Source organism: Taudactylus pleione, unplaced genomic scaffold, assembly GCF_031769625.1.
Source record: "Taudactylus pleione unplaced genomic scaffold, aTauple2 ptg000485l, whole genome shotgun sequence".
Lineage (NCBI taxonomy): Eukaryota > Metazoa > Chordata > Amphibia > Anura > Myobatrachidae > Taudactylus > Taudactylus pleione.
In genome coordinates, this window is record NW_028284887.1 from 461,566 (window position 1) to 718,995 (window position 257,430).

The 257,430-nt window shown below is 43.1% G+C and overlaps 1 protein-coding gene across 1 annotated transcript; it reads left to right on the top strand.

Moving 5' to 3' along the window:
* Positions 1-54,316: 54,316 nt before the first annotated feature.
* Positions 54,317-236,643, top strand: NLK (nemo like kinase). Its single transcript, XM_088449462.1, has 11 exons — positions 54,317-55,790; positions 157,924-158,053; positions 172,261-172,316; positions 195,193-195,299; positions 201,410-201,495; positions 203,268-203,477; positions 208,927-209,028; positions 227,970-228,056; positions 229,600-229,798; positions 232,629-232,722; positions 234,833-236,643. The coding sequence occupies exons 1-11, from the start codon at positions 55,318-55,320 to the stop codon at positions 234,885-234,887; spliced, it is 1,599 nt and encodes a 532-aa protein (XP_088305588.1). The 5' UTR covers positions 54,317-55,317; the 3' UTR covers positions 234,888-236,643.
* The last annotated feature ends 20,787 nt before the right edge of the window (positions 236,644-257,430 follow it).

Consider the following 257,430-nt stretch of genomic DNA (forward strand, 5'->3'; position numbering starts at 1 on the left):
TCATTTATATATAGTACTTGTGTGGAATGAACAGATGCAGAAGTAGAAAATACCTATACTGTACATGGAGTTGGGATTACTGTAGCTGAGTTCTGGCAATAAATTATTAATATACGAAGTAGGCTGGGTGTCCTTTTTCTAAACTGTGGGCTTCACCCCATATGGTTATTCGTGGCCCATTGCTACTGCAGTTGGAGTGGTTTAATAAACAAATAACAGCCCTGCAATGACCTATGAAGAGCAGTGATGATCAGCGAGTTTTACCCTGGCCTAGTTGCTATGGAAACCCTAGATAATAGAGATTCTTAATGACCTGTGATGTTACACTGTCTGGCTGCTAAAGCTGAGTCAATAGTAGCACAGAGTGTAGAATTCCATAAAATCACCTTTATATTGTGCAACTGTCATATTCAAAATATAAAAATAATGTATGTCAGTGGTCAGATGGCTTGTTTTCTGCCTTCCTGCTCTTTCTCAAACTGTACCACAAACAACCTTACAAAATTGAGACACTCTAGCAGAAAGCACCAACAGCTGTGTAAGCTAATGCATGCCTAGTAGTACAGTATATGATATAAAGTAATCAACTAATCTAAAGTTGGGCATCCACTATACAATTTTCTATCAGATATCTGTCCAATTTGGCTGGTTGGAATGAAAACCTGGTAATGTATGGGAGCAGATGACAATCGTCCATTTGCTCACAAATACTGGAAAATAGCCAAAAATAGTTGCTCAGACAAATTGGGTAAAACACGCAAATTTAACCAATTTGAAAATTTTTTTGTCCTTTTTTCAGTGTTTAAAATCATATGATCGACTGTCATCTGCTCCCATACATTACCAGGTTTTCATTCCAACCAGCCAGATTGGACAGATATCTGACAGAAAATTGTATAGTAGATGCCCAGTTTAAAACAGGAATGGTGGAGTGCTCCTCACTGCTTCATTTACATATGATTGAATTTCTAGCAGGTGGTAAGCATACAACATCAGCCAATCAACCTATTGAAAATAAAAAGGGGTGATTCAATTCCAGATGATGTGCATGAAGACATTGCCACAATTTACAGGAGGGGACATTACTGTTGAATATTGTAGCAAATCTTTGCCAAATTTCTTGTGTACTTCTAAGAGCATAGAAGAAAAATCTGTGACAATCCTGGAGGCACAGCGCACACATACAGAGATGGATCTCCCCAAGAGACGCCACCTGTCATCACTGTTTCATTTACATATGAAAACAACATTTGTCATTCCACTGTATGTCTGTTAGGAGGATATGTAGTCAGGAAGCCGATGATCGAAATTAAGAAAAAGGGGCGGTTAGGGTTAGGCACTGCTTGGAGGGAGGTTAGGGTAAGGCACCCCCCGGGAGGGTTAGGTGTAAGCTGCGGGGACAGGGGGATAGGTTTAGGCACTTACAGGGGGGAGGTTAGGGTTAGGCACTATGGGGGAAGTTACGGTTAGGCACCCCTAAAGGAGGGTGAGGGGGGCAGAGGGTTAGGGTTAGTTAATTTACTTACCCCATCGGGATCTTCACTTCTGGTCTTCCGGCGTTGGGATTTGAACCGCCAGACCTGGGTAAATCATACTGATTCCGACAGGAGGCATATCTTTTGCACCTGCTACAGGGCATGCTGCTGCTGATGGTGATGAATGGCAACATTGGCGGCTCCAGAGGTGGGGTTGCAACACAGTTCAAAATTAAAATTGGGGAGCTACACCAACTGCCACCCAAAAAGCTCTCAACCATCGCCGTCTGGGACTCACTGCCAGTTAACTCCCCTATTTGAATTTTGGACTGTGCTACAGCCCCACCTCTGGAGCCACCACTGAATGGCAATGGCAATGGCTGATTGCAGAATCACAAACACATCTGAGAGCTCTGCATTTACTAATCGCATCTATATTAGCTAAATGAGCACCTTCTTATTTGTTTTAGTTCCTCAAAACAAAGGAGAGATTCCACGCTGAACTGTTTAAGAGAAAATGGTTGAATAATAATTGTGAACCACAATTTTTGACATACATAAGACACACATATATCATATATGTATCTGTCTGGCACCCATGTAATCTTATTAAATGTTTTGGTTGGTGATGCTCCCAAAGCCCAAAAGACTGATATATGGTTATATACAAAGAAAAAGAAGAAGGGCTTTTTTGGGGGCACTCAACAATTTGTACTACTGTTAAAACATAACTTTTATTTTGAATTCTCTAAAATAAGTAATTTCCTGAACTACACATATAAATATATGACACACAAAAAAATTAATTACAGGAGCTGGACAATGTCCACCTGTATAATAAATGGCGAAAATATTGTAGAATATTTTAAATTATTAAGGAGGATCAATATTCGTCTACTTCTGGTAAGCTCATTATCAACCACTAATACATTACTGTTGGTGATTACCTATGTTAGTTGGATAAAGATTATTACAAGTCACCAATGCTATGTAAATACACCTCACTGCTTCTACTTCTCCCCTGTGTGCATGCCGCAGTGAGCGAGGGAGTGAGAGCACAGTGGGGCACAAATAGCTTGGTAGAAGGAAGTAAAATATTTGGATGTGCTTTTGTGACGGTCCTGGTCTCCACAGTCCTTGTTAGAAAGTACCAGCGTAGGGACAGTGATAGACTGGCCCCACAATGAGAGTCCAATGAAAATTATAAGATACAGAGAAACAAAGAATACTGAAGATTTCAACAATCTATATCCCTCATGTGTATATATTTTTACAGAGGAATAATAATAAGCATGATCTCACCTAATTGGGTATCAGCAACACACTAAAGGTGCCCACACACATAGCGACATTTTACACGATTTGGCCGATTTCGCCGAATCGTGACGACGAATCGGGTAAAAAAAGTACAAATCGTGAATTTATACTCACGAGCATGATGCCGATGCACGTCCCCGCTCGTCGTATATTGCATCTTCTGATCTGCCGTGCTGTAGGACAGATTAGCCAATCTGGGATACAATGCATTGGCTGCAAGATAGATCTTTAGTCAGATTGGACATTTTTAACTCCAAATCGTGATCACGACGGCAAGGGAGCTCCCGTGAAAGTTCATGAGGAAATTGGCCATAAAATCGTATTGTGAGCACATCGGTATATGTGTGGGCACCTTTAAGGTGCCCACACACATAGCGACATTTTACACGATTTGGCCGATTTCGATGAATCGTGACGACGAATCGGGTAAAAAAAGTACAAATCGTGAATTTATACTCACGAGCATGATGCCGATGCGCGTCCCCGCTCGTCGTATATCGCATCTTCTGATCTGCCGTGCTGTAGGGCAGATTAGCCAATCTGGGATACAATGCATTGGCTGCAAGATAGATCTTTAGTCAGATTGGACATTTTTAACTCCAAATCGTGATCACGACGGCAAGGGAGCTCCCGTGAAAGTTCATGAGGAAATTGGCCATAAAATCGTATCGTGAGCACATCGGTATATGTGTGGGCACCAGTGGGTACTATCTAATATTACAGTTCTAATTGAGCTTCACAACATGGGCATATCATTTGCACACCCTTAAATACAGTTCACATAAAAATTTACTAAGCAGCGGGTTCTAAACCCCGGCGGTTTGGTGGCGGTCTGATGGCAGGTTCTAAACCCCGGGGTTTGCGGCAGTTTTGCAGTGGATTTGGCCTTAGTAAATCTGCGGATAGCAAAACCGCCACCAAACCACCAGGGTTTAGAACCAGCCGCTTAGTAAATTTCGCCATAGTCTGTTTGTATATGAAGAACCTTTATTGTATCACAAGTTGTCCCTATTTTAGACAAACAATAATGGTGATCAGCAGCCCATAAAGTATGCTAGCAGTTTGACAATTCTCGACTTTAACAGTAAAACAGTTTAAGAGTAGCATGCATATAAAAAATCAGCAACGCATGTTAATCTTTGCAAACACCAATTAGCACATCAGATTTAATCCTTATAAGCAGCAACATTAATCAGCAACACGAGTGTTTCAGTGTTAATAATGGTCTTCAGTTTGACAAAAAAAACAATGTACTGTAATGGTGCATACACACGGTCAGATTTGTCAGATGAACGATTGAATGATTTTTTACTGTATTAAAATAAATGAAATCATCCAAAACTGACTGCAAACACATCAGATGTCAGATATCGTTATCTGATAAAAACGGGAACGCGCATCATTCATCGTTCATTGTTGCCCACATGTCAGATTTTTCTTTCAGATATGAACGATTAAACGATTTTTAAAATCGTTATCATTCAGATCTGAAGAAAAATCTGACCGTGTGTATGCACCATAAGCGTTACACATTACCTCTGCAATCACTTGTTAGCATTCAGCGTTAAGGGCCTGATTCAGAGCCGGACGCTATTTGCGGACGCTCGTTCTAAAAAAGGGGCCGGATATTTAAATTGAGCGCTCACTCTTTGCGGTGTGTTGACGCCTCTATGTCTGAGCGAGCGTCCGAAAAATGCGCTCGCTATTTTGTAAAGACGCCCCTTTGCCGTTCGCATCACACGTCATCTCTGGTATTTATTAGATTAATCGGGAACATCAAAAGGCATCTGAACCTCTCGCAGTGCTTGTGGTAGAATTTTCTTCCCGCTATCACTGCGAGCAGTTCAGGCTAAAAGACAACCAAGTGACGTGGTCGATGACGCTCCTTTACTAATTATGCACTCCCATTAAACGCCCTTTTGACCGTTAGGCACGCCTGCATTCGGATCTCCACTCCCCCGTTTTCAAGCACCTTCCCCTGTTACCACCCACAAACGGTACATTCTGTCAATCAAATTAGCAGCCCCTCACTGTTTTACGAGCGCATGATTTCCGACCGCAATGACTGTTTTGCGCATGCGCATTACGACCCATATGCATGCGCAGTTGTGCGAACATCGCTCAGAGCGAACGAGCGTCTGCTTACGAGCAGCTCTGAATCAGGCCCTAAATCTGTTGGATACAATGAATTAACATATGTGATATATTTCGAACACAATGTGGACGCTGTAGAAATAACTTTCAGCATAACACATTACTTCTGCAGTAAATTTTTTGCATTTAAGCAATAAATATGTTGGATACAAAAATTCATCATATGTGACACATTCTGTAAACAATGTTTCACTTTATTCCCTCTGTGTGCACCCTGTGGATTTTTACGAGTACAAGATTCACACACTCGTGGGACATTGGACGGTAAATTGTCCACAGAGAGCGGGATGAACAGAAAACATGCCTCTAGACCAGTGGTTCCCAAACATTTTTGAATCATGGCACCCTAGAGTATCAGCATTTTTTCCATGGCACCTCTGGGCCAAAAGTTTCTTATTGAAATTCAGCAAAAACTAAATGAAGTAAATTGTGCTTATACTGTATGTCACCCTTAGGGTCAGTTATGTGGTGGTTGGCAGGGCTGAGCTTCTTTTCGTCCACATATTTTATTGATTTGCAGCCATTAGCACTGGTTTTGCCTATCACACTGACTAAATATCTTTTTAAGTGGAACTAGATCACCAACCTGAGGCTCCCCTGCAAGTGTCCTGAGGCACCCCAGGGTGTCACGGCACACAGTTTGGGAACCACTGCTCTAGACAGAGAATGTAATTGAGGCTCTCTTCATATTCTTAAAGTCCTGTTTTACTTTCACTCATATCCTTTTTAATCTGCAAATGGCTATTCGGGCAGTTTCTAAAAGTGTGAATATATAGTATAGGTGCAAAGATAATTAAAGTCAGACACGGCAGTCTAAACGTAGAAGATAAGAAATAATAACCATTCATACGATATACTGTAGGAGTATTCAGGGAAGTCCAGTCCGTGCACAGACCAGGACCGCCCATGGTTAGGACGTGCGTTTCACCAGGATAATGGCTTGTTTTCCTTACCATCCGGCAATAGTGGGATCTCCAGAGGTGGAGCTGCAACACAGTTCAAAATTCAAATTGGAGAGCTACACCAACTGCCACCCAAAATGCTGCCAAACATCGCTGGCCAGGACTCACTGGTAGTTGGTGTGGCTCTGCAACATTACCTTCTGATTGGATGATTGCAGAATCACAAACACAGCACTGCATTTATTAATTTCACCCATATTATATAAATGAGCACCTTCTTATTTGTTTCAGTTCCTACCAGCACTAATCCCTTCAGTGTAGGTTTGGAAATCTCCTTTACAGCATTTCATTTAGGCACATTTGAACATGCATGTCTCTTGCTAGCAAAGCAAATGATCGCTTAGCAAAGTACATTGAAACTATGTAAATAATTATAAAGATGCTCTCATACTCGTGGCTCAGTTTAATGTGGGGGAGGGGTTGTGGAAAGAAAGCCGTCAAATAAAAACTACTTGGGATATAGTAGAGTAGTGATGTTATTATTTGGCAAATAATATCACTACTCTAATTTGAAACTATGAGTTGTTCTAAATTGTGATTCTGTATGCTCTGTCTGCATCTATTGACACTTGAAAATGTACTTTTGCAAACACATTGCTTTCCTTGGGAATTTATTCCCCTGCTCCTGTACCCAACAACCAATTTTGAGTATTTTGAAATAAAATATGACAGCAGTGCCACCTGCAGTAAGGATTGGTTGCTATTGGCAACAACTCCACTTCTAAAAACGCGCACTTTAGTAAATATAACCCTAAGAGTTTTAACCAATAATGAAGATTATAAAAAATCATTATCGTTTTCAAGTGCAGATATGTTTTAGTGAAATTTTCTGCAAATAATCTTCTTTTCTGTAAGTTTGGAAAGGTGAATTATTGCTGAAGCAAAAACCACAATGTTTTTGCATTTAATGCAGTTTCTTAATTCACAATTAATTTGTGGAAGATTTTACCTAGGGACTGCAGCACTCCACATAAAATTCACCACACGCATTGACTGCCTAGCAATGGCAGTGACTTCCATATTGGAAGCGCTCCTTGCTAATCACAGATGGACAGGCAGTCCCAGGGGCAAGTGTTTTCTCTCCAGGGACTGCTAGTCCGGACTACAATTAGCAGAGAGAGTACTTCCAATAGGAAACCACTCCTCTGCTATAGCTGCTGTCAGATCTGGCTTCTATGAGCCCGAGCTGATACAGTCCCTAGAAGCCTAGCTGCTTGTGTAATACCCCGCTATGCAAGGTATTATTATTATGCCTAACACTATGCAGACAATTCCCAGCAGTCTCGGCAGCTGCTCAGGAGGTGAGGAGCAGGTCACATGACCAGTGTCAGGTGGTGAGAGATGTGACAGTTGGAGGCAGCAGTTGATCAGAGGAGAGCTGTGCTGTCAGGAGCCGTGCTGAGGGCGGTCATTCCAGGGTTGAGCTGTGTAGCCTGACTGTCTGAAGATCATCGTGGATGAGTGTTCACTTCAAATGTGTTGTACTGGAGCCTCTTACCACCTCCGTGCTGTCCCTGAGTAACCCAGCTCAGTCTCACTCTGCTGGTCAATCAGAAGCACCTCAGCAGCACCTTCTTCTCGACGGATGTTCCCACCTCTCCCAGTCTACTTATGCCATGGAGCTGGAAAGTCTCTCCTGTAGATACCGCAATGCTGTTGGTACTCGGGTAGGGCTCCCCGCTGTTCTGCTTCGGCCCTGGGACCGACAATTACCTCACAACTCAACCCTGGAATGGCCGCCCTCAGCACGCCACCTGACAGCACAGCTCTGCTCTGACCAACTGCTGCCTCCAACTGTGTGCATAGTGTAATTAGTGACACCATATCCCAGGTGTCAGGTGGATAGTGTAATTAGTGACACCATATCCCAGCTGTCAGGTGGATAGTGTAATTAGTGACACCATATCCCAGGTGTCAGGTGGATAGTGTAATTAGTGACACCATATCCCAGGTGTCAGGTGGATAGTGTAATTAGTGACACCATATCCTAGCTGTCAGGTGGATAGTGTAATTAGTGATACCATATCCCGGCTGTAAGACATAACTTTGACTCTTTTTTGCTACAAAATTGCAACTTAAATATCATTTGGAAGTTGCCAAGGCTGCCACTAACATGTTTCTCTTTATAGCACCGTAGTAGCTAAGGATATCAATACTAAACCGCAGTATGAGTCAGTATAACAGACTTATAATACAGACTTTCTACGAACCAGCCAGGGAGTAACAACAGCAAAGGATAGCAAGATATTGTGATCACCACCGTAGTTCAAATTCCTTAACCCAGGCAATGTATAGTGCACCAACAGTCAGGGTAGCGCTGAACTGGTTCAGAGACTGTTAGTTTCCTGGCCAGGAAGTGTTAGTAGTAAAATAGGTTAAAATTGGACTTTATTTAACATTTGTTTATTTGGGTTAGTAAAGATTAAGTGCCATATTCAATTAGGCAGCGAAAAGTCAAAATCGGCAATAATTTATCACCGATTAAATCATTTTCGCATGTTTGAATTATCCCCATAATCAATTTCAAAGACTTTTCGCTAGTGTGAAAAGTCTTTGAAAAAAACAGGGATAAGTTTTCACCATGTTTTACATGGCGAAAAAAAGTGCAGAATTAGGGTTTAGGGGTGCAGGCTTAAAAAAAATAGCCTGCACCCATGGGAATGTCATTTAACAATAAACTGTGTAAAAAAAAAGTTAAAAAAAAAAAATCGGGACAACCCAAAAAACTAACTTTCATTTTGGGGGTAAAAAAAAATAGGGAACACACTTCTAAAATAGCCAAATTAAATTCAGAGGGGTTCCCAAGTATGTGGCAGGTGTTTTCTTCATTGCGGGAGTAGTGACAGGTGCATTTTTGCAGAATTTTTAAAAATCATTTTAGGGACTTAAAAAAATGCTTACCCCCATGTTCATGTACCCCAAATTTGATAGGAATAGTTATTTTTACAAAGAAAAAAGGAAGTGCTATTCTTCACCCCTTCTTCATAGCCGCAAATATGCACCTGCCGCGGCTATTAGAAACCTCAACTTCCTTGAGCAGGTAAAATTGGGGGTACCTATAGTGATCCCCCATGTCTAGACATCTTTAGGGGGGTCCCTGGAATATTTCTCGAAAATTCACGTTTTTGGCGATACCTTTCCGCCGGCTCCCGTTTTTGTTAACTTCTAATTGACTACGGGAATAAAATGGGCACGTGAACGATACTTTATCCCCGGAAAACCTGCGATGTGGAGTGAAAAGTCCAGCACGGACTTTTCGCTCCCATATTGAATATGCCCCTAAATGTTGATTGCACAGGTATGACATAACAGACAAGGTATTGCTTGTTCTAACCATTTCTCCACAGTTGGAAGACGTGTTACATTTGGATCTGGAGTTCCCATTTAATAAAATTTAACTAGGGTCAAGGGTATTATCTTTATATTAAGTGTGTGCTTAATATTCTTTGTTGAACTGTTAAATTGTACTTTTATTTGTAACAATTTGTCGATTCGTGAGATTGTTCTTTTTGGAATAAAATTACACTCTTATTTAAAAGTAAATTGGGCATCCATTTACCTGTATCTTCCTTGCAATCAGTCTGAAGTAGCTCCAGGGACCAAGAGGCAGTTCTACCTGGTACGTAAACATCACACAACATTACACCTAGGACTAACTACTAATGGGGTGTTACATTTGTCAGTTTGGGCACATGTACAGGATCGTGAAACAACATATGTGTACAAGCCGTCTGCACAGACTGGCAGAGTGCAGAGAAGATACAGGTAGGAGCCGCCACTAAAATGTAATAAAAACGTATTGATCATTTTAGTTACATTTTATTTTACGTGTTAGACATAGTAATAGACTAATGGTGTTTTCAGAAAATGTGATGTCTGCTGAAAACAATACAGTATGACTTGCATGTGTACTACATAACGAAATAGTGATATTGATCTTGGAACGTGATGAGCACAAACATCTAAAAAGGGGCTTAGCACAGGACTAAGAAGGCCCTCAGCAGAGAAGGGGGTAAAATATGAACTTACATTAATCTGACTTTCTTCCATTTTGATATTAAAAAAAAGATAAAATATTTTTTCTTTATTGTTTTTTTTCCCCATGACATAAGTATTAAAAACTACCATTTTGGAAAAAAAAAAATTTGGGCCTTTACAATGATATAAACAGTTCATAAAACTTACAGATGAAAGCAAACAAAAAAGTTAGTGTGCTAATTAGTCCAGCTTGTACCAGTCTTGTGAGTGGAACTACAAGTCCCAGTTTGGGATCGCTTCAGCATACTCCAATGCTTTCCACAACTTTGTCTGGCTGCACTTAGGTCACACAATGACCGGTGTCCTTCCCTTTCAGATCCGAATCCACTACTCCAGTGGGTAAATTCTAAAACCAAGAAAAATAGATGATGCACCATCGTGCATCAAAACATTTTAATCAGGGGTGTGCACCGGCCACTTTTCGTGTTTTGTGTTTTGGATCTGGATCTTTCTTAGTGTTTTGGATCTGGACTGGTTTTGCCAAAACCACCCTTCTGGTTTTTGGTTTTGGATCTGTATTTTTTTCAAAAAAAAGCATATAAACAGCTAAAATCACAGAGTTTTAGGTTTTTCTTTGTTCCTACGCTATTATTAACCTCAATAACATTAATTTTCACTCATTTCCAGTGTATTCTGAACACCTCACACCTCAAAAATAATGTTTTTAGGCCAAAAGGTTGCACCGAGGTAGCTGGATGACTATGCTAAGCGACACAAGTGGGTGGCACAAACACGTGGCCCATCTAGGAGTGATACTGCAGTGACAGACAGGATGGCAGTTTGAAAAACTAGGCCCCAAAGAGTACATAATGCAAAGAAAAAAAAGAGGTGCAAGATGGAATTGTCCTTGGGCCCTCCCACCCACCCTTATGTTGTATAAACAGGACATGCACACTTTAACAAACCAATCATTTCAGCGCCAGGGTCTCCCAGACGACTGTGGCTGAAATGATTGGTTCGTTTGGGCCCCCACAAAACAAGCTGTCAATTAATCTGTCCCTGCACAAACTGGCTCTACAGAGGCAAGATGTCGTCCTCATCCTCATCCACCGATTCCTCACCCTCTTCAATGTTGTGTACATCCTCATCCTCACAGGGTATTAATTAATCCCCGCTGGAATCCACCACCACAGGTCCCTCTGTACTTTCTGGAGGCTGGTCTTCCCGGAAGAATTGATAATTCATTTTGATGAACATCATCTTCTCCACATTTTGTGGAAGCAACCTCCTATGCCTTTCGCTGACAAGATTCCCGGCTGCACTAAAACCTCTTTTGGAGTACACACTGGAGGGGGGGCAATTTAGGTAAAATAGAGTCAGTTTGTACAGGGGCCTCCAAATTGCCTCTTTTTCCTGCCAGTACAGGTTCGGACTCTGACATGCCTACTTGGATGCTGTCACCGATATAATCCTCCACCATTCTGTCAGTGGTGACAGCATCATAGCAGTGACAGTAGACATGTCAGAAATTGTTGGCAGGTCCTTCAGTCCAGAACAGATGTCCAAACTTGGTCCTGCCTGCCCTGCATCACCACCAGCGGATTGGTTAGGATATCTATGTTGTTTCCTGGTAGCCCCAGTTGCGGGAGAAAATTAAGAAGGAGCTGTTGCCATGTCACGTTCCGCTTCAGCTGACAGTGTTTTCACCAGCAGGTCTTTGCACCTCTGCAGGCTTGTGTCGGCCGGAAAGAGAGACACCATGTAAGCTTTAAACCTAGGATCAAGCACAGTGGCTAAAATGTAGTGGTCTGATTGCAATAGATTGACTACCCTAGAATCCTGGGAAACCAAATGAAGGGCTTCATCCACAAGTACCACATACTGAGCAGAATCACTCTGTCTTAGCTCCTCCTTCACTTTCTCCAGCTGCTTCTGATGAGGGGAATGACCTGGCTCAAGCTGGCAATGTCTGAACTGACTTCACATGTGGCAAGTTTGAAGGGCTGGAGAACCTTGCACAACACAGAAATCAATCTCCACTGTGCTTGAGTCAGGTGCATACCCCCTGCTTTGCCTATGTCATAGGTGGATGTATAGGTTTGAATGACCTTTTGCTGCTCCTCCATCCTCTGAAGCATATAAAGGTTTGCGTTGCACTGCGATACAACCTCTTGCTTCAGGTGATGGCAGGGCAGGTTCAAGAGTGTTTGCTGGTGCTCCAGTCTTCGGCATGCAGTCGCTGAGTGGCAAAAGTGGGCCAAAGTTTTTTGGGCCACCCAAAGCGTCTCCTGCACGCCCCTGCCGTTTTTCAGAAAATTCTGCTCCACCAAATTTATTGTGTGAGCAAAACATGGGATGTGCTGGAATTTGCCCAGATGTAATGCCTGCACAATATTGATGGCATTGTCAGATATCACAAATCCCCAGAAGAGTCTATGTGGGGTAAGACATTGGGAGATGATTTCCCTTTGTTTCTTTAAGAGGTTGTCAGCAGTGTGCCTCTTACTGAAACCGGTGATACACAGCATAGCCTGCCTTGGAACAAGCTGGTGTTTCTGAGATGCAGCTACTGGTGACGCTGCTGTTCTTGCTGAGTAAGGCGATACATCTACCCAGTGGGCTGTTACAGTCATATAGTCCTTAGACTGCCCTGTTCCACTTGTCCACATGTCTGTGGTTAAGTGAACATTGGGTACAACTGCATTTTTTAGGGCATTGAGGACACTTTTTCTGACGTCTCTGTACATTCTCGGTATCGCCTGCCTAGTGAAGTGGAATCTAGATGGGATTTGGTACCGGGGATACACTACCTCCATCAATTGTCTAAATCCCACTGCACTAATACCGGACGCATGTCTAACACCAACATAGCTGTCAAGGCCTCAGTTATCCACTTTGCAACAGGATGACTGTTGTGGTACTTCATCCTCCTCGCTAAGGACTGTTGGAGTGTCAATTGCTTAGTAAAATAAAGTAGTGGTTTTCCAACTTCCTCTCTGGGATGATGAATGACTCCCAGCAGCAACAGCAGCAGTGGCATAGGTAGGCGTAGCAATGCAGGATCCTCCGGAGGAATCCAGGATAGGAGAAGAGTCAGTCATGCCAGTGACATGGCGTGCAGGACTACTTCCGATCCTGATTGAGGAGGAAATTGATGAGGAGGGAGTTGACGGTGTGGTTTGCAGGTGCTTGGATACAACAGGACAAAGGGATTTAGGTGTCCCTGGACTGCTTACGGTCTTAGCTACAGTTTCTGAACTTGACAGTAACTTTTTATAAACGCGCTGCAGGTGACGTATAAGGGAGTATGTTCCTAGGTGATTAACGTCCTTACCGCTACTTATTACACCTTTACATACGCTACATATGGCAAGACAGTTGTTGTCTTGGATAGAAATATTTCCAGACCAAAGAGGTGAAGTTTTTGGTCTTCTGCCCAGGCATGTCGATGGTCTCTTTCATCCCACGGACAACAACTCTTTCCCTTGGTGACTGATTAAACAAACCACATCACCATCAGAATCCTCCACGTCAACTTCCTCCTCAGCGCCAGCTACACCAATATCCTCATCCTGTTGTACTTCAACAGTGACATCTTCAATTTGAATATCAGCAACTGGACTGTGGGTGCTCCTTCCAGCACTTGCAGAGGGCATGTAAATGGTGGAAGGAGTCACATCTTCCTGTCCAGTGTTGGGAAGGTCAGGCATCGCAACCACCGCCACACTTGGACTCTCCTTGGGGATTTGTGATATCTTCTTAGCACGTACAGTTCTTTGCTGTGCTTTTGCTAGCTTAAATCTTTTCATTTTTCTAGCGGGAGGAGGACTTCCATCATCAAGTGAAGCGGAACCACTAGTCATGAACATAGGCCAGGACCTTAGCCGTTCCATGCCACTCCGTACCGTAAATGGCATATTGGCAAGTTTACATTTCTCCTCATACGATTTAAATTAATTTTTTTGGCTCATTTTACTGAACTTTGGCTTTTTGGATTTTACATGCCCTCTACTATGACATTGGGCATCGGCCTTGGCAGACGACGTTGATGGCATTTCATCATCTATGTCATGACTAGTGGCAGCAACTTCAGCACTAGGAGGAAGTGGTTCTTGATCTTTCCCTATTTTATCCTCCACATTTTTGTCCTCCATTATTTTTATGGAGTGCATTATTTTTATGGAGTGAATAACCCCTGTAAAAATTATTTGGATGAAGGGCAGCGTACACCACACAGGACAGCGCCTGTAAAAATTATTTGGATGAAGGGCAGCGTACACCACACAGGACAGCCCCTGTAAAAATTATTTGGATGAAGGGCAGCATACACCACACAGGACAGCACCTGTAAAAATTATTTGGATGAAGGGCAGCATACACCACACAGGACAGCACCTGTAAAAATGATTTGGATAAAGGGCAGCTTACACCACACAGGACAGCCCCTGTAAAAATTATTTGGATAAAGGGCAGCTTACACCACACAGGACAGCGCCTGTAAAAATTATTTGGATGAAGGGCAGCGTACACCACACAGGACAGCCCCTGTAAAAATTATTTGGATGAAGGGTAGCTACACCACACAGGACAGCCCCTGTAAAAATTATTTGGATGAAGGGCAGCATACACCACACAGGACAGCACCTGTAAAAATTATTTGGATGAAGGGCAGCATACACCACACAGGACAGCACCTGTAAAAATGATTTGGATAAAGGGCAGCTTACACCACACAGGACAGCCCCTGTAAAAATTATTTGGATAAAGGGCAGCTTACACCACACAGGACAGCGCCTGTAAAAATTATTTGGATGAAGGGCAGCGTACACCACACAGGACAGCCCCTGTAAAAATTATTTGGATGAAGGGTAGCTACACCACACAGGACAGCCCCTGTAAAAATTATTTGGATGAAGGGCAGCATACACCACACAGGACAGCCCCTGTAAAAATTATTTGGATGAAGGGCAGCGTACACCACACAGGACAGCCCCTGTAAAAATTATTTGGATGAAGGGCAGCATACACCACACAGGACAGCACCTGTAAAAATTATTTGGATGAAGGGCAGCATACACCACACAGGACAGCACCTGTAAAAATGATTTGGATAAAGGGCAGCTTACACCACACAGGACAGCCCCTGTAAAAATTATTTGGATAAAGGGCAGCTTACACCACACAGGACAGCGCCTGTAAAAATTATTTGGATGAAGGGCAGCGTACACCACACAGGACAGCCCCTGTAAAAATTATTTGGATGAAGGGTAGCTACACCACACAGGACAGCCCCTGTAAAAATTATTTGGATGAAGGGCAGCATACACCACACAGGACAGCACCTGTAAAAATTATTTGGATGAAGGGCAGCATACACCACACAGGACAGCACCTGTAAAAATGATTTGGATAAAGGGCAGCTTACACCACACAGGACAGCCCCTGTAAAAATTATTTGGATAAAGGGCAGCTTACACCACACAGGACAGCGCCTGTAAAAATTATTTGGATGAAGGGCAGCGTACACCACACAGGACAGCCCCTGTAAAAATTATTTGGATGAAGGGTAGCTACACCACACAGGACAGCCCCTGTAAAAATTATTTGGATGAAGGGCAGCATACACCACACAGGACAGCCCCTGTAAAAAATATTTGGATGAAAGGCAGCATACACCACACAGGACAGCCCCTGTAAAAATTATTTGGATGAAGGGCAGCGTACACCACACAGGACAGCCCCTGAAAAAATTTTTTGGATGAAGGGCAGCATACACCACATAGGGCAGCCCCTGTAAAAATTATTTTTATTTTTGGGCAGCAGCCCCTTGACAGGAGCACAGCACCCCTGCGCAACTATGCAGATGACAGGTGTGGCTAACATGCACACAGAAAAAAAAAATATTTTTGTTCACACTGGGGGTGGGTGAAAGGAGCACCCTTGAAGGACAGAGCACCCCATGACAACACAGCACTACAGCCAGCCCCTATGGACAGGACAACAGCCAGACCCTATATGAACAACAGTAGCCAGCCCCTATGTATATGGACAACAGTAGCCAGTCAGCCAGCCCCTATGGTCAGTGTCAGCAACAGATCCCAGCTCCCTCCCTCTTCACAGCAGCCAGCCAGTCCAGTATGTAATGTATATAATATAAGTACTTTAATATAAATTTGTTTAACACAGTGACACAATAGTAGCCAACAGCTCCCAGCTTCCTTCCTCTGCACGCTCTATAGCTGGAATGAAAAATGGCGGCAATCACAAGACCTTTATAGAATCTGACAGCGGGATGATGACGTTTTGCCTAGTTTCGAAAACCGAGTCTGGCGGGAAAACCCGAGCTGGACTCAGTTCCTGGCTCGGATCGGGGGGTTTCGGATTTCGAAAATCCGAACCCGCTCATCCCTAGTATATACATAGAACAGTGACAGCCATCTACCAGACAGAGCATATCATGTCACATAACATGTCACGTCCCACAGGGTATTTAGGGCCTGATTCAGAGTTGTACACTAAGCCAATGTTTTTGCAGTTGAGCGATCAGTAAACAACGCATGCTTCTGAGTCACACTGCGCATGCATCACAGACCATCACCGTAGTCGCCCGCAGCTACTATTTATTCGCAGTGTGACTGACAGTCGGTAGCACTCCCCTCAATCAACAGTGATTTACAAGCTGGCAGAACCCCCTTTTCCAGCATGGCTGCAGAGCAGCCATGAATTCAAAAGTTGCAGCAGCCGTGGCTCCTGTTAGCCGCGGCTGCTGTTGTGTCCTGATCACTGTGGCCAGCAGTGATTGGAAAGCCAGCATCACCCCTCCCCCACCCACTGCGGCTACAGGGCAACCGTTAACCTCCATGAAAGCAGGAGCCGCTGGAAGCAAACCGTGGCTACTGCGGTGTCCAACTGGTGGCACCCCACCTCCTCCTTCCGGCTGTTGCTGTGTCCCGATCACTGTGGCCAGTACCTGACAGTGTGGGGGCAGTGACATGACAGGATGAATTTAATAACTAGAAAAATAATGTCAAATTTACCATTGAACAGTCTGCATGGTGTGTGTCTTGTGTTTCCACTTACCAAATCAATGCTGCAACTTTCTACCACATCTTCCTCCTCATCTTTGTGTGGTTTCCCCCAGGTGCCTTGTTTCCTCACACAGGTTGCGTATGCGAGGCCAGCACATGCAATGCTGACATTCAGAATCCCTGTGCTGAAATCCTGACACATGCAGGTAAGTATCCTACCCCTAACCCACCTTTCCTATAGCTTAACCCTAACTCCTCCCTCCCAAAGTCGAACGCCAACCCTCCCTCCACCGCAGTCTAACCCCAAGCCTCTCCCCTGCAGCCTAACCCCAACTCTATCACCCACAGCCTATGCTTTACCCTCCCCTTAGTGCATAACCATTACCCCTAAACCTAACCCTGATTCTGACTCCTGTTGGGATTTCGGCACCGGGATTCTGAGCAGCGGCATTGTGTGCTCCAGGATGTTGCCTATATTCCCCTCCCACTGTCCAAATCCTACTATACTGTATATTAGTGTGTTTGTGGGGTGGGAAATGTAGACCGTACGAGGGCTTAAGCACATCTTGCTGTAAGGGAAAGGCAGCTTGCTAAAAGGTGAAGACCTCAAGTTCTAATGGTCTTATCATCTCTCTCCTGCTACTGCCCTAAAATAAACCTTATGAGAGCTAATAATAATGTTACAAATGAAATACAATAAAATAAGGATAAAATTACATTCAATACTAAAATGTAATGAATTGAAACCATTAAAATTACCAATGATGTTTATTTAATTGGTAAGATGTTTTCTTGATAAGTGGCCGATGGTGTTATTGGACAATGCAGCAAGGTGACGGCCTCGGCCCAAGCGGATTTTTTCATCACCTTCTATGGGCACATTCCAGATGGATGACAGAACGTGCGCTACAACGAGCTGTAGTCTTGATCTAAAGGGAATTCAATTAATGTTTCAGATCATCATTTCATAGTAAGAATTAAACTTTTATGTTTTAACAATAGTGAGAATACTCTAAAAATAACAGCAACGACAGGAAAATTGTAACCAGAATACAATTCCCCAAAGAATTCTAATGAAAAGTATGTAATGACAAAGTTTAAGCAATCAGTTTCAGTCTGTAAAAAAAAAGTCATTTTTATCCCTACTTTTAATTTGTAATCCAATGGGATTGTGTTATACAGCAGGAAAATATTTTTAATTTGTCATCCAATGGGATCTTTTTAATTTTTAAGGAAAATAAATTTTTAATATTTTTATCTACAGGAATATCTTTTTAATTAGTAGTCACATTGATTTTTTCTTCTTGTAATGTATTGGTACTCTTCCTAATGTATAATCCGCAAAAAATGTAAAAAAAAAATGCTATGAGGCGCCATTCCTGTCATTTCATTTCCTATTGATTTCAATAGAGTATCTATGTGTAGCACACAACTCCATTGCAAGAAATTGGCCATTGGAATGTCCATTGACAGGAATTGCAGAAATACAGCACAATGTTGGTATAACCAATAGCATATACAGATGCAGGATCAAAAGGTCTCTACCCAGCCTCTTGTCTTATTGTCCCGTCCCACCCCCCACTTATGAACCTGAATAAAGTGTAGATGATAAATGAATAACCCATCTTTGAAGCCTGTTTATTGCACAGACTATTAAATTGGATATCTACTATACATGAGCTATCAGATTATGGGACTGTTTTATACAACACATACTTAATTGGGTATCTGATTTATATGCTAGCCACCAGATTGGGGTCTTCTTAGTATACTAACCACCAGATTGGGGTCTGCTTAGTATAATGGTCACCAGATTGGGGTCTGCTTAGTATACTGGTCACCAGATTGGGGTCTGCTTAGTATACTGGCCTCCAGATTGGGGTTTTCTTAGTATACTGGCCACCAGATTGGGGTCTGCTTAGTATACTGGTCACCAGATTGGTGTCTGCTTAGTATACTGGCCACCAGATTGGGGTCTGCTTAGTATACTGGCCACCAGATTGGATTCCTTATACATGCAGATCATCTCCACTTTGGGATATTTTATTTGAACACAGGATTTTTTTTTCCTAAATTGAGAATAAGTGAGCTCATCACTACATCTGGAGGTTCTCCTGTGTATTTGGGACACTATCCCTAATAGATCTTGCTCTATAAAACTGTCTTCTAAACCCCATGGACCGGCTAAGTGTGGACATGGTGTATTCATCTACATATTATGTCCCTTTACCTGTTTGTACTGAAGAATTGTTATTGATATACTAAGATATATATATATATATATATATATATATATATACATATATATATATTTGCAATATACATGCTAATATAGTTACAGTTATGGAGAAATTAAGAACCGCAATATATTTGTGACAGAATTTTTAAGTGAAGGGGTCCTGCATAGTACTGACCAGAATGTGGACTCTTTTTAGTATAATAGCCAAAAGGAAGGAGGGCCCTGCTAGAGAAAGATTACATTCAAAAGGGAACAGATTAAAATAGTGGCACAAGGGGGTGACATGAAGAGGGTAAGGATTTGGGGAGGAGGTGGGAAGGGTAACTACTCTCATATGCTCAAGGGCAGTATTAATTAAATAGAAATAGAGCATATTTTACTATAAGCATAGCTTCATTCTAAAACATTATAATGAATGACTAGATATATTCTATATTATTGGAATATATCAGTTTTTCCAGTTTTATCTGGAGGTTTTCCATGCTTTTGTTCACATTTCTTAGTTTTATAAATTTAGCTTATCTAATGGCCCTGTCCACTGCTGGACACAATAAATGTAAGTCTGACATTTATTTTTATTTCATTTACAACTATAATGGACTATGTTTCTGTCAGGTAATTTCCATTACAAGAAACATATTTTTATTTTCTCCAAATTGTGTATAAATGATGATACACGAGGGGTAATATGAGATGCAAATGTCAGTGTAACAAGAATTACATTGGTAAGTAGTGGGGTTAGGGTTAGGCACTAGGGGGAGAGCTAGGTTTAGGCACTAGGGGGGAGGTTTACAGTGCCGGGTTGTATAAATGCAAAGTCATAAGGAAAGTGAAAGCAGACACAATAACACTTAGAGCACTTACGGTATTGCCAGATGTTTCCTTGGCATAGAGAACATGGGGGGCAATTTATGCCGCAAACCCCTAAAAGAGAAAACAGACACCATAGTACCTAAATGACTCCATGAGAACATTATACAAATGAACGAGGCTGAATCACTTCATGGGAACACTGTCCTCCTCATTTTATACTCATCAGTTATTCTATATTATTATACAGAGAAATAAATATATTACAATGACATTTAAGTAAAATGAAATATGCTCTATGATAGTTACTGAGATGCAAAGATTAGTATATGAATGGAATCCATAACTAGATATTATGGCAGAGCCGCAACTAGACATTGTGGTGCCCTGTGCGAGAAGGAGCATGAGTACCTCCCCTTACCCCCACACCATGTCATATTTTGATATTACTGCTAGTTTGCAACACAGGAGAAGCCATGACAAATTATACTGTACCAGTCTGGTCCTGGGGCTCTTGGCTGTTAATATTGTTTGTCCCCATTTTGTATGTTTAAATGCTGGAAGATATGTACATAGGGCCTGATTCAGCTTGGATCGCAGTTGATAATATAAAGCAATTGGCCAATTGTTGCGTTCTGTGAATGCGTACACATCGCAGTGCACGTGATGTCCACTGCGATCAGGACTGTGATCTCAGAGGCTATGCAGACCCATCACAGAGTGATTGACAGGAAGTGCCGTTTGTGGGTGGTGAAGGGGAGGTGGTCGGGGAAATGCAAGCGTGCCAGTGCGTTCGCACGCTGTTTTAGGGGCATTCATAAATTAGTCACTGCGAAGCCATACGCAGCCTGAGATCTCATAGTGTGCATGGCTGTTAGCAATTTCTGAGTAAGGTCAGGGCTGTGCAAGTGGGTGTATGTGTCCGATGGTACTTGTTTGTACTGATGGTTTCACTATTCTGCTGAGTATTATGGATGTGCGTATGGTAAAGTGGGCGTCCTTATGTAGTTCTGAGTTTGCATTGCGATCGCAGTGGATTAGCTTGCTATTGGAGTTGAACTGCGTCTGTACGCAGTATTGCGATCTGTAGTGAATCAGGCCCATAGATGGAAGAACACAGTGGAACACAATATATTATTCTCTGTAGGACATAATTTCCTAATAGTAGAGGCTGGCAGTAGTGTCCTTACATTAGATTACTGACATGAAATATGTTGTGTAGACGAAAAATATCCCCATGGTGTAAAGTAATATGGTATAATATATGTAGTTCCAGTGAGACCCTGAAACTGCTGCATAAATACTATACATGTTTTATATTAGCTTTACTATACAGTAGGTTAAATGGTTTAACTGTCAGTAGGAGGGTACTTTGATATTTGTAACCTATTTACCTGCTGTGACTGTGCACTGGAGTCCAGTGTGTCAAAGTGACACTCACACTGAGCCCTTCTATGTAGGATACTGGCGCCAGACCAGTCACGCTGCCTGCTGCCTCGATGTCCTGCACGCCCAAGTTCCAACTCCAACAAACAGCTTCTCTTGGAACAGTGGGAGCTGAGGAGAGACATCATGACATCTCTCCTGTCATTGCAGACGGGTCAGCAAGCGGAGCAACCTGAGAGTGACAGGCAGGGCTGCAGCTACTGTAATGTAGCCAGGTGCACCGCTACTAATACATAGCAGTGGGCGCCCAGTGGCATATGGAAATTGTGCCGGGCAGCCGGTTCTGCCCTCAGGGCATGTTACCCCCTAGTTACGGCCCTGTTATGGTATATGATGAACATTTAAATAGAACTAGCTAAAAATATTTCATAATAATCTATTCTTATCTATAACTAACACTAGTTTTCATTATGTTCAATTTTTATCCATAATTCCCATTGTAACATATTATTCATGCGATATCAGCACAAAGTACATACGTGCATCTCATAAGAACAATGTCCCTGGAACTGAGCCTGTTGTCCTTCCAGTCCGGCCCTATGGAAAATAACATGGAAATAGTACAGTTACTATTGTGTCTGGTATATGTTGTGCATCAGTTATTCAATGGATTATAGCTTGTAAGTATAAACCTCTACTTGATCCTATTGTTCCCAGGTCAGTCGCTTCCTTTGCCTAATCTGTATTCCAGTCCTATGTAATATACACCCCTCCATTACAGCATACCCCAAGGCAGCCTTTTTTTTTTTTAGATTATTGCACAGCTGTAAAGACCAGCATATGTACACACGTCCCAGCATGGTAACTTGCGGGGTAACTACAATTTGTATTGCTGAGATAAGTTGTGATGCAGATTGTTAGTCCACAACTATGATAAACAGACTCCTTAAATTTTAATTACATGGTACAAGAATACCTGGAGGACGAGTCTCAGCTGAACATTGATTGCTGTGGCGCCTTCAGGGATCTTGTGGGCCAGACTCAGATGGTGCGCCTTCACCTGCAGGAGGAAGGGTGACAGCAGAGAGTTAGTTACTGGGCACCAGCACACTCAGAGAAAACAGGGAGAAAGGAGCATATGGATGGGTAACCTACGTGTCCTCACACAGACATGTAATACCACAGGTGTAGCTTTTATGACTGATTGAGCCTGTAGTAGATATTTTCATATTTTAATTGGCAGCTGAATTTCTAACAGAATTTCAGTATTTAGTTATATAATACTACAATGTAGGACTAGATATATTATATATAATTAGAATATATTTGTTTTACTATTTTTATCTGGAGGTTTTTCATGCCTTTGTTCACATTTCTTAGTTTTATAATTTTAGCTTATCTTATTGTCCGTGATTCAATTTAGCGCACTAAGTCGGAGAGTGACGGTTCTCATGACTTAACATGGGTGTTTAGCCGAGAGAACCGCCATTCTCGATTAAAGTGCCGGCCACGAGGCTGTTAGCGCACTTTTGTCTGGTTTTCCCTCCCACCCCCAGGAGGGTGTGAGAAGAAATCCTTTAGTTGGACCAAACATCAGGCTGAATTGATTCGTTCTTGTAGCTCCCTCCCGGGGCTATTCATCATCGCTTTCATTTGAAACGTGGCCATGGACTTGTTCACTACCAATTATTTTTATTTCATCTACACCATATAAGATGTAAATGTCAGTGTAATAAGCATTACATTGCATGACAAAGAGAGATATAAATACTAGGACATAAAGTATAAGGTAAGTAACCACAATGACACTGAAAGCACTTACCTCAGGTATTGCCAATTTTTTTCTTGGCATAGGAATCACGGCCTCAGGTACTGCCAGGTGTTTTTTTGGCATAGGTACTATGGCCTCAGGTACTGCCAGGTGTTTTCTTGGCATATGGACCATGTCCTCAGGTACTGCCAGGTGTTTTCTTGGCATAGGGATCACAGGGGACAGTTTATGCAGCGAAGCCCTAAAAAGAGAAAACAGACACATTTGCACCTAAAGGACTCCTCCATGAGAATGTAACAATAGCCAAGATTAGTACAATATAATAATGTACACATAGCTACATATTATGGTGTATTATGATTAACATTTCTATAGTAATAGCTAAAAAATACTTCATCACAATCTGTCCTTATCTATAAATTACAGTAATTTTCATCATTTTACATTTCTATCCATAAATCATATTGTTACTTATTGTTCATGTGATATCTGCACAAAGTACTTACTCAGAGCTTCTCTTAGGACCAGTGTTACTGGAACTGGGCGCTTTGTCCTTATGGTCCTTATGGGCTGGCTCTGTGGAAAAGAATATAGAGATAGTACAGTTACTAGTATACCTGGTATATGTTTTGCGTCAGTTAGTCAATGGAATATAGTTTGGGAGTGTAAACCCCTATTTGTTCCTATTGTTCCTGGGTCAGTTGCTTCCTGTGCCTAATCTGTAACTGTAGAGACCAGCATATGTACATACCTCCCAACCACCCAGCATGGTAACTTGTGGGGTAACTACAATATGTATTGCTGTGATAAGTGGTGATGCAGTTAGTTAATGCACAACTATGATAAACCAACTCCTCAATCTTTTCATTATAAGATACAAAAATACCTGGAGGATGAGCATCTTTCAGCTGCACTTTGTCTTTTCTTGCAGCCTCAAGGATTTTGTGGGGGGCACAAACACGGTTCCTCTCCACCTGCAGGAGGAAGGGTGAACAGCAGAGAGTAAGTTACCGTGTACTGTCACACTCAGAGAAAACAGGGAGACAAGAGATTATGGATGGGTAACCTACGTGTCCTCACACTGGGGCCTATTCATCAACTGATAAATGGCCTGGTAACCATGCAGAAATGCTAGTTTATATATATTTAGGTTACCTGGCTATTCATCATCATGGACCTCCTGATGTTCAGCAAACTCTGAAAACTGAAAGTTTTTAGAGTTTGCTTCCGAGAACAAGCGCCATCTTTCAGTTTTCGGAGTTTGCTAAATACCAAGGGGATCCTATCAGACCCCTGATAATGAATGGCCCGGTAACTTAAATTTGCAGAAACTAGCATTTCCGCATGGTTACTGGGACATGTATCGTTTGATGAATAGGTCCCTTAAACTTTTAATTACGTGGTACAAGAATACCTGGGGTACAAGTCTTAGCTGAACATTGATTTTTCTGGCACCCTCAGGGATCTTGTGGGCCAGACTCAGATGGTGTGCCTTCACCTGCAGGAGGAAGGGTGACAGCAGAGAGTTAGTTACTGGGCACCGGCACACTCAGAGAAAACAGGGAGAAAGGAGCATCGCTTTGAATTGAATCGCGGTCATGGAATTGTCCACTACCAATTATTTTTATTTAATTTACAATTAGAATGGACTAGATTTTTGCAAGGTCATTTGTATTACAAGAAACCTATTTTTCCTTTCTCATATTGTGTATAAATGGTGACACTTGTGGAGAAATATAAGATGTAAATGTCAGTGTAATAAACATTACATTGTATGACAAAGATATATAAATACTAGGACTTAAAGGAAAAGGTAAGTAACCACAATGACACTGAAAGCCCTTACCTCAGGTATTGCCAGGTGTTTTCTTGGCATAGGGACCATGGGTTCAGGTACTGCCAGGTGTTTTCTTGGCATGGGGTCCACAGCCTCAGGTACTGCCAGGTGTTTTATTGGCATAGGGACCACGGCCTCAGGTACTGCTAGTTGTTTTCTTGGCATAGGGACTATGGCCTCAAGTACTGCCAGGTGTTTTTTTGGCATAGGGACCACGGCCTCAGGTACTGCCAGGTGTTTTATTGGAATAGGGACCACGGCCTCAGTTATTGCCAGGTGTTTTTTTGGCATGAGGACCATGGCCTCAATTATTGCCAGGTGTTTTTTTAGCATAGGGACCACGGCCTCAGGTACTGCCAGGTCTTTTATTGGCATAGGGACCACGGATGATAATTTAGGCAGCAAAGCCCTAAAAAGAGAAAACAGACACATTTGCACCTAAAGGACTCCAAGAGAATGTAACAATAGCTAAGGGTAGTATAATATAATAATGTACCCATAGCTACATATTATGGTGTATTATGATTAACATTTATATAGAAATAGCTAAAAAATACTTCATAACAATCTATTCTTATTTATAAATTACAGTAATTTTCATCATTTTACATTTCTATACATAAATCACATTGTTACTTATTGTTCATGTGATATCTGCACAAAGGACTTACTCAGAGCGTCTCTTAGGACCAGTGTTACTGGAACTGGGGGCTTTGTCCTTATGGTCCTTATGGGCTGGCTCTATGGAAAAGACTACAGAAATAGTACAGTTACTACTACGTCTGGTATATGTTTTGCTTCAGTTAGTCAATGGATTATAGTTTGGAAGTGTAAACCCCTATTTGTTCCTATTGTTCCTGGGTCCGTTGCTTCCTTTGCCTAATTTGTAACTGTAAAGACCAGCATATGTACATACCTCCCAACCACCCAGCATGGTAACTTGTGGGGTAACTACAATTTGTATTGCTGCAATAAGTGGTGATGCAGATTGTTAGTGCACAACTATGATAAACAGACCCCTCAAACTTTTCATTACAAGAAAAAAGTATACCTGGTGGTTGAGGGTCTTCCAGATGCACTTTGCTTTCTCTTGCAGCCTCAGAGATTTTGTGGGCGGCACAAACACGGTTCCTCTCCACCTGCAGGAGGAAGGGTAAACAGCAGAGAGTTATGCTGGGTACACACTGGCCGATCAATTGATCGACCAATATATCTGTTGGCCATTGGCCAGTATGTACAGATGATATGTATGTGAACTATGTTATCCACAGACATATTGCATTGGCTGTGCTGCACAGCTGATTGACAGATATTTCTGCAGACATATCTGTCCATCGGCAAGTGTGTACAGACTGCTCGTACACACACAGCGGCAGCCGTGGGGAAGGGGGCAGCCCCAAGCTGCCTCCCTGCCAGCGGGACCAGCGGCTGCCAGATAGATGATGGCCATTACTGTGTATGAACGACCATCACCTAAATATATATTTGCAGATCACTCGATGCGTACCCACCTTTAGTTACTGGGCAACGGCACACTCAGAGAAAACAGGGAGACAGGAGATTATGGATGGGTAACCTACATGTTCTCACACAGACATATAGTACCACAGGTGTAGCTTTTAGCACCGATTGAACCTGTAGTAGATATTTTTAACATATTTTAACTGGCAGCTGAAAGTAAAAGGACACATTCCAACCAATCTTCTAATAAAACTGATTTTGAATGTTCATAATGTTGTTTTACTTAATAATAAATCCCTTGTTCCACCACAGTTATACCCAGTAACATAGATATATATGCTGTTACCCCTTGGGGGCTGCTCACCAGTGTTTTGATGTGCTTGGCCTTGCTCCCATAGGTGAGTGTGCTGCGAGAGTCTTCATAGGCAGCATCCGCAGGGCTGATGTGTGTGATCATCACCATTCTGCTCCTGCCACTCAGTGCGCCCTGTTTGTCAGAAACAAATGATTGCGCTAATTACTAATATCATTGTTCATTGCAGCTATTACCTGCGATAATAATAGAACATTGTGTTAGGAACAATATTCCTGATGATTGGGGTTCAGGCATAGATGCTGTGGCCACAACCCCTGTACACAGGACCTCAGCATTTACAATGGGGGTTGACCACACCCCCATACACTAGACCACACATCCCTTTAGTACCAGGGCCTAATAAAGTCTCTTAATGGCCCTATTTGATAACTCACATTCATATTCCTAAATACTTATATCCCAAAAAGCTATCTAAAAAGTGACTAATGCTACTTATACATCAGCCATGGGTGTATCCAGGGGCTTATTAAGAGATGTCAGTTCACTGACGGCAGCCAGGGAGAGAGGAGGGGGAGTGAACACGGGCCCCCTCCTCTCTCCCCGGCCCCCTCATCTCTCCCCGGCTGCCGTCAGTGAACTGACAGCAGCAGTAGGCTCTGTGCACTAGAGTGTGCCCGAAGTCTACTGCGCATGTGTAAATCACCTGGAAAATGGTGCGTCAGGCATTTTCCTGGTGACTTCCTACTGCACATGTGCAAAACACCGGGAAAATAGCGCTACTCCATGGGACTTAGGAGTGGTAAGTATATAAAAAAAAAGTGCAGGGTGTGTGGTGCGGGCCCCCCTAAACCACACACCCTGCACCCATTATAAGTAAGCCCCTGGGTGTATCTATAATGGGTGCAGGGTATATGGGTTACATGTCCAGTGGTCTCACACCGCACCCTGTACCGATAACTTATACTTAACACTTTGCCAATGCTCCTGTAATCACCAATGTAGTCACTGGGAAAATGACATGGGTGCCATTCTTCCGAAGTCCTGCACATGCCCAGTAGAGAAAGTGCAGTGCCAGAGTATAATTAGTGCATGTGCCTGTAAGAGAAGGGGGAGGCCTGCATGGAAACTGCACACGGGACCCTTTTCTCTTATTACAGTCCCTGACATCAGGTACAGTTGTATGGTCATATGTGTATGGAAATCTCATAGCAATAACATACCTTTAGCAGCCAGGTCAATTTGCTGTCCCGATAATTGATATGGCTGCCCGGTTTCTTGCGTAGCGCCATAATGCAGTTCCTTAGGGCCAGAAGGGAGCGGTTTATATAGCCACTTTCTTTAAAGGTTTGGCCAATGTTCTTAGTCTGATATAGAAACAGAAAAGATAACAAAGACACATCTGACATCAGTCACAGTGTGGTTGTGGTACAAACACATAAACTATGATTAAACTAATTACACATTTTACTCCATTTGTGTCCTAAGACAGTGACCCCCATTCACCTTAGTTTTAGTTAGTGATATTGGTAGAAATGCTTTTCTTACTGCATGTAATTTAACCTAAGCTACTAAAGAAAACAAAATGTAATTCAATTATTAGTATCATTAAATTGATACTTGGTTATGTTATTAATTAAAAAATAACTTTAATCAAATATTACATAATTTGTTATGGGTAAGGTTTCAGTGGGTGGGGGGGGTCACAGAAATAAATATATGTAACCAAGGGGGAGATGGCCGGTAACAGATTGGGATTCACAGATCTAAAGGGAGAAAAGCCACGCTTAGGGAGTACTACAAATACAAGAAAAAGAGCTATAAACATGACAGTCTCTTATAGCCCTCTAAAAAGAGCTATTTTTATTACAAAAAGATGCAAAAGAAAACTGCAATGTTCTTAAGAGCTTTAATCAAAGAAAAGAGCTTACATTACATGCCACCTCAGAAAACAGAACAATGACTACCCTAGGACTACTTAGCTCTCTAATAATTATACACATAATGGATGTCATTTATGTTACACAGTGCAAGAGCAGCTTTGGTCTCGCCATACACCTCAAGTTGTGCGAGCAGGGCCGTAACTAGCTATGGGCCACCGATGCCGCGTCCACCCAGACGAGCTCTGGGTGGACTATCTGTGCTCACTGGTGCAAAACCAAAGCATTTAGCATAGTGCAGTTTTAGTAACCTGCTACAGATGTGTCCTCATACATCTAGCCTCCTTGCGCATTAAACAGCCCTTATAGTCACGCCATGCCATGGTGTGACTTGGTAGTGCCAAGCATCTTTTTGTGTGACTTTTTACCTTCAAATGCATTTAATTATTCGCACAGTGATGTGAATAGGAGGCACAAGCAGATCTGCCAGATTAAAATGATATGCAGCATGCCTGTATTCTGTGTGTGACTGCAGGTGTATGTGCATGTGAAATGCTACGTTACAGTGTCACGTTACAGTGTCATAGCCGCTGACACTGTAACTTAGCATTTTGCATGCAGATACACCCGCAGTCACACACAGAATATAGGCATGCTGCATATAATTTTAAACGGCAGAAGCAGCTTGTGCCTCCTATTCACATCACTGAAGGTAAAAAGTTGCATGAAAAGACGCTTAGCGCTACCGAGTTACATGCAGCTCCCGTGTTATGTGTAGCGTGATTTGTAGCGCATGGAGAATAGATGTATATGGACACATCTGTATATTCTTGAAAATACATTGTTTGTTCCTCTTTGTGATTGCGTGGGTTCTTTCTAGGTGCTCTGGTTTCCTGCATAGTGGCAGGTGAATTGGCTGCTGGCCCAAAAAAACTGACCCCTGTATGTGAGTGTGATAGTGTGTGTGTATGTATGGGAGTATGCTAGTGTGTGTATGTGAGTGTGTGTGTATGTGTATATGTGTGTTTAGACTGTAAGGGGTAAATTTATTGTGAGAGTTTTTAGAAGTGGAGATGTTGCTCATAGCAACCAATCAGATTCTACTTAACATTTAACTAGCACCTTCTAGAAGATAATAGCTAGAATCAGATTGGTTGATATGGGCAACATCTCCACTTCTAAAAACTCTCACTTTAGTAAATTTACCCCATAGCTAGAGTAGGACTGATGTGACTGACAAATATTCTCTCTGTAGAGCAGACAGTGGGCCTGATTCAGCAAGGATCACAACTGCGAATGTAATAGCGAATACGCACGCAGTCTGACTGCGAAGAAATATGCTAATCCTCTGCGATCACTATGCTGTCGCAGCACAACATAAGGATGTCCACTTTACAATACTTAGCAAGCCTGCCAACCCAGCGGTAACATCCAGTACCATCGCAGCCTCACGCACACTTGCACAAGCTCTGACCTTACTCAGGAGTTGCTAACCTCATGGCATGCTTAGTCACTGCAATCGCAGTCCCGATCGCAGTGGAGTGTTTGCGCCCTCACACTGCGATGCATACGCATGCGCAGAACGCAACAATCGGCCGATTGCATGCATAATCATAGTTGTGATCCTTGCTGAATCAGGCCCAGTGACAACTAGTGGTGAAGCATGAACACTGCAGAAGGATAGCAAACTAATGATATTTACCTCTTTGGCATTGCAGGGGGAAATACAAAGAAATGATAATGATATGTAAAATACAAATGATACCTGGCATGCGCGCTCTGATCCTGCCAGGTCTACCATGTACAGCCGGCCCGTGCACACTCCATCATTGCTCGTCTGCTTTACGGTGACTTGTACAACAGCATGGGAGCGGGATGAGTTCTTATTGGCAGCTGTGGCTGCCTTAGAGCGGCGCTTATTCCCTTTAGTCAGTAATGCAATGGCCTGAAAAAGAAAGTAATATAGATGCACCAACACTCTTGTGGTTACACAAAACAACTCATAAAGTTATACTTGCCCATGTGTTATAGCTACAGCAGGGTCACTACACCAGCGACCACATAGTCATGGGCTCTGCTTATTCATTCACACATTAATAGGTTCTGTTCAGACAGCAACACTGTTTATATTAGTCAGTAATTATATAACCTATTGTCATTTGTATCTCCTTTGTTCAGTGCTGCAGAACCCTTGTGGTGCCTTACAAATAAAAGATAATAATAATAATAATAATATAGACAGGGATTATTAGTGGTGGAGCATGGATGCTGCATAAGGGTAGCACAGACTAATGATAGTCACCTCTTCAGGACTGCTGGGGAAGAACTCAGCGATCCCTTCTATCCTGGTGTTGCCGTAGGAATCCTGTCTAAGGTTCAAACATCTAAAGGACGGTCTTAGAAGATCCCGAACGGTTTCATTGTAGACCTGCAAATGTAATGAAGGAATAATCACTCTCTGCAATACAAGCACGACAAGTGTATAATCCACATTTATTCTCTGGAAAGGGCTTGTGTCACTTGTTGTTCTCTAGATGCTGCATATCATAAAGAAAAGTTTTTTCGGGGTCAGTAAATACATGGCAGGGGCTCATCTCAGCTTTCAGTTCTGCATCAGTCCCCATACATTCTCAAAAAAGCAGATTAGGGGGTCTCAGTTGCCCCCTCAAACTTTGTTACGGCACCTTGTGATTGCTAGTTATGACCATTTACATGTTATTATATGTAATTATATGGAGGGGGATCGTTTACAGTTGGCTGCATATGTGCGTAGAATGTACATAAGGAGGACACATAAAAAACTTATTTCATGCATTTGTTGGGCCAGAATCATCTCAACAGGGCCGTAGCTAGGGTAGTGTGGCCGGTGCCATCGCACAAGGCACCGCAGGGCAGGGGGTGCTGTTGGACCTGTCAAATTTTTGTTTATTATCATTCTTGCTTGTAGATTCCTCTTATTTCATCCCCAGCATCTCCTGACCTCTCCTATCTCTTCCCTGGCCCTTCCCCATGAAGCCATTATGTCCCTTTGAAAAATGAGGGGGGCGCCAATGCTCTTTCTGGCACAGGGCGCCAAAAAGTCTAGTGACGGCTCTGCATCTCAAGATGCATCCAGCTGAAATACAGCATTTACTGCAGGTGTATGCCAGGTGTAATAAGTGTATATAGCGCACAATAACACAGAGATGGTGTAGAGATGTGTATTGATAGTGTTATTAGTATATTATAAAGTTGCATTACCCTATTTTTACACAATTAAAAAATGCTTAAGTGGCATGTTCCATATACCGTACACAGATACAGTGATTGCAGATAAAATAAAATTATTTTAAATACTCTCTCCTGCCTGTTCCCATCTTGCCAACTCCGCAATCTCTCCCTCTCATCTGGCACTGTCCACTCTACACTAAAGCATGCCCTTATTACCCCCATTATTAAACAACCTACCTTTGATCCTAGCACTCTCTCCATCCACCGACCCATCTATCTCTTCCCTTTTGCCCAGATTCCTTGATTATTGTTTACCAGCTTTATTTCCCCCCACTCCCTGCATGACCCATTTCAGTCTGGCTTCCATACTCGCCACTCCACTGAAACTGCCCTGACAAAAATCAGTAATGACCTCCTTGCTGCCAAATCCAAGGGCCATTACCCTCTGCTCATGCTCCTCAACGTCTCTGCTGCTTTTGACACTGAGGACCACCCTCTTCTCCTGCAAATCCTACACTCCCTTGGACACTGCCCTCTCCTGGCTATCCTCCTACCTTTCTGACTGCTCCGTCTCTGTCTCCTCTCATGACTCCACTCCCCCCCTCAATTCCACTAACAGTAGGTGTCCCCCAAGGTTCTGTTCTTGGACCCCTCCTATTCTCCCTCTATAAATTCTCTTTAGGTGAGCTCATCAGCTCTTTTGGCCTCCAATATAATCTCTATGTTGATGATGCTCAGATCTACCTCTCCTCCTCTGACCTCTCCCCCTCTCTTCTCACTCGTATTTCTAACTGTCTCTATGCTATCTGTCCATAAAATGCTGCATCCATATAAATAAAGGTTAATAATAATAATAATGTTAATAATAATAATAATAATAATAATAATAATAATAATAACATATGTCACATATTCCTCACATATTTACCTCAGCATAGGACAATGAAACTGAGAATTTATTCTGCTCTCTCTGCACCTCGATGGTCTTATATAGATCTTTCAGAATGCGAAATATCACTCCGGGCTCATGGCCATTGCCCATCATAGTAAAGGTCTTCCCGGTGCCTGTGATAAATATAGAGGTATTAGGCATACATAAGAAGAAAGAATGGCAGATATGTAATTATGCAATGTGTCATGTCAGTAATGAACAGTGACAGACATCATGTGACTAAACCAATATTCATCAGGATGCTGCTTAAGAACTATGTCTTGTGCCCTTAATGGATGTTTTCAGTTCAAATGTTCATCTATTATCCTGTATCTGTCATTACTATACTATACTGAGGATTCAGTGCTCAGACCCGGATTGTGCCATGTACTGTACCTAATGCCTCATTTTCTGGAACCACCTGGATAATTGCACAGCCCGTATGGATACTACTAACTCACAATTACTAATAGTACAGATGGTCACATGTTTTACCACCACTCATTTCACCAGCTCACTACTTTTACATATACAATATAAACAATTAGACTTATTTATTAATAACATTAATATTACCTGTAGGGCCATACGCAAAAATAGCAGCACTGTACCCCAAGATGATATCATCCACTAGGTTCTTCATTGTGGACTGATAGACATGCTCCTAAAATGAGACACATTTATTGATGATACATAAGCAATCATGAAAATAGTGTAAAAATATGCCCTATACTGAATAAGGAGAAATGACAATGGCTGATGCTACAGTCACATATGATGATAAATTGTTCTCACACACTAGCTTACTCCCTTACAAGATGCAGTAAGAGCAGCGCTATCATATGTATAATGGGTGTAGGGTGTGTGGTGCACATGGGCACCTGAATCCAGGCGGGCCCACACCGCACTCCATACACCCATTGTATGTACTTACCATACAGCTGCCTCAAAAAAAAATCTACATTGTGGTGCCATTTTCCCAGAGAGATACAGTATGTCTGTACAATAAGCCCTGGCACAGTACCAGAGACTACACCTTGCGTACAATGGTTGGGAGGGGGACCCGTTCAGAGACTGCACACAGGAACCCTTGTCACATAAGATGTCCCTGAGTACTGTATTATATATATTATTAACTTTTATTATTCTTTGTAAATAGTTCAGGATTACAATCACCTGGGTAGCTGCTTGATCAAACACCTCATTAAAGGTGAATGTCCTCTCCCTGGTCCTGCAGCAACGCAGGACATCATCAGGATCCTCGCCAGGGTCCTGCAGTAGTACTGTCTGTAAGGAAAGAGAAGACATGTTCACTATATGTCACCAGGTCCTACAAGCAACTCTGCAGCTGGAGCAGATCTTAAGTCCCATTTATAGTAATGGATAAAAGCAAAGTCACATATGGGAACGTGATCTGGAAGTATAGTCATATTTATCAGCATCTCAGCACAATTTCCAGGAACATTTTGCTGATGTCTATATAAAATCTTCTAGTCACTGGTTCTTAGGCCCTTAAGACACAGAATGGTCTAATTCAGTGGTTCCCAAACTTTTTTGAATCATGGCGCCCTAGAGCATCAGCATTGCTTTCACGGCCCCCCTAAACCAAACATTTGTTGTCGAGAAATTCAGTAAAAATTTAGTAAAGTGAAGTCAATTATGCTACCTGTCATCCTTAGGTTAATTTATGTGGTTGTGGACAGGTTTGAGCTTCTGTTTGCCCACATGTTTACATTACATTGACCATAAATAATTTGATTTGGTGCTGGACCACCAACCTGAGGCACCCCTGCAAGTGTCCTGAGGCACTCCAGGGTGCCACGGCACGCAGTTTGGGAACCACTGGTCTAACTCATAAGCCTGGGGGTCTGTCCAACTGTGAGACATATTATAATAACTTATTGGATTGTGCCTCAAGTGGGTTGCCCCCTTTTGTGTAACTACAAGTCTTAGCATACCCTCTTTATTAAAGGGAAATGCCATTAGTTACTGCCCATAAAATATGTGCATGACAAATATCCCTACTGAACCGAGAGCCCTGGATAGGGCAGATAGGGTGAGATGGAAGATATTATCCGGCCTCTCTGCAGTATAAACATAGACACATCTTCTCCTCACACTAACTTCATAGGATATAGCAAAAGCAGGTGCTGTAAGACCACGCAGACCAATAGGAAGCCATAATGAAAGAGATCACCACTTTTTACTGATCTGTGGGGTCACATCCCTATATGACAAACATATTTAACTGGCTAGTAAGAGTGAGGAGCAGTAGGGATGGCCATCGATATGGTTACCATTGATGGCAAATTATAAAGTGACCATCGATGGTGATCAACTATGCAATGGATGACAATCGGTGGCTTCACCAAACAATGGTCATCCCTATTCCATGACTGACTAGACTATGGGCCAATCAGAGCTGGGGGGCGTGGCTTTGCGGGTGTTGGGGGCGGAGCTATGCACAGTGTCCCGTCACCTTGAAAAAAAAATGACTATTCAGTTATGTTCTTCCATCGATGGAGGGAGACCATCTGGTTCTCCCCCTTCGGTGGGAAAAACATTCAACATCGGCCATAAACCATCGATGATTATGAATCATGAATGGTCGATGGCCATCCATAAGGAGCAGCTTAGGAGCCTTGCAAAGGTGTTTTGCAGCACGCCCAGCATTTGCACAGTCCATGATTTCCCCATTTCTTATGCACAGAGAGGTAACACCTGGCACTGGTTATTACTCTAAATTGCTTATGGGTATAAGGGGACTGTGGATAGCGTTCAACCTCTGAAACACAAAGCAAAACATTTTCTTTTTATCATATTATAAACATAGATATATATATACAAAGTGAAAAATTAATTAAACAAAATAAATTTAGGAATAATATATTGGTAAAAAAATATTTTATAATTAACTGTTAAATGTTAAACTAATTCAGTTGCTTAAACTAAAATAATGTTATTAGCATTTTCTTACCTGCGGCCCGAGCTGGCGTATAATGCATCGGGCGCTGCTCTTAGTCTCTGTCCTATTAAATGGACGGATGCGCAGAGCGACCTGTGAAATAAGGAAACATACATAAGAATAATGCAGAATTATTAAGACTAAGGTAATCTCCCAAACCAGCCTATTCTGTTCCGAAAGAAAAGAAAATTGTCTTGGTCTGACTTGGTTATGTGTAATAAATAAAGGACTATTTTACTGCTGAAGCCAGTTGTACAATTCCAAACAGTGAAGGAGGGTGTCCCAGTGGTACTGAACCAAATCCTGACATTTTAACCTTAAAATAGGGTTTTTCCCCAACTTTTCACTTTTTCAAAATGCTTGCATTAACACCTATACAGAATTAATAATCGATAACTGGACGGCTAATCAATAGGACAATTTTTTTTTTTTTAACACTCAAATTTGACTTTTACACTCGAAAACGGGTTTTCAGACCTAATGGAATTTTCCCCATAGTGGCTAAAACAAAAACCACTAATATAAAGCAAAGCAAAACAGTGATATAGATGCACTTCCCTTTGTATAACAGCATTTCACAATATTTTTGCTTTTATTTTACATAATTTGAAATCAAAACCTTACATAATAATTAGAAAGTCTGGAAAGCTACTAAGCAAAACACAGATTAATACTCCATAGTAAATAGTATAAATTAGGGGTGAGCGGGTTCGGATTTCTGAAATCCGAACCCCCCCGAGCCCCCCCGATCCGAGTCCGATCCGAATCAGGCTCGACTTTTCCCGCCTGACTCGGATCTGAAATCGAGGCAAAACGTCATCATCCCGCCTTCCGAGTCTCGCGGGTTTTGGATCCTATATAAGGTACCCGCGTCGGCGCCATTTTCTCACTCGACTGTGGACAGTGAAGAGGGAGGGTGGGAGTTAGGGCTGTGTAGTGTAGTGTAGTGTAGTGCTGCTGTTGTCCACTACTTCAAAGTCCATAGGGGCTGGCTGTGTTGTGCTGTGCTGCTGTTGTTAATAGGGGCTGTGTCCACTACTTCAAAGTCCATAGGGGCTGGCTGGACTGTGTTGTGCAGTCAGTTCTCCATAGGGGCTGTGTCCACTCCAAAGTCCTGTGCAGTGTCCCAGTCCTAAAGGGGTGCTGTAGTGTTATCCAGGGGGTGCTCTGTCCATCAGGGGTGCTCCCCCCAAGTGCTAAAAAAATAATATATTTTCTGTGTTTGTGAATTGTGTGCGCAGTAGCCGCACGTGCATCAACAAAGTAGTGCCAAGCGTGCGCCTGTGTCATAAGTAAAGGGCCGGCTGGCTTGACCGTTAAAGGGTGCTGTAACCCCCGAAAGTACACTCCAGTCCAAACCAAAAAAATAATAATTTTCTGTGTTTGTGAATTGTGTGCGCAGTAGCCACACGTGCATCAACAAAGTAGTGCCAAGCGTGCGCCTGTGTCAAAAGTAAAGGGCCGGCAGGCTTGACCGTTAAGGGTGCTGTAACCCCCGAAAGTACACTCCAGTCCAAACCAAAAAAAAATTATTTTCTGTGTTTGTGAATTGTGTGCGCAGTAGCCGCACGTGCATCAACAAAGTAGTGCCAAGCGTGCGCCTGTGTCATAAGTAAAGGGCCGGCTGGCTTGACCGTTAAGGGTGCTGTAACCCCCGAAAGTACACTCCAGTCCAAACCAAAAAAAAAATTATTTTCTGTGTTTGTGAATTGTGTGCGCAGTAGCCGCACGTGCATCAACAAAGTAGTGCCAAGCGTGCGCCTGTGTCATAAGTAAAGGGCCGGCTGGCTTGACCGTTAAAGGGTGCTGTAACCCCCAAAGTACACTCCAGTCCAAACCAAAAAAAAAATTATTTTCTGTGTTTGTGAATTGTGTGCGCAGTAGCCGCATGTGCATCAACAAAGTAGTGCCAAGCGTGCGCCTGTGTCATAAGTAAAGGGCCGGCTGGCTTGACCGTTAAAGGGTGCTGTAACCCCCAAAGTACACTCCAGTCCAAACCAAAAAAAAATTTATTTTCTGTGTTTGTGAATTGTGTGCGCAGTAGCCGCACGTGCATCAACAAAGTAGTGCCAAGTGTGCGCCTGTGTCATAAGTAAAGGGCCGGCTGGCTTGACCGTTAAGGGTGCTGTAACCCCGAAAGTACACTCCAGTCCAAACCAAAAAAAAATTTATTTTCTGTGTTTGTGAATTGTGTGCGCAGTAGCCGCACGTGCATCAACAAAGTAGTGCCAAGCGTGCGCCTGTGTCATAAGTAAAGGGCCGGCTGGCTTGACCGTTAAAGGGTGCTGTAACCCCCAAAGTACACTCCAGTCCAAACCAAAAAAAAAATTATTTTCTGTGTTTGTGAATTGTGTGCGCAGTAGCCGCATGTGCATCAACAAAGTAGTGCCAAGCGTGCGCCTGTGTCATAAGTAAAGGGCCGGCTGGCTTGACCATTAAAGGGTGCTGTAACCCCCGAAAGTACACTCCAGTCCAAATCAAAAAAAAAATTATTTTCTGTGTTTGTGAATTGTGTGCGCAGTAGTACGCACGTGCATCAACAAAGTAGTGCCAAGCGTGCGCCTGTGTCATAAGTAAAGGGCCGGCTGGCTTGACCGTTAAAGGGTGCTGTAACCCACAAAGTACACTACAGTCCAAACCAAAAAAAAAATTATTTTCTGTGTTTGTGAATTGTGTGCGCAGTAGCCGCACGTGCATCAACAAAGTAGTGCCAAGTGTGCGCCTGTGTCATAAGTAAAGGGCCGGCTGGCTTGACCGTTAAAGGGTGCTGTAACCCCCGAAAGTACACTCCAGTCCAAACCAAAAAAAAAATTATTTTCTGTGTTTGTGAATTGTGTGCGCAGTAGCCGCACGTGCATCAACAAAGTAGTGCCAAGCGTGCGCCTGTGTCATAAGTAAAGGGCCGGCTGGCTTGACCGTTAAAGGGTGCTGTAACCCCCGAAAGTACACTCCAGTCCAAACCAAAAAAAAAATTATTTTCTGTGTTTGTGAATTGTGTGCGCAGTAGCCGCACGTGCATCAACAAAGTAGTGCCAAGCGTGCGCCTGTGTCATAAGTAAAGGGCCGGCTGGCTTGACCGTTAAAGGGTGCTGTAACCCCCAAAAGTACAGTCCAGTCCAAACCAAAAAAAAAATTATTTTCTGTGTTTGTGAATTGTGTGCGCAGTAGCCGCACGTGCATCAACAAAGTAGTGCCAAGCGTGCGCCTGTGTCATAAGTAAAGGGCCGGCTGGCTTGACCGTTAAAGGGTGCTGTAACCCCCAAAGTGCACTCCAGTCCAAACCAAAAAAAAATATTTTTTCTGTGTTTGTGAATTGTGTGCGCAGTAGCCGCACGTGCATCAACAAAGTAGTGCCAAGCGTGCGCCTGTGTCATAAGTAAAGGGCCGGCTGGCTTGACCGTAAAGGGTGCTGTAACCCCCAAAGTACACTCCAGTCCAAACCAAAAAAAAAATTATTTTCTGTGTTTGTGACTTGTGTGCGCAGTAGCCGCACGTGCATCAACAAAGTAGTGCCAAGCGTGCGCCTGTGTCATAAGTAAAGGGCCGGCTGGCTTGACCGTAAAGGGTGCTGTAACCCCCAAAGTACACTCCAGTCCAAACCAAAAAAAAAATTATTTTCTGTGTTTGTGACTTGTGTGCGCAGTAGCCGCACGTGCATCAACAAAGTAGTGCCAAGCGTGCGCCTGTGTCATAAGTAAAGGGCCGGCTGGCTTGACCGTTAAAGGGTTCTGTAACCCCCAAAGTACACTCCAAACCAAAAAAATATATATTTTCTGTGTTTGTGACTTGTGTGTACTGTGGCTGCACGTGCATCAACAAAGGAGCAGCGCCAAGCGTGCGCCTGTGTCCCATAAGTAAAGAGCCGGCTGGCTCATTTCTTAAAGGGTGGTGTAACCCACAAAGTGCACTACTCTCCAGCAAAAATAAAAAAATATTTTCTGTGTTTGTGTGCGCTTTAGCCGCACGTATATATATCAATATAACATAAATGGAGGACCAAACTTTCTCCGATAAAAATAAAATAGGGAAAGATCAAGAACCACTTCCTCCTAGTGCTGTTGCTGCTGCTGGGAGTTGTTCATCATCCCAGAGAGGAAGTAGGAACATCACTACTTTTACTAAACAATTGACCCTCCAACAGTCCCTAGCGATGAGGATGAAGTACGACAGCAGTCATCCTGAAGCAAAACGTATAACTGAGGCCTTGACTGCTATGTTGGTGTTAGACGTGCGTCCTGTATCCGACATTAGTGCAGTGGGATTTAGACAATTGATGGAGGTAGTGTGTCCTCGGTTCCAAATCCCATCTAGATTCCACCTGCATCCTCAAAGCAGCAGCGACAAGCGTGCGTCTGTCTGTTAAAGGGTGGTGACACCCTCAAAGTGTGCTACACAAACAATTAAAATATTGTTCTTTTTTTTTCTGTCTTTGTGAAATGTGTGGGCTGTAGCCGCACCTGCATCCTTAAAGCAGCAGCGACAAGCGTGCGTCTGTCTGTTAAAGGGTGGTGACACCCTCAAAGTGTGCTACACAAACAATTAAAATATTGTTCTTTTTTTTTCTGCCTTTGTGAATTGTGTGGGCTGTAGCCGCACTTGCATCCTCAAAGCAGCAGCGACAAGCGTGCGTCTGTCTGTTAAAGGGTGTTGTAACTCTCAAAGTGCTCCAAAAAATCAAAAAAATTTTTTTAATGTGTTTGTGACTTGTGTGCGATGTAGCCACACTTGCATCCTCAAAGCAGCAGCGACAAGCGTGCGTCTGTCTGTTAAAGGGTGGTGACACCCTCAAAGTGTGCTACACAAACAATAAAAATATTCTTCTTCTTTTTTCTGTCTTTGTGAATTGTGTGGGCTGTAGCCGCACCTGCATCCTTAAAGCAGCAGCGACAAGCGTGCGTCTGTCTGTTAAAGGGTGGTGACACCCTCACAGTGTGCTACACAAACAATTAAAATATTGTTCTTTTTTTTTCGGTCTTTGTGAAATGTGTGGGCTGTAGCCGCACCTGCATCCTTAAAGCAGCAGCGACAAGCGTGCGTCTGTCTGTTAAAGGGTGGTGACACCCTCAAAGTGCTCCAAAAAATAAAAAACTATTTTTTTAATGTGTTTGTGACTTGTGTGCGATGTAGCCGCACTTGCATCCTCAAAGCAGCAGCGACAAGCGTGCGTCTGTCTGTTAAAGGGTGGTGACACCCTCAAAGTGTGCTACACAAACAATTAAAATATTGTTCTTTTTTTTTCAGTCTTTGTGAAATGTGTGGGCTGTAGCCGCACCTGCATCCTTAAAGCAGCAGCGACAAGCGTGCGTCTGTCTGTTAAAGGGTGGTGTAACTCTCAAAGTGCTCCAAAAAATAAAAAACTATTTTTTTAATGTGTTTGTGACTTGTGTGCGATGTAGCCGCACTTGCATCCTCAAAGCAGCAGCGACAAGCGTGCGTCTGTCTGTTAAAGGGTGGTGACACCCTCAAAGTGTGCTACACAAACAATAAAAATATTCTTCTTCTTTTTTCTGTCTTTGTGAATTGTGTGGGCTGTAGCCGCACCTGCATCCTTAAAGCAGCAGCGACAAGCGTGCGTCTGTCTGTTAAAGGGTGGTGACACCCTCAAAGTGTGCTACACAAACAATTAAAATATTGTTCTTTTTTTTCAGTCTTTGTGAAATGTGTGGGCTGTAGCCGCACCTGCATCCTTAAAGCAGCAGCGACAAGCGTGCGTCTGTCTGTTAAAGGGTGGTGTAACTCTCGAAGTGCTCCAAAAAATAAAAAACTATTTTTTTAATGTGTTTGTGACTTGTGTGCGATGTAGCCGCACTTGCATCCTCAAAGCAGCAGCGACAAGCGTGCGTCTGTCTGTTAAAGGGTGGTGACACCCTCAAAGTGTGCTACACAAACAATAAAAAAATTCTTCTTTTTTCTGTCTTTGTGAATTGTGTGGGCTGTAGCCGCACCTGCATCCTTAAAGCAGCAGCGACAAGCGTGCGTCTGTCTGTTAAAGGGTGGTGACACCCTCAAAGTGTGCTACACAAACAATTAAAATATTGTTCTTTTTTCTGTCTTTGTGAATTGTGTGGGCTGTAGCCGCACCTGCATCCTTAAAGCAGCAGTGACAAGCATGCGTCTGTCTGTTAAAGGGTGGTGACACCCTCAAAGTGTGCTACACAAACAATTAAAATATTGTTCTTTTTTTTTCGGTCTTTGTGAAATGTGTGGGCTGTAGCCGCACCTGCATCCTTAAAGCAGCAGCGACAAGCGTGCGTCTGTCTGTTAAAGGGTGGTGACACCCTCAAAGTGTGCTACACAAACAATAAAAATATTCTTCTTCTTTTTTCTGTCTATGTGAATTGTGTGGGCTGTAGCCGCACCTGCATCCTTAAAGCAGCAGCGACAAGCGTGCGTCTGTCTGTTAAAGGGTGGTGACACCCTCAAAGTGTTCTACACAAACAATTAAAATATTGTTCTTTTTTTTTCGGTCTTTGTGAAATGTGTGGGCTGTAGCCGCACCTGCATCCTTAAAGCAGCAGCGACAAGCGTGCGTCTGTCTGTTAAAGGGTGGTGTAACTCTCAAAGTGTTCCAAAAATAAAAAACTATTTTTTTAATGTGTTTGTGACTTGTGTGCGATGTAGCCGCACTTGCATCCTCAAAGCAGCAGCGACAAGCGTGCGTCTGTCTGTTAAAGGGTGGTGACACCCTCAAAGTGTGCTACACAAACAATAAAAATATTCTTCTTTTTTCTGTCTTTGTGAATTGTGTGGGCTGTAGCCGCACTTGAATCCTCAAAGCAGCAGCGACAAGCGTGCGTCTGTCTGTTAAAGGATTACATCGGTGACAGCATCCGAGTAGGCATGTCAGACAGTCCGTACCTGTACTGGCAGGAAAAAGAAGCAATTTGGAGGTCCCTGTACAAACTGGCTCTATTTTACCTGAGTTGCCCCCCCTCCAGTGTGTACTCCGAAAGAGTGTTTAGTGCAGCCGGGAACCTTGTCAGCGAAAGGCGTAGGAGGTTGCTTCCACAAAATGTGGAGAAGATGATGTTCATAAAATGAATTATCAACTCTTCCAGGGAGACCAGCCTCCAGAACGTACAGAGGGACCTGTGGTTCCAGCAGGGACGAATTAATACTCTGTGAGGATGAGGATGTACACACTGAAGAGGGTGAGGATTCGGTGGATGAGGAGGATGAGGATGACATCTTGCCTCCGTAGAGCCAGTTTGTGCAGGGACAGATTAATTGCCAGCTTGTTTTGTGGGGGCCCAAACGAACCAATCATTTCAGCCACAGTTGTGTGGCAGACCCTGGCGCTGAAATGATTGGTTTGTTAAAGTGTGCATGTCCTGTTTATACAACATAAGGGTGGGTGGGAGGGCCCAAGGACAATTCCATCTTGCACCTATTTTTTTTCTTTGCATTATGTACAGTTTGGGGCCTAGTTTTTCAAACTGCCAACCTGTCTGCCACTGCAGTGCCACTCCTAGATGGGCCACGTGTTTGTGCCGCCCACTCGTGTCGCTTAGCATAGTCATCCAGCTACCTCGGTGCAACCTTTTGGCCATAAAAACAATATTGTGAGGTGTTTGGTGTTCAGAATAGACTGGAAATGAGTGGAAATTAAGGTTATTGAGGTTAATAATAGCATAGGAGCAGAAAAACTGACAAATTCTGTGATTTTAGCTGTTTTTATGCTTTTTTAAAAAAAAATACAGATCCAAAACACAAAACCCAGAACCCAAAACACGGAAGGGTGGTTTTGGCAAAACCAATCCAGATCCAAAACACGAAGAAAGATCCAGATCCAAAACCAAAACACAAAACACGAAAAGTGGCCGGTGCACACCCCTAGTATAAATACAGAGAAAATTGATTATTTACAACTAATATATCTATCTCTACCCTGAACTTATATTTTAAATACATAACAGTGACCTATTATCATTACCCATCAGTAATACAGTGAGTCAATGGCTCTATAAGAAATACTTACAGTCATTTGATGGTCTTTAGGATGGTTATTTCCTGCCTTCTTCATCGTAAAATCATTGTATCCACTCAGAAATGAGAAAAATATCTGTACTGTCACTAGTACAGCAATATCAGATATGACACAGGAAGCATCCAGCTACCTTATTATACCCATCACACCTCCTATAGTGGCATCATCAGCTGCCACTATGACATCACTAGGTGCCTGGCAGGTGGCCACTGCTATGTATCTCAGGCAGGGCATTGGGGGTTAATAGTAAATACAATTTGATGACTACATGTCAGTAAATCAATACACATAATTGGGATGAGCAGAAATGTAATCATTACACACAGCAGTGATATGTATTATCTGTGCGCTGTGTGTGTTTGTGATACATTCAGGCCCATACTATGTATCTGCATACCTCCCAACATGACCCTCTCCAGGAGGGACACAATGCTCTGGTCCTGGACTTCCTTGGTAATTTATGATTGGTGGCGGCTCCAGAGGTGGGGCTGCAGTACAGTCCAAAATTCAAATAGGGGTGTCACACCAACTGCCAGTGAGTCCCAGCCAGTGATGTTTGGCAGCGTGTGAAATGACAGTTGGTGTGACTCCCCTATTTGAATTTTGGACTGTGCTGCAGCCCCACATCTTACCAGGGAAGTCCAGCACCAGAGCATTGTGTCCCTCCTGGAGAGGGTCATGTTAGGAGTGTGGTATAAGAAATAGAAATTAGATAGACAATGTCTAGATCGATCCCAGATGTTAGACAGTTAATAGATCGACAGGTACAAAATGTTGACAGGTACAAAAGGTCGACATGTACTAAAGGTCGACATGGAAGATGGTCGACAGGTACAAAAGGTCAACAGGCGCAAAAGGCCGACACAGTAAAGGTCGACATGGGAGAAGGTCGACAGGTACAAATGGTCGACAGGGTCAAAAGTTTGACACGAAAATGGTCGACACCTTTTTTTTTGCGGAAATACCATTCCACCCCTTGCGGGCTCGCTTCGCTCGCCACGCTGCAGGCATGGTGGCTTGCTTCGCTCGCCACATGGATTTATTCCCCCTCCATGCCCACTTGGATGGTAGGGAACGACATTGGATAATAGGGAATGACGTTGGACACTGGCTCATCTTAAGTGACTAACTCTTAAAAAAAGAAAAAACATGTGTCAATCATTTTTGTGTCGACCATTTTCTTGTCGACCTTTTGACCATGTCGACCATTGTACCTGTCGACCTTCCTACATGTCGACCTTTAGTGTGTCAACCTTTTGTACCTGTCGACCATCTGTAACTGTTGATCTTCTTACATGTCGACCTTTAGTTTGTCGACCTTTTGTACCTGTCGATCTATTGACTGTCTAACATCTGGGGTCGATCTAGACATTAACTAATTACTGTCTATCTACAGTCCGGCACCCCATGTTAGGAGGTATGCACCCGGCTCCTGTAACCAAGGAGGAGCCAGCATTTTGGTTTCACCCCCTCCGAGGGTGACACTTTCTGCGGCCAGCACCCCCATAGTGACGCCACTGCTGCCAACATGTGCTGTGTAGCCTGGGTTAACCATTTCAATTCAATAGAAGCAATGGTACTTTATGTATACCCTTTATAACATGGACACACGCCTTTCAAATTCAATTACTAGGCACGTGGATTTTGCACAAGTTTTTTCTGAAAAAAAAGTACTTTGGTGAGTTTGCCAAACAAGCAAAAATAATGGCACGAAAATATTATGGCTGTGTGGGCACATCTATTTTATGAATCCTAAGTAATATTTCCATATTTGCAAAAAACACAGGACATTGGCCCTCATTCAGAGCCGCTCGTTAGCGGCAGTACGCTCGTTCCGAGCGATGTTTGCACATCTGCGCATGCGTACGCTTTTTAGTACGCATGCGCGAACCAGTCAGTGCGGCCGAAAATCGTTTGTACGCTATATAGCGAGTGCCTGCTATTTTGAGTGACAGAATGAGGCGTATGTGGGTGGTAACAGGGGAAGGTGCTTGAAAATGGGGAGTGAAGATCCGAACGCAGGCGTGCTTAAAGGTCAAAACGGGCGTTTTATGGGTGTGTATATTTAAAACAGCAGCGTCATTGATCACGTCACTGGGTTATTTTAGAGCCAGAACTGCTCGCAAATTTGTGGTAGCAAACACCAACCACAAGAATAGCGAGCAGTTCATACGCTGGTCGATGTACTCGATTAATCTAATAAATAGCGGACATGACGTAGGATGCGAGCGGCCAGGGGGCGTTTTTAACAAATAAACGAGCGTATGTTTTGCTCGCTCGTTCAGACTTAGAGGTGTGAACAGACTGCAATGTGCGTACGGATCATTTGAATAGCCACCCCTTGTTTTTAAACGAACGACCGCAAATAGCGAACGGCTCTGAATGAGGGCCATTGTTTGTACAGTTATATGCGAATTTGGAGTAAAGGTTTATAAATATAAAATCACATTATGTCATTTTACAAAACACCTATCTAACAATACAAAGGTTATCATGAACATGGGCACCCTGCACCACGTCTGGCTTTATAATGCTGTACAGTGGCTCCTCATATTTCAGTCATTCCTGCGGAAATGGGGATCCGCCCCCCTGTCTGATGTCTCAGTGGCCATTTTCTGTTTAATGCCACGTTTGATGTTACTGAAGTGCTTTTTTTTTTAATTAATGTGCCCCATGTTAATGATAGGGATTTTTAGAACGTTGCACATGTCAAGTAGTCTCCTCTGATGGGTGTATTCTGAGTGGCTTCACTTGAGTGTAGCAACATGGCCGACTTCTCCACGTTAACATAAATTCTTCTGTGATCTGAAGAGAAAGTAGTCAAATTTCTGTTATATGGTGGGGCTGGAGGCTGTTTTGAGGTGTGGTGTGGTAACAAAATGTAGTAACACATATATTCATGTTTTTTACTAAACTGCTGCGAAATTCAAAAGTGCTTTGACTTTGGCCACTAACGCCACTCCCAGCAACACACAAGCTGTCAGCCGTAGGCAACTGCTGCACAGCTGTGTGCATAGACAGTGAGGTTATTGTCTCCCTGTCCCATCATCGGTAGTAGTACTGTAACTGACTGACCATTGGATACATGCCCCCGCACCATACCTTCTCCAATCCCTGTGGATCCCTTCCTGTCCCAGGACCTGTCACCAGACCTGCACCGCTTTAGCAGTCCCTTGGAGCTGAGCAGCAACAAACCTGGGGGGCAGGGGTAGGAGCCTGCACTTGACATTCGGCTGGCTCCTGGCTTCCTCCACCCACCATGGCCTGGTGCAGCATTGACTGGGTGCAGGTGTGGGATGCTGGAGCCGCTGGTCGCCTATGACCTGTGCCCGGAGATTGGTGTTCCACAGCACAGAGGGCAGCCAGGGTCATAGTACAGAGGTGGTGGGTGGCCCAGCCCAAGGAGAGACTGCAGCAGCACTTGGTACTGGCGGCTGACAGTGCACATTAACTAGCCAGCCTTAGGGGCATATTTATCTTTAAATATTTGTGGCATACCTGGGGATACCCGCAAATATTATCATCCCAATGTATGAAAAAAGCATCTCTGATATCTGCTACAGTCCCTCCATTTCCGATGGCAGCCACAACCCCATAAGTTTCTATAAGAGTTGTGAAGTTGTCAGATTTACCAAGCTTCAGGAATGCAAACCATTCCAGAGTTTGGCTTCCATAGCTAACACTACCTAAATATGATATTAGCTAATGTAGCCTATAGGCTGCACTTTGCAAAATTTTCCTTGCAATAGCCGCCACACAGGGTCGTAACTAGGGTAGTGCGACCTGTGCCATGATACAGGGCACTGCAGGGCAGGGGGCGCTGTTTGGGCCTGCCCATTTTCCTATTTATTATCATTCTCAGTTGTAGCTTCCTCTTCTTTTATCCCCAGCATCTCCAGGCCTCCCCTATCTCTATCCCTGGCCATTCCCCATAAAGCCTTTTTCAGGTGCACTATCTTATGTCCCTATTTAAAAAATGGGGGGCACCAATGCTCTCTCTGGCACAGGGCACCAAAAAGTCTTGTTACGGCTCTGCCACCACACATGCGTGTTCAGTAGACCGTGCATGCACGGGAGTCACAATAGAGGAGTGAAGAGACCGCTGATGCAGTCACTTCAATCCAAACAGGGATGGGCTCCTTTCAGAGTCCCTGTCCAGGCATGTGGTGTTTGATACATTCTGGCGGTATTATCACATACTGCAATGCACTTTTGGGAGCTAATATCGCATCCAGATCACACAGAGAATGTCATTACTGATAAATGGGCCCCTTAGCAATATCAATGTGATCCGCAGCTCACACTGCTTTCAGAATCACTTGCAAGCGCAGCGCCTAACACCCAGCAGTGCCACCCTTAACATGGTGTCGGAGTGTGTGATCATACAGCAGCTAGTGGAGAGTATAACATAGAGCAGCAGCCCCCTGTACTGTGCCCATGTTGGGGGTTGACATTAGTAGTAGTGCCCTCAATACCAGTCCCTGATTGACAAGCGAGTGTGAGTGAGCCCCCAGCCTGTTGTATACATGCATAGACAGGGCCAAGACTCCATCGGGGAGTGGCTAAGCAGTAGGACAGGCTGCTGCTGGGGCTTCCCCAGGTGCCCATCCAAGAAGCATCTGGCTCTGCCTGTTGAGCAGCTATATGCCCCAGAATGACTGGTATCTCTCTAGAAGGTAGTTCTGGGACTTGCAGTTCCCCAACAGGCAGAAAGCTACAGGTTGACTTTGTAAGTCCCACAGCCTCCTATATATTTTTTTGGGACTCCCCAAAGTCGGTTTCTCTCCCTCCTCCTAGCAATATGTAATCACAGCGTCATTACTGTGATTACATACTGCTACCAGGAGGGAATTGGGATTTACTACACCATGTATGTTATGGGAATAGTGACCAAGGGGTCTATTCAACATCACTTAATTTATACAAAACAGGTGAAAATTAACATTTTCACCTACTTTTGTATAAATCAAGTATTGGAGCCATTCATCATCTTAGGGCAAAAAACTTGTGACCCCCCTGGGGTGAGAAACTAGAAACCCCCTCTTGGGGTAAGAGACTTGAGACCCCCTTGTGGGGCATGAGACTTGAAACCCCTGCTGGGGTACGACACTCGAAAACCCCTCCTGGGGTATAACACCAGAAGACCACTCCTGGGGTACGATACTCGAAAACCCCTCCTGGGGTATTACACCAGAAAACCCCTCTTGGGGTACAAAACTTGGAACCCCCTCCTTAGATGTGAAACTTGTAACCCCCTCCTGCGGCATGAAACTCAAAATGGAGACCCCCCTCTTGGGCTATGAAACTCGAAACAGAGACCCCCTCTTGGGGTGTAAAACTCGAAATAAAAATCCCCTCCTGGGGCAGGAAACTTGAAATGGAGACCCCCTCTTGGGGTGTGAAACTCAAAACAGAGACCCCCTCCTGGAGTGAGAAACTTGAAACTCCCTCTTGGGGCGAGAAACGTAAGACCCCCTCCTGGGGTGAGAAACTAGAAACTCCCTCCTTTGGTGAGAAACTAGAAACTCCCTCCTGGGGTGAGAAACTGGAAACCCCCTCCTAGGCTGTGAAACTAGAAACCCCCTCCTAGGTTATGAGACTTGAACCAGAAATAAGACCCTTCTTGAACCATACTAGAAGCTGATATAGTTATATTGAGAATTCCCCTAGAAACTTTAGTACAGCGTACCCTTGATACTGAAAACTCAGGTAGAACACTGGTTTTAGGCAAGGTAAATTGCTCCTTTGAAGGTGATAGCACAACCGATTCTTCTGGCGTAGTGACATCAGACTTCCCTCCAGTGGACAGCAAAATAGTTGGCCCTCTAGAACCTACTGAATCAAAAGAATTCTTAGTACAGGGTATGAAACAGACTGTGCCCGATTTGGGACCAGAATCACTAGACATTTGGGTCTCTTTGACCATCGTAGAGAAGAGTATTTTTCCTAAATTACCCCGACGAGGGTAATAACATCTTATAACTGGACCCCAATTGAATACTTATTTTCGGTAGACTTCACGTCCTCACCTGAAACTAGACACGCAGGAACCACTGATGATTGATGGGAAGAACCTGAAGTGCAGACTTTGGGGGCCTCACATATTCCATCATTCCTCAGTGAGTGAAGAACACAAGGCTTGATTCAGACCCGGACGCTAAGCCACGGACGCCTGTCTGCGCATGCGTCATACGCATGCGCGAATCACTCACTGCGCTCGGGAATTGTGCGCTTGTAGTACACAGACTGGACGCTACTTTGAGTGACAGATAGTGCCATTTGTGGGTGGTAACAGGGGAAGGTGCTTGTGAACGGGGGAGTGGTGGTGCGAACGCAGGCGTGTCTGGGCATCAAAACAGCGTTTAATGGGCTTCTATAATTAGCATGGAAGCGTCACTGTACACGTCACTTGGTTGTATTTCAGCCTGCAGTGATCGCAGAGCTTGCAGCAGGGTAGGGTCTACATCAAGTGCTGCGTGCTGCTCCAATGGCTCTCGATGGTTCTGTTTAATCATACACTTCCTGGAGATGACGTGTGTTAAGAAAGAAAAGTGGGCGTCTTTAGACCGGTGTGCGTTCGCTCTGCCGTTGCTCTCTAAGACATAGAGGGCATCCTTACACCAGACAATGCGATTGCGGAATTTGTATACCCGGCCCCTTTTGGCTGCGAGAAAGCGCAGCTTAGCGTCCGAGTCTGAATCGCCCCCACAGTCTTTAATAAAGTGATCATCAGCACCACAATACAAAAAAAGGTGTAATTCCCGGCGCCGCTGGCGTTAAAGCTCAGTGAGTCTAGGGCGCAGGAAACTTCGATGTCTCACACTACCTTGACTGGAGGAAATGGTAACTGAATCAGAGGCGGTACTAGAAGACTTAGAGAAACCTTGAAAAATTCTGGGGAGAAGATGCTGTAGTTGTTCTAACAGCTAGGGAAAACTCGTAAGATGTTTGATGACACTGGTATCAGAAAATGGCGAGGTCAGAGGACACTTAAATGGTGGACTAGAAGACTTAGAAGAATTTTCTGCTGCAGGTGTAGATGAAACTTGTGACACTGAAGAAACAGACACAAATTCTTGCAGTTGTTGATTCATGAGTTGCAGACTGGTCTGATGAGCTTCCACTTGGGAAAGTAATTCCAGAAAACTTGCTTGATCCTGTAACCGGGCAACTTGCATGTTTTGGGCTGTTCAAACTGTCAGGAACCGTTTAGGAAAAACCCAGGGAGTTAGGGTGGCTAGGAAACAAGCAGGTGAGTGACAATGCTAGGTCTCCCTATTGCGGCCAAACCAAGGTTTGGCTAGACCTGCCCAGAGGCGCGGAGTCTAACTCACTTGGTGGCCTTCACCAGTGACTCCTCCAGTTGGGATATGGGTTTCGCTGCACCAAGTGAGCAGGTCGTGGCCCTCTAGACAGGTACCTGGGAGTGGCCCGAAGGCCGGAACTATAAACAGAATACTTGAACACCGGATGTTGGCAAATTAAATGAATACTTGAGCACAGGAGATCGGCAAAGGAACTGAATACTTGAGCACAGATCAGGCTATGCACTGAATACTTGAATACAGGAGATCAGGGTATGAACTGAATACAGGAGATCAGCAAATTAATTGAATACTTGAACACAGGAGATCAGCAATGAACTGAATACTTGAGCACAGGAGATCCAGGTGCTGACTTGCATAGAGAAACACAGAGAAATGTGGTTCCAGACATGCATTGGGAATTACTAGAGATCCAGCTGAGACCATGGCATATGAAAATGTGCTTGGAGGAAATAATAACTGTCAGTGCAGGTGCAGCGTGACAGTTGATCCTTGGACTCACTGCTCTTCCGATGGAGCTCTGCATGCCCCCCTTCCCGGTACATATCGGCCTGTACCTTCAGATCAGTGCAGTTTTAGGCACTGGAAGACATCCTGAGCGAGCTTGCTTAAACAAAAATTTCAAATCAGAGACTCTATGGCCTACTTGGTGGGCACCATGTAGACCTCCATGGCCCTGACGAACTTGTAGCCAAGAACCTAATCCTGGTAAAAACTACACCGTCATGCCATATTTGGGTGGAGCTAGGTGCAAAACTCTGGCTCTGCATAAAAGACAAGCACACACACACTTTCTCTCTTATTAAATACTAGCTGGGATAACCAACATTGCCCGAGTTGAAGAATGGACCTTTAAGTACATCTGCCGTAATTTTTTACATTGTCCACGCGAATAATCCCATTCCATTGATCCTGAAAAGTACCCCACTGTTTGCTAACATGGTTTTAGCCCTGAAAAGGACCTATCTGTCCATCTATATAGAGTATTTAGACACTGTTATCTCAACATTGAGGTATAAACAATGTTGTTTGTTTTTCCATTAGGAGCCAGAATGCCACAGTGCGCTGCAGGCAGGAGGGGGCCCACAGGGAGTCTGCACTCTGGACCTCTTCTCTCTTAAAATGCCCCTGCTCACATACTTAAATTATATTCACATGGTGATTTATCATAACTTACTTCACAATTGTATATGTATATATTATATATATTTTATTGACTGCCATTAAATGTAGTGACGTTTGCCAAGCATACTGTACATTTTCCAAATTGCTTGCTGTTAAGATTCACTACAAATTCCTATTTTTTTTAAAGTGAAAGTTCCACTATGAAAAAATGTATGTACAATGACAAGGCTGAATGATGTCATGAGGTCCAAGAAATGACTTAATCACCAGCACCAGAGTCAGTAGGTTAGGTTGGTGTCTATGCTCATGTGAGTGCTGTGTGACTGAGTTAATGTCATTTGATTTATGGCTTTGCCTTTAATATGACATTTTCAGACTACTCATGACCTACTGCTGCAGTGGGTATCCAAGGGCGCCTTTCCCCTGTGGAGAAAGTCATAGAAAATGACAGCAGTGATGAATGAACCTTGCAAGACAGCATACAGCAGTGTCATCAGTCTCCAGCAGGGGGAGTCTCTCCATCCGTTTGTTTATTAACTTTTAATTATATAGCATATTCCATTGAGCTTTACAATTGTAATGTAATAACTTCTCATTTCTTTGAGGTTTGAGCAGCTTGTGTCTTTTGAGCTACTTTGGTACTGCAAGCCCCAGCTAAACAGGACATGCTGGAGTTTCTAGTTCTACAGCAGCTGCTGTGCCACCATGTTGCCTGCCAGTATCTCTTGCCAGCACTACATGCCCGACTTTATATGGGTCAATCCTATTAACCAAGAGTCAGAATTTATTTTGCCTAAGCGGGGTGAGTTTGAGTTGCGGTGCTGTTCTATGCTGTTGCAACACTAATTTGTCCATACTATGCAGGGCCGTAGCTAGGGTAGTGCTGCCGGTGCCATCGCACAGGGCACCACAGGTCAGAGGGCGCTGTTTGGGCCTGTCAAATTTCTGTTTATTATCATTCTTGCTTGTAGCTTCCTCTTATTTCATCCCCAGCATCTCCTGGCCTGTCCTATCTCTTCCCTGGCCCTTCCCCATGAAGCCATGGCCCTGTTTTGGGTGCATTGTATCCCTTTGAAAAATGAGGGGGGCGCCAATGCTCTTTCTGGCACAGGGCACCAAAAAGTCTAGTTACGGCTCTGATACTATGTGTCCCATGGCATTGATTGCAAGGAACAGCGTTATTGTATGCACTCATTGTGGGGCAGATGTACTAAGCTCTGGAAAATGATAAATTGGAGAGTGATTAACTACCAACCAATCAGCTCCTATCATTTTCCAAAACACAGCCTGTAACATGACAGTAAACAACACAGCCTGTAACATGACAGTAAACAACACAGCCTGTAACATGACAGTTAAGAGCTGAGTAGCTGGTAGTTTATTACTTTCCAATGTATCACTTTCCAAAGCTTAGTACTTCTCCCCCTGTATCTGTAAAACTATCAACAGTTATTTATAGGGCGTACACATAATATGCACTGCATTATAGAGAATATTTAATTCAGTCTCTGAACCAGTGGAGCTTGGAATCTATATTCCTTATCACATGGATACACATACAACACACTAGGGCAGGCGTAGCCAACCTCAGTCCTCAAGAGCTACTAACAGGTCACGTTTTCCAGACCACCTAGCTGGTGCACAGGTGTATTCATTACTCACTATCACATTTCAAAAGATCCACAGGTGGAGCTAATTATTTCACATGCGATTCTGTAAAGTGACCTGGAAAACATGCATTGTTGGCAGCTCTCGAGGACCAGGATTGGCTACCCCTGCACTAGGGTTAACCTACTCTCTCCTGTTGTTTGATCTGATACTTTCTCTGCATACTACAGTGCATTCCGAATTCCCATAAGGTCAGAGAAGCCAGCACACACCTGCCCGAGCTGCCTGCAGCCCAGTGACCTGGCGGCAAACACCTTACAGAGAAGAAGGGGTTAACTGATTTACCTCTGCCTCAAAGGTCAAACAGGGCATGTCCAGGGCAGCGGCAATTGTAAAGACATTGGATGCATTATACTTCAATCTCCTGTCAAGTACCTCCCCTCCATTCCCATTGGATGATTTCTTATCTCCTCCTCTCTGTTGGTCCGACAGTGACGCCCGCCCGCTTTTACCCTCCCCCCTGACAGCATTGGCTAGCCGTCAGTGAGTCGGCGCTCCTGATTGGCTGTCACTGCTGTCAGACGGACGCGGCGTCAGGTGGCTGGGCTACCCGCGTCTCGCTGCTGCTTAGCCTGGCAGGCGGCTGTGACTTATCGGACGGTGCTGGCGGCGCCTGGGAGCCCTATCTGGATTGTGTCGCTCCGACCTCCGCTGTCGTCGTCCCTCTCGTCCTGCTCCTGTCCGCGGCGCCAGTGGAGCTGTCAGTGTCCAGGAGAGCCGCCATCCCGGGAGGAGAGCATCCGGGACACCTCTGTGGCTGCTGGTATCTGTCCAGCCATAACGCAGCGCTGTCCTGTGGCCCCAGCTGACCCCTCTCCCCCGGACCCCGGCTTCCACACCCTCTCAGCGCTGCCTCCTGGCTGTCAGCTGAAGGACCGGACGCCTGGCCTGTGCAGCTGTCACATACTCCCTCCTGCCACCCTCTGTCCTCCTCCTGCCACCCTCTGCCCTCCCTCAATGAGAGATAGACCCAGATAGCTCCGTGCTGATGCCCCTGAAGGTTGTAGTTCTTCTTGGCCCCCTGTGTATATGTATTTACTGGGAGGGTGGCCTGTAGTTGCCCCTGGCTTGGTGAGTGTCTCCCTTCCAGGCTCGAGGAGGATGTGGGATGGAAGGGCCAGGCTGGCATTTATTTCTTAAATCCTGTGGTGTGTGGCATCCTGTAGCAGAAGGCTGGGGGGAGAAGTTACTCTACTCTTGGAACCTTCCCAATTTAAAAAGAAAAATATGGAGTTTTAGTATTTATTAAAAAAAGTTCTGGCCGGTGGGGGGTGGGTGGGAAGGGTGTTTTATATACCTGTTGCGGAACATCAGCACAGAGTGAAGTGGGGATAGATATTTGGTGAGTCTGACTTTGCAGTGTGCTAAGCAGCAGGAGAGGTTTGATAATAGGATGGTATTTGTGTCTAATGTCTCATAGTCCTGGTGATCTCATCTTTATGGCCCAGTGACGGGTTGACCTGTTAGTACGATACATTGGAGGGCATTATTGTGAATGTCTCTTTGCGGTACGCCTGTCAATGCAAATATGATGGCGGCGTACAATGGGGGTACGTCAGCAGCGGCTGGGGGTCACCACCACCATCATCACCACCACCATCTGGCCCACTTGCCTCCTCCTCATTTGCACCATCACCACCATCTGCACCCCCAGCATCACCTGCACCCAGGCTCGGCTGCTGCTGTACATCCTGTGCAGCAGCATGTTGGCTCTTCCTCTGCCTCCACCTCAGCTGCTGCTGCAGCCGCCGCGGCTGCAGCAGCGGCGGCCATGCTCAACCCTGGCCAGGCCCAGCCATACTTTCCATCTCCTGCTCCAGGACAAGCCCCAGGGCCTGCGGCGGCAGTGGCACCTGCTCAGGTGCAGGCAGCAGCAGTAAAGCATCACCATCAGCATGCTCATCATGCCCAACAACTGGATATTGAACCTGATCGACCCATTGGCTATGGAGCTTTCGGTGTTGTCTGGTAAGTGTCTAACACTCTACAAACCTTTCCACAATTCTAAATACTAGTGGCAAAAGGTTATCTTTGACAATAAAATGAGTTGTGGTTGTATGCCCAAACTTTAAGTGGTGTAGTTGTTCATATGTTTGAAGAGATACTATACAGATCGTATGGTTTCTATGGTGGTCAACAGTACCTTGCTGCTGGCACATTTTAACAAGTTAAATCTGCGCTACCACCTGAAGTGGGTTTTTACCATTTTAAGACTACAGAACGAGATGTGCGAGTGGTAGAATAAATGAGACACAATTGTCGCTCATTTCCCCCTATTCTCATCTCTAGGAAAAATGTCACATCGCCCCTGTTTTCAGTCGCTGCCAAGACTAAACACTGAACCAGAGGAAAAATGGCTGCGCAGCGCAGCCCCCTTAGGGTTGGGGCTTTAACGTTCTACTCCCTCCCTAGGTAGTAGTGCAGTTTCATTTATTTCAAAAAGTTCCCATAAATATGTTCGAATGATGTGATTGGTGATGAGAAGTAATATTTTAGTTTTACTGTTCATAGTCTGGTATCAATGCTTATTGTCTTTGTTGCCATACCTAGACCAGATAAGTTTATATGGGAAAGATCTTTGTTAGACTGTAACATATTTCATATGGAGGTGTGATGGTCTAGATCAGTGATTCCCAACCTCGGTCCTCAAAGCACACTAACAGTCCTGGTTTTAGTGATATCCATGCTTAAGCACAGATGGTTAAATCAAAATAACTGAGGTACTAATTTAGTCACCTGTGCTCAACTATGGCTATCCATAAAACCTGGACTGTTACTGTGCCTTGAGGACCGTGGTTGGGAACCCCTGGTCTAGATGATGCATACGTCATTTATTGGCATCTAAATCTTCCAGTATGAGAGTGCTGAGTTCTCTGTGGACTCCTGTATCCCAGTGGTGGTGACCTATTCTCTTTCACCTACATAAGTGGTGAGAAATGGAGGTGATCTTTTTCATAGCTAACAATTTTCTAAATAATTGTGTTGGTAATTTAATAACCGTGACCAAACTGTACAAAATGGCCATTATAGCAAACTGTATTGGTTCACCATCTGCAGATAAAGAGTAGACAGTGCAGCTTGCTTTAGGTACTGTTCAACACTAACCAGGAAATGGAGTTAGTTTTTGCCAGTGAAGGGGATGATATGTTCCCACTCATGAAACGCGGCGTCCTAGTCTACACTATCAAATCCTCAATCGCCATCTGCAGACTGACTTAATTTATAACAAGCTGCTGACAAGTGAAGACTAGACCCTCTGAAATATTGGCTTCTTTTACTGCAAACCTCCAAAATAAATCTCTGAATCCATTCTCAGATGGAAAGATTAGCTTTAAGATGTTTTTTTTTTTTTTTTTTTTTGTTATACATTTTTATTACAAATGTTCTAACTATGTTTTGCCCCTTTGGAAAATGAAATGAAAGATATGAGTTACCTTATGCGTTTTCTGTCTCTTTCCATGGCTTAAATGTCCCTATCTGTGAAATCTTTATAAACTGCAAACACTGCAGCATTTTCAGCCTGTGACAAATGAATTCTCAGTTATGTTCCCTTTTTTTTTTTAATCTAGCTTTCATTTTATTGATAGTCTTTATAATGTAGCTTGAACTGGGATTAAAACATTTCAATTGGGATTTGCTGCTGTTCTCACAAATGCCCCACCAGTTTGACTAGAATATATGACCTGGTATTCTGTTTGTGTTCTTTTTATTTTTGTATATAATTGGATGACATCTGGTGTTTGTGGCTAATAGCAATTCCATTTAGTGTTCTCTAACCCATGTACTCTAGCTAATGTTTAAGAAATGATTGTACTCATCTGAACGGAAGGCTTTTGACTGCAGGTTGGCATAATTGTAGCCAGAGGGAATATATGCTGACACTGATTTTCTCAGATCATATATAGGTGCGTGTGTGTATTATTCTATAGTTTAAGAGTAGTATATGATTTTCCTCTTTTGGGCCTTCAGAGGTGTAAATCGGACAAACTACCTCTCATATTTATATGCAAAGGAAGTGATTTATTTGGCAAAATGTCTCCAAATTAATGGGTGTGAATTTGGCTAATAGTGTAGAAGTAAATAGTGACTGTCAATTCCTTGCTCCCTTTAATGTCAGTTTTACAGATTTAAGGATCTGTAAACCAAAAAAATGGTAATTAATGGTATAGTCTTGCTTTCTGACGTAGAAATTTCCATCCTGAAATTGAATGCCTCAGATATGTTTGTCACGTTATTATTTTCTCTTGGCATACTGTACCTTATCTTTGCAAATGTCAAGTGCATCTATTTTAGAGATGAGCAGTTGGGTTTTGGCTTGGAGCTTCCCGCCAGGTTTGGATCTTAGTATGATGCAAAAAGTCATCTTTCATGGACAAAACATCATCGTTGTCCGTGAAAGATGATGTTTTGCCTCGTTCTGAGTTCCAAACTTGGAGGGAAGATCAGAGATCAAAACCGAACCACTCCTCTCTAGTCTATTTAAGAAAATTAGGTCAGTCACAGTCCTATCCGAAATATGCATATGTGAACAGCTCATAAAGTTGCAGCTTAACGTTTCATTCATCAGTTGCATTTTGTTACCATGTTTTAAAGTGGTAATGACATGTAATATGGATTTTTTTTTTTTTTTTTTTGCATTTTCCTTAGCACAACATACTGTAGTGAACACCTGTTAACTTAAGAGACCATACAGATTCTGTAGCTCTGGAATGTCCAGTGATTGGTGACTGTTAGCCGGTACCATTTTTGAGTATGTTGAGTCTCCCATATCCAAAATGATTGGGACCAGGGTAATTTTAGATATCGGAATATTCCGTATTTGGAATAATTGCATACCATAATGAAATATCTTGGGAATGGGACCCAAATCTAAACACAGAATACATTTATGTTTTATATAAACCTTATACACACACAGTCTGCAGGTCATTTTATACAATATTTTCAATACATTTGTGGCTCAAACAAAGTTTACAAGTATGTAAATTGAACCATCAAAAAGCAAAGGTTTAATTATCTCAATCATGCAAAAAAAATTCAGTATTTTGATATGGGAGACTCGAGTACATACAATTTTGACTGAAACTAAGTTTGTGGTAGATCTATATGGTGTAACTAAGGATATTGTTATTTATATACAAATATATTTACAAAATGAAAGTAAAAACAAGTTTCTAGCTAGATTTGTTTGTGCCACTCCTTGCATGGTCTCCTGTGATACTTTTTGATCTATTTTTCTTCAACAGTGAGAAATATTTTAATTATACAATTGCTAACATACAGTATTATATAATACTAACTGTTGAATAATGAAATTGCTTCTGCCAACATCTTTCTCATTTGAGGGGTTTTAGTTATATTACATAGCATAAGGGCCCTTTGCGGGAGTGGCCCACGCCTTCACCCACCACTCACACCAATGCCACTTTGTGCCCTGTGCACAGACTGCTATTGTAGCCTATCCTATTCACCCACCACTCACACCAATGCCACTTTGTGCCCTGTGCACAGACTGCTATGTAGCCTATCCTATTCACCCACCACTCACACCAATGCCACTTTGTGCCCTGTGCACAGACTGCTATGTAGCCTATCCTATTCTAGTGAACGGAGGCCCAAAGCACCTCCCCCCCCCCCCCCCCCCCTTACCGGCTGTGCACATGGTGCCAGAACTATCGCTTGCAATGATGTCAATATATGTTGTTTTTGTTATTGCTCAGCTTTACCTTGACAGATTGAAATGGAAACAAAGTGCAGGTTATTTCTAGGAGTTTCCACTACACAATGATGCAGTTTTCATGAAAATCAGTTCAGTAGTTTTTGTGCCAACTTGGAACAAACAAACAGACACATTGTTCTTATTATATTTGTATATAGATGTGACTGGCCTGCTTCATATTGATGTTGTACCCCTGTTGAGCCAACCTGTACTATAATCTAGAAGACCTGTTTGGTTGCTATATTTTCTTTGAACCATGAAATTGCCATTTATCAAACCCAAGCACCTTTTCTGCCTTAACTATAGGGTAATTCAATTAGCCTAATATTACGCTGGTTATCTGGGCAGAAAAAAACTAGCTTGGTTTTCTCCCATCCCATAGATGTTTAAGCAAAATGTAAGTTGTTTTTTTTTGCTATAGTAACATCTAAGAATCGAGTCAATTGCTGGTTATGCGCCACTTGTTATGGCAGCATATTGTGACTGCATCATCGCTCAATTTGCTGATGCGCAAAATTTTTTTTTGCTGTGCTGCTCTACTGTAATTCTCGCTAATGTACGACGTTGCAGAGTTTCAACCACTCCCTATGTGCACAACCTTTGTGATTCCTTGTTCACTTATTTGTGTGTTGTAAAGTGCTGTAACCAAAACTGTTGAAACAAAACTGTGCAATCTCTCATTACTAAGTAAAAGTTGTGCTGAAATATATTTCTCATCTCAGAACACCTGGCTTTGACCTCTTTAACCAACAGTAAAAGCCAGAGCATCTTGGTTAGATTTCATACTGGCTTTGACTATTACAGTTTGTGGGATTATGAATGTTTTGCATAATAGAGCAATTGGTGGCATGCAGAAGTGAGCAGTGCTCACGTATACATCTGTTATGGTGCATACACACGATCAGATTTTTTCTTCAGATATGGACGATAACGATTTAAAAATCGTTCAGTCGTTCATATCTGATGAAAAATCGTTCATATCTGACATGCCTGAACGATGGACGATCAACGATGCGCGTTCCCGTTTGTCAGATAACGATATCTGACATCTGATGGGTTTGCAGTCAGACTTGGACGATTCCATTCATTTTAATGCAGTTAAAAATCGTTCAATCGTTCAAATCGTTCAAAACTTTGGTCAAATCGTTCAAATCGTTTAATCGTTCAGTCGTTCATCTGACAAATCTGACAAGTCTGACAAATCTGACCGTGTGTACGCTCCATTAGCATGACATAAAAACATGCAAATAAAATGTTTTCCATAGACTGTCCTGTGTGTTCAGTTAAAGGCTAGCTAATACTGGGGTGTCTGGTTCCATTAAAATAAAGTGCTAATTTTGCATCAAAACTAAGAATAATGATCATGAACTATAAAAACTTAGAGTAAAAAATTTTGAGATTAAAAATCAATTACTACTTTGAGTGAATATTTGTGCACGTTTCAATGAATCCACTGTGTATATTGCTGTGCTTGTTCGAAGGTGGTAGTTGGCCTTTTCACTGTTTGTAGACAGTTCGTTATTGCTTGCTAATATGGGAATAAAACCATATTGGGCACCTGCATTACATTTATTTATTAAGAACATTTTATTTTTTTATTTTTTATTATATAGTGCCCACTTCAGCCACTGCTCTAGCTGAGGTTACAATCTATTCCTTATCACATGGACCCAAATACTAAGATCCTTCTGTTTTTTTTTTTTTTCCCTTGTTCGAAGCCTATTTTATTATTTATTAAAAGTTACGTATATAGCACCAGCATATTTAGTTACTCTTTACATTTGGGAGCAAAATAGTAATAAAACAAGACTGGGTAATAGACGGAAAAAGAGGTAAGGGGGCCCTGCTCACAAGCTTACAATCTATCAATATGTGTTTCGAAGAGCACCTGGAGGAAGCCCATGGAAAACAAGGAGAACATATAATATCCACACAAATGGACCGTGACTGGGAATTGAACTTATGACCTCAGTGCTGTAAGGTAGTAATGCCATCTATGCCATCCGTGCTGCCCATCTTAGTTGCCCCCTGGTATCTACAGTACACTAGTGAAATCTAGATTTAGTCTTTCATTAATGAATTTGGAACAAAAAATGTTTGCTAAAGTAAGATTAGTGTGTATATATACGGGCAGCATGTTGAAAGGAGTTTGATCTTGTGGAATAACATGCACAAAAATCTAAAATAATCTGCTATCTGTGAATAGTGCACCCCACCAGATATCCTCTTGTCTGTGTACCTTTGTACATTGCTTTTTCTTTTCTTTTTTTTACATAATGTGCTTCATCTACAGTATATTATATAGTTGGTCAAGCAGTGGAGGGAGAGGTGTGACAATAGTACTGTAGATCTAGAACAGAAAGGATGGGCACAATGGTCCATGAAAATATGTTTCTAATTCCAAAACAGACTTTTCTATATATAGTATATATGTGGAGCTCACTTTATTAGGGTCGATATCAACGGCTATCACACCATTATTGCACAACAACTCTTTTGGTAATCGTGGTGTGAGTGTGTGTATATATGTACATACATATAAAAGCTCTACTGGTAATGGCTGCAAGTGGTGTTTGATGAGAGAGATGATGCTCTAAGGAAAAGTCCCTCCCTTACCCCCCCCCCCCCCCAACATGCCCTATCAAATTTGAATTGTGACATGTAGGTACCATGTCATTGTGCGCAGGCTAGCGCTTTAATCAGAGGAGGGTTATCTGCAAGGTCAGTATTTAAGAGGCTTTGAAGATATCACTCTAAATAGACTCTCTGTTCTTAAAAGGATGCATTCTGCAAATAGAGGACATACTTCTATCAATAGTTCAAACCACAAAGTAATATACCCCACATTAATCAATATTTAATTATGGCTCCCTATAAATAACCATAATAATGTAAAATGTTTTGTATTCTAATGATATGATAGATTTTATTCATTTTTTTTTTTATTTTTAAGGGAGCCCAAATGTCAACGCATTAAGTGGTGCTATGTGGGAATTTGAATACAAAACGCACACAATGAAATGAGAACGCCACACAAATGAGTTTATGATCTGAAGAAGTGCTGAGAACAATTGATTCGTAAGGTGGTAGAGTGAGAATTGTGGCAGCTGGCAGGAAAGTGTGTGGCTATTGTAAGACACAAGCAATATCGCCACCATTGTTAATGTATGTATTGGAGTTCCACTTTTTTTAAAAACTTTTTTTATTTATAGCAGCAGGAAATAAGTGTGACTATTAAGCGCCTGGCATTTGTTTACGCAGCTAGGTGGTGAAGTACAGACAGTAGAAGTTGGCGACCTGAGGGTAAATGGTTGACTCCAAATAAAGTAGAATTTAAATAATGAAAATTTTTTTTTGTATTACATTTTACTTTTTTGTTTAGCAACTACAGGTATTATGTCCTCTTAACAAAAAATTTGAACATTTGATCTATATGTGATATCAAAAATTAACTTTATTTTGTAACTTATTTATAATTATCTTCTTTGGGAATCTGTATGTAAATAGCAACAGCGGCAGCACGACAGGTCTGAATCTTGACTGCAGCAGGTAAGTACTTTCTAACCCTCCCTTAGTGGTGCCTAATCCTAACCTCCCCCGTTAATGGCTAAACCTAACCCCCCCCCGCCTGCGGCTAGACGCTAAGACACCCGGCTTACCTTTGTTCGGTAAGCCGGGTGTCGGGATTTAGTAGTGGGGCTAATGGTAGGCGTCGGGATTTCGACGCCTATCTTTAGTTCCATGTTGGGAAATCGGTGGCCGGGATAGCGCCTGACGGTATCCTGACTGCATCCCCTTCTTTGCATGGTGTTTTTCAATTGTTAAAGGGCCGGATTCAGAGTTGTACACTATTGCACAGCTCCCGTGACTTTGCTAGTGCTGCAGGAGGCATCTTGAGTAAATAGACTTCTACTGCCGGCTTGTGTGATTCGATGCTGTCCAAGGATGCAGCCATCGGATCACTCACGCGAACATCGCCCATAAGGTTACTCAGGATGGCCATGAAATTCACACTTCCGGGACCATGAAGCTGCGTCGGAAGATGCAGACACTGTTCTCGGCATGGCAAGAAAACTGGGCTGATGCGCCATTTTCTGTGGTGCTGACCGTTGCTGCCCCCAATTATGCTGCGGCTTAGGAGGCACCAACTGTTGTCGCAGACACAGATTGGCGCATGTGCAGTACTGATCAGCAACCATTGTTGTTGCAGGCAAACCATCGGGTGCTCCGGAAACAAGCATATGCAACTACAGGCGATGTCCACTGCAGGGACATAACTGAGTTGTAACTGGGTGTTCACACACAGGCTAAATTCATACAAAGTTGTACGTACGTGTAAATAAGCCTCTTGACAGACTTCCTTTTGGAAAGTCAAGCTGATAAGGATGATGACTATGAAATTAAACGTACATCTGTGTGTATAGGGCAGCTTGACTGAGGAGATGCATGCATCTTGGCGTATGGATGAGTTTATACATTTTGAGGGAGATGTATCAAGCCTAGTAAAGAGAGAAGTTGCCCATAGCAACCAATTGGCTTCTACTTATCATTTTATAGATTGTATATTATAAATGCTAGCTAGAAGTTAACCATTTTTCCACTCTTTTAGCAGGGTTGGAAAAAAACAGGTTTTTAAAAAAAAATATGAAACCATTTTTTTTTTTTTTTTTCAATGCATGAATAAGAAATGTAATCCTGCTTATTACACGACTACTGTAAAATATTGCTATGTATTATACCCCTTTCAGATATATCGAGAATCCCGGGAATTTGGCCTGCCTTAGCCAAATTCCCGGGTAGCCGCGTATGTCTGAAAGGTACCTACTCGGGAACATGTTCCCGGCTAGCCGACCCTTCAATCGACCAGGGTTTTTCCCAGGAAATTACCCTGCTAATGTCTGAATGGTGCTACCCGGGAATTTACTCCCGGGCTTCCCCAAAAAGCTCCTAATTGGCTGGATGCGGCTGCCTGTTGATGACATCATCAGCCAGACAGTGGAGGGCAGACGCCACAGACGTCACACATGGCGCTACAAGGCAGTGCGGTGCTACAAGGCAGATTTAGGTGCCAAAACAGCTGCCATACATGCTGCAAAGAGGCCCACAAGACTGCAAGGTGAATTTGGTGCTGACAGGGGAGAGAGCGCAGTACCAGGTGTTTGGAGAGGAGAGGGGTGCCAGGTGTGTACAGGTGGTTGCAGATCATGTCACATTGGAAGAAGGAGGAGGTCCGTGAGCTCTAAAGGTGCGTACACACTGGGCGATATTACTGAGCGACTGCACGATTACGACATCGTAATCGTGCAATCGCTCAGTAATCGTGCACAAATCGTGCACTTTTATGTCAGAGACGACCAGCGATGTGCACTCCCGCTGGTCATTTCCGACATTGTCCATCGCCTGAACATGCAGCACAATCTGCCGATAATGACAGATTGGCATGTTCAGGAATGATGGACAGTGCCTGCACTGAACGACTGATCGTTCAGTGCAGACACTACAGGGGATCAGGAACGACGGTACGATTACGATGTTGTAATCGTACTGTCTTTCCTGATCGCCTAGTGTGTACGCACCTTTACATGTGAGGGGAGAGGAGGAAAAGCTCAAATCACAGGCACTGTTAAGGATGCCATGATCTATGGCAACATTGCCAAAATCTTGGCCAGCCGGGGTATTGTGAAGACACAGCAGCAAGTCCTTAATAAACTAAAGAGCCTGAAGAAGCAATGTACAAAGGTCCATGACCACAATCGTAATCGCAGTGGTGTGGGAAGGATGGAGTAGCCCTTATATGATTTATGCAGTTCCACTTTTGGGCATACAGCAATATGCAACCCCATTGCTCTATCTTCATCAAGTGATGATGGCACACTGTCTGCAACAACGATAGGCATGCCTTCAACAACTCCTGAGAGCAGCCAGCAGAGTCCGGCATAATCGCAGGTCCTATTTGATGACGCAGATGAGGACTCATCTAACACCTTGATCATTGAACCAAGCACTGGCACAGATGTGAGGCAAAGGCAAGATTCTTAGTCTGAGCCCCAGACCCAGGGAGAAAAGCCCACCCTATGCAGTAACAGTAAGTTTAATTCAATTAACTTATGTTCTGCTGCATTCATCTATGTAATGTTCTAGTTCAATGTCTAGTATATTTTCTCTTGTAAAAATAAATTAATATTTTGTCTATTGGGTTAATTAAAGCATTACTTTAATGCTTCTATATTATACACATACAGGGTGTTTGAATGAAACCGTATTGTTCATGCGTTCACCTTGTAGTGGAGGATGGTCACCGCATGCAACGAGACGTGCTGCTTTTTTTGTTTGGTGCATTTATTATTTTGTGTTTTAAATATTTTTAACATTTGTTGCTCAATGTTTTCTCTTTTACTTTCAGTTTTCACAGTGCCAACACGTAAAGAGAAGAGCAAAATTGAGGTTGCTATCAAAGCCATGACAAATATTCTATGTGAACAACTACGCGACCTAGATTCGGAATGGCAGACATAAGAGGATGCCAGACTGCAGCGGTTCATGGCCAATGAGAGAGAAATGCAGAGTAATTTACTATCGGAAATGATAGCTATGCAGGAAAGGCTTAGTCGCGATAACCACAAATGTTTTTTTTCTCAAATCTTGAGCACAATACATGTTCCACCACCCACCCATTTTGCCCAACAAGCTAATTATCCAAATTCATTTGGGGAACCATCCCAGTATGTGCAACAACCTCAGTCTCCCACCTCATTTGAGCATACATCACAGCATGACCAGCACGCTAATTTCCCCACAGCATTTGGTCATACAACATCCCTGTATGCGCAACAAGCAAAGTTTCCCCCCCCCACAGCATTTGGTCATACAACATCCCTGTATGCGCAACAAGCAAAGTCTCCCCACCCCACCCCCCCCACAGCATTTGGTCATACCAAATCGCAGGATGCGCAACAAGCAAAGTCCCCCCCCACAGCATTTGGTCATACCATATCCCAGTATGTGCAACAAGTAAAGCCCCCCACAGTATTTGGGCAAACTACATCCCATATATCCAAGCATCCGCAAACACCTCAGTCAGCCTCAACATTTAAAGATTAGTACATTAGATAATGTAATCGAAGGTCAATTTAAAGATACTTTGCCAGCTAATTCTCTCACAGGAACGTACTCCTGACAAAAACAGAGCTTACAGTATACAGAAATATGTAACTGTGGTAATCAAATATATCTAGTGATGTTAACTAGACATATCCCATATGATTATGTTGAAAATGTTATGGCTACTGCTTTTGTCATGTTATTTCTTTAAGGATATTCAGTTGGTGTAAACAAGGATATATAAAAAATTCTGGTCCTATTTATTTCATTATAAAGGGTTGTTTAATGCCTCACAGCTATATGCGCACTAAACAATGTTCACATTGTCTACGCTCATAATATGACCTTCACCAATATCAATCCATACATACATATGGAGTACTTTGAGTTCTGAAGTAAATGTGCACTTTTATTTATTTTTATGCTATTGTTTGATTTTCAATTGTGTTGTATATTGTGCGAAATTATTTCCTATGTAAGAAATATGAAAGTAAGGCTTTCAAACTTCGTGTGCAACTTAAACAAAAGGTCTTTATTAAAATTAAAGTTTTTTGGAACATTTCAAAAATTGTCTTTATTTGTTACAATTACACCGTAGAATTAATGTTTTTTGAAATGGTGCTTCTAATCAGTTCTATGTCATTGGTTCGATAAGCAAGTGAGGTTGATGAAAAGGTTAACGCCTAACAGGCTCCTCCACGATGTCCCACTCTGGCAAGTATTCTTCTCACAGATGTTATGCAAGATACAGCATGCCGCTACAACATCAGTAATGAGCCGAATGTCCACATCGTTTCTGTTTAACAAGCAGTCCCTTCAGTCGCCCAAATTGCATTCTCCACAACCATTCAGGCTGAGCTGATGGTATGGGTGTAGGCGATCTGCTCGTTCCAAAGCTCAACCTGTTGGCTATACCCTTTCATCAACCACCCTCGTAATGGATATGCAGCATCCCCAGTGATGTGTACTGGTACCTCCACTCCATCCACAAGCTTGGACTCTGCAAATTGAAACAAATATTACAGTTATTATTAAAGGACGTTGTAAGTGTTGTAATACACTTGGTACAGGCATATCTACTTTCCTCTATTTGTAGGTATACACATTGATTAAAAAGAAAACTGATAACTGCGCTCTATTGTTGTTGAATTAGCAGTACCGTGTGGAAACTAATACAAAAATGTATTACAGATATAAATAAACATATATAAAATACACATGTATTTGCATAATAAAAACTAAATGACAATTTAAAAAAAAACAATAATTCAGTAATATTCACATCAGAATTAAATAGTATCAGCCAATTGCTAAATATTGTATGCGTTGGAATGTCACATCCCTCTGAAGAAATCCCCAGCCGGGGAAGAAACGTGTTGGGAAGCAAGAGATATTCAAATCTAAAATCAGCTGATTATATTGCCAACTACAACCGCGGATATACTATCCATTGACGGCTTCTATATACGGTGCCCAGTGCTGTGTGCTCCGGTGCTGCCGCTCGGTACAGGCTGACTATCTTCTCATGCTGGGAGCTGCACACTGAGATCAGTGTTTCCATATAAAAGGAGACGGGAGGACGGCTACGGGTGAGACCTCGCAGCTAATGAGCCTTGAATAATTAGCGCTATTAGTCCTTACAAATCCGGGAGAGCGGCTCTTGCTGGTGAGACCTCGCAGCTGGTGATCCCTGAACAACGGTGTTTCCAGCGATTGCAGGTCCGTCTCCACTCCTGATTACCTCCTCTAATATAGTATTCCAGGACTGGGTGAGTGATGTAATATATCCCCGCTTAAGAGGACAGAGCCATATTAATTGTGTTGTGCACATACATCTATAACAGAATAAACATTGAACGAGACTATCATTTATTTTCTGCTAAATACTCTCAAGTATTGCAATTAAGGCAGACATTGGCAACTAAATAATCTCCCATACTGAGATTTGCTACAGTATAACAGCATTTGGTGATCTCATAAAATCAACCCACTCAGCCAGACGCGTCTGATTGGTTAAGATAATGTAGAACAACTTTGGATTCCAATGCATACAATATTTAGCAATTGGCTGATACTATTTAATTCTGATGTGAAATATTACTGAATTATTATTGATTTTTTTTTTTAAATTGTCATTTAGTTTTTATTATGCAAATACATGTGTATTTTATATATGTTTATTTATATCTGTAATAAATGTTTGTATTTTCACACGGTGCTGCGAATTCAACCACAATAGAGCGCGGTTATCAGTTTTCTTTTTATTTGTTTTGTATGAATATGGGTTTGCCACCATTGGTATAACTGCTGCTCACTAAAACCCATTATTATATAGACCAGATATTTTGCATATAATCAAGCATCATGAGCACGACCAGGCCAGCCAATAAAAACATCAGTGAAGCTGTGAGAGCAAGGCAATATCCAGTTAAAACTATACATATAGACCGATTAAACACACAACAGTTTGGGGCCACTTGTTAACCATAGCAACCAATCAGATTATAGATATTATCTTATTGAATGTGCTAGTTACATGTGAAGTATAATCTGATTGGTTGCTATGGCCAACATCTCCACTTCAAATAACCCTCACTTTAGTAAATATACCCATAACTTTAAGATACATTAGAATATAGAAGAAATGTAGGAAAAACATATTACAGAGATGTACACTATATCTAATACTGCATCTATTATACTGGTTATTATTTCTGATTATGTATTAGTTGTAACCAGATCTTATATACACTGACTTTTTAAATGCACAACATTTTACATTATTTACTTTGCATGCAGGTCACAATATATATATCAAATTAAAAGTAATAAATGTGGCATACCAATGGTCAACGATGGCTTGCAGAATGATGGAATGCCATCCCTTTCTGTTATAATAGTCTGCTGGGCTGTCTGTCGGAGCAATTATGGGGATGTGGGTGCCATCAATTGCCCCAGCACACTGTGGGTAACCGCGGCACAGGAACCCAGACACTGTCTCATCCAGTCGCTGCCCATGGGGTAGGGCAATAAACTGGTGGTACAAAGTATCCAGGATGGCCTTGGTCACTTCACGCACCAAAACACAAACCGTGGAGATGCCTACACCAAACAAGCAGGATATTTGTGCGGTACTCGCCAGGGGTAGCATACCACCACAAGACTATTGCAAGTCTCCTGCTCGGGGCAATGGGCTGTCTCCATCGAGTAGTGTGCCTGGTAAGTGACGGGGTCAGGAGTTCCAGGATGTAATTAAAGGTGCCTTGCGACATCTTAAAATTTGCAATCCATTGGTTCTCTGTAAACCTCTGTACTGTAGCCCAGAAAGCTTCTCCATGTTGTCAATCTCGAGACCATATTGTGCGAGATGACCCTCCGGTCACTCTCAATATGGACGAGACGCTGGACATTACCAAGGCTCTCCTCCGGCATAGGTAATGTTGGCGCTTGGACGCCCTCTCCACCACAAAATGCTCTATTCTCCTCAGGATCTCACACTGTACGATTAAGAACAGTGGCCCTGATCAGTGCCGTCCTTCCTGATTTTAGAGCGGCCTCCTGGCCGCTCGCATAGCTGTGGGTGACCACCCACAGCTATAGCGAGCGGCCAAAAAGATGGTCGCGATGGTCAAGACCATCGCGACCATCGGGCTTGCGACGGGACCCTTGTGGTAAGGTCTCGTCTGCCGCAAGCCCTGGAGTGCTTTTGGCTCTATCAGAGCCAAAAGCACTCCCACTGACATCACTTGTGATGTCAGTGGTACCGGCCCCAGACGGTAGGCGTTCCCATGGGAACGCCTCCATCTGGCCAACCACACCCCCGGCACGCCCACCAAAGGGGGCGTGCTGCCACTCACCATCGACAGCACGCCCCCTTTGTAGCGAGACCCATAGAGACTGCTTGCCCGTCGCTATCCGGGTCTCGTGCATGCGCACGACGGAGCCGGGACAGTTATGCGCACTGGCCCAACATCGACCCGCTTGCGAGCGCTCATCACTCGCGAGCGGGTCTGAATCAGGCCCAGTGTGAGCAGCTTCAGCCATGCCTCAGTTGCTGTGTAGAACACCAAATCCACCAGACAAAACAAGGTCTCCATGCTACACAGATTCTTGGAAATACAGCAATGCCTTATGGGTGTCCCTTCCTGTCTCTTTATACCAAGCCCCCACCTTTGCATGACCTCATTAATGTGTGCCAGCATAATGTCCACTTAAAATAACAAAACTGTGATTTTCTGTGTAAAGCTCTGAAAAACCCTGCTCTTGTCTGAATGGTGCTATCCGGGAATTTCCCGGGTAGCAGCTGTAGTGTGAAAGGGGCTCTTGACCAAATACCCGGGATTTTCCACAGGAGAAATTCCTGGGTCTGAGGAGGAAATTTCCCAGGTCGTATGTCTGAAAGGGGTATTAGAAACCTTGATCAACCATGTTTTAATGCTTTCTAACATTTAACTATCCAAAGTTATTAGGAATTTTTATCTCATCAAGAGAGCCAGACATAAGATGGGTACACACTAGGATGACATATCAGCCATACGGCGGCATATACACTCACCAATCAGCGGCCTGATGTGTCATGCCTGACATCACAACGGTGCGTGAATATGTGCCCACCCTCTTGTAATGTCAGTCCCTGTCTACCCCTGCAGCACGTGTATGAGCGGTCTGCAGATATATCGACCATCCGCTGCGCAGTGCAGCCGACTGGATATGTCTGTGAACGACGTCATTCATACATATCGCAGGTATACACCCGCTGACGTGCCTACATATATAGTAATGATTGAACAGCCAAAATATCGGCCAGCTTGTTCCCAGCATAAATCTTTCTTCCACTCATCTCGGTAGGCGTGAAAGGCTTTGAATTTAAATAAACGTGAAGGAGATTAAACCATGAAGTGTTGCTCTGTGTATTGCTTCTTTAATGTGTTGGCGTTGTTTACCCAGCTTACCTTCGTTCGGTAGGTCGGGCTCCCGGTGTAGGTATAATGACAGGCGGCGGGATTTCGCCACATGTCCTTAGTCCCCTGCCGGGATTAGAGAGTTGTCATATTGACTGCATCCCTTTAGACCAGCCAACCCTGCTTTTTAGAAAGCTTGTTACATCTCTGCCAGTTGTGAGCAATGACAGCTGACTTTCATTAAAATCTGCATCAGCCCCATTGTAAATAAGCGTGACATTCTGTCCATCTCATGGGGCAATTTGCAACATTTCACCAACATGCAAAACTAAACTGTTTTGCATGTTGGTGAAATGTTGCAAATATATTTTGTTCTGCAATATAGATCAATTCCTATTACAGAGGTCACATGTTATTGCTTAAAAGTTAAACACTTGAGGGAAAATGATTCTTCTTCTTTGCTAATTCCTTGCAAAAGGGGCAATGCTAGATAGCTGGCACAACCCTTTAATACCTGTCAGAAGTATGCAAACGTTCACATTATTTACTTGTAATCACCATGTACTTAAATTTGAATATCTGCATGTTTTTCTTTTCTAGACAAGTTTATAAAATTGACAACTGTCTGAATACAAATCATTTTAATAAAAAGGTATAACATCCAGTCACCATTACTTCATGTGGACGTATCTTATTTATTTTTGTTACTCCCAATGAATTGCTAACGTCTTATGAGTTAATTTCATTTTGTTTACAGTGTTTCTGTAGGTACAGTGTGTTGTGGCATCAGATAAGTGGCTATACATAGCAACTTGTTCTATGCTAAATTTAGGAGTCCTGTGTTCAGTCAGTGTGAATAATTTTTTACAGTAAGACAGAATATTTTATAGTTGCATAGTTTTTATAGTGTACATATGTTTTGCTTTAATACTTTTTATGATGACTATTTTATTTAACATAAATATTCTTTGAAAAGACGTCAATCTGGGTTTTGTGTTAATCTTCTGGGGTTTGTTCTGCACGACTTCTTTCTGAAGTTGCTGTTGTAATATTTACTAATCTTGAAGGATTATTTTGTATGCATACTGAGTTGATGGGGGGCTTACTGAACTACCAGCAGCTCTACATCCTTTGCCCTTCCCTGTTAAATTGAATGATGAAAGAGTCTACTCTACTCTACCTCCTGGATGTCCAGCTAAATATCTGTAACAAGCATTAACCAGTTAGTCTGACTAGCAAATTTTGTGTTGCACCAGAGGAAGGTGTGTTCATGTTCATTGTGTCCTTGTTTGTTCTTTGTTTCATATTCATGTTAGCAGCAGCTGCAGTGAGCAGGAAGTTGCTTGTTAATATACATCTTCCTTCTGTCATTGCTAATTTGTTGCATAACTTGGCATTCACCTTAAATGAAAACGACAATTAAACCAGCTAGAAAACTGTATGCTATTGTATTCCTCTATTGCCGTAATAGTGTTGTAGCCTTTTTCTTTGATGCTAGTAAAGCTAATTATCTACTGATTATTTCTAAAATGTCTACTAAGTGCCAAGGCTAAAATCACTTCAAAATGAAAATGAAATGGTCTCTAGATAATGTGTTTTAGATGTTGCCATACAATAATCTAGTAAGTATTAATATATTTGTAATTATTGATCATCATTTAATTTTCCCAACCAAAATTTTGTTTATGAACGAGCCCTTTACTGATGGCCTTAACTTCATTACATGACTGTTGCAAAACAACCTGTTCAGTGATCGCACTGACCGAAAAAAATTGTGGGTCCCAGGGACCCCTCACTTTAAAAAATTGGGGTCCTACACCACTTTTTCTGGGTACTGTCACACATTATGGGGGTTGAGGGCAGGCAGGAGTTGGGACAGTGCTGGGGGGGTATTTAGTAGTTGGGGTAGAGGGGGTTGGGGTAAAGCTGGGGGTAAAGGCAGGGAGAAGTTGGGGTAGAGCTGCAGCTAGAGAGGAGTAAGGGCAGGCAGGGCTGCGGGCAGGGAGGGATAAATGCACACAGTTGTTGAGACAGTGCAAGGAGGAGGTTAGGGATAGGCAGTGCTGGGTGTAGGGAGGGGGCAAAGGTAGATAGCAGCTAGGGCAGTACCTGGGGGGACAAAGAGGGGGTTAGGGGAAGTGCTGGTTCAGGATAGCAGATGGGGTAACACTGGGTAGAGCGGGGGCAAGTGTAGATAGCAGCTTGGGCAGTATGGAAGGTAGAGGGGTGAAAGATTTGTTAGCTAGGGCAGTACAGGGGACAAGGAAGAGGTTAGGGGGCAGTCAATACTGGGGTTAGGGTGGGGAAGGGTAGATAACTATGGCAGTACTAGGGGGCAAGGAGGGGGTTAGGGGAAGGCAATACTGGGGGCAGTACTTGGGTTAGGGAGGGGGTTAGAATTGCAGCTGGGGCAGTACTGAGGGTAGGGAGGGGGTAAGGATAGATGGCACATGGGGTACAATTGGTGTAGTTATCAGTCCTCCAGATGCACCCTCCTACTGCCCCTACGTAGGAGTGGTACTTTAAGTCCGGTGCTCCATATAGTGGCTCTCGGGCAGTATCTTCTGTATCCACAATGTCTGGCTGGCTGGGTGCAGCAGTATGGCGTGGTGTCTGCCGGCAGACTAGTCCCGTCTTACTGGCAGGAGCAGCTTAGTCGTCCGTGCTGGTGTGGGACTCAAGTATTCTGCACAGTGATTGGCCGGGGAGACGCCGCCATGCAGGGATTGGCCGAGGGGACGCCGCCATGCAGGGATTGGCCGGGGAGATACGGCAAATGGTCTGGAGTTGATTCCAAGTGTGGCATTTGGAAACTGTTGCTTTGAACCCACAGCATGCCGTCAAAGAAGATCTCAAAACAGGTCATCCTTGGGCTGCAAAAACAAAAAAATCCATCATAGAGAACGACCCCATACATCTGCTGGCAGATTGAGCGTTCCTGCGATTGGATCGGAAACCCTGATCCGCCGGTTACAAGTGCCAACCGGCGACCATCGATGTTCCGCGATTTGTCGCAGGACCGGTGAAATCCACCATATTAAATTTCACAGATTTGCCAAACGCGATCATATTTTCATTGTGATCGTCAAATGTGTGAAATTCAAAATGATCCTGTAATGCCGGGTTGCAGGATCGAAACAGTATAGTGGGAAACTTAGGAGTGGCCAAATTAACAGTTTGGTACATTCTGGGAAAAAAATAAAGCACTGGTGAGCTTGTCAACACTAAAAGGCCTGTACGTCCATGGAAGACAACAGTGGTTTATGATCACAGGGTCCTTTCCATGGTGAAGAAAATCCTTTACAACATCCAGTCTACCATAAAGAGACTTCACGAGAACAAATACATACATACTGCTTGATGGTCACTGGATCCTAGGTTGTCTCCCACATTTATGTTTGATATTCTGTCACCATTTGTGAGTATATCTAATATTGCCTTTTTGTGAGTGGGCCCCATCACCACTTGCTTGAAGGATGCTCCCTGCATGGAATTTAGAAAGTCCTCACTTCTAGTGGAACTTGCAGAAGACCCCTTCCAGTTTACATCGGGTAGATTAGTCTCCCATGACAATTACCTCCACCTTTTAAAACCACTTTCTTGATGCTCTGCAAAAGTTTCATGTCCATTTCTTCTCCCTGGCCTGGTGGTCTGTAGATCAGCTCAAAGCTAATACTGTCATTTTTCCTCATCGCTATGGTCACCCAATGGGGCTCTGTTTTTGTTTTTGTTTTTTTACAATATTTTGTATTTAAGTAGCATTTATGCTCTTTTTCACATACATTCGATCTTACCCGTTCTGTCCTTTCTAAATAAAGTGTAACCTGGTATAGTTTATCACAGTCGTGTTTTTCATTGCACCAAGACTCCGTAATTGCTTTGTCTTGAACAATAAAAAAAAAAGTAAAATTAAACAATTCCGTTCAAATATTAATCCTCTGTGTGAGGAAAGTGAGCTTTAAGGCCCCTACACACTAGATGATATCGTGAGCCATTTGGCCAATTCCAACACATCTGAACGACAAATCATTCATAACGTCCAGTGTTTGCACTTGATCATGTTCACAATGCGCACTCCTGCCGGTCGAATTTTCAGATGTTTTGTACATGCAGGAAGGTATGTCAGTCTTGTTATAGATTCACGGCATATTGTTCAGTGTGTATGCCAGTGGTTTCATGACACCCTAGAGTATCAGAATTGTTTTCACGGCACCCCTAAGTTTAAGTTTGTTATTGAGAAATTCCGAAAAAAAATGTAATTAAGTAAATTGTGCTTACATGTCATCCTTAGGTTCAGTTATGTGGTGATTGACAGGTTTGTGCTTCTGTTTGTTTATATATTTACATTACATTGACCATAAATAATTTGATTTTGGTGCTGGACCACCAACCTGAGGCACCCCTGTGAGTGTCCCAGAGTGCCACGGCGCACAGTTTGGGAACCACTACCAAACGACGAATGATGTGGACGTCACTTGACAGGCATTTCCCTTGACACACATGCATGCACAGATCAGCGAGACCTGTACATGAATCCATGTTTAAAAAAAAAAAAAAAATGCTTGTCAAGTTAAAAAATAAATATGGTACTTCCCAAATGACCGCACAGCCGTGGCTTTTCTCTATAGAAATCCCGGTTCTGACCGTTCATTGGCTGAGAGAGATGAGCCTCCTCCTGTCTCAGCCAATGAACGGTTCCCACCATTGACTTCAATGGTGAGAACTGGTAGGTTGGTTATCGTTAAAAATATTGCATCATTAGCAAATCGTTTAATGTGTACCCAGCTTTAGTGTGAATGTCAGGCTTTATCTCTTGCGTCATGAGTAAAGGCAGACCTATATATCTCTTCTGCATAGACAGCTATTGGGTAAGGGTTAATGCTCAATTCACAATAAAGTGATCACATAAAATGCTTCTTGAGTGAGATTGTATGAGGTCGTTTTAGAAGATTCCAAAAGGTGTGTAGTTCAAAGTATAGGGTTTTCTATTAGGTTCACTGGCTGATGAGCTGATGTTAATCCTTGTCTGTGTTAATGTTCTGTGTAATGAATTCCAGACATTTCATCAGGTCAGCACAATATTGCACTTGTATGTCAGCAGTCTACAGACCCATTTGCACTTAGCTTGTTCTTTTACAAAGAAACTTCAGGATGGTGTCTGGTACAGTTAAGTTGGATGACATGTGTGAGCTACCTGATACTCTTGTCTACAACAGTGGCATCGCTGCAAACAGCAAAGGTAGGGTGCTTTATGGATCCTTGGATCTGTAAACTGAGAGCTCTGCTCTGCTTCCCCCTGGCTTCAGTCTAATCTTTTGTGTGTGCTGTTGGTAATAGTGTAATTTCTGGAATTGAGTACTTAGGCCAAATGAATCGCCCAACAACAGTTTGGCAACTGGAACCTGTATTATTATTATTATTATTATTATTATTATTATTCTTTATTTATATGGCGCCACAAGGGTTCCGCAGCGCCTCACAAAGTACATTAAGAAATGAGCAAACTCGTAAAACAGTAACTTACAGTACAAGACAATACAGAATAAGAACAGTTTATAAACTTTGCTGCATCGATCATAACACTTGCAACACGGCGTCAGCTACCAAGTGTTAAGTGCCCTTGAGAGTTTTGAGTAGATGATTGTATGAGTGAGGGAAGGAAAAAGCACATAAGGGAAGAGGGCCCTGCTCGTGAGAGCTTACATTCTATGGGGTCGATGGTGTGCTCTGCACACGTGCAGTGGCCGCACTGCGCGTGCGCAAGCCCCGCAGCGAGAGAGAAATTCTCTTGCTCCGTGGCTCACTACAAAAGGGTCAGCTGTCGATGTTGATCGACAGCTCGCCCCGTTTTGTAGGCGTGGCGGGGGGTGGGTTCACAAATGGAGGCGTTCCTATGCGAACGCCTGCCGTTTGTGGGCGGCCCCACTGACATCACCAGTGATGTCAGTGGGAGAGCTTCCGGCTCTATTAGAGCCAGAAGCTCTCTGGGGCTTGCAGCCACGAGACCCTACCACAAGAGTCTCGTCGCAAGCCCCGATGGTGACCATCATCCTGGCCGCCGCAATAGCTGTGGGTGGTCACCCACAGCTATGCGAACGGCCAGGAGGCCGCACAAAAAAAAAAAAAAACACCCAGATTCAGAGCGTCCAGGGCCAAAGGGTGCTGCATTTTTGGTGGTTGTTGCTTTAATACAATTTTTTTTTTTTTTTCCCCCCACTTTCTTAAAATTTACACAATGCAAATACACATATTTGATTGGGTCAGAATGCAAATTTTGCACTCAGTTGTGTATTATACTGCTTTTATACCTAAATTCCGGTTCTGAATCCGGATCAGACACGGAGTTTCCCTAGCGCTGACCCAGGATATTCATGAGTTGGCGCCATTCACACCGGAGCCGGGTCTGCAGAGACCAGGCTTTTCCGCCGTTTAAGTGGACGCTTGGATATGTCATAATCAAGTGCCACTGAAGCCGGCCAATCGGCAAGCATGCGGCATGATCCAGGTCACCCGGATTGCGCTGTTTACACTGCAGGGTTTCACGGGTTATTCCCGTGTTAAACCCTGCAAGTTACCTGGGTTGGATTGCCGGGTCACTCGACCCGACAATCCAACCCTTTCCCCTTTTACACCAAGGAGCTACCCGGGTTAACCCTGCAATAACCCGGGTTTTAGCTCTGGTGTAAAAGGGGTATTACTTAAATGTGATTTCTTTTCAAAATGCAGATTAAGTTCAGATAGCAGCTCAGCAGACGTAGACCTCAGTCTATTAGCTCAGAAATTGTCTGCGTTGGTCATTAGAGGAAGACAGCAGCTCAAGATGTTGCAGCACTAAGCTCTATATTTTATTGTTGTATATACCTGTCTGGGTGTAGCTTTCCACATAATGTGACAGGACTTACCTATTCAAAATCAAAGCTCATATAATTAGTGGTAGTTTCTATTATTAGATATATTTATTTTTACAATGTTCTATAATTTATGGATGTAATTGTATCACAGCACCATTACTTACCTGTCTTTAAGGAACTGCAGTAATGTTGAAAATATGGAGCAGCTATTTAATTACAGAATGCTTCACACATTAGTAAAATGTCTCCTGTGTTCTCGAACTAAACCACAAAGGTAGGCTCTCAAGAATAGCCATGAATAAATAGTGCATCATGTATGAAGTGAAGGCCTATCATGGGAATCATGGAAATTCTGAGGGAACCTTCTCAAGTGAATGTAAAGTATTTGATGCTTTCACTACTGTATCAAAAATATGATTCCCACAGACAGATGGGTTCAGAAAAAAAAGAGGTTGCACAGATGGTCTTGGCCAAATCTTCTAATCTTTCTCTGGGGTGCGAGAATTTTAAGGTGATGAAAAAAGGTAAGTAGCAGGGGTGAATTTCCCATAAGGTGTGTGCCTAGGGGCGCCACTTGTTGGTGGCATTTGGATGCTTGTTTTAGTACTGTCAGTCCAAAAATTACCAGAAATTACAATATATTTCCACTCTACTGTATCATATGCCATCTTGCGTGGAGTATGAGTAGGACTTACACAGACTGCCCCCTGTAAGCTGTCCTACTTATTAAATGCATACATAATGGAAACTAAAACAAAATGCCTTAGTTTATGGCTTCTTTTTTTGTTATATTAAATTACCAATCATCAAACTATTAAAACAAAATTGGACAAGGGGGGTCCTCACCGTTGTGCCTGGGGGCACCCTTACCCATAAATCCACCTCTGGAAAGTACTTAGACTGCAACTGTTGGTTCTGTTGTGCTGGTGCATGACCTGTTTCATGGAGAGCCTGAGGGAAGGAAGCGATCAGACTGATAGTGATCTTACTGTTGGATGGGGGAGGTGAGTGAAGTTGGTAGTAGTTTAAGGGTAAAACATGACATCTGTTGATTACATTAAAATACTAATCGCAATGCATATCTAGTAGTTGGTTGCCCCGATAATTGCACTGTGTGCGGCCAACCAATGCTAAATTATCGATTGGTTGGGCATGCCGGATCGTCCAGCATGCCCATCCGATGCAATATTTTGTAAGTTACATGTCTGCTGCATCAGGCAGTGAATGCCCAGCCGCAGCCGACACAGACATTATCCCTGTTCCTTCCCAGGAAAGGAACGAGGAAATGTATGGAGCACAGATATCGGGGTCAATACACTGTAAGATATCTATTTATGCCCATGATATGTGCAGTGTGTCAGGCTGCCAGATAAAAATGTCTGTCTGTCTAACAGGCAATTTATCTGGCAGTGTATGCCCAGCGTAAGAAGTTGTGACACAAGTTTTGTTTTTAGAAGTCTGTGTAATGTTTAACATTGTGAGCAATGACCCTGTGTCTTTATCAGGGATATACATTGTGATCATTTACAGTTTTAAGTTAATAAAATAAAAAATGTTTGGGCAAAGTGTAACAAATAATGAAAGCGAAGCATGCACGGTTTGTGCAGAGGAATCTCTGGTATGCAGGATCTTGAGGGCAATATGATGGCGTTCTTCTTCCAGTACAAACATTTTTTTTATGCCATTGACTCTGAATGAAGTAAGATGAGTGCTTGAAAAAGTACAATTTGATATTGGCATGTAACTGAATGTTGATAGAGATTACAGTTTTTTGCTTTGCTGTCAGTTTTAGGGGCATAGTCAATTAGCTGCGATAAGCTGTTTTTGGCGAAAAAGTTTAGCAAATTACTTCATTTCGCCAGGTGAAAACTTATCCCCGTATTCAATTATAAAGACTTTTTCGCCTACGCGGAAAGTCAATGCATTGGTATAGGCGAAAAAGATTCGCCTATGAAACCAGGCGGAAAAAAGTGCAGAATTGTGGTTTTGGGGTGCAAAGATGGGGAAACCACCCTGCACCCTTGGGACAGGTCCCCAAAGATTACCTGCTTGAAAAAAATTCTTAAAAAAAAAATTGAATAACATCCCAAAAAATGACATTGAAAAAGGGGGCGGAAAAAAAACAAAGTTGGGGGGTCTAACTTAAAAACTAGCGACATAAGCTTTTGGGGGGTCTGCAAGTATGGAGGAGTTGTTTTTTTGATTGCAGGTACTTGCTGAAGATGCGTTTTTTTACATTTTTTAAAACTTCACTTTTGACCATGCTTGCACCCATTTTCATGTACCCCAAATTTGCAGGGACTAGTTATATTCTTAAAAAAACTGCTAAATGCTATTCTTCACCACTTGTGCAAAGACGCTAATTAGCAGCTATTGACGGGCACCCCAAATAGCTGCAGTAGGGACTGGTTTCCCCAAATCTGACAGCACTTTTCGCCTGTTTGCGTTTCGACGGGTCCCGTTTTCGCGTCCTTTGGAATTGAATAGGGTGAAAAGTACAACAGGCGAAACCTTTCCTACTTTTTGCGTCTAATTGAATATGCCCCTAAGTCTAGATTCTTGTTTACTAGGTTTAAATTTAATGAACAAAATTAAATATTCATGTAAAATGCAGCATTCAGTCGTCCTCTGGCTTTTGCATTGCAATGACATTTATTCTGTACATGACGTGAAAGTGTTGAATCAGTTTTTTAAAATAGTCTCCAAGTGCTTGTGACTCCCTGTAATCTTGTTTTCTGCAATGTGAAGAAGCTGCAATATTGGCCTATATTGGGGAGGGGGAGTGTGCCCAAAACTAACTGACTGCCTGCCAGCCAAATCTTAATGTCAATAAAATCATTGTTAGGCATGTAATCTATTACTTTTTGTTAAGGGGTAAAGCAAGCCAATCCTGTCCAACTTGGCCTCTTCCAACTTCGCTGGGGCCTGTTAGTGTGGTCTGCAGAGGACTGCACACACTGGTCCATAGCAATCCGCTGCTAACCTCACTAACATGCCTGATAATAGTGTGGTGAATTTTGATTGGATTGTTGAGCAACAGTCTGGACTACATATGCTGCAACATTGGGGCCGTCGTCTGCCTTCAGTTGAAATATCACTTATCAGCATAGACCATAAATTAGGTGACTACGCGTCAAGGGACCTTTGCGATGCGAATGACAGCCTGAGAATGTTTGGGGGAGGTAACAGGGAGTGATTGCAAAAAACGCACACATGTCACGCCCGTTTTCTGTGTGTTGTAGCTATCCCGTACGCAGATAAATTGGTTCCGATGTATCGGCTCAGGTGGCCATTCTGCGTGACCAAAGGGCTACTCAGATGGCCGATTAATGATCTGTGATGGGGGGCTGCCTATTTGTGCGCACGTGCTTGGACTTGCGAAGCCTCCGGTAGGCGTTTCAGTACATTTCCAGCCGGCTACAGCATTAGCAGATTTTTGCACTGCAGCTACATATGGTATTGCAGCTGCAAATGCATTTAGTGCACATATCTGAATCAGGCCCATAATCACTCATACGGGGGTACTAATACCCTTGCGATGTGTCAACGGACATCACTGCTAGGCTTCATTCTAGCACCCTGCACCTGTCACAACCTGTGCAGTACCTCTTTCCTGCCTGGGGTGTCGCTCTCTGCTCTGTTGCTTCTAGCACACTCAGGTGATACAACAAACTTCTGAGATTCAGCAATTTGTGTGCTAGAAGCACCAGAGCAGAGAGCGACACCCCAGGCAGGAAAGAGGACCTGCATGGGTTTAAACAGGTGCAGGGTGCTAGAATGAATATTAACTGCAGTGGTCCGACACTGCATATCATTATCTTTTACGGTAGATTATCTTTGATCAATTTCCTGCTCACATCCCGTAAAGGTGAAGAAAAAATTATTAAAGATAATTGCCAGAAAGTACCTTGGCTGGACCATTCTGGAGGAACTTCAAGAATCGCTATTGTGCCCCATGTAGTGATTGTTGTCAGATGTATCGCAGTCCTTTTTTAAATCCTTTTTTTTTTCTCATTGCCTATTAGGTTAGGTTTTAATTGGCCGTTCATCATTCTCCTGTGATGTGGTGCCATGAGCTGCATTGCTTTTTTGGCACAGTAAATTTATACTATTTCTATGTATAACCAGCAGTGTAAAGTGTGGTTAGCATTTACTTAAAAAGGATAAGGCGACTACATTCTCCGAATTTGTTTGATGAAATTTGCTAATCTCTATCCTTGGGATTTGTGGATAAAGTAGATTGCAATAAATGTGTTTTGTCTCTTTTTAAGATGGAGCCTTAAAGTTTATCAGAGTAATAGAGTATTGTTATATTCCACTAATCAGTATGCCGTCATTGCAGAGATGTCTTGATTTAAACTGTGCATGCTGCTCCCTGGAATCTTATTGAAAGATGATTGAGTCTGCAAGCAGTCACCAAGGAACCACATGTAGTCTGCCTGCATCTGCTGGGCTTTCTCTCCTTACAAAAACTAGCACTATCTTGAAGCACAAATGAAGACCAGTTTCCCAGGGATCAGTGTCCTCCTTGTTGTACTGTGGGGGATTTAAAGCCTTGACACATTCTACAAAGCACAACAGAAATGATCATCCTAATAGCGGAGCACCCTGAAGGCTGGTTACAGGCACTGCTTGCCCTGTGTTAAGCATTTTAAGGTTTGATAGAGGTTCATGTGGAGAAAGTTAAATTTCACAGCATCATCATTTGTACCATTTATAGTCCTTTCAAGAAAGCAGACATCACTAGGTTGCTAAAGAGAAAAACAGTTTGGCAAGGCATTTCTTCACATTTTCATCATGCACGATGTGTGGTTATTTTTCAGATTAAACAGCTGCGTATGGAGCCGGCCTTATTTTTTTATTGCTGTAATGGACAATACATTAAAGAAACCTGGAAATTTGTGATGAAAAGGATTTAAAAAGAAATATGAAAGTTTTAACTGTGTGTGTGTATGTATCTGTGTGTGTATATGTGTGTGTATGTGTATATATATATATATATATATATATATATATATTTTAGTGTATGTATTCTACTTGAGACCAGTAGCACATACTTTAATCAATAAAAAGCGGAGTGCAAGGCACATATAGTGTTAGTGTACCAAGCAAGGAGAGCCAGCAAATCCAATTATGCAAAAATCAAAATAGCATCCATCAACAAAGTGCATATCCGTAACAATGATTCAGGGCATGGAGAGACTTGGAACATTAAAGTGCAAAGCATATATCAATAGCAGAATGTCAAAGTAGCTGCATAATGGCAATCCTCCTCACAAGTCCTCCTCCAATGCATAGTGCCCGACAGCTGTTTCGGCGTTTACAACAACACCTTCACCTTCCAAGTCCCTCCATGCCCTGACTTACTGTTACGGATATGCACCTTGTTATGGATGCTATTTTAATGGTGGATTAAAGTATATTTTGTATTTTTGCATAATTGGATGTGCTGGATTCTCCTTATTTGAGAATGAATATATATATATATATATATATATATATATATATACATATATGATGGTCATTTGCAACAATTTCAAAGATGGGTGACTCATCTCTTTGGCACCCTCTTTCAAGCCTTGTTCAAAGTCGCTTGAATCGTGATACGCTACCGTCTTCACTGCCAATTATACAACAATCTGCCTAGATATAGTTCTTTAAGTGAGGAAGATACCATTTAATGTGGTGATGTACTGAGAATGGAAGATACTTGTTTTTTGGTACATGATTATATGCAGCACAGATGGTGTAATGGTTAGCGTTGCTGCCTCACAGCACTAAGGTCGTGGCTTCGATACCGTGGCCCTACCTTTTGTGGAATTTGTAGATTCTCCCTTTGTTTGTGTGGGTTTCCTCTGAGTCCTCCAGTTTCTTCCCACACTCCAAAAATATACTGTCAGTCTAATTGGATCCCACAAAAATTAGCGTGCGTGTGTAGATGTAGTAGGGAACATAGATTGTAAGCTCCACTGGGACAGGGACTGATGTTGGCCAAGCATTCTCTGTAAAGTGCTGCGGAATATGTGTGCTCTATATATATATATATATATATATATGTGTGTGTGTGTGTGTGTGTGTGTGTATATATATATATATATATATATATATATATATATGTATGTATATAATTTTTTTTTTTTTTGTGGCATCACGAAAATACTAGAGCCATCTCGTACTATTGGTGCTTCATACATTTCCCTGACTAGGAGTGAGAAATGTTTAAAGCGATCTTTCTGCATGGTACCTTGTGTTTGTCATTGGCATCCTTTCCCTGGATACAGTTAACATTTACATTATAACTTGGAACATATCTTGCACCTCCTGGAGATTTCAGTGTTTTGGCTCTTAGTTCAGTTTTCCTACATATGAGTGAGTAGATACTGATTCTCGTACACCTAGCCTCAATAAGCCAAGCGGTTCGAGTAAGCCGCCAGGTCCTATGCGACTCAGCTTGCGCTAAGCGTCTTTTGCTCAAAAATGCATCTCAGTCTTGATCCTAGGCGACAGACCACTTCACCAGACTGCACTGATTAATTGGACATTTTTAGGCGAAAGACACTCCAAGAGTTGTTTGGCTTGACTGCAGCAATAGTGTCTGAGCACACATCTATAGATTAATCTAAGTGAATACAGTAAATGTACTGTTTGGTTTGCCATGACATGTAGGTATTAAATGGACTTGCCATGCAAACATTAACTCCATAATTATTTACTGAAAGCTATCACGACAAATTACATCTGTCTTTTTAAATTGCTGTACTCCTTTTTTCATTTGCATCAAATACCAGTATTAAGATGCAAATGTAAAGGTGATTTTCTGGAAGACAGTTCATAATACACCTACAGTAACTTAGCTTGTAACCCACTACTGCATTAGAAAATATGTAAGAGGCCTCTAAACCCCAAACATTAAATTAATTTATAAAGCCAGATTGTGTAAGTTCATTGTTTTGACATGGCAGGACCTTATAGGCTGCTTTTTTATAATATTAAAAAGTTTTAAAATGCAATTATTTTCTGCCACATCACAAACTGAATTGGCTTAAAATTTCATTGATCTAAATTTGTTTTTGTTTTTTTTAAGCCTATCTTTTTAAATGTGTTTACTAGAACATTAATATATTTTCTCTGTGCCTGCAGTTTACAAAGTGTCATAGTAATTGATAATAGTTGGCTGAGCATGTGACACAGATACTACAGCTCCGTACATAGGTGCTGAGACTGGATCTGTGTCTACACACTGAGTGAGATCCTAAATGAGAGACTTCAGACATGACATATTGGCTGATGAAATATAATAGCAGTTGGTTGCTCTAGTTGGTTATAATCATCCTGGAGTTTTGCCAAATATAACCTATTCATTTAATCAGTTTCACAATAATGGCCTACTATGTACTTGATGGCTTAATTTAAGGCACAATTGCTGACTAGGTTTTAACTACAAATTATTGTTCATTGGGGGAAAATTCATTTGTTTTCTTGCGCCTGTCCGTAATGGGTGTCCAGGTGATTTAACCATTGTTTTGCTGATGGGCGTGAGTTCCGCGACCACCCATTACTTATCGTGCATGTAGTGTCCAAATGCTTCGGGTTTAGACTCGTAAAGTGGCTAGCATAAACAATTGAGTAGCTCCCGGTTTAACTTTAGATGAGTGATCAGGCACCCAAAACAATTGAATTTCCCTCCCCATTCATTATATAATATTACTGCTTGTCCTAAAAAGGTTTAAATTTTTCCGATTCCCTGAGCAAAGGTTGTGTCCCAAATAACCTTGTCATGTTTTACTACTTTTATGGCTATTTAAACAGTTTTTATTTTTTTTTTTTATCGTAGTTTAAAATAGAAAATAAAGTGTGTGGGGAAAAATGTTTGGTTAGGCTTAAAAAAAATAGTAATTAGTGAGATTTGTATTCATGTAATTAAGAAGCTGGTAAATCCCCTATTTGAAATAAATCTATATCACAATCTGTGTATTACGGAGTCGAATAGTAAACCTTTAATAACGTGTGTACTAATACAGAGGTTCCCAAATTCCACCATTACAGGTTTTAAGGATATCCATACTTGAGTCCAGATGGTTAAATCAAATTGACTAAGGTAATTAAGTAACCTGTGCTCAAGCATGGCTATCCTTAAAACATGGACTGTAATGGCTGAGTTTGGGAACCTCTTACATAACATAATGTATCCACACCTGCTCTCTGCAGCATGTACAGATTGAGTGGAAGCTCTCCATAGTTGCTTTGATGCTTGGTAAAAACTTTTTTTTAACTGAGAATCAGTGGAACGTCATCTTAACATTGAACAATCTGCTGTGTTCCTTTCTTCACGTATTAGCATTTCTGTATTGGGTTTTAATGTGATATGCTCAACTGTAATGGGGCCTATCCATTTAACGACATGAAAGTCTGAACGTCCAGCGTTCAGACTTTCATGTCGCAGAGGTGCGGCCACCGCACTGAAAGACGTTCACTGAACGTCTTCAGTGCAGGAGCCCAAACTCCCTATCTATTAACATGCCGAACCTGACGACCGTCGTCATGTTGACGGGCATGTTCGATAGTCGGGGTCGGCAAGGACCCAGCGTGCACGCGCATTGCTGGTCCTTGCCGGCTATCCACTTGCAGACTTTCTGCACATTCCGACCAAAACCTCCTGGTTTTGGTCGCATCGTGCAGAAAGTCAGCAAATGGATAGGCCCCTTATATATAGTCATGACCGCAAGGTGGATTTCTGAAGTCTATTCTAACCTGCTTGTAACACGTGAAGGTACAACAGTATTTCTGATCTCACTTGGTGGCCTTTTTATTAGGTACACCTTTTATAGTACTGGGTAGAAGACCTCTGCCACCAGAACAGCCTGTCTTCTTTGTGGCATGGATTCAACAAGGTGCCGGAAACTTTCCGAATGCTGGGCATACACTATACAATTATCTGTCCAATCTGACTGGTTGGAATGAAAACCTGGTAATGTATGGAGCAAATGACAGTTGATCATATGGTCTTAAACACTGGAAAACGGACAAAAAACAATTGTTCAAATTGGTTAAATTTGTGTGTTTTAACCAATTTGTCTGAACGACCATTTTTGTCTATTTTCAAGTGTTTGTGAGCAAATGGTCGATTGTCATTTGCTCCCATACATTACCAGGTTTTCATTCCAACCAGACAGATTGGACAGATATCTGACAGATAATTGTATAGTGTATGCCCAGCATTAGAGCAGACCTGCCCAACATGTGGCTTTCCAGTTGTTGTAAAACTACAAGTCATGCTTTACCAGCTGCTTGGTGGGAGGGTATGCTGGAACTTGTAGTTACAGAACAGCTAGAGCGCCACAGGTTGGCCCGGCCTGCCCTAGAGAGTCTGCTCCAGTTGCTGCAGTTTTGCCGGCTTTGCATTCATGCTGCAAATCTCCTATCCGACCACATCCCAAAGGAGCTCTATTGGATTGAAATCTGGTGACTGTGAAGGTACACTGGGCTCGATTCAATTGAACGCGAATGAAATAGCGACGGGAGGGAGCGCCCGCAGTATTCAATTCAGCGCGCTGTTAAGGATTTATTTTCGCACCCCTCCAGTGGTGCAAGCAGAAATCTGACAAAAGTACAGACGCGATGCTGTTTTCTGCCCTTAGCGCCGCGGAAACCACATCGCACCAGGAACCACATCGCAACAGGAAGTTTAGTTGGAGAATGCCCGTCCTCGTGACTAAACACCCTGTTTAAGGTGCAAGGGGCAGGAGAACGGGCATTCTCCGACCTAACAGTGCGCTGAATTGAATAACTTCGGGAGCTCCCTCCCGGCGCTATGTAATTCGTGTTCAGTCGAATCGAGCCCACCGAAATCATTGTCATGTTTGTGTCGTCCACCTGAGATGACGTGTGGTTTGTGATATGGTGTGTTATCCTGCTGTAGTAACCATTACTACTGGGGTAGACTGGCCCTAAAGAAGTGCTCGTGGTAAGCAAAAATTCTCAAGGAGACTGGCTTTCTACTTCAGGGTCCATAGGGTATCCACAGGATACCCTTGGGGGGTATAGGTGTGACGTCAGTCATCGGGCACCATAGAGTTAAGCTTTCAGCCTCCCAGGATGCACTAGGTCCCCCTCCTATACCCCGCCCCCGAGCCAAGGCACCCCAGTTTAGTTTGGTGCCTGGCCGGAGTCGGGTGCACCTGTTGGAGTGGGGGCTAAGAAGAGCCCCTGAAGTTTTCCTGCATGCAGCTGTGGCTGCACATCTGGAAGTACAGCATGGACAGTCAGTCCTGACGTCCATGCTGTCTTCCCTACACCCCGCCGGTACCGATCCGGGGATGCTGGTGAGCATCTGGGGTCACAGCTAGCGGTGACCCCAGATGTTCCGGACCATGGCCTCAATCAAGGGCGACAGCAAGGTAAGCAGCGGGGTCCCGCGGTGGGTCCCCGCTGTTACATGGTCCAGAGTCCCCAGGCAGGGGGCTCCCTCGGGACTGGCTGCAGCGTGGAGCCAGGTAAGAACCTGCGCTTCCACTACCTCCCTGGGACAGCGGACCGCAGCAGAGCGGTAGCGCTGCGGCGTCCCGGGGGTTAAATGCATGCCAGGGGAGCGCGCCTTCCCTGTCTCACAGCCGGCGCCTCCCCCGCTGCACACAGCCCTCTCTGCACTCTGCCGACTGGCCCTGTGGCAGCGCTCCTCCCCCAGGCCAGCCTCCTCTCTGCTCCTCGGCGGCCATCTTCCTGAACGCATGGTGAACGCTGCTGGAAGCCTGGACGGAAGCATCGAAGTCTGGGTCCCCCCGCATACCTCTCCTCCGCTGTGGTCAGGTCTGTGTATGCAGCGCTGTGTTCTACCAGACTCTGTGTCTGCGTAGTTGAGTGATCAGCGCTGGTTAGTGCAGGAATTGATTTTCTTTGCATTGTATGTGACTGTGCTAGCGCTGCTGCCTGTATCTTCTATTCTAACTGTCAGCTTTATTACTGTCCCTGTTCTTTCTCCTTGCGGTGCGGTGCTGCAGGGTGGTGTCTCGCCTCTTTAAAATACAATTGGTGAGAGGGGTCACATACTTAGTACCATCATGTCTGAAAGTGATTTTCCTCTCCGGCTACAGTGTACTACGTGTAAAGTACCTTTAGCGGAGGGGGAGGGTAGCGCGGAGGGCCTCTGCCGGCAGTGTTTGTCAATGGCGCGGCCTATTACGGTTACAGCACCGGTGCAGGAGCCGCCCTGGGCTTGTTTCGCTCAGGCGCTTACAACCTTAGTGGGCCAGTTAGCTCCGCAGCCCGCGTTTACGCAGATGGGTTTGTCCCAGCAGTCAGTGGTGTCGTCACCCATGCAGGGCTTCCCAAAACAATTGGTGGTACCCCGCAGTCTCCCTATTTCCCCCCTCCCGGTTTCTTAGGAGCCGGCGTGGGTTAACTCCCTGACGAGTTCTGTACAGCACTTGTCGGATGTGTTGCAGGGGGAGGCTGTGATGCGGCCACATAAACGGCCGGTGGCGTCTGTCGGCTCCTTATGAGGATGACGAAGGGACGTTTGATGATGGGGAGATTCTGGATCCTTACGATCAGGAACCTCTCCATACTAAGGACGCTACGCTAGGTCCAAGGTGTATATTCCTGGACGTATTCGGGCAGTCCGCACAGCCTTGGTGATTGAGGACGAAGTTCCCCCAGCTGCTAAATCCAAGTATGCCTTTTTTAAGGATGTGAAGGGTGACGCCACAGTCTTTCCTCTTTCGGGTCAGTTAATGGACCATTTAGAGGAGGCGTGGAAAGAGCCTGGCAAGCGATACCAGCCGCAGAGGCGCCTGGCAGTGGCTTATCTGTTCGCGGATAATTATTTTGCTAAGTGGGAATCCCCTTCCACAGGTGGATTCTCTTGTGACACGTCTTGTCCATAGTGCCACATTGCCGATGTCATCCATTTCCTCCCTTAAGGATGCTACGGACCGCAAGGTGGAGATCTGCCTGAAGTCCGCTTATTCCCTTACGGGGGGGGCAGCGCGGCCTGCTATGGCCTTTTGCTGGGTTGCCAGAGCGATGGAGCGCTGGGCGGATTCATTGGAGGCGTCCTTTGATTCCGACTGTCCGGCCGAACAAACGGAGTTGATTGGTAATCTCCGTGATTCGGCCACTTATATTAACGAGGCGGCCTTAGACATTAGTACACTGGTGTCTCGGATTTCTTCAGCAGCGGTGGCTGCTCGTCGCACCTTGTGGCTGCGATCCTGGAAGGCGGACGCTGACTCCAAAAAGGGTTTGGAGGCGTTGCCCTTTAACGCAGAAGTTCTCTTCGGTCCAGATCTGGACAAGATTGTGGCCACGCTGGCGGCAGCCAAATCGGCATGTCTCCCGTCGGCCGCGGTTCCTTCTGGTTCAGGACCATCGTCTTTTCGGTCTTATAGGGCAGGCCCAAACCAGTTTTTTCCCCGACAGGCTGGTCCCAAGAAATCGGCCAAGCCCCGGAAGCAGGCATGGAGTACCAGATGTCCGGCCCCTAAGCCTGATGACAAGCCTGCGGCCTGACGGTCCGGGCCTCCCGTTGGGGGATCCCAAAGTGGGAGGCCGCCTGCTGCAGTTCGCCCGGTGTTGGTCGGTCACCACAACAGACACTTGGTTTCTCGAGGTGGTCTCCAACGGGTACGCCCTCTCTTTCCGGCACAGACCCCCGGCTCGTTTCTTCACCACGGGTCTACCATCAGACCGGAACAAGGCCACGGAGCTGCGAAAGGTCTTGCACACTATGCTCCAGGCTGGAGTTATAGTGCCTGTTCCATTCTCCCAGAGGGGCCAGGGTTTCTCTTCAAATCTTTTTTTGGTGCAGAAACCCAATGGGTCATATTGTCCGATTCTCAACCTCAAAGCTCTCAACAAGTCTTTGCGGGTGCCGAAGTTTCGGATGGAGACCCTATGGTCCATCATTCTGGCGCTGGAACCTGGGGACTACATGGTGTCATTGGACATACAGGACGCTTACCTGCATGTCCCTATTCTTTGGCGCCATCAACAGTTCCTCAGGTTTGCAATCCGCAGCGACCATTTTCAGTTTCGGGCGTTACCTTTTGGCCTGGCGACAGCACCGCGTGTGTTCACCAAGGTGATGGCGGTCATGGCGGCTTCTCTGCGGCTGCAGGGAGTCTGCATGTTGCCGTACTTGGACGACCTGTTATTAGTGGCAGGATCTCCAGAGCTCCTTCTACGACACTTGGACCTGACCATTGTGCTACTGCAACGGCACGGCTGGTTAATCAACTGGCAGAAGTCCACTCTAATCCCGTCTCGGCGGATTCTGCACCTCGGGGCCTTATTGGACTCGGGACAGCAAAGGATATTTGTGACGGCGGAAAAGATCTTTGCTTTACAGTCGAGGGCACGCAGTTGTCTGCACAGCCGCCGGGTGTCTCTACACTCGGCGATGAGGTTACTGGGCTCCATGGTGTCAGTGTTCGACATGGTGGAATGTGCCCAGTTTCACTCCAGACCTCTGCAGCACCTGATCCTGTCCAAGTGGAACGGGCTGCCTCAGTCTCTAAGGTCCCAGACGATAGTGCTCACCCCGGGGGTTCGCTTGTCCCTTGCCTGGTGGTTGCAGATGACCCATCTCAGCAAGGGACGTCCGTTCTGGGTACCAAATTGGGTCCTGTTGACAACGGACGCCAGTCTTCGGGGCTGGGGAACAGTTTCGGGTCCACACTTGTTCCAGGGCAGGTGGACGCCGACAGAAGCGGAGCTTCCAATAAATATCTTGGAACTCCGTGCGGTTTTCAATGCTCTCCAGCAGGCACATCGGGTTCTCCAGGGTCGCCCGGTGCAGGTCCAGTCGGACAACGCTACCACCGTGGCCTACATAAACCGGCAAGGAGGAACCCGAAGTCGGGCGGCTCTCGTAGAGGTGTCTCGGATCCTGGTATGGGCAGAGCGCAATCTTCCGGCCATATCAGCGGTCTTCATTCCGGGAGTGCTAAATTGGGAGGCGGACTTTCTAAGTCGCCAGGACGTTCATCTGGGGGAATGGTCCCTGCACCCAGACTTTTTTCAACTGCTGGTGGCCAGGTGGGGTCTTCCAGAGATCGACCTCATGGCGTCCCAGAACAACAACAAGTTGCCAGTGTACGGGTCTCGCACAAGAGACGAAGGGGCGTCTCTGGTGGATGCTCTGTCTGTCCGGTGGACGTTCCGGTTCGCATACCTGTTCCCTCCGGTTTCCCTTCTTCCACGGGTAATCCGGAAATTCAAACAGGAAGGAGGGGCGCTCCTGTTGATCGCTCCCGTGTGGCCCAGACGGCACTGGTTCTCAGACCTTCAGGGTCTGTCCGTGGACAGTCCTCTGCGGTTGCCGCTACGACCGGACCTTCTGTCGCAGGGTCCTTGTCTTCACCCGGACCTGGCTCGGCTGTCTTTGACGGCGTGGCTGTTGAGACAGCCATGTTGAGGTCCAGGGGGTTTTCCAGCTCTGTGGTGCTTACCATGTTGCGAGCTCGGAAACCGTCGTCCGCGAGGATATACCATCGCGTGTGGCATACGTTCTTCCAATGGTGTCGACCGAGAGGTTATGCACCGCGGGAGTTTTGTCTGTCTAGGATACTTGCCTTCCTACAAGCGGGACTAGATCATGGGCTTCGCCTTGCTTCTTTGAAGGTACAGGTTTCGGCCCTGTCTGTCTGGTTTCACCGTAGGATTGCTACAATCCCGGATGTGCGCACCTTTATGCAAGGTGTTCTCCGCATTCAGCCGCCCTTTGTTCCACCTGTGGCGCCTTGGGATTTGGCTGTGGTCCTGAGGGCTCTCCAGGGACTGCCGTTTGAACCACTGGGCTCAGTGGATCTTAAATGGCTAACAGCTAAGACTGTTTTCCTTCTGGCCATAGCTTCGGCCAGACGTGTTTCTGATTTAGGGGCTCTCTCTTGTAGATCCCCTTTCTTGATTTTTCATGGGAACAGGGCAGTGCTCCGCAGTCGGCCTGAATTTCTTCCCAAAGTTGTTTCCCAGTTTCATGTTAACGAGGAAATAGTTGTTCCGGCCTTTAACTCACCTGGTCTTTCGGTGGGTGAGGCCACTTTGGATGTTGTGCGGGCCTTAAGGACTTATGTTGACCGCACTTCTTCGTTTAGGAAGTCGGACGCCTTGTTTGTCCTCTATGGCTTCCGTAAAAAGGGTTGGCCTGCTTCAAAGCAAACTTTGGCAGCCTGGATCCGTATGGCTATTTCTGAAGCTTATCTTCATGAAGGTCTGCCGGTTCCTCCTTCTGTGAAGGCTCATTCCACTAGGTCTGTGGGTCCTTCGTGGGCAGCTCGACGTGGTGCCTCTGCAGTCCAGATCTGCAAGGCTGCTACATGGTCCTCTGTCCATACCTTCGTGAGGTATTACAGGTTTGACACCTTCACCTCTCAGGATGCTTCCTTTGGGGCGGCAGATTCTCCTTTCTGCACAGGAGCGTCCCCACCCTTAAAGGATACTGCTTTGGGACATCCCCAAGGTACCCTATGGACCCTGAAGTAGAAAATATGAGATATGGTAAGAACTTACCTTTGTTATCTCTATTTCTACGAAGTCCATAGGGTTCCACAGGACTCCCGCCCTGTCGCACCTGTGCTGCAGATGGGCTTTGGTCTGGTCACCGGTTTTCCCGTCTCCCTCTGGTGAGAGTGTGATTCTTGTGTGTATCCAGATCTTCTTTCTCTCTCTTCCTTCTCCTCCTCCGGCCTATGGCTTGGTAACTAACTGAGGTGCCTTGGCTCGGGGGCGGGGTATAGGAGGGGGACCTAGTGCATCCTGGGAGGCTGAAAGCTTAACTCTATGGTGCCCGATGACTGACGTCACACCTATACCCCCCAAGGTATCCTGTGGAACCCTATGGACTTCGTAGAAATAGAGATAACAAGGGTAAGTTCTTACCATATCTCATATTTTTAAACCATTTTCAAGTGGTATTAAGAAGCAGCCTAATCTGTAAAAAGAAAACATTCCCTGTACCATTACACCACCACCAACTTGAACTGTTGACTTAAGGCAAGTTGGATCTGTGGATTTATGTTTACATTAAATTCTGATCCTGTCATCTGCATGTTGCTGCAGAAATTGAGCTTCATGATTCCAGGTGAGCTTTTTCCGATCTTCAACTGATTTGCTGAGCCTGTGTCCACTGTAGCCTTCATTTCCAGTTCTTAGCTGATCGGCATGGAACCATTTGCAGTCTTGTGCTGCTGTAGCCTATCTTCTTTAAGGTTTGATGTGCTGTACCACTGTAACGCATGATTATTTGAGTTACTATCAGCTTGAACCAGTCAGGCTATTAGCCACTAACCTTTCTCATTAACAAGGGATATACAGTATGCTCAAAGATCTGCAGCTCACTGGGTGCTTTTTGTTTTGTGCACCATTCTCTGTAAACTCAAGAGACTTGTGAGTGGAAATACCAGGAGATAAACAGTTTGAATAATCAACCACTCCGTGTGGCACCATTATACATTTCACAATTAAATTGACTTAAATCGCATTTCTTCCATTTTTTGGTGTTTGCTATTAACAACTGAACCTCTTGACCACTTCCGCATGCATTTATGCATGGGGGCGATTCAATTAGGCGCAATGCTGAATAGCCCAGGGAAGGAGTTCCCGGTGCTATTCAACTTGCCACACTGTTAACCCGACTAAAGGATTTCTTATTGCATCACCTGAGGGTGCGGGCAGAAATTCGACTAAAGTGCCAGCCGCGATGTTATTTTTCAGCTTAGGGCGGCACTACCAACATAGCAGCCAGCACTCAAGTCGGAAAATGGCAGTTAGCGCGCCTTAAGCATGGAGTTTAGGCGAACAAACTGGCATCTCCAGACTAAGTATACCAGACGCAGGGGAACGATTAGCTCCACTAACTCCTTCCCGGCGCTATTTACATTGCATTCAATTGAATTTCCTACTGAGTTGCTGCCACATGATTGATTAAATATTTCCAGGTGGACTGGTGTGTGCTTGTTAAAGTGGCCACTGAGTATGAGTATGAAGCCTGTGAAACGTTTATGGTCTTCTCCCGACCCACGCGCTTGTTTTTTATAATTCTTTGCCCTGTATTATTTCGAAGGCTGTTAATAAAATAGTATAATTTCTGTCTTCCGGGAAACATTACTTGTCTGGAATGAAGTGTAATCAGTGTTTGCATTTTAGATTCTTCATAGCATAATTAGAACAAATATATAAAGCTTACCTGCTTTGTGTGGGCGTTTTTTAATTAATGCTTCTGTGTGATGTACTAGTTTTATTTGGCAGGGCAGGTTTCCCAAATATGCACCTGCACTGGCTGCCCCACCCTTGTAAAGCGAAACTCCATTCTGGATAATGGAATTGATTAAAACTTTTAGCTGTTTTTCATTAGCCTAATTATGGTGGAATTAAACTGTATCTTTTTTTGTTTGTTTGTTTTATGAGCCACAGAGCCATTTCACACAAGCTCCCCCCAGGCAGGGATTAGCGTCCGTTTAACTAAGCTTCAGTATTTGATAAATACATACCCGCATTTTCAGCGATTCTTAAACCTAGCAGCTGACCTTTCTAATGCTGCAACTTTTCTCTTTTTCCATAGGTGCTGCAGTAGGTTAGTTTCAAAGGCTTTAATTACTGTAAGACTCAGTTTTACCACCACCACCACCACCTCTTTATACAGTTTGTGGGTTTTTTTTTTTTTTTTAGTAAAAAGCTGTCACCTATCTGATCTGTTAAGGGTTTTCTACATTATTCTGACCATCAGGCAGTTGATTAATCGGCTTTCTAACATTTTAAAGAGACCACTAAACACAAGGGGAAAAAATGGTGTTCCATATTCTGTACCAATGATGCTGAAGCAACTAAATCACTCTGACGTTGGGTTCTATTTCCATATAACGTACAGCAGGGCACCAGTCTTATGGTGCATACACACGATCAGATTTTTCCTTCAGATATGAACGATAACGATTTAAAAATCGTTCAGTCGTTCGTATCTGAAGGAAAATCGTTCATATCTGACATGCCTGAACGATGGACGATCAACGATGCGCGTTCCCGTTTGTCAGATAACGATATCTGACATCTGATGTGTTTGCAGTCAGACTTGGACGATTCCATTCATTTTAATGCAGTCAAAAATCGTTCAAATCGTTCAAAACTTTGGTGAAATCGTTCAATCGTTCAGTCGTTCATCTGACAAATCTGACAAGTCTGACAAATCTGACCGTGTGTACGCTCCATTACACTCCACAATAACATCTTTTGGGGAGATGTAGTTGTTTGAGAGAATTAACACATGTTTAAAATGTCCGTGAGCTAATTCAATTGTTTCCACTACTGTCCCCGTTCTGGTTGCGATGGCCGCATTCTGGCGCTCTAATGCACAAGTTTAGCCGCGTTAAGCAGGTTTTCCTTTGCTGAGTGCTGGGAGCGCTGCAGTTGAGGCACGCCCCCGCACTCGCGAACAGCCCCATAGATGCAAGCAGAAATCTGCGATAAGAGCAGACTCGGGGATGTGTACTGTTTTTAGGCTTGTAGCCAATCTATTTATTATCTGTTGTTGATGGAGTTTAATTTTACTTAACATTTTTATCTACCCTATAGGTCTTGTGCATCTGTAGAGATGCCCTGAGGCTGGCCAAGGGGCAGAGAGATCATTAATCTCTGGTGAATGGCAGCCTACAGAAACTATTTCCACCTATATGTAACCAAACAGCCACAGTGCATATACTTTCACCTATATTTATTGTGTGCTGCAAATGAATATCTGGTTATACAAATATATTTTTCATTCAGGTTATCATTTTATTGGGTGCATCTCCTACATAATAAAATGCAAAAATCAAGTCAGTAAAGTACAGTAGCTGTCAATTGAGCCCTGCTAGACATTTATATCCTATTTTCCACCACTTTTAACTTGTGTCCCTATATCAGCCTTCTCGTTTCTACAATTCCTTCTTGTACTGCTCCTATGCTGGAATGCTCATAAGATTGTTTCCTAAACTATTAAAGACCTTCACAATTGTCTTCCAAAAACAACTTCTTCCTTGTTGATATTCTCCCTTACGCCAAATACTTAAAGCAAATCACACTGATGGAACAGAGATGTTTATATGGCAATCTTGACAAAACTTGTGATTTTATTTTATGACTATAAATGCGTGTGTAATGCTTTCCTTGGAAACAAGTTCAGCCTGGATAGTCTCTTCCCACTGTTTCATCATTTATAGCCATAACCACCTCTGTTCTCTTGCTTTCATAATTCACTTCACAAGCTGTCGTTCTCATCCAATGGTTTTGGTTGAGTCTGTCAATGGAAGTTTTGACAATTCTCTACACAGACAACACTGGTGGCCCTTCAGCAAAATGTAACTTTCCTATTAGTAATGTGTACCCACGCCTTGGGAGGTGGTGGGGCTTGATTATGTTTTGTACCCATCCAGGCAAAATGCCTGTTCGCCACCCCTGCAAAAAACATTATGAAATTCAGGGATGGGGGAATATTTCCCCCATCCTGACTTCAATAAACACAGTGGCAACCTTTTGTATATGAAATTAGTCTTCTCTTTCAAATGATGCCCTTTAGTAGTTATTATCAACCTTCAGTTCAGTAATACCAGAGCCGTAACTAGACTTTTTGGTGCCCTGTGCCAGAAAGAGCATTGGCGCCCCCCTCATTTTTCATAGGGACATAATGCACCCAAAAAAGGGGAATGGTCTCATGGGGAAGGGCCAGGGAAGAGATAAGAGGCCAGGAGATGCTGGGGATGAAATAAGAGGAAGCTACAAGCAAGAATGATAATAAACAGAAATTTCACAGGCCCAAACAGTGCTCCCTGACCTGTGGTGCCCTGTGCCATGGCACCGGCCTCACTACCCTAGCTACGGCCCTGAGTAATACTATTAGATTTGGCAGATGAGAGGGTGCATGTGCATGATCTTCACCCTATCCTGGCACTTGCACACTTCTCGTTTAAAAAAAGGGGATTCCCTGCTTTCAAACAATGTTAGTAATTACCTGACAGACTAAATATAATACCCTTTACTATAGAAATAATTCCATAGATTGGGGATTCTAATACCCAGATGCTCCATGCCCTGGCATCAAAACGGCATGCTCTGCTGCCATATTATCCCTTTGCAAGTTTATGGGAGCGATTCAATTCTTTAATCGGTGCCTTAACAAATGGTCGCCCAACGGAGCAATTCGATTGTTGCTCTGTTCGGACACGCATAGCAGCAGCTAGGCACATTTCTGTCCGCAGCCTCCTGAGGTGTCGAGGAGAAATATCCGAGAAGTCGGCACTTTGGGCGCCCAAAGTAGTACTTTAGACGGGTTTAGCAGCTTTGTTCGGTTGAACCCAGTGCTGTTGGGCACTCCAGAACAGAGCAATAATTGATTTGATCCATCAGGCACCCATTAGTTAAGGCGCCCGATAAAGGAATTGAATAGTTTTTAAGTGCAGGTTTTTTTTTTTCATAAAAATGTGTAGAATCTGTGTTTTGTTCTTTTGGAGAGATTGATAAATACTAATGCAAGAACCACAAAGTATTTTTGGTGATGGTGAGGAAACATAATGAACACACTAAAGGTGCCCATCCACCAGAAGACTTGAAAACGACTGCACGATTACGACATTGTAATCGTGCAGTTGTTTGTCAGTCTGTGATGTGCCTACACTGAAAGAGCAGTCCTTCAGTGTAGGCCCATCAATCATCTGGTAACCTGCTGACCCTGACATTACCGTTAGGTTGTCCAGCATGTTTGCCCGATGATAGATGTCTAAACGACCAGCGGGAGCACGCATCGCTGGTCGTTTTAGACATTTTTATAAACTATTTATGAACGATAATGATATAGTTATCATTCAATCACTCAATTAAATAGTCTAGTGGATGGGCACCTTTACTTGCAATTTCAATATAAAAAAGCCTTTTTTGGGTGGATGGTCTTTCCTGTGTTAGGAGAAATAAGCAAACATGGTATTTTCTGGAATGTCTTAAGTATTCTGAAAAAAACAAGTTATTTGTGTAGGTATGGCATAAATAATTGCTAGTATTGCTTTTGGAATGTGGAAAGCCAAAATTGTTAATATAGGCTCAGCTGTGAAAGGGTTCATAATCTTACAGTAGATAGAATTTATGTCCAAGTTTATTTAATTCAAACTTTTTTTTTTTTTAATTTGTGTAAAATTGAAAGGAAGTACAGAAGTAGAGCATTGTGATAAGGCCCCCATACATCAGCAATTGATTGCAGCAATTCTGCAATTTGCAATCAATTGTGTATAAAAATCTTTCCCCTTTTCAATCGATTGCAAATTGCAGAATTGCTGCAATCACTTGCTGATGTATGGGGGCCTTCAGTGTGGGACTCTGCATTCTGTATGTGGTTGTGGAACACTGTAACTAAAGGGCTGACTGTTGCTGGGTCCTAGTTACTATGGATCTCCCTCGTTTATATGGCCACCTATTTCAATTATATTTAAATCAGTATGTGCACTTTAAATACAATTTATTTAAATCAGAAATAACATTTTTGGTTAAAAAATAAAGTGCATAACTTATTGAATATTAAAATCTAGGAAATTTGGTTTGATTTACTTTGGCATTGTTATATAGTTTTGAGCTACACTTTTTTTACAAAAAATATTCCATTAAGTACTTTCCTCGTTCCACATATGGACACACTGTTTAGCCGGAAGTGTTTTGCCTTAAGTGTTCCTGATTCTGCCCCAAACACAACACACAGCATAATAATTGCCTTTACCATTTCTGTCCCAGATCTATTCTGGTCCAATACAATGTGGAATGGTATTCTGTGCGACACAGATTGTTTTACTGGAAATATAATGAAAATATCTAACGGTAGAGATTAAAGAGAGCGCTACGGAAATGCACAAGGCTGAATCATGGTTTTGTTTTTTACATCTCTTGCTCTAGATATTTCTTAAATCACTTGCCAACTTGCTTGACTGCAGGTTATTTTGAGAATGTTTATCTTTTATGACCACTGTTGGACTATCGTCACATAATGTTCAATATTAATAGCAATATAGGATGTATATTTAATTTTGCTGGTTTACTTTTGTAAAAAGCTGTAAATAAAATAAACCTTATAATTGGAGTCTGTTTATGAAATTCATTGTACTGTCATTATGCAAGAAAAAGGTTGTTTATTATGTGCACTTTACAGTAGTAGAAAGGTTGGTTTCTCTCCTCGTCTCTCCTCTTGAACCTAGTCTTGATGATGATAATTATTGTCTGCTTTGAAAATGGCGGGCATCTGACAGAAGCACAGATTAAATAAACTGACTTTGAAATGGTACATTAAATATTATTCTCTGGGAGTTGAGATTTTTGTGTTTGAATCATTGCAGGGTGCTGTGACAGTGATTACTGTTATTATTATTGTGACCAAGTTGTCATGATTACTTGCATAATTGCCCCTTAGTCTCAAATAATAATAGACGGAGAGGCTCATTAGCATTACAAAGTAAATTGTCCTTATCAATGATTCACAGGTGGGCCCATTTTATACTGCCTTTAAAGAAATTATCTCCAGTAATCACTTAAAATGTTGGTATTTCTTTGTTTCTTTGGTTTAACTATCAGTGATTTGCCCGTCTAACAGTTTTTATATGTTTGAGTTTTATCACCCAGTGTCAATCGTTCATGTGGCAGCTGCAGACTTTACAGTCCTCATTGTAATTCCTGCCCTCTCGCTTGAATATTCATGACCTGTTTGGCAGGCAGATCTCTTTTCTGTCATAAGCAGCTGCTGAAGAGTCTGCTCTGATGACGGTTTGTTACTTCTGATCTGCCAGTTACCACTCGCTCACAATGACATTTTGGTCACATCATGCCCTTCACAATTGATTAATAACATTGTGCTAATAATTCTCGCATATAATCTAAAATAATTTAAAAAAATTGTAATGATGTACAAATTACACACAAATTATACCTTTTTTGTTTTTAGAAGTCTTTAATTTTTTTTATGAAAATTCAATCTTTTTACTTCTAATGCAAAAAATGTTTTAAACCAAGTGGCCAAAAAAGTTTTTTATTGATTGATGTTTAGTGAGCGTGTTCTAAAATCCACAAAGGGGGAAATTCAAATTGAATCCCCACCCCACAATTAAATACTTTGTGGTTCTTGTTTTGCTATAATCCACATTACCAAAATAGTAAACGGAGGATTCTATGTAGGTTTTGGCAAAAATAAAAATCTGTACTTGAAATGAAAATGCAATTTTTTTTCCCTCAAATTTTTGATGTCTCGATTAAAATGCCTCCTATGTGTATGGAGAATATGCTAACCCAACAAGGCCTACCATTTTAGAATCTAGACAACCTATCGTATTAAATGAGGTATCACTTTTTATTTAATTTTTTTGACCCAAGATGGGGGAGATATGGGCTTTTGATCCATCCTATTTGTGGAAATGTTTTTTTTTTTTTGTGTACGGTTTCAGTTATTGTTTGGTGAGATAGACAATAACTTTAGACTTCCCTCTTTCAAGACAGGGTGCCCCATGTGTGTGTGGGCAGGTATAGGGAAGACAGGGCACAATGTGACCTTACCCCATCTGTGGAAAACCTTCCGTAGCATTGGGCGCTATTGTCTGGTGATCACCAGGCAATAGCTGCTAATGGGACCACAAAATTTAAAAGCGAATACTCCACATCTACAGGTGTAATCATGGGCGTTATAGGGCACGTACTGATTTTCTACCTTTCTATCCATATATGGAAAAGTCTATTTTCCGTAGCGCAGGGTAATTTTTTCTGGTAATCGCCAGACAATAGCTACAAGTGAACCACATAATTTGAAAGTGGGGACTCTGCTTTCAAGTATTGTTGCCTTCTCAGTTGCAGCTGTCACTATGGGTGTGAGACATTTTTTCCGTAGTGTGGGGTAACAATAAGTACTAAGGGGCCCCAACACTTGAAAGAGGGGGATCACCCGCTTTCTAAAGTTGGTGCCCCTTTACTGTCTGTAGCCAGGTTGGGGGAGATCTTCCCCCATGCCTGGACTACTACATTATTTTTCTGTAGCGCAGGTGGTTAATGTCTGGTGATCAGCAGGCAACCTATATGTGGTCACACCTTTTGAAAGAGGGGGCTCTCCTCTTTCAAACAAGGGTACCTCCCTATCTTTTTATGTTTTCAATGTTTTTTTTTTCTTTTTTCAAGCAAAAGCAGTGTTGCTGATGTGCATGGTGGTTTTTTTTGTAATTTGTCTAGAGAGGGTTGGTTGGACCCCATTGATTTTGCAATTAGCCTGGCTGCTCCTGTTGAGCCTGTAGAAATCTCATTTGATTAGTGATAAAACAGCACAGTGCAAATGAGAAACCATTGTGACTGAGGGAAAGAAAACTAAAGTACTGTAACAGCTGCAGCTTTATTCCGGTTAGCCGCTGGTGTTACAAAGCATGCTTTTACTAGTCGTTCCACATCATCTCATCCAATTTTTTTATTACTTTTTTTTTTATCTTGGGTTTCCCAATATTTATTGCCATCTGTATATTAAATGGGAAATTAAAGCTGTTTAGCAATCTTCAATTTTATGGGGTTTTTTTGTGTGCAGTTTTTGAGTTCTAAGGGTGCAATTCAATTGTTTTGGCCCCCTCCGCATGCCCGACGGAGCTATTTCATTGTTGTTCCTGTTGGGCGCGAACAGCTGCCGGAGCCGGCATTTCAGCTCACACACCCTGGGGGGTGCGAGCTGAAATGCGTAAATAGTGAACCGTTTGGGCGACCAAACGGCACTTTTCGTGGTCGCACCCAGCACTTTGTAGCCATTTTACGCGGCTAATCCCGACCTCATTGGGTGAACTTTTCTAATCAACTGAATCTCGCCCCGCGATCTCCGGTCACTTTAGGGTTTGAAAATGTCACAAATACTCAAATTTTGGTATTTGTGAGCATATGAAAACATAATTTTCTCAGGCCAGGATTGAGATTTTTTTTTTAAAATTCGGAAGATACCAACATTTTAGAAACCGGGTCAATTTCAAAAACTTTGGGTTTATCACTTAATTTTTCTTTATATATATTTAAAGATGCACAGAATAAATATATCTGTAGTGTGTATATCTATCAAAAATAAGATACAGGCTGTACATACTTGCACACAGTATATATGTATTATTTTTTTTAAAGACTATATCGTTATATATCAAATACTAACTGAGACAAAACAAATTAAGTTGACAAGGAAGAAAAGAATAAAGGGAAGGGGGGGCGTGAAGGAAAGGGGATCCTACTGTAGGTCTCTAGTAGGTATAACATTGCATTATCAGAAAGACATGCTAAGGGAGTATTTAAATCATTAAGGCTTTGTATTTGGGAGGTTCTTTAATTTCCAGCCAATAAAACTGTGGCTACAAATGTAGAAAGGCGATCTGTTGCAGATAGAGAAAGTTCCTCCATAACAGTTTACATATCTAGTCTGATCCATCAATCTCTAGTAGTTGGTGGTGACAGTGATCTACATTTGACTGGTATAACTGCCTGGGCAACATTATTCATGTATCTTAAAAGAAACTTTATATTTTGAGAGAGACCAGGATATTATATTCAAGATCCAAAATTCCGGACCAACAGTTACTCCTGCACCAACAATATCTTGAGCAATTTGTATGACTTGTGTACAGAATGAGGTCAATGAAGGATAAAGTCTCCATATGTGAAGAGGAGAACCCAGACTACAATTGCACCTCCAACACAGAGTAGAAAGACCTGAAAACATTTTAATGAACATACTGGGGCATCTATACCATCTGGTAATTACATTATATTGTGTCTTCATAACTGATACTCTGGGATGAAACATGGGAATATTGAAAAATCTTAAACCATTGTTGATCAGTAAACTGCGTGTTCAAATCTTTGTGCCATGAACTGTTGAACTTAGGTAAGGAGAAAAAGGGATTATCTGATAAGCATGTTATAACTGATCTAGTGGCAGGTAGGTTAATTTTGGGAACACAAAGGGCTGTATTCAATTAGAAGCGAAAAGCCATTTTCTGCGAAACAGTATCGCCGATTGCGGCTTTTCGCCTGGTCGGAGCTTATCTTCGTATTCAATTCCAGCCGTTTTTTGCCTACGCGCAAAGTCTAATACAATGTAATAGGCAAAAAAAATTTGCATATGAATAGCAGGTGAAAAGAAGTGCAACATTTTGATTTTGGGGAGCAAAGGTGGGGAAGCACCTCTCAGCACCCTTGGGACAGCCCTCCCAAAGGACAACTGTCAAAATCCCGGGAATAAACTTAACACCTCAAATAAGTACTTTCATTTTGGGAGCGAAAAGCACAGTGGGGGGACAAGTATAAAAACTAGTGAAATAGACTTTTTGGGGGTCTGCAAGGATGGGTCAGGTGTTTTTATGATTGTAGATGCTTTCAACAGGTGCGTTTTTTTTTTTGTTTTTTTTTTGAAACTTCACTTTAGAGACTTTAAAATATGCTAGCACCCATTTCCAAGTACCCTAAATTTGACAGGTCTACTTATTTTCACCAAAAAATACTGCTTAATGCCATTCTTCACCACTTGTGCAAATACGCTAATAAGAAGCTATTGAAACAACTTAAGTACCCCAAAACTTTTTTTTAGGGCTATTCGGACACATCTACATTGATCCCCAATGTTAGTGCATCTTTTTGGGAGGTTTAAGCTGGTTTCCCCAATTCTGACAGCACTTTCCGCCTGATCTGAATTCGCCTCTTGCCGTTTTCGCGTGGTTTGCAATTGAATACGGCGAATAGTGGGTACGCGCATGATAAGTTTTCGCGTCCAGAAGATGCGATGTCGGCGACAAGTCTGGCAGGCATAACTTTTCCATGGGTGTGAAACTAATTGAGTACCGCCCAAAGTTTCAAATGGGGTCAAACCTCTAATCAAAACACGTTGTGTTTAATCTTCCTAATATAGGACACCAATTGAGTTCAACAAAGCGCCAAACTATTTAAATTTCCTGGTTAAATTAGGCAGTGAAACCACTCGGTTGGAAACCGTTGCCAATATGTAATCTGCAAAAAAAAAAGCCAATTTATATTCCGAGACCCCCAATGCAACCCCCCAAACGTCAGGATTACATTTTATAGCACTTGCCAAGGCTTCCATACTCAGTATAAAAATAAGAGGAGATAATGGGCATCCCTGCCAAGTCCCATTTAAGAGCGGAAAAGGTTCAGTTAGTATTCGATTTACTATCACCCAAGCATAGGGATTTTCATACAGGGCCAATATTCTAGCAAGGTACACTGGACCCAAACCCATATGTTGAAGAACACCAGCCATAAATTGGCAATCTACTCTGTCAAAGGCTTTCTTAGCATCTGTCGATAAATATATTGTTGGAGATTGAAATGATATGGCCTTATAAATTAAATCAATCATTTTTGTTGTATTGTGTCTTGCTTCCTGTCTGGGAACAAAACCTACCTGATCACTATGGATCAAGGTGGTTAACAAAGGTTTAAGACTGTTCAACTACACTTTAACATATACTCAGTTTAAGATCTACATTAATTAGAGAAATTGGCCTGTAGCTTCAACACCGGTTAGAATCCTTTCCTGCCTTAGGGAGAACATGCGAGCTTCAACATTTAGGCAGAAAAGTTTTTCACATCATTGATCTCATTTGAAAGCCTGGACTAAAAGACTGGACAAATGGGCTTGAATTAGTTTATAATAAGAGATGGTAAACCTGTCAGGACATGCGCTCTTGCTGCCTCTAGTTCAGCCAGCGAGCTAGGCTGTTCTATGAGGTCCTGACCTTCATCTGAGATTTGCAGGTATTTAATAAAATATAAGTCTATTTCTTTGATGTGTAGGGATAGCTGGTCTGGAGAAGTGGGGGCAGAAAGACCATATAAGGCAGAATAGTACCTCTGAAAAGATTCAGCTATTTGTTCATTGAGGAAAAGTACAGCGCCTTGAGAGTTTTTAATCTTAGAGTAGAGCCCTCTGCTCCCTCAGAGCATGTGCTAGAAATCTACCCCATTGAAAGTTCTTGTGAAGGCACTTCTAAAGACCAGCTTGGTCTTATCAGATAATAGCCTATTCAAAGCTGCACGAGTCTGTGCCAGTAAAACACCCACAACGGTGTCCAGAGAGGACTTATGAGACCGTTCCAAAGAACACATTTTCAAAAGGATTGCTTCTTTCTGTGCTAGTTGTAAAATTTTCCCTCAAATAACACATTTATGTGTTTCCCATAGGCAGTACTTGCTAACATCAGAAGGTACTGTTAAGGGTCACATAATCCTCAATAAACTTCTTTTGCTAGAAAAACTTGAAATACATGGCTTTTACCTGGCATTTGATGCACAGGTTTTTTTGCACGCCCATTACCTTTATCCCCCTTCACACAGAAAAGCAAATCTCCTGGTCCAAGCATTTGGACCCGATAATTTGGGGATCGACTCTGGTATTTCTTCTGTGTGAAAGGGTCAACCTGGGTTGCAATCCTGGGACTTCAACTCTAGTAAGAGCCAGGATCGAGGTCCCGGGAATTTTGACCTGAGTTGACACTGAAAAAAGAACCAGTGTAGATACTCAAATTACCAGGTCCATATGCTTGACCCAGCAACTTGCTTTTCTGTGTGAAAGAGGTTATAAATATATTTTGTATTCTGGTTCTGAATTAAGCCTTTATTTAATTTCCAGGACTAGCATTTAGACTCAGATTCCAGAACAAGAAAATGAAGGGACATGGGAGCATGGTCTGACCATGTAATAGAGCCAACGTCTGTGCTTTTAATCAGATGAAGATGTCTGAGAGGCAAAAAAATAATCTATCCGGTAGTACACATTATGGGGATTAGCGAAACAAGTAAATCCTTTTTCATTGGGGTGCTGTTGTCTCCAGGCATCCAACAATTGATGATCATGAAAAATCCTTCTTACCGTACAAAGATTTTTAAGGGAAGCATTTGAGGCAGATCTGGATGTGTAAAGAGCCGACTGGGTCAAATGTCTAGTTAAAGCCTCCGCCTAAAATATCACTTGATTTTTTTTTGAGATTGTCATACTAACTTTCAATTTGTCTTCTCAATTGGGTCATACATTTTTATTAGTGTTTACAATAACATGCGAAACGTGCAGATAACTTACTATATTGCAGTCAAAGATCAGAAGAAGAAATGTTGACAATTTGTTGGGGCTTGTTACTTAATCTTGAAGATTTTTTTTTTTTTTCCCTCTAACATCTTGGTTTCATTAACTGTCTAATACCTTTAGAGGCAGCAGCATTGAAAGGTGCATTGTGTTCTAAGTTAAGAATTTATTTTTTTCGTTGAAAAATTGATTTTTCTTTTTTTTTTAAAATCTGATGAGTTTATTTGGGTAATTGCCTAAGTCATCAGTGTTAATTGTTTTAACACATTTAAAATCTGGAAGATCCATGTTTCTGGTGTTGGTCTTTTAAATAAGGGTACATCTACTGTATATGTATCAAACACTCAGAAATGAATACTAAACTTTTGTATTTGATTTCATCAGTAGACTGCATTGGGGGATGTACTGTATCGTTTTTCCAATGTAAGGGGCCAGCTTCATCCAGCACACAAAAGTCATTTTCTGATAAGTCTAAACTGATGACCGCCTCATTCTCTTTAGAATTTTCTTTAAGAAAACTCAAATTTCTTTCTTGGGTACTGTCTATGGAACAGTTCATTAGAAATGGACTTCAGCACTAAACAAAACTAGTAATAAGGAAAAACTTGTGGTGCTGCATATAGCAAGCAGATGGTTTCTCTTCATTTTGTACACTATACAAAATGATGGCTAGAATCTGGTTGCTACGGTCCAACAACTCCTTTTATCCAAATCGCTGAATGTTTAATGCATGCCAGACCAAGCCCTTACCAAAGCCAGAGCCCTGAACCTTCTTTAAATTTGTCAAAACTATTCCCTGTGATTTTATAATATTACTCAAATCATTCATCAGGTTTTTTTTCTTTAATTGTAATATCATACACCTTTAAAATTGGCCGTATGAGACAGTTAATGGGGGTAATACAATTGTTAATTCAATTGTTGCTCCGATCATACGTGAGTGCTATGAGGTAGCTGACATTTCTGCATGCAGCCTCCTGAGGTGGCGAGCAAAAATGTGCACAAAGGCCATGTTGGGCCCCCTAACCAGGACTTAAGACAGGTTTAGCCGGTTTATGTGGCTAAACCCGATGCTTTTGGGCACTGCAAGCTTGATTGAATTGCTTTGTCGGGCACCCATTTACTTATCACCACCCAAAAAAACAAATGAACCCCCCCCAAACTAAATCATTTTATGGTAAAATACTGCCAATAGTAAGAAACAAGCCCCAAGACACTGTAATTAGTGTATTCAAATATTGAAAATTAAATAAAGTGCAAAATCTGAATTTTTCACGTTACTACGTATAATTATATATAAACATAAGATCCGATTGCTATTCTAACTTGATATGTAATATGAACAATCTTGAAACATTAAGACATAAACACAAAGGTATTTGAAACTTTTAAACAATGTTTTGTTTTGTTTTTTCTAAATGTGTTCTTAGATATTTTTACCTGTGACCTTGAAACGTTGACTTCCTTAAACCTAATGACGTGGTATATCAAATTGTATATCAAAGCCTGTTATTGTTATGAAACTCCTGCACTATTACATAAGACCCCTATAGTCCCTCTATGGGAGGATCCTCTGCCTAGAACAGCCACCCGTTGTTCCCTTAGTGTTAAATGCACACACCGATACTTAGGCGGCATCCAGGTCTTATACCTCCGAACAGTAGGGGCTTATGCAACAGACAGATCACTTGGGTAATAACTGGAGAAGTAGTGTATAAGCCACAGTAATATGGCAAATACACAGTTAACTGAAGTACTGTTTTGTCTAGTACACTGGAACAGGTAGCAAGGGTTTAATATGCAGACTGAGAACATGGACCTCATGTAGAGTAATACAATTCTTGATATGCAGCACAGTTTTAACCATATTTGAAACCCTTATAACTCAAAAACTACATGGGATTAATAAAAAATGTATATTGGAGACACACTTTTATAGTATTAAATGAGGTGAGGACTATAAAAAGTAAATGTTATTTTAATTGTGCTCACTCCCAAGACTGCAGTGCTGACTAGACATCACATGTCAAAGGTGCATTGTAGGTCTGCCTGTCATGCATTGCTCTGTAGACCTCTTAATAGAGATCTATTGTTCATATTTCCTTATTTGGAGGTCTACTATAACTGTGTTCACTTTCTATGCACACCACTGCACCACAGATTTATTACTGACCCTCATTACTCATCCTTAAGGCATATATTTGCAGGCAATTGTAGAGACAACTGAAGACGTTGCTCTGTGAACAATGTGGAGCTCTCCCCAAAACAATGATTTATTGATCATTACTCTAGATAAGCCTTTTTTTATATACTGGACAGGCCCTAGATGGGGCAGTCTACATTTCCTGAAATCTTTACTTTAAAATGACTGTGTGTGTGTGTTTTAAGAGGTGTGATTTATTGAAAAATGTGTTTATTTATAGAAAAATGGCCCATGAGGTCTGTCTTGCCAGGTAACGCCTGTCCCAGAGCTTGACAAAATTCAAACGCTAGGCCACCATAGTGACTAGAAAATACAACCTAGTGCCCAGCTCCTCCATGTTCCCTGTCCTACTGTATCATTGCATGCCCAAGTTAGTTTACTGTGGAGTAGAATCACTGGCGAGACTGAGCGAGTTTGCTACTACAATGCCCCTCACATATTGTACTGCATACCTCGTTGTCTTGCAAGAGAGACATGATCTAAGGTGGAATTCAATTGTTTTCACCTGCGACTGGTGATTTCGGGCGCCTGACAGCAATTAAATTTTTGTTTTGTTCGGGCGCATACAGCCGCAGGCGCACACATTTCTTCTTGCAGCCCCCGGGACAGGCGAGCAGAAATATGCAATAAGTTGCCATTTTGGGCGCCCAAACGGGAGTTTAGGTGCCCTGAGCAGGACTTTAGGCGTTTTATGCAGCTAAACCTGGTCTATTTGGGATATGCATCGGTGCCCAAAAACAATTGAATATGGCACCCATGTCTGACACTTGCATTTGCATTAAGATGGACGGAATTGCAAACCTGCTTGTGTGCGGCTCTACAATTCAGTCCATCTTTGAATGAGGCCCACAGCTCAGACTTGTGAGATAACCAGTGATTTCTCATCCAGCAGTGGAAGCCACGAGTGTGCAGTTAAGTGCTGACGATCTTTATTCTGCCTTTTCATCATTTCACAGTCAGAGATGTTCATTTTACAGCATTGGGGGCTTGCTGAAATATTGTTTTCAAAGTTCATTTTTAGTTTGTTTAGAAAATTAATATGTGTTGAAAATTTTGCGCAATTGTGCCACATAGTTAGGTTTATACACACACTATAGTGATGTTCCTATATAGTGTAAGCTTGTGAGTAGGGCTCTCTCATCTCTTTGCATGTGATCACCCAGTCTTTTTTTTATTACCGTTTTGTCTTCAACTGTAAAGTGGAACAGAATATGCTGATGCTATATAAGTAAATGTTAATAAATACGCAGCTCTGTGAGTGTCATTGTTTGACATAGCAATTCTAGACTCCGTATGAAAAATAGAACTGTATGTTAATCAAATAAAGATGCCTATCTTCAGTGTAAAGAAGAACAAGGAGTCCTGGAAGTGATATGGCCCCCACGGAGCCCTGATCTCAACATCGAGTCTGTCTGTGATTACATGAAGAGACAAAGATTTGAGCAAACCTACATCCACAGAAGATCTGTGGTTAGTTCTCCAAGATGTATGTTCCCTGCCGAGTTCCTTTGTGCAAGTGTACCTAGAACAATTGATGCTGTTTTGAAGGCAAAGGGTAGTCACACCAAATATTGATTGTAATTTACATTTTCTTCTGTACATTCACTTTGCATTTTGATAATTGATAAAAATAAAACTATTAACACTTCTATTTCTGAAAGCATGTTTATTTTGCAGCATTTTTTCCACACCTGTCTTTTATACGTTTTACAGTATTGTGTGTATGTATGTATGTATATATGGCAATGTATCGCGGATGACGTAATTTCGCCTGGCGGAAACTTATCTCCGTATTCAATTCCGAACACTTTTCGCGCACGTGGAAAGTTAATGCAATGTAATAGGCGGAAAAGTTTCGCCTATGAATAGCAGGCGGAAAAAAGTGCAGATTTGCTGTTTTGGGGTGCAAGCGTCTGGAAACAACTCTGCACCCTTGGGACAGCTCACCAAAGCATAACTGAGTAAAAAACTGAGAAAAAAGTGGGGAACACCCCAAATAAAGATTTTGAAAATGGGGACGAAAAAGTGCAAAGTGGGGGTACAAACTCTTAAACTAGCGAAATTGACTTTGTGGGGGTCTGCAAGTAAAGGGGAGATATTTTGTTTATTGCAGGTGCTTGCAAAAGGTGCGTTTAGGGTTTTTAAAACTTCACTTTAGCGACTTTAAACAATGCTTGCACCCATATTCTAGTACTCCAAATTTGACAGGACTACTTATTTCCATCAATAAAATCTGCTTAATGCTATTCTTCACCACTTGTGCAAAGACACTAATTAGAAGCAATTGACAGCACTTAAGTACCCCAAATAGCTTCAGTAGGGCTATTCGGGAACATCTATATTGATCCCCAATGTTAGTGCATCTTTTGTGGGGTGTTTGGATGATTTCTCCATTTTCGACAGCACTTTTCGCCTGTTTGAGTTTCCCCGGGACACATTTTCGCATTCTTTGAAATTGAATACTGCGAATAGCGGGGACGCGCACGATAAGTTTCCGCGGCCAAAACACGTGATATAGGCAAAATGCAGCAGGCGGAAAAGTATTGCGGGTAGAAAACTAATTGAATACGGGCCTTAGTTGCTTAAGCTCTGCTGCTTATGTGGGTGTTATGGTCGCTAATGTAGCAATGTCGATTATCCATGTCCTTGTCCTACATTGTATTGTATTGTCTTTGGTCCAGTATTTGTTTATATATTTTGTAAGGCGCTGCAGAACACTTGTGGCGCCATATAAATGATGATATTATATATAATATATTTTTTTCATATTCATCCTAGCACCCTGCACTTGTTGTAACCAGTGCAGTTCCTCTTTCTTGCTTGGGATGTCACTCTGCTCTGGTGCTTCTAGCACACTGGTCTGTATATCAGTGGTTTGTAGCATCAACTGAGTGTGCTAGAAGCACCACAGCACATAGCGACACACCAGACAGGAAAGAGGGACTGCATGGGTTGTGATAGGTGCAGGGTGCTAGAATGAACACTAAAGTGTATGCATATATATGTGTATATATAAGTATGTGTTAAAAAAAAAAAGCAGCCAACAAGTGCTCAGTACCTCTGGGAACTCCTTCAAGACTGTTGGAAAACCATTCCAGGAGACTACCTCATGAAGCTGATTGAGAGAATGCCAAGAGTGTGCAAAGCTGTCATCAAAGCAAAAGGGGGATACTTTGAGGAATCTAAAATATAAATCATATTTTGATTTGTTTAACACTTTTTTGTTTACAACATAATTCCATGTGTGTTCTTTCATAGTTTTGTTGTCTTCAGTATTAATCTGCTGTGCTGTGCTCTTATACTAGTGTAAGAGCATGCCTGTTATTCATGCCAAACCAGCCTCCTGACGAAGTCGATGACGAAACGTGTTGGGGCGTGGTTTGGCGTTGCTTTCCATTACTGGTCGAATAGCCGACGGAGTCCCCGGAGACGTTCGGGTGATATTCAGGCTTCTTCATTTTTATTACTTGCGATGGTATCTGACCGCTGATTGTGGTACGCATATTCATTGAACGAGTTTTATGTCCGCTGTCTGCAATAAAATCTGTTTTACAGTTTCATGCACTATGTGGCACCCCTTCTTTCTTGCTCTCAATTCCAGATAAACCAATACCCGCTTGGATCCGGGTTTTAACGTGGGGAAGACGCTGGCCTGTGTGGTACCTGTGGCCTGTGCTATATCTGGCGTCTGTGACACAGATTTACTTTGTTCCAAAAATCCATCTATTTATTGGATTCTAAAAAACTTTTCACAGTATTATATGTGTTTATGCATTGATTGATTGATTGATTGATTTGCGCACTGAATTTACTGTATTTATATAAATATATATATATATATATATATATATATATATATAAAATATGGGATGGTATGCAGTCAGGAAGCCGGCGGACCTAATCCCGACAGCCGGCTTCCCGTCTGCTTAATCCCGGCGAGGGTTAAATGACTAAATCTAGACGCCTGTCATTTTACCGACGGCGGGAGACCGGCGCCTGGCATCCCGATCGAAGGGACGCCGAACGCGGAGGGGGGTTGAGGGAGGGTTAGGTCTAGGATTCCCGGGGGGTGCCTAACCCTAAATCCCCCCCCGGGAACCCTAGGTTAGGTTTAGGCTAGGGGAAGTGGGGGTTAGCATTAGATACCCCCGGGGGGGACTTTGGTTTAGGCGGCGGGGAAGGGGGGGATTAGGGTTAGGCACTGGGGTGGGGGAGGTTAGGGTTAGGCACACCTAAGGGTGGGTTAGGGGGTAGAATTAGGTTAGAGAATACTTACCTTGGACGATCGGGATTTCCTCCTCTGCCGGGATGCCGCTATCGGGATTCCATAAAAATGTGTGTGTGGCCATATAACCAGCAGCTTGGGTGCTCCTCATAGTTATATCCATCCAACCAAAAAATCTTCAGGCTACTCCAGCATGCACCAGCAACTAGAGGTGCGGCACTCGCAATGAAAGTGCAGATTTAAATACAGCACTGTAATGTTTTGAACATACTTGCGATTATTGTGATCGTAAGTGCCGCATCTCTAGTTGATGTTGGAAATGTGTTTGTGAGGACATCGGGCGACGTATTGGATATGTGCTGAGTGTGAAACATTTTTGCAGTGCCATTATATATTCGTGCGCCTTTGTATTTTTCTACATTGCAGCTACCCTCTATTGCTTCTAAGGTTTCTTGTCCATCTGTTCACTAATACCCAGATCCTAATTCATAATCTGTTCTGCCCTCGCTGACCCTTGTCTTTACCACTTACAATTGAAGAGATGGCACCTAAGCTCTTCGGGAGAGGATTACACAAGCACATTCTAAGTTCAATAAGTAGTGGTGTTTTCAACTGAATGTTAATAGGGAAAGTGTAAACACATACTGGGGAGAATTTGGTTCATGTTACTCTATTTCCTTGACTGATAAAGTGCTATACTGCTGTGGCTGGCTGTCCAAAATTCTTTGCAAGGTGCACACTTAAGCATAGGCAAACACAGGGGGGGTTTCTGTCTGCCTGGAAACCCCCCTCCCCAGCACCATGACCACAATAGAAATAGTAATATAGATTACTTCTGCTGCATGTTCTTCTCAGTGTCACAAATGAAATAATTAGCACCACCTGTGGATCTTTTAACATGTATCAATCAGTAATAAATAACCTGTGCACCAATTAGAAGATCTGGAAAACATGCACTGTTAGAGATGCACTGCTATAGAGCCCAATATGTACATATATAATATGTCCAGGGCAGTGCTAGGTTCTTCTGCTGCTCCTCCAGGCTCCTGGACTTGCTCCAATAGTCTGGAACGGTGCCCACATCTAAAATAAATACGTTCAGCTCAGGCAGGATGGCCTTACTGGCGGCATCTAATGGCTTATTGTGATCGCTGGTCCTGTATATGTTGGAACAGGGGTGTATCTAGTGATCCAAGCGCCCCTGGCAATGTAATGAACTGGCGCCCCCCCCTTATGCAGTGCCCCCAATAGTAATCCCCCAGTAGTAATCCCCCCTATGCTGCATTGCCCCCAGTAGTATCCCCCCCTATACAGTGCCCCCAGTAGTAGTCCCCCCCCCCCCCTATACAGTGCCTCCAGTAGTAGTCCCCTCTATACAGTGCCCCCAGTAGTGGCCACCCCCCTAAATTGCCCCCAGTATTGGCCACCCCTATACAGTGCCCCAAGTAGTGGCCACCCACCCCCTAAATTGCCCACAATAGTGGCCACCCCTATACAGTGCTCCCAGTAGTGGCCACCCCCATAAATTGCCCCCAGTAGTGGCCACTCCTATACAGTGCCCCCCAGTAGCGGGCACCCCCCCATATAGTGCGCCCAGTAGTGGCCACCCCCTATTTCAGTGCCCCCCCCTGTAGTGCCAGGCTTACAAACGCACACAAAGAACAAAAAAAAATTTAACTTACCTGATCGCCGCTCCTGACGCGACCGCCGCTGTCCGCTTTGAGTCCCGGACGCTCTTCTCCTGGATGGGAAAGACGTCATGACGTATGACGTCTCTCCCATCACATGCTGCAGGGGGAGCCGGCACACGGAGCTCATTAGTGAGCTCCAGCCAGCTCCCTCCGTGGACGACGCAGCAGCAAATGCGTCTGTCTGACTCTCATTGGCTGGCTGCTAGTACAAACACAGCCGCCGCTGGCGGATGTGTGTTTGTAAAGTTAGTGTAGGGCAGACCGCTATCACTGCGGTCTGCCCTACACTTGTGGGGCCGGGGGACTTGTCCACCCCTTGGCTACTGGTGGCACTGCCGGGTGGCGCCCCCCCTTTGGGTGGCTCCCCTGGGAGTGCCATCCTGGCCAATGGGTAGATAAGCCCCTGTGTTGGAATTATTACACACATAACACTTTGTATGATGCTTATTAAAGCTGGTTAAGTACTAATTCTTCATTGACTGACCACACTCACTCTAAAATGAAGACTTTGGAAACCCCCCTCTGGAAATCCTGCGTTTGCCACTGTTAAGGGGGAATCTAATTGCAGGTGGAAACTTTTAAAAAAAACAAGTGGTGCGGGGTTTTGCTATTCAATTAGGGGACAGAAAATGGGACGCCATGATTTCTATAGAAATCACTGCATCTTTTTTCTTGCACCTCCATAGCAAGTCTGATTTTTACTAAAATAAGTTTAGGAAACATCAGTGGGATTTGCTCTGGGACCCCACCGGAGGGCTAATTAAGCAATTGGAAGTTTCTAATTAGCTTAATTAGTCCTTAATTCTCACCTTCAGAATCGGTCTCTAATGCATCCGTCAGGTGCTGGGTCTCGTGCAGCAGGGTGAGTGTTTGTAGGTATGTATGAGTAAATCTGTGTTTTCCATTCTCTGCCACCCTGCCCAAATTGCAGTGAGGCCTGTAATACTCTCATCCTAAAACCTGGCCTGTGGGGAGGGTGGTATACTTGGTGAAATCATGCCCACAGCGATAGCAGAAGCTCTACACTAAAGGGCAGATTTATCTACCCACAGTTTGCCTTGCGTGTAAAGCTCCTGGTGTAATGCCCGGAGCGATTCAATTCTAAATCAACTTCCCTGTGCAGTAAACCCTCATTAACCCATAGATTCTGCGTTAAGTGCCGGAATCTATAAGTTACTCTGTGCATTAAGTTCCAGAAGATGCATTGAATGCAGATTTTTACTCGCAGCTTCTGGGAACAATCCGAGCTAAGTGCACCATCTGGAACTAAATGTCCAGGGCAGCCAGCCTACATTGAATAATTCAGGACTGACAAGGTGCATACACGACAGAACGATTGGACGATTTGCAAATGATTGAACGATTTCAGCCTGTATTAAAATGAATGAAAATCGTACAAAACTGACTGCAAACACATCAGATGTCAGATATCGTTATCTGACAAATGGGAACACTCATCGTTCATTGTTGCACACTTAAGAAAAATCTGACCGTGTGTATGCACCTTCCGGCTGAATCTGCCCCTTTGCATTTGCTGATACGCTTATAAACTTGGCTGCAAACAAAGCTTCAGTATGATTTATAGATCCCACTTCTTATCTCTACTTGGTCAGATCATCTGGAATTCTTTTTGTTAACCTTGCCATATACTTTTGATACTCCCATCACTTTTCTGGCCAGTAGCCCTTGATGGACGGCGGTGCATAAACCAGCAGTAATGTGCCAGTGCTGCCCCATGCCACCATTGCTTTTATTTTTCTTAACCTTGCATTGTACCCCCATACATACTCAGTATTTATATTGCCCTGTTCTGCTTTGGAGGATATTGAGATTGAAGACATATTTTGATATTTTACAATAGTATTCTTTTCTTTATCTCCAGCCTGAATTGGTTGCTCCTCATTTTTATGGTTAGAATTGAGAAATTTTGGTTTAATCTTCGTAATTTCCATCAAGCTTGATAAGTCTATTGCAATGTCTCTGAAATAGGTATGCTCTTGTCCAGAAACCTTATAGTCCAATGGGTATACAGCATTATCGCCAGTTTTGGTATCCATTTACCCAAAGACCTTCATATCGTATAGAATCTTAATATCACCAAGACACTATGCTATTCATAAGGATGGGCTCATCTCAAGTTGTCCTATATGGCCAGGCAACAGCGTCTTCAATTAATTTGGTTTCCCAGACCAATACATCTCTTTAAACCCCGCTTTTCACAACTTCATTTGAAAGTACAAGAGGCATGGATAAGTATAATGAAATTGCAGCAATTTAAATTCAATGTCACAATCAATCCCCCCTAGTGTAACTCTATACAGACAAGCAGCCCTGTTGAGATATTAGAGAGAGCAGCTTCATGACCAAGATAACTATGCCAACTCCTCCCTAGAGAGAAATTTCCTCTCTGAGATGAACTTAATCACATACATTCACCTACAATTAACAACTCACAAAGGTAGTTTCCAGTTTACCGACAACCAACTACAGTTCCTCGGAGTGAACTCATCATGTTCAATGTATGTAATTTATATATATTAAATTATTTAGCATATATGGTATCAAATGGGTGGTTGAAGTTTTTTTTTTTTTTTTAATAAATAAAAGCTTGTGTACATTAGGTCAGATGTGTGCACGTCGATGCGATGACATAACTTTTATCAGCACTGCATTTTATTATAGACAACACATTTTGTTCCTTCTGCTTCAAATTCTTTGCCTGTTTTATAGAGGGTAGACGTGCCTTCCTTATGTAAATGTAGCCTAGATTCCATTACAATTCACAATACAGCTCCTAATACTGCACACAGTACATACTACAACTTTCATTATACACAGTTTTGGTGACTCGTATTACCCATATGGACTATACCCCCATTACTACACACAGGGCCTGATTGAGCTGCCGACGCAGTAGCTATCACAGCTGCTTACGTGGTAGCAGCTACGATAGCTCTAATTTGGTAGGCGTCATTCCTCCTGCATGCATTACTGATTCCTGTTGCATTCTAGAACGCAACATAGGGTTATCTGTAATACCATTGGCTGGCTAAGTGACCCATGGAATCACGCAAACCAGCCTTCGCAGATGCTGAAGAGAGGCCAGGAAATCTCCATCAGCCGACTGAGATCCTGGCCTCGTCACTCCCCCACAATGGCGGCAACATGCCTCCGTATTGGGAAACTGAAGCAGTCACTCCCCTGAAACAGCAGCAGACTGTCAATCACTAAAAGTCTGCTGCTGAACTGTGAGCAACATCGCAGACCCGTACACAGTACAATGGTGGCACATTCGCTGATTCCCGAACATCTCAGTAAAAACTGAGCTGCGTCCACAACTGAATCAAGCCCACAGTGCCAACATCAATGGTCATTGCACACAAGGACTAAAACTATCTTCGTTACTCACAGTAGTAACTAAAATTCTGCCTGATATAGGCCTGACCAACCTCTGACTCCCCAGCTCTACATGTCCCAGCAAGCCATGTCACAGTTTTGCTATTATGGAATTGCTGGCTTCTTCATCATACCAGGAAGAAGGGTGCTATAGATTATAGGATGCTTATAAAGCCCACCTGTTCTCCCCTGGTACTTGGGGTGAGTTGTATAATAGTGGCATGGATCAAGACACTATACCTCTTCCTGCTAAGCCTCTTTACCGAAGCAAAGCAAAAAACAATTCCAACAAGATATAAGAACATCTCTTCTGCAGGAGTAAAAACTCCCCTCCCCATTACGGCGATCCCTGCCAGAGCCCACAGCACATCAGCCTAGTGCTGATGCGCTGTCTCACCTCCTGGCGGGCTCCACTGGGCATGCGCGAGATCTCGCAAGCATCATTAGATCTCACATGCAGCCAGGGATAATGCTGTCCCTGCCTTGGTGGTAGGGCAATGACAGCTGCAGCTATTTTTTCTTTCATTTTGCGTCTTAGGGCCTGATTCATCACGGATTGCAATTGCAACACCGTACGCAGATCGGAGTTAGTTATCTAGACTTAACATCAAATGGACGATATTGGCTAACAAAATTGAAGAAAGGCGCGTATCCAATAGATGGTATGCTTCATGAGTGATATCATCTAGTGTTTGCCCTTCAGTGCCGGGCTCAATGTCGTTAACGACATTGAGCAATTACACTGAACGATATTGTTCAGTGTCGGCACCCTACCTCATCCCCGTACTTGCAGAACCTGATGATATAGTCAGGTTGCCTTGCAAGTACTGGCGATGAAGGTAGTAGTCAATGACCAGTGGGAGCGCGCATCACTGGTCGTTGACGGCATACACCCTGAACGATATATCGTCATCGTTCAAATTGTCGTTTAGTGAACACACGGCTTTAGTTTTAAGAGTGCAAAAAATTGCAACTAGCAGCTGCAAGAAAACGCATCTTCCAGCTATGGATCCTGAATTCTCACCCTCTTTTTCTAGTGCTTCTACATCTTCAGGATGGATTGAAGCATCAAAGCTTCAAAATTGAAAAATCAAACAGAAGTTAAATGCAATCCTATATGCGCAAGGCTTGCCAATATGTTTATCGTATGCTTTAGGTGGTATATCTTCACCTGTATTGGCCTTCCCGTATGTAACTTTGGCGCTACTGGTGTATGGTTTAAGATGTAATATTTAGCTCTAATTTCTGCTGCTTTGATGACTAGTTGTGCTAACTCTTATATACATCATGTAGTAGACCTATTTGTTTCTACTTGTAACTAATTTCACGTTATTTACGAAGATCAATTGCTTGCACTGCTGGTTTCTCCTATTGCACTGCTATATAAAATAACTTAAACATAACTCTAAATAAAAAATAATTACAAATGGTTTCAAGGGGAGATTTAGAAATCTGAAACCATTGTTTAACAAAGAAGATACATTTGCTGCAATTCAGATTCATTTCTCTTTGCCACATTTTCACAGCTCTATATATGTGGTCTTTTTTTGTTTTGAATAAGATTAAAGAGGTGTTTTACTTGGTGCCTGCTTTAAATAGTGTTAAACCATGTAACCTTCACTACCTCTGGTCACCTCTGTAACAATCAAAATCCACAGGGAGTCTTGGCATTTCACAGCCGCAGACGAGAGTATTCTGAAATCTCCACAGGGGACTTGTTAGTCTTGAAGAGGGGGCTAAATGTAATTTGTATATTTCAAATAATACAGATGTGACTGATATATATATATATATATATTTATTTTTTTTCTAAACTTCTTTACGGCGGCACTCAGATCACAATAAATATCACGGAGGCAGGGTAAGTCACCAACGTTTCGATGCCCCACTTTATTGCATTGTCATCAAGGTAATAACAAAAATTATACCTACCTATATACCGTCACCATAACCATCTACACTCGCGGCTACCGGCGTCAGGCATGTAGCGCCCACAGAAGACGTCCACATCCTGCATCTGTTGCCGTGACTGCCAAATAAACAAACCATATAATATAATTGCAGCAGATCACAGATGTCAAAGTTTAAATACATTAAAAATTAACAATAACAAATTGCCATACATAGCCAAATCTACTTTGCTTCCCAAAAAGGGTTCAAGCACAAAAAAGATACAAATGCAATTATAACAGGATGTCGAACCTAAAATATAGGATCCATCATAACAAAAACATTCCATTGGAGTATATGAGTGCTTCAAAAACGCTTCGACATTAGCATGTATAGCCATAATGATGTAATGATGACCGTGCAACATAGAATATAAAGCATAATTGTTATACAAAATGCAGATATATTGATATATACTATTGTAAACTAGTCAATTTGCAAAGACCAATACGGATATATGATTTATAAATTAATAATATTTCTAGCCAATTGGCTGCACCATATGCCAAATTTATAAAAGGCCAAAAGTGTCTTAATATTTACACGTAATACAGTTAGGACTGGTAATACATTTTTTCATCCGTTTTCAGGTGCTAAATTTCCTTTTTGCCACAACCTTACTTGCACTAGCAAACACGAGGTGCACATACACTATTACACGTCCTTGTGCCCGATTATATGTCGGGAAAACTGAACTTGTGACGCAACACCGTTCACGTTCAGCAATTACAGCTGCCCTTTCAAAGGGAACTAGCGATCAACCAGTGGCAAGACATTTCACCTTTTTGTCCTTAAATATCAAATCATAGACCAAGTTTGAGTTTAGTCAGTTGCACTATGGCATAACCTCTAGCTATAAATTTGAAGTATATGTCAATTTGTTTGATGGTTACTTCTATCACTGCAAAAACGTAGCACACGCAAAAACTGTGACTAGGGTAGGGCGTCTTTTATTGGTTTAGGGTGGGCGCTGCTAACTAAGAGTAGATTGTTCCTGTCAATTGGTTTAGAGTAAAGAGATGTTGCCAGGCGATTACCTGCTTTTGTGATGGTGATATCAAGGAAATTAACACTAATATTATCTACATGATAGGTAAATTTTACGCATTGTGTGCATACATAATTTGTATAAATTCATCCTTAATGCCTTTCCATATAATTAATAAATCTATGTACAATTTTATTAGCAATAGCCTGCTGTTCACAAAATGAACATACAATGGGGCCACATTGGACCCCATGGCACAACCAGATATTTGTAAGTAGTACCCACCAACGTGATAGAATTAGTATGAACACGCAATTACTTCTAGCTAAAACCGATCGAGATTCAGGCCTTTGTAGTTAGCATTGTTAATTAAGAGAATTTTTGTAGCCATTAATTCCATGTTATGTGGAATTCAAGTGTATAAATTACACTATGAAACTAGACAATCACCAGGTTATGCTACAGCTGCATGTAAAGAATATAAAAAACTGTAGCTGCTCTTAACTATCTCTTTACACTGCACTTTTGTTACTATGGTGGTGCCCTGGGGCAGCTTGGCTGGGCCGGTTTTGGCGGGTCCTGCGCTCTGGAATTGAATCCTAGTATGTTAGGGACCTACCCCAAAGAGGTTACCTGGATATGGTGGATAGGCCCATAACCTTGGCCATGATTATGCTAAAAACCTCTATTGATTGCAATTTTTTTTTGCATTTATATATTATTAATAATTTGGAGTACCTTCCATTTTATATACAGTCAGGTCCATAAATATTGGGACATTGACAGAATTTTCATATTTTGTCCTCTATTCACCACCACAATGGCTTTGAAATGAAACAAACAAGATGTGATTTAACTGCAGACTTTCAGATTTAATTTGCGGGTAATTACATCCAAATCAGGTGAACGGTGTAGGAATTACACCGGTTTCTATATGTGCCTCCCACTTTTTAAGGGGCCAAAAGTAATGGGACAAACTAAGCAATCCTAAATCTAACTTTCACTTTTTAATACTTTGTTGCAAATCCTTTGCAGGCAATTACAGCCTGAAGTCTGGAACGCATAGACATCACCAGACGCTGGGTTTCATCCCTGGTGATGCTCTGCCAGGCCTCTACTGCAAATGTCTTCAGTTCCTGCTTGTTCTTGGGGCATTTTCCCTTCAGTTTTGTTTTCATTAAGTGAAATGCATGCTCAATCGGATTCAGGTCAGGGGATTGACTTGGCCATTGCATAACATTCCACTTTTTAGCCTTAAAAAACTCTTTGGTTGCTTTTGCAGTATGCTTCTGCTCATTGTCCATCTGCACTGTGAAGCGCTGTCCAATGAGTTCTGAAACATTTGACTGAATATGAGCATATAATATTGCCCGAAACACTTCAGAATTCATTCTGCTGCTTTTGTCAGCAGTCACATCATCAATAAATAAAAGGGAACCAGTTCCATTGGCAGCCATACATGCCCACGCCATGACACTACCACCACCATGCTTCACTGACGAGGTGGTATGTTTTGGATCATGAGCAGTTCCTTTCCTTCTCTTCCCATCACTCTGGTACAAGTGGATCTTTGTCTCATCTGTCAATAGGATGTTGTTTCAGAACTGTAATGGCTTTTTTAGATGTTGTTTGGCAAACTCTAATCTGGTCTTCCTGTTTTTGTGGCTCGCCAATGGTTTGCATCTTGTGGCGAACGCTCTATATTCACTCTTGTGAAGTCTTCTCTTGATTGTTGACTTTGACACATATACATCTACCTCCTGGAGAGTGTTCTTGATTTGGCCAACTGTTGTGAAGGGGTTTTTCTTCACCAGGGAAATAATTCTTTTGTCATCCACCACAGTTGTTTTCCGTGGTCTTCCGGGTCTTTTGGTGTTGCTGAGCTCTCCGGTGCATTCTTTCTTTTTAAGAATGTTCCAAACAGTTGATTTGACCACACCTAATGTTTTTGCTATCTCTCTGATGGGATTGTTTTGATTTTTCAGCCTAATGATGGCTTGCTTCACTGATAGTGACAGCTCTTTGGATCTCATATTGAGAGTTGACAGCAACTGATTCCAAATGCAAATGTCACACCTAGAATCAACTCCATACTTTTTACCTGCTTAATTGATAATGAAATAACGAGGGAATAGCCCACACCTGTCCATGAAATAGCTTTTGAGTTGATAGTCCCATTACTTTTGGCCCCTTAAAAAGTGGGAGTCACATATTGAAACTGTTGTAATTCCTACACCGTTCACCCGATTTGGATGTAATTACTCTCAAATTAAATCTGAAAGTCTGCAGTTAAAGCACATCTTGTTTGTTTCATTTCAAAGCCATTGTGGTGGTGAATAGAGGCCAAAATCTGAAAATTCTGTCAATGTCCCAATATTTATGGACCTGACTGTATGTATGTATATATATTTTTATATATATATATATATATATATATATATATTCAGGTTGTGCAGTCCAGAAATCTTTCCCATCTTTATATATGTGTCACTTGAGATCACCACAAAATTGTGTGCATGCATAATTTCAGCTTGTTTCACTGTATAACATAGGTGTAATGCCTGTCTCTCTCATCATTGTTTATAAACATGGCAACTTTTAGTCAATTATAAATGAACTCCGTTTTTAAGAGACTAGCTTCCACCTTGCATACGAGATATCCAGCAATTTTATGTGTACTTTTTGTTTTAGTGGAAATTCAGTTGTTTGCGCCGGCGGCTGTCAGTGATGGGCACCTGACAGAGCAATTCAGTTTTTGCTCCGTTTGGGCACGATAGCTGCTGGCATGTCTGCTCGCCGCCTCCTAATGCGTCAAGCAGAAATGTACGATAATTATGATGTTTGGGTTCCCTAACCAGGATTTTTGAGTGGTTTAGCCATTTTACGTGGCTAAACCCGGTCTAATTGGGTGCGACAAGCACAATAATTAATGGGCACCCTAAAACTATTGAATTGCTACATTGGGCGCCCAATTTACAGCGGCTAAAAAAAAATTGAATCGCCCCCTAAGTGTTGATTAGAAAGTACACACATTTTGGCAATCAGTGCTGAAATAGTCAGTCTGATTCAGAGTCGCATGCTGTGCTGATATGCACTGAAATGGCAACGTTTTCTATTCTGCGCATGCCTCTGAGTCGCACTGCACATCTGTCCCGGATTTGTTTGTACAGAGTTGCAGATCAAATTTTAGATGCACTGAATGCAGATGGTGACTGAGGAGGGTAATGGTGGTGGGTAAAAAGACACACAGAGATGATGATTCTTTATGGGAGTGTTGCAGGTGTGCAGCTGAAAGCAGTTGCATACAAAGATACGGAACCGCTCACATGGAAGGTCAAACTCAGACAGAGAAAGTGCAGATGATAATGCAGCGTCTGTCAACTCTGCTAGTAGGCGTCTCAATCCTTACACATTTGGATGCGTGGCTGTACACCAAGGAAGGGCTTTGTAGCTGCATTCGCATAAAGGCACAGGTGCAGCTGTGGTAAAAGATGCAAGGACGGCTGCAACTATCAGACTCAAAATTGAGCCCTCAAGTCCAGTTTATGAGGTACACTTCTCTAGTACTGAGTAGGACCCCTCCCTTTTCCTCAGAACAGCCTTAATTCTTTGTGGGTGCTGGAAAGATTCCTTAGAGATTTTGGTCCATGTTGGCATAGCGCACTTTTTCCTGATTTGTCAGCTGCACATTCATGATGCAAAACTCATGTTCCACAACCATAAAGGTGCTACTTTTAGGTTGAAGTTTGGTGTGTGTGTAGACCATTGGATTACACTAAACTCGTTGTGTTCATGAAAACCACTTGAGATGATGTGTGCATTATCATAGTTTGGGATTTTGCTGGAAGTAGGCATTAGTAGATTAGTGGCAATAAAGGAATGCATATGGTCAGCAATAGAACTCGGGTAGGCTGTGGCATTTGAATGATGCTCAATTGGCATTAAGGGACCTCTTGTTTGCCAAGAAAACATTCCACACATCGTTGCACCACTAGCAGCCAGAGCAGATGACACAAGGCAGGTTTGATCCATGGGGGGAATTTAATTGTTTTTTTTCATGCCCGTAAAGTGAAAGGCCGATATTAAATTGTTGTGCCGGTGGGCCAGAGTTAATGTGCACCTATTATTTATCATTCATGTTGCGCTCAAATGCACCAGGTGTAGACGCGTAGTGACTAAACCCATGTACAGTAATGGGCGTACTGTGTTTGGAAAAAGCCTGACTGTTGGCAGATTTCTCCTTGCCACCACAGGATGATGTGAGCAGGAATAATGGGCACCTGTGGAACGCTCTTCCATCACGGCAAACAATTGAATTGCTACCATCACTTTAGACGGGAGCTGTGGGCATCATGAAACAAATGAATCCCCCCCCTCTGGATTCATATTGGTTACACCAAATTCTGACCTTACCATCTGCATGTCACATTAGGAATTGAAATTTGTTAGGCCATACAACGTTTTTCCAATGTTCTCCTGTTCAGTGTTGGTGAGCCTGTGCCCTCTGTAGCCTCTGTTTCTTGCACTTAGCTGTAAAATCTTCTTGAGCTGTAGCCCATCCACTTCCAGGTTCCTTATGCTGCACACCACTGTTATCATGCAGGGTTATTTGAGTTACTTGACTAATACAGTTTAGCCATTTTCCTCTGACGTCTCTCAGTAAGACGGTGTGTTCACCAATAGGACTTAAACTGACTGGATGTTTTTGGTTTCGTGTTCCAAAAGAGACTTGTGCATAACATTTCTAGGATTTATAGAAGGTTCTGAGCTAATCAACCACCCAGTCTGGCACCAACAATCATTCCACGGTCAAACTCACTTTGATCACATTTCTTGTACCGTCTGTTGTTTGGGATAAACCTCTTGACCATGTCTGCATGCTTTTATACTTTGATTGTAAGGTGTGAGCAGGGCCCTCTTACTTTTGTCAGTTATTACCCACTCTTGTTTAAGCGCAACATAATATGCTGGTGCTATATTAGTAAATGTTAAATAAATTAGTTGTAGCCTTTAGTGGTTTATTTTTAGGTGTACCTTTATAAAATTGCCCCTGAGGGCCATATTCAGTTTGGCGCAAAATGTCGGAATCCGCACGATGACGTCATTTTCGCCTATTTCAATTATTCCTGTATTCAATTTCGAAGACTTTTTTTTTTTTTTTGCAGGTTCGAAAAGTTTTTGAAAAAAAACGTGGATAACTTTTCACCACTGAAATAGGTGGCGAAAAAAAATGCAGAACTGGGGTTTAGGTGTGCAGGCTTAAAAAAAATAGCCTGCACCCCTGGGAATAATCAGTGGGGGGAAAAATCGGGACACCCCAAAAAAAAATTTTGGGGAAAAAAATAGGAAACACACTTCTAAAATAGCCAAATTAAATTCAGAGGGGTTTCCAAGTATGCGGCAGGTGTTTTCTTCATTGCGGCAGTAGCGGCAGGTGCATTTTTGCAGAATTTTAAAAAATCAGTTTAGGGACTTAAAAAAAACGCATCCCCCCATTTTCATGTACCCCAGCAGGGACTTTTCACTCCCAAATTGAATATGGCCCTGAGTGTAGTCAATTAGTTCTCTGGATTATACTAAATTAAAGGGATTACACTAAATTATAGAAAGGTAACAGTGAATGGAATTATTTTTCCTACAATGCAATTTCAAGTGACAGAGTAGAGCTTAATGTGTTATCTTACTACTAAATAAACCTCATGTATTCATCAATACATATTTTATTCCCATAACTCCAAAAGAGAATCTGAAATCGCAGAACACAAGTCACAGCTGTACACTTAGAATTGTCAGTATAATGCAGAATAACTGTGCATTACTCAGAAGGTAAAGAATAGATTAACCTGAAAAAACTTATTCGAGCCAGCAGCAGTCCTGGGTTCAAGTAATACCATATGTCCTATTATGCTTTGTTTTTATTATGCTGGTTAAATCAGTTTGTCATCATTTCAAGTTTAAAAGAACCTATCTTAATAGGGCATCAAATATACAACATTGGTTCTCCAACTCTTATCAGTAGGCTGGCTCCTGGCAATACAAAGGTCATTGCAGTCAACTGTAGCAGATGGTGCTTCTCTAGTGAAAGTAAAAGTATTCTTTCATATAAGGCTATTTTTTTCACTTAATCTTACATTCGTTTAGTCATAAATAGAGTACATTATCGTCATTTTGTATTGTAATTACCTAAATCAGCTCTGAATTGTGCACTTCTATACTGGGGATGCTGTCATTTTACTAAATCTCATTATATTGAAATACGTTCCTTAGTGCCTTGCATATCTTAGTTGTGTTTTGTTTTCCCCCTGTTTCAAATTATATGTATTGTGGTGAGATTAATACACATTGATTCTAAATGGAGGTTTTGCAAACCTATCTTGAGCCAACTTTCACTTTTTGTTACATGAATAAGATGCAAAATGAATAACTTTCCTTATATATTATCATTATTTTTTTATTTATGCAAAATATTCCTTTGATTAGTTTCCCATGTGAAACACATGCAACATGGATTGAAGTACAAACTAAGATCTTTTTTTTTTTTTTTTTTTACTCTGCCACAACTTGGTCAGCCAAACTGTAAATTCGGTCAATATGATGAGACCATGAACAGACAGACACAGTGCCCCTTTGCTGGCTTTTCAGCAGCAGAAAAGGATTTAAATAAGGCTACAATAATGACAGACTAGTTAGCAGCTCCCCAAAGAGAGCTCAAACGGGTCACTTTTTGGTAATTTCTGATCCCCAGCTCGAAGGACTGGGAGTACAAATGTCAGCGCCGGCGGCTGTGCGCGCCCAAACGGAACAACAATTGAATTGCTCAATAGGACACTCTCTAGTGGCCACTGCCACGCAACACTTTATTTCCCCCATAGAGTTGAGAAGCGGCGTTAGATAGATAGAGAAATATATATATATATGTATATATATTTCTCTCTCTGTGGTGGAGGTCCTTTAGCACCAGAGGTGGGTTACGCATCTATGAGCAGACCAAGTGCATTGTACAAACCCTGTTAATTTGTGAACAGCGATCGCACTGAGATGAATGTTATGTGGGTCCTGGGGACCCATAATTTAAAACATTTAAATCGCTGTTTCTGGGTCCCATTATAATGTAACGTTTAGTGTAAAATTTAAAATCGTTTGGGGGTGATCAATTGAGCACGATTTTGAATAGCCCTGAAGGAGTTCCCCGAGCTATTCAATTGGCTGCACTGTTGAGTCCGACAAGAACCACTTAAGTCGAAGAATGACTGTTACCGCACCTTAAACTGGGTGTTTAGTTGCACTAACCGGCACGCTCCGACTAAAGCGCTGGCCACGAGGCTGCTAGTGCCGCGCTAAGTCGGAAAACAGCATCGCGCCCGGCACTTAAGTCTGATTTCTGCTCTCACCGGTGGGTGCGAGAAGAAATCCTGTAGTCGAACTAGACAGCGCGATCATTTGAAAAGCTCTGGGAATGCAAGAATAAAGACATTTTTTGCAGTTTAATTTAGGACACAAGTGTGGAAGTAAATCCTATAGACCAGAGGTTCTCAAACTCGGTCCTCAGGACCCCACACAGGTCACGTATTCCAAGTCACCCAGCACTTGCACAGGTGTAGTCATTACTCACTGACACATTTTGAAAGATCCACAGGTGAAGCTAATTATTACACTTGTGATTGTGAGGAGACCTGCAAAACATGCACTTTGTGGGGTCCTGAGGACCGAGTTTGAGAACCTGTGCTATAGACACACACTGCAAGTACTAGAGCTGCAGGGCAGATGAGTTATGCTGCGTACACACAGTACGATAAACTGTCAGATTTTAACGATCCTATCGTTAAAATCTGGCTGTTTCTGTCCCCTGCAAACGACCATACGATGGTCGATGCGCGGCCACGTATGGTCGTTATCAACCAACTACCGTCGTCTGTGCAAGCAGACAGACCTGGTCGATATCGACCAGGTTAGCCTGCTTACTAGGTTGTTCTAGTATTTAAGGGGTTACTGCATGTATTGGATGAACAATCCAACACATGCAGGACGATCAGACGACGTTATCTGATCATTGCCATCGTACCGTGTGTACGCAGCATTAGGAGTGAAGATTGGATGGCCCTGGCTCAGATGTAAGACGACAGCGTTTGCAAATTCATATTCTGTTTATTTCGACTTTCAAAGGCAAACCACAAAAACACCATCTATAAACATACACATGGCCTACCCCACTAAAACCCACATTTAGAAAAGAAAACAAAAAAGTAAATTTTTTGAAGCTGACTGCACACGCCAATAAACAAAGCTTATTTTTATCCCCCCTCAGCCATCTCTACCTTGCTTACTTCCTGCACTCAGGTCCCCCTCTACACACTCATGCCTCATGTCATCTGTCTGTCTCCCCTCTCCGCTAGATTGTAAGCTCCTAGGAGCAGGGTCCTCCTCCCCACTGTCTCACAGCCTTTTTCTCTAGCACTTCTATGACTGCATTAACCTTCAGAGCTGTACTGTGAATGGCAGGGCTCGACGAATCCCGGGGGCCAGGTCGCTATGGCGACTAGATTTTACAGGGAGGGAAGAAGCAGTTCTATCATCCCCAGCGGAGATTATTGCAGTGGGCATTTCATGCACTGTTTGCCAGCCCAGTGATCGCAGTTTTAATCGGGTCCTGTTTCCTGTTACCTGTAGGATCTGCTAGCGTGGCGGCACCTCCCCCCAGCCAATCACCGTGCGGCACTTCCCCCTAGCCAATCACAGCGCGGCGTCACCCCTGCTAATCGTTTTCTCCACGGCACCTGTATGCGGGCAGGTGTTTTGTCGGTGGTACCGGGCCCATCTAGCAGCCGGCGCTCCTTCAGCAGCGCTGAGCTCTGTGCACAAAGAAGGCAGAGAGGAGGGAGCTGCAACAGTGACCCTGCCGGGGGCTCCCAGCAAAAGCAAGGAGGTAACCACTACCCCATGTGCTGTGTAACAGCTGCATAACACACTTTTAATCCTGTAATTTTTTTTTTGGGGGGGGTGCCTACACTTTCGCCCTGGCTCCTAGATTTTAGAATAATTTGTCGAGTCCTGGTGTATGGATAATTGTGCTGCTAATTGTTACTTGTGTTCTGTTTATATTTTGGTTACTGTATTGTAATGTAATGTTCTGTGTAAACTTTACTGTATGTACGGCGCTACGGACCACTTGTGGCACCCTATAAATAAAATGTAATAATGATTCCTTTATATAACTAACAGTACAACATGAAAGTGTTTCTATTTCTATGTACTAAACTGTTGTAACTTAACGGGTCTTAAATATGTTGGGTCCCCTCTGCCCTCACTGAACAAACCCTGTTTTTAAACCTGTCAGTGAATTAAAAAGTATTTTAACAAGTTAGCCTACCTGTACTTATAACATGTAAAATGCCACATACATTTCTAACCTCACATCTAATGTGATGTGTATTTGATGTGGAACACATTGCCATCTTGAATTTGAATTGCATAGATGTCCCAAGGATAGTCACTGTGAAGTATGTGGTTCTGAGAGTCACAAATATTATTATCCTTTATTTATGTGGTGCCACAAGGGTTCTGCAGCACCTAACAAAGTACATAGTACATAAACATATAAGCAAAAACAAGAAAACAGTTGCTTAGTACAAGACGATACAGGACAAGTATATAAGTTTATAAATATTGCTGCAATAGCTTGTGAGAGCTTACATTCTAAGGGGAGGAGGAGACAAACAGCGGTGACAGATGTTTTGAAACTATTGGTCGAAGCCAACGATGATCTGCATCTTTGTCAAACCGACAGATAGTAACTATATTCCCTTGGATAACATTTACAGGATGCTTTTCTGTGCCCCCCAGTCTAATTTTGCCTTCAGTTGAAGAAAAACATTGGCATCAGCAGAAAACATTGGAGGCAGTAAATCCCTGTTCTCAAAACATCAACCTCAAACCACCGATGTTTGCAAACCATTGTTGTTCGAAGCCCAACCCTATATGCAACCATATACCCTTGTATTTAAAACATAAGCAATAAGCTGATGCAGAGAGTATGTTACTATGCATTTGGCTCGCCATATTATTTTTGACAAAAGGCTTGCTCCCGAGCCTGTATTGCTACAGATGCGTCCATATACATCTAGCCTCCTTGCGTGCTAAACAGCCCTTCCAGTCGTGCCATGCCGTGGCTGAGAGTCTATGTGTGACTTTTTACCTTCAAAGACGTCTTCGCCTAGCGATGCGAATAAGCACAAGCAGCTTCTGATTAAAATGATATGCAGCATGCCTATGTTCTGTGTGCAACTGCGGGTGTAACGCTACATTAGTGTCAGCGTCTGTAATGGAGGATAGATGTATATGGACACGTCTCTACTTTCTGCATCAGAGCTGAACTCGCTAGCTGCTCTTCATCCATATACGGTTGGCTATGGTTCCAGAGGCATGCTCCATGCAGCACTGCATGGTATAGGAGGCTGGCGTTAGTGCGTTTCCTGCTGTAATGGTTACATATCCTTTCAAATCACTACTTGAGCTTAAAATCAGACGCTCCTCATTGCAGTTTTGCGGCCCTGCTTAATTTTGTGCGCTATGAAAAAGGCTTACTATTGCATGCATTAAGGTTTCCTTATTAACAACCTTGTTCTCCTTGTTTAATTTCACCTTCGTTCAACGACCTTTTTGTAAGTGAGCAATAAAACTGAAATCAATGTTATATGCCACAATGGATTTTAAAATATCTTTGATTTGTTGCAATTGCTCTGTTTATGACCTCAAACCAGCGTGGTCCTGATGTGTCATCACGTGAAACCGTTATCTACAAATACAGCTTATGACTTGCAAATTCCATACCTCCTTATATGAAGATGTGCTACATTATTCCATGTATTACCTATTCTATCATACATACTCAATATACCTCTGCAAGGCATTTAAATGAAACCAATGTTATTATAAGTGTTTTTGTACCTGATATAAATGGTAAGATAGTTTTAACAATGTGCTGTACATTTCTGCCTAATGCTGGGTACACACTAGGCCAGAGGTTCCCAAACTCCGCCATTACAGTGCATGTTTTAAGGATAGCCATGCTTGAGCACAGGTAACTTAATTAGTATCTCAGCCAATTTCAGTTAACCATCTGGACTCAAGCATGGATATCCTTAGTACCTGGAAAGAAATGGAGTTTGGGAACCTCTGCACTAGGTGATGTATGATTCGTACTACTGACAAACGATATATCGTTCACTTCATCTGGCAGTGTGTACACACAATATATCTGTGAGAGACTCTTCACAGATATATTGCATCAGCCATGCATGATGGCCACAGGATTCGGCGATAATGACATCACAGCTGGTTGTTCTGGCCAAGCATATCGGGAGGCTAATTACTAAGTGTATATGCACAAGGTTGTTTGTGCATAACCTTGCCAAATTTCTCCTTTGTGTGTACCCCACAGCAGATTGTCCTTCAAATAAGATGCAACATTCAAATCTGTAGTAGTCATTTCAACTGGAATCTATATTAACCATTTGCCTGGCATGGTCGCATTTTTCCGACCGCACCAGGTAGTGCTTTATCGGATCTGGTTGCAGTATTTCAACCAGTCAGATAAACAGCAGTGTTCCCGCTAGGCTGTTTTAGCGGGGCGCGGCGCCCTGCCCTCCTTCTGGAGGGCAAAAAGCGCCCTGCCCTAACAGCCTGCGGGAGCCGTTCTCACCCGCGGGACGCAGTGTCCCGCGGGTGGACAAACATGCGGTGATCCGGTCACCACCGGAGAATAGACGCCGGGCGCATGCGCCTGGCATCTATTCTCCCTTTCTGCAGCGCTTGGGGGCAGCCCGGCATGTCCGTAAGCGCCGGGCACGCCCCCAAGTATAACGAAAAGGGGACGCGTCTTATAGACACGCCCCCTTTTCATAACCACGCCCCCTTTTCGGCGCGCGCACAAGATTGCCCTCTCTAGCTCCGGCGCCCTGCCTGCCGCCGGACCTAGAGGGAACACTAAAACAGTGTGGGCGGCTGCAGGAATAGAATCTTCCCGCAGCTGCTGCTCTCAGGGGGTCCTTCCGATCTGCTGTGTTGCCGATCACCACTGATCGGTCAGCACAGCAGGACCAGCACCCACCCAGCAGCTGTAGAGATTAGCAGCCGCTGGCCAATTGAAGTGTCATGCTGGTCACGGTTTCCGATGTTTCAAAAACAGATTTTTATTTTACATGGTAAGTGCCTGAACCTAACCCCCCCTGTCTAGAGCCTAACCTCAAACCCCTCCTGCAGCCTAACCCTAAGTCCCCCTGGGGTACCTAAACCCCCCTCACCTCACGGCTGATACTTACCATTCTCCGGTCTCCTTACGATCGGGATGCCATCAGCATCCCCAGTCATGTCGGGATTCCGTTGCCGGTGTTCTCTCAGCGATCGGGATTCCAGTGCCGGCAGACGGCATCCCGGATGTTGGGATCTTAACTTTATTTCAACTTAGGGCCTGATTCACTATGGAACACAACTGCGAATGCAATAGCGATTATGCATGCAATTCAACTGCCATGCAATGCCGTACGCAGCACTACATAAGGACGATCACCTTGCCTTACACATCTGTAATGTTTAGCAAGACTTGCGAAACCATCGGTACAATCGAGTACCATCGCAGCCTCACACACATTAGCACAAGCTCTGACCTTGCTCAGAAATTGCTAACGTCCATGCACACTGTCAGGCCTCAGGCTGCATAGGCCATTGCAGTGGATAATTTAGGCACACCCCTGCAACGGCATTGAAACGCACTGGCATGCCTGCATTCACCCGACCACTAACCCCCCCCACCCCTGTCACCACCCACAAACGATGCTTGCGCAGTACACAACAATCTTCTGATTGGGTAGGGAATCGCAGTCGCGTACAGTAGTGAAACAGGCTCTTAGTCTGTGTGCTTAGAGGTATGTGGAATATTTAACTTTGTTTTGAAGTTTCATTACCAGTTTTCTTTTAAGGTATCAATCCAATTAGGTGTGAATTGCGAGTAGTGAGTTTGTTTCTTGTAACTCTGACTTCGCATTGATTCTCCAATCCAATTAAAAATGCCTATTCACGGTACTTGCAGTGGAGGTTTGCGAATTGACTGCCAAATGAGATGAGAAGTGCACGAAAAAGTGGGGAGACTATCCTGGAGCCCCCAAAATTTATAATTTCGTTAACATGTCCGTATAGAAGGCTGTTTGTGCGTATCCGGAAGGTACTGTTTGTTTTTAAATGGTGTCAAATGGCTTATTTGTGCTTTTTTTTAAAAAAAAAACAATGCAAAAAAATTATAAAAAAACAAACTTTTCGTTTAATCTCAGACGAATTAAATGAAAAAATGCAAAAAAAGTAGGACAATTAGATGATTTTGGGGTACTTTGAGGGCACCTTAAAAAATTGTAAAAGAAAAAAATGATAAAACAAAACAATTATTTTTCAATTTTAAAAAAATTTAATTAAATTTGGGGTGCCTAAACTAACGAAAAAGTTGATTTTGGGATAATTTGAGGACAATTTTTTTTTTCACACCCCAAAAAATGACATTTATTGAACTAATTAAGCCAGCTCAGGCAGTCGCCAATGGAAAAATGCGTATTCAGTCTGACTGGTACAGTGCGAGTTGCTAATTGGATTGTAAAATTAATTTGCTGTACGAATTCAAAGAGAAAATAGCAACTCGCAGTTGACACCTAATTGGATTGACACTTAGGGCCTGATTCAGAGCCGGACGCTATTTGCGCTCGCTCGTTCAGGAAAAAGGGGTGGCTATTCAAATGAACCGTTCGCTCTTTGCGGTCTGTTCACGCCTCTAGGTCTGAACGAGCGAACAAAACATGCGGTCGTTTTTTGGAAAACTACGCCCCCTGGCCGCTCGCATCCTACGTCATATCCGCTATTTATTAGATTAATCGAGTACATCGACCAGCGTATGAACTGCTCGCTATTCTTGTGGTTGGTTTTTCCTACCGCAATCTTGCGAGCAGTTCTGACTATAAAATAACCCAGTGACGTGGTCAATGACGCTGCTGTATTGATTATGCACACCCTTAAAACGCCCGTTTTGACCTTTAATCACGCCTGCGTTCGGATCTCCACTCCCTGTTTTCAAGCACCTTCCCCCATTACCACCCACATACGCCTCCTCCTGTCACTCAAAATAGCAGGCATTCGCTATTTAGCGAGCAAATGATTTTCGGCCGCACTGACTGGTTCGCGCATGCGTATTACGATCCGTACGCATGCGCAGTTGTGCAAACATCGCTCGGAACGAACGAGCGGCCGCTTACGAGCGGCTCTGAATCAGGCCCTTAAGTCTTTAAAATATTTTGTTGCTTTACCTGTAAGGCAGTGGTTCCCAAACTTATTCGAATCACGGCACCTTAGAGTATTGGCATTTTTTTCACGGCACCCCTGGGCCAAAAGTTTCTTATTGAGAAATTCAGCAAAATTTTAAATGAAGTAAATTGTGTTTATATGTCACCCTTAGGGTCAGTTATGTGGTGGGGGACAGGGCTGCACTTCTTTTTGTCCACATTTTTTTATAGGCAAAACCAGTGCTAATGACTGGCAATCACACTGACTAAAAATCATTTTATTTGGTACTGGACCACCAACCCGAGGCACCCCTGCAAGAGACCTGAGGCACCCCGGGGTGCCACTGCACTCAGTTTGGGAACCACTGCTTTAAGGATATGAACTTCATCCTGATTTAATCATGTTACTAGGACTTCTGAAGCGACTTTACTTTTTAATATCGCACCATAGTCACAAACTTCAAGCTGTGGTGTCCCTTTTGTGACCTCTAGGAGAGGCAGGAAAGGGGGGGGGGGATTGTAGCTGCCTTTACATTGTATTTGTAGGATCAGCATGTTATTAAAGATCACATTGTACACTGCCTGAAGCAGATGCAAAAATATAGACATCAGCCAACTTCAACATTTGAGGAGTTATTACAAATAATATATTTTCTCTGTGCCGGCTCGCTGTTATTGCCTCTCCACTCCCTGCTTAAAAAACCAAATAATGGCTTTCAAGCTGTATGTGCAAAAAAGGGTAGAGGTTATTAGTGAATGCTCAGCAATAAATCATTCACACTGACAGGTCAACTTTAAAAGTTTGGATTGCACCCAGCTCAGCTGCCTTTTTAGTATTTTACCCAGCTCGTTTTCCATTGATCTCTGAGACCACTAGGATCTGTCAGTGTGACTTGGATTTTCTGTAACTGTAAGTGGCCCACATAAGCCTAATAAACTACTACTCACACTGCCTCAAAAGATCATAAAGGTGTACTGGTAAAAATAAATAAAAATGCTTTGGTAAATGAGCCCCAGTAACACTCTTCCTGGCAGATTCCTCAGTACCGGTCTGTGTACTAGGTAACCAGTTTCCCTGCAGCTGCCACCGTGCTTCAATTATTTATTCCATCCATGTAGTGTGTGATCATCATTCTCAACTAAAGGCCCCCATACATCAGCAACAATTTGTCGCAATTCCCAGATCCCCAGACGCCTGGGTCGGAGCATCGATGAAATCCAACATACTGGATTTCCCTGAATTGCTGACCCCGACCAAAATATGATTAGGATCGGAGGGCTTCCATCCGGCAGATTGTCTGTCCTGGAGGAATAGGGGAAACGACCACCTGATGTATGGGGTCCTTAACATAGAAGCACAATTGATATTAGTAGGTCACTCCATTAATCTAAATACCTCTTGTTGAGATTGATGAGTAATAAGTATGTTTTTTTTTTCTACTCCCAATGTACTTTAAACATTAGATTTAGCATGGCTCCACCAATATAGCATAAATAGACCAAAAAAAAAATACAACTGTTTCTTACATGAGATGATCTGTAGATGGGCCCACTTGGTGTTTTGTTTTCAAGTTTATTTGCCAGAAAGCATTTTTTATAGTGTTATAATGTATGCATAGAGGGGTTTGTGTTTTGGGCATGGTTTCCCTCTCTTAAACCTCTTAGGGTTTTCATATGGGAATACTGAAAGCGTTTAACAGTCTGCGGGTATTAATCTGATCCTGCTTTTTGGAATGACGGAAGACTGAACTGCTAACATTCAATAAACTCATTAATATTTCAGCATGTTCATTGGATACAATTAACTTATCAAATTTTACCTTTGGTCTTCTAGCGTGACTATTAGCAGACATTCTTTTGTGTCATGCATGGGTCAGGTTCTTGTAGTGTCTAGTATCATACTGATTGTGCAGTGAATTACAAGAATAACCCACAGTGTGTGGGATTGAGATGATTGCACTATAACAGTAAGGTTGTCACTTTAGAATATACTGTCAAGTTGCCATCACTGCATATACATTGTCCCTTTCATACACTATGAAAATACTTTAGCAGGTGAGGAAAGGGGTGTGGTGTGATTGACCGCCAAACGGCGGCAGTTCAAATACCGACACCAGTATGTCTAAGAGCGCAGATCCCGAAGGAGGTAAGTAAGCTATGTAACCCCCCCCCCCCCCCGGAAGCCTCCCCTGGGGTGCGTAACCGCCCTCCTAGTGCCTAACCCTAACCTCCCCTGGGGGTGCCTAAACCTAACCCTCCCGGGGGGTGCCTAGCCCTAGCAGCCCCCCCCCTAAACCTGACTCCCCCTAACTTACCTTCGTTCATTGTGCCGAGCGTCGGGATTTCAGAGGGTGGATAATGATAGCCGTCGGGATTGCGACCTCTATCATTAGTCCCCTGCCGGGATTGCACACTCGGGAAGCCGGCGGCGGCATTTCGACTGGCGGTTTCTTGATTACCTCCCGAGGAAAGAGGCAGAGTGTCCGTATTTTCTGTGTGCAATTACCAGCTATTCTTTTCAGATTTCATCTAGGCCGTGTACACATCAGAATTATGCCAAAACAACGCGATTGTTGTTCTAATTTTTCCATTCATCCAAGAACAAACAATATTGAGCGTACACACTGTGCAATCCTTCAAGCGACTGAACGATTTAACGAGTTGTTTGATTTATCGCTGCTCCTGTACACACTAGAACAACCATTTTTAAGAGGTGACTTCTTCCGAGCCCAAATCATAACGACCTATCGCCTGGTCATCTGGTTGGTCTTACACACTACACAATGTGTACCACATCGTTCACTATATCTTCTGATTGACTGTGCAGCACGGCCAACCCAATGATGTTGTATATGACTTACAATTGACATTACAATTGACTTACAATTGATATACAATTGATGTTGTATATGACTTACAATTGACATACAATTGAGCGTACACACTGTACGGTCCACACAATATGTCCTTCCAATTTGCCTCAAAATTACATATCGTGTCGATATCACTCTGTGTGTACCCGGCCTTACACTGCTATGTTGCTTTACAGTTTTGATGTGTACATGTAATTTAAAAGTAATGACCCAATCCTATAGTCTAACACTTTGTTTTTCCATTTGTATTATCTCCAGTGAGGACCTATGGCCCTCATTCAGAGCCGGACGCTCTGAGCAGAGCGCTTGACCATCGCGACCATCGCCAGTGTGACCAGAAGCCTGTGGTCGGGGTTTTCGACCACAAGCCCTGGAGTGATTTTGGCTCTATCAGAGCCAAAATCATTCCCACCGATATCACTAGTGATGTCAGTGGGGCCGGCTTCTAAAGGTAGGTGTTCCCTTGGGAACGCCTCCGTCTGGGAGGCACGCCCCCGGCACGCCCACCAAAGGGGGCGTGCTGTCAATCAACATCGACAGCACGCCCCCTTTGATCAGACACAACGAGCGAAGGAAAGTCCTTCGCTCGTCGCGTCTGGCGCATGCGCACGACGGAGCTCCCTCCGTCGTGCGCATGCGCAGTGCACACCATCGACCCACTTGCGAGCGGACAGCCGCTTGCGAGTGAGTCTGAATGAGGCCCTATGTCTGTTACTTGCTGTAATGCCCCTGAGGGGGAGGGGGGTTTGCAATAAGGCCACATGTTCATTTACTGTAGTTTACATGCATATTCTTAAATCTACAAAAAGAAGGTAAACTGCCATTGGTAATTTTTCTAGGTGCCTGCTTCAGTTTTAGCAGCACGTACGCGTACATATGTCTATTTATTAACAGTTTCTTATATAGCGCAGCAAATTCCGTTGCGCTTTACAATTTGAATCAACAGTAACATTTTACTGGGTTGTAAAAGACATACATACATAAGGGTAAGAGGGCCCTGCTCGCAAGCTTACAATCTATAGGGAAATAGGTGCTATATATTGCAAATTGGTCCAGCCCGATTGCAGATGTTCTTGGTGGGCTGTATAATCCAATCACACTGGAAGTTGGCCTAGGGTTAGGAGGATTTAAAATTGAAGAAAGAGAAAATGTGATAGATGTTTACTATAAGAAGGGAGATAGTTCGGGAGCTATAAAAGGTTATGTGGGTGGCCCTGGAATCTGATAAGCTTGTCTGAAGAGGTGAGTTGTCAGAAAACGCTTGAATGTTTGGAAACTAGTGGAAAATCTTATTGTGCGTGGGAGGTCATTCCACAGGGTGGGTGCAGCCCAAAAAAAGTCCTGTAACCTTGCATGGAAACAAGTAATGTGTGGAGATGAGAGATGCAGATCTTGTACAGAGCGGAGATGTCGGGTTTGGGAGATATTTTGAGATAAGATGTATGTTGGTGTGGTTGGGTTAATAGCTTTGAGTGTGAGTGTAAGTATTTTAAATTGAACACGGTAGAAGACCAGCAGCCAATGGAGGAACTGACATGGTGGATCAGCAGACACTGAACATTTGGTGAGAAAGCTCAACCTCGCAGCTGCATTCAAATTGGATTGTAACTACTGTCTATAACTACTTTAAATAAATAAAATGCATACTGTGTAGCTTATATTGAATCATGGCAGACTGTTTTTTGTTTGGGAGAAACAAGCAAGAAATAACATAAAACACTGGAAACTGAGATGTGACTCATTTGTAGGTGGACACATTCGCTGAATATATAAATTGCTTTTTCTTAAGTTAGATTAACCCGGTTGTTCCAGTCGACCTGGGCCGGGCGGTGTGGGCCAGATATTTCAAGGATGATTGACACTATCTGCTAATTGTGCTGTAAACTCCCCTCTTCAGCATTAATCTGCTGTCTGCACGTTCACTTTTCTTCCAGCTAGCATTATCCTCATTCCCCTACAGTGTATGGATATTAGCAGGACACTCAGCAAGTCGGAGCTAATGATACACGCTCACAGCAGAAGTCTTCTGTTTGTGTGTTCACGTTCTAGAAAGCAGCTGGGAAAGTGAACGGTTGACAAACTGTTTACAAAAATGCTCAAACATAGCATTTTATAGGCAATACTAAATAAATAACTGACACAATGAAACTCGAGGGTCTAAAACTGTCTAATATGCAAAGTCCTGTCTGTCTGACTGATTTGGATATTTTGCGCTTTTGATTTGTCTTTTAAAAATGAATAATTTTTTTCAGATTGCCAGTCTAAAATGTTTAAATAGTTAAAATGTTTCTCTTAATACAGCTAAATCATAGCTTCTGTATAAAAGCGTGCTCATTATTCTCTGTAGAAATGTCCCACGCTCAATTATGTTGTAAGTAAAAGCCCTTTTCTTATACATTTCCTAAAATATGAAAAGTTATTAAAGTGGGGTTTTCCCTCTATCTTAGAAGTTAAACATAATTTGCACGCCAAAAACTTTATAAGAGATTTTTCTCCGACACTAATTATAGATCCAAACAATTTGTTACTACTATACACTATAGTAAAACTAGAATGTTCATACCCTTTAATAAACTGGGTTCTTAATCTGTGTCTCTATCACAAAAAGACTGAAATTGTAAGATAATATACAGATGTGGCCTCCTACATTTATCCTATATACGCAACGCAGCGCGATTTGCCTGGCGTAAGAGATCCACCAGGTTCTGTGCAATTCTGCTAGTGTTGGGCATCTTTTTTTTTTTTTTTGCTGAAAAGGCATTTTAGTTGCAATGTTATGTGACTAGGATGCACCAGGAGACTGTGCTGATTATTTCATATACGACACTTGCACATCTGTGTGTGACTGAGTTTGTAAACGGAACTGGGCATGGAAAACAAGCTGCATTTTTTTGCATCGTACCGCTTGGCATGCTGATTAGAGACTCGGTTGCACACAGATGTAGAAGTGTCACAGATCAAATTAAACAGCACAGTCTGCTGGCGCGCCCTAGTCGCATCACATTGTGATGAAGAACCATTTTCGTCAGAATAAAACATCTATAAGAGTCTCACTGGACCTGCTGAGCTGAGAGGTACTGTTTGGCACGACTGCCGTGAAGATGTGCGAGGATACATATTTATCTTTATTACTCACTCTATAATTAGCTGGGATACCCAGCGTTGCCAGGGTCGAAGACTGGACCCTAAAGTACACCTGCAGCCTTTATTTGTTTACATTGTTCTCGCTTATTACCCCATTCCATTGATCCTGAAAAGGACCCCACTGTTTGCTATGCATGTAAACAATGATGTAACTACAGTGGGTGCAAGGGGTGTAGCTGCTATGGTGCTCAAACTGCCTCTGTGGCACACCGCTCCCTCTGAAGCCAGTTAGGCACACAAGGTGGGCCGGTCCAGTCAGTGCTGCCAAGGGGGGCCTGGGTATCAGCGGTGTTGATTTGGTCCCGGCCTGCCAGCTGATTACACCTGGCGCACCAGCAGACAGACTTGGAGAGACAGCGCCGCCGGTCACGACACAATTAGAGCTTGTGGACCGGCAGCCAATCAGCAGTGGCAGCTCCTTATTGGTTGCTGGTCTGCTAGCTCCGATTGACTCGCGACCGGTGCCAGATTCAAATTGCACTGGCTCTGCCTGTCCATATCTGCTGCTGCGCCAATTGTAGCCAAATCCACAGCTGCTGATGGCTGAGAGGCTGCTGGAAGAACACTGGGAGGTGACTTCCTGGAGGAGGGAGGGGTGTGTGGTTATAATGTGTAAGGGGCATTACTGTGTGGCATAATGTGCAAGGGGCACTACTCTTGTGTAGCATACTGTGTTGGGTACTAATACTATGTGGCATAATCTGTAAGGGGCATTACTGTGTGGTATAATGTGTAAGGAGCATTATTGTGTAGTGTAAGCACTAGCATCACTAGGGGGGTGCAGGCCGCATCGGCTAACACCAAAATAGCAGAGCTGCTCTGCTATTTTGGTGTCACCCTGTTGGGTGGTGTCACTGAGCACTGCAGCCACGAGAGGCAGGAGGGAGACTGTGGGCTGCCAGAGCGCTAGGTAAGCCCACTGTGTACTGAGAAAGGGGGGCATGAAATGTGGTCACGCCCCCAAGATCAGCACACATAAGGGGGTGTGGCTACATGGAGAAAGTGCTTTGTGGCACCCCTGCAAGTGCTATGAGGCACCCCAGGGTGCCACAGTACCCAGTTTGGGAACCACTGAAACAGTGTATTTGTACTGAACCGAGGATGCCTTGAGGACTTGTGTTAAAATCTGTGGTAGTTTTAGGCCAAATCTCAGCAGAAATATAGAAAATTCTGAAGGGTTCACATTACAAACTTTCAAGCACCATGGTATATCCCCTTCAATTTTAACCTATTGAGATAAACATAATTACAGCCTCAATTTTTAAAGGGTTAGAACATTTCTAGCTTTACCACTTGAGTATAGTCGAATAAAATTAGGCTGATCAGCTTTCAGAAATGTTTTTTTTTTCTTTTTTTTTTTTCTGTTTATATGCCCCCTGGAATGGTGGCAGTTCCGTTCTCTCAGGCTGCTGTATAATACCACATTCACACGCACATTTATTCATATCTTAAATATTGGAACCCATCTGGTGCTGGCCAGAACAATCCCTTTTCTATGTTTTAAACTAAAGCTAGTTACCAGTATCACCAGTGATATTTCACATCAAATATATTTTGGTTTGGCATGTAGTGGTACCCAGCGCTGGCACCTAAGCGGGGTAGAGAGGGTAAATGGAGATGGTATGCAAAATAAACACCAGTGCTTCCAACTACAAGCTCAAGTAGATATTAGTATTTGGACCCCCATGTTTACTTTTACTAGTACAACCATGGCTCTAGTTTCCAGTGAGTAGTTATCCTAATATATCTTGGGTATTTAGTATTAAAGATGGAGCTCAGTATATGTAATCGATTTTACTCTCTATTGTATGACTGACCTTGTCAGTCCAAAATTAAGTCAGACCATGGATGGAAGAGAATATTGCATGGTTATTTCCTACAAGCACTGGTATGTGTAGTGGATCTGTTCTGTGAATGGTTCAAGGTCTCTATTGTATTCTTCTGTTCTGATAGGTTTACTGTATAGTGAGTGGAGAATCTGCCCAATGTATCTCAGACAGAAGTAAATATCCCATAATTATTTGTTTATTATGTGCCAGCATATTCCTGCACAACATACACTGTAATAAAACTGTATATTAACCAACAGAGTGACTATATGTATCTTTAATCAAACCTTGTATACCTTCCCATGCTTAGTGACTTAGATGGTGACGTTTGGGTGAGACCTTTTATACACTAAGCTGTTTAACATTTGCAGTATAAAGGTATAGGATAATGGTGACTAATCAGCTGTTCCATTGCATTCATGTACACAATATGAGTATCCTATGACCTGACATTCAATAGAAGGTGAACACAATAAGCATTAAAAGAACACTAGTTAAATGCAGTAGATAAAATGTTTAATTTGTCCATGCATTCATAGTGCATTAATAAGGACGATGCATAGCAAAGATTCCTTGCAGTGTTCATTGTGGTCAGACGTGGGTAAAATCTCCTGGCAACACTAAATGAGCATTTGCTTTTGTGCTTACTGTGTTTTACCTCTTCCGAATATTGATGCAAACATTTGTCAGAAAGTATGGGGATAAGACCATTTGGCTTAAATTCTTTTATTCTGGTCATCATCTGTTTTTTTTTTTTTTTTTAATGTGCTTGGAATATTCTTATTTAAGTGCTTCTAAATAACTACCGTGTGAGAAACCGAAGGAAAATGTCTGTGACTTTTTTTTTTTATGTCACCCTGCTGTATTTTCTTTTTATATTTACACTTCCTGACCAAGTATTTACAGTGCTCTGTTTTGTTTATAAATAGATTTATTTATTTAATTAATAGGTATAATAAAAACAATAATCTGGGCTGCTAATAATTATGCAAATTTTACAAAACCTTTTTTGTGTGTACATTTACCCCCAAGATATTGCTATGGGTGCTGGCAAGGGTAGTGATGCCTCATTGTACATTATTGTAACAGAATAGGATTATAGTGGGTTGATTTATTTTTTTTATTCTAGCTGGTGGTTTGGGGGAGATTGGATCTTACACAAACATGTGAGTGTGTGTATGTATATAATATAAAATGTGTTTGTGTGTATTATATATTGGATGCAGTCATAATCCCACGGTAACCCCTGAAACGTGGGTGTATTTAAACGTGTGCGCCAAATGCGCCTACAACAGGCACGTGAGCATCAGAACTGGACCATTGAGCAAAAAAAAAAAGGTGGCCTTGGCTGACAAATCACATTTTCTTTTACATCATGTAGACTACAGGGTGCGTGTGCGTTGTTTACCTGGGGAAGAGATGGCACAGGTATGCACCATGAGAAGAAGGCAAGCCGGCAGAGGCAGTGTGATGCTCTGGGCAATGTTCTGCCCTTGCATTCATGTGGATGTTACTTTGACACGTACCACCTACCTAAACATTGTTGCAGACCAAGTACACCCCTTCATGGAACCAGTGTTCTCTAATGCAAGTGGCCTCTTTCAGCAGGATAATGCGCCCTACCACACTGCAAAAAGTGTTCAGGAATGGTTTGAGGAACATGACAGAGTTCAAGGTGTTGACTTGACCTCCAGATTTCCAGATATTAATCCGATCGAGCATCTATGGAATGTGCTAAAAAACAGGTCTGAGACAAGAAGGCCCCACCTCACAACTTACAGGACCTAAAGGATCTGCTGCTAATGTGGTGTCAGATGGGATGTAGTCTGCATCCTGGCATGCTGGATGCCGACAATCTGAATCCCGGAACCAGTATCCTGACCGCCGGCATCCAGAAGGTAAGTATCAGGGTGTTAGGGGGAGTTTAGGGTTAGGTAGAGGGGTTAGGCATTAGGGGGAGGGTTGGGGCTAGGCACCGGGTAGAGTGCGTGGAGGTTAGGTTTAGGCACCAGGGAAGGGGGTCTTAGGTTTAGGGAGGGGGAGGTTAGGGTTAAGAACCGCAGAAGGTGGGTTAGAAAAATACTTACTCATACTTCCTATGGTTGTCGGGATTTTGGCTGTCGGTATTCTGACCAGCGGCATCCCGACAGCTGGGATTTCATACCCAACCCTGTCAGATACCACAGGGCACTTTCAGAGGTCTTGTGTGTGTGTGTGTGTTTGCAATATAGATATATAAGGAATTGGTATGCAGCCAGTAAGTACTCTAACCCTCCCCTACCCTAACCCTCCCTTAATGGTGCCTAAGCCTAACCTCCCCAGCCCCCCCCATCCCTAGTGCCGAACCTCCCCCCGTTAGTGCCTAAACCTAACCCCCCCCTCCCTGCACCCTAGACCTAACCCTCCCGGGGGGGGTGCCTAACCCTAACCACCCACTAGTGGTACCCTACCCTATCCCTCCCAGGGTGGTGTCTTGCCCGAAGTCCCCCCAGAGGTCCCTAAAGCTAACCCTCTCTCCCACCCGCCCCCCCTTACACACTAAAACACCCGCCTTACCTTCGTTCGGTAAGCCGGGTGTCTGGATTTCGACGCCCATCTTTAGTCCCATGTCGCAATGTGGGTGTCGGGATATTAGCATCGGTGCACAGCCAATTTCAGATCTTTCTAGAGATGTTCAATCGGATTCAAGTCTGGGCTCTGGCTGGGCCACTCAAGAACATTCACAGAGTTGTCCTGAAGCCACTCCTTTGATATATTGGCTGTGTGCTTAAGGCCCCCATACACGGTGAGATTCAAAGTTGGTAAGATCAGTTGTACGATTTCCTTTGAAATTCTCACCTTGAAATTCTTCATAAGATGTGGTCAAATGGTGTACGATTGATCATTAAGATCATAGGATAAGATGCATAGAAGTGTATCACATCGTACACGATCAGTTGAGATCTCTCTGCAAAACCATCTGATCTGCGATCGGGGACGCGCATCGGACTCGCAGAAGACTCCAAATACAACTATTTGCAAACGATTGCTCTGACCAACCTGTAGAAAATGCCAAAATCTTGTTAAAAATCGTCCCGTGTATGGCCAGCATTAGGGTCGTTGTCCTGCTGAAAGATGAACCGTTGCCCCAGTCTGAGGTCAAGAGCGATCCGGAGCAGGTTTTCATCCAGGATGTCTCTGTACATTGCTGCATTCATCTATCCACTTATCCTGACTAGTCTCCCATTTCCTGCCGCTGAAAAACATCCCCACAGCATGATGCTGCCACCACCACAACTTTTAGTGAGCACAGCGACTCCATATGCACAAACAAACAAAGAAAGAAAGAGGTGGTTATATATATATATATATATATACACACAGTATATAGTGTACATACATACTAGCTAAGGTACACGTTTACCCGAGTTTAAATCTTGAAGTTAAGTTTTATGATGTGATATCGTGCAAATCCATAAATTGGAAGGCCCAGAACAGGCTCCCTGGGTCAAAGTTCTGTCCAGCGCACTTCACCGTGAGGTATGACAGGGACCCCAACCATTCCATTAGGCATCCCGGACCAATTGCCATCCCTCTGTAAAGTTTTCACCCATATCCATCTAATCCAAGGCCTAGAATATGCTCCTTGGGTCAAAGTACTGCCCAGCGTACTCCAACGGGAGGTCCAAACAGTATTGGTGTTATGCATTGGGTTAGGCACTAGGGGAAGGGTTTGGATAAGGCTGCAGGGGGGAGGGTTAGGGTTAGCATACTTTCCTTCAAGGTGTTGACATTCTGACCACTGGGATGCCGCTGTCTGTATTCTGAACGCCGGCATCCCGACTGCTGGGATCCTGTACCCAACCCAATTATTTTATATATCTTTGTACTTTCTGATAATATTGTATTGTCTGTATGCATTGTAATTTTGTAAGATCAACAAGTAGTCTGGAAATCATGAAGTGTTTAGTGGTCCTGGGGGTGGTGTTTTAAAAACAGATGCCTTCCAGTTCACCTGGATACATAACTTGATCGTTTATGGTCGATGCGTGGGCACGGATGGTCGATATCGACCATCGCCCGTGCATGTAGGCCAACCTGGTCGATATTGACCAGGTTAGCCTGTTTATTATAGGGACCCGTGATCGTTGAAAGCGGGTCATTACCTCGTTTGGATGTTCGATATTGCAGCACATGCAGAACGATCAGACAACTGTAACTGATCGTTGTCTGATCGTCCCGTGCGTACGGGCCAAAACCCTAACACCTCCCAGGGGGGTGCCTAACCCTAACCTCTCCCTGGGGGTGTCTAACCCTCCCCCCTAGGGGTGCCCAATACTAACCTCCCCGCTAACTGCCCTAAACCTAAGAACCCCAAACCCCCTCCCTACGCTGCTAAGAGGAAGCGCGACCCGTACTTACTTAGTTTGGGCCCGCGTCGTCCTGGAATCCGGCGTCGGTATTTCAACGCCCATCATGAATCCTTTGCTGGCATTCAGCAGTTGGTATTGTGAGCAGCCGGTCACATAACTACATCCCTCTGAAAAATGTGTCATTCATTCTAATTGACTTTTGTAAGTTTCACCTTTGGAAACCCAAGTGCTTGTGTCACTGTGTCTGCTGTACTGGAGCAACTGCTTCTCCTAGTTAAATGAGAACAGGCTCAACATGCCGTGAAATGACTCTACTACCATTCACATTCATTAGTGTTCGGTTGTTACCAGCTGCAGGCATGACCGACCTTCTGCATTAATTAAGCAATTGATAGCAACTTGGTAAATGTATATAAACCTTTCCTCTAGATCCCTGTTACTTTTATGTTTTTAAAAAGTTATGAAGCGGTGACAAGAGTTCATGATCCCTAGCCTTTTTATGTTTACTAAGTATTTAAATGATATTGAAGTTACAAGTAATGCTTTAAGCAGTGACATGCAGGTTGTGTTGATCAGCTGGCTGAATAAGGTTTCATAGTTTAATCATGAAAAACACTTTATAGGAAGGGATATGGGCAATGGAGTTGGCAAGGTGCAGATTCTCAGTTTATATTTGTGTACAATCTGTTGCTGGTGTCTCATTGGCTGTCTAGCTGTTGTGAACCCTTGTGGTGAAACATCGCAGTGATTTGAATAAATAAATGATCAATGCCACAGTGATTGAGTTGTCTAACAGCAGTATGCTGGTGGGAAAAAGGCATTACTCTTAATTGCCTCTGTGACTCAAGTGTGCAAGGGTACTTCCCATAACTGACTGGTGTTTATTTTACCAGCAGATGGATAACTTTCATAGCTGACTTGCCCAGTCCAATATGTTTCTCAGTCTTCAAATATATATGCAGATATTTGGCTTTCAGTTGCTGGCCCTCACCCAGTGTAGTGCTGCAGTCCTTGAGTAAACTGCCTTATTCAACAGAGCGCTCCCAGTTTGGGGCCGGGAAGGAGAGAACCAAGAGCGTGGTAAAGACTCACCAGATAACTGATCAAGGTGGGGTGTTTTATGACTTATCTAAAACCAGCAGTAATAGTTCTTTAAGTCATAACTGTGGCACAACCGCTATGGGAAGAGGTAACATGAAACACAAATTGCTTTCTTGGGAATATTAAAGAGTCCTGTGTCATAATTAATTTTTTTGATAATAAATGTTGTTAAAATCTTATCAGCTTAGATTAAGCAAATCATTTATTTTTTGCTTCTGGTCAGTGCCTCAATGGAGCTTGTGTTATTTAAATACAATAATTTCGAGTTCGTATGTGTATATATTGATTTGTCTTTGGAGTGTTCGAAAATAGATTATCCAGTTCCATTGAAATTCTGCTTACAATACATCTATAATTTTATTTATTACCAGTTATTTAACAAGTCACTGATCCAGCACTCACCCTTCCTGTAGACCTGCACCGGATGCCATGTCAGTAAATAACACACATACGTTACCACAAGGAGGCACTTCAGGATAAATAAAGATGAAGTAAATAGCAACACTGCTTATTACCAGTTATTTATATAGCGTGCACATATTTTGCAGCGGTTTACAGAGAATATTTGGGCGTTCACACCAGTCACTGCCCCAGTGGAGCTTAGAATCTATATTCCCTACCACACGCACACACACACACACACACATTAGGGTTAATTTTTGTGTGGAGTCAAATAACCTATCTGTATATTTTTGGAGTGTGGGAGGAAACCGGAGCACCAAGAGGAAACCCACGCAAGCACAGGGAGACTATACAAACCCCACACAGTTAGGGCCGTGGTGGGAATTGAATCCACGACCTCAGTGTGAGGCAGTAACGCTAACCATTACACAGTCTGTGCTGCCCATAATAAAGCTATACCACCGCCTGTAAGTAAAACTTGATATTACTGGTTGTCTAATTATGTGTTTCTGAGCATATGCATCTTATCTGTAAGGATCAATCAGATTGTTTTCAAGTTGTTGTTTTATTGTTTGAAATAGATCACTATTTGTTGTTCAGAGCTTGGTGTATATCACCAGCCATTGTTCAGTCTTTCTCTTTATGTGGCTCCAGCAGTCGCTTCTTTCATGTTCTCTGTGTTTACTTTTAGATTGCCTAATTGTATGCTTATGATAGAATAGGCTCAGCTGCAGCGTTTGTGGATCCCCAGTTGTGTGAACAATGTTGGAAATGAAGCAAACAATACATGGTTGATGAAAGATTCTAATTTAAGTACATTTTTGTTGACAAACCTGTGTTCTGTGGTTTTCTGATAGGGGCCATACCATAGTTTATTCTAGTTAAATGAATATTTATGAAAGCTGTTCTCCAGATAACCATGTACATAAGATGGCATTGTTGCTCATACCAGATGTTTGCCTTCTATTAGAAACTGTGCTAGAATCTAGTTCAGTGATGGGCATCACGTAGTCCTGTGAGTCCCTACCTGCAGCACCCCATAGGTCCTTTTTCTCTGCTATATACTAAATGTTTGTCTTGTGTTAAAATGTCTGCTGATTTGTTATCACAGGTGTCTTTGGATGGTTAAATGTATTACTGAGAGTAACTGTAATATGTGTCACGTTTTGAAGGCTAGAGCATGACCCTGGAAGTACAATATATCGGATTGCTGATAGTTCCATTTGTACACTGCTACCTGGGGGACACTTTTTATAAATGTTCCCCATTGAATTTTGACCTTGTACATTAAGTAAGACTTCAGGACTAAGCAATGCAACAGTCTTTCTTCTGCTTTCTGTGTGGTTTGCACTCAAAATAAAAAGTAGAAGAGCATCTACAGTAAAACCTTTATTGGCAGAAGAACTGATGTTCATATCTTTGTGTCTATGTTGGTTATCAGTCCTCAGTGTTTTCTCGTTAAGGGGGATATCCAATTAGCCCCGTTATATATTTTGGGGATGAAAAACTGGGATTTTTTGCTGATCTAATTTTTCCACCGGGCTCTCTTTTATACCGGTATCCCACTTGGTCGGCCGAACAAATAGGATTTTTCGGCCGAAACCACATAGGATCCGTGATAAGTTCATGGAACTATGTCTTTTCGCCATCACAGCGGCGAAAACATTGCAGTTTTCGGGAGGTAATTTTTCAGGACACATCAGGTCCCGACAAAAAGCCCAGATAAGTATCGGCTTCGGGTGGACTTCGGGGCTAATTGGATAGCCCCGGGGGTTCCATTAGTGCCCAAACAATGTTCAGGGCTAATTGAACACCACCCTAAGTGTGTGTTTTTTTTTGTTTGTTTTTTTTGGTGTCATATATAGAAAACAGACGCTCACCGCAATATTGATAAGGTTAGTCCTGAATAGGAATATTTATTAAAGGATATTAGTGTCTGGTGAATACAGGATTAAAAGAAAGAAAGACCAACCCTAAGTATTTAATATTGATGAACAAATTAAAGTTCTGATGAGGCACGATGGTTGAATATAATAATCATTTTATTCATAATTTGGTTTAAATTAATGCTATTTAGAAGGCATAAATAAGTTTTTCTCCAAAGGGTATAATTGACATTCATAGTTTTATTCAAAAATACTTCATAGTTCTGTTAAAGAAAGATGATATAACATAAATAATTTATAAACTGTCCATGATCATAAAAACTTTATTGCAATAATCAATTGTCTAAAAAAAATGAGACCATAGTTTTTTGCAAATTTGGTTCTAAATAATCTGCAAATATCTACATTATAATTCTACAAGGTATGTCCCGAGTCAGTGGGAGTATTTCTGACTCTGGACAGACACGCACCCATGCCCCCCACCTACTGGCAACTCCCACTGAGGCCCGGAGTGAAGGGGACCATGGGACAATACAGGGGGGGGGGGGGGGGGTTGGCTGTGTCAAATATGCTAGTACAAAAATATAACTAGTGACCGCAATTATTGCTTATGAAAAATTCCTTTAAATCATAATCAAGATTTGATCTATAAATATAAAGGTGGCTATGATTAATGGGCGCCTGATGGAGCAATTTAATTCGCTTCTCAGGAGGCTGCAAGCAGAAATTTAGGGGCACGCGAAATTCGTGCCTGATCGGAGCAACAATTGAGTTGCTCCATCCGGCGCTCATTTCTTGGGGGCATTCACTTTGGGTTATTCTAGGTGTCCAGAATAATCCAGAAATTAAATGCTGCGCTTCCCCCAACAAAAATGGTTTAATTATATAAAGATTTATTTAATGATGTAAATTCACTGCTTAAAAAAGTATGATAAGTGCAGGCTGTAACATTTTGGCGTTTGAGTTAAGGTTACATATATTTCATGTTTTTTTGTGTTCTCGCAGCCTCAAACCAGTTTTTGTTTTAAAAATGCTAGAAAAAATTATTGGTTAGCCTTTATTGATATCATGTTACTAGCATTTGGAGCTTTTAATAAGCTTTTCCAATTCATTTTAAACACAGTGGAGGATAGTAAATTCTCGGCAGTGTGCCGCCACAATGTCTGGCTGCGCATGTCTCTGTACATTGCTGTACACAACATTGCTAATTTTCCTGTGCACCTCTATGGGGTGGGAGGGAACTTTACTGGTGATTATGTTCATGAAGTACCTTTGTTCTAGGAGGCAATTTGCAGCCATTGCAGAGACTTTAATCCCCCCCCCTCCAATAAACAGGACAAGATACTGGGAACTGTGCTTTGAGTAACTGGAATACGTATTTGTGGACTAGATGCTGTGCTGCTAAAGAGAATTGATACTGTTTTTGCATGTATAAAAAAATAAATCTGCAAAGTACGTCAGATGGCGGGTGTGTCAGCTGCCAAAAATGATTGCAGGACAGTAAATTGTCACACGGCCATATGAAATGAATCGGCAATGTGCAATCTGCATTACAGGCACAGGCATCAAGTTCTTGGAATAGTCTCTTTATCTACAACATACTGAAACTGCTACAATTTTAATTTAGATCTGCTTTCTGTTTAGGAACTGTATAATTGTGATGATGCCGTTAAATAGGGTATTTGGTCTGGAAGCCAGTTATCCAGAAAAGCGATAAGTAAAATTAATGTTTTGCTTACGGTGGATTCTCCGTTGCACAGACGTTGTCTCTCGCAGTCAATGTGTGGTGACCTGGTAATGTAATGAGAAGGGGATTGTTAATGGCAGTGTGAAGAAAGACATGCCTTTTAATTAGTTTATTTTGCTCCAAGTTATGTTATCTGCAAATAAAACCAGTTAATGTAATCCCTGCCACAATGTAATTGCAAGTAACTTCCCTAAAATGTATAATGGTTACCTATATATGTCTAACTACTGGTCACTGTTAACAAGGCATGTGTGCCACTTGAATGCCAGTAGAGACATGAAGCACAGTTCTAAAGGGGGCGATCCAATTGTTTTTAGCCTGGCTCTAGTGTAATGGGCGGTCGATGGAGCAATTCAATTGTTGCTCCGTTTGGACATGATAGCTACCAGCATTTCTACACTCAAACCCTCCGGAGGTGGCAAGCAGAAATGTGCGATAAGTCTGTGGTTTGGGTGCCCAAACTGCTATTTGGCTGCAGTAACCAGGACTTTAGATTTGGTTTAGCCATTTTACGTGGCTAAACACGGGCTATTTGAACACGACATGTGCTATGAGCAGTGGGCGCCCAAAACTATTGAATATCACACTTGGGAGATCGGGCATAATAAAATAATTGAATCGCCCATTATGTGTTTGCATTGGTAGATAAGGGTATTATGTCTCCTCTTACCTTTCTGTCTGTCTATTAATACTCTGTCTTCTTTTATATGTTCCTAATTGTACAGCGCTGTGGAATATAATAGCTGGCAACATATAAATAATCTTAATGTCCTAGGCTGAATCCACCTGGAGCATATGAAGAAAGCACAACAGTACTCAGAGTAAACACTGGATAGATCAAGGGTGCAAGATATAGTATATTGTGCATACATGAACTATCCAGGCTTCACTCATGATGTGTTCATATCTGTAGTGCTGCTTAAGCTGCACTTGCCAAACTAAGAACATTGCTGACCCAGATAGTACAACTGTTCATATCATAAAAAGCACCCATAGACATGTATGTGTAATTATATTAGTGGCTATTGGGTTAGGTCTGCATTATTGGGGGGGGGCGGGGGATCTCTTTGCTTTATAGCAGTTGTACATACTCTCCAAACTGTTCACCACAAAAAAAAAAAAAATGCTTTGCCTGTTTTTCCAAGAGCTGCCTGTGTTTGTTCTGCATCAAGATTTCCCACGTCTGTCTTTTAATGCACCGAGCAAAATACGAGGGCGGCCCTTCCCCAGCAGGCATCTGTCTGCAGGCACTGGCTCAGAATTCTGGAACATTTTACAGTGTTTTAGTGGTTCATGAGTGTAGGCCTCCAGACGGGAAGATCATCTCTAGGGCACCTCGTGTTTGTTTAACAAGATAGAAGTTAGGAAAGAATAAACATAAGGATGAGTGAATATTTCTTCTAAGCAAAGGCCATTGGGCATGAAGGGAAGGGGGTGCCAACATATTTAAGATGTTTGCTTTTAGAACAATTAAAGTGTACCTTCTTAGTGTACCTTGTAAGCTGCTTCTTAGAAGTTTGTGTAGCAGTTATATAATTCTTGTTTCAGTCTGTAAGATGTGACCAGTACATTTCATACACATACATGTGAAAGAATTCCACCAAAGGGGACCTGTTGGGTATACACACGAGTGACATATTTATTAAACTGACTCTTCTATTTCCTATATAATGTTAGACGTTTGTGCAACTCTGAATTCATATCTGCAGGCCTTATCTATTCATAGTGAAAGAAAGCAGTCTGAGAAGAATTATGGTTTTATGGGTCAAGTTGAACCACTTAAACAGGTCCAGCCTCATTGTATGAATGCCAGTCTAAGATTAGGTGGTTTCACTTTCTTTGCAGTACATGTTAAATACATGATATGTGTTTACCAGCTTTTTCAGTGGTGATAAGTCCCTGAATTCAAATGTGTCCTCAAATCCATGTAATTAATAGTGGCGTTTGTCACACATTGCACTTATTGCCATGTTTTTCTGTCAAGTCTAAAGTTATAGTAAAGGTTTAAACTGAAGTCTTAAACACTGAAATATTTTTAACTGGCAGTGACCACCAACTGCAGTGTAGGATTACGGGTCTCACATGGACCTGGCGCTAGAAATGATCAAAGGGCTATTGTGAAAAGGGGAGGAGGTGTGGCCAGTGCTGTGTGGGTGTGGCCAGTACCATATGGGCATGTACACTCCTACACTTTCTAACCAATGTCTCCCTAAATATGTAATAGTTGACAAATTGTAAAATTTTGTGAGTAAAATAGAAATACAACTTTAATATTTATTGCCCACCATGTGGGTGGCTGGTCATGGTGATGGGCCTATTTTTATGTTGAGGCCTGAAGCTGTAGTCCCCTCCGCTCCATTGACTGCATTGAATGTGATGAGACCTGATCTAGGAAGAGAATAATTTGCTTCTGGTGACTAAGCTCCTGCTGCTGTTTTTATTATTCTTGTATTGGTGGTAAGTCCATGTGTAAAATACATCTACCAGAATTGTGCTGCTTTCAGAGACCACCATGGGGCAAATAGTCTAATGCTCAATAACTTAAGTGGACTCCTAGGGGCATATTTACTAAAGTGCGGGTTTTTAGAGGTTGAGATGTTGCCAATAGCAACCAATCAGATTCTAGCTATCATCTTCTAGAAGGTGCTAGATAAATGTTAAGTAGAATCTGATTGGTTGCTATTGGCAACATCTCCAATTCTAAAAACCTGCACTTTAGTAAATCTACCCCCTAGTTCCTTGGTATCTAGTTGTGCAATGTTTGATTGCATGTACCCTCACTATGGCATGTGGTCAATATCCCAGCCGCAGGGATTCGGGCACTCAGAATCCCGGTGCCAGCATCCTGACCGCCGGAATCCCGAAGGTAAGTAGCGGGTTTGGGGGGAGAGTTAGGCACTACGGGGAGGGTTAAGCACAAAGGGGAGAAGGTTAGGGGAAGGGGGAGGGTTAGAATACTGACCGACAAGTGTGGGTGTTCCAACCCTGTTGGGATGCTGGCATCACGATTATGACCCCCGGGATCCCGAGTGCCAGCAAGCCGTACCCATCTCCTCACTATTGCTTTTATGGTATGTAAGCAGATAACATAGGAATAAGGGTAGAGCATAAACAAAGGACTCATTCCAAATTAACATTACAATGCAGGCAAGCACTTAATATAATTATCTGCAGCGCCTTACAAAGTACAGAAACAGTATGAAAATACATGAACAATAATGACTTAAGCCTGGTACATACTGTAAAGGTGCCCACACACATAGCGATATCTTACACGATCTGGCCGATTCCGACGCATTGGAACGACAGATCATGCAAAATATGGCCAAATCGTAAGTCACCACTCACGATGCGATGCGCGTCCACGCTGGTCGCACATCGCATCTTCAGATCTGCCGTGCAGTAGGGCATATCTGACAATCTAGGACGCGATGCACTGTGAAAGTCAGGATACAGGAGAGATCGTATGAAGATTGGACACCAAATCGTGTCCAGAGCTGCCAGGGAGAGTGTCAAGGGAAATCGTACACATCAGCTGACCGTGAGCGAATCGCTATGTGTGCGGGGCCTCTAAGATATATTGTACGATATATAGTTCGGCCAGGAATCATAACGTTATATCTTGCAGATTGTATAGTGTGTACACTCTATTGTGCGTGCATGGCTGTAATTCATTACAATGGCCCATATCACACGGTCATGCATTGGATCATGTAGTGTGTACAGCGCACGCGATAGATCGTTACATCTCGTCGCACTGTCGCTGTGTACACACATCGTATAGTGTGTACCCAGCTTTACAGTACAGAACATAGCAGGACATGGACATTGTTTAACTTTGCTTCATCAGGAGTTATAATCAAATAAGCAGCTGGGCAGCAGAACCCAATGGTTAGGTGGTGGTGTAGGCAGTGGGGAGGAGATGATGGTAGAAGTGAAGGAAGGAAATGACTACATATGGTACACATTAACAGTCATGAAGGAGTAAAGCATGACCTAAATTGGTAATGTGTGTTCTTTATATGCATTTGCTGCGGTTTTATACTCATGGTTTCAAATAAATTGGTGAGAGATTACCTCCACTCTGCATGACTGCAGTGTTAGCACATGTGGCAGAGAGTCTATAGTCGTTGATGCACCTAGTAAAAGGCACCCATTATAATTATTGAGGTTATTGCGTTACAGCCCCATACACTTGGCACCTATATTACAGCTTTAACATATCTTCACCTCCGATGTACTGCACAATGTTGAAATTATATTATGTTCCTCAATTCATAATCTTTTTTTTTTTTTTTATATTTAATAACTCTTTTTTGTTCCCTTTTTATTTTGTAGGTCTGTAACAGATCCACGGGATGGAAAGAGAGTAGCTCTCAAAAAGATGCCCAACGTCTTCCAAAATCTAGTCTCTTGCAAAAGGGTCTTCCGAGAATTGAAGATGTTGTGTTTTTTTAAGCATGACAATGTAAGTATGGAGTATAATCTATGCTATCAAATATATTGCTTCCCTTTAGAGTATCCAGTTGGCTGGGATTACATGCAATAATGTGTACATCTCTAAGGAACCATTACGGAAGTTTGCTTCTAAGCAGAATTGCAGCAAGAGCATAATCCCACACCCAATAGCTATGGAGTGTAGTACACAAAAGTGATTGGACACCTCCACGCAAGCAAAATGCGTGCCATGCATACCATTGCACACAATTTCCAAATGGCCACTAATGTGGCGGTTTCGACAAGAACACTTCGTAGGGATGCCCATGCACTTGCAGTTCTATGGAAACAACAAATGTTTTTATCAGGACGTCAATGCCAACTGGACTGGTATACAGAAAATTTGGTAATCTAGATGGACTGGCCAGCTCAGAGTCCAGATCTTAACCCCTTTGAGAACCTCTGGGATCAATTGGAGCGACTGGTGCATTCTAGGCCAACTTGACCTTCAGTGTCACAGTTGATCACTGTACTTAAGGCAGAATTGCAAAACATACCGCCTGCTGTTGTCCAGGAACTTGTGGACAGTTTGCCAAGAAGAGTGTTTGCAGTAATCCCTGCACGTGGTGGACCTACAAAGTACTGACGTCAATAAAATCTTGTTGATCTTTTTGCTGTCAGTGTCCAATCACTTTTGTTTACAACGTGTATAATGAGATAGCTGGGAATAAAGGACGGAGTACTTTTTCAATCATCTCCCTGAAGGCCTTGCTTTATAAAGATGAGCTATTTCTACTTCAGGGTCCATAGGGTATCCACAGGATACCTTGGGGTATAGGCGATGGCGGCAGACATCCAGGCACCACAGAGTTAAATTCTCAGCCTCCCAGGATGCACTGGGGTCCCTCTCCTATACCCCGCCCCCGAGCCTCAGGCCACTCAGTTTTCGTTGGTGCCTGGCCGGACCAGTCGCACCGTACAGAGGGGGGTCTTTTCAAGGCCCCTGAAGATTTCTTCGCAGCTGTGGCTGCACAACTAGAGTGCTCCAGCATAGGACAGTCAGTATTGACGTCCATGCTGTCACTCCTACACCCCGCCGGTACCAGAACGCCGGTACCGATCCGGGGATGCTGGTTGGTAGCTGGGGTCACAGCTAGCGTTGACCCCGGCTACCTGGACTGTGGCCGGATGCACGGGGGACAAGGTAAGCGGCAGGGTCCCGCGGTGGGCACCCGCCGGTAACACAGTCCTTTTTGGTCCCCAGGCAGGGGGCTCCCTGGGGACCGGCTGCGCGTGGGGCCAGGTACTGATCCTGCGCCTTCCACTAGACCACCAGGGACAGCGGACCGCAGCATGTGCGGTACAGCGCGGCGTCCCAGGGGTTAATAGCAGGCCAGGGGAGAACGCCTTCCCTGTCTCACAGCCGGCGTCTCCCCCGCTGCACAGTGCCATTCCACAGCGGTCTGAGTGGGCTGTGTCAGCGCTCCTCCCCGGGCCCGCCTCCTCTCTGCTCCTCGGTGGCCATACCTCTCCTTCAATTAAGGTCAGTGTATGCAGCACTGTTTCCTACCAGACTTTGGTCTGCGTAGTTGATCGCAGTGCTTGTAATGCAGGATGTTATCTGTGCATTGTATGTGACTTAAATGCTAGCGCTGTTTGCCTGTACTTTCATTTCTGACTGTCAGCCTTTTTCCTATCCCTGTTCTTCTGCTACAGCCCTTGCGGTGCGGTGTTGCAGGGTGTTTATTACCTCACAGTAAACGTGGCTTTTCTGTGTGGGAGGTCACATACGCTCCGTTCACAATCCTCATGTCTGAAAGTGAACGAGGATATCCTCTTCCAGCTATAATGTACTGATATAATGTGCAGTTAGCGGAGGGATATGTTGACGCTGAGGGTTTATGGAGGGCATGTTGTATTATATATCACGCCCCATTTCTGTCACTGTGCCTGCACAAAAAGGGACCACCCTCGGCTGGCTAAGATGCTTACAGCCCTTGTGGGCAACGCTCCCTGCGTTTCCCCATAGGGGTTATCGCAGCGAGTGGTGGTCTCATCACATGCAGGGGTCCCTGGGCAGTTGATGGTACCCCAGTGTATCCTGTTTTTCGCCCCCCCAGGTCTCGCTGGAGCCTGTGTGGGTGAATTTATTGTCCAAATGGTATAGCACCTCATGGACGTTTTACAGGGGGAGTCACCATTTCGGCCTTCTAAACGGCCTTTTGGGTCTCAGACTGGTAAGGATATGACGTCTGATGACGGTGACATTTTTGACTTTTTCAGACACGAGCCCCTTAGTGCAAAGGAGGCGTAGTCTGGGTCTAAAGTCTATATACCTGGCCTTATACGGGCAGTCCGTGCGGCTTTGGTTATTACATATCCCCCGTGGCTAAATCCAACTATGCCTTCTTTTTTATGGATAAGGGTGTTGCCACTGTAATTCCTCTATCTGGTCAGGTGGATCATTTAGAGGAGGCGTGGAAAATCCGGGTAAACGGTTCCAGCCTCAAAAACGGTTGACCTTTTGCATACCCCTTTGCGGTTAATTATTTTTCCGAATGGGAGTTACCGTTACGGGTAGATTCTCATGTTACACGCCTAGTGAGGAGTGTTACGTGGCCCATGCCCTCCAGGTCCTCCTTGAAGGAGGTTACACATTGCAAGGTGCAAATATATCTAAAATCCAATTATTCCCTTGCTGGAGGGGCTTCCAGGCCGGCTATGGCCGTGTGCTGGGGGGCCAGAGCCATGGAGCGCTGGGTAGGTAACTGGATCTCTGCACACTGACTCTCCAGCAGAGCCAGTGGATAGTGGCAAATTCTCAGAGACTTAGCCACGTTCATAATGAGACAGTCTTACAGATAGCCTACTCCTTTCCAGAATCTCCTCGGCAGCAGTAGCAGCTCGCCGCTCCCTGTGGTTGCGCTCTTGGAAAGCGGATGCAGATTCCATTTGGAATGCTGTGCCTTTTACGGGACAGGTCCTGTTTGGCCCTAATCTGGACACAATTGTGGCCCCGCAGGCAGCAGCTACGTCTGCCTGTCTGCCATGGGCTACAGTCCCATCGGGGTCTGGGGTTTTGTCTTTTCGGCCCTGTGAGGCCAGGGTAAGTCTAAAATATAGCTTTCCAAGACAGTCAGTAGCCAGGAAATCTGCTCAGCCATAAGAACAGGCTTGGATTACAAGACGTCCTACTCCCAAGTTGGACTATAAGCCTTCAGCCTCACGGGACGGGCCTCCTCTCGGGGGACCCCAGAGTTGGAGGCCGGCTTCTCCCTTTCGCCCAGTGCTGGTGTCTGACCTCCATGGACACTGGGGTAAGAGAAGTATTTTCTTGAATGTATGTCCTCTCCTCCCGGTAAAAGCCTCCCAGACGGTTTTTCATTACAGGTCTTCTGTCAATTCAAGACAAGGCCCTGTAATTTTTGAGGGTGTTACACTCTATGCTCCAGGCAGGAGTTATAGTACCTATTCCGTTGCCCCAAAGGGGAACGAGGTATTACTCCATCCTCTTTCTGGTACGGAAACCCAATGGGTCTTACCTGGACATCCTCAACCTCGAATCCTTCAACAAATTCTTAAGGGTTCCTTGGTTCAGGAGGGGGACCCTGCATTCCATCATTCAATGGAGCCTGGGAATTTTGTGGTGTCGTTGGATATATTCAGGGTGACTACCTGAATGTCCCTATTTTCTTCGAACACCAGTGTTTTTCCTCAGGTTTGCAGTGGTCGATAAGCATTTCCAGTTTTACCAGGGTCATGGCAGTTATGGCAGCCCACCTGCAGATGCAGGGGGTCCGCTTGTTACCCAATCCGGGCGACCTCCTGGTGTTACCAGAGTCTCCAGAGATACTTCAGTGCCATCTGCAACGTACAATATCTGTGTTGCTACGTTAGGGCTGACTGATACACTGGAAATGGTCCTCTCTGATTCTTCACAGAGGATGCTCCATATCCCAACATCTGAGGATCTTTGTGATTGAGGAAAAGATCTCTGCATTACAGGCAAAGGTACGCAGTTGCCTGCAGAGTCGCCGAGTGTCTATTCACTCGGCAATGTGGTTCCTGGGTTCCAGGTTGTCGCTGTTCGACATGGTGGAGAGTACCCAGTGTCACTCTAGAAAAATTGATCCTCTCCGGACGGGATGGGTTGCCCCATAGGATAAAGTCAATAGTGCTTTCCCCGAAGGTTTGTCTTTCTCTGGCCTGGTGGCTGCGGAAAGCTTACCTAAACAAGGGGCACCCCCTTTGGGATTGCGCACCGGGTCCTTCTGGCAACTGACGCCAGTATCCGTGGCTGGGAAGCAGTGACGGGTCCACACTTGTTCCAGGGCAGGTGGACACCAGTAGTTTTTGCGCTTCCCATAAACATCTGAGAACTCTGAGCAGTATTCACGGTTCTCCAGCATGCAGGAAATACCGTGCAGGTACGGTCTGACAACGCCATCATGATGGCTTATGTAAACCACCTAGGTGGTTCCCGAAGTCGGGCGACACTAACAGTGGTGTCCCGAATTCTGGTTTGGGTGGAAGGCTATATCCCTGCCGTCATCGACAGTGTTCATTCAGAAATCCTCAGATAGAAAGCAGGCTTTCCCAGCCGTTAGGACGTGCATTCAGGGAAATGTCCTCTTCATCAGGAGGTGAACAAGTGGAGCCTTTCAGAGATGAGACTCTTATGGTAGACGTATGTTGGTCCAGTGGACCTTCTAAGTTGTGTACCTCGTCCCTCCGTTATCCCTTCTTCCAGTAATAGCAAGAAGGAGGCGCGCTCCTGCTGATAGCTCGTGCGTGGGCCAGACGGCACTATTACTCAGATCTTTGGAGTGTTTCAGTTAACACTCCGAAGCTGTTACCTCTACGATCAGACCTGTTGTCTCAGGATCCTGGCTGATACCCAGACCTGGGTTGTCTGTCCTTGCCGGTGTGGCGGTGGAGACTGCCCTTTTAAGGTCTAGGAGTTTTTCCAGCTCTATAGTTAACAGGGCCTATGTCCATGCTAAGAGCTCGGAAGATTTTATCTGCAAGAATTTACCATCAGGTATGGCATACTTTCTTTCAGTTGTGTCGCCCTACAGGCTCTGCTCCTCGGGTGTTCCGGATATTCAGTGTGTTGGCTTTCCTACAGGTGGGCTTAGATAACGGTCTTCGCCTTGCTTACCTGACGGTGCAGGTTTCTGCCCTGTTGGTTTCATCGTAGGATTGCTACTCTTCCTGATGTCCGCACCTTTGTGCAGGGTATACATTATTTTCAGCATCCCTTTGTTCCTCCTGTCGCTCCTTGGGATTTGGCTGTGGTCTTTAGGGCTCTCTGAGGACCGCCATTTGATCCACTGGGCTCAGTGGACTTCAAATGGTTTATGGCTAGGAATGTATTCCTTCTGGCCATTGATTTGGCTGGTAGGATCTCAGAATGGGGGGCTCTGTCATGTAGACCTCCCTCTTTCTCATCTTTCCTAGGAACAGGGCAGTGCTTCGCACTTGCCCTGGTTTTGTACCTACGGTGGTGTCTAGTTTCCACATCAATGAGGAAATTATAGTACCTGCCTTTACTTCCCCAGTCCTTTCTGCTGGTGAGGCCTCTTTGGATGTGGTACGGGCTCTAAGAATTTAAGTACCAGTCCATTTAAGAAATCAGACTCTCGGTTTTGTCCTTTCTGGTTTCCATAAAATGGGTTGGCCTGCCACTGCGCTAGCTTTGGCAGGATGGATTCACAGGTCTTCCTGTTCCATCCTCTTTTAAAGCTCTTCCACTAGGTCTGTGGTTCCTTCGTGGGCAGCTCGACGTGGCGGTTCAGCGGTGATTGGCAGCCACGTGGTCATCTGTCCATATTTTTGTAAGGTATTATGTTTTTCATACCTTCGCCTCTCAGGATGCTTCCTTCGGGTGGCGGATTCTCCTTACAGCAGAGGAGCGTCCCCACCCTTAAAGGATACTGCTTTGGGACATCCCCAAGGTATCCTGTGGATACCCTATGGACCCTGAAGTAGAAAATATGAGATATGGTAAGAACTTACCTTTGTTATCTCTATTTCTACGAAGTCCATAGGGTTCCACAGGACTCCCGCCCTGTCGCACCTGTACTGCAGATGGGCTTTGATCTGGTCACCGGTTTCTCCGTCTCCTTCTGGTGAGAATGTGATTCTTGTGTGTTCCAGACTTTCTTCTCTCTCTTTTTTGCTCCTGCTCCGTCCTATGGCTTGTTACGAAACTGAGTGGCCTGAGGCTCGGGGGCGGGGTATAGGAGAGGGACCCCAGTGCATCCTGGGAGGCTGAGAATTTAACTCTGTGGTGCCTGGATGTCTGCCGCCATCGCCTATACCCCAAGGTATCCTGTGGAACCCTATGGACTTCGTAGAAATAGAGATAACAAGGGTAAGTCTGACATTCCACATGACAAAAACACTTTTACATTTTCTTCACTACTGCTAAAAATGCTTCTACCTGTTATAGCTACATATACAGTATACAGGAGAGCTGCCTGCTCACCTGAAATTGTGTGCGAGTGTGTGTCAGAATCACAACGGGGACCAATAGGAAGCTGTAGGCTTCGTGTTTGTAGCTCACATTGGTCCGCATGGTCACACTCCCATCAGTACCCTTAGAAATGTTACTGCAATGAAGAGAGCAGCCTGGAGGATTTTTGGTTTGAATTTTTATTTCCATTCCACATGATAATTCAGTTTTAAAATATGGTGTATACATCTGTATGGGTCTGTGTTTACATTAAAACTCCAAGGATTGTGTTTTCTAGTATAGAATATAAAGATAAACATAGTATGGTATAATCTGTGTTGCAGGTTTGATTTTAACATATGTATTTTCGTGTTGTAAATCGAAGTCTGCTTTGTGGTATGCAGTTTTATTGTACATAAAATGCTTAGGATGCCTGTTAGTCTACTGTCTGGTTAGACTTTGTAATTAGTTGTAAATGGGTTTTATTTGTTTCTTTGAAACTACAAAAAATATGCATTTTCTAGCTATAAACACTAAAATGATAGATCACGCCTTCACAGGAAGTGTTGCAGGTTTCCATATAAATTACTAAATAGCTTATCCTCTAGGAAGTCTTTTATTCATTTTGCTACTCTGGTCATGGAAAGATGGCACAGAACCAAGACTTCATTTGACGTTTGGCCCCCTTTTTGATTTTTAATTTCAGTTTGAGTTTTTAATTCTTGTTTACCAATCTACAAACATTCCAGGTTTATAGTGCTTTTGTTTTGGATTGTTATATTGATATATATTTTTATCATCCTTTTGTTTATATGTATGAATGGAAAAAGGTAGCAATTCCAGATATATTGCTTGGGCTTTTAGTTACCCCATATGGATGACCTTACAGTGCCAATCATTGGACTTCAGTTGCCTCTCCCTTATTTGCTGTTTTTTGTTTTGTTTTGTTTTTGTAGTAACGTCTTCAAAGTGTGCAGACTATATAGAAAACATTATTTTATTTAATTGGGCACTGATGACATGCAAAGGAATGTCACTTATAGGTCAGTTAAAGTGCACTTCTATCGTGCTGCACTTTTTCACAATAATATGGTGAAAATAGACATGCTAGCAGTTTATATAGTAACTACTATTACATCAAATAATCATAGATGGGAGACCCATCATACCCTTCACATATTTTAAAAAGACTCAGGTTAAAACTATAGTAATATACAGTAGTGTTATACACGCAGCCAACTGTTCTTCAGCTGACAAGGGCCCTCATTCAAAGCCGCTCGTAAGCGGCAGTACGCTCGTTCCGAGCGATATTTGCACATCTGCGCATGCATACGGTTTTTAGTACGCATGCGCGAACCAGTCAGTGCGGCCGAAAATCGTTTGTTCGCTATATAGCGAGTGCCTGCTATTTGGAGTGATAGAATGAGGCGAATGTGGGTGGTAACAGGGGAAGGTGCTTGAAAATGGGGAGTGGAGATCAGAACGCAGGCGTGCTTAAAGGTCAAAGCGGGCGTTTTATGGGTGTGCATAATTAATACAGCAGCGTCATTGACCACGTCACTGGGTTATTTTATAGTCAGAACTGCTCGCAATATTGTGGTTGGAAAAACCAACCACAAGAATAGCGAGCAGTTCATACGCTGTTCGATGTACTCGATTAATCTAATAAATAGCGGACATGACGTATGATGCGAGCGGCCAGGGGGAGTTTTTTTCAAATAAACGAGCGTATGTTTTGCTCGCTCGTTCAGACATGGAGGCGGCAACAGACCGCAAAGAGCGAACGGTTCATTTGAATAGCCACCCCCTTTTTATGAACGAGCGAGCGCTAATTGCGAGCTGCTCTGAATCAGGCCCAAGGTGCGACTGCATTTCCCCGCTATGTTTTGAAGAGGAAATTTATTCTACACATGTGCAGAACGGACCTCCTGTTAAGTAATGGACGCCCGACGGATCTGTTCAATTATTTTGCCGATAGGGCACGAGTGCAGCGAGCACCCGTTATTTTTGCTCACACCCTCTTGAGGTTTTATTTGTAGATTTCAGTTTTGATAAAAAAAATAAGTGAAAAAGAAGTCCTAAAAATATATGTATTTAAATATAGGTTTAGTCTGTAATTTTAAAGAACTTTTTTCATAGTTTGCCAACCATAAATATTTAAGCATAATTTTAAATAGTAATTTCCAAACTTTCATAAAAAAAAAAGTTGTACATAAACTTCAGACTTTTTTTAGTTTTTTTTTTTTTTTGCAACAATTTACTTTACTAGTACATATGTACCTCACCAAAAAAAAAAAAAAAAAACTTTCCAAGCTGAGATAGTGGCACCCTGAATAGTCATAATTTCACACACATTTTGTTCTGGTTGTGCCCCCATTTTCAATCTTTAAAAAGTGAGATGGTAATTAATGTGTGGACCAAAATGTAGCCCAAACTTTGCTGAGAACAATAATTTTGTCCCAAGGCTCTACCACCTCCCAATCCTGAGATATCACAGTACATCATGATTTAAAGAACACTGGCATTTCTAAAAGCATTTATAAGAAAAACATTTGTTTTGAACAAATGGCATATAGGGATGATAACTGAAAAAACATTTTGTTTTCTTTATTATCAAGCAACTAGAAAATTAAATGATAATCCTAAAACCGCAAACCTTTAAAGAACAATCGGAAGTGCAAAAAATTGCGTAATTCTTTGGTGAGAATCAACAGTCCAATAAGGAGGTTAAAAAGACAACATACTAGACGCACAGCTACTAAAACTACTATAAATTTTAATTGCACAAACAGCTGTTCTTTAATGGGACCACTGGATCTCCATAACAAATCAACAAGCAACACACAGAGTGTTAGGTCTGCACCCCTAATTATGTAAAACAAAAATTAAACTGTATTAAAACAAGAAATAACCAAATAACTAATTACAAAGTACCAAAGGAAATACAAACAAGGATGTACTACTAATATAAGCACAAATGACTAATCACTAATGGACCCTTTAGTTATGCTGTAAAAATTTACCTGGATTGTCCGTGGAAGGGCTGAAGGCGATCAGCTTCCAGGAATATACAGGGGGGAGGGGGGAGAGTGAATTTGGAAGAGAAATGTCCTTCTAGCAAGGTAATGAATTACCTGAGGAGAGTGTATTTTTTCCAATCATTCAGTCTTTAGTCTGTGTAGACCGTTCAATATTAATGCCCGGTCGGCCTTATCAATAAACAGTACAGGTTGAGTCTCCCATATCCAAAATGCTTGGGACCACGGGTATGTTGGATATCGGAATATTCCATATTTTGGAATAATTGCATACCATAATGAGATATCTTGGAAATTGGACCCAAATCTAAGCACACAATGCATTTGTTTTATATACACACAGCCTGAAGGTAATTTTATACAATATTTTCAATAATTTTGTGGCTCAAACAGTTTGTGTACATACATGAAATTCATTAATATTTCATATACACACAGCCTGAAGTTAATTTTATATCATATTTTTATTAGTTTTGTGCCTTAAACAAAAAGTTTGTGTACATTGAACCATCAAAAAGCAAAGGTTTCACTATCTCAGTCATGCTAAAAAAAAAATCAATATTTTGGAATATTTGTATATGGAAGACTCAACCTGTCATAGTGTGGCATGGTTCAATAAACCATTAAGCGTTTCCAGAGAGCTTTCCAGGAATTAAACCTGTAATAGTTGACACTTACAAAGTTATGACACTCACTATTTATCTGTTAAGATCAAGTAAGAAGAAGCAGGATCACAGTGAAAACAGCAGCACAATGTAAAATGTGTTTGCTCATCTTTTGAAGTTAACAGCATCCAGTGGCCAAGGATTTAATAGAATCCCAAACCATTTCAGCTGCTTAGCCATGATTTGATTTTGTTTATAGTAGACCTTTTTAATGAACAATTTGAAACTTAAAAATAATGTTGATAGAACATGTTCCCGACTTAACATTTGTCAATGGTCAACTTTTAAGAATTTTCATTTTGTAATGGCATTTTTACTTAACTTTCACAGTAGTCTGTGCTTACACAAAGCAACGTTCCAGTTCTGAGGATCTCCACTTATTACAGGAACACAAGTGCTGTAAAGATGTAACTATATGGTACTCTGCCTTGTTGCTGACCTGTTCAACTTTTAGGGATTCCTGTTCAAGCAGGGATGTGTCTTTCTTACTCTCTCTGATTACAGCTGAAATTAAGCTCCTCTTATCCTTATACAGATTGGCATAAAAATTGGTATTTTTGTACCCTACATAAATATAAAGTTGCTGTAACAGTTCATGCATCCCACACCTGTTATGGGAATGGTATATACCATTATTAAGCAATAGGTCTAGGCAGGCCCGCCCGTTACGCCGACTACGCATGTGCGTTGGGCGCTCAATCCCCAATGCGGCCAAACTCATACCCTCCTCCCACCGCCACACTCCTTCCCCTCCCCTTCGCGCCACACTCCTTCCCGCGGCCGCCGCAGGGAGTCTCCATTTCCCGGGCGGCCGCTGAGATTTTACCAGCGGGCGCCCGGCTCCCCGAAGCGGCAGCCGGAGCTGACTCCTGAGCTCCGGCTTGGCTTCCCCCACGGGCACTATGTGAGAGACGTCATGATGTCTCTCCCATAGTAACGAGGAGCAGCGGACGCTGGATCGGGGCTTAAGGTAAGTAAACTGTTTTGTTTGTTTTTTTGTTTATTTGTGTATGTGTTTTGCGCGGCTCTATTACCAGGGACACTACTACAGGGGCTACTGGGGGCAGTACTACAGGGGCTACTGGGGGCAGTACTACAGGGGCTGCAGGGGGCACTACTACAGGGGCTACTGGGGGCAGTACTACAGGGGCTAAAGGGGACACTACTACAGGGGCTACTGGTGGCACTACTACAGGGGCTATTAATACTGGGGCCACTACTAATGGGGGCACTGCAGAAGGGGCACCACTACTGACGGCATTGTGCAAAAGGGGCACTACTGTGTGTCAGAACATAAATAAGGGACACTACTATGTGGTGTAATGTGAATAAGATTGTGCTACTGTGTGGTGTAGTTTGAATTGGGAATACTATTGTGTGACCACGCCCCTTTCTTTTGAAACCTTTCCTTAAGCATGCCTCCCAACCATCCCTATTTTGGTGACAAAGTGTTCGAGATGGGGGGGTAAATGGTGAATAGATGACATGTGCATGCATGTGGCATCTATTCACTGGAGAAAGGGACTGGGAGCATGCCCAGCAGCTCCAAGAGCACTGGTCGTGTACCCAGCATGATTGGCGCTCGTGATTATGGCTTTTCCCATGAGACCACACCCCTTTCCTTTGTAGGGTGCACGCACCTTCAGAGTGTGCAAATTCAGCCAGGGGCGCCAAAATGTATCTTCGCTTACCAAAAATATTAGGCTCGGGGCGGCCCTGGGTATAGTTCAGATATTTTATTTTTAATTGTAGTTGAGTGAATAATTGATCTCTCCCAAATTTACAAGTGCTACAAAGATTGACCTAGAACAGTGGCAAGCAACACTTTTCTCTTTGGGTTTCTGACATTCAACATTACAAGCCTGAAAACAAATTTCCAGAGTGCCACCAACTTTGGATATGGAGGCCACAATTAGGTTCTCCAGTTGGAGCACGTCTAGCCTGCCGAAAGTCTCCTATATGAGGGAAGGAAGAGGAGCGGGTTAGGAGGAACCTCAGAGTTCATAGTAGGACCGGGACTGACCTCTCAAGTGCCAGTCTAACCATCCCCAAGTACCACCTTGTGGCACGCCTGCAAATGGCTGTCATTGTCTGAGCTACAATAAAAAATCTTTAAAATTTTTGGGTCTATAGGTATCTGAAGTTTCATTTCATGTGCTTATAAAAGCTTCTGCATAGTTGAGGCAGCATTAACAGATGTGGCACTTAACATCACCCTGCCATACAGAGAATACATTTATTTTATTAGGGATGTTAATGATTATGGGGGTTTTCATCAAACCTTGGAGAGCGATAAATTAACAACCAATCTGCTCCTAACTGTCATTGTACAGACTGTGGTGTCTATGTACTGAGCCTTGGAGAGTGGACAGAGATAAAGTACCAACCAATCAGTTCCTAACTAATTTTTCAAACACAGCCAGTAAAGTGACAGACTGGAGCTGATTGGCTGGTACTTTATTTCCGTCCACTTTATTTCTCTCCAAGGCTTAGAACATAGACTCATGTGTTTAAAAATGACAGGATCTGATTGGTTGTTACTTTCTTTCACAATTTTATCTCTCTCCAAGCTTTGATGAATATCCCCCTAAGTGTAGAAGAACCATGGATGCAACATATCATGATTCTGCGCACTTTGCCGTGTAGAGGTCTATATGTCATACGTGTGTTCCTCATGATCCTTGGTGTCAGCGCAGGTGAAGTGTTTGTCTCTGTACAAGCCACGTAGACATTTGTCGCATGTAAGTTTTGTGTTTGTGTGCGAGTACTACTATACTCTTTCTGTCCTAAATAAGATGGCCTGCCATCACTACTTTATCAACATGGATGTAATGTCGACAAATGGCATGTTGCATTTGAGCCCTAACCGCAGCCTAACAATAAAGTGGACTGTCTACATTGTGCCTGTCTGTCAACATTGTGAATGTTGACATTATGGTCGTGTTTCATTGTTTTGTGCGCCCCCTGCTGACTGAGCAATTCAGTTTCTATGGGTTGGGAACCCATTAGTAATTATCGCGCCCACAAGCTCCCGGTTTAGCCACACACATGGTCCTAAGAAGTGGTTAGGGCGTCCAAAAAAAACCTGACTTTTGACACATTTCTTCTTGCAAGCCAGCAGGCTGTGAGAAGCAACGTGCCCCCCGCAGCTTTAGGCGCCTGGAAGGAGCAGCAATTGAATTGCACAGTCAGACGCCTATGTGTATAGACACTCAGCGAAATCTGTATGTAATGCCGGCTGTTGGGGTGCCTCCTGTCAAAATAGAGACAGCGTCATCCCGATGGTTGGAATCCCTAAACCTAACCCCCCCTCCCAAAACTAACCCCGCTATGCTACCTAAACCTAACCCTTCCCTTTCACCGTCGTGGCTAACACTAAGGGCGCCCCCCTCCTTGAGTTCCGGCAGTATTTCGACACCTATCTTAAATCCCTTGTCAGGCTTCCAGTGTTGGGATTGAGAGCCACCGGTCTCCTAACTACATCCCCACTCAGCTCAAGGCGTCGATAACTATTGAATCGCCCCCTATGACTACATACTGACTTGTATTGTCTTTAATGGGGTATTGTTTTATTGTGCCAGGTATATATAATTGTGATTATTCTGCTGTTCTACCATTATTTCCACTGTCTGCAAACAGAAAACATTGTACCAAAGCGGTGAACAATTTCTCTCAGCCACTAATCTGGTTTGTACAGGACTCTGTTGCATAAGCATTGTTACTGTACAAGCAAATACAGGTAGAATTGTGTTTTGTTTTTTTTAAATGAATCCTTGTGGCTACTTAATAAGATTAACTTGAACTAATGCCCTGCCTCCATAAGATGCACAACATTTTTTTTAATGAAATTCTACTTTTGCCATCATTGTTACGTGCTATAGTAGTCTGAAAATATGTATTTTGTTAAACATACAACCTTTGTTTAATATGATCTTTATATTTGGTATTGCTTATTTGTCCTTGCAAAGTATCCAAACAATCCCTCCTTATATGCATGAATATGCCCTACACATAATTTAGATAAATATGGTATTGTACATTTTGGTTTTCTAGTGATTTCATTTTTTATTCTTTGCAGGTACTCTCCGCACTTGATATTCTCCAGCCGCCTCACATTGATTATTTTGAAGAAATGTATCCTCTATATATGCTCTGTTTTGGGAAATGTGTAGCAGAAATGTGTAAATATATATTTTATTAGTAATCTCTATCTGTAAGTCACGAGAACTAATGAACCTTTTACTAATGCTGTTCTCATGTTTGCTTTTAATTCATATCCCTAGTTGTATATATTGTTTCTTTAATTGACTGGTTACACGTTTTCAATATATTATAGAAAATGTAAATATTGCGAGTAATTGCTTGATGATTATTGTTATTATTAATAATAATATTATTTCCCCCACTGTTGCATTCAGCAGCACTTCATAGAAAAGAGAGATGTTCACACCAAATTGCCTTGTACTTTTCATTTTCAGTGGTCTTCCTAAATGCTGGTATTTATTTTTAAATAGTTATACAAATCACTTTCCACACTGGCATTTGATTGAGTTGTGATGTAATGTCCTAGTATTCTGATTTTCATTATCTGCCTAATGCAGAGATGGGGAACCTCTGGCCCAGGGGCTGTATAAGGCCCTCGGAGCTTTTTTCTGCTAGCCTCATCTGGTTAGCAGGGTGTCTAGACTGGCACCCTGCAGCCAGAATCTATGCAGCAGTGCCGCCCGGAGCGTCCTTAGGACGCTTCAGACAGTCACACAGCTGCCCTGAGCATCCTCAGGATGCTCCAGGCATTGCTGTAATCACCTGCGATTATGGCCCATCTCCGTGTGACATCACACGGAGGGAGTGTGGTCTGCAAATAATGTTATATATATATCAAAATGGCCATCAAAGAAAAAAGGTTCCCCACCCATGGCCTAATGCATTCAAAGCTATTCCAATCTAACAAACTTTCATTCATCATTAATAAACTCCCCTGCCATATGGTTAGAATGGTAAATCCAATTCCATCCTTGCAGAAGGACAGATTACCTGCGCATTTGTCCAGTTTTACCCATGCATGGTGTAAAGCTGGGTACACAGACTATGTGCACCCAGCCCGACGTCACGGGCGACGGGACCCGGGGATGCAGCAAGTGCCGGGTTCCAGGGCCGGACTGCCCATCTGTCACTTCTGGAAAATGCCAGATGGGCCGATCCAGCACCAAACCCCGGCCAAGCAGCTTCGCCTCCCGGTGCTCTGCTCAGCCGGGGATACTGAAAGACAGGGCCGTTCCACGAGGCCAAGACCCTATTGCGACTAGGCCACGCCCTTTTGCACACATCATGGGTACACACTACACGATGTAACCAATTATGTCGCTCCGATCAGTGGGATCGGAGCGACATAATCGTCTAGTGTGTGCCCAGTTTAAGAATGGTGAATGGCTGGGTTTCCTTGCTGTATGCTGTTCAGAGGATTAGAGTGAAAGGGGGGGATTCTTGGTTAACTATCATGAGATAGTATAGGTATCAACTAAAAATGTTGTTTTAATTAATTATTATAATTTTTTTTTTAATCAGATAAAGTTTTAGTACAATATATCTGCTTATTATCTAGAATCATTTTAATTTTTGCGCATTTCATGAACCTCAATCCAGTTCCCTATAATTGAATCAACCAGCAGGATCAGCCCTTTCTTGGGCTATTTTAAGAGAGCAATTGGGCACAAGGATACCATAAGCAGCGTCCCGTCACCTACTAAAGTTTATGTTAACCTTATGCCATTAAATGATTTGAGGGTTGTTCAATAAGTAAGGTAACAAGACCTCTCAAGTGTGTAATGTTCTAATTTCCCTCCAAGCTAAAGCAGGTAGACCACTGCTTCCTCTCACGGCTTCCAAGCACGTCCACCAAGGTTGACAAAAAGGCAGTGCACCAAACCTGTTTCTGTGACATGACCTGATCACCGTATACAATTTCAACTGCTGTTATGCCCTTTAGGTACAGAAATCTGACCATACTATGCACCTCAATATTTGACCATGTTTCCCCCAGCCCTGCCACCTTACATCTAATGTTTGGACTGTATGACTGATATGAGGTGCAGTCTAATGGCCGTGAGGGGAAGCAGTTTGCTACCTGCTCTGGCCTGGCGGGAAATTAGAATGGAATAAAGAACATAACACATGTGAGAGAGTCTTGTTAACTTACTTATTGAACCACCCTTGCACATGAAGAAAGGGTATGGCTTTAACCCTTAAACATGTTGTGTATATTTTGTTACTTAGCAGTGTATGTATATTTGGGTATACTCAGATATCTGACTGCAAGCTGTGGCGAGCTGAACTGTGAGAAGCGGTTTTATTTTTATTCTTTCCTTATCTAACATTTTTCTCTATATTACACACGTTCAAATAAAAAAACATAAGTGGCGATTTCTTTTCTCTGCTACCAACCTTAATGAATAGTGTATTGTATTTTAATAAAGGGTTATTTTTTTCACATAGTTTATTACAATTTAAATAGTATTGGGAAGTATAGTAAATAGATAAAATATAGCAGGTCTGTAGAGTGGAGCCATCATCAGTGAATTAATGGAACATGAAACGAACACCATTAAAATACCATTTACTTTCTAAGTGCATGATGGAATCCCTTTTCATTCGCTAATGCAGCCTTACTTGCTCTAAACTAGTTCACTGCACATTTAAAATTTGCATCTGAAGATAATTCAATGGCTGTCAGGCCGGGGCTATCCTTGTGCGTTTGCCTATCTCTGCTCAGCAACCAGCACATGAGTGCCCACAGCTGTGCAAATTCAATAATGTACATGAATCACTATCCACACAGCATAATGTAATATGTATTGTCACTATAGGATACATGTAAAGCTTCCCAATTTATTTCTTTAAGATTGCATCTCTGGCTTTCCTTAAACACTGCTATCATCTCACACAGCTGTCAGTAATTGATAGCATTAATTTCTATTGTATTCAGTATGTTCTAAATACATATAGGGGCTCATTTAAACAGAATGTGCAGATTAATATTTGCGTCTGACTGCACACAGTTTGCCCCTGTGCGCACACTTGATTAGTCTCTTCCAGTGTAAATCTAGCTATAGCTGGGTACACAATTATAAAATTGATGGACAGGCCTTTCAATTCCCTATCCATTCAGGAGATCTTAAGAGTGTGTACACACCTACAGTACGATCATGTTTTATCAGAAGAAAACTGATCGAATCTGATTTATTTTATTTTTTTTCATGGGCATCCTAATATTCAGCAAATGTGATACGCAGTAACGACTGTTCTGTCCGATGCTTCTGTCAGTGCTCCTCCAGCAGAGTAACTAGAGATCTATAGTGTGTGTACAGAGTCGCAATCTCTTCAGCAGATGGGTTAGAGAGATGGGGATCGGGAATTGTCAGATTATAAAATAAAAAAAGTCTGGGCTGATAAGCTACTGCATGAGACATCGTGTGTGTTTCCTTCCAGGGCAGCGAGGATAATGAACGTTGGGTACAAAATGGAGATAAACCGTGTGACTTACATGTTTTACGCTCTTTAAAGGGACTCCTATTACAAACGTATATGCATTTTGGTGAATTATATGTGGTACCTATTGTTTATTCCAGAGTAGCTTGGTTCCATTTCTCTGACACTAGAAGCTACTGTATAACCGATCTTGAGCGCTTAGTAACTAATTGAAGCATCACTTTAATCCATTAAGAGAGATTACACGCATGTGTCTATTATGGTACAGTATTAGCTGACTGCACGCCATGTAAGCATTGTGATCTCTTATTTGCCACTGTTTACAAATCTGCTCCATAAGCCTCTCAAAGCTAAATGTTTTTTTTATACCCTATACCAAGGGCATAAGTTAGTGATACCAGGTGCCCAGAGGCTAAATACTGTTGTGTGTCCCTCCGTACTCCTACCAGCACCTCAGCAGCACCTTATTCACTACTTGCAGCCTAGCAGTACTCCGACACCACCCTTACTCACTACCAACAGCCCTGCACCAACCTCACACTCCTGGTAGTGCCCATCACACCCCCTTCCTACCCACACAAAATCCTGGTTGCGCCTATGTCATGCAAGCCACCCACCCCTACACACACATTCTCCTGTGGTGCTTATTTTGGGAATCTTTATTTTCCCTTTTTCTTCTTGCACTGTCGCAAACTCCCCCCGGTATGTCAGCCTCGCCTTGGTGCTAAGATAGTCCCGGACCAGGCACAGCAGAAGCTGCAAGCAGTCTTCCTTTTCAGGAACTTGTTTAGGCAGGGGTGGTCATCACTGGAGCTGAAAGAGGAGGTAGGGGCCAGCATGCACTCCAGACCTCCAGGAGCAAAAAAATATTATATATACATATATACATACATATATATATATATATATATATATATATATACACACACACATTTGTGACAAATGTAGTGTAGGAAATGAAACCGCTGCTCTGCCTAATGACGTATTCTGCATTGACATCCACATCCTTTGCTCTTATTTTATAGTTTTCCCCAGCACTATTTTGCTTAAAGCCAGTCCTTAGTGTTCTATTTACCCAGGTAGTTAGTGCTCGGTTACCCCTATCTACTGTTAATGTGTTTTCAGCAATTAACTCCTAAAAACTGCATGAATAATAGAATTAATAATGTTTGGTGGGCTCATTCACCTGTTGTGTTCCTACAATTTTAACTCAATGGGGGGAATTCAATAGTGTTGTTGCAGCCACAGCTCCTATTTAAAGGGACGGGAGCTTTTCAGTAATTTTTTGTGCCAATCGCTATTGTGGATGTGGTATTCAAAATGCAGGAGAGCGTCTTTTCCCATCTAAAATGACGGTTAAAACACCCAAAAGCCGGGCACGCTGTTGTTACTGTGCCCAAAAGCCCTTCTTTGGGGTGAATTCTGCATGCACCTCTCGAGGGTGCAAGCAGAAATCTGCGATAGGTTATTGGTGCCCGCAGCACAAACCATTGAATAGTTCCCGTCACTTTAGACGGGAGCTACGAGCACCCGAATTCAACTGAATCCCCCCATGTTTACATTTTTTAAATGTTATATGACCAATTTCTCGTGTTAATAGAGGCTGCCAGTATAAGCAATAGTTTTGGTAAAGGGCCATGGAAAAAGTATTCTAAATGCATCTCTACAGCATGCGTGAATGTGTGATTTACCTAGATTGCTTATGTGTGTACAAGCCCTTGATAAGAGGTCAGCATAGTAAACGCTGGTGTAAGCTTGATTGTTTTCAGTTGGAAACCTGATGTGCCATCCACCTCTCACGTGTATGTACTGTGATCAGGTAAAGTTTGGACACACCTTCTCATTCGATGGTTTTTGTTTATTTAAATTATTTTCAACATAGTAGATTAATACTGAAGACATCAAAACTATGAAAGAACACACATGGAATTATGTTGTAAACAAAAGAGTGTTACACAAATCAAAATATGTTTTATATTTTAGATTCCTCAAAGTATCCCCCTTTTGCTTTGATGACAGCTTTGCACACTCTTGGCATTCTCTCAATCAGCTTCATGAGGTAGTCTCCTGGAATTGTTATCCAACAGTCTTGAAGGAGTTCACAGAGGTGCTGAGCACTTGTTGGCTGCTTTTCCTTCACTCTGCGGTCCAACTCATCCCAAACCAGCTCAATGGGATTTAGGTCGGGTGATTGTGGAGACCAGGTCATCTGACGCAGCACGCCATCACTTTCCTCCTTGGTCAAGTAGCTCTTACATAGCCTGGAGGTGTGTTTGGGGTCATTGTCTTGTTGAAAAACAAATGATGGTCCCAGTAAGCGCAAACCAGATGGGATGGAATGGCGCTGCAGAATGCTGTGGTAGCCATGCTGGTTAAATATGCCTTGATTTTTTAATAAATCACCAACAGTGTCACCAGCAAAGCACCATCACACCTCCTCCTCCATGCTGCACAGCGGGAACCACACATGCAGAAACCATCCGCTCACCTTCTCAGCGTCTCACAAAGACACGACGGTTGGAACCAAAAATCTCAAATTTGGACTCATCAGACCAAAGTACAGATTTCCACTGGTCTAATGTCCATTCCTTGTGTTTCTTGGCCCAAACAATTCTCCTCTTCTTGTTGTTCATCCTCAGTAGTGGCTTCTTCGCAGCAATACGACCATGAAGTCCTCATTCACGCAGGTTCCTCTGAACAGTTGATGTTGAGATTTGTCTGCTACTTGAACTCTGTGAAGACTTTATGTGGTCTCTAATCTGAGGTGCTGTTAAGTAGCGGTTTCTTAGGCTGGTAACTCTAATGAACTTATCCTCTGCAGCAGAGGTAACTCTTGGTCTTCCTTTGCTGGGGCGGTTCTCATGAGAGCCAGTTTCATCATAGCGTTTGATGGTTTTTGCAACTGCACTTGAGGATACATTCAAAGTTCTTGAAATTTTCCATATCGACTGACCTTCATGTCTTAAAGTAATGATGGAATGTCGTTTCTCTTTACGAAGTTGAGTGGTTGGTGCCATAATATGGATTACAACAGTAGTCAAATAGTGGTGTCCACTCTATAATAACCCTACCTCTGCACAACACAACTGATGATCTCAAACACATTCAGAGGGCAAGTAATTCCACAGATTGACTAATTCAAAACCATTTCAGGAGACTACCTCATGAAGCTGATTGAGAGAGTGCCAAGAGTGTGCAAAGCTGTCATCCAAGTAAAAGGGGGCTACTTTTAGGAATCTAAAATATTGAACATATTTTGATTTGATTTGTTTAACACGTTTTTGTTTACAACATAATTCCATGTGTTCTTTCATAGTTTTGATGTCTTCAGTATCAATCTACTATGTTAAAAATAATTTAAATAAACAAAAACCATTGAATGAGAAGGTGTCCAAACTTTTGACTGGTACTGTTTTCAATTATAAAGGTAGTACGCTTCAGCGCAATATGTCCAGATACTATTTCCAAAAATGTATTGCCGCTAAGGCTCCAAGTCCTTTTGCCACAAGGATCACAGTTTATAGGGATGTAAATAATGAGGTGAGCGCAGTCGTGAGAATGGTATCAAAACAACTTTACTTATAATAGTACTCACGTACATCAAAGTTTAAAATTCCATTTATCACCCGGTTCTCAGCCCTCACACAGTCATTATTAGGACCTCCGGGATATCGCTACCTCTGGAGGGAGCAGAAGACTTCACCGTGTCTCACGCCCAACACGTTTCGTCGATTACTTAGTCAGGGGACACCCCCTGACTAAGTCACTGACGAAACGCATTGGGTATTGGCCATCTGAAGTAAGGTGCGGTGAGGTCTTCTGCTCCCTCCAGAGGTAGCGATATCCCGGAGGTCCTAATAACGATGTGTGAGGGCTGAGAACCGGGTGATATATGGAATTTTAAACTTTGATGTACATGAGCACTATTATAAGTAAAGTTGTTTTGATACCATTCTTCTCCAATAAATATATATATATATATATATATATACCATTTTGCTACCAAATTGTTCATATTTTAGGCCAAACAACGAAAATTAAGGGTAACCAGATTCCATTCACTCCCTTAATTAAGTACAACATTATTACTTTATTAAATGCGTAGGAAACTTTTTGGTACTACAGGTACAGCCTTTTTGTCTCTGAGCCTCCTGCAACTTTTGAACTATTAACTAGCTTTATGTCCACTGCAAGCCTTTCCCTGTTGATTACTGAGCTAGAAATGTAATGGAGTGTGACTGTTAAGTAGTAGTGAAACAGAACTTAACATTTCTAATGGAGCCAAGCAGGAAAATCAATATATGAGCTTTAAATAGCTTTCTCTCAATATACACAAAAAGTGTATATGACTGAATTGCGGTGCAGCCATGTGTTTTTCTTGTGTGCTGGACTTACATGGCTGATCCAGTAGCAACCCTATGTATAACTCTATCTCGGAGCACATGCATTATATAGGCCCATTGCCTTATACAAGGGGTGGCCAACCAGTCAAAGGCAAAGAGACCAAAAATATCTGTACAAATGTCAAAGAGCAGAGATCGTGCCCACACCGAGGCTAGCGTGCAAAAAGGGGTGTGGGCAGCAAGGCCACACCCCTGGTATGATGTTTGTAGGAGCATGTAAAAGCGCATGCACACAATCACCGTGGAGGTATCTGTTAAAGGGAAAGAAAAAGCCAGAACAATATAAAAAACATTGAAAAAACAGATCCACATAAAATACTCTGAAGCAAGCCAGATCTCCATAAAGGGCCTGATTCAGCAAAGATCGCAATTGTAAAGTTGTGCGCAGGCAGCTTTGCAGTTGCGATCCTTGCAATAATGCAAATGCAGCATGGTGTATTGCCCCCCCTAACCCCCCCCCCCCCACAGCTGCATTTGTGATCCCAGCACTGCGACCGAGGCCGCAGGCTGGGATCCCACCACAGCCATCGGTGGTCAATGGTCGCCATGGTGGACGGTGCCGGGCGGCCGGCCAGCTGAGTAAGCCTCAGCTTACTCAGTCTAGGCGGCTTGCGAGCCTTGCATACTGCGTACGTCCACTCAGTCCCTGGGCTGGCAACACCCGAAAAACAGGGCTATCGCCCCGTTTCTGGGAACGCCGGCCACCCGCCCCCGCACTGCCCCAAATATGCCTCTGCCTTTCAGTCGGGCAAAGGCATTGAAGGGCTTGCTTGCCTCTTAGCAGGACCCATTGTGCACACTCGCAGAATGAGTCCTGAGCACTCGCAGATTCACTATAATCTGGAATCTGCGATCAGCAGTGCACACAGCTGAATCAGGCCCAAAATATGCTGAAAAAGCCACATACACTTATAATACACTGAAAAAGCCACATCCACATAAAATAAACTGAAAAGCTACATCCACAAAAAATACATTAAATAAAAATAAAAAATACAGATTCACATTATACAATCCAACCCCCTCTGGTGTCACACCAGTCCCCCTCATGTATCACTTCAGCAGCCTCTCGTGTCACTTCAGACCCCATTTGTCACTAGCAGCCCCTCATGTGTCACTCTAGCAGCCCCTCGTGTCACTCTAGCAGCCCCTCGTGTCACTCTAGCAGCCCCTCGTGTCACTCCAGCAGACCTTCATGTGCCACTCCAGCCCCCCATCTCTCCCCAGGGCACTCCAGTCCAGCCACCTTCCCCCACACTCCCTCCCACTCCACTGGCCAATCCAGCCCCCTCACATGTCACAAAATGAAAAAAACCCACAGCTCTTGTCCTGTTGCAACTGTCTGTGTCACGTAGGTAGGCTCCAGCGTCTGCGACTGCGTCCTCCTGCAGGTTGTCACAAGTTGAGCTCCGCCTCCTGTTTGCTGCGTGACATCACCACATCACCCATTCATGCCTCCGGAGCGGAGCAGACTGCTGGAACAAAGGACGAGCCTCCTGAACAGTTGCACGCCTATCAGAGGAGGCAATCAGTGTCAGTCAGTGGAGCCGCATAAGAACAACAGAAGAGCCACATGTGGCTCTAGAGTCACAGGTTGGCCACTGCTGACTTATATTGTCACCTCCGGTCCGCAACACGAGTGCTGTGATCCAGTGGAAACTACATTGTCATTTTCTAATAACACTAATAGGTTCCAATGGGTTCCGAATTACCAGATATATTCTGCTTTGACAACTTGGATGTGTCGTTTAATTTTTAAATGTGTCCTGTGCTGGCCATCCATGGTCCTGTGTATGTATATGTTATATACTGAACAACAAAACTGCCATTGAACATGTTTTGTATCCTTGACCAAGCTTCGTGGATAGCTTAGTGAAAGAAAAATGATCTTCTATTATAATTAAATGGCTGTGCTATTAATAAGCATGTATTTCATATTCTTGAGTAAATGGAGGCACTGTAGAACTGGAAAATCTGTATGTAATAAGCCTGCTCACAAACACTAATTACTACTTATATACATTGTAAATTCGTTTCCCAGCTCAATACCTGTTAGCAGGATGTACATTTCTATTAATGTAATAGTCCATATGCTGCTTATCTGTGGCAATACTTGTGCATTTAATGCAATGCTGGAATTTATAGACCTTATTATTATTCCCACACGTAGAGCTCAGTGTGCTGAAGTGCCTGAAGGACAGAGCTATTAAACAAGTATCAGAGCTAAACACCCCTCCTGTTACTAGCTGTCCACTAAACACTTACATTCTATTCTTAGTATTTTATACTGCAATTCATAAAGCCACACTATATATATATATATATATATATATATATATATATATATATTATATACTGTGTGTATATATGTGTGTGTGTGTATGTATATGTGTGTATATATATATATATATATATATATATATATATTAGGGGTGAGCGGGTTCGGATTTCTGAAATCCGAACCCCTCGATCCGAGTCCGATCCGAGTCAGGCTCGACTTTTCCCGCCTGACTCGGATCTGAAATCGAGGCAAAACGTCATCATCCCGCCTTCCGAGTCTCGCGGGTTTTGGATCCTATATAAGGTACCCGCGTCGGCGCCATTTTCTCACTCGGCTGTGGACAGTGAAGAGGGAGGGTGGGAGTTAGGGCTGTGTAGTGTAGTGTAGTGTAGTGCTGCTGTTGTCCACTACTTCAAAGTCCATAGGGGCTGGCTGTGTTGTGCTGTGCTGCTGTTGTTAATAGGGGCTGTGTCCACTACTTCAAAGTCCATAGGGGCTGGCTGGACTGTGTTGTGCAGTCAGTTCTCCATAGGGGCTGTGTCCACTCCAAAGTCCTGTGCAGTGTCCCAGTCCTAAAGGGGTGCTGTAGTGTTGTCCAGGGGGTGCTCTGTCCATCAGGGGTGCTCCCCCCAAGTGCTAAAAAAATAATATATTTTCTGTGTTTGTGAATTGTGTGCGCAGTAGCCGCACGTGCATCAACAAAGTAGTGCCAAGCGTGCGCCTGTGTCATAAGTAAAGGGCCGGCTGGCTTGACCGTTAAAGGGTGCTGTAACCCCCAAAGTACACTCCAGTCCAAACCAAAAAAAAAAATATTTTCTGTGTTTGTGAATTGTGTGCGCAGTAGCCGCACGTGCATCAACAAAGTAGTGCCAAGCGTGCGCCTGTGTCATAAGTAAAGGGCCGGCTGGCTTGACCGTTAAAGGGTTCTGTAACCCCCAAAGTACACTCCAAAACAAAAAAATATATATTTTCTGTGTTTGTGACTTGTGTGCACTGTGGCTGCACGTGCATCAACAAAGGAGCAGCGCCAAGCGTGCGCCTGTGTCCCATAAGTAAAGAGCCGGCTGGCTCATTTCTTAAAGGGTGGTGTAACCCACAAAGTGCACTACTCTCCAGCAAAAATAAAAATATATTTTCTGTGTTTGTGTGCGCTTTAGCCGCACGTATATATCAATATAACATAAATGGAGGACCAAACTTTCTCCGATAAAAATAAAATAGGGAAAGATCAAGAACCACTTCCTCCTAGTGCTGTTGCTGCTGCTGGGAGTTGTTCATCATCCCAGAGAGGAAGTAGGAACATCACTACTTTTACTAAACAATTGACCCTCCAACAGTCCCTAGCGATGAGGATGAAGTACGACAGCAGTCATCCTGAAGCAAAACATATAACTGAGGCCTTGACTGCTATGTTGGTGTTAGACGTGCGTCCGGTATCCGCCATTAGTGCAGTGGGATTTAGACAATTGATGGAGGTAGTGTGTCCTCGGTTCCAAATCCCGTCTAGATTCCACCTGCATCCTCAAAGCAGCAGCGACAAGCGTGCGTCTGTCTGTTAAAGGGTGGTGACACCCTCAAAGTGTGCTACACAAACAATTAAAATATTGTTCTTTTTTTTTCTGTCTTTGTGAATTGTGTGGGCTGTAGCCGCACTTGCATCCTCAAAGCAGCAGCGACAAGCGTGCGTCTGTCTGTTAAAGGATTACATCGGTGACAGCATCCAAGTAGGCATGTCAGACAGTCCGTACCTGTAGTGGCAGGAAAAAGAAGCAATTTGGAGGTCCCTGTACAAACTGGCTCTATTTTACCTGAGTTGCCCCCCCTCCAGTGTGTACTCCGAAAGAGTGTTTAGTGCAGCCGGGAACCTTGTCAGCGAAAGGCGTAGGAGGTTGCTTCCACAAAATGTGGAGAAGATGATGTTCATAAAATGAATTATCAACTCTTCCAGGGAGACCAGCCTCCAGAACGTACAGAGGGACCTGTGGTTCCAGCAGGGACGAATTAATACTCTGTGAGGATGAGGATGTACACACTGAAGAGGGTGAGGAATCGGTGGATGAGGAGGATGAGGATGACATCTTGCCTCCGTAGAGTCAGTTTGTGCAGGGACAGATTAATTGCCAGCTTGTTTTGTGGGGGCCCAAACGAACCAATCATTTCAGCCACAGTTGTGTGGCAGACCCTGGCGCTGAAATGATTGGTTTGTTAAAGTGTGCATGTCCTGTTTATACAACATAAGGGTGGGTGGGAGGGCCCAAGGACAATTCCATCTTACACCTCTTTTTTTTCTTTGCATTATGTACAGTTTGGGGCCTAGTTTTTCAAACTGCCATCCTGTCTGCCACTGCAGTTTCACGCCTAGATGGGTCACGTGTTTGTGCCGCCCACTCGTGTCGCTTAGCATAGTCATCCAGCTACCTCGGTGCAACCTTTTGGACATAAAAACACTATTGTGAGGTGTTCAGAATAGACTGGAAATTAGTGGAAATTAAGGTTATTGAGGTTAATAGCATAGGAGCAGAAAAACCTACAAATTCTGTGATTTTAGCTGTTTTTATGCTTTTTTTCAAAAAAATACAGATCCAAAACACAAAACCCAGAACCCAAAACACGGAAGGGTGGTTTTGGCAAAACCAATCCAGATCCAAAACACGAAGAAAGATCCAGATCCAAAACCAAAACACGAAAAGTGGCCGGTGCACACCCCTATTATATATATATATATATATATATATATATATATTTATTTAACACAGGCGCTTCCTAGTGCAATAAAGTGCATGTGCCACCAATGTGTACTGAATACAGCTAATAAGTGGACCTGTACCAAATAAAAAAAGTAAATGGGCTTATCTCAATGTTTTCCCACTGGTTCACATGAATTCATCCACCGTATGGTTTTTCAGAGATTTTAATGGAACCCCTGCTGGAAGGGGTCTTGCTGGAGGGTCTGCAGCTACGGCCTGTGTACGGCACCAGCTCGATAAAAATGGCTGCTCTGGAAGTTGTCACAGTAAAGGTGCCCAAACACAGCGATCTGCACACGATCAGCCGATGTGTACGATTTCCCTTGAAACTCTCCCCAGCAGCTCTGCACACGATTTGGTTCCAATCTTCATACGATCTCTCCTGCAGTCAGACTTTCACAGTGCATCGCCTCCTAGATTGTTAGATCTGCCCTACTGCACGACAGATCTGATGATGCGATGTGCGACCAGCGGGGACGCTCATCGCATCGTGATCGTGAGTGGGGACTCACGATTTACTCAGGATTTGGCCATATTTTACACGATCTGTCGTTCCAATGTGTCGGAATCTGCCAGATCGGGTAAAATATCGCTGTGTGTGGCCTGCATTAGTCAGTGGGAGCTGAGGCTGCTGGCAGACACGTCAGCAACCTCCACAGGATCTGAACATTTTTCTTTTTCAAAGTAGCGGCCTTCACATTCAATAAAAAATTTTTGCAGCGTTTCAACAACGATTGAAAGACGTGCAGTAGACTGTTTTATGACATCAGTTTTAGTATTGCAGTTGTGGCATTTTTCACTTCATCATCTGTTGAGAACTTCTTTCCGTATAGTTATTTTTCATGGTTGGGAATGCCCAGAAATCACAGGGCGCTAAGTCCGGGCTGTATGGAGGGTGTTCCAGTGCTGTCCCATTAATTTCAGTCAGTGCTGCCAATGCTCTTGGAGCAAAAACCACTGTTTCTTCAGCAATTGTGGTCTTTTCTTCCTCATGGCTCCATGCAAACGGGTCTTCAGGATGTTTGTATAGTAGTCACCATTAATTCTGTCCACGGGGAACCCAGTGCTTTAGGATAATAATGTGCGCATCAAAGAACAGCAGAAGCATGACTTTACACGCCAAAGGAATCACACAGAATTTTTTTGGGCACAGGTGAATTCGCGTGTTTCCATACACTGGACTGTTGTTTGGATTCTGGATCATAATGATGAATCCACGATTCATAAGACTTCACAATCGATGTCAGGAAATCGGGTATCCTCTCCGATATTCGAACGGTGTTCTTGCACGATTCAACTAGTCTTTGCATCTGCTTTTCTGTGAGATTTTTGGGTACCCACCTGGCACACGTGATGCATTTTCAGTTCCTTTGTCGCAATTTGCTGAACCCGTTCGAATGAGATGCGAAGTGAAGCTGAAAGTTCGTGTAAAGTTAACCACCTGTCGTTTTGCAACATCTCTGCAACTTTGGCAATGTTGACACCTGTAACTGCGGTGGATGGTCTCCCAGAACGCGCTTAGGGCCTGATTCAGACCCACTCGCAAGCGGCTGTCCGCTCGCAAGTGGGTCGATGGTGTGCACTGCACATGCGCACGACGGTGGGAGCTCCGTCGTGCGCATGCGCCAGACGCGACGAGCGAAGGACTTTACTTCGCTCGTTGTGTCTGATCAAAGGGGGCGTGCTGTCGATGTTGATTGACAGCACGCCCCCTTTGGTGGGCGTGCCGGGGGCGTGCCTCTCAGACGGGGGCGTTCCCAAGGGAACGCCTACCGTCAGAAGCCGGCCCACTGACATCACTAGTGATGTCACTGGGAGTGATTTTGGCTCTGATAGAGCCAAATTCACTCCGGGCCTTGCGGTTCAGAAACTCAACCGCAGGCTCCGGCTCGCAGTGGCGATGGTCGTGATGGTCAAGACCATCGCGGCCATCAACCTGCACGCTCGTATAGGCTGTGGGTGGTGACCCACAGCTATACGAGCGTCCAGGAGGACGCTCCATAATTATGGAGGACGGCCCTCATTCAGAGCGTGCGCTCTGCTCAGAATGTCCGGCTCTGAATGAGGGCCCTAGTCAGTAACTCATGTATTATCCTCTTTAAGGTGCTTCCACTAACGAAATACTACAGCACGGCTAATTGTTTCTCCACCGTATGCTTGCCGTAACATTTCATGACTTTCATTTCTGCTTTTTTCAAGTTTAACACAAAATTCAATCTCACATCTCTGACGTAATCTCAGACACGTCATCCTCATCCGCCATGAGGAAGCGTACAAAGATCTTCCACTCGATGTGACCAAACAAAGTGGACTAGGGCAGTCCAACTGCAAGTTTAGACACATCAATGTATGAGCTTCACAATAACCAGCTTAGCGTTGCCACGTCTACCTATGGGACAGAAAAACAGAGGCAGTCTCATTACTTTTCAATCAGCTTTCGTACATTGGTGTACATTTAATATGTTACTTAGGAAGGTGCATGTCAACTAATCACTGAGCAGATTAGCCAAAGATAAACATTGTCAATTAGGTGTTTTGTTTAGTGTAGTGATCCCTTTTCTTTTTTTTATTTAATGTAAACGTGTGTGTGTATGTATGTGTATATGTGTGAGTGTGTGTGTATATATATATATATATTTTACAAATTATATATAAATTAGTGCAGTTTTTAGATGATTTACATGGGAATGGGATAGGAAGATGTGTACGGGGTTTATAAATGTGTGTTTTGTGTGTTTTAAGATGGTGATAAATGTACTCCTGTCATCTTGGATGCACGGAATATTTTTCTCACTGTTCTGGATTTGAGGAGGAGACTTTAGAAATGTACAAAGGGGAAATTCTTGTAATGTGCCTTGTAATTTTGCCAACTGATGGACTGAAATGGGTTTCAAACTTTTCACCCATGTGATGGAGAACTGGTGAGCAGATCAAAATATGCTGCAAAAATATTTTCCACTCGTATACTCAAACAATTATCCAAGCATCTAATATTGTATATAGCTAGTCTTCAGTGTTTTATTCTTTAGGAGTAATTCATTTATTTTTAACAAGTGAAACTACTTTGTGATTTTGTGTTACCTCTGGGTGCACATATACCGCAAGTGGAGAATCCCTGCTTTGTTGTATAGATATAGGTGGTCTACTGTCCTCTCCATGGATTTAATGGGACTGCTTTACACTTTTTAAGTTCACTGAACAGATCTAAATAGAAGTGTAAATCTAATATGATTAATATGTGGGTAAAGAAATGTTATATTAGCTATATCTGAAGTTGTGAATATAGATGGTTTATTCACTCATCACCTGTTGTACAAGCTATAAAATAAATAGAAGTACATGTGAATGAAATCTGCTTCTACAGCGATGCCAATTTTCATGTCTGTTTCTCACGTTTGTGGGGCTGTAGGAAGCTCTAACCCTCTTGGGCACCATCTGTTTGAGAGGCTGTCTCATTTGGAGGAAGCGGGAACATCAAAGACACTAGTCACTACCTCCTATTCTGATGCCCTTATTAAATTACCAAGAGACAATAATCAGATTCTTTTTAAGTTAATGGCTCCTTCGAGTCTCTTTCAAGTGAGATCTGCATATCAGACCTGGACTGGTGCTGGTGCCATTTTAGCCCTTCATTTATTATTGCCTGCTATAGTTGACCTGGCAATAAATGCAGGCATTCTGAAGACCTCACGCAATACATACACATTTCTGAGGGTTGTCTGGTGAAATGGGAAGTTTGTCATAATTAAATTACACGGTGTGTTAGCTTTTCAATATTAGGCATAAAATTGGAATTAAAAATAGAAATACAGCCCGGCCTTTACATTTTATTTCATCAACTAGCTTTTAATTACAATGCTGGCAAAGATGAGGAACAGTGTCTTTTCTACATGAGCATATCTCCATTACACTTTATTTCCCATTGAAACTACTCACATATTACCCACTGAAACAAAGCTTGATTGTGTATTTAAATATACATTATATAATCTAATGGCCTTTTTATTTTAGTTTTTTTCTTTAAAACAAATTGACACTTTAGGACCTAATTACAATAGCGTTATGGCAGAGTTGCGAATTAATGATATATCGGACATCATTTTTTTTTAGTTCTTTGACATGTTTCAGAGGGTGTGATATGATATGTCAACAATGATCATGTTGACATGCTCATGATGTCGACATATTGTCTAGGGTGGCCCCAACGGTGACTGACCTGGTCCCGATGGCTCCTGTGGCATCTTCCGGGTCCTGGTGGTCATGTGACTGTTCGCTCCGGCTGAGTCTTCAGCGTCGTTGAGGTGAGTGTACTTTCCCTATCCCTAACCCCAATCTTATCACTCCCCCTAGTGCCTAACTTCTCGTTCTGCAGCCTAACCCTAATTGCAGACATTTTACAATGTTGAAATGTTGCCTCGCGACATTTTAACAATGTCGACATTGTGGCGTGTGAATGTCAACATTGACTACACCCTGTTTCAGAAAAGTAACATAACAAATAGTTTTATATTTACTGTAGTTTTATTTGTATTGGAATTTTGTTTTACTTTTTTTTATGTACTATAGAATAAATTTCCTTTAACTTAAATAGTGAGAAAACCACTCTCTCTGTATTTGTAAGACAAGAGGTACATGTCTGGGGAGCGAAATGCGTTGACTATAGGTCTCTTGATTGGCCTTTTTCCCACACGTGATGGGAGCTGCATTATCGTGATCTGAACCAAAGTTAATGAGAACTCGCCTTGTAAGTGATCTGATCAGGAGCAAACCATGTTCCCACTTACACAGGTTAAGTCTAATTTTGTGGAATTTTTCTTTAATTTTACTGTTAATTGAGAAAAATGTAAAAGTTCCTTCCCCAGGCACTATACATACTGATGCTGGTTGTCATGCTTTTATCCCAGTAACGCCCCAGTGATAGTCCTCCTGTTTTATAGGAATTGTAGATGTGACCTTTTATTTAGCTTTGCCCTGCAGCTACGTGCAGGCTCCGTAATGATCCATTTCAGACTCGATGCCCCTATGCATTGTCCTTCCATAGACAAAACGGATATAGCTTGGTACGCGTTTTGAAATATTGTTTTATTCTTTCTTATGCAATTTATGAAATATTATTCATTAGCTTTTTGTAAAATATTTTTAGTTTCTGAATCTTCATGAATTAACTAGAATTCCTACAGAATGTGTCTGCTCCCTTCTTATTTCCATGCAGATAATCTGGCATTTGGCAGGATATTTAGCAACTGGTTAAAAAGAGAGATTACAAACTATAGCATTTCTCAACCAAATATTAAGAGCACAATATATTATCTTATATTCTAGTCTGTGCATTTCTTTCCTAACGGCCACAATTTAACCGGCTGCTGACTGGGCCCTCTGAGATCCTTATACCCACTCCTGATCTACAGGAGTTTATTTATGTACAGCAGAAGAACATATCTCATGTATTTGGTACATCAAATTATGAGCACAATAAACATTGAGTTGTGCAAATCTCAGTCGCTTCTCATTGGGGCATTCACATGTAGAAGCAGTTTCCAGGGCACATGTTGTGGGTGTGTAGACAAAATTGCAGACTCTTCAGATGTAAGTGTATACAGAGATTTGTCTGATATGGCGCTGGATGGAGATAACTGCTGCTAACACAAGCGGAGAGCTTGGGATGATGCGGTCTCTTAGATGCAGCTGGCTCACAATACAGGTAGATGGTCACTATATGATGGATCACTGGAAGTGGCTGAAATTGTTACCACTTTAGGTGTGACTCAGAATCAGGCATTTTGAAGCATAGTTATTTCGGTCTTCTTTAAACAAAGATAAAAGAACTGATCTAGAGCAAGTTTCAAAAACAAATAGTAAAGCATAGTCGATCTCGTCCTCACAGGTAATAAAATACTATTTATGTAAAAATCAGTTCTTTTGTGCTGGCAATCAAATTCATTTATTAACACGTGATTGTGTGTGTTAATTGCTGTTGCCCTCTATGTTCTGTTTTGCTAAGATGTTCCGTCATGTTTTGATTTTACAGTGCCTGCCAATTGCAGTGCTCATGGCCGCTATGGTAAAGATCCTTTTTACTCAGCTGGATGATAATCTCATGTGACCTTGTACTCTGTCTAGAGCTTGTATAAACGGATGTTGATAAACAATAGCTGTTATAATCCTGGATTTATACTTTCTCTCTGCCTGCAGCATAGTGTACTAAGGGGGGGGAAGTATCAAACCTTTTAAAATGGACAAGTGAGTCAGTTGCCTATAGCAACCAATCGGCTTTTATCATTTTATAGAATGTTCTTGGCAAATGCTAGCTAGAAGCTGATTGGTTGCTATATACAATGTCTCCACTTGTCCCCTTCTCCACTCTATGGTTTGATACATTTCCCCCTATGGCAGGTGCTTCCGTATAACTCCATATTTTGCCAAGCTGTGATGCTGCAAGCTACGTGTATTTTGACACCAAGCAAATTCTTGTCGCAAGTGTATATATCTATTTGTTTAGTTTATATTCTTTATTTATTAACAGTTCTTTATATAGTCCACGCACATCCTGCAACGTTTTATAGAGAATATTTTGGCCATTCACATCAGTCCCTGTCCCAGTGGAGCTTACAATCTATATTCCCTGCCACATGTGTACACACCTATACACGCTAAGGCTCATTTTTTTGCTGGGAGCCAATTAACCTACTAGTATATTTTTGGTTTGTGGAGGGAACCGGAGTACTTGGAGGAAAAGCTTGCAAGCACAGGGAGAATATACAAACTCCACACAGAGCTGTGGTGAGAATCAAACTCAAGAACTAAAAGCTATGAAGCAGTAATGCTAACCATTACACCACCCACGTTGCACCATTTTTTTGACTATACGTTTACTGAGCTCTACGAATGAGTGTAGAAAGCACCAAATGAATGCTTTTGCAAACAAGCCCTTACACCAGAGGTTCCCAAACGCAGTCCTCAAGGCTCCCCAAAAGCTGATCAGTATAAGGTAGAGGTACCCAAACGTGGTCCTCAAGGCTCCCCAACAGCTCAGGTTTTAGAGATATCCATGGTTGAGCACAGGTGACTTAAATAGTACCTCAGTCAATTTGATTTAACCACCTGTGTTCAACCATGGATATCTCTAAAACCTGAACTGTGGGGTGCCTTGAGGACCACGTTTGGGTATCTCTGCCTTATACTGATCAGGCTTTCTGAGATTTTGACTGTGTAGCATGGGTCATTGCATTTGTATACACAGGTGCAAAGGTGAATATAAGACTGGCATCATACAATTCATAGCTTAAAATGTTGCTGCCCCTTTACTAGCGCCTGCACAGGCTCCTGATGCGTCATCTAGCAGTAACATGACGGTTCTAGGTGCGGGCTAACAGGGCCGTCGCCCAGAGCGCCGACACCTAGAAGGAATTAAAAAATAAAAAAATACGCCGGTCCCAAACCACCCCCCCCCCCCCCCAGCCGCCGCCGGGAGGCAGCGTTTGCCAGGCGCCCGCTGATATTTGTTATCAGCAGACACCCGGCTCCCTCCCTGCAGTGGCAGCCGAAACCCGGAGCTCACTCCTGTGCTCCGGCTTCCGGCAGAGAGAGTACTATGGGAGGGACGTCATGATGTCATGACGTTTCTCCCATGGATCCGAAGAGCCGCAGTTGGACCGGACGGCAGCGGAAGCAGGAGCGGGGCTAAAGGTAAGTATTGTGGGGGGTTTTTTTCAGTCGGGGGCACGATTATAGGGGCATTACTACTGGGGTGCATTACTACTGGGGGACGACTATAGGGGGCATTACTACTAGTGGGCACAACTACAGGGGGCATTATTTCTGAAGGCATTACTGATGGGGGCACTACTACTGGGGACTTTACTACAGTGGGCACTACTAAAGGGGTCAAAACTAATGGGGAGCATTACTAATGGGGGCACTACTATAGGGGGCATTACTAATGGGATTACTACTGGGGGTACTACTAATGGGGGCACTGCACGGGGGGCACCACTACTGGGGCCATTGTGTAAGGGGCACCACTACTGGGGCCATTGTGTAAGGGGCACCACTGCTGTGTGCATTGTATAAGGGGCACTACTACTGTGGGCCTTGTGTATAAGGTACACTAATTTTGGCATTATGTAAAAGGGGCACCACTTTGTGTCATAACATAAGGGACTACTGTGTGGTGTAATTTGAATTGGGGATAATGTATTATAAAGGTAATTACTGTGTGTGGCACAATGTATTATACAGGGCATTACTGCATGTGGCATAATGTGTTATACAGGTTATTACTGCATATAGCATAATGTGTTACACAGGGCATTACTGTGTGTCGCATAATGTGTTATAAAGGGCATTACTGCGTGTGGCATAATGTGTTATAAAGGGCATTACTGCGTGTGGTATAATGTGTTATAAAGGGCATTACTGCGTGTGGCATAATGTGTTATAAAGGGCATTACTGCGTGTGGCATAGTGTGTTATACAGGGCATTACTGCATGTGGCATAATGTGTTATAAAGGCCATTACTGCGTGTGTCATAATGTGTTATAAAGGGCATTACTGCGTGTGGCATAATGTTATGTTATCTAAAAAAATTTATTTCTTTCTTTTTTGGGGGGGGGGGGGGAGGGGGGGCGCAACTGGGAACTTTCACCCTGAGCTCCACAATATCTAAAACCGGCCCTGCATAGAGGCAAGAGTTCATTTCATGGCATTGCGTATACTGAGCACATATACAGTACAGGAAGGTTCCTCTTTACCAGTGTATTTCAGAGGTCGTATATATTATATGTTAATGGAAATTGGCTATATCTGTCTTGTTGGTTTACCATAGGCTTTACATGACTGAAGAGAAGTACAGCAGTATTTTGACAGACTTCTAAAATACGTGTATGCACAAAGATGGACCTATGGGCCTGATTCAGACCCACTCGCAAGCGGCTGTCCGCTCGCAAGTGGGTCGATGTTGTGCACTGAGCATGCACATGACGGCGGCAGCTCCGTCGTGCGCATGCGCCAGACGCAACGAGCGAAGGACTTTCCTTCGCTCGTTGTGTCTGATCAAAGGGGGCGTGCTGTCGATGTTGATTGACAGCACGCCCCCTTTGGTGGGCGTGCCGGGGGCGTGCCTCCCTGACGGGGGCGTTCCCAAGGGAACGCCTACCGTCAGAAGCCGGCCCACTGACATCACCAGTGATGTCAGTGGGAGTGATTTTGGCTCTGATAGAGCCAAAATCACTCCGGGCCTTGCGGTTGAAAAACTCAACCGCAGGCTCCGGCTCGCAGTGGCGATGGTCAAGACCATCGCGGCCATCAAACTGCACGCTCGTATAGGCTGTGGGTGGTGACCCACAGCTATACGAGCGTCCAGGAGGACGCTCCATAATTATGGAGGGCGGCCCTCATTCAGAGCGTGCGCTCTGCTCAGAGCGTACGGCTCTGAATGAGGGCCTATATGTCAAGTAATTGAGGAGGAGGAGGCTTATTTTTTTTCTTCTTAAACATGCCTGAAATTTCTTTGAGATTTTGTATATACAGTATAAACTTTTATGTATATATTTTCATATATTGTCTGCAGTTATACACCATTATGTATCTGCATACAATGCCGGTTTGCACACTAAGTTCATGTGTTGAGGTGGCACTGTAAATCGGTCAAGAGCAAAACTATAGTTAAGGGGCCTGGAAATTGCTGCTATAGAGAAACATTGTGGAAATGTGCCTTAGCCTCACGTCCGGTTGGGCAGAAGTTGGACTGTTTTCCGTAATTCCTATAATCTGTACACAGATAGTCAAGTCTAACTGTCCTTTTGCACCTTAGAAGCTAGTACGTACTGTGGTGTGATAAAATGTAATCCATCATATTATAAATATTAGTCATTTTTTTTTTTAATTCAACTGTGTTATTTTACGTTTTATTTGTTGAGCAATTTTTGTAATCCATGCAGTGAAATTTAATTTTGATGTTGCAGGTTTTGGTATGGTCAGCTATTTCTATAGAACGTGCTATTCAGTATTTCTGTTATGATCATGCTAATCCCAAATCTCTTCCTTTAGTGAATAAAATCTGTTTGTCCTGTGTTCCCCTTAACACATTTCTAAGATACGTCGTCACAGAGCTAATGCAGAGTGACCTCCATAAGATCATTGTCTCTCCTCAGCCTCTCAGCTCAGATCATGTCAAAGTTTTTTTGTACCAGATTTTAAGAGGTAAGTGTAATTTTTTTTTTTTTTACTTTATTTTCCATTTTATGAAAGGTTGTTTACTTTTTATGGTGCGTTTAACTAGGGTATGAGTTCTTTTCTGTTGATGGTCATCCTCTTCTATTGATTTGTATCCAGTTTTGAATTGGACAGGGCTAAAGAAAACCAGTTAGACAGGGGTGGGCAATAAGTGGCCCTCCAGCTGTTGTTGAACTACAAATTCCAGCATGCATTACAACAGTTTTAGGATGGCCAAATAGCAAAACTGTGGCAGGGCATGTTGGGATGTGTAGCTGGGGGGGCCGCGTATTGCCCACCCCTAAGTTAGAGCATCAGAATGCTGACAGCAGTACATAGTATGTACTGTAGGGGATGTGTCTACTGATTTTCCGGGAGGCAGTCACTTGGCTTCTTGTAATTGTTGGTAAGGCATAACTTCATATGTTTTGGGGGAATGGAGGTTTGCTGTCAGATGCGTCTCTGTGTATAGAACAAAGTTCACACATCCACATTTTTTTTATACAGCAAAATAAAAATAGTGTATTTTTAGACCTGTAGCTTTCACCCCGCTACAGCACACCATAATATTTATTGTTACAGCTGTAAAATATACAGGTGTATAAAAAAAAATGTATTCGATACCCTCTTCAGCTTTGTCTGTGGCTGTGAATGATCACATTTGACTCATGACACATTGGGGGGAATTCAGTTGATTTTTTGGGTGCCCGACTGAGCAATTAAATTGTTGCTCTGTCGGGGGTGAGTGCCGCGGGCACCAACATTTCTGCTCACACCCTGCGGAGGTGGCAAGCAGAAGTGTTGGACAAGTTTTTGTTTTGGGTGCCCTAAACAGGACTTTAGACTGGTTTAGCTGCTTTGCGCGGCTAAACCCGGTGCTTTTGGGCACAGTTGAATTGCACCCTATTGGCATCAAAATTAGTGTTTCAGGATCTTCAGGCCACACCATGCTGCCTTCAGGAACAGCTAATTTGACATTTTTCTCAGTAAATATATTTGTAATGGGGCTATTGTAATGAAATTTTCACCAAATGTCAGCAACAACCCATGCAATCCACACATGCAAATAAATCAAACTATAGACGACCATAAATTAAGTTATGTGTAATAATGTGAAATGACACAGGAAAGAAGTGTTGAACATATGAAGAAAGGGAGGTGCAAAAAGGCATGGAAAGCCAAGACACCAGCCTGAAATCTATCAGTAATTAGAAAGCAATCCTGCCCCTTGTCAATGCAAATTAATATAATCTGGTTTAGTCCCAACTGATGGTTTATAAAAAGGCATTAGTTACAGAATGGTGTGTCCTGTTAAAGGGGACTGGACCCTGAAGCGTCGATTAAAGCACCCTATTTTTTTCATCTGTAAAAACCAGACTTCTAGTGCCAACTTTTGTTATTTGATTTTATGTATGTGTGTGTGTGTGTATGTGTGTATATATATATATGTATATGTATATATACATATATATATATTATACAGTACCAGTCAAATTTTGGACACACCTTCTCATTCAATAACACATATGGAGTTATGTTGTAAACAAAAAAGTGTTACACAAATCAAAATGTGTTTTTATATTTTAACTTCCTCAAAGTAGCCCCCTTTTGCTTGGATGACAGCTTTGCATAGTCTTGGCATTCTCTCAATCAGCTCAATCATGTTTACAACATAACTCCATATGTGTTATTAATCTACTATGTTGAAAATAATTAAAATAAACAAAAACCATTGAATGAGCAGGTGTGTCCAAACTTTTGTTTGGTACTATATATATATATATATATATATATATATATATATATATATATATGCATTACATTGCAATTAGAACTTTAGGACCTCATTTAGCAATAACACACACATACTAAGCAGGTTTAACCCCGTGTTTTAGAATGATGCAACTTTAAGGGATCAATTCAATTGGAAGCGAATCTTCATAAGTGAACTTGCATCATAAAACTTGCACACATTGAGACATAATGCGCACCTGAGACATGAAAGATTTAGTTAGAAATGGCGATTCTACAAAAAGCAAACTGGCAGAAGTACATGAAAAGTGGGGAAGTCATCCTTAACCCAAAAAAATGGCAAACTAAGATAGCAGGACCATATATAAGGCTGTTTGTGGCCATAAGCAAAGTATTGGGGGCTCTTAAAAGGTGTCAAATGGTTCATTTTTATTTTATTTTTTTAAATAAATATATGATTGGAAAATGAGAGCCAGCAAGTGTTTTTCAGCAAATTAAACTTTACAGTATTTTGCTAAATGTGAGTTTTCAGTGTTTTTATAAAGTTTTGTAAAGTGTTTGTAAAAAACACTTAACTCCCATCTGCAAGTTTAAAAAGGAGTTTCCCATCAATACAACAGTTCAACAAATCTGTTCCACATCATTTAACAAATTTGTCTGCTTATCAGAGAACTACCTGGCTATATTATGCTATTTAAACGCTCACAAGTGCATAATTATTAATTAGGAGGGGTGTTCCAGAGGTTCCGCACTGTGTGCTGACATTTCACACACCCATCAGCCATAACATTCAAACTATCTTCCTAATATTGTGTACGTCCCCCTCGTGCCGCCAAAATAGCTCTGTCCCGCCGAGGCATAGACTCCACACTTAGTTTGAACGCCACTTGACAGATACACTTGAAGGATAGATACTATAGTATTATTTCATTTGCTTGATTAAAACTTTACCCCCACCCCCCAATTATGTCCCTGCATGGTAGTTGCTATCTGTCACCTTTTTCCTCCCTTTTTTAATATTACACATAACCTTCCCTGAATAGATGTCTTTCTATACCATATCATGTTATGATCATTTCATTTTGGCTCATTTGGTTGCAGCTCAGAGCAGAGTGTAGCAACTCTTACAGATTGGCAGATCAAGTCCTCTAGCACTGAGCGCTATAGAGCGACTGGTCATCCTGGATGGTATGCAGTCGGGATGCCGACGATCTAAATGCCGACCATCAGCATCCCGACTGTCTAATCCTGGCAAGGGTTTAATGACAGGCGTTGAAATCCCGATGCCTGTCATTCTACCTACCCCGGGAGCCCGACGCCCGGCATCCCGATCAAAGGTAAGTCGGGCGCGGACAGCTGGGAGGGGGGGGGGTTAGGTTAGGGGCTCCCGGGGGGGAATTAGGGTTAGGCAACCCCCCGGGAGGGTTAGGCTAGGGGAAGGGGGGGTTACGGTTAGGCACCCCTTGGGGGAGGATAGAGTTAGGCACCCCCCGGGAGGGTTAGGTTTAGGCAGTGGGGAGGGGGGTTAGGCACTAGGGAGGGAGGTAAGGGGGGGGGTTAGGTTAATTAGTACTTACCTTTAGCGCAGTCGGGATCTTCACTGGTGCCGGTCTTCCGGCGTCGGGATTCATACCGATCTCTCCTGGATGGTGACATTAGGGGACCCCTTTTTTAATAAATTGTAAAAAGCCTGTGCTGCAAATAATGCAACTGCGTTATCACTTATTAGCTGAGTCCAATGTAAAATTATAAGTAAAAGCTGTAACAAATGAGCTGGCAGCAACCTTTTCCATCCCCCAGTATGTGCCAAGCTATATCAGTGACATTAGCAGGAGATATCATGCGAGACCTTAACTAGTGCGCCAGGCTTTCCCGAAGATGCAGAACACACACACACACACACACACACACTCTGAAGGTCATTTACAAGGCACAAAACTGTATGCTATGGGATTTGCACCACCATGGTTTCCTCATGCCCCTTAAAGGCACACTTGCCAATTCTCCCTGATTGCACCTTACCTCCATTATGAAGTTGTTATATAAATAAAAACATATATACATTCAAATGCGTTCATTGGTATAATTTACCTGCATTGGTTATAAGGCACAATGAGCCCTATGGCCTACATACATCTTGGGCTCATTTACATTTAGATATAAAATAACTTTATGGTACGCCTCTCACATGGTATTGCTCTCATAGGTATTGCTTTCACAATCTCCTTGAAATGCTTTTTAAAAGAAGGCAAGTATGCTTCAAGGTTCACGCTTATTTTCCCCTCTAGGGACAATACCTATGTAACATGTGCACCTCTCTGTTCAGAAATGCGAACAAAAAGTACAAAAGTGTAAATTCACAAAACCTTTTTCACTTTTACTTCCAGCCCTTGCAGTTAAACTTTTCACCTTTTCTCCTAACATAATGCGTGCTTCAGCCTCCAAATTGTGGAAACATAGTATTGTAATTAGTGGGGTTTTTGTGTGTGTTTTGCGTGGGTATAGCATTTTATTATATTACAGGTTGAGTCTCCCATATCCAAATATTCCGAAATACGGAATATTTTCAGCATGACCGAGATAATGAAACCTTTGATTTTTGATGGTTTAATGTACATAAACTTTGTCTAAGGCACAAATTATTAAAAAGATTGTATAAAATAACCTTCAGGCTGTGTGTATAAGGTGTATATGAAACATAAATGAATTTCATGTATGTACACAAAACTTTTTTTGATGCACAAAATTATAAAAAATATTGTCTAAAATGACTTGCAGGCTGTGTGTATAAGGTGTATATAACACATAAATGCATTCTGTGTGTATATTTGGGTCCCATTTCCAAGACATTTCAATATAATATGCAATTATTCCAAAATACAGAATATTCCGATATCCAAAATACCCCTGGTCCCAAGCATTTTGGATATGGGAGACTCAACCTGTACCTGAAGTTCATTTGCTAATGGGTTTCCCTGCTGGAGTACAACACTAAGCGCAGAGGATGAGATACGATTTCTGCGGGCTCTGAGCTGATGCACAATTCTAGTGCTCTTGCTGAGTGGAAATGAGACTGCTGCCCTCACCATGACTAGGAACGTCTCTGACAGTGCTCCCTTTCCACCTGCTTATCTTACATTCATAATCTTGTTTCTGCACTGCTCTGCAAAATGCAGCACAGCCTGCTTTGCTAAGAACACATTATTTCCATCCAGCACCTCCTTTCTGCCTGTCTAAACTGCTGCTACTCTGTAAATGTAGCTACCGTGCACCTTAACCTTACGCTCCAAGGCAGAAAAGTGAATGGAAGGTAAATTGGTGCTTTCGCAAGAACTTACACTTGTACGTGAGCTACACATGTTGCAAATTTGTGAAATAAAATATACAAAATATTTGTTTTCAGCTGTTATTACAGGGTATTTCATGTTTTAAAAAAATATTAAGACAGAAACGTATGTTAAGTATGATTATCATTTATGATTTTCTGTTTGGATTTTTTTTATCCAGTTTCAAAAAGTGCTGAATATTGATCCAATTACAAATATATATATATATATATATATATATATATATATATAATATTTTTTTGATCTATATATACATACAGATAATGATAGTCTTTGAGGGAGCACGTCATTTTAATTGGACAACAGATTTTTATATATATATATATATATATATATATATATATATTTATCTGGATTTTTGACACCTTACTGGTGCATGGAAGAAATTTAAGTGCCAGTGTGCCATCCCCCCGTCTCGTTCCCCTCCCGGATTTTGACACTGTTGGTCAGACTCAAAAAGCACCCTTGTGACAGCCTATGGAATAATGACATGCTTGTTACGGACATTTTTTCTATCACATAAACATACTCAGAGTGATGAATTGAGTAAAAAAAAAATTTTTTCTTTTATGATTTATATAGTTTTATTAAATCACACATAAAAGCATCCAAAACATTTACCCAGTAGGCTCATAATGAATCCTAAAAAATAAGCAATCAAGTTAACTACATTTTGATATTGTGCTAACTGAATATAAATGTTAAAATGGGTTATCTGAAAGAAACCTGAACTTGATATTGAGAGCTGAAAATATGATTATAGTGTGTGTATTAGCGATAGAGTATATGTTTTTAAACCTGATTCTGCAGCTTTACATGAGTTGAGAGAGTTGTCAGATACAGATTAGGATAAATGAAGTGCTTGTGTCTACTCATCTGTATGCTTAACCACGTTATTTGGGACACAGACTTGCATTGCTGTGACTTCTTTAAAGATTTTTACTTTTTTTTTTTCTTTTAATTTTCTTCCCCCTCTACCCCACCCCAATTAATATTAAGGTCTGAAGTATTTACATTCAGCTGGCATTTTGCATCGAGACATTAAACCAGGGAATCTACTTGTGAACAGCAACTGCGTGCTTAAGGTAGTGTTCTCCTTTTCTTTAAAAATAAGGACTTAGAGTTAATGTTGATCTAATTAACAATTATTTAGTTTGTGTAAAGTATATCTGAATATTAAGCAGCTGTTATTACTCCATATACAGGCTCTTATAAGCTGTATGGATAGCTGATAGTAGAACCTGTCTAGAAGCCATGTTCAAACTATTCACAAACTGCCAAGACCTTGATTAGTAGAGCTACTGCCTTGCTGGAAAAATATTGGGTATCTGTAAAGGTCTACATTCAATTGTTAACACTCTGTACAGTGGCATTGTGTATATATACAGTACACACACACAGTCTAATTGGGTGAGGGGAGGAGGTGTATATGTAGGTGGTTTTGTACACATTTTTATCTTCTTTTTAATGAGCAATACCAAAATTGGCATGATCAAAGTAAATGCCTGGCAAAAATTGCATTTATTGATTTGGACACTTCTGCATTCCTGTTGACTTTCCCTGTCAGAGTTTTCTCAGATAATCTTAAGCCGTGTACACACTAGACAACATGTTGTCGGATCCGGTGGTTCGGACGACATATCGTCCACATCGGGCAGTGTGCACCCGCTATGTCGCTGACTATGCGCGCTCCCGCACGTCGTCTGTGACATCGCCCGTCGGCATGCAGGTCTGACTGGTGATACAGTCAGTGGGGGCCATGCAGGCAAATGCACTGTTGATGCCGGGACCCGCCGCCTACGATATCGTGCTGGGTACACATCTGCTAATGTGTACCCAGCATTAGTGGCTAATATAAATAAATACATTTGAAGGTGCTAAATGGGTAAGAAGCACATTACAACAAACACCAGTATTACTATATCAGCCTTATCATTACAATGAAGTATTACCCATTCCTAATTTTATTTTATTTTTATTTTGTTTCATATTGTTGGTTTCAATTTTGCCACACACGCTGTTAATATTCATGAAAAAGATTGTAGAGTTTAAAATTGCTAATCCCAACAGTAAGTCGAATGTTTGGTTTTCAAAACCATACTGGAAAGTGGGAGTCTTTGCCAGTGGTCAGTATTGTTGGGGGGAAGGATTTGATTTGTATTATGAGAATGGATTTTATCAATCTAATCAGATCTTAGTAGACTTTTCTACAATAAGAAATCTACTCATCCTGGTACAGTTGCTAATCCCAGTGTAATAAGATGTGTTGCTTTATTTTTGATGTAGTGCAGGACCAGTGATTACAGCACACATGGGAGGGCTAGGAAGTGGTAGTTGGGAAGGTATGGTGATTTGCTGGCTATTACAGCAGCAGTATCCCATTTGGTTACACACCTCAGCTGGGTTATAGTGATCTGAATACGTATTTCAGCAGAACAGACAGAACCTGCCCCCTCGTTAGTTTATATGTATAGGCTGACTAAAGGGAGATCATCTACCTTTGCTCTATGGAGGAATTTATATAAGCTGGTTAGTGGGAATTCCCCCACAGCTGCACCTTCTGAGATATTGGACTCAGGTTTTTTTTTCTCCTTTTTGTATATTCTTTTTTACATGGTTAAAAAAGTCTCTAGTACAATGTTTTACCAGTAAATACCTGCTCTAGAGCACCTTATTACATAGTCTGAGCTTACAAAAGATGAGAAGGTTGAAGCCATGCTTACGGAGGAGAAATTGCTTTTGATCTCCTTTTTTAGTTTTAATACTGTAGTTTAAAATAATACTGTGTGCTATAGTGAAATCTGGAATCTTGTTGCCTAAAGTACAAACATGAAATGTTGTCATTTTATTTTACCAGATTTGTGATTTCGGTTTGGCAAGGGTGGAAGAACTTGACGAATCTCGTCATATGACTCAGGAAGTTGTCACTCAGTATTACCGGGCTCCGGAAATCCTAATGGGGAGCCGTCATTACACTAACGCTATAGACATCTGGTCTGTAGGATGCATCTTTGCAGAGCTGCTTGGGCGAAGAATACTATTTCAGGCACAGAGTCCAATACAACAGGTAATCCGTTTTCACATTGGCAGGTTTTTTTTTGTTTTTTTTTTATAAATAGGCTTGAAGTTGAAGAGTTTACATTACTAATAATGAAATGTTTAAATGGTTATTACTTTACATTAACGTCCTATATTGAACAGTCTAGTTTTTAAATTTGCTGTTTGGTTTAATGTGACATTTAAAGCTATATATATTATAAGCTTACGAGCAGGGCTTTCCTACCTCTGTCTGTCTGTTATTACCCAGTTTTCTTCTATTAATATTTTCATTTGTGAAGCGTAACGGAATATGTTGTGCTATATAAGAAAATGTTAATAAATAAATGTTAATAAAAATGTTTACAGGCCTCAGGAAAATGACACTATGCTGACTGAGAACGGCTTTTTTTGTTCTTACAACTCAGCAGTACTCTACCTACTGAGAAGTATGGAGCACAGCTGCTGCGGGTGATCCTGTCCTGGCTGCTTGAGAGAGGAGAGAAGTGTGAACTGCAAAGTGCACAAACGAGTCTGTGTCCTAACCACAGAACACTGTGTCACTGAGAGCACTAACGCAGCATTGCTCATGTACTGTCTACTGTAGAAAGGGACATGAGTATGTGGATGGAAGAACTAGGTATATGTAGTGATCGCAAAGAGAATTCCGCAAGGTGCATGACCATAATAGGAAGAGAAGTGGCATTGCAGTTATTAATGCAATGCAGTGAGCAGTCACCACCCACTTTTTTATGACCTCATAAAGTCCATATCTAAGGTCATACACAAGTTTGCAGGGCAGACACAGGTTCACGGTGATCAGGGTCTACATGGTAATAACCCGGGTCCAAGGTGTTGTGTGAAAGGGGTCTGACCTGTCTGTGACACAGGTTGGAAGAGTTGGCCTGATTCAGACCCGGTCGCAAGGCTGCGTTCGCACGCAGACTGCCGATGTTTGCAATCTGCGCATGCATACAAGACGCAGTACGCAAACCAGTCTCTGCGATCGGGAAGCGCTTGCAGCCAGCTCTGCAAGCATAAGTGACAGGACATGGCATTTGTGGGTGGTGACGGGGTAGTCGATGGTAACAGGGGTGTGGCGGGGCGAACGCAGGCGTGTCTGTGTGTTGGAATGCCATTTTGGGGGCGTGCATAATTAAGTCACATGGCTGAATTAAACACAGCAGCACTCGTAGGTTATGGTCAACGTATGTTATTAAGGTAAAGTGGGCGTCTTGTGTCAGGCTGGTGGGTGTCTAATATCATACCGCGATTGCACAGCAAAACATAGTGGGCGTGCTAATGTCTTGCTAGCGATCGCAGGATTTGCATACTTTGGCTGTGGTCGTCTGCCTTGTGACTGGGTCTGAATCTGGCCCAGTGTTCGAAAACCTGGGTCGGACCCAGCATTTTGGTGAAAAACGAGTATTAGTTAACCAATTGTCTTACTAGCATGTTTGTGGACTGGATGGAGGAAAGTCACAGAGATCATACAAGCCAGAGCTTTAGATTTAATCCCTTTCATTAGCGGACTTTAGTCTTAAGTGTTTCTACCCCAACCACGTAATACAGCAGAATTAATTGACCATCATCTCTGTCAGTGGCGGTTTCAAGGTGGGGGCTGCAGCCCTTTTGAAGATTGCTAGTGGGATGCTGTTAAAACAATAAAATTAAGAGTGCTCCAAAGTTGCTGCTGGGTATTTATCACTAAACTCACCAGGGAAGGATCGGCTGGGTCTCTGTGTGATTGACAGGCAATTTGAATTAGCCCACCCACAGACTCCTGTGTCAGCTCCCATTGGCAAGTTTTGGTTAAAGGGAGATAACTGGGGGTGGGCTAATTCGGCACACCTGTCAATCACACAGACCCAGCTGATCCCTGGTGCGTTTAATGATTCCCAACAGCAGCGCTTGGAGCCTGTAGACTTAATTTTGTTTTTTCAAAGAGCACCCCCCGGCAGTTTTGGACTGTGCAGCAGTCCCCACCTTGCAACAGCCACTGATATCTGCTCAAACATTCTGCAAAATGTGAATTTCTATGTAGTCACGTAATAGGAACTCCAAAGCAGAACTATAAGATATAGGTTGAAATGTATTAAACCTTCTAAAGAGTGTAGAAGTTGCTCCTAGCAACAAATAAAGTACAGTCTATAACATGATAGGTAGAAGTTGATTGGTTGCTATGTCACTCTTTAGAAGGTTTGATACATCGCCCCCTATATCACTTGAACTTTGTACGTATGTGCTGTCGCCACATTTGCTTTGGAAAGAAATTACTGTAGAATTCCATGAATGTTATAATCTCTATCTGCTTGGGGTTAAATCAAAGTCCTACAGCAATACTAATCACTGTTCCATCCAGGTTTTGGGGAATGGTAACTGCTTATTTCACAATATGTACTAATGCTCAACCGTTTTGTGGTTTTTATGTTTTTGTTTTAAGTTTTATTACCGAATATCGATAATTTGTCATTTCCTTTTACATGGTTATAGTTATAAAACTATTGTCTACAGCAAATTAATTAGTTGCCACTTCAGCCAGCTAAAATCAATCACACACAGTTAGAACTATATATGTAGTTTGTCAAATATTGACGAATCAAAATGGGATTTCCATAACCTCCTCATTAGTGTTGCCTCCACTGCGTTCTTTCCGTCACCTAACGCATCAAAGTAGTGAAACATTTGTTCCGGCTGTGATTCCTCTTGCGTTTGTTTGGAAATATAGAAAGGTAGCTTTGAAACCAGATCAAAGATTTCAGAAGGCATTTGTACAATTCCCCAAATACTTTTGATCTCTAACTTTCATTAGTCAGCTAAGAAACATTTTAGAATAAGTAGAAAGCTGCTCTCAGACTTCATGAATGAGATGAGCTGTAATCTGGGGTTATATTTACTAATGTGAGCGTTTTTAGAAGTGGAGATGTTGCCCATAGCAACCAGATTCTACTTAACATTTAACTAGCACCTTCTAGAAGATAATGGCTAGAATCTGGTTGCTATGGGCAACATCTTCACTTCTAAAAACTCTCACTTTAGTAAATATACCCCCTGGTGTCATGCAAACATCTACAGTTAAACATTGTCGTTGTATAAGACAAGTGGCGCCCAGGTCATACCCTATGATTATTACTGCACATTTCAATTCTGTTCTCATATAGGTTAATGGCGGTTACCACGTTCAGTAGGCTAATTAACTGACTGGTTTATTCGGGCACAAATGAATTACATTTCTTTACCTTTTTTGTTTCTTGTTTTTCCATTGCCGTTTTATGTAGCTAAGAATTGCTCTGTGGATACAGTTGTATCCAGTGCACACAAAGGGGCTGTACCATATCCAAAGCTGACAAGCATGAATGGCCGTGCCTAGATTAGGTGGACAACCTGATACACTTCAAGGGTCACATACGCAGCCCCTTAAGAGCTTGTAGTAGAATTTGGAACTGCCCAAAAAATGGGACCAATGTTTTTTTTTACAGGTATACCCAAATTAAAATCCGAATAAACTATGCTCAACACCTGGCCTCAGAGCTTTGCAGCAATTATAGATTGTGTATGTAAGTGACATCTATGAACTGGAAAATGCCCAAGAATGTTAAAATAAAAACCTTTTCATACAGTATTAAGGCAATTCTGCTTCATAACGTTATTAATTGTCTTTAGTCCTTCAAAAGAACATGATACCCAGGTGCCTTTTTTTTTTTCTAAGCAACTTCGCACCGAGCAGTTTTGTAGCAATTACAGTTCTCAAGGGAGAATTTGTTCTGATTACTACTTCAGCTGCAGCATTCACAACAATCCTTTTGGCAAGCTCTGAGGACCAGGTGCACAAACCCCTACTGATAAAGGTTGAATTATACCCTTTTCTTTGCCTGACAGGTATATTTGCCTATGGATTGCTTTAACTCTTTCGCCCGTGCGATGTCTCATCTTACACGCTTTCCACCTTGTAACACCCTGCCGGAGATCTATTTATAGAGCAGATCTTTGTTTTTACAGAGAACATTTTTGGAAGCCTTCAAACTTACAGAAGTTCTAAATTAGGCTGCTGAGGTTATGCTGCTTGTGTTCTTGAATCATGAGTACCAATAAAAGGGGGCTATTGTTAGATGAGAATTTAGCTACCGTGCTAAGTGCTATTCCGTCACCTCCTGTCATGGCCACTTGTTCGCCGGAGAATACACTGGTTTAACAGTGTTAAGCAGCTTCTCCCATGATAAGTGCCGGATGCGATGCAGTTACGACATGCCTGGGATTCGTGACTATTCACAAAGTACTACCTAGTGCAGATAGCTGCTCGCACCTCAGGAGAGCACGGGCAGAAATCTGCGATAAGTGCAGCCTCAGGGCTTGTCATAGTAATTAATTGAAAAGCTCCAGTGCTAAGTGCCCTGTAACAACTGAATCACCCCCAAAGTGTACCTGACATGCCCACACTGGTGGCATTTTGTGGAGTACAGCAATTTCCATGAGAAGGAGGTCTCACAGCACTAGTGATCTCAACTTTGCATAAGACATGATGTCCCATATGCCTTGGGGATGTTACTAGACCCTTGTCAGATGTTAGGACAAATAATCAGTCCATGAAATGTATGCCGCCTTTGGTGTTCGGAGGATGGGCACATAATAGGAGGAAGTTTTGCTGAAATACAGAACTTCAACAGTAATGTTTTTGTAGGATTGGGTCCGGGATACTGACGTTCGAGATCCCGGTGGTCAGAATTCCAACGCCGGCATCCCAACAGGGTTAGGATACCGATACCTGTCAGTCAGTACCCTAATCCTTCCCCTCTCCCTGCAGCCTAAACCAAACCCATCTACCCCTGACGCCAGCATCCTGTCGGGATTATATCTACATCACATTTTTGTCCAGCCCTCTTGAATTTATAAAGGCCCATAAGCTTTAGTCAGGGACCAAATTTAGGTGGGATAGGCTTATCGTGGAATGAGTATGATTGGTGTGGCTTTGTAAGTCAGTTTTATTAAAAGAAATGTTTTTCTTTCTATTTTATTTCCTTATTGACATTATTGTATGTTGGTTTCTTCTAATGGACTTTATTCAGCACTTTAAGGTGCTTTTAAAGTTTTATTGAAAATTTCTAGCAAATTATGCTTCCAGAGGCTTTTTACATCTTGCCTCGGTCTGATTTATATATGTTTACTGTGCAAGAAAAGAGATAATGCATTGCTTTAAATTTCCTATGTACACTGGCTACTTTCTTATTTTATATATCGTCGCCTCATGCTGTAATTAGACATCGTTGCAGTTACATTTGTGGTACCTTATCTGATCCCATCTGAGATTGGGTGCCGCTGATCACAATGGAATGTAAAGTCTCTTGTGAATGGTCCATTTTGTAAAATTAGAGAAGAACAGCTACTTGGAGGTAAATTCTTTGCCAGTTCCGTAAAGTATAATAAGGAAGGATTAAGGGAATTGAGTAAGGACTACTCACTGTGCATTGTCTTTGTTCATCCAGTTGGACTTAATCACAGATTTGTTGGGAACACCGTCACTTGAAGCAATGAGGACGGCTTGTGAAGGAGCCAAGGCACATATACTCAGGGGTCCTCATAAACAGGTAATACAACTTCTTTTTTTCTTTCTTTTTTTTTAACTGTGATGTACCCACAAATTGAAAACTACTATATGACCCAAATAAAGTCAACTTACCTGCCCTTTAAGAAATAAGTTACTGTCTAGTATACAGTTCAACTATACACAAATACAGAAAGAACAACATTTGGCATCTTCATGACATTCGAAAGTGATGCATAAGTGAAATATATCTCGTGTGTGTATATATGAAAATTAGCAAGCGTACCTACAATGGCGGTTTATCCACCTCAGGTATTCAAGTGCAAACAGAAAACCTCCCTCAGTGTACGCATACTAATTTTCAGTCAGATGTGATTGCCGAAATAAATTGTCTCTATCCTTTAAATACTCGATGTGGCTCCCCCTTTGTTTGTTCCACTGTTAATATAAATATATATATATATACACACATAACCGTCACACCCCCTTCCAGAAAAACAGGCCCAGGTGCGCAATAATGTAGGATGGCGGTAAAAACGCACGTACATCAGCCAAGTGTGTGTTTGGAAGCACTGGAGTGCCGCATATATATATATATATATATATATATATATATATATATATATATATTGTATCTCCAATCGTATTCCCCAATTTAGGAAATAACAGAGGGCACTCACCAGAGTAAAAGTTCACGCTATTTTCATCAACACTGCCAAGTATTTTGTCGATGTTTCAGTCCCGAAGGACTTTCCTCAAGACTCCAGCAACATCATAAGCATCATCCTTATGTTCACATCACCAGACAGTATACAATAATGTGATAAACAACCTCTATTTATACCCAAACCAATCAACCCCAATGCAACTCACCATCAGAGCATACTGTTTAACCTGATGCGGGACAGCCGCGAAACTGGAAGTCACATTACACAAACCGGAAGTTACGTCACTCACCGCTGGGTAACCTAGCAACAGTTCCTGCAACAGAAGCTAGCGGACATCGTGAGTGTGAATAACACTCTCCAACTACAATAATGACCGCAGTGACTTGGAGCTAAACAGTACCGATGCCACTGCTGTACCGTTATGGCACATCCAAATGAGTGGGTGATATAATCAACACAGCTATATCTAAGGAGAAGAGGGGGCGGAGCTATGTCCGACTGATGGATGCCACGTCTTCTGTTTACATCACGTGGTACACTACATGCTGTCAGATATACACAGGCTGTCAAACCTACCTATCACATACAGAGAGCCATAATACATAGAGAATCTCATACAGCATCGGTATATACTGGTTAACTAACCGCATAGCATTATAGCAAGACGGATTTGGGTACAAATAGAGGTATACATTAAAAACAATACATCAAAGAATATCAAAGCAACAATATAATAATAAATGTAATACAAACATGCTGAGGTTTTTTGTCAAGATAGATGACCCCTATTGTTTAAATACCATATTTATTTCAAAAATATATTCAAAGGATTCGATTCATTAAGACCTCTCGGGGTCATAGTTCCCAGCTTATTTATCCACCAACTCTCAAGCTTCCTTAGTTTTAATGCCCTATCACCACTCCTAACCGGGGGGGGGGGGGCACCCAATCAATTAGTCGACACTTCAGTGTAGCAACTTCATGACATAATTTCATAAAGTGTATAGCAACAGGTTTATCCGAGATACCAGTATTCAATGCTTGACGAATCGATAATCTGTGGTTGGCCATTCTTTCACGGAAGCATCTGGTGGTCATTCCCACGTAACACAGGCCACACGGGCAAGAAAGCACATATATGACCTGATCCATTGTGCATAAAAGTTTATATTTAATCCACAATTTTCGTCCCGTCAAAGGATGTGGGAAATATGGGCCGGTCTGCATAGCCCCACACGTGACACATCCCGTGCATTTAAAGCACCCAGGTTTCTGACTGCGTAGCCATGTTTATGAGGTGTCTGGTGTTGGTCTTGCCATTGATCTTAGGAGCATCTGCTTTAAATTAGGTCCTCTACTATAAGCCATTAGTGGGTGGGACCTTGCCTATATTCTTCAAAGCAGGATACGTTGATAATATCGGCCAGTGTTTTTTGATGCTTTTTTGTAACCAAGTTAGATTTGGTATCATATGTACTAACATAGACCATACGTGAATCACTCTTTGGAATTCCAGGTAAGTTTTTACCATATTTATAGCGTGCTCTGGCAGTTTTTAGGCACCTCTGAATAGTCTTTTTGTTATATCCGCATTCAAGAAACCTTGTTGTCATCTCGGTCAACTGCTGCTCAGTATTGTTGCTATCGGTATTGTTCCTAAGTACTCGGAGGAACTGTGAAATGGGTAGACTATTTTTCAAATGAGTAGGGTGAAAGCTGGAAGCCTGTAGAAATGTATTTCGGTCCGTTTCTTTCTTGTAGAGAGTGGTGCCAATCTTTGCACCATCCTTATAGATTGTTAAATCAAGAAAATTGATTTTACTATTATCAATCTGATATGTAAAACGGACAGGATTATCCAACCTATTAAGCTGGGTCATCATATCTAGAAAGCTTTCCTGTGTGCCGCTCCAAATCAAGAAAATATTGTCTATAAACCGTTTAAAAAATGTAATTTGTGTCCAGAACGGCGGAAATATATGTCTCGTCTCGTACTCGGTCATATAGATGTTCGCATACGCCGGTGCGAGACTAGATCCCATCGCCGTCCCGGAACGTTGTAGGTAATAATCTTTTCCGTATATGAAAAAATTATTACCTAATACCAATTCTGTCTCTAATAGAAATTCAATTGGTGGATGATTCATCACACTCCCCGTCAAGTTAGCCCCAGTTAATGTATTTCGTAGAGCTCGAAGTCCATCTATATGGGGGATTATGGTATATAATGAGCACACATCCATTGTAACCAGAAAGCTATCAATGGAGAGCTCATCAACTTCATTCAATTTTTCAAAAAAATCCCCCGTATCTCTGATGTAACTCGGACTCTTTACCACATAGGGTTGCAATATAGTATGTGATAGGTAGGTTTGACAGCCTGTGTATATCTGACAGCATGTAGTGTACCACGTGATGTAAACAGAAGACGTGGCATCCATCAGTCGGACATAGCTCCGCCCCCTCTTCTCCTTAGATATAGCTGTGTTGATTATATCACTCGCTCATTTGGATGTGCCATAACAGTACAGCAGTGGCATCGGTATTGTTTAGCTCCGAGTCACTGCGGTCATTATTGTAGTTGGAGAGTGTTATTCACACTCGCGATGTCCGCTAGCTTCTGTTGCAGGAACTGTTGCTAGGTTACCCAGCGGTGAGTGACGTAACTTCCGGTTTGTGTCATGTGACTTCCGGTTTCGCGGCTGTCCCGCATCAGGTTAAACAGTATGCTCTGATGGTGAGTTGCATTGGGGTTGATTGGTTTGGGTATAAATAGAGGTTGTTTATCACATTATTGTATACTGTCTGGTGATGTGAACACTTGCATAAGGATGATGCTTATGATGTTGCTGGAGTCTTGAGGAAAGTTGAAATGTCGACAAAATACTTGGCAGTGTTGATTAAAATAGCGTGAACTTTTACTCTGGTGAGTGTCCTCTGTTATTTCCTAAATTGGGGAATACGATTGGATGTATAATTGACCATTTTTTTGGCTTGAGGATTGCACCCCAACATTTGCACGTGAAGTTGGTGATGTGAGTGCGGGCTTCGGATTTAGTGTATATATATATAAAGTGTGTGTGTGTGAAAGATGTATAGGGACGGCGCACAGTAAATATTGAGGTTAAGAAGACATGCGCCTGATAGTGTAGTATTTTATGTAAAATAACCAGTGCTCATAAAAATGAATGTGCGTACCAAAATGAAAATCTTTTATGCTTATCTGAAATCCAGAAATGAGTAGTCCACACTGGATGGATTAAATGGGATGTCGTCGGCTGGATAACCTTGTATAGAGCTTAAACAAGCTTGTGAGGGAGAGAATATATATAGTGTAGTATTCCCTTAAATCAATGACATGATTGTATGTAGAGGCTGTGTATCAGATAATGCTAATTTAATAGCCTGTAGTATATCTTCCTCCACGTATATCTCCTAGTACCCTTTATCAGTCCCTCTCTGGAACGTATATATCCAGTGTATGCGAGCAACTACAGACCCAGGTACGTGATGAAAGGCATAAAAAAAAAAAGCTAAGTGCTCTTCTGCATCACTTCTTCAAAGTCGGGAGAAAAAAAACCTGCCGCGGCTATTTAAAAACCCGACTTTCTTTTGCAGGCAAAAACGGGGGTACCCATAGTGATCCCCCTGGTCTGGACATCTTTAGGAGGGTCCTACAATTATTTCCAGAAAAATCCAGTTTTCTTTCGCCAATCACAAATTTCGCCTGTTCCCGATTTTGCCTACTTTCAAATTGAATACGGGGATATAGCGGGCCACGTGTGCAAAATGTTTTCGCCTCCAAACTGGCAATGTAGGCGAAAACCGGATTTCGCCGGCAGAGGCCCTTGTGTTTTCAGTGCTTTTTTCTTTTTAAGATTTACTAAAAAAAAATATATATAGATCTCATAACCATATGGCACATGTTTTATTATGCAGCACTACATGTAATGTGAACATGGGGAAGTCGGTAAGTTATTTGATAATAATGACATATGATTTTAAAAACCCTTTGTAATCTATAAATAATAACCAGTACAGCTGATCATGAAGAATTATCACATTCCATCATGTAGAAGGGAGAGTGGCACACACAGAAAGCAGACGTTTAGGAAATAAATGTGACTTGGAAAATTGCCCAGGACAGATGTAAAAGGTACAAGCAAAGGTACCTTTATTATTAACTGTCTACTCCACCCACCCACCCTCTGCAGTGCAGCTGCAATAGTTACTTGAAAGTACAATATGTCATATTGAGGATTAATTACCAGAGGTCATATTAATCCCCTTTGAGACCGTGTGTAATTGTTCATGATTTTTACTCACCGCTGGAGTTTTACTATTGTCTTAAAGCTGCTCCTGGGAGGCATCGATGGCAGCAGCTGTTTATTTCCGCCCCACACTTCACATTTGATATCAGCAGGCTTTGACAAATTGACCCAAAAATGTAAAGTCCAGAAAATGTTGGTAAATCATTTGCACTGCGACTGGGCTCAATGTAACTGCTGATAAAGTTAGATAGTACTGCCATATATGACCAATTTAACACAGTCATGCTTGTTATTATCCATGCTAAAATAGTGGGTGGGTTTGTTTTTAGGCCTTGTACACATCACAGTTCTTTTCATGTCTTAAAATAGAGAACACTAATTTTAATGGCATAGTTTACACTCCTAACATTACTTTTATCCAGGCAATAAATATTTCTTTTTTAACTGACAATTTTTTTTTTCCCGTCAAACCTTATAGAAATTGTTGTTTTTTTCTTTGTTTAATTAAGTTTAAAAAGTACATATTTAAATATTTTATTAAAAAATTACCTAGGGGATGTTTTGCATTCCACCCCAACCTCCTGGTCCATAGGCCCCCATTGTAATTTAATGCCCCACCCCACATCCAAAATAGCTCCCCCAGTGTCAAAGGATCCCCAGCAATAGCAACACTCACCCTCCTAGTTATGATAGGGTGTGGGCTCTGCCACAGGTACCTAAACCCCAGGGACAGTGGGTGCCCAATTTAATCCCCACCCCTCCCCATGTGTCACACTATATATATGTATTTATATATATATATATATATATATTAGTTTGTGTGTTAAAAAAATGTTTTAGATAACTCCAGCGATCATAGACTGCCGCTACGCATCCGGTGAAACAGAGGAGGTCCATTCTGCACTTGTGCAGAATGGATCTCCTCTGTTAAAGCCGGGGTACGGAACGTTCTGGCGTGGTCGCATGTAATTTCCATGCGACCATGCTAGTTAAGTGTTTAAATGATGCTTCACATTTTAATGTTGCAGCTTAAAGGGCTGATTCTGAGTTAGGAGTAAAACTAGACTGCAGGTGGGTCAAATGTGAAATGTGCAGAGAGATTCGGATTTGAGAGGGGTGTGTCCAAACTTAAATCTAATTTGCAATGTAAAAATAAAGCTGTATGGCATTTGTGGGCTACATGCAAAAGCAGCCAGTATTATCCTGCATGCAAAACAAAAAATGTATTTGCACCTTTTGCATTGTAACATGGTTTGTTCCAGGTGCATAGTTACTTGCTTTTTTTTTTTTTTTTTTTAACTTTACTCCCTACTCAGAATCAAGCCCGTAGTGATGAAGACTTTTTTCAAAAGCAGATGAATATGGGGCAGTGCAGGCAACTCTGGAAATAAATGTGGATCTTCCATATTCAAACACGCGATGCGGCCGACTTGTGTGTAACCCTTAATTAGGCCCACGGTGTACACTTGCTCTTTTTGCTTTGCTCCCATGTCAAAATCAGCCCTTAAGTATGAACAATCAGTATGACAGATGGCGTAATTGGCATGATCCTAAAATCGTGGAAAATACACTCGTGGTAGCAAGCACCTTCTAAATCGTGAGCAGTTTGCTTTTTACTTACACTACATTATTAGGTATACTTTGTATCAGACACTGCCAGAGATGCCGGGAGAGTGGGGTGGAAGGGAGGCATGTCCTGCTGGAGGGGCCCGGTACTGCAACAGGATGCAGTATTTTGGGCAGTGAGAAAGAGAAGCCTCTTTCCCCAGCCCAACACACACAGCAGCAGCCAATCCTTTCTCTCCGTGCATGATGTGCGGGGGAGCAATCGCACTTGCTCTCCATTCCTTGGACACCAGCGAACCTATTGTATTTCTCTTCGGGGTCCATAGGGATCCACAGGGATATTATGGGTTATAAGACCAGGCACCAAACAGTTAAAGCTTCTGCTCCGAGAATGCTCCGGGTCCTTCCCCATATATACCCTGCCCCTAGCCATAGGACTTCAGTTGTTCGTTTGGTGCGGCAGGATCAAGACTAATCTTTGTAAAAGCTTAGTGCAGTCCTAAGCTTTTATTTTGTTTTATTTTATGTTTTTCTGAGTTGGCAGTACTAAGCGTTTGAATTAAAATGCACGTACTGCGGCTCCATCTACGTCCGCCGGGCCGCAACATCAGTAATTGCGCTGGTGATTTCGGCGGGTCGAGGCTGAGCTTAGCTAGCAGCAATTCTGCAACCTGGACTGCACCCGATGTTCGGAGATGTCAAGTAAGGCAATATCTCGCTTACGAGGAATCGCGCTCAGCAGTCCTTTCCTCTGGTGTCAGACACGCACCAGAAGCCGCTGCTGTCAGGGCCCGGGATTCTCCGCGTCCTCACTACACCAGCCGGGGCCTTATCATCTGACGCCGGGGATCGGCAGCAATCGCTATCTGTTGCCACGAGGCCAGCATACCCGGCTAGTTAACACAGCTTAAGGGAGGTAGGCGCTCCCTCAGCAGCTCCTCCCCTGACCCAGACGCAGTTCCTACGTAGGGTTTTGCACATCTGGGTTGCACCGCCTAACCTCCACGTGTATATGAGATGCTCACAGTCCACGCTCAGTGCGCCTTGTAGCTGTTGGTCTCAGGAGGGTCTGGGTCAGTCTCCCTGTACACCTCTCCCGTGGTTAAGGTATATGGTGCTCTATGTCCTACCATTCCTTTGCGTTACTGTAGTTGATTTAGAGATGATTAATTATATTACATATGCATTGCTTGTGACTGTTTGCTAGCTGCTGATTGACACCGTCTTTTATTTCTATGTCTGTCAATTGTAACTATTACTGTTTTCTCTCCATCCTCTTGGGGTGGAGGTTTCTTTGAGTACTTCACATTCATTAAGATATTGCAAAGGCTGTCACATAACATTGCAATTATTGCCTTTACTTTGAACATGTCAAAAGATAAAGGGAAACAGGAGGGGGAGCAGTATGTGCTGATCCCATATAAATCCTGTACGGCTTATGTGTCCTCTCAGAAGGTAAAGGATGGTTTGTGTGTTGTCTATTATAAAGAGCCATCTTACCAGTCCAGTTTCTCTGGGCAAGAGAATCTTGGGTTTCCTCTTTTTCCCAGGTTATGATGAAGGTTGTGGATCGTATGGCTGCTCCCACGATGCCTCCTGGGATGGGGTGTCCACAGTACGCTATGTTTGCACCTCTTATGCATCCTTCATGGAAGGATGTTTATGGCCATTCTAGTCCGAGTATGGCACCATCTGATGTTGATAACAGACCGATAGTGACCTGAGTGCAAGTTATCTTTCGATCAGTCTGCCCAACAAATGGATTCAGACGCATCATCAGGGGAATCAGATGATGCACAGGGTTCCTCTCCAGGATCTAGTTCTGGGGAGGAGGATCATCCATCCACGGATGTTTCTCCTTTGGTGAGGGCGGTTAGATATTCAGGATGATGAACCAGCTCATAGTAAGAAGGCTCCAATGTTTAATCACTACCAGAAGGTGGTCAAAATGGAGTTCCCTGTATCTAAACAGCTTACAGAGCTTATTGAGGAGGCATGGGGTAACCCTGATTAAACGATTTTATGTGAATACAAGCATAACATCATTCTGTATGTACGAAGTGGGAGGTATCTCCTACTGTGGATGCTCATGTAACACATTTAATCAGAAATGCTACATTGCCTATTCCATCAGCGTCTTCGCTGAAGGATTCCACCGGTAAAAAGATTGAAACCAGTCTTAAAGCAATATTTTCATCATCTGGAGTGGTTGCTCGTCCAGCTATGGCTTGAGCCTGGGTAGCCAAGGCTGTTGAAGATTCACTACCAAATTCTACCAGAGAACAGATGATTAATATCTCCCACATACAGGAAGCTGCTTCATATCTGGCAGGGGCTGCAGTGTATGCTGGAATTTTAGCTTCTAGGGCATAAGCAGCATCCATAGTGGCACGCAAGGCCCTTTGGTTAAGATCTTGGAAAGCTGATAGGGTATTAAAGAGGGCGCTGGAAGTCTTACCTTTCTATGGAAAGGTACATTTTGGAGGAGAGTTGGATAATATAATCACTACTCTGGCGGCTTAAAAATCTGCAGGTCTGCCATCTAAGTCAAATACTAAATCTAGGCAGTTTTCCTTTCAGTCTTTCTATCCTCAGGGACGAGCAAGAGAACAGTTTTCCTCTAGGCCAACTAGTTTTTGCAAGTCCAAGCGACAAACTAAGAGGTCTGGCTCGGCAAGACGTCCAGCTTCTAAGCCGGGCAACAAGCCCTCGGCCTGATGGAGCGGGCCTCCTCCTGGGGGATCCCAGGGTGGGAGGCCGACTTCTTCAGTTTGTGGATTGTTGACATCAAACAACAGATGCATGGGTCCAAGAAGTGGTCTCTCAGGGTATGCCTTCACTTTCAAGAGGCATCCTCCCCAGAAGTTTTTTTGCACAGATCTCTCATCAGATGCGGACAAGGCCTTAGCTTTTCAGGGAGTCATTCACTTCCTGCTACAGGGGTAATAGTCCCAGTTCCTATGTCTCAACAAGGAAAGGGTTAGTATACCAGTCTGTTTCAGAAACCGAATGGGGCTTATCACCCTATATTAAATCTAAAATCACTCAACAGGTTTATCCATGTACCCAAGTTTCGTATGGAAACTCTTCGGTCAATTATTTTGGCAATGGAGCCGGGGGATTATATGTTTCCCTGGACATTCAGGATGCATATCTGCATGTTCTTATATACCATTCCACCAACAATTCTTACGGTTTGCTGTCTTTCAGTAACATTACCAATTTCAGTCTCTACCCTTTGGCCTCTATTCGGCTCCCTGGATAATTACCAAAATAATAGCAGTCATGACGGCCTATCTCAGGCATCAGGGGTTTAGAATTCTACCCTGTCTGGACGACTTTCTGATATTGGCGCAGACTCCGGTTATGTTACAAAACCATCTTCATATGACCATAGCCTGCCTACAAAGGCACGACATGATAATCAATTGGAAGAAATCGTCACTTTCTTCAACACAGCAGATGGTACATTTGGAAGCGTTTCTGGATTCTCGGGCACAAAGGGTGTTTCTGCCAGAGGACAAGATTGCGGATCTATCATTGCGATTACGCAAGCTGCTACACAAGCGAAGGGTATCCATTCTCTTAGCAATGCAGGTCCTGTGATCAATGGTATCCACCTTCAACATGGTGGGGTATGCTCCAGGCCTCTACAAAGATTGATTCTCTCCAGGTGGAACGGACAGCATCTAATAAAGTCTCAGAGCAGTGGTGTCAAACTCGGGCCCTTCAGCTGCACTGGAACTACACATCCCAGCTTGCACTGCCAGAGTTTTGCTATTAGTGCATGATAAAACTGTGGCAGGGCATGCTGGGATATGTACTCCCACAGCAGCTGGAGGGCCCAAGTTTGACACCACTGGTCTCAGAGGATCGTCACTCCCTCCTGTGGTGGCTGAGAAAGGATCATCTAAACAAAGGGTGTCCGTTCTGGATTCCAAATTGGGTGCTTCTCACCACGGACACCAGCCTTCGCGTATGGGGTGCAGTGACAGGTCTTCATTACTTTCAGGGAAGATGGACAAATCAAGAAAGTCATTTGCCAATAAACATTCTGGAACTGCGAGCAGTATACAGAGCTCTTGTCGTGGCACAGGACCTGCTCCAGGGCAGGCTGGTCCAGATCCAGTCCGACAATGCGACTACAGTGGCCTACCTCAATCATAATGGAGGCACAAGAAGTTATGCAGCCATGTAGGAAGTAACAAAGGTTCTAATTTGGGCAGAACGTTATCTTCCGGCCATCTCGGCAATATTCATACCGGGAGTACTGAATTGGGAAGCAGACTTCCTAAGTCGCCAGGACATACACGCCGGGGAGTGGTCTCTCCAACTGGTAGTGTCAGCTCCTGGGTCTACCGGAGATAGATCTCATGGCATCACGCCACAACCACAAAGTCCCCAGGTACGGGTCCAGAGACCCATCAGCAGCCTTCATGGATGCACTGGCAGTAAGATGGGACTTCAAGCTGGCGTATCTCTCTCCTCCAATTTCTCTACTTCCAAGAGTTCTCAGAAAAGTAAAGCAGGAATGCGGAATGGTAATACTGGTGGCTATGGCTTGGCCCAGATGTCATTGGTTCACCATAGACAGTCCATACCCTCTTCCTCTATGGCAGGATCTGCTAACGCAGGGTCTTACCTCGGACTTACCTCGTCTGGCTTTGATGGCGTGGCTCTTGAATTTTCCATTCTAAGAGTGAAAGGTTTTTCCAGTTCTGTAATTCAAACGATAAGGGCAGAGGTAGGTTTCCATGCCCTAATCTAGGAAGGTGCATACACAAGTAACAATTTTGTTAACCAACAATTTTATGAACGATTTTCTCTCAGATTTTCTGTCAGATTTTTTAAAGTGTAATGAACAATTTTTTGAACTACCAACGAATTTTGTAACTTCCCTTAATGAATATCGTTGAGTTGGTCAGTCAGAATAAACTACAAACGGGAACGCGCATGAACGATAATCGTTCATCGTTATAACTCAGAAACTGAACGATTATTTTCAACGATTGAACGATGACGACGTCGTTATAGTTAAATGTTCAAAAAATCATTACGTGTGTATGCACCGTAAAAGTTTGGTATTCTTTTAGTCAATGGTGTTCCCATAGAAAGTATGATCCTAAGATATTCAGAATTTCCAGGGTTACTGGCTTTTCTTCCGGCAGGATTAGACAAAGGTCTACGCCTGGCCACTTTGAAAGTGCAGGTTTCTGCACTGTTAGTCTGGTTCCAGAAGATGATTGCTTCAATACCAGATGTTAGAATTTTTTCCCAAGGAGCTTTGCGAGTTCAGCCTCCTTTTGTTCCACCGGTAGCACCATGGGATTTGTCTTTGGTTCTTAAGGGACTACAAACTTCCCAATTTAAACCTTTAGAATCTGTGGATTTGAAGTGGTTAACAGCAGAGACACTTTTTCTGCTTGCTGTTTCTTCTGCTTGCAGAGTCTCTGATTTGGCAGTGCTCTCTTGTAGTTTCCCATTTTTTATTTTTCATCAGGATAAAGCTGTTCTTCATACAAGGGAAGGTTACCCTCCTAAGGTAGTGTCCCATTTTCATGTGAATGAAGAAATTTTTCCAGCTTTTCAGGCTCCAGGCCTTTCTGTAGGTGAAGCCTCCCTGGATGCAGTTCGTGCTCTCTGTATTTATGTGGAGCGTACAAACTGTTAGAAAATCAGATGCTCTTTTTGTATTATATGGTTTTCACAAACAAGGATGGCCAGCTAATAAGCAGACTCTGGCGAGATGGCTACGCATGACTATCTCCCAGGTGTACACACAGGCTGATCTCCCTGTCTCAAGCACAGGGACAGCACATTCTACTCTGTCTGTAGTGCCATCATGGGTATTTAGCTGTGGTGCCTCTGCTGAGAAATTGTGCTAGGCAGCCATGTGGTCTTCTGTCCACACCTTTCTTAGGTTTTATGCCTTTGATACTTTTGCCTCTCCGGATGCTTCCTTTGGGCGACGAGTTCTCCTTTCTGCTCAGGAGCGTCCCCCACCCTAGGGGAACTGCTTTAGGACATCCCCATGGTATCCCTGTGAATTCCTATGGACGCCGAAGAAGAAAGTTAGAGTTATGGTAGACTCACCTGGCTTCATTGGGTTATATTCTTTCCGTCACAGATTCCCTCATCTTATGTAAGAGTGTTTTTGGTGTACGATTGTTCTTCCTTCTCCTCTTTTGATTCTCCTGCCTTGAGGCTTGTTAACTAAACTGAAGTCCTATGGCTAGGGGCGGGGTATATATGGGGAAGGACCCGGAGCATTCTGGGAGCAGAAGCTTTAACTATTTGGTGCCTGGTCTTCCAACAATAATATCCCCATGGTATCCATGTGGACCCTATGGACCTCAAAGAAAAGGAGTTATCTAGGTGTCTACCATATCTCTAATTTTTTTTCTTTCTAGAAAGAAGGGGTAATGGCCACACCTCCCCGAGTTGGCCATACCCCCTTCCAGTACCTGGGCCCAAGAGAGCTGTCGGCAACCCTGGACACTGCAGTGTAAAATGGTCAGGATATGGTCATGGGTTCCAATATGTCCTAAATATATACAACATACCAAAATTATAGCCTAAAATGGAAAAAAACAAGAGCGCTGGGTTTCAGAAAAGGTTTTTTAATCAATATGACTTCAAATCTGTTTTATTCAGTAAAAATAGATAAAACAATTAATGTAACTCGTATACACTATATTAATAAATAGCAAATCTGTGCACAAACCCAGGTGTATCAGAATTAAAGAGATGGCTATAATAATTAAGTTAATACTATAAGCTTCATAAAGCAAGTAGTCACATAGAAGCAGTCAGTCAATAGCAGCCAGCAGACATATGGTTAATGTTATCGAGCCACAATGCAAACAGTCAATGGACTGTTAGTAACAGCAGTCAGCAGACCTTGAGTTAAGTAAAATTACAGCAAATGGTAATCCTTTAGTTGGTCTCTATATGAGAGGCTGTTAGTAGATAAGGCATTTCATGTTAAGCCCCAATAGTGCAGTTAAAAAGTCAATGCAGCACTTAACTGTATCAGTGTACTCCTAGTGAGGCTCCTTTAGTGATTGGAGCATGCCAGGGGTGTATCTAGTGATCCAAGCGCCCCAGGCAATGTAATGGATTGGTGCCTCCCACCCCCCCCCTTCTATGCAGTGCTCTCAACAGTAATCCCCCAGTAGTAATCACCCCTATGCTGCATTGCTCCCAGTAGTAGCCCCCACTATACAGTGCCCCCAGTAGTAGTCCCCCCCCATACAGTGCCCCCAGTAGTAGTCCCCCCCTATACAGTGCCCCCAGTAGTAGTCCCCCCTATATAGTGCCCCCAGTAGTGGCCACCCCCCTAAATTGCCCCCAGTATTGGCCACCCCTATACAGTGCCCCCAGTAGTGGCCACCCACCCCCTAAATTGTCCCCAGTAGTGGCCACCCCTATACAGTGCTCCCAGTAGTGGCCACCCCATAAATTGCCCCCAGTAGTGGCCGCTCCTATACAGTGCCCCCCAGTAACGGGCACCCCCACATAAAGTGCCCCCAGTAGCTGCCACCTCCTATTTCAGTGCCCCCCCTGTAGTTCCAGGCTTACACACACAAAGAACAAAAAAAAATTCAGCTTACCTGATCCCCACTCCTGACGCGACCGCCGCTGTCTGCTCTGAGTCCAGGCCGCTCTTCTCCTGCATGGGAGAGACGTCATGACGTATGACGTCTCTCCCATCACATGCTGCGGGGGAAGCCGGCACACGGAGCTCATTTAGTGAGCTCCAGCCGGCTCTCTCCGCGGATGACGCAGCAGCAAATGAGAGTCTGTCTGTCTCTCATTAGCTGGCTGCTATTACAAACACACAGCCGCCGCTGGTGGTTGTGTGTTTGTAAACAGTGTAGGGCAGACCGCTATCACTGTGGTCTGCCCTACACTTGTGGGGCCGGGGGACTTGTCCACCCCTTGGCTACTGGAGGCACTGCCGGATGACGCCCCCCCTTTAGTCGGCGCCCCTGCGAGTGCCATCCTGGCCAATGGGTAGATACGCCCCTGGAGCACGCTAGAAACTGGCTCCCCAGTCAGCGGTGGCCAGCCGCGAAGAAGGTGGAGTGATGGTGGATGGAGCTGACTCCCTGCGTCCCGGTCATTTCGTGTGTCACTGCTGGGGGGATAAGGACTGACTATGTTCTCACCTGCAGCAGAAAGCCTGTAGCTCCCAACAGATAGGGGACAAACAAAGTTACGTGTTGCTGCTGTGATGTGTTTGCTGCTCAGTGTGTGCGTCACAGTCAACTGACGCGTTTCTCGACCTATCACGTGGGTCGTTTCATAAGAGGTAACATACCAAAAGTGTAATTCATATCTGAATTACAGATGTGCAGGCTCAGATTAGTTTTGATTTTCCCGCCAAATTCAGAGTTTTCCCTTCAAAAATCGGGTCTCATAAAGAGGCAAACCATCATCTTTCCTGGACAAAAGTCCATGAAAGATGATGCTTGTCCATGAAAGATGACGTTTTGCCTCTTTGAGACCCGACTTTTGGCGGGAAAAATCTGAATTTGGCAGGAAAATCCAAACTAATCTAATCTGAGTCTCTAATGGAGCTATATGGTCACATATACTGTTCATTCCACAATGTATCAATGCGGTGTGAACAAGCCGTTAAATACCATCAGAACGATCTGGCTACAGTTAATAAATTTTACATTTCCAAACATAGCTATAATATAGATGTGCATATTTTAGTGTTTAATAGTATGATCAATGTTTCCATCCCTGTTTTGCACTTCTTTTTTTTTTAATATATATAATTAACTTGAGCAATCAACATCTGTTTAAAAAGCAGGTTATTGCATGACAAGGCCGGAGCTGTGTATTTCTATGCCAAGCTGGCTAATGGCTTCTATTAGAATCTTTTCCAACGTTCAAGCTTTTAAAGGCGTTTTCACACAACCACTTCAAAAGCACTTTCATCCCGATTCCCATACTTGCTATTATTTAGTTTAGAATAATCAGTGATTTCATACCTCTTGGATCTGGTCTGAAAAATGTTAGTTTGCTTGACGAAAGTGGCTTTTGGTTGCAGAGATTACAAGAGCCTTTACTTAGGGTCAGGAAATGGACATTTAGCAAACAATTCTGTGTCGAATTTAGGATAACTAGATTTTCTTGTTCATGATAATAGATCCGGAGAGAGACCATGGCAGCTTGTATATAGGGGTGCTAAGTATTATTATAATGTTGTTGTTTTTTTAAGCTGACCTAGATGTGTCTCTCTGTGGAATGCACCGTGCTGTCACTTTCATTTATAGTGATCTGATTCCATTAATACTCAGACAGGACAGATAATGCAGGACATCAATTTGGCACCATGCCCAAACGACAATATCCCGGCTCAGTAACCAGAAGCCTTGTCATAGGCCGAACGTGGGTCACTCTGCAAACAAAAACATAGTTACGGGTTGGAAAAAGAGAAATCCATTTCCCAGCAGGCAAAGAAAATCTGAGTATTACCAACCCTTAAGCCACAGATGCCATCTGTTAGTGCTGCTGAGTGCTGAATACAGGACAAACCTTTAGTAAAGGAATACGTTCACAGAAGCCATTAGAGCAGGAAACCTGACGTCCAGGAGAGCGATGCCTACAATTTAATCAGTAAGCACAAGAAAGTAGGAATTCAATAAAGCCGTTGCTTTCTCTGGGACGCAGGAATGGTCTGTTACTTTAGCAGATTATTGAAGCCAATGAAAAGAACAAAGTCTATTATACTTTCAAATTGAACTGGTATATTATGGCTGCACAGAGCTATAACAAAGGCATAAAACCTGTAGAAGGAGCAAAGGGCTCAGAAATATCCGATAAGAATATAAAGAGCAATTATGATGCTCTACAACGTTTCTTAACTTATTGTACTTAGGTTTTTCAGATATAGTAAATGGTTACATCAGACAGTTTTTAATATAAGGTTTACAGCAAAGAAAAATACAAAAAGATCAGTGGGTGTCTCCAGTGATGTTACCGAAGATGTTGCAGGAACGATAACTTTTCCAGCAAGTAAATAGCTGCTGTATTTTAACACCCACAATAAAAACACTAATGGACAGCCACCGTTTTTCAGTGTATAATGCGTCTTTCACAGTTGGCAGCCAAGACCTCTGTGAAGGTCAGCTAGCATTAGATGCATTGATTTTGGTGGAGGTGGATGACCAGCGGTAAAAGGTCCTGGTTTCAGTTGATATCCGCAATTTGTTGAGAAGACAAAGTACATCTGCTTTGTGCTGAATGTACACACAATTGTTCCTGGGTTAATTAGTTGGGCAGATGCTTCATGTACAATGGTGTTATCAGTAAACACAAGTTTTGGCACAAAGCTGTGAATCAGGTCAAAAATAATTCTGGAAATAGTGGAAAGGGGTGGGAGAGTAGCTTACAGGGAAGACTTCACGTTTGTGTTGGAGAATATACCGAGTTCTGTAGACCTCTCCTGTAGATCACTGTGTATACTCTATAAACATATTCCCCACTCCATGGAGAGCAGTGTACTCCTACATTCCGCCAACTTCCCTAGTGAAACAGGCACCCAGGGGATGTGATAACACAGTTGGCGGAGAACTGCATCATCTTGGCCCAGCCATCACTGCAGCAGGGAGTGGGACCATGATGACAAAAATCATGTCATCCCCCCTCCCTAGCCCCTGCCACTTGGATCCTTCCTCCTGTGATCTCCTAGAAGGGAGATGATCAAAAAAAATTGAAAACAGGTTACATATTGCATTAAAAAGAAAATATGTTCTGTTATATTATCCTAAAACTTTGACAGATTATGTCGAGCATACTTGAGGGTATATGACTCAACAAATTACTAGTTTAATTGAGTAATAATTGCAGCTGCCGGTGAAGAACATGCATTGTGACCTTTGTTAGGTAACAGTATTGTCCATTACCAATGATGTATCCATAGGAGGCAGTTATTTCTGTGCAGCTACCGGCGTTGCTGTATAGCTGGCATGAGGTGGAGACCTAAAATATGAAACGGTCCAGCACAATGTAACTGGACCCCTTTCATGGTCTGATTTCATGGTCTGATTTTGGAGAAAGGTCTTGTGCTTTCTTGGCACTCTTGTTGTTTTCTGCAAGTTTATAATAATAATAATAATAATAATAATAATAATAATAATAATAAAAACAACATACACATTCTATAGTATCATGCTCGTTGCTGGAAATCTACTTTGCAAGGTTTTCTTCTTTCATTGACATTTCCATTCCCTTGCAGACGATTTTTGATTTTCTGATAGTTTTTTAATACCCAAAGACTACACATGCATCCTACACCTACCTGCTATTCTTTTTATAAGCAAGCAGTATAATAGCCTAGAAGTTCCAGCAAGTTTATATGTGAAATTAAAATGAGATAACTTTTACTGCCCTATGTAATTGTTCTTTAAGTATTATATTGCTAACTTTTGGACAGGCTAAAGGAAGTTATTCACCATTTATATTTACATCAAACATCTACCCTGTATATTCTGTAGCATTGCATTAGCAAAAGAATCCGTGAAACATGATGTGGTAGCATTATTTGTCTAGCTGGTTATGTTTTTAAAGAGCAAAACAGTACAGTATGATGACATAAGGTATCCGCTTGTCACACACAAAACATCAATCCTAAAACTAAACTGACAGCTAAAAGCAATGCTTCACTTGCTGGTTATATAAAAAGCCATTGTATTAGTAGTACGTATTGATCAATGTCTGCTTTGCAAACTGCAAGCTACCCAATGCATGTATAAGAGTTCTCCGTGCAGGGTCCTCATTCCTCTTGTGTAAACTTTGAAATTCTGTGTACTGCTTTTTATCATGTCCTGCTTTGTACAGCACAATAGGGTACGTTGGCGGTATATATATATCAATAACAATGATATTGGTGATGTTTAGTCTCATTAGAAACATAGGACATAATAAATACTTGCCATATACTGTATGTATCATCTGTTTACTCATTATCTGTTTGCGGTATCATGTTCTATTACAATGCACATCTAACCTTGCCTTCCGGATCTGCTTGTGAATCTAATCCCAGCAATACAAGTAATACCAGGGCTTTACTACTGCTGTAACCATTTCTGTCCTTTCCGCTAAAGACCTTGTAGTCTTACATTAGGTGCTTCCGTGGCCCATGGCTAAAATGTCCGAAACAAGAACTTATACCAACCTACATTACAATGGTTGCAGCAATATAAATAGTGCCTAAAGTAACAGCCGTTCTTTTCAAGGGCAGTTTTCTTTTAAAACCAGATTCTTACTGTGATACTATGCTGACATGACACTAAACTGAGCAGACAGAACTGCAGCGCTGTCTGACTCCATGCATCTATCACCCAAATTGGTCATTTCAGTCTGCTTGCATAACATGAGATCTGAGGCAATTCAGCACTTTTGATGCATAACTCAGTCATGTTCCATCCCTGGTGTATTTCTGTGTTTCTTCTTTCTTGCAGCCATCTCTTCCTGTCCTGTACACACTGTCCAGCCAGGCGACTCATGAAGCTGTTCATCTGCTTTGCAGAATGTTGGTCTTTGATCCAGTAAGTCACGCTTTGTGTTTTTTCTGGACACTGTAGTCCATCTGTAACTCATAGGAAAGATTTTTTTAATTGTGTTTTGTATTCAAAGTTTCTTTATTAGATGGCTTTATTACTATGAAGCCTTCAGCGCTCCAACAACCTACAGTTTAATTCTGGGTCACTATTTTTTGTCTTGTTTGTTTGGTTTATTTATTTACGGTCGTCTACATTAAGTACAAGTTCATTATAAATAGTTTGGTTTTGTCAACAATGTTCTCCCAAACCTGTCAAAATGAAAGATTTAAGTTTAATGTTGTGAGTTTTGCAACTTTAAATATGGAGCGCTGTATTACTATCTGATGTACAGTGTAAACCCTGCACAATTCGCTATCCAGATACAAGTTCAATCTTACCACTCTCTCTGCACTGCAATGTTGTATTAACTGGAGAATTAATAATCAAATATATATAATAACTGCATTAGCCAGCAAATGAACATCTTTCAGGTTTACTGTATTAATATTAAAACAAGATTTAAACTTCTCAGCCAATCTATTAAAGAAAGTCACAGTGTTCACCCCCTGGGCTTGTGCGTTCATTTGCTGCCTTTGTGCATACTCACTGGTCATTTCTGCACCTCTCCTTTTGGTTCTACAATTTTTAACTATTTTTGAAAAAAATTGTTTTAAAAGTAGACCTAGTAATGATAATGGGACATGCCTCAAAATAGTTTTTATGTTGTATCATCTACATACACTATCCCCTGAAACAAGATAATTGTCTTAAATGATCATACACTGGACGACTTACCCTGTATAAATTTGCCTTTAAGACTTGTGCTCATCAGTGTGCAATGTGGTGAATACCTCTGTTGTGTGACATAATTCCCTCAGGTATAGAACTCCATATGGTGACTGTAAATATCTTCTGATTCCCTTAAAGAAGCTGAAGATTAGAATGCGGACATTTGAGAAACTACATTTTTTTTTCTCTTTTATTAAAGATTGAACGTGTCAAACTGTCAGGTCTGATGCAAACCCTTTTAGTGCTGGATTTTTATGCATTTAGCTCCCCCTTGTGGTGTATACAGTTGCTTTACATTATAAGCTGTTAAAGCAAGTATAGCTGTACCCACGTATCAAAAGCTGAGCTGCCTAGTATGAAATTGCTCCTGTGACTTGACAAGTAGATTAACGCTGTATAAAAGAGAGCTAGCATCATTTCATAGTGTTCCCAGCAGAAATAAAATAAGTACACATAACATGGGGTCATTGGGCAGCACAGTCATTCGCTTTGTATCACAGCACTAAGGTAATGATTTAGATTCCTGACTAGGCCCAATCTCTCTTGGAGTTTGTATGTTCTCACTGTTTACGTGGGCTTCATCCCACAGTCCAAAAACATAATGGCAGGTATAAACTGGCTGCTGTCTAAAAAATGTACTGTAGTGTGTGTGTGTGTCAGGGACTGATGTGAGTGATAAGTGTGCTTTTTGTACAGTGCTGCGTAATTGGCGCTAAAGAAATAAACAATAATAGCGGAATTATGTTTTCCTGTACTGCAGTCAAAACGAATATCTGCTAAAGATGCCTTGGCTCACCCTTACCTGGATGAAGGCCGCCTGCGATATCACACCTGTATGTGCAAATGCTGTTTTTCCACATCTACAGGCAGGGTCTACACCAGTGATTTTGAGCCCATCACAAATCCAAAATTTGACGACACTTTTGAGAAGAACCTTAGTTCTGTACGGCAGGTGAAAGGTGAGTAGTGCCTCCTGGGCTCATTAACATATAAAGTGGGGACTATGCCTAAATGTTAATGTTCTTGTTCTGAACCAGTTAACCACCATACTTTATATAGTGAAAGAGCTTTTTACTGTAACTGAGCAATAAATGTTTTTCAGTAAATATTTTATGTACATGTGAAATATTGTATTATAAGGGTGGAATTCAATTATTTCGTCCCCCTACGCACCCGACAGGAGCTATTCAATTGTTGCTCCTGTCGGGGCGCGATCAGCCGCAGGCGCGCCATCGAAAAGTAACCTTTTTGGGCGCCCAAATGGCAGTTTTTGCGATCGCGCTCAGCACTTTGGTCGTGGGTAGCAGTTTTACATGGCTAATCCTGACCTCGATGGGCGCGATAACAGGCATCAATTGAATAGCGCCCCACAATCTCCTGTCACTTTAGACGGGAGATCTGGCGCACTAAACCAATTAAATACCGCCTTAAGAGTTAAAACTATTTATGGTTTACCATCAGTGTCCACTTTTAGGTACACCTGAAATCAGCCAATCATATGGCAGTAGCTCAATGTTTAAAAGCATGCAGATGTGGTCATTAGGTTGTGTGTTCAGACCGAAGACCAGAATGAGGAATCGAAGTGACTAAAGTTGGGTACACACTATACAATGTGTGTACCCAACGACGGCATATGACACGTGCCGTACACATATACGATCTGGTGTACGACGCACATAGTATAGCGTTCCATGCTTCATTTAGCAGCATGGCGTCGTTCATTGCATCATCCCATCTGCTGCACTGCACAGCAGTTGGGAAGATGTGATGAATGACCAGTGTGCACGTACAATTGAACGTACACACTATACGATCTGCGCGATATAGCTTTCCTATTCACGCCGGAACGTTATATAGTGTGATATATCTTTTAGAGGGGTATTCAATATGAAAGGTCAACTTTCCTGGCGAAGTTAACATTTCATATCGGAGTTTTTTCCTGCATAAAGGTATGGTGCGCGCTCCCGCTTATCCCCGTATTCAATATCAAATTAACGAAAACGGGAAACTCCTAAGTTGGATTTGCGTAAAGTTACGAATTTTTCCTTAAAATAATTGTAAGACCCCCCTAAAGTTGTAAAAACATGGGGGATCACTATGGGTACCCCCGTTTTAGCCTTTAATTGAAAGTCGGGGCTTTAAATAGCCGCAGCAGGTGTTTTTTTCCCGACATTGAAGAAGTGATGCAGTAGAGCACTTAGGTTATTTTTTTCGTTTTTTTAAGTGGTCCCATCAAATTTGGGGTACATGAAAATGGGTACTATCATATTTTTAAGTCCCTAAAGTAAGTTTTTAAAAATTCTGCATTTGTGCACCTGCCGCTATAATTCTATTCTAGAAAACACCTGCCGCATACTTGCAGAATAGTCCTGAACCTATTTCTCTATTGTTTAACAATTTTTTCCCAATTTTTTTTTTGCACCCCAATTTTTAAATTAATTTTTTGGGGTGTCCCTATTTTTTTTTTTAACTTTTTTTTGACACAGTTCTTTTTTAAATGTCAATCTCAGGGGTGCAGGCTATTTTTTTTAAGCCTGCACCCCTAAACCCTAATTCTGCACTTTTTTCGACACCTATTCAATGGTGAAAAGTTATCACCGTTTTTTATCAAAGACTTTTCAAAACTGCGATAAGTCTTTGAAATTGAATATGGTGTAAAACTAAAACCAGTGATATTAACGCAAAAAACGATGTTATCGCACCTATATTGAATACCCCTATTAGTGTGCAAACGGGTTTAGACCATGGACTGATTGTTGGTACCAAATGGGATGTTTGTCTCAAAAGCTGCTGATTTCCTGGGATATTCACCCACAACAGTCTCTACAATTTACATAGAGCGGTGTGCAGGATAAAAGACATCTAGTGAGGGGCAGTTCTGGGTGTCAAATGCCTCGTTACTAAGAGAATGGCCTGAATGGCTCTAGCTGACATGTATTACAATAGTGGTACGCAGAAGAACGCACAGAATATAGAACCTTGAAGGGAATGGGCTACAACAACAGAAGCACATTGGATTCCATTAGTCTCCGCTAAGAACAGAAACTGAGGCTACCATGGGCACAGGCTCGCCAACCCTAGTCACTTGAAGATTGGAAAAATGTTGCCTGGTCTTGCGAATCTCCATGCCTTGTTGCAACATGCAGATGCTAATGTCTGATAAAAGGGAGGATGTATCCCTAAATCCATAGATTTATTTTGTTTTTGACACTTTCAAAGGTTCAGACTGGTGGTGTAATGGTGTGGGGTATGTGTTCTTGGCACACACTATGCCCCTTAATGCCAACTGATTAGCATTTAAATGCCACAGCCTACCTGAGTATTATTGTGGACCATATGCATCCCTATGGCAAGTGTCTACCCATGTTCTAATAGCCATGTCACAAAGCATACGTTATCTTAAGCTGTTGTCATGAACACTGTGTACTCCAGTGGCATCCACAGTCACCAGGGATTGGTCCAATAGAGTACCTCTGAGATGTGGTGGAACTTGAGACTCGCGGCATGAATGTCCACCAACAAATCTGCAAAAACTGAAAAGTCAGCATGGAATTGTTTTTAGTCACTTGTTGCAACAAAGAATTCAGGTTGTTTTAGGGGCAAAGTGGGCAACTATCCAGTATTTGAGAGTTGTACCTAACAAAGTGGCCACTGATTGTATGTCACCACACACATTATTTGCAATAATCTTATGTTGGAATGGGAATAAATTGTTACTGTTTAATATGGTGGGGTGCACCATAATATTGGTCTCATGCACTTTTACCATTTGTGTTTGTCCTGTGTTAGAAATCATCCATCAGTTCATTTTGGAACAGCAGAAAGGAAACAGAGTGCCACTGTGCATCAACCCTCAATCTGCTGCATTTAAAAGCTTTATAAGGTAAGTGTATTGTGTGGAGTAGATCAGGGGATCTTCATTTCTGGGATGAGTTTAACCCAAAAAATAAGGCCTGTCAGCCATGGTTCAGTACTGAATAAGGCTTGCTCTGTACTCACTTTACACTATGCATACTATTATAACAGGTCCTAATTGTTGGACCAACAATTAGGACTTGTCCTAAATAAACCTAACAATGCATACTTTAGTAGACTGTATAATGCCATAAAACCACTTTGTGTAGAAGGACATTTAAGTCTATTAAAGTACTAAATACCCCCCTTAAACTGCAAAGCAACAATGTTCTGAGGGCCTGATTCAGAGCTGAACGCTCTGACCAGAGCGCTCGCTCTGAATCAGGGCCCTCCTACCTTTTTTTGGAGCGTCCTCATGGACGCTCGCATAGCTGTGGGTTACCACCCACATCTATAGCGAGCGTCCATGATGATGTGTGCGATGGTCTTGACCATCGCGACCATCGGGCTTGCGACGGAGACCCTGCGGTAGGGTCTCGCTGCCGCAAGCCCTGGAGTGATTTTGGCTCTATCAGAGCCAAAATCACTCCCACTGACATCACTAGTGATGTCAGTGGGGCCGGCTTGAGACGGTAGGCGTTCCCATGGGAACGCCTCCGTCTGGCAGGCACGCCCCCGGCACGCCCACCAAAGGGGGCGTGCTGTCAATCAACATCGACAGCACGCCCCCTTTGGTGCGAGACCCGGAGCAATGGGGAGCCCGTCGCTCCCCGGGTCTCACGCATGCGCACGACGGAGCTCCCTCCGTCGTGCGCATGCGCAGTGGGGGAACATCGACCCGCTTGCGAGCGTACTGCTGCTCACGAGCGGGTCTGAATGACCCCCTGAGTTCTAAATCATAGTTTAGAAACCTGGGTACATACTGGAGAGAACCACTAAACATAGTATTACGTTTATGCGGTGTAATGGAGAGAGTGCTATCAAATGCAAGTTTGATGTAGACGTCCTGTTATGATGTTATGAATCCCTTACAACCAGGTTAACGTTAAAGGAGTTTTCCTTGTTTAAACCTATATTTTAGGGAACCCTCTCCCTTCCCCTTTGGTGGGCATCTCATCCCTGGGTTCCCACTATTTAGTGTACTTAGAAGTGCCATAGCAAAGGCTTGCTTAAGGAGACATTTCATGCCGTGCTTGTAGATAAAGTCCATCTGCTTATAGGGAAGGGGTCAACTCTGCATGCCTTATAAAATGTAGCCGTATACGATAGGAGATGTGACTTACAGTGACAGTAACATATGCTCAAAAATCAGTAGACAATGCATACGCTTTACAGTGCATAGCCGGAGAGTGTAATTAATAATTAAGATTGAATGGAGCATGTAACACTAAAATAGAAGAAGATGTTCGTATAAACTATTTTAGTTTTGTAAACGTGAACCATACTAAACAAATCAGTTGCCTTCCCCTTCACGAGCAAATCCGGACCTATGCGCGCATTTCTCTGTAATCCTAATTGCCTCAGTACTATTACTAGAACATTGGCATAATTGGGAGGGCTTTAGTCGCATTCAGTGTGTTCACAAGTTTCGCTAGGCGTTAGGTGCCTGTCTGGAGGCAGCATACTTGCAGGTGCCCATGTCTCTGTTACTTAGAATTTGACACTTGTTACTGTACTCTGGCCGCATCTACACTCATCCTGTCTGGTCCTCTTCGCACAAGGAGTCGTAAGGGGTAAATGCGTCTCCGTTGGCCAGGCAATGAAATGCGTAAAGGGATTTTCTGCGTAATGTGAAAAGTGGCATTTTGCTGTTGATAAACGCAGTAAAATGTGTTCATACCCAACTTGGCAATAGTAAGGTGTATAATCCCTTAGATAGAAATCCTGGAAATTGATAAGATTTTAGTATGTTCTCAATGTACTCCTACTGTCGATCAGCATTCACACCAAATGCCTGAAGTTTTAGTCTCTGTTCCTGCAAAAGCCTTTATAGGACATGTACATGGGAATGTTTCCTTTTGTAAAACTTCATCGTTGGATCTTTTTTTTTTTTTTTCTGAAAATGGCAAAAGTTTGGAAGTTTTTAAATATTTACAGTTAAATGTCATTAATCTTATTATTATTTTTTACACCTGCAGTTCCACTGTTGCTCAGCCGTCTGAGATGCCACCGTCTCCACTGGTTTGGGAATAGTTTGGAAGACTGACTACTGAAGGTGTCCTGTAGCTTTCCACTGGAGTCTGGGAATTGCAATTCTGAAATTTTGATCATGCTTGTACTGTCATTTTCTTAATTAAGATTTAACTTATCAACCACTAAATGTAAAATCTATATTATATTTAAGAGAAAATGGTGTACTAGTGGCTTTCAGTCCAATAAGTCAGTGGTTGTATTTTGAACTAATTTAACCCAGAATTGCATATTTTTATGAATTCTAAGAAGTTTTAAGGCTCAGAACAAATTGACGATTGCACCAAATTTTGCGTAATAAATGAGGTTTTTTTTTGTTTGTTTTTCTTTGTAGAGGTCGGTTTTAAGTTTTTAAAAATTTTATTTATTCTTAATGAGAGACGTGCAAAGCATTTTTTTATACTGAGCCATTCCTGAAACCCTATTTTTGTGTTGATACAAGCAAACTAGGAGGAATACAAACATTGTCTGTCTGGAGACCGATCATGAAGTACTTCCTAAGAAGAGGAACAAGACCACAGGATGGTGATGTCATCTAGTGATCAGATTTGGACACTTAGTGGCGTCTTAACGGCACTGTGCTAAAGGAGAACAATGTGCTATTATGATATAGTAAAGACAAGGTCTGTGGCTAGAATGAGTGCATCTGTGACTAGAGGGAATGGAACTTTTGTTTTCCTTCCCAATATAAATATATAAAAAATATATATATTGAATCTATTTTTCTTAGACTTCCTTTCTTTCTTACCTTGTCAGTCCTGGGCATGCTTCATTATTCATCTGTGTATATAATTCCATTGACTGGCTCATTTGTAAAGGTTCTTTTGAAGTCCTGCTGTACAAAGGTGCGCTTACTGGCACATTTTAGTTATGAATAATTTGTTTTTTGTGACTTGTTTTCCCCCCTTTTTGCACTGGATGGCTCAAACATGAGGAAAGACAAAAAAATAAATAAAGCTGAAAGTAGTAGGAATATATTTTATCTGTGTACTTAGGTGAGAACAGCTGTGAAAGTGTTGAAATGTCACCATAGAATTTTTTTTTTTTTCCTTTCTCGAAGAACACTGAATATTCTGTGTATATGTATATATTACAAACTGATGGCCTCTACCTCCTGGAGTTTACAGCTCAGCTTGTTTCACTCCGAATTATTATTTTTAGGTTCAGTGTGCAGACTTTGAAACTTGAATGTTCCTTCCAACTTTTATATGTAAACATTACAATACAATAAAACTGAAGATTGCTTTTCACCTATATCGAGGCATTTTAATGGATTAACCTTGTATGTATCCAAGAATCATCATTTTATGGGAAGACAAAAGGTATTTGTAATGAACTATTAAATTGTTCAGTTTAATGTAAGTTATCTTTTAGAATAATATTTTTCTCCTGAGTGAGCTGGATTGTAATAGGAGAAGACAAAAAATTTTATTAAGCTGAGGTTTAACTTCAATGAAGTAACTTTTGCTGTGGAAGAATTCCAAAATTAGGAGATGGGATGGTGTCTTTCTACTTTTGGTTTTCGTTTTTAAAGTGGCTCCTGAATAAAATTCCAACAGATTCATTTCAACAAAGGTGTCGTGAGAAAGCCAAGTTTTACATCAGACAAACCTTACTAAAGATAGAACTGGAGAAATAAAAGGCTTTATCGTAAGCGTTTGGTCATACAAGGCCCTTATTGGTCACTTTGTAAAATGTAGATTTGAAGTAAAATGGTGAAAACATTAAATGTGACAATAAAAAAAGTTTTGTTTTTTCATTTTTTTTTCTTATTAAAAAATTTGGTTTCTTACAGAATATATTATTGTACCGAGGTATTCTTACTTTATGAAACATAAATACCTTAACTTAATAAAAATCTGCAGGTAACACAACATACTGTAACATGCAGCAGCCAATAGCATGTTGCGAAAATGCATTTTACATCAAGTGGTAGCCAGCACATGGTAGTGCAAGTAGAACAAGTGCTATCCAATAAATCCTGCAGCACCACAGACGCTCCTGACCCTAAATGAGTACTGGTATTGGAACCAATGAGGTCCATTTCTTCACACATTTAGGTGCTTTTACTAGCATTAATGACAAAACTGGCTAGCAAAGCATTTTCTACTTCAGGGTCCATAGGGTATCCACAGGATACCTTGGGGTATAGGTGTGACGTCAGTCGCAGGGCACCAAAGAGTTAAGCTTTCAGCCTCCCAGGATGCACTAGGTCCCCCTCCTATACCCCGCCCCCGGGCCAAGGCACCTCAGTTTAGTTTGGTGCCCGGCCGGAGTCGGGTGCACCTGTTGGAGTGGGGGCTAGAAGAGCCCCTGAAGCTTTTTCTTCATGCAGCTGTGGCTGCACATCTGTATGAACAGCATGGACAGTCAGTCCTGACGTCCATGCTGTCTTCCCTACACCCCGCCGGTACCAGAACGCCGGTACTGATCCGGGGATGCTGGTGGGCGTCTGGGGTCACAGCTAGCGGTGACCCCAGATGCTCCGGACCATGGCCGGATTCAAGGGGGACAGAGGTAAGCAGCGGGGTCCCGCGGTGGGTCCCCGCTGATCACATGGTCCTAAGTTCCCAGGCAGGGGGCTCCCTGGGGACTGGCTGCAGCGTGGAGCCAGGCGACCAACCTGCGCTTCCACTACCCCCTGGGACAGCGGACCGCAGCAGAGCGGTAGCGCTGCGGCGTCCCAGGGGTTAAATGCATGCCAGGGGAGCGCGCCTTCCCTGTCTCACAGCCGGCGCCTCCCCCGCTGCACACAGCCCTCTCTGCACTGTGCTGACTGGTCCTGTGTCAGCGCTCCTCCCCCAGGCCAGCTTCTCTCTGCTCCTCGGCGGCCATCTTCTCTGCAACGCATGGTGAACGCTGCTGGAAGTCTGGAAGGAAGCATTGTGGTCTGGGTCCCCCCGCATACCTCTCCTCCGCTGTGGCTCAGGTCTGTGTATGCAGCGCTGTGTCCTACCAGGCCCTGTGTCTGTGTAGTTGAGTGATCAGCGCTGTTAGTGCAGGAATTGTTATTTCTCTGCATTGTATGTGACTGTGCTAGCGCTGCCTGTAACTTTTCTTCTCTAAACTGTCAGCTTTATTACTGTCCCTGTTCTTTCTGCTAAAGCCCTTGCGGTGCGGTGCTGCAGGGTGGTCTCTCGCCTATTTAATACTTAATTGGTGAGAGAGGTCACATACGTGGTGCCATCATGTCTGAAAGTGATTTTCCCCTCCGGCTACAGTGTACCACGTGCAAAGTACCGTTAGCGGAGGGGGAGGGTAGCGCGGAGGGCCTTTGCCGGCAGTGTTTGTCCATGGCGCGGCCTATTACGGTTACAGCATCGGTACAGGAGCCGCCCTGGGCTTGTTTCGCTCAGGAGTTAACAGCTTTAGTGGGCCAGTTAGCTCCGCAGCCCGCGTTTACTCCGATGGGTTTGTCCCAGCAGTCTGTGGTGTCGTCACCCATGCAGGGGTTCCCACGACAATTGGTGGTACCCCACAGTCTCCCTATTTCCCCGCTCCCGGGTTCTCAGGAGCCAGCGTGGGTTAACTCCCTGACGAGTTCTGTACAGCACTTGTCGGATGTGTTGCAAGGGGAGTCTGTGATGCGGCCTCATAAAAGGCCGGTGGCGTCTCTGTCCGCTCCTTATGAGGATGACGAAGGGACGTCTGATGATGGGGAGATTCTGGATCCTTACGATCAGGAACCTCTCCATACTAAGGACGCTGATGCTAAGTCCAAAGTATATATTCCTGGACTTATTCGGGCGGTCCGCACAGCCTTGGTGATTGAGGACGAAGTTCCCCCAGCGGCTAAATCTAAGTATGCCTTTTTCAAAGATGTGAAGGGCGATGCCACAGTCTTTCCTCTTTCGGGTCAGTTGGTGGACCATTTAGAGGAGGCGTGGAAACAACCTGGCAAAAGATACCAGCCGCAGAGACGCCTGGCGGTGGCTTATCCGTTCGCGGATAATTATTTTGCTAAGTGGGAATCCCCTCCACAGGTGGATTCTCACGTGACCCGTCTTGTCCGTAGTGCCACATTGCCGATGCCATCCATGTCCTCCCTTAAGGATGCTACGGACCGCAAGGTAGAAATCTGCCTGAAGTCCGCTTATTCCCTTGCAGGGGGGGCAGCACGGCCGGCTATGGCCATTTGCTGGGTTGCCAGAGCGATGGAGCGCTGGGCGGATTCCTTAGAGGCTTCTTTTGAATCCGACTGTCCGGCCGAACAGGCGGAGTTGATTGGCAATCTCCGTGATTCGGCCACCTACATCAACGAGGCGGCTCTAGACATTAGTACTCTGGTGTCTAGAATTTCTTCAGCAGCGGTAGCTGCTCGTCGCACCTGGTGGCTGCGATCCTGGTTGGACGCAGATTCCAAGAAAGGTCTGGAAGCGTTGCCGTTTACCGGAGAAGTTCTCTTCGGGCCGGATCTGGATAAGATTGTGGCCACGCTGGCGGCAGCCAAATCTGCTTGTCTCCCGTCGGCCGCTGCTCCTTCTGGTTCTGGACCATTGTCCTTTCGGTCATCTAGGGCCCAGGGCAGGCCCAAACCACAGTCGTTTCCTCGACAGGCTGGCCCTAAGAAATCGGTCAAGCCCCGGAAACAGGCATGGAGTGCCAGACGTCCGGCCCCCAAGCCAGATGACAAGCCTGCGGCCTGACGGTCCGGGTCTCCCCTTGGGGGATCCCAGGGTGAGAGGCCGCCTGCTGCAGTTCTCCCGGTGTTGGTCGTTCACTACGACAGACACTTGGGTTCTGGAGGTGGTCTCCCACGGGTACGCCCTCTCCTTCCGGCACAGACCCCCGGCTCGATTCTTCACCACGGGTCTACCATCAGACCGGAACAAGGCTACGGAGCTGCGGAAGGTATTGCACACTATGCTCCAGGCTGGAGTTATAGTGCCTGTTCCATTCTCCCAGAGGGGCCAGGGTTTCTATTCAAATCTATTTTTGGTACAGAAACCCAATGGGTCATATCGTCCGATTCTCAACCTCAAAGCACTCAACAAGTCTTTGCGGGTCCCGAAGTTTCGGATGGAGACCCTACGGTCCATCATTCTGGCGCTGGAACCTGGGGACTACATGGTGTCATTGGACATACAGGACGCTTACCTGCATGTCCCTATTCTTTTGCGCCATCAAGAGTTCCTTCGGTTTGCAATCCGCAGCGACCACTTCCAGTTTCGGGCGTTACCTTTTGGCCTGGCGACAGCACCACGTGTTTTCACCAAGGTGATGGCGGTCATGGCGGCTTCTCTGCGGCTGCAAGGAGTCCGCATGTTGCCGTACTTGGACGACCTGTTATTGGTGGCAGGATCTCCAGAGCTCCTGTTACACCACTTGGACCTGACCATTGCACTGCTGCAATGGCACGGCTGGCTAATCAACTGGCAGAAGTCCACTCTAATCCCGTCTCGGAGGATTCTGCATCTTGGAGCCTTATTGGACTCGGGACAGCAAAGGATCTTCGTGACGGAGGACAAGATCTCTGCTTTACAGTCAAGGGTGCGCAGTTGTCTGCACAGCCGCCGGGTGTCCTTACACTCGGCGATGAGGTTACTGGGCTCCATGGTGTCGGTGTTCGACATGGTGGAATACGCCCAGTTTCACTCCAGACCTCTGCAGCACCTGATCCTGTCCAAGTGGAACGGGCTGCCTCAGTCTCTGAAGTTCCAGACGATTGTGCTCACCCCGGAGGTTCGCCTGTCCCTTGCGTGGTGGTTAAAGACGACCCACCTCAACAAGGGACATCCGTTCTGGGTTCCAAATTGGGTCCTGTTGACAACGGACGCCAGTCTTCGGGGCTGGGGAGCAGTTTCGGGTCCACACTTGTTCCAGGGCAGGTGGACGCCGACAGAAGCGGAGCTTCCAATAAATATCTTGGAACTCCGTGCGGTCTTCAATGCTCTCCTGCAGGCACAGCGGTTTCTCCAGGGTCACCCGGTGCAGGTCCAGTCGGACAATGCTACCACCGTGGCCTACATAAACAGGCAAGGAGGAACTCGCAGTCGGGCGGCTCTCGTAGAGGTCTCTCGGATCCTGGTTTGGGCGGAGCGCAATCTTCCGGCCATATCAGCGGTCTTCATCCCGGGAGTGCTAAATTGGGAGGCGGACTTTCTAAGTCGCCAGGACGTTCATCCAGGGGAATGGTCCCTGCACTCGGACGTTTTTCAACTACTGGTGGACAGGTGGGGTCTTCCAGAAATCGACCTCATGGCGTCCCGGCACAACAACAAGTTGCCGGTGTACGGGTCTTGCACAAGAGACGAAGGGGCGTCTCTGGTGGATGCTCTGTCCATCCGGTGGACGTTCAGGTTCGCATACCTGTTCCCTCCGGTCTCCCTTCTTCCACGGGTAATCCGGAAATTCAAACAGGAAGGAGGGACGCTCCTGTTGATAGCTCCCGCGTGGCCCAGACGACACTGGTTCTCAGACCTTCAGGGTCTGTCCGTGGACAGTCCTCTGCGGTTGCCGCTACGACCGGACCTTCTGTCTCAGGGTCCTTGTCTTCACCCGGACCTGACTCGGCTGTCTTTGGCGGCGTGGCTGTTGAGACGGCCATGCTGAGGTCTCGGGGGTTTTCCAGCTCTGTGGTGCGTACCATGTTACGAGCTCGGAAACCGTCTTCCGCGAGGATATACCATCGCGTGTGGCATACGTTCTTCCAGTGGTGTCGACCGAGAGGTTATGCACCGCGGGAGTTTCGTCTGTCTCGGATTCTCGCCTTCCTGCAAGCGGGACTAGATCATGGGCTTCGCCTTGCTTCTTTGAAGGTACAGGTTTCGGCCCTATCTGTCTGGTTTCACCGTAGGATTGCTACAATCCCGGATGTGCGCACCTTTATGCAAGGTGTTCTCCGTATTCAGCCGCCCTTTGTTCCACCTGTGGCGCCTTGGGATTTGGCTGTGGTCCTGAGGGCTCTCCAAGGACCGCCGTTTGAACCACTGGGCTCAGTGGATATTAAATGGCTAACAGCTAAGACTGTTTTCCTTCTGGCCGTTGCTTCGGCCAGACGTGTTTCTGAGTTAGGGGCTCTTTCTTGTAGACCCCCTTTCTTGGTTTTTCATGGGAACAGGGCAGTGCTCCGCACTCGGCCCGAGTTTCTTCCCAAAGTTGTTTCCCAGTTTCATGTTAACGAGGAAATAGTTGTTCCGGCCTTTAACTCACCGGGTCTTTCCGTGGGTGAGGCCTCTTTGGATGTTGTGCGGGCCTTAAGGACTTATGTTGACCGCACTTCTTCGTTTAGGAAGTCGGACGCTTTGTTGTCCTCTATGGCTTCTGTAAAAAGGGTTGGCCTGCTTCAAAGCAAACTTTGGCAGCCTGGATCCGTATGGCTATTTCTGAAGCTTATCTTCATGAAGGCCTACCGGTCCCTCCTTCTCTGAAGGCTCATTCCACTAGGTCTGTGGGTCCTTCGTGGGCAGCTCGACGTGGTGCCTCGGCAGTTCAGATCTGCAAGGCTGCTACGTGGTCTTCTGTCCATACCTTCGTGAGGTATTACAGGTTTGACACCTTCGCCTCTCAGGATGCTTCCTTCGGGCGGCGGATTCTCCTTTCTGCACAGGAGCGTCCCCACCCTTAAAGGATACTGCTTTGGGACATCCCCAAGGTATCCTGTGGATACCCTATGGACCCTGAAGTAGAAAATATGAGATATGGTAAGAACTTACCCTTGTTATCTCTATTTCTACGAAGTCCATAGGGTTCCACAGGACTCCCGCCCTGTCGCACCTGTGCTGCAGATGGGCTTTGCTCTGGTCACCGGTTTTCCGTCTCCCTCTGGTGAGAATGTGATTCTTGTATGTGTCCAGATCTTTGTTCTCTCTCTTCCTTCTCCTCCTCCGGCCTATGGCTTGGTAACTAACTGAGGTGCCTTGGCCCGGGGGCGGGGTATAGGAGGGGGACCTAGTGCATCCTGGGAGGCTGAAAGCTTAACTCTTTGGTGCCCTGCGACTGACGTCACACCTATACCCCAAGGTATCCTGTGGAACCCTATGGACTTCGTAGAAATAGAGATAACAAGGGTAAGTTCTTACCATATCTCATATTATTTTGACTCCTGGGTAAGGGTTCTTATGAAAGCAGGCCAGTTCTCCTAGTTGTACTGTAATATTACAGGTCTTTTTTTTGTTTTTTTTTATTGAAACACTGCATGTAATATACAGAAAACGAAAAACAGTATCTTACAGTACATATCAACACTTGAAAATAGAATCATATAAAATATCTTCAAATCATTACTGTAATGATGATACTTATAATATTTAATTGAATATAACTAATGAAATTATAGTGCCCAACTGAGATAGCGGTCCCAGTAATTCTCCTAATTTTAATCTTGTCAAGATTGAGAGGTAGAAGTTGAAATGAGACTGAGAACCCAGCACACCCCCTTCAAAAATAAAACAATAGAAAGATATAGTAATATATCTCAATTTCGATATTAAGTAACCACGAACACTTATTATACTTGAAAATTTATAAATATTCCCTACTATAGATTTATGGATATTTCAGATTGATTGGAGGATCATTAGGTATTTCACAGAGATTATACCATTGAGTATTTGTAAATGATGCATGGATATGCTTCCGAATTACAATAGGCAGGTTGGAAATGTAACTCTCCCATGTGTCGAAGAATTTAGAGACTCGGATTTCCCTCTCTAACGTGGTTTCTATCCATTCCATATTAAACACATGGAAGAGCTTCTCCTTAAATAATTTTAAGGTAGAAGGGGAAATACTTATCCAGGCTTGCAAAATAGCTTTGTGTGCTACTGCACAAAATTTTTGCAGCCTTTAATGACTCTTTGACACTCAGGTAATATCCCAAACAATTATTATTATTATTATTATTAGCATTTATTTATATGGCGCCACAAGTGTTCCGCAGCGCCTTACAAAGTAAACAATGCCCATTCATTGGTAAAAGGCAGATAATTCACCAAATGGTCTAAAGTGTATTTGCGCACTCGTAACCAGAATATTCTGAGAAGAGGACCGCTCCAAAAATAATTCTATGAATCGGCTAATGGAGAATGACATCGAGGACATGAGGGCGATGTCACCATTCCTGCCCTAAATTGTCTGTGGGGAGAAAAGTATGCCCTGTGAAATAAGTTCAGAAACATCTCTTGGTATTGCACTGCGGGAAGTATTTTCCTAGAGTTGGCTAGCATTTTATTTAAAATCTCACAAGAGAGAGGGGGGGATATCTACTGTCCATTTGCTCATACTGGTCCGTATTTGGGCATGGCCAATATGTGTTCTCAGAAAAAGAGTAATAAATGGATAGAGCACTGGGGAAGATAGAAGTAACTGGTCTAATGGGTTGTCCCAATCAACATCTGAAAACCATTTAGTGGTTGCGCAAATATAATATTTTGTATATAAGCGAGTGGATAAAATCGGAACGTAGGGAATTTCTCTATCGTTTGGGAATAGGATCAAGGTAGTTTGGCCTGTTTGTCCAATAAAACATTAATCGTTGTTAGACCCTCTATATAATTTTGTGAAAGGGATGGACGCCTGACCATGTTGGAAATCTGGGTTTCCCAAAAAGGAAGAAAAATGGATTTGTGTGAGTTTGTATTTAGTTTGTCTTAGAATGTGCAATACTTTACGTGTGGACCATAGTAATGGATTTTCTCGAATTTGTGACAATATTTTTGCATTGTGTTGATGCAAAAATCCTAGTAACCCACAGTCTATAGAAAGTGTTGTTCAAGTGAAGTATTCGCATACATAATCCTGTCCATGTAGCCAATCCTGTAAATATCTCAGTATGGCTGCTGGTTATAATGCAGTACATTTGGGAAATTAATCCCCCCATTATGCTTGGTTTGTTGTAACTTAATAAGACCAATAGTAAATAATTAAAAAATTGTATATCGCTCTGTGAGAATAATATTGGAAGTGATTGAATTATGGGGGTCATTCAGACCCACTCGTGAGCGTCAGTACGCTCGCAAGCGGGTCGATGTTCCCCACTGCGCATGCGCACGATGGAGGGAGCTCCGTCGTGCGCATGCGCGAGACCCGGGGAGTGACGGGCTTTCCATCGCTCCGGGTCTCGCACCAAAGGGGGCGTGCTGTCGATGTTGATTGACAGCACGCCCCCTTTGGTGGGCGTGCCGGGGGCGTGCCTGCCAGACGGAGGCGTTCCCATGGGAACGCCTACCGTCTGAAGCCGGCCCCACTGACATCACTAGTGATGTCAGTGGGAGTGATTTTGGCTCTGATAGAGCCAAAATCACTTCAGGGCTTGTGGCAGTCAAGACCATCGCGACCATCTTTTTGGCCGCTCGCATATGCTGTGGGTGGTCACCCACAGCTATACGAGCGGCCTGAGGCCGCTCCATTTTCATGGAGGAGGGCCCTGATTCAGAGCGAGCGCTCTGGTCAGAGCGTTCAGCTCTGAATCAGGCCCTATGTAAAGTAGCCTAGGGAATGTTACCATTTTAATCAGGCTTGCTCAACCCATATAGGATAGCAAGAGATGACCCCATCCCTCTAATTCCCTAGAGATTTGCACAATAGCTTTACATATATTAAGACTTTATATCTCCGACAGCCATTTTAGAAGCTGAACTCCCAAATATTCAATAGAAGATTTGGCCCAGGTGACAGGAAATTGATAGCTCCAATGTGCTGTGTGGATGCATGGGTTCAAGTAAAGGCCAATGGATTTGGATAGATTGACCGAGTATCCTGAAATGGCTCCAAAATCCCCCAGCCTGTCCAAAATCAGCTCCAGCGTTACTCTGGGGTTAGTAATATATAACAGTACGTCATCCACAAAAGCAGATAGTTTAATTTCTGCCTCACCTATCCTAATCCCTTCAAATTCAGTTCATGTCTGAAGTAAGCGAAATAGTGGGTTAATAGATAAATTGAACATGAGGGGGGAAATCGGGCATCCCTGATGTGTCCCCCTGTACATCCGTAGTGGGTCGCCACGAGTCCCATTCACCAGAAGTGTTGTCATCGGTTGTGAATAAAAATATTGGATTAGATGAATAAATGTCGGAGCAAAATTACGTCATTCTAGAACTGAAAAAAGATGTAACCATGACACTGTGTCATACGCCTCGTGTGTCTCTAATCCTACAAGCATCCCTTCAGGATTATCACTTTGATACTGAGCTATCACCGCAGCTATAGCCATTCGTATTGCCCTCACTAAATGCCTACCTCGTACAAAGCCCATCTGATGAGATGTTAGTAAATCTAGTAATATAGACTGTAGCCTATTAGCTATAATATAGATAAGATTTTAAAATCTGAATTTAAAAGTGAGATGGGTCGATAGGAATCAACTAATAGTGGGTCTTTACCCGGTTTAGGCAGGAGTGTGGTATATGCCTCTGTAAAAGAAGGTAATACAGGGTGATCAGTTAACATTTTGTTATATAGTTCCAACAATGTAGGTGTCAAATGAGGTTGTAATAATTTAAAATACACCCCAGTGAACCCGTCGGGCCCAGGAGATTTATTTGGTTTTAGCCCTGAAATTACCGCTTATATTTCAGTAGCTGTAATCTCCGAGGATAATAAGTCATATTGTTCCTAAATTAGGGTAGGAAGATTTGCATCAGAAATCAATTGTTCCTGAAGACTGCTATTTATCTCAAAAGATTGATATAACTGAGTATAAAACTCTTGGAATTTAGATCAAATATCCTTTGTGTGTGCATAAATCCTATTTGTAATAGGGTCCTTTATGGCTGTTAAAAAAGAACGTTTTTGCCATGGTTTGGACATCACTGATAACAATCTCCCCGATTTGTACCCCATTTATGAAAAATTTGTTTAGTACGATCGAGTATAGATTGAGCCTGTGATGTCAAAAAGGATTCCAAAAGTTTTTTTACTTTGTAAATATAAACATAAGGTGTCATCAGATTGGTGGGAACTATACCGACGAAAGACCTCTGCTACTGATGACTGGAGTGTCCTATATTGTATGTTAGACTCCTTCCGTTTAGAAGTATATTGTATGATGTGATCCCTCATAACCACCTTTGACGCCCCCCAGAAGAACATTTGAAATCCACTGATTTAGAGAGGAAATCTGGAAAATGCCAAAAGCAGTCAGTTGGGGAAGAAACACCACAGATCCAAGGTCACAGGGGCATGGTCAGAAATTACCACATCCTTTATGTCTACCGCCGGAATACATATGTTACACCGCCGGCCGCATGGCCGGTGGTTCAAATCCCGGCAGCGCCAGTGCGACGTGGAAGGATATCCCGATCGTCTGAAAGTTAAGTATTATCTAATCTACCCCCCTAACCCTCCTTTAGGGTGACAAACCCCCCCCCCTGTGCCTAACCCCCCCTTTCCCCGCCATCTAAACCTAAGTCCCCCGGGGGGGTGCCTAACCCTCCCTCCCCCTAGCCTAAACCTAACCTCCAGGGGGGGTTACCCTAAGTCCCCCCCAGGAACCCTAAACCTAACCCTCCCCCCCCGCGGCTTTCCGCACCCGGCATCCCTTCAATCGGGATGCCGGGCGCCGTTCTCCCGGCGTAGGTTAATTAACCCTCGCCAGGATTCTGTAGTGGAGATGACGGCGGTTGGCATAGCGACCGCTGGCATCATAAACGCATACCCTACCGCCTGCACCTGAGCCATTAATATTACTGGTCTTTTCAAAATATATTTTTGTTTAAAGTTTAAATATGATTGACCCTTACAGTTTTATTATTAGAAACAAACAATTATTTTAAGCTTGAGGCTTTCAGATTACAGAAAGAATCAATAAAGTGTTTGCTTTCTATGTTTGGTGTTGGCCTAAACTTGACACCTCGCCTAAAGCCGAAGAGGAGAAGTTAGGACCAGGATGATGATTAAAGCTTTAAACCAGAGAAGTTAGGCTACTGTAAGATCCAGATGGCAATGTGTTTTGTTGGAATTACAGCTTTGGTGCAGGAGTCAGTGGAACTAGAATCCGGATAGATCGGAGCTCGGACACGGTGGCGTTTGTCAGATTGGGGGTGTTGGTTCTGAGTTATAAATCTGGGGTATAGTGGTTGGATGTTATAATCTGGATGAAGATGGAGTGCTGTTGGTGATGGTGTTAGAATCAAATAGAAATGGGATCTGAAGTTTGAGATGGAGAACTAAAGTTAAAAAAGACTATTGTGATATCACAGATTAATGTGTTCAATGATTGGATTCACTACCAATTTATAACTGAGCAAAGAAATAAAAATGTGTGTGGAAAACGCAGAAGACCGCAGCCTCATTTCCACCAATCGCACACTTGGGATTACCTAAATGACACCAGTCTGTCTGGTCACTCTTCCCAAATCTCATGTCTCTCATGGTGTGTCTGACCTGGAGTGGTGCCATTCAGGTTCCCGAACAAACCATTGCATCCTATATAGTTGTGTGAATTTTATGTACCGCTTTATTAGGTTGTGTCAATAGGATTCCTGCCACACTCAGGACAATCCGCCCACAGATTTAGGGTGGGTACACACCTAAACGACCGGCAATTGTGCTGATGTTCAGGGCGATTTGCCTTCACCCTGGACATCACATAATTGCTGGTACAAATGAAAGATTTAATGAAAGACTGAACAATCACTGTTTCGTCCTTCATTAATATGTACAGGCTCACATGCGATATCGTGTGATTGACTGTGCAGCACAGCCAATCGCACAATATCGTATTGGGCATACACATTACGATATGCCCGATTTGTCGTTCCAATTTGGCTAAATCGGTCAAATTGGGCCAATATCGTGCAGGTGTGTATGCACCGTTAGAGACCGCGATTCGCCCAAGCTTAGCAAGTAATAGATATTGCTTATAATAAAATTTTATGGTCACATTTTCTCTTGCACCCCATAAATAGACCTCAACCCACAACAAACACAACTTATGTTTAAAGTGTGTATGATATGTTGTGTGGTAGAAAGCAGAGCATTGTCAGGATTTTCTCATGCATGCCATTAGCCAATTTGTGTCAGCTACTTTCCCAGGGGTCCACTAATTTCTATGCTTGGGGGAGGTTTTGTCTTTTTAACCCTATTCGATGATGGGTCTTAACCCACAGAAGAAGCATAGCTTATGTTTAAGATGTGTGTGATATTAAGCGCGGTAGAAGCAGACAATTGTCATGTTTCCTGAGGGACAGTATAGAAAAGACTTTGATGCACTTGCCTGGCTTAAATACAATTGCAATATGTGGAACTAACATTCCCTGATTTAAAAAGGTGAGTGCATAGCATCTGTCATTTATTTTTATATAGAGCGAGAAACTGAATTTCAAGCTCTCAGTTGTATAATACGGAAATGTATATACAGATGTGTCCTCATAGATCTAGCCTCAATACGCCCTGCAGCGCAACTTTCCTGGTGTAAGTGAGCTGCCAGGTCCCAGTCTACTCCCCGACTTAGACGCATTTTCGGCAAAAAAAAGACTTTTGGCACTAGCAGAGTCTCACGAGACCTGACGCGCCAAGAAGGGCTTTATAGCATGACTGCAGCAAAGATGTGTAAGGACACATCTGTAGTTCTAACCTTACACAACTATGAAGTTGTTGGACAGACATTTCTTTTATATACAATATAGACTTGTGTTACACTGGTAGCTTTTTTTTTGTAGGATGAATGCCTTTGTGCAAAGGATTTATTCTGTTTCAGTTTCTAATTACAAATGGTGCTGCTATAATTTTTTTGCAAGCAGTATTTTAACGAAAAACTCAACTTAAAGAAAAAAGGTTTAGCTAAAAGCAGGAACTCTGCCTTAACACTAATATTTAGCCTTTTGGGGGTAGATACAAGCGGGGCCACCATTATGGGGTACAGCTGGTACTAAGGCACCAGGACTACAGGTGGGCCCACAGAATGCCGATGATCCCACCTGTGTACTGCTTCATATTTATAGGTAGATATCTGTATGTAAAGGCACACATCCACTAGACTATTAAATTGAGCAATTGAACAATATCGTTATCATTCAATAATCATTTGAAAATCATTTGCACATCGATTGAAAAAATGTCTAACAACCAGCAATGCGCGCTCCCGCTGGTCGTTTAGACATCTATCATCAGGTAAACATGTTGTACAACCTGACGATAACGTCAGATTCAACATGTTAGATGATTGATGTGCCTACATTGAATGACTGCTCGTTCAGTGTAGGTGCAGCGTTCAGTGTTTGTAATCATGTAGTCGTTTGTCAGTGTACAATGTCGTAATCGTGCAGTCGTTTGCCTGTGTTCTAGTGGATGTGTGCCTTAAGTAAGAAGCAGTTTGCTGTCTGGATCATCAGTGCACTGCGGGCCCCCCCCCCCCTGCAATTTTTCTGGTCTGCGCTCAGGTTGGTGGATCATGTGATTGGGTGCGTTGCCCACTTTGTGCACTCGGATGTGCGACCTCCTAGATGCTAGAAGTAGTTTGGTATCAGGAGAAGCGTCACAAGCTCCCAGTGATGACACAGAGACCGGAATTGAAAGCCTGAACCTGCTGCCCACCAACCCTCATGGCAATGGCTTGCTGTACGCTGGCTTCAAACAGGACCATGGTGGGTGGAGTACACTCATAATGGGGAAATGAAAGGGGGTGTGTGTAGTCCTATCATGTACTGAGCGCGGTAAACACCGGAACCAGACTGGTAATAACTGAAGATGTGGGGCTGGGGGGCTTGTCATATTCTCAGGGCTAATTACTGGAGAATGTGTGGGGCTGGGTGTCTAGCATGGACTAGGGGCCATAGTCGCTGCAATTGACTGCCACTCTCTACTTTGGGGGTGACATTTTAAGCTGCTGCCCAAGGCAATAACATCACAGGCTGGGTTTTGTTTTTTAAAAAGTTGTCTATTCGAGACTAGCCCTGGCCTTCCAGACAGCAGTTCCATTATTAAACTTCCACTTTCTAGTGGCCGCTATCCCTCCCCAGAGAAGAGCTTTCTGTTTAAGTGAGACTTGCGAATCGGCTTCCCTTAGGGGAGCAGGGTGGATGCTGTGTGACTTAACTCTGCACTGCTAAGATGGATATAAGTGGTGCTGTCAGTGAGGAGCTGGATTAGAGGGGAGGAATGAAGCTGCAAGGTGAGAACCTGCTCCGTAGACTGGCAAGAACCCATGCAGGAGCTACTCATCTCTCCCCAAGTGTACCTGTGACTTGCCCCCTCTCCCCAAGTGTGCGTCTGACCCACCTCCCTCCCCAATGGTGCCTCTGGTCACCCCCTCCATAGTGTGCTTCTGCCGCCATCCCACCCCAAGTGTGCCTCTGACACAATCTTGAAAGCAGGTTAATTTTTATCTTGTAGAGATACTGGGATTTTGGAGTTGCATGCAGGTCAACCGCAATTGCACTCTCACAGCCTGCATAGAACTAAGGGCCTGATTCAGAGCCACTCGTAAGTGGCCGCTCGTTCGCTCTGAGCGATGTTCGCACAACTGCATATGCGTATGGGTCGTAATGCGCATGCGCAAACCAGTCATTGCGGTCGGAAATCGTGCGCTCGCAAATCAGCGATGGGCTGCTAATTTGAGTGACAGAATGTACCGTTTGTGGGTGGTAACAGGGGAAGGTGCTTGAAAACGGGGGAGTGGAGATCCGAACGCAGGCGTGCCAAACGGTCAAAAGGGCGTTTAATGGGAGTGCATAATTAGTAAAGGAGCGTCATCGACCACGTCACTTGGTTGTCTTTTAGCCTGAACTGCTCGCAGTGATAGCGGTAAGAAAAAACTACCACAAGCACTGCGAGCAGTTCAGATGCCATTCGATGTACCCGATTAATCTAATAAATACCGGATGATGTGTGTTGCGAACGGCAAAGAGGCGTCTTTACAAAATAGTGAGCGCATTTTTTGTTCGCTCGCTCAGACATGGAGGCATCAACAAACCGCAAAGAGCGAGCGCTCAATTTAAATAGCCGGCCCCTTTTTTGGAACGACCGTCCGCAAATAGCATCTGAATCAGGCCCTAAGTGCGAATAACAGGCCATATGCTGAGTTCACATCTGTGTGTACACACGTCCCATAAGCTTGTTAAAATTGAGCTGTTTCTGACTTCATCCTTAACCTGACAGTTGAGGTGCTAGAATTGTTATCCAAAACCAGGATTGGTAGAGCATGTGTGTCCAGGTGTACAAAGCTTACATTTTGGGCGGTATTCTCAGCTGGACACAAGTCCAGAAGCAGAATGCTTTCCATGGATATTTGCAGACTGATCATACGCCGATTATGTGCACAGATGGTGGCTCTCTGCATTGCTGGAACGCTTTGGCCGTGTTTTGATGGGACTGGGCAGCTACTTTGTGGATGCACGGAACAGATCCATCTCGTGGGAGTGTCATGGGCATGTAGGCCAACTTCTGTGCTTATGTGAGGCATATGGAAATAGGGCACCTGTTCCTGATGGCTCTCTTGCATCCAGCATGGGCAGATGTAAATCCCAATACTAATGATGAAGGCTGTAGATGGAAAAGCAGTGGGCGCGTGGCCTTCTGCATGAAGCGGAATACATACTTGCCTTAGCACAAGGATGTAAATGTGCTGTCGCAGACATGCACATTTATGGACGTTTTACGTTTGACTTAGTGTGAGGCCCTTTGTGCTCAATGTGGGAATGGAGGGTGAATAATGGTCAGCTGTATTGTCAGTATAGCAGGACAAGTGCAGGTTACGTACTATAACTTTGTGCTTTGATACTTGAAGTATGGATTGCATATTTAATTACATGTTAATAACCTCTTCAAAGATTGATGATTATATATAATCATCATACTTATGTTGCTTACCTGTTAAGTCTCTTTCTCCGACTCCATAGGGGGCACGGGGATAATACTGGGAATAGCCTGAAGAGAGTCTGGGCTCCAAATAGTTAATTAAAATTACCCGCAAGCCCAGGCTCTTCTCTATGTCCAGCCACTGGACCTCAGTTTAGTTTGCAAGTCCATGGCAGGAGCGAGGCAGAGAAGGTAGACTGACGCACACACCAAGAACCATACAAACCATGGAATATACAGCCAGACAGGTCACCAAAAAAACACGCCGACAGTCAAGTGCCTCAGGGTGGGCGCCCTGTGCCCCCTATGGAGTCGAAGAAAGAGACTTAACAGGTAAGCAACATAAGTCTCCTTCCTTCACTAGGGGGCACAGGGATGACACTGGGCTGACTATCCCCTATGGACGGGGACACTCCTGAGCTGTAGTGAGCACAGAACACCCGAAGGCACCACCCTAGGATGCAAAAGTATCAAAAGCGTAAAAATGGATGAAAGTATGAGCAGACGACCATGTGGTGGCTTTACAGAACTGTACAGCAGAAGCTCCACAGTGCGCTGCCCAAGAAGTCCCCTCTGACCAGGTGGAATGGCAGGGGTAGGAAGGTTCACCAAGGAGTAAGCTTGGCGATTGGTGAAGCAGAGCCAGTGGGCCAAGGTTTATTTAGTAGCCTCTTATGAACGTCATATAAGATGACAGAGAATCTGACTTGTGAACCTCTCTGGTATTTTTGAAATAAAGCCGGAGAGCCCTTTCCACATCCAAGGAAGCTTCTGGCTGAGAAGAAGCCACAGTCTGGAAAGCAGGTACCACAATCTGCAGCATCGTCCGAATGACCCTCCTGGAAAATCCTTTCTGCCTTAGGACTGATGTCTCAAGAGCCACCCTCAAAGCAAGGCGGGTCAGATCCGGATGAAAACACTGACCTTGAGAAAGAAGTTATGGCTGCAGCGGTGCATCTACGGGGAAGCCCAACAGAGCTGCGTACCACACATGACAAGGCCAATCCGGTGCCACCATGATCAACATGCTGCCCTCCAACTGGAACTTGCGAAGAACCCAAGGATTCATTGAGATCTGAGAGAAAATGTAAATCAGAGTGAAGTTCCAAGAAACTGCCAGGGCATCTACCAGGAGGACTTCTGGATCCCTTGTGTGGGAGCAGTATATCGGCAGCATCTCTGATTGTGATGAGACGCTATCATGCTTATGTCCAGCAGGCCCCAACAGCAGACTAGTAGTTGGAATACAACTGGATGCAGTGCCCACTCGTTTGCATGAACGTTCTGACAGAGTAGGAAGTCCGCTTTCTAATTCTGAACTCCCGTTGATTCTCCGCTCAATGAAGAATTCAACTGACTACCTGCATGGCTCCTTGAGAGTACCGCCCTGATGGTTTATGTAAGCCACTGCGGTTGCATTGTTCAACTATACCTTTACAGGATGTCCGTGAAGGAGGTGCTGTGCCTGACACAGCACGAAGTTTCAGGATGTTAATGGAAAGCTGGCTCTCCTGACGCGTCCAATGACACTGAAAGGTTAGGTGACAAGTTACCACCCCCGAAGGCTTGCATCGGTGGTGAGAAGGACCCAGTTCTGGATCCAAAAGGGGCGGTCTGTGTCCAGATGTGAGTGCTGAGGCCACCACAATAGGGAGAGACCTACCTCCTGGGGAAGAATGAGTCTGTGCCGTGAGGTTCGGGCAAGACTTGATCCATCATTTTAGAATGATCCTTTGAAGGGGCCGGGAGTGTAACGGACAATACTCCACCATGTCGAATATTGAGACCAATGACCCCAGAATCTCCATGCACGAGTGTATGGACACCCGACACTGGCTGAGAAAGGTGTGTATTCTGGTTTGTAAGGTCAAGATCTTGTCCAGAGGGTGGAAAACTCTGAGCTCTGGAATCCAACAAGGCTCCCAGCTGTAGCATCTCCTGAGGCAGAGTTACCGTGGATTTCCGCCAATAGATTATCCATCTGTGTGACTGTAGAAGCTTCAATGTCAGTTGGATGTGATCCCTGAGAACTGTCGTACACTGGGCCAGAAGAAGCAAGTCATCCAGGTAAGGTAAGATTCTGACACCCCTGCGGAAAAGATGTGCTGCCATTACCTTTGTGAACACACGAGGAGCCATGGACAGACCAAAGGGTAACGCCTGAAACTGATAATGTTTGGTTGGTTTGTACTGCAATCTTGAGGAAGTGTTGATAATGGCTCATATAGGGATATGCAAATAGGCATCCTAGATATGCAACAATGTCCCCCGTTTTCAAGGCTAGAATAATGGACGCAGGGACTCCATTCTGAATTTGGGAATCCGTAGAAATATGTTCAGGTGTTTTAAATTGAGTATAGGTTGAAAAGAGCCATCCAGCTTTGGTACCAGAAACAAATTGGTGTGAAAACCTAACCCTCTCTGGGATGGGGGAACAGGAATTACGTCCCAAGGCCATGAAAGAGCGAATAGACTCCTTGAAAGATTCTGCTTTTTCTTGCTTTGTAGGAAGGCAGATGGAAAAGAACCGGAAAGGCAGACTCTGCCGAAATGTGAGAGTGTAGCCCTGAGTCACGACACCTCGGACCCAAGCGTCTGTCATGGTCTGCTTCCACACTGCCAAAAAGTGAAGAAGCCAGCCTCCCACTCTATGTCCCCCGGGAGGGGAGGACCGCCCCATCATGCGGCAGGCTTATACGCCGGACGTCTAGTGGACCAAATTTGCTTACCTCTGGGTTTGGAGCTTTTCGGGACCAAACCCCGGCTTCTGGGAAATAGCTGACTTCTATCTTTGCCCTGCGGATGAAAGGAATGAGAGGCTGAAGTCCTAGATCTGGGAGTGGCAACTTACAGTACAAAAGCAGACTTATCGTGACCACGCTAGCAGCGTCTTCATTATCTTGTCCAATTCTGGACCGAACACAACGTCTACCAAATAGGGAAGGGCTTCCAAGGCATTTTTGGATTCAGTGTCTGCCTTCCAGGTGCACAACCAGAGCGCTCTTGTGGCTGCTATTGCAGAAGCCAATACCTTAGAAGTCAAAAACCCATGAATTTATGGCCGCTTCAGAGAGATAAGAAGCTGCTACACTAACATGCACAACCAAAGACACCAGGTCACTTGTGTCCTTGTTTCTCATTCAATGTTTTCATTCAGTCATGGCTGTGGATGGGCATCCATCTCCTTCTTCATGGCTGACACTTGTTGGACCTTCTTTGTGACAAAACACTTTCTCCATACTGTGCACAAAGTCTTCGATAAATATCAGCACCAGACACACCCTCAGACCACAAAAAACTAATCACTGCACGTCGCTCTTCTTTCATGCAAATCACAAGTGGGGCAGCCATTATTTCTTGCAGTACAGTTACAAATTAACTGACGTAATAACATGTTCAAACCGGCACAGCAGTGACTGGGGAGACAGCAATCTAGTACAGTTTTACAGAATGTTCTCGTCTATGAAGAAGGTACAGGTGAACAGAGAGGGGTTAGTTTCATGACAAGCCTCTGCTCCATATCAAATCTACGTTGACCTCTGTGAAATTATTCCTACCCTGTCTTCCTGAAAGTTATACTACCTTTATGGATTACATGGCATGTACCCAATCATTTGTACATTTTCTGCATGTCTTGGCCCATTAATATTCTGCTTTTTAGTCTGCAATTTTCAACAATTGGTGTTAATTACGGAATGAAATGACAAGCACAGTTGTCAGTACTTTTGTGATGCATTTATTGTACTAGGAATAACTACTGTTTTTGTTTATTAGTCTTCCCCTTTGAATTTTATATCATTGACAAATGGAGTTTTCTTCAGGTAACAGTGTTTAAATAAAACAATTTAAAAGGCAACGTGAAAATAGACAACTACATATGTGTCCTCTTGCATCCTTGCCCATCGCGCCATGCAATTACCCGCACCAGTGTACGCTATGGCGCGCACTGCAATTGCACCATGCAATCCTAAGGAGTCGTGGGTGCAAAATCAGTGCGCATATCCACTCGCGGGCGCACTGATTTTGCACCCACGACTCAAAAGGATATATCTGTATACAATATAAAAACTATTTGATTCAGAGTTGCGCACAATTCCATCTGTTTATGGTTTTTAGCAAATTGCACTTGTGTCAGAGCCTGCATAGTCAACTTAGATCATTTACAGGTGTTTCTGATTTGTACAGGTATGCTGGGTACACACTGACAGATACATTGGCCGATCAATTGATCGGCCAATATATCTGCTGTCCGTCGGCCAGTGTGTACCCGCGATACATCGTCCTTCACCAACATATCGCATTGGCTGTGCTGCACAGCCGATGGACTGATATGTCTACAGAAATATCCGTCCACCGGCAAGTGTGGCAGCCGTGAGGAGGGGGCTGGACACACCCTCCACACGCCCCCAGCTGCCAAGACTCGAGGGTACAAGCAGATGATGGCCGTTCAGTGTGTATGAACGACCATCATCTGCAGATATATCTGTCAGGTGTGTACCCACCTTTACTGGTTGTAGGATAAGTGTTGTGTTGCAATCTATTGAGGGATGAGTGTATTCAGAAATCTGTCCGACTTCAGACTGGTCTCTTTCACCAAAGTTATGGCTGGTGGCAATACGTGCTGACTTATTACAGTGTTAAAGTGTTACTTTCACCAGCAGAAGGATGGAGTAGTGCAGCCATCTAGATGTGGCTTTCTGTATACAGGCGGAGTTCCGTATTCAAAAACTGATGCAATTTTGTCCTCTTTACGTACAACTCTGATACCCTTTTCAGACATCTCGAGATTCCCAGGAATTTGGCCTCC

What these genes read in the sequence shown, in the direction of transcription:
- NLK (XM_088449462.1), top strand. Translation starts at nt 55,318, where the DNA reads ATGTCTCTTTGCGGTACGCCTGTCAATGCAAATATGATGGCGGCGTAC. An exon ending in TCAGGGGTCCTCATAAACAG is followed by an intron (nt 209,029 to 227,969) that starts GTAATACAACTT and finishes TCTTTCTTGCAG; the next exon opens with CCATCTCTTCCTGTCCTGTA. An exon ending in GAATGTTGGTCTTTGATCCA is followed by an intron (nt 228,057 to 229,599) that starts GTAAGTCACGCT and finishes CCTGTACTGCAG; the next exon opens with TCAAAACGAATATCTGCTAA.